The sequence below is a fragment of the Strix aluco genome, chromosome 5 (assembly GCF_031877795.1).
Source record: "Strix aluco isolate bStrAlu1 chromosome 5, bStrAlu1.hap1, whole genome shotgun sequence".
In the NCBI taxonomy this organism is placed as follows: domain Eukaryota; kingdom Metazoa; phylum Chordata; class Aves; order Strigiformes; family Strigidae; genus Strix; species Strix aluco.
The window spans coordinates 32,697,403-32,908,444 of NC_133935.1; the positions used below are offsets into that span (position 1 = coordinate 32,697,403).

The window sequence follows — 211,042 nt, forward strand, 5'->3', positions numbered from 1 at the left end:
TCTCCTCCTCCCCACACTCTCCTTTTCTGTCTCCCTGCTCCTCTCTCCCTGCAGTTGCTGGCCTCTGAATGTGGAACTTCTCTCAAACTCAAAGCCCCTCCTCTGCTCAGCTCAGCCTTGGGGGAGTGGTGATAAGGGTCATCCCTCCTCCTCCAAAGCCGGAGCTCAGAGGCCTTTGTCCCTGCCTGCCGGTGGCAGCTGCTGCAGTGGTGCCCTCCGTGGGGCAGGGCTGGGTGAGGTCCGGGTGTTTGGGTGCCCTCTCCCACAGCTAAGGTGGGATTGCAGTTCACTACAAGCAACAAAGCCTCGCTGCATTCTCGTGGGGAGATTTTGAGTTTGTTTAAATCTGTGTTGCCTTCTTGTTTGTACAGATAAGTCAAGAGAGAAGCAGCTCCTAAACACAGATCATCCAGGTTTCTGTTTGCAGTGCTGACGATTTGTTCCATTGGCCCTTGAGAAAGCTCAGGTTAGGTGAAACTCTCCCTTACAGAAAGCACTTGTCACAGAAATTAGCCTAAAATGGTGACCTGAGACTTTAAAAATCATTCTGGGAATAACAATCTTATCCAACTCCAAATGTCAGTCAGCATGCTGACCTTGACTTTTGTAGCATACAGCTCAGCTACAAGTGAGAAAGCACACGTATTGCAAGGAGCCTCGAATTTCCAGCTTTTGGGCAGCAGTAATGCAAACACAATTATGGAGACAGTTGAAGTATTTCCTAAAGCAGCACAGCTATGTGTTCCTGGCATCTCTGCCATCGGAGATCAATAAAGCTTGCTCTTACGACAGTTAGTTCTAGCTAAAAAGAAGCAGTAAACCCATCACAGTTTGATCTGTGATCTCAGCGTGATCAGAGAAAAGCTCCTAATGGAGCAATTGCTGCAACAGTGGTGGAGAGCTCAGACTGCAAAGTGATGCACCTACAAAGACTGTGCAGTCAGCTCTGGTATGCAGCCAGGGCCTCAGGATGCCCCTTGCCCAAGAAGCCACCTAAACACTCGTTATCTGGTGCAGAGGTCCCCTCACTGGAGTCTCTACAAGCATGATCCTTCACGTCACTTGTGAAAGCATCATGACTCAGGGTTCATCTCAGGTATCTGCAAACAAACATACGCAGCATGGGAAACAACTGGGGGGATTATCAGCTCCCACACAACTGCAGAATTATGATTTGGTTTGGATTACAGAGACACTGGAGAGCTGCCACAGATAGACATAGGGTCTTCAGGAAAGACAGGCTGGAAGGGGTGAGGAGTGGTTGTGCTTTATGCAGAGCAGTGCCCAGAGCTTAGCCACGGGACAGGTGATGAACCAGTCAAGTGCTTGTGGGCAAAGACAAGGCGACAAAGCAACACGGGCAATGTTGTTTAAGGCTCTCACTACAGACTAGCTGATCAAGGAGAGCAAGTCAATAGAGCCATCTCACATGATCGCAGGCCTTAGGATTCATGGGTGTACTTTAACCAGAAGGGCTGTATGATTTGGCATAATCCAGGTGGTTTCTGGAGTGTGCTGAAGACAATTTCTTGACACAGGTGATTGATGAGACAACTAGGGGAGATGCTCTGCTGAGTTTGCTATTCACAAAAAGGAAGAATTGGTTCAGGACATAATGGTCAAGGGTAAGTTTGCCTGCAGCAACCATGACACTGTGAAATATTAAATCCTGCAAGAAGTCAGCAGGCTATTGGACTCCCATGACTCACCTCCGGGCTGTAAGAAGGATAGTTGATTGGAATTTGGGAAGTGGTTTTACTTTTAATGAACATCACCCTGGAAGACCATCAGAAAAGTAACTCTCCAGCTGCTCTTCTTCCTGTGGCTTGACCTTGACATAAGGCAACAAAGCTGCAATCTGAAAAATGCACCAGCTTAAAAAAGAAGTACTACACCCGCCCCAGTTTACACCTTTCCAAAAGGTCTCTGGGTAAATGATCTTTTCTTTTACCCCTTTCAGGCTGCAGACTGGACAGCTCCTCCACTTTTGGCTAGTAGCATGGACTGCCATTCCTTCAAAGGACTCAAGCAAGTGTTATAGTTTAGGTAATTTCAAAAGAACAGATTTCAAAGCAAGCAAAGAAACAATAGACAACAAATTTCTTTCTGAGAGAGAGAAAGAGAAAAGGGTAATTATCCTTCTGAAGAATGAAAGACATTCATTTCTTTTCAATAAAGTAATATTTTGAGTGATTTTCAAGTCAGGGAAAAAAACTCCAAATCCATACATATTAATTTTAGCTAGCTGCAGCCCTGCTGTGCTGAGTGCATGTCTTTGTGCACAATCAATTAAGAGACAAGCTAAGTGAAGTTACAGAAGTTGCATGCAGACATCACCGCTCTTTCACTGGACAACCTGCAATGCAAACAGAAAGGCAGCTTTAAGAAAAAGCTTATTAATATTGCAAACCGAAGTATCCAGAAGTAAGGTAATGCAAGAGTTGCCTGCACAATTTTAATTGAGCCTTTTTGTCCATATATTCCATAAGATCATCTTTAATTACATCCATAATTACAATCTCATGCTATTTTTCCTTTCTGAAGGACCCCCCCTTTATTCAGTGCACAGAAGAGATGATGATCATTTACTAATCCTGTTTTAATTATAGTATTTGGCTTCAAAGCCTGTTTTTCCACCTCCTGTTTGCACCCTGCCCATAAGGGTGTTTTGGTTGATTTTTTCTACAGTGGTCATCAGTGACTGCATGGGTTCGGACCAGGCAGTCTTTTGTACTCACATCATCCCTCTGAGGACCCACCAATGGAGAAAATGGAGACATAAGTCCAAATAACCTTCTAAGTGTTGGTGCCTAATAGGAAAAGCCTGGAAGCTGCCACACACAGCTGTCCAGGACCCATGCCCAGTTCCCAGCTGGGGTTGCAAGCAGCTTCTGCAGATCTTCCTGCAGGATCACAAGTTTGGCTCCCCAGACGTGAAGGTCACAGATTAGCACCTGTTCATGAAAACTGCTGTTTCAGTAATTACCCAGCATCACATACTCATTCCTTCACAGAGGTATGGTGAAAATCTTTCAATGGCCAAAGAAACACTCTTCCTTCTCTTCCTCTTCGCTTCAGTATTGGTGCCAGCCAGGATGCACTGATCACATAACATGAATACTTCCTTGAGCTTTCAGAAATTTTTCCTCCTAATTCCAGCAGGCTGACTGCTTTCCCCCTAACACCATTAGATGGATCCAAACCTCAGCAGTGTTTCATTCTGGAGGAGCAAAACCTCTCGGAACAGCACAAAAGGTCACTGTGAAGCCTGCTGCTCTCATTCCCTGGCTGACCATCCCCCAAGCTACAGCAGAGATGGGGTTGGTGAAGACCCCAGAAACCTTTCCTCTTCAGTGGCCTCTTCTGAGCCCAGAAATGGTCTCCTACCCAGTCCCAGACTTTTTTGGTCCTTCCTCCACCTCCTTTTTTCAGCCCACCATCTATCTTTTGCCTGTTTTGCCTTCACTCGGACGGCCTCTTGTCCCAACTGCTTCAATGCTGGAAGTGGGCAAGGGGAGCGCGGAGGAGACCAACTTCACACTTGTCATTCACCCTTGCCAGCCTCCGGCAGCCGGCAATAACCACCACCTGCTCCTTTCAGACGTCTCTGGGGAATTTTAACTGAAAAACTGAGAACTCTATCAAGCACACGCAAACTGGGTTTTCAAGTGCTTGTAACATGGCCAAGTTTGAGCACAGTTTTAGAGAGCTGGTGCAATGTGTCTTCCTAACAGAAAGCTGCCTCCTGCCAAATTTTGCGTGTAATGCTTCAAAGCATTAAACTGAGAAAGGAAAATACCGCCAGAAATTTTTCTAACGGGTTAGGAGAAGGTCAGATAAACAATAGATTTCTAAGAACAATGTCAGCCATTAGAAAGGGATTAAAAAATTTTTGGCTGAATATTCCCAAACAAATTTAGCCTGAGGCACAACCCCAACTTGGGAAATTTTAGTCTCAGCTGGTTTATTGTGACTTTCTTGGCCTTCAGATGGGGTTTTATACATTGGAAGTACTTCTACAGCCTTAAGATGGACTGTGCTAACAGCTTGTTCATAATAAAGCAGTCAGCAGAACTGAAATAGCCAAGTCTTTCATAGTTACTGTTACTATGACTTACTGCCAGCCTTCCCACATTGCAAAGAAATCTGTTCTTCAGGCTTTTCTTCTTTAAATTCCCTGTGGCTTCCTACCCTTTTTCCTATATCAATCACAGCAGCTCACCTATCACCAAAGTGAGGATTAGTCTGACTTTGCTTCTTGCACCCATTCCACCCCATCCCACCCCATCCCATCCCATCCCATCCCATCCCATCCCATCCCATCCCATCCCATCCCCATACACATCCCTTGCTCTTAAAGAGCAACGACTCTGAACTTGATACCTAAAACGAAGCGGGTCTTGGGCCACATCTTTCACCCCAGAGAGACAACTTTGTGCTGGTGCCGTCAGATGCCGAGGAGCCAGGCTCTAGTGACTGCTGTGAACTGCTGGGCAGTGTGAGCTGTGTAGGCATCAACATCCAGATGAATAAAGCAGCCACTGAGATAAAGTTACCCCCAGACAAACCTCGGATACTAAAGGCAAACTGAAAAACTGAAATGATAAGAGCAGAATGGTTTTATCTCGAGTTGATACTTCACAGAGCTTGAGATGATACTGCACTGAGCTCGCACACGTATGTAACACTGCCCAGTAAGGGTTTTGCCAGTTCAGCAGGTGACTAGACCATGGTAGTTGTGGGCCATAACCCTGGTATGCTCATCCTGTTAACTGGGGTTAAAGCAGATATCAGAACAAGCTGCCTTGGTTTTAGTCACTGGATTCAAGTTCATATTCTCCTACAGGCCTTAATTCCTCAGGCTAAAATGTTGCCACCGTTACTTTAACTTGAGTTAGCCAAACGGAGCTCAGCACGTGCAATTTCTAATCCCAGCATGGAGAGGTAATGAATCAAAGTGCCGTTTCACACTGGTCGTGGTACCAGCACTGGTCTAAAATGCCTCCTGAAGATACTGTTAAAGCTCAGTGGTGTGGCCAAGCTCTGGGAAGACGCCTGCTCGTTCAGAAAATGACTGGCAGCATTTGCCTTGACTCACACTCTCCTGTGAAACTGTCAGAAAAATATGGCTTACGCCCCCGATACCATAGGCTGTTGATTTGTCTCAGCTGCTGGTTTTGGTTTCTTGTTCTTTAAGCTTCTCGAGAGCTGTGAATATATTGCTTTCCTTTTCATTTTTGGTTTAGTACTGATACCATGGGGTTTTTCTTTGCTGTAACAAGAGCATCCAGGGGAATTTTGGACAGAGGTACTGGCTAAAATCCTGTTATTATTTTTTTTCCATAAGAGATGCATTTAAATCCATAGGGGAAACTCACCCTGCTTTCCTGAAGTGTGAGATCAGTGGGACACCTTTGAAAATAATGAGGTGATTAAACCTGGGGTTTGGAAACCAAACAGACAAAAGCTTCTTGGTTTAGTTTCTGCCATTGATTTGCCCTGTGAGTTAGAGGCAAGCACTCAGCTAGCTGCTAGCTCAGTTTCTTGCTTGTAAAATGTGTTTAATGGGGCTGTTTACCCAGTTGTGATAAAGTATCTACAAATCTAGGTGCAAAGTACATTAATGAGGACTGATACCATAATTATTACAAAACAAAGAGGTAGGTTGCCAAAGATCTCAGAATAGAGGTTAAAAAAGATAGAAAGTTAATTTGAAGACTCGTCCCTGTTCCAGCAAACTTCTAATGATGACCTTTTTCTTCTGGCAGAGGGAGTATTTCACAGGGAGCATTTTGCTGCTGTTTCCATGTGTTGGAAGAATAGTTGGGAATGCTGTTTTTTCATAGTCAGGTCCTCAATTCAGTTATTTATGAATCAAAATAAAAAGGGAAGCTAATCTGGCTAAAAAGAGAATTGCATTTTTCTCCTGTGCTTATGGCACTCAGGAGCAGAAAGAATAACCTTGGGTGATGCTGTCTCCTAGTAGGTAAATCAGATTTCAGGTTTCAGTGATAATTCTCTCCCTTTTCGCTCCAAGCTCATTAGCCTGTTTCTGATGGCTCCTGAATGTCTCTGGCTTCCCAGAAAAGCATTCAGAGCTGTGTGTGCTCGGCACATCTCAGGAAGAAGAGAGGCATTACTTCTGAAATGGACTTGCTGTTACAATTTCCTTAGAGTCAATAAAGGTAGAAGTGACTATCTCTGTTCACATCACCTTCCTCCTGGCTTGGTGGCTGTGATTGCTCCAATGGTGATAGTAAAAATATTCTTGTTCTGGTAAAGTGGCGCATTATCTACTTTGTCCGGTTAAGCGTGTGCTCAGAGTGATGCCACAGCGGTTATTTTGGTACATGCTGTTAGCTTCTGCCCGATTTAAGTTACGCAGCCATCTTCAGCATTGTGAGCACATGCTGTTGCCCAGCTCAAGATGCCTTTTCTCCCCTTGTGCCTCCCTCCACATTTGCACAGCTATTTTGTCTAGAGAAGCTTGTGTTAGCTGACCTGTTACTGTATGATAAGGTGTGCAGACATTAGCCTCTCAAACACAGTCTTTTTGTGTGTTTGCTTTAGGCTAGATCTGGTAAATACAGTAGAGCCATACCTAGTTTGAGGCCCTGCTGTGCTGGTCTCTACAGAGGGACCATAGCAGGTATCTGCTCCCCAGGACTTAAACTAAGCCTAAACTGCAGGGGAACTAAAATGCAGGATATCAAACACAAGTAAACGCCTGAGCAAACTGAGCCCAGTCACTTTTGCCAGTCTGGACTCAGACTGCCAACATGAGGGGTGCCAACCACCCTCCATGGCACCAGCAAAAAAGTTGCAGGCAGAAGCGACACTGTAATTTTTCCCAGGATAAAGGACAGCAAACACAGGCTCAGTGCATTTGCATGAACTTGAATGTTTGCTACAGCTATTTATTACCCTTACATAGCACCAAGGAACAGGCGTTTGCTGTTCTGTGGCTTGCAGGCAGAGGGAAGTACCTGCAGGTTGGGCATACCATGGGCACACGAGTCGCACGGCTCCCACTGCCTCAGTAAAAGTGACATGAGCCCAGCTGTCACCCCACGGCGGGTCTGAACTGGAGAGGTTTCCATCCCTGCAACGGGCTGACAGCAGGCTGCCGACGGATCCTCCTCCAACCACTAAAAACCATGTGGCTTCTCCTGGCAATCTGCAAAAACCAAAAGACACCTCTGGCTTTTCTCACTAGCAAACTGGCACAAATCCCAACAATTTCAACACTCCTTAGCCTGAGGAGCTTCAAAGGGCAGGAATTAATGATAAGATAGAGGAAAAATAGCGACTGATAGAGAAATCCAAGGAGAGAAGGGAAGCAATAGAAAAGACAGCACGGTCTGGAGAGCAGGCTGTCGCTGGCAAAGGCACGTGTACTGGCAGGCCAGGCTTAACTGCTCACTGGGTACAAATTGATGACTGTTCTGTAAAGCAATTCATGATCTCATGAATTCTGCCCTTTGTTCAGCAGTCCATTAAGGAAGAAGAAGATGATGAGCTGAAGAACTTACAGTGATTCTATTAGGAAACTATAAATAACTTTAACAGCAAACAAAAAAATGTGAATTTGTCCCAGCACATTTTGCCCAAATGATTATTAAGCCACCTAAAATGAAAACACTCAAACATACAATTTTGATGATCTAAAACCTCTGTTAATCATTTCCGAGAGCATAGCATGCTGCTTGTTACAGTACAGAGTTTATTATTTTGCTATTTTCATGAATAACACAGTGTCAAGCTCTCATTAGCAATTTTTCATGGTTTTATCTGCACTTTTTCTGTCAGTATAAACAATGGCTTGAATACAAGTTTAGAAGTTTTTATCAGTGTGTTGGAAACAGAAGATTGTTGTGTGTTACTAGGACAGTGAAACAGGTTGTTTATGTTTGATTTCTGTGTGATGCTCCTAATGATAGTTTGTGCTTCACAAATCTGAATGTGCATTGGAAATCAGAATGTATATTTTATTTTGTTATGAATAGGAAACCACAAATAGCTGTTTAGGTTTGAAACATTGGCTCAGTCATGCTCACAGTTTGATTAATAACAGTGGGAGCATATGCAGTGAAATAGAAATTAGAAATTATGAAAATGCAGGGAAGATCTTACTATGGAGTGTTTACCTAGTCAGTTACCTTTGGTACTCCATCCCAGATGACCTGTAGGTTACTTTTGCCAATAGTAGTTGCTGCATTCTCATAGCAGTTGTACATAAGAAGCTTATTTCCCTGTGTTCATTTTGATATTTTCTACAGCTACGTAATTGTGGTTTTGTGTTAACAAAAATTGCATTGAAAAAAATACCTGCACTCTTTTACCCAGGAGGTATCCATAAGCAGTGATCTTTCCACGGGAAGGAGGAAGGACCAGAGGTGGTGGCTGCAGGGAAAACTGAAAAGGAAAGTATTTTATCTGTGTTTTTTAAGCTGGCCAAAAGACTGAATGGATGCCTAAAGACATGACAATGCCATGCTGTGAGTCATGAGTCGGAGAGAAACAACATGGGAGGAGTCAGGGCCTCCAGTGGACTGACACTGCTTTCCTCCTCCTGACAGCAAAACACTGAGCATCTCAACATAAATGACCTCCCTACCTGCAGAAAAAGAGCACGTTCCTAAACCTGCTGACTTCCAGGTCCACCAGGGACGGCTGCGTGGCCTCCACTTGCTGCTCAGAGTGAGACGTTGCTGAGCTAGCCAGAAAAAAATCAAGGTTTTTGTGGTAATAACACTTTAAAAAATGTTGGGTTGCTTAAAAAACTGAAAACTTGAAAATTCTGAAAGCAATACCACATATGGAGATGACAAACCTTAGTCCTCCAATGTACTGAATACAGGCAGCAAGTATGTGAGTTAACGCCCTTCTGCAGCTGCCATCTGATTTGCATTACTCCAGCATAAAGCATATGGGTTTATATCCAGAAAGAGTGAAAGGCCTAAGACAAATCCTTAATTACTTTATACTCTTTATTGACTATTCCAAAGTCCAAAGCTTTTTGTCTTCATTGTGTTTTGAATTAAGGCCTAATATCTGGGATAGCCTTTGTACTCAGGATTAAAAATTCAACAATTGCTACCGGCTTTCCTGTGCAAGTCTTACAAATTTGATGGTGAAGGGCACCTCCTGTGATGACAGCTTAGTGGCAGATGGATCCCACCACACGAACGCACCTGTAGAAACAGAGTCCACGTGGGTCCGTACAAGCACACTGTGCTGCTCATGGTGCCCAGAGGAAACAGTGGTAAGAAAAAAAGCTGCCAACTCCAGCCAAACTGTCTTCTGTGGTCTCTGGCGTGAGGGTGAGAGCCACCGCTGACCCCGCTGTCTTCTCCTGGCTGGTTGCTCTGGGGAAGTAGCTTCAGACCTTCAGGCCAGCAGTGCCACCCTCAGGGTCACACAGTGCAGGAACATAATGGGGATGGAAAGGCTGCAGATCACAGGAGAGGTCAATGAATAACAAAATTTGCCACCGAAAAGCATTCAGAGTGCAAATGCAATGTGCAAATTCATTCGCACCACTTATTTGTTGCTGAGAGCTGATGAAAACAAGTGCGAAGCCCTGTGGGCAGCTGCCACCCGCCTCTGCGCCCACTCCTGCCAGAAATGGGTGCTGTAAAAATCTTCACTGAGAGAGAAACTTTAATATTCGGCCTCATCTGCTCAGACTCTGGCCTGCAGATTACAAAGGGTGGTTTCTCATCAGCCTGAAAAATCAAGAGATACACGCAAAGACCTTGGCTGAAACCCCTCTATATTTTTGCATGAGAGCCAGCGGAGGAGCTGCAGGGCTCAGTGCGAGCAGGGTAACTGCTTCATGCCATCCTCAAACTGCTACATATGGCCTTTGGTTGGTTGACAGCTCCTCACCCTCTGTCCCCCAGCTTAATTTGTGCGTGGGTTTGGTTGGAATATGAATTCCAAAAGCCTTAAGGTGGCAGCACCCGCCAGCCCTCCCAGCTGGCGCCCTGCAGCGCTGCCCTGGGCTGGGCCGGGTGGGTGCAGGGACGGAAGGACCAAGGGCTGGGAGGCAGCAGCGATTCGGGAGTCGGCGGGTGAACAGGCAGGCAGAGGGGGTGTGGAGAGAGGTCGGGGCTCTAAGAAGGAAAGGTAAACTCCTTCGCACCCAGTAGGACAGGATGAATTTTGCACCACGTAGGATTAGGTGAGGTTTCTACACAAGGCTGAGATGGTTCAGCAGCCCGAGGAGTGCCTGTGCTAGCAGTGGTGGGAAGCCGCTGCTGCCTGACACGCTCTGTGGTGTGCATGGCCTGGGGTTTCTGTCCTGCTTCCCTCAAGCAGGCTAGGCTTGACTGAAGCCAGGCTGAAGACCTCTGGTCTCCAAAGTATCAACCCGAACGTCAGGTTTGCTAGAAAGCAGGAAAAAAGCAAGCGAGGAACAAGCAGGGAGTTTCAACTAGAAAGAAGTTTCAATTAGAAGTAAGGCTTTGAAGGTGAAGGCTCTGATGACTTTCCCAAAGGCTTCACGCAGGCAGTGATCTGTGCTCTTTCCTCCTGGCTGCAGAGGGAGGGATTACAGCACAGTTCCCTGCAGGAACAGGGTCCAGAATAACCACCCACTGCTCCCATAACTCCCTGAGCGGCTCTGGACAGCCACACAAAAGCCCTGCAGCTATTCTGTATTTCGGGATTAAAACTGCTAAATATTTTCAGGGATCCATGCAGCCTGACTTCTCTAACTTGCCATACCACCGTGACCTGCTGCATTTATAAGCAGGATGGAGCCAGATTCCTCTCTGAAGTGCATGGCGACAGGGCAAGAGGCAAGTCACAAGTGGAAGCAACAGGAATTGTGACTGCTGCTCCAGGAGAACGGCTCAGCACAGGAATGGGAGCACAGAGAGGGTGTGGAGTCTCCACCCTAAAGGTTTTCAAGACTTGACTGTCCGAAGCCTTGAGCAACCTGGTATAGTTCTGAGGCTGGCCTTCACTGAGCCTCGAGGGTGGACCAGAGACCTTGAGAGGTCCCTTCCAGTCTGTTCTATAACAGGATTTCCAGATAGCTTTAAAAAGTGAAGGTGGATGACAGGTAAGAAGTTCATGTGTCCTTTTTGTAATAGTCCCAGTTGCTGGACCGGGATTCCTGATCATAGACACAACTTGAATTCTTATTTAACTCTTGATCTAGAGCAGGTATACCTTTGCGAACAATGGAGATTTCCTCAGTTTTGGAAAAGAAAAAAGCAAAGCTGAAGAAATCTGGAATAGATTTACTGATTCTATTAAAAAAAAAAAATATAAAAAAGGCGGAATTTCAGGACTTCTGACCTGCCTGGATGATGAGGACATGTGAGAGGCCAAAAACCCAACTGGAGAGGTTGCTGAAGTGTAACAGCACTGAAATAGCCACCAGATACCAGGGGAGTAACCTCTGGGTGAGCCTGGAAGTGCTGGGGCTTTCTATGCTGTCTGAGGAACAGAGACCAGCTACAGATGCCCTTGGTTGCACCTCAGGGTGAGAGGAAGGGCTGGGAAATGTGAGTTCCTGCATCCCAAATCCTTTGGGCTGCAACTCCAAAACACAACCCTTGAGTGACTCCAAGATGAATAATGGAAAACAGGATGAATTACCTGAAAGCAACACAGGCATGCAATACACAAATTACCTGAAAGTAATGTAAAAGATGAAGAAATTCAACGATAGTCTTACAAAGGCTTCCGTAATCAATGGAAATGAGGATGAAAATGTCTCAGCCTGTTTACATCTGTTATGATCTCTCAGGTGCTTTTTGAATCGTTGTGCCACAAGGCTTTTCAGAACTACTAGGGATACTTGTCTGCTCTGGCAATTACAACAGCCCGAGCTGCACAGGCTGTAGTAGAAATCAAGCTCAAACACTCACTGTCAGTTAAGACAGAAGTGAAAACAAAGAGGAAATACAGGAGTTTGCATTTTCTCTGTCCTTTGACATGAGTTGCCATGTTGTGTGACTGTTAGAAGCTTATTTCAAGGATGTGCACTTAGGAAGTTGTGGGCTGAAGGTACAAAACCTGCTTACTGCAAGGAAGGATTTTCTTTCATGAACACTGCCTATTTGCTTGTGCAGAGGCACAGTGCCTTGTGGGAGACTTTGAATCATGACATTTAAGCTGCCGAAGTGCCCCCTGAACTCATGACAACATTAACTGTGTTTTTTACCACTCCCACCCAATGTCATGCATGCAAGCTGGTCAACGAAGATAAACATTTTTTCTCAGCTACTGAACCCTTGTACTCATGTATTTCCAGACATATATATATGCTTACAAATCAAAGAGATGTATTCTTAAAAAACACAGATCGGTTTAGCCTTAATGCACCTAGTGAAGAAAAAATACATCAGAGGGCTGTTGCGAATGGCCAGATAAAAAAGCTGTTCAGACAAGGCCCAGAGTAGTCCTCTCTCCTGCATTGTAAAGGGCAAGAAAGGAAAGTTCCACCAGGCCCTTCACAGAACACTTGACTGCAGACTGGGAAGGGTTGTTTAGGTTTTTTGGTCAGCTACTCTCAAAGTTCAAGTAACTCCAATAAATGATAAAAGTAAGGGTTGACTCTCTCTCTCTGCAGAAATGGTAAATACTTCTGTGCAACCTGTCACAAGCAGCTCTTTTAATTAGCTTAAATGAAACCCTAGAAAATTAACATCAGCCTTCGTGTTCCACAGTTTCTGTGGGTTGCTATTGTCTGGAGGTAGAAAACCAAGATGAAGTATGTGTGCTTTGAAGAGGGACCAACCAACTCACGTGACCTGGCCAACATTCCCTTCTTAAGCACAACAGAGACTATCCTCTCTTTGGAACAACCATTTGGACGCAAAAAAGTTCTTCTACGTTAGAGTTGATTTCAGGGCCTGTCGGTGCATAATCTAATAAATGGCGCAGAATGAGTTTGGTATGGTACCTACCTAGAGTGTTCTTCCAAAACTCACACACATGCAACTTCACACAGAAAAGGTCAGCAGGAACAGCCACCTCCATCACTGAGGACTCCAGGCCTTCAAGTGGCTTTCCAGTGGTATTGGGTCTTCTCCTCTCATGTCTTAGCATTCCCTAAAAGGAGTCCCAAGAACAAACCTTCCATGACTTCTACTGGCCTGTTATCTCTCCATGACTCTTTCACACAATTAGGCCACGTGTAAGATTTTCTCACTTCTCCTTACTTTCGAGACCAACTTTGGACCATAAAACTGAAGTGCTGACTCTCAGCTCGGGTGAATCCATCAAATGTGGGTGATAGGCAGTTATTTGAGGCCAATGGACCATACTCCAAAGCAGAATTCATCCCAGTTACTGGCAGTCTACAGTCACTATTGCTGATTATCAGAGATTGGGATTAGTTTCAGCGATTTCCGCTTCTAATTTGTTCATTTTCTTGCACTGCACAAATTGTTGCAGTTTAAAGATGCACCTTTCTTCCATCCTCTTCTGAAGCAAACCACAAACTTGATGTTTGCTAAGTCTTCCACATTTGTCATAACGAGTGCTTACATTTCTGCTGTAACAGCATCTTTTCCAAGTCTTTTGTATTCCTGTGACAACACGCTGCTGTTGTTTTTAATAAAAATTACTGGTGCGGCTAAAGTAAGCCATGATGACTGCAGCCATCATTCCCCTCTTTAAGGCTGCAAATGCCCACTTCCATCTCACGCTCTGGAAGCTATTTCTTCTCCCGGCACATTTTCCTGTCCTGCAAAGCCAAGAACGTTTCATACTTGGAGCAGAACTGAACACAACCCTGGAAATCTGCTCAGAGTCTGCAAAATTGGTCCATCCTGTATGACCTCTGCTTTTGGTTGCTGGAAATATCTTCCTAAGCGGTGTTTCACAAGCTTTGCTTATTTTCTTACAGAGTGCAGCTCTTTGGTTTTATTTCACTTATAGTCACTTACAGTTTCACCACGCATCACCTGTACAGGTAGCAATTCCTCCTCAGAAGTTTTCGCCACAGCAGGACATCAGCTGAACAGACTGCAACATCCATTTTATACAGTAACCTCCTCATCTTGGTTTCCAAAGCAGCAAAGATATTAAAAAAAACCAGAAGTGTTACATTAAATCACAGTCTTTGTTCTGCTTATACACACAGTCCTTTCTTGCCTTCTTGAGATCCATTTCCACCTGCCAATTCCTAATTTCATCATACAACACTGAACAGTAATTTGTCTGCTGTTCTGTATTTCTTCCAACTACAAATGGGAACTGTGAGATTTGTCTTAAAGTACTTTCACACCAGCTGATTAAAAAGTCCACAGGAAGTAGATACTGTTACGCCCCATAATCCAGGTGGAGTATCTATTCATGGTAATTCCAACAGTCCCCAAAATATTGTCCTCAAAATAACCTACAACTTTTAAGAATCTAATGACTTCACCTCTCTTCTGAGAGGGAAACACAGCTCAGGTGCAGGAACTCAGGTGGAAGTCCAATTAAGTTTTCCTAATACAAATCTATAAAAAGTATGGACTTTTCCCTTTTTAATAAAACCATTAGATGTGCTGGTTTCGTTGATAAATTGGCTTCAGCTCATGGGACTCTCGCTATACAATGCAGACTTACAACACTACACTTGTCTTTAGTGTAAATGCAGAGCTCCTTCCCTGAAAATTTCTCTGCCACTTTTTGCTGCTCTCCACTACAAGATGTGGCACTGATAATTTCAATAAAACTCAGAAAAAACGTTGTTACAATATACCTCAAGGCCAGCACTGGCCTCCAAACCCACTGCGACCTCCAAGTTTGGTTGTTAGCAGTCTAACTACAACCCAAAAGCCACTGATGTAATGCAGGTAGTATTTGCAGGTGACCTGGATATGTTCACGTTCAGCAGTATGTGCATGCAACGCAGGTTTTATCATGCAGAAGAGTACACAGTCAGTCTGAAACCTGATCCCCAGCTAGAGTGGAAGATTTTCTTCTCAGCAGGTTTGCTATGAGCTAAAAGAGTATTTTAATTTTTCAAATTATTTGGATGGGAGATAACTCTCTAGGCTGCTAAGAAATACCAGCATTTCTAAAGCTATCCAGGCAAGGTCAAAAACCTGAAACCACAGCATTAAAACTGAGTTAAGCAATAAATTACAAGAAACCTCTACAGGACAAGGAGGAAAGGGAAACAATCTTGACTCTCAATATAGCCCCATGAAAGAAGCCAGCAAACAAGCAATGCTTTCGTTCTAATTCAGGCTCCCTTCTGTAGAGGTACTAACTAGAATATGGGTCCTGCTTAAGAAATCAAATCCTACAAAAGGACTCTGTAAGCAGCACTCCGTTCACGGTTCAGCTGGACGACAGAGCGAACCTTTTGGATCTGACCAAAAGTACAGGCAGAGCAAAACATGAAACACTCATGTATAATGACAGCAACAATTTCACTGACCTTTACACTGTAAGGAAAACCTCATTCTGTCCTTCACAGCTTTACATAATAATTTCTAGCTGAATAGCACAGGTCAGTTTGGGAGCTGATAGTGCAGGGTATCTGTATGGAGGTGATTTTTCAGTGATGTGCATTAGCCAAACTCTCTTTGGCATGCACCAATGCCATAGGGAAAGTACCAGAGAGTTACTGGTCTCCCACAATTTTCTAATAAATTACTTTAGCCCTCTACCTTTATTGACTAAATTTTCTGGCTCACAATATACTGCAGTAGCTTTATCTTAAAAAAAACCACCACAAAACCAAACCAAAAAACCAACCAAACCAACCATGTTTGTTAAGAAACAGTCCACAGCCAAACAAGAATCTCCTTTTTCACAACAGATTTCTAACTCAAAACTAAGATTGTAACTACACTTCCAACTTCTCATAGGAAAGTCAGTAGAGCCACGAAGTATTTGCCATGTTTCTGTCTTCTAGATCTGTAACTGAACCTGGATTACCTGTATTCTTTTTGTTCTTTTCCACAGAACTAATCAATCTCTAAAAAAAAATCCAGACCAGTGATGATTTATTCATCCTCAAACACCCAGCTGTACTGTTCCATTTCCAAAGGTCTGATATTTAAACTCAATTTTCTAGATTTTTAGATAGAAGATTGCTTCTTTCAGTCATTCTGATAAGCCAGGAACTAGGTCAGACAAACCGATTCTGTGTCCCTCTACCAAGTATTTCTACCATGTCCAGGACAACCACTGCACTCAAGAGGGCACAGGTATTCCTGATGTAATAACACTGTTATTAGGCACGATAATTTAGAAAAATTATATCCAACTCAGCCCAAAATATTCTCCCTGTAACTGTACCAGTTCAATTAAAGGTATTATCTTTGCTCACATACGTTATGTACGTTACAGTACATACTGCACATTAAAGTCAAAATACCAGATCTGTCATTTAATTGCCCATATCTTGGTAAACTATGTTTTAAAATGCATGTCCAACCAAAACTGGTTTTCTTTAGTTTGGCATTAGCTGGACTCCATGAACTAAATGTACAGCATTCTTTGGCAGATGCTCTACCCTGAACCCCTTAACGTTTTTTTATTTCAATACCATTACACATCATCCGTTTGTCTTGTTCTAAGACTGATTCAAAAGGTTCAAGAACATCACAACCCCAGGTAAAATCCCCGCTCATACCCATGTGATACACAATTAGTGAGGATGGCCAACACTTTCAGCAGTGGCAGCCGAGACTGCTTTCTCCTGCGCTGCGCAATCTCACTATAAACTCCACAGTAGTCTATGCCTTGGATTTCCAAGTGTGGATTTCGCATGCAATAAAAAACCATGATGAATATATCAATCAGCAGTTCCTGGTATTGAGATATGTTTGCTGTATGTATCCCAGGGCCTTCATCAATTCCTGTGGGAAGAGTTCCTTTATCCTTGCCTCCAGCTGAACACTGAGCAGCTTGTATCGATAGACATCCTTTGCATATTGAATCCATGGCATATCCTCTACGGAAAAAGTCATCTTTGACCTTGTTCAGCAGTGTTGACTCACTCATCAGGTTAGTTGTTGAAGCTTCCTTTTTAAATGGCAACCACACACTTTGGAAACTGTTAAAACCATCATGTACATCTCCCAGCAATCTGGTGTAAGTCTCTTTACTTTCAGGGATCCCAATGGGAGTCAAGACAGAGTGGAGAAACACTTTGAAAATAAGGTGCTTTATTCAAACTCTCAATTCATTCCTCATCCAAACAGGTAATTTCCAAGTGTCTGGCAGGCCACTCATTTTCTTCTCTATACAATCTCCATGTTTTAATGTTTTGCTGCAGTTCATTTCTGTTCCACAAATTCTAAATTAGCCAACATTTCCAAATCTTTTCCTTCTTTCAAGTTTGGGGTATCCATGATATCAAGCTGTTAATTGCTTTTGCAGGATGGAGCTGGTAAATGCTTTGTACAATGGCTTTCAGAATCCACTCAGGCACTTTGTATCTTCTGAGTCAAAACAAATTTTATTTCCAACTGGATTTTATGCCTGCTCTGGATCTTTTCCAGGTTCTCCCAAGAAGCCATTATACATTGTTTTAGATTCCTCCTGAATCGTGGTAGCTCTGGTTTCTGTGAGGACTGGACCAACAAAGATGACAACCAACTTAGGAGATCTCTCTCTAGGAGAGCACACCCCTTACACCTCTGACAACAGCATGATGAGGGACTAAGTGGCAGCTGATTTGAAGGGTTTTATGCACTCTCCACCGAGAAATATTTCTTGTGGAGTCAAGTGAGATACCATTTCTTTATTTGCTCTAAATGACTCCCACTACTTTCCAACCACTGTGCATGAGGTCCTATTGAATCACCTCTGAACAACTGCCATAAGCACCCACGAGGAAAACCTCCAGGACTCCCTCCCAGCTACCCAAAAACCTTCTCCCTCTGCTGTGGGACACCACCCTGAAGAGCCAAACATATCAAATTCAGCAGTTTCACCATGTGGTCCTCTGATGTTGTAGTACTACAAAGTTGATTCTTCACCAACATAAATCAATGCAAGAACAGTTAATTACTTTTTTTTTTTTTTCCAGAACAGGTAGAATAGAACAGACACTAGGAAAAAAAAAACCAATTTTTATTCAGTTGAAAAGAAGTCATTTACTCAATCACATTAACTATGCTAAAAATGATTTTTTTCTGACTACACCAGCAGTTAAATATTTTCAGCACCAATTCAGGACACATTAGTGACATTTATCACAACAGGTCTATTTCTTAATGTAGAAGGACATACTAACTTCAGTAGCTGCTACTGGGAAAGGAGTAAGCAGAAGACTGCCCTTTCTTTCCAAATACTTATCAGTGAGAGTAGCAACTTCCGGAAATAAATAACTGCCAAATTATTTCCCAAATCTTTAAATTGATCTTTTAAAAATAGAGTTAAAATAGATATCTTAATATGAGCTATCATAGATTTTATTTTTTATGTGCTGAATACTCCAAAATGCGAGTAGTTGAGCAAGCATCCAGTACATAACTTTTTAAAATAATTCTTCCCTCCCCACAATATCAACCCCATTTTTTTTATCCAAGTCATGCTGGTTAGATCCCTATCTCTAGTGACTTCCCAGTAAACACCACGCTGTTTGATATCACTAGGATATGCTACCATCCTATGAGTGAAAGAAGTCAGTGACCTGGTGAAATACCACCAACTCACATGAACAGAAAATTCATCCAGTCATTGGCTTGTTATCTCTGAACATCAAACAAATCCTAAACTTTAATTTTTAAAAGCTTTTGTGGTCTTCCTCTTGCTGGGCCAGTTCAGAAGGTCATCACTGAAGGCAGAACTGATGAAGGCAAAGAAACCAAAAAGCAGCAGATAGTACTGTCTCTCTGTCCTTTTAAACAAATCAAGTTCGCACAAAACAAAAGGAGACAAGGTTAAAATGAAGTTTATTAGTTTTTTTGGTTTTTTTAAGCTTTTTTTATATAAAACTGTTTGTGAAACAGCTATTTTATTCCCATGGCAGAGTGACCCCTGAAAGATGCACTAACCCCTTTCTTAAGGCCTTAACAAGAAAAAATTATTTTTTTTGTTGTTGTTTTTCCTTAAACCCAAATGTTTTAAAATTACATAATTTACAAAAAAAAAACCAACCCAAAACCACCCCAAATAACCATATAGTGTAGGCTGTTACACTGACATTTCCTCTTCCTTCCTTAGGAAAAGCAAAACATAAAAAAGGGCTAACTGGATTTTCCTCATCAGTTTGAAGATACATTGATTCCACCAACATTCAGACTTCCTTTCCAGCTCCCCAATCTGGCAGGTAAACCATCATCTTCCTCTCACCTGCCTTCAAAACTGAAGGCAGCTTCTTGGAATGATTTGGGGGTGCATGTTTTGCCACAAAGGGCAGATACTCCTTTCCCTGGCGTGGTACAGACATTCCCACACAAACAAGGTGTATGGGATCTAGCAAGCAGCAGCTACCTCTTACTTCATGAGTTTCATGACCTAAGAGTCTTCAGATGTTTCTCAAGCTTCCACTATTAATATACACTTTCTCAAAAATGATAACCTCCCTACCCCCCATACACAAGTACTGACACCCCATCACCTGCAACCATCCAAGCCTTCCTCCCACACGCTACAAACAATTTATCATTATTTTATTTGCCTTTTAAAACTGAACTTCCTTGGATGTTGTGAGAAAGAAAGCAAGAAGGGAGTCCTGTTTGGAGTACTCCCAGTTCTGCTCTTTCCCACAAAATATTAGGCTCCATGAGCCCTGCTTTGAATGTGGATTTAATATTCACTTTAGCTACAATTTTCTTTTTTAATTTATATGGGTTTTTGTTAATTTTAATCAAAAGCATCAAAAGGGATATAGCGCACCTTTCATTTAAAACAAAGTCTTTCAAGACTAAAAAATAGATCTTTATATATATATATATTTATCCCTCCCTCTTTAATTCCCCCCACCTGTTTCCTTTTTCCCCCTCCCCTTCCCTCTGTCACTATGGAGATTGTGTCCATGGAAACAGCTGGTTCAGACTCCTTGGTCAGATTCTGTGATGTCATCAGTCTTGAGTGTGATGTAAGAATTTATGAAGGAAGTGCTGGCATTGGCAGGCACGTCGAGAGGGGGCATGGCTGCACAGTGGGAGAGATTCCATTCAGTCACGAATGTCCACCGCTTTTTATCTCAACAGCCTAACCTGAAAAACAAAGTGAAACAGTAATATTGGAATGGTTAGTTCCCTCCATCTGCCAACACACCCCCCAGGCTTCAGAAAAACTACTCAGCAGGCCTACCACAGCAGTTAACACCAAGAGCTCTTTAGTTTTGTGGACTAAAAACACATGGAAGCACAACGGTGAGTAGGTCATAAAAGCAAAACCATGTGATAAAAAGTATTAGTTTAACAACCAGCAGAAAATTAAATAAGCTCAGTTGCGTAAGAGGTCCAGGATGACAGGACGATCTCTGCCTCAACAGCAGCATGGCACTCTTACAGAACAGCTAGCTACCTCTGGCAGCCAGAAAGGAGCTCGTTCACCTCATGTTTGCTCCTCATCTTGACTATGAAAACTGGAAACAGAAGGTCCAAGCACGTTCAAATGTGATGACAGCTTCTGGGATGCCACACTGCCCCTCAGGGACTGGACCCAAGTATTTTCATACAGGTTCACCAAGCTACCACCCGACAGTAGTTTTCAGTGAATATGTAGCAGATAGTGAAACCAGTATCAAAATTACAGGAGTCCAGCCACAGGAACCAAATTTGGGAAATGGCTAGATTTCACAAGCTAAAGGTAAAGCTGCAGTTAAACTAATTGGAGGGTGGGTAATATTTATTTCTGTTGCTTTTTTGTTCTAATTGCCAGATTATGGTGGTAGTGACAGTTTATGAAAGGACTAAGCTTGTGATGTCTTTCAAGACAAATGTGGAAACATCCAAGTGCTTGGCACGCTCGTCCTCCCTGTCCAGAAATTCTCTGAGGAGAGAAAATGAACTTCAGGAGTTTGCTAAGTTGGTGGAGGCTTAGTTCAAAAGAGAAACTGCAGACAAAGTTAAATTTTAATTTCTCCAAGCTACGGTTCTCATTCTTAACCTGCACAACCGAGAAAGCAAAGCTTGAATTAATATATTTCTTTCTTCCCTTCTCCCACAACACAAGTGAGCCCAGTAGCAATTTGTTTATTTAGTAAGGTTACTTACTTTGATATGACTTAGATATATCCCTCCCCATCAGCTAGGGAGCTTGGGAAAAGGAAAAAAGCTCACAACATAAGCGACGCATATGGAAAGCGGTTAACGGCATTAGAGGTGTGCCTGGGAATGAAGTTAACACCCATGTTCATTCACAGCTGGCAATTAAACTCCAGGAACCCTAACTAAGTGTGATACAGAAGTCAGTATTGTTCTGATTATCACCACACCAATTAGATTACATCCCAGCAAGCTTACCTCTTGGCTGCAAATATCCCCTCATACAGGGGTGCCAGGCTAAGAGTGAAGAAAGAGCCAGGCGAGTATGTATGAAAAACAGACGGGTAAGCCATGGAGCTACAGCTAAGGAGGAAAGGAGGGAGGTTCCTAGAGAGTTCAGGCAGCTGACCTTTGTGGTATTCATCACTGTGCAACTGTGAACCGTTGCTGAAGGAGTGTCAGGGCCGTGTTGCTGTCTCTGGCTCCTGTACAACTGTAGCTTGCCCATGCCTGGAATCGGTCCAGAGCATTAGGCACTGGCTCAGGGAGGAAACAGGCTCAATGCACAGAGAGAGTCCTTCCCCGTTCCTGGACAAGATCCAGAGCACCAGACTCATTCTCATAGTCACTCTCCAGATCTGGATTTGATTCAAATGTTCTAGAGGCAACTGGCTCAGGGAGAGAGAAGCAACAGAGACAGCATACACTAACTTGCCTGGATGTTATGCAACATGCAGGATTTTTCTTAACTTGCTGGGCCTAGGAGTGAACCAGGACTAATACAGCCCGATAATCTAACAGCTGAGTGCCCGTTCTATCCTACAGTAAGGCCAGCAGAAGGGCAGCTCCTGTACTACCAGGACTGCTGCAGAATTCCTCTAAACTTCTTTAATTACCACAATAACGCAGCATTTTTTTAAAGTAATTGGATCTTTTAGATTTGCATGGTTTTTATTTTGGGATGCAAGGTCAGGTTGGAGAACTTCATTTTTATATATTCTCAGCATCAAAAGGGGGAGGCTAAATAGGACCTTCAGATAAGAACTACTTGAGGGAAAAGTGGATTTGGAAAGAAATGATGCCTTAGAGTGATGTCTAGAGCACACAGTGAACATGGTGCAGGGATTCCACAGCCTGCAAAGTCTTAAGACAGTACATCCCTATGATATATAAAAAAAGAGTTGGCACTGGAAAATAATGCAGGTAACAAAGTTGTGTAAAGGTATCTGGGACATAGTAATGTTCACCAGCGCCTTAAAGAAATGGCCCAAAAAATCATCACTGGGAAGACTTCTCTAGTGTTAAACAGTTGTAACAGATGCCTTGTCTGCGAGACTGTCATCCTGTTTTAACATTATGAATTATATTGCTTTTTACATTTTAAGGAAAAGAGAAAAGCTAAAAAGAAATCCAATGACCTTTATCATGAAAGGAAAAAGTTACTCAAATAATGAACTTTAAATAGTGTTTGCATGGGAACTGTTTTAACAACACTCCAAAGCCAAGAAAGAATGCTGTTAAAAATGAGAAATAACAGAACAGAGCCGAGCTAAACCAAGTCAGCAGTCATTCTACAAAGTGTTTATATGACTAGAAGACTACCTGTCTTCTGCTACTGCACTAAAAACCATAATTCTCTGATTAATCTCTCATCCTTCACAGAAAACACCATTAGAAGTACTTCAAAATTACTTAACTTGAGAAACAGGTAAGATTTTAAGGTAAGGGAGGTGCTTGGGAAGCAAAGGAATAGCAGTGAGGGAAGGGGATTGTTATAATCAGCTCAGAGAACAGACATGAAAGCAACTTTACCTGCATGATTGCAAGAAAAAGAGATGCAACTAGCTTGAGTAAGAAATCTAACTGAGCAGTGAAATGAAGGCAAGAGACCTTCTTGGGCTGCAGTTTATGGGGAAGGGTGCCAACAAGTAATAATTTGAAACCAAACACATTTAGACCATTAGACCATTTAGATCTTCCTGCTGCCACTGAATGGCAATGCCCTTGGTGGAAATGAAATAAGAAATCCCAACCTCATCCCATTCCCTGGGTGCCAACTCTCACCTCTGTGCTACTCCCTCCTTGTGCCAGGATATTTGCCCAGCCACACAGTGAACTAGATTAGGAAAATGACCCAGCTCAGATGCTAACATGACAAAATGTAGCTTCAGACAAATTGAATTCCCCACCAGTTCACACATGGCTGTATGAACGCTGGGACTAGGCAACAGAGGAGGCAGGAAGGAAGAGCAGCAGGGGAGCTGGGGTGTGTGAGCACAACTGCCGCTTTCCACAGCACTGCTGACTTATGCCAACTACAACCCACCCTGGATCCAGAGTGAGGGGAGGTGAGGGACCAGAGTGAACATTACAAACTTATGAAATTGTGGCCACTTGTGGATACAGTTCCACCTTCTATCACCCATGTCTGTTTGCAAAATAGAGGAAAATGCTGGTCTGAAAGCAACGTAATGGGCTCTTGATAAGATTAATTTACTTATCCTTGTATGTACATTGCCAGAAAATGGGAATCAAGATTACAATAATCTTGAACTCATCAGTATTAATTTCTCCTTACATACAAAATTTAAGATACTCTGATGAATGTATTTGTTTATTTATATGGAAGCTTACTATTAACTACTCTGAGACTTACAGAAAAACCTTTCAGATCCTTATGGACATAACCATGGCAATATGAAAGGAGACGTCTGCCACTGGTTTAGCTGAGTAATCAGGCAGCTGTAACAGCTAATAAGCTTTGCCTTTCACTGCTAAACAGAAGGAACTGCTGCAGAAATACAAAAAAGTGAAGTCACTAGCCTGAAAAGAATGGTAGCAGGGGAAAAAAAAGAAAGTTATTACAAATTTTCTGAAGGTACACAAGAGCACTTTGATTTCTCATTGAAATGGGGAAGGCACTGGAGGTAAGGAGCCACAGAAGGCTGCAGGTGGAAACTGGAAACTCTCCCCAACTCACCTGTGCTTGCTTTTATTTCCATTCCCAGGAGTACACTTCCCCCCTCACCCCCGCTCCGACTGCTCTGTGCTGAGGCTGCCTTTCACCATCTTGTTCTGCAAGGAGGGAAGAGAGCAAGGAAGGAGGGGCTGACGAACCAGCAAGCCAAAAGGAAGAGGAAAAAGAAAATGAGGGAGAAAAGGAAGACAGGGGTAGGGAAAGCGAACATACAGAAAGTGAGAGAGAGAAAAAGAAGTCAGTATTGGAACCAGACATAGCTTTTCAGACAGAGTTTTCCTGGTGACAAAAGCAGGCAATTCTGCAAAAGTAAAGAGTTTGGGATATGAAAGCCTGGTTAATTTTAAGAAACACAGAATTTAACACAAAAAGGTAGAACAAGCTGAGAAGTATCACTTAAAACTGCCCCACAGACGGCTTAAAACAATCTAAAGTGCCATCAAAAGGTGAGGTATCCCATTCCCTTCATATCCTCAGTGCCTTGGTATCCTCATCTGTTCTGTTGCAACAGCACTCGCTGAGATGCAGACACACAGCTAGTTGGATTTGTGAGAGCAAGCTAACCCTTCAAAAGATGATTAGTTTTCAGACAGCGTTTTCCCTGTGATAAAAGCTGCTATTTTGCAAAAGTAGCACATTCAGGACATGGATGGTTGAAGCATCAATGCTGACAGAAGGAAATGGGAGAGCTCACTGGGGAGCACAGGGAAAGGCAGGACCAGTCCCTCTGGGCTTAGCTTGCTTATGCCAGAAGTGTCAAGCGCAGTTAACGATGCAAGAAGCACCTCTGCTCTCCAGGAGCCACTTATTATGATGAGGTGTATTTACTGATGTGAGGCATGGACTGAAGAAAGGATAAGAGGCACTATCCTGGGGGACTTACTCAGGGTTAGCAGATTTATAAAGTTAGTTCTTTCACCCATTAACTACAGAAGAATGGGGGATTAGACAGCTACTAATTAGCTACTAATGTTAAACTGGTCTTACCTAAAAGCACAGTTTTAAATGCTCTAATCTAAAGTCTTTCTTCCTTTCAATTGCTCATGTTCATATCATGCAAAAAAAAAAAAAAAAAAAAAAAGATGCCATTTGTTTTCCAGTCATTCTAGAGCAATGGTTTTCAGCCTTCCTGTTCCTGCCTTGCAACTGGCTGGAACTCCCCTTTCCAGCCACTACAACGGAAGGAGAAGGGTAATCCTATATTCTGCCCTGCAGAAGGATTTGGAACAAACCAGTAATGATCAGTGAACCACAGGGCAAGGGCAGTGTAATAGCCAAGCAAAAGAAAACTCTGCTTGACTTCAAACAAATGATTCATGTGTTTACTAAGCAAAAGCCAACAAACTTCAGTGTCAAAGAAAGGTTGATGGTGTTGAATTTCCATTTTCGACGCAACACAGAAAATGATCTGCAGTGGGATATTTTGAATAAAATTTCAATTTTATTGCCTGATGAAGTACCTTTATCAACTTAATTGGCAGTTCCCCCCCCCACCCGATTACTTTAGAAATCAATGTCCCTGCTCAGTTATCTTCTCCAGGAGGCTGGATTCTGTAACATGGTTGTTTCAGGGTTTGAGCGCCATCACTGCAAGTACTCATATAGAGCAGCCATGACCCAAGCCAGTTATGAAAAGCTTTAACACTATGTTTCCCTGTAATACTTCAGGCAATGGGCAGCAAAAATAACACAGCCTTCAAAGATGTAACCTTCCTATTCTCTTTAGTCAAATATCCAAAGTTGGGCAGAGGGTGGCACTTTAGGTAGTTGCATCCCACAGTAAGGGGAGCTCATCCTTCCCATTTTTGTTCGGTAAGATCTGTGGGTTTGTGTAGCATTAATGCATCAATTTAAGCTTGTTCTACATTTTCAACATTATTCCACAATTGGGCAGAATAATTTATTTTCTTTTATATGATGGAAGTAGGCCAGTTCTGGATAACGGCCTGAATGCCCCAGAATCTTCCAGTGCATTTTAAACAGTGTGCATAAATACATCATATTGTGGTAGAACATCCAGAAAGGAACGTGAGACTAATTCTTGTATGTTTACAAAAGACAGATTAAAGATAATCTGTGAAGACAAAAGACCACCAGATGTCAGTCTAATTCTAGGCAGAGAAGAGATCTGCAGACAAGGACTAAATGGAGACTAATCCCTGCTAGAAAGCAACACAATTCTTCCCTATTACCATTTACTTTCCAGCATAAGCCATCCGCACTCTTGCATAATTCTTGTTATATCCAACCAGCCACAAGAATGGCCATTTCTCTGGATACTTCTGAGCATTTAAAACTGGTGGACTGGTAATCTACAGCCTCCCAGAGATTTATCCTCCCTTATGGGCTGGGAGGGGTATTCCCAGCACTGTATCACATTGCTTATATGTACAGGAGTAGGTACTGTTTGCCTTGTCTCCTCTTTCCATACGGATAGAGCAACAGCAGTCCAGCTCTTAGCACCACTGTGTTTGCAGGCTCCAGGGACATTCAGTTAAGGATGCCTAAAGCCTAAGCAGAAGCAGCATGCTGAATCCATCGCCAAAAACTGGAAACAATGATGGGTCTCCTGAAGAGTCAAAGACCTACAGAACAACTAAACAGATATATTGAAGGCTCAGTAGTAGGAATCAGTTTAGTTAGTACCACTAAGTTCACGATGTAATCTAAATGTTTCCAAAAACTGGTTCAAACTTTTTCATGAGTCATTTTTCTTCCTCCTTGCATCCTCCATAAATCCAAGGAGAAAAACCAATGCCAGTTTCAGTGTAGCACTCAAAGAGAAAGAGTGAGCGATGTACTGATTCTATCACAGAAGACAGGAAATGAAGCTGGGCTTTCTAAAGAGTCATCAAGGACATAAAGAACAACTAAACAGATACGGCAAAAACTTAGTTTATCTTCTTAAACTCTCTGTATTATTCTCAAGTTGATGTCTGTTCCCAGAATATACCACAAGCACACATCACAGAAGAATTCATCTAAAAGCATCTCTGACTACAGATGTTATCCAGGTATAAAATTACTAATCCAAATTTAGGCACCAGAAGAGGGCAGCAAAAAACAGGTCTAATCCAGGAGAGGATTCTTACCTTGTGCTTGGGGCACCTCACTGAGAAATTCTCTTCGTTTAGTAAACAATCTAGAGAAGAAGAAGACAGCAATTTATTACTTTTTTAATAAAAAACAACTTGAATAATACACCACGTGTTAATCTTGCCTCACAGGTACATATTTTTCATTCAAAGATCTCTTAGAGGAATACTATCTTATTAGCAGGTTCATCCCTTCCACCCCCAAGGTTTTAGCAAGTAAAATTACTAAATACCCCAAGTGACAATGTTGCCTGGATTACTAAGCCAAGTCCAAGCATCCCTGGTCTCCCCGATCCTCTGTACAGAGTAAGAATCACAACATCAAGTCTACAAATCCTGTATCCCAACTCCCTTCAGCCATTCCAGCCTTCCTCACTACAGCACAAGGAAGGTAGGTGGATGCATTCATCCAATTTGAACAGATGATCCCTGCTTTATACTTCATAGGAAAGTTGCCTTTCATCCTTACCCCAAGGCCTTGCCAACATCAGGGGGAGAAGGGGTGTGTCTCTCTAGGTATGGGTGTATATGACAGTTTATTTGCAATCCCAAAACGTGGTGATCAGTTTAACTTTGACACTATGTGTCAGGTTATGTGTCACTATGGTGGTCAGGTCACTCATGCTGCTCTTGGATCTGCTTCCACAATTTGTATAGATGAAGCTCCTATGATCTAAGAATTAGTTTAATTAATGATTTAAACCTATTATGGAAAGTGGGGCACCTACATAGAATTGCTTATTTAGGAACAAATTAAGCAATACTGTCATTTGAAGAGCATTTCTTTAGTGGCACTGCCAGTGTAAGTGTTGCTTCTCTTCTCACCCTCCCTCCCAGACTATGCCTCTAAGGGATGCCGAGTCAGCAGCTCCCACAACTTCAGTGCTATGCCCACACCAGGAGCACCACCGGCTGGCTCTCTGCCTTCCATTTGTGCCTTTCGGATACACCATATTTCACCTTCAAAGCCAAGTGAAAAAGCAGCACTCTTCCGAGAGAATCCAGCTGCCTCCCCTGGACACCCTGAACTGTAGGGCCTCCCCTCAACCTGCACAAACTTCTGACTGTTCTTTCCAGTTGCCTCATGCACCGAAGGCGGGCTGACCAAACACAATCACCGTATCAGTAGGACCAAGCACCATCACCACCTCAGTGTGACTGAAACCATGAGAATTCAGCAAGGTGCTTAAGACCTTCCATCTGCTCCAACCTACCCAAATAGCTAGCAAGTAAAGAAGCACAATGGTAAATAAAATGTGCTAATTTAAAACACTCTTAAGTATGTAGCATAACCAGTGCTACCTGCTGTTTCAATCTGCTGGAAGAGTTTAGCAGCCAGCAGGAGACTGCAACTAAAGCTTGAGGGAAAAGCTTTCTAGACACCCAAGCTTTGGCAGAGCACCACTCTGCTATGAAACACTTATGTTTCAACATGAATGCCTCTGGCCTGAATCAAAGGGAAACAGCATGCAATAGGCTAAGTTACTTGGGAGACTTCAGCAAAGGGGAGTAAAACCCTTAATCCTGCCATAGACAACAATTTCAAATGCAGTATTAGCAAATAACAGGAAATAAATAAAATGTCTCATTATAAGGGCAGGAATTGTACATTTAGACTACAGCATGAATTATCACTGCATAATAGAGCGATCATCAAAAATATACAGAGCAATCATCAAAAACACACACAGTATGTTAGAACAGGATGGAGTTTTCTTCTTTCTTGGAAACCCAACATCGGTAATGAATGCACTTCTCTAGCTCGTACATCAGAAAGGGAAGATCTTACAAGGATCAGGAAGAACTGCCAGAAACCTCGTACCTCATGCCTGATCTGCATATGGAGCTCACTTTCTTACTTAGGTTGGCATTTTTGTTGCAAATACTAATAGCAGATCAAATTAATAGCATTTTTTTTGTTTCTATTAAGGGACAACTATGAAAAATTTCATCAGCTCACTGTAGAAAACCAGCTGAATACCAATAAGGCAAAAATTGTTCATCATTACAAAGCTGGCCTGGATTTCTGTTAGTAGTTCCAAGTATTTTATATCACAGATTCCAATTCATCATGAAGTCACCAGACACATAGCTATGATCAGCTCATTGTGGCAGAAAGGGAAAAAGAACCGAGACTTGTCCTTGTTTGTACAGATTTTTCTCCATAAAGTAGTCAAAGAAAACCTAAAACATTTTTAATAGAAGCAATTATTCTTCCGTAAGCTTCACACTTTGTCTCACCCTCTGTGTTCTGCCTGTTACTCAGCTTTAATGATACTTGTGAAGACACACGATTTCTGTTCTCTGAAAATTTGTTTTATTTTGCTGCTAGTCTTTTCCTAATTTACAGTCAAAAATCTTTTGTATGTGAAACTGCCTACGATACATGTTGTGGGGACAAGTGTGCTGCAACAATCAGGATCTGACTCCAGGTGGGGAGGAACAAGCAGAGGGAGATGATACAAAATTTCAGAAAACAAAGATCCTGTTTCCATGGAGACGTCCCTAGGACTAAGTTATCTTGAGACATCAGAGGCTCTTCATAAATTTGGACAGACAAAAGCCAAACACAGACAACGTTAACCACAGTAATTTCCATATAAAAATTACTTGAGTGGCACTACTGATCTTGATTTTTATGCAAATGGTTAAGAGGAGTTCAGCTCTCTTGCACCCTGTATTGCCAAAGATTACTTTCTATGAAAGGAGATTAAGAGGAAGGCTGAATTAGGCTATATAAAAGCATCCATATGTACGAACTGGCAGCTTATGAAGCCACGTGCCTTGCATAGCAGCCAATTAGCAACAGCAGTGCAAAACCTGGCTCCTCACCAGGGTGGGATTGGAAACCAACCATCGGTGCAGACGCCAGAGCCCAGGTCGCACTGCAGGGCCCGTCTTCAGTGCGGCAAGTAACAGGTTTTGAGATATTCCACCCTCCAGACCTTATCCAAAAACATACTGCCTTTCAAATGAGGCACAGTAACTGACAGGTTATTAACTTCTAACCCACACCAATGCAAAGGTAAAAACATGCTTCAGCTCGCAGTGTAACTGCCTAGGAGTATGACATGCAGCATACTTCATCTCAACTTAATGCATGGTCTCTTCCAGGGATGCTACAGTAACTCAGTCAAACACCAAGTGTTTGTGACTCGACATACCCAAAAAAACCACTCCAGCAAGTGTTTTCTATTTTTCAAAGATACAAAACCAGTCATACATATTCCAAAAGCCTGAGAACCCTTGTAAATGTCAACACAAACTTCTGAGAATGCAGAACAGATCTGCCCCAGATCCTCAAAGCAAGGTGGCACCATCCTTCAAAGCAGGATGGTTGACTTCAAATGAAACTACCACAGAGCTCAAGGAACTTGAGAAATATCTGTATCTGATTCACTACAGGAAAGACAGCAGTACTGTATAAACAATAAAAAGGGTTTATAGGCAGGCAGCAGGCTGAGGAAAGAGAAAAGAATTTTGATTTGCTTCTCAAGGAAGCCTACATTTTCTGCCTGGGCATAAATGAAAATCAGGTCCTATTCCATATAGCTTGCTTATTTCTTTTACACAGATTTATTGGAAGAGCAGCTATAGATTAAGACAGCTTGATTACACCCACAGATAAAACCAACTGCAAACAAGGTCTTTTACTGTCATACCATCAGGCTGAAATTTTGAATGCTGAGAATGTACTTCAAGCTGGGCTCTTTTATTTGTTTTGGTTGAAAACTTCAGCTAAAGCAGCCTAACAATTTCCTTAAAACTCTTTTCTTGGAAAAAAGTTATTCTGCCCATGTTAAACGTGCCAGCAAATTTTCTCTGAAAAGCTCTAACACACCCTGATTTTCAGTAGGACCTGAATTTTAGCTAAGGCATGCCTTTGCCAGCTTACCGCAAAATCAGCACATACAACTCTTTCAAAGAAGAATGGGGATTTTAGTCTGCACATCCTCAGGAGACGCTTCTTAGATTTTAGTAGCTAGGTCCTTCGAAAATTCCACCAAATACACTTTTGTTTGGCAGTGAGCAGATGTTTCCTGTAAATGAACCTCTGGCCTCAGATTTAGGTACCAGACGCAAAAAGCGCTGAAGCTGTCAGGGGACATTTCTAAGGCTTGGGCAGCCTGAAGGAAGAAGATGACCACTTCAAAACTGAAAAATGGGAAGCACTAGTCCAGAAGGCAGCAGAAGTGAAAATGTTACTGAGAAAGACAATCTGGAACTGGAGAGAGAGTGGAGGCTAGCAGGATGAGGAGACCTGTGCTAGCAGAAGTTATGAGCGGGAATTAAGGATAAGTGCCAGCAGGAAGCTAAGAATGAAGCAGGACTGATTAAGCCAGGAGACTGGAGACTAAGAACTAGTGGGATAAGGCACAGAAAGGTGAAACAGAGAAGGGCAATATACAAGAACAAATGGGGACCAGCAGGGTTAAGTGTGACAAGGAGCTAAGTTAGGAGAACCAGAGGGGAGTAAGAAGCCTAGAGAGGAAAAACAGAGACAGAAGCAAGAAAGGAGAGGAGGAGGTGATGTAAGAGCAGAAAGGAGGAAGCCAGAATGACAGCTAGAAAACTGGACATATGAAAAGTTAGAAAGGAGTAGGGAAAATTGGGTTTCTCCCTACTGGGATAAGAAATGGAATAAGAAATTTGAGAAAAGGAACCTGAGGCCAACTTGATAAAGAGCCTGTGGCTTGTATGAAGAGCCAGAGTGGAGAACATACCAGACACATGCAGACTGAAGAGAAACAGAAGAAAATGTATAGAGAAACAGAAGGAAACAGAAACATAAAGGAAAATGTATAAAGAAACAAAGAGAAGTCTTTGTTCTCACTAGATCACACTCTTCCTGAAGTGAAACTAGAGATTCACCAGTTTTACCAGTTTGTGAAAACTCAGTCCAGGTATCCCATCTCCATGCAGCTCTTGCAATTTATTTCTGCTATATTACTCAAAGGAGGGAAATTAGCTTGGAATGGTGCACTCTGACAGATGGCCACATGACAACGTGATGTCTCATAACAAAATTAAAAGAAAATGAAGTAAGCATAGCCTTGGAACTTGAACACAAAAAGCTACTCTAAAAAAGCCTCAAAGGTTGCAAAGTCAAGACAGATTTAATGTAGCCCACTTCTACATATGATATTGTAGACATATTATATTACATTTACTATGGACTAAATAGTATGATTATATACTGGTTTTTGGACAGGATGCTGCCTCTTCCGTACATGACAGAACTGCTCTTGGGAATCAGTCATGATTGTTCACTATATTTGTCATCTGGAGGATCCTACCACGTTTGCTGAAGTAGAGTAGAGTTAATGAGAAAGATATATCTGAAGAAAAAGGACAGTATCTTAATTTTGATACCTGTATTTAGAACATGAAAAATGCCACATACTGTATCTAGTAACACGAGAATTCAAATTAATTACCCCAAACTATCTGGAACATTCACTATAATTTATTTTGGTTTTTTATGGTATTGAAAAGGGCAGGTCACAAACCAGAAACAAATTACTAAACACAATATGAATGCAAATCTGAAAATTCTGTCTCTCAATGTACTGTAAAAAAAAAAGTTTGTTAATGTTGATAAAACTCAGGCATGACAGAGATGAATATCACAGATAATTTCATAGTTCTACTTTCAGAACTGAGATGGAATCATATGCAGTAAGTAAAATACAGAATCAGTGAGGACAATGTATGTTCATGAATTCATGTTTCATGTTTCATCCTACAGGCTGAGGTAGGGCTTTATGGAAAAAGATGTCAGTCTTTAATTAGGCCATTACTATCTTACAAGATACATTCCTAAGAGACCAAAATTAGACTTTACAGAATCATCTAGATTGGAAGGGACCTTGAAGATCATCTAGTCCAACCATTAACCGAACACTGACAGACCCCAACTACACCATATCCCTCAGTGCTATGTCAGCCTGACTCTTAAACACCTCCAGGGATGGGGACTCCACCACCTCCCTGGGCAGCCCATTCCAACACCTAACAACCCGTTCTGTAAAGAAATGCTTCCTAATAGCCAGTCTAAACCTTCCCTGGCACAACTTGAGGCCATTACCTCTTGTCCTATTGCTTGTTACTTGGTTAAAGAGGCTCATCCCCAGCTCTCTGCAACCTCCTTTCAGGTAGCTGTAGAGGGCGATGAGGTCTCCCCTCAGCCTCCTCTTCTCCAGACTAAACAACCCCAGTTCCCTCAGCCGCTCCTTGTATGACATGTGCTCCAGACCCTGCACCAGCTTCGTTGCCCTTCTCTGGACACGCTCGAGTCATTCAATGTCCTTTTTGTAGTGAGGGGCCCAAAACTGAACACAGTAATCGAGGTGCGGCCTCACCAGTGCCGAGTACAGGGGTAAGATCACTTCCCTGTCCCTGCTGGCCACGCTATTTCTGATACAAGCCAGGATACCATTGGCCTTCTTGGCCACCTGGGCACACTGCTGGCTCATGTTCAGCCGGCTGTCAATCAACACCCCCAGGTCCCTCTCTGACTGGCAGCTCTCCAGCCACTCCTCCCCAAGCCTGTAGCGCTGCTGAGGACTTACATGGACACCCTCATTTCTGGCATTTTTTGAGTGATTTTTGCAGCCTGAATAATATTTCTTTAACATCTTATTTCATGTAAAATCAAGGATTCTCCATCTATACTGTGGCACTAGTAGTATTCCACTGCAATATTAATTTAACTAAAAACATTTCTATTGGAATAAAATGCAGTGCTCCAATAGGGTGGGATTTCACAGTGAGAGGTGCAATGCAGTCATTCAGAAATGAGCATACCTACTTCAAATACTGTAACATTTGAAAACCAGCATAAATTAGGTAGTGAAACAAGTGGGCTGCTGTGGAAGTGGGATAACAAACAGGAAGTTTGCAATTATTTGCCAGTCAAGAGTTGTAATCTTGAATCCTTACCTGCTTGTTATCAGACTAAGTTTTGTATGACAGGAGAAATGAGTTACAGAGGATTGGAATAGTGGGACAATATTAATTCTGAGGTCATATTTTTTTACCCAAGAATGAAGTTTATCTCCGTGAAAAACTTTCACTATCGTACACAAAATGCTAACTCAGAACCCCAGGCTCATAGCTGGAGATAATACCATGCAATGTCCAATGATGAAAACTGGACCTACTCAAGTGACTGACTGAAATGCTTCTAAGGAGGGAGAAGGAAGGTTATGCTCCAAGTGGTACTGAGGATTCTACAAACACTTTGCACTTGAAATCATTACTATGACTACCCACAGGAATGTAACCCTGAAAGAGGAAACACCTTTCTGGTTACTTGCATCCTTTTAACAAAGGGTTTCTATTTTTTGCAAGAAAAGAGTGGTCAGTTCTCATACTGCAGCCAGATTTCAGTCACTGTATCTGCCTTCCCCAAAACCAGGCTTTTTCTGCACTTTCAGTAGATTCTTTTTCATTAGAAGTTCCATCTATACACTATCTAATGCTATTTCTCACCATTTGTATTACTGTATCTTCACAGTAGGTGAAAAATGGAGAGGGAATAATTTTGCAAAGTACCTTGGAATTATTTAGTGTCATATGTTTTGAATAAACATGAAATATAGTTAGCATGTTATTTGTTCTTACCTGCATCGATGGCACATGGGTAATGGTATCGGAAGGAGCAGCCTTTGTTGTAGCAGCCTAAGGTGGCTCCTGGTTCCTGGCAATGGGAACATTTCTGAAACGGAAACCAAGAAATGGCAATGAAGACTGCAACCATCCTTCCAAATATCTGTATTTTCCTGGGAATTTTATCACCCATATAGCAGCACAAAATTCTCGAGTATCACAATGTTAATCTTTCCACACCATACAAATAAAGGTCTTTTGAATAGGCAACAACATAAGCTCCTTCAAACAAACTTCTCAGCTGTGCTAACCAGGCAAGAGATATGAAATGTTCTAACCAACCATTCAGAAAGAACTTGAAATATTTCTTAAATCCATTTCAGTGGCCCATGTTTCAGTACCTGACAATGACATCAGCGTTAAAATTGGAGGAAAAGAGCTTTTTTGAATCTACTGCAGTTTCAAAATGAGAGTTAGCATGACAAAGAATGATTTAGAAGACACCATTAGTGTAAAAAGTATTTGCTTACATCATTTTCATTATCACTAGCAGTCCAAGAAGATCAGGGCCAAGTTGAACATTTTTTCACAGGTGATCAAAAAGGTTGATCTGGAGCAGGAGAAGACGCCATCAAGGGAAAATACTTCACCATCACAGAAATGGCACATCTCCAAGAGATGCTTGCAGTGCTACAAGGATGCTTATACATTTATTTTCAAAGTAGTTAAGACTCATCTGACGACCACGTTCAATTTTCACTACTTAAATCCTATTATCTCAAACGGTCAATGATGTATTTAACCATATTATCAGACAGATGTGAATGCGGCAGAATGAAAGCCACTCACACATTTACTTCATCCTGAATGACTTAAGGAATGACCTAAGGAAGTAGGCCTACAGGGCATCTCATTCAGACACCAATTTTATTTCTTGAATGTATACAGTAAGTGACTTTCATTAACTAATCTAAGATTCTGATGAAAGCCCATTTCTGACAGCTTGACATTTTCCCCTTCTAAAAAGAAAATAAGCCACATCTGGTAGAATCCACTGATGGCTAAGAGACTGCTACTATTTAAAACTTAAAATGCAAATAGACTACTGGCAGAAACAGAAAAGATGACCTGCAATAACTTTTGAGTCATACTTAAGCACAGGAATTTTGGTTTTGGTGACAAACACAACCACCACCACATTAAGGCCTCATATAACTGGTACAATTCACCTTGAATTCAGGCCATGAGAGTTGCCTTTGGTCATTGACTGTACACAGAGAGATGATGACATGATCTAAAAACCTCTTTTCCTATTGGAAAAGCTAGTGTCAAACTACATGCGCCCTATTAACACTACCAGCAAGCTACACCTGTACAGCACACAGAAGAGATGTGTGCAAACCAGCAGCGCACCTGGCACTAGACAAAAGCATGGGTTTTACCATACAGGGAGGCTCATATGCCAAGATGGCCACATCAGCTAGACCACACTTCTTCACATCCCTGATTAACATACGTGTTGCAGTGGAGGTCTGCAGAATAGATGTGGCCGAAGATAACAGCCACAGCAAAGTTCCTCACTCTGCATCGTAAACAGGGTTTTGATTACAATATTTCAAAAACCACTGAGAATATCTGACAGTTATTGCTCTTCCTACTATTCTGTGCTATGCAGAGATGACTACAGTTTGTATTTAAATGATTGAATTAGGATGAAAGGAAAACTAGCTCCAGCCATAAACCAGGTGGCCCCCTTCAAATCAAAGCAGATGCAACGAACAGAAAAGCTTGTGAGACGTCAATTCTCATGACATCTACAACTGCAGTCTTGAATACTGCCTTCTCTTTTCAGTTATGCCAAAACATCCTGAGCCTGATCTTCAGCGCTCCCTATTAAATCATGTCTACCTTCTAAGCAGTGAATGTGTATCATGACAAACTATTGCAGTATTTGTGATGTAAGGGAAGTGTCCCCAAGGCCTAGAAAGAGACACTCAAGCGGCTTATTTTTGCCTGTCAGAACACAATGCCAGTTTCCATAAGATTAAAAAAAAAATCTAAACCAATATTTAAAGGCATACCAAAACATATGGACCTCTAGCCAAACTGCAATGTAATTCACTCTCTCATGGGACTAAAACCAAGTTTCATGTACAGAAAATGCCTTTTCCTGGCTATGAAGTCAACCCTAGAAGAGTATTATGTACTGGTAATACTTCCAGATTCACCTATGTCAAGTATTCACAAAGTGCAGCTTGAGGAGTTCTGAACCACAGTTCTTTACCTGTATGCTTTATTCTTGCTTTTAGATGTGGCTGACTGAGATTAATTATTCTAACAGGACAGAACCCAAATTGACTATTCTTTTTGAACACAGATAGGAATTTCTAGTTTTGTTCCTCAGAGGCATTCTGTCCTCCCTATCTCGTCTTTGAAGTACCATCACACTGTAGCAACAGAAGAGGTCATTCTTCCCTGGAACATTGTGTCCTGTACACAGCAGTCAGTAAGAGCATAAGAACTACAGCAGCAGAGATTAAACTGTAGCTGTGTAAAATATTTTTTAACACTAAAAGAGTGTGCTGTGCAATACAACTGAAAACAAGACAACCCCTAGCAAAATTTTTAAAACTTTTCCAAATGTTAGTTTAGTCTTTGAACTTATTCTTTACTGCATCTAGCATGGTTCATCTTGCTATTCTGAAACTTGCAGCAGAAACATGACAGGCATTTTGACGAATTTTAAGTGTGCCTGTAGCACTCAGCTGAGAATGGGTATGGAATATTTCAAATCGGTTGTAGTTAGGAATGATTAGACAGGAAAAGTGGGTATAAGATGCCAAAGCATGAGCATCAAGCCTTCATTTCCCACTTTTTTAGTCTGCCAGACCAACTAGATTATTACCAGGGTTACCTGCAGCTATGCCCACAACAGCAATTCCCCAGTGGACTACTATACCATTGACTGCTCAAGGCAGAGATCATCTGCTGCTGCTGGCTCCCCTGCTGCTGAACAAGTCTCCATTCTGGCAGATGCTCCTGCTTTTCACAAGCCACTGACAGTCTAATGGCCCCATTTCTTCTACCTCCTGGGACCCCCGACCATCTGCTTCTTTCAGGGGAAGCTGGGGGAACCACATACACAATAACTACTCCTTTCTTTCGAGTTCTTGACACACCACAGAGTGACTGAACAAAGCTGCCACCCTACAAAGCTGTATGGTTCTAAAGCAACTTACGAGACTATCAATCTTTGAAAAAGACTATCATAATGTAATGCCACGTGGTTTCCAAATATACCCAGGTGTTTCCAGAAAGACAGAACGAAGTGATTAAAAAATTTCTGGATGGTGTCAGTCTTCTTTTGCAAGACATCGCTGCTGTGCCTTAAAAGATAAAAAGATGTATCGTTTCTGCTGGTATTTTTCCTGGCTTTGGTTAGAACCCTCATCTTATGTATTTGTTTCAAAACAAAAAGAAAATAAAAGATGTACACTACAACTAGAAAACATTCCAAAACCAAAATAAAATCACGAAGCTTCATACAGGAAATGTGGGAATTGGGCTTAATGATCACTAATCGTTCTCTGTGGTCCATGAGCAAATTTTCACCCAAACTCCACCATCCTGCAGCCATTCACCAGCAGATGGTAGCAGCCTGCTTGTCACTTGTAAAGGAATTATAGCATTCTTAGCCAGGGAAACAGCACTCAAGCTCTCATGGGAAGAGAAATTCCTTTTGCTCAGTAAGCAGCCTGCTTAACCTCCCCTGCTTGAAAGAGCTGAAGGCTGGTACTTGGACTGTGCTCCCAATGGGAGGTGCCAATGGATAGTAATCATTGCCAGGCATCTAATCAACTCCTGGCTTAAATTAAAAAAGAAAAAAAAGAAAAAAAAAAAGGAAAAAAAACCTCAAGGTAAAAAAAAAGAAAAAGAACACACAGTGAAGATTGATTCAGAGGTCCTATCTCCACAATTCATCTCTAGCCACAAGGCACATATATCTCACTTAGAATAGGCTGGAGAGACTGAAAAGTGCCATTTAGAAGAGACACTCCATCCCTTGAACTAAATTATCAATAGCATTAAAGCCAGATACATTGTCTCTACCTCTCCATGCTATTAGCAGCCCATTTCTTCCTGGCTACAGCTCATCATTCTCTGTCTACCAAAATGAAGTAACACCCAACCTGGAAGTGTGAACAGTTGGGGGACAGCTACCACAGCAGCAGCAGAACTGGTCTGATTTATTCAAAATACTAAACCATCCACTAGCTAGATTTCTTTTATTTAAGGTTTCCCCCCCCCCCCCGCAATTTGTATTCCTTCACTACTACAAGAGTAAACTCTTTTGACAGCACACTGCTTTAAATGTAATAAATAGGGGTGAGGGTTCTGGGTACCTTTTTTTGTCTCCCTCAGATTTGTACCCAACTCCACGTAGTTACATAAACATGTCCTGAACTACCTATCTTTCTCCCAACCAAGCACAAGCTCTTCGGCTTGTGAAAAGAAGTGACCCATGCTGCTCAATTAAAACACACACCTTAAGTTTTCTCTTTAGCTCTGCACTGACAGAGATAATATCTTTGACTAAGAGTACTGGAATCCCACAGTGGACAGGGTTTTGCTGGTGGGAGGACGGGAGCTGCCAGACCAGCCTTTCCAATATATAGAATATATGTAGAATATATATGGGCAGCAGCAGGAACAGCTGCTTAGAAGCAGAAATTAATTGCTTCTGCCTAACACTACTGTAAAGTGTTTTCAGATGATTCCTCCACTATCTTTCTTGTGGAACAATTACCAAAGCAGTTTAAGCAAGGGCATTCACAACAGATGCAACTGTATCATATTTTCTACTGTCTATAATCTAAAGAGTCTTTTCTTGCTGATCAGTTGCTTCTTTCAGTTTGCTCACCTGCACCCCACACTCAGGTCTCATTCTAACTTCCTCTCTTCCAAGCACCAGTTTTTCCCTTGCTCTGTTTTCTTCATATTTCCCTTTGCTTTGCTTTCTAGGTATCTCCTTGTTTTTCCCCTTCTTGCATACCAGTGTCAAGAATGCATAAACAGAATAAAATGGAAAGCAACAACTGAAGGTTACTAAAAAAGAAAAGCAAGAAAAGAATGAAATATATGTGGCATTAATTATACAGGTACAAGTCTTCACTTTACATGTTATATGCATTTTTCATATTCTCTCCTTCATCTGTTTAAATTATAAGCTTTTAGGAAAATAATTGCTTCTGTATAATTGCACTGCACAAATGCAGATGTAAGATAATGAGGATTTCAGAGTCAGCTGCAATATTAGGAAGGAGGGCCTTCTGACTATTTCTGATTAAACAGTTGGCAGGCTAGGCAGAGGGTCAGATTTAATATCCAGGCGAAAGGGCAACAGAAGCAGCAGGCAGCCGCATTCTCTTTCCTGGAAAGCAGAATGCAGAGAGACAACTTACTCCAATAAGCTATGAGGAAAACTAAGAAAAAAAAAATTAAAAAAAAATTGTACTGTTTGGTATAGGAGAAAGGAATAAGTGATTTTCGGAGACGGCTGCAAAAAGGGATTGAGATGAAAAAAGAGCAGGGTAGGCAGACATTTTTAGGAAACAGGAGAGGAAAACAGCACTTTCACTCCGATGTGCAGATACTGGTTAATGAAAAAATCTGCTTATGTGACTGGGGCTAGATATAACAACCGGTATTGAAGGACACAGAATTACTAGTTTCCATTTCTTGTCAAACAATTTAAGTTCTCCAAAAACCAGGCACAGAATATCAGAAAAATGAACCCCGGAACTGAAAAGATAAAACCCCTTTAAATGTTCATTATTAAAAGGTATCTCTTGTCAGTGATGATATGCTCCTGTAGCAAGCAAATCATGTAATAATAAAGGAAAAATAGTCACTGAAGTAAAACTCGGCAGCTATCTTCAAGTCAAGAAACTAAGGACAAATTTAGATTCCAAGATTTCAGCAGACAAATCAGTGATCTGGAAGATGCTATACTAATAAAGCTGCATTAGGAAACACAGTAAAAAGTCAGAACTGCAGTGCTGCACGGGCTGCTGAAGCACAAAGGGAAGCTGCAGCTCAAAATGGATGGCATAAAAAAAAACCACCAGAAGAAATACAAGAACTGAAAAATGTCTTAAAAAAGGGAAATCCTACTCTACATACAAAACTGATTAAAGCACAAGAGAAGCACTTGAAAGAAGAACAGAGCATTCTATTTCTCTCAACTTGAAGGAAAAAGAGAAAGTAAGAAGAACAGAAGTAAATGGTTAGTTTTGACAAGGAATGATTTGCCAGCAAAATTTTCTAAGGTCCTATGCAGACACTTTGGTTATACAACTGTATTTATACTCTCAAAATGGGGGGGGAACAATAAGGTGTGAAAACTTGTGAAGTTTGTAAAACCACCCAAGGTAGTCAGATCTCAAACGGATGGTAAAGAGCCGGATAACTATATAATAAAATGGAGATGAAAATTAATGTTAAGTGCAAAGTGATACACATGGGGAAAATATTTTCACCTATACATATACATGATGACAGACTAAATTAGCTTTTACTACTCATGGGAAATGTGTTAGTAGACATCCTGGACAGAAACATCATGCAGTCCCTGCAACCACAAAAAAAGAGACAGCTAGAACGTAAAAAGTTATCAGGAAAAGAAATCAATAATGAAACCCAAATTTTCATTACATCTATCTGTTACGCTTGTAGTATCCTGACATCTCAATATTGTGGTGGTTCTGGTCACCCTATTAATAAAGGAATACAACAGCTAATTTAAAAAGTAGACATATCACAGCGATAATTAGAAATGTAAAGAGCTTCCATATGAGAAAAGCCTAAGTATTTTGCAAAGAAGGTAACTGAAGTGGGATTCAGATCTACAGAATCAAATACGGTGTGCGTAAGGGAATGACTCTTAGCCATCTGGAAGAAGGAAGAACAAATAACAGGTTTAAATTTAAAAGAAATCCACTTTTTTCCACACAACAAGTAATTATTAAACTCTAAATGTCATTGCCAAAGAATGCTGCACTGGCCAAAAGATAAGAGTTCAAAAACAGATTAGACAAATTCATCCAGGATAGGTATGCCACTGCCTGTTAAACACAGCGATGTGAAAGAGACTACTCTAAAGCTGTGATTGCTGAAAGGAGGGAGAAAAATATGCAAGCAGCACCCTGTAGATGCCTGGTTTACTACACGTCTGAAGATAACTGCTCCTGGATACTGTTGGAGACAGGACACCACAGCAAAACATACTTTTGCACCCGCCTGGAATGGCAGTTCTTTTGTAGACCAAAAGATTTGATTGTGAAATTCCACAATGAACAACAAAAAAACCCCCATGATTATTAAAAAGAATGTAGGCACCCAGAAACTGTACTGTTAGGTTACAAGTTTAAGACTTTTCAGTCTTACCTCCCTAACAGGAAGGCTGAGCTAAATTGTAACACCATATAAAAGGGTTGAAATTTGATCTAAGAGATAAATTCATGTTCACTACTCCATACTAGCCTGTTTCATTCACTTAATGGAGTGATCAAAGGCTTAAATGTGCATGCACATACTCTAGGAGATGAGACTGGTGAAAAGCTGAGAAAAAGTCATGGAGGAGGATGAACCCTCCACAGGTCTTAAACAACGGAAGGAGAAAAAAAACGCAAATGAAATAAGGACCAGGCATAACTGAACCAGAATAGAGGTTAGATACTTTAAGAGTAAACTGATGGTTAACTAAAACAGATCTAGCAAAATTAACAAAAAATAGTAACTTTTAAGTGGCAATGAAAGAGCATGTTTAATTTCAAATTTAACAGGCTAAGTACACACCTTTGTAGCCATTTCATATTTTAAAGGAAGTATTAAAATAATACATAGACTACCAAGTCCAAGAACACAAGAAATGCATAAATCTTGTTTCCCTTGATGACAACGAGCCACCCTGAATGAGAGAAACATTTCAGACAACCACTTATAAGTATAGGGATTTGAATTTGCTAAAGTATGCAAGTCTAGCAGAAAAAATTATACAGTTTATGTTATCTTGACTATTCATTTGGGGAATTAAATGTGCAACAATAAGTGCAATTTAGTTACGAAAAGGTCTGAAAGATAGAAGAGCAAACTTAAAAGAGGATAAAGAAATTCAAATTTTCAAGCAGTGATTATGTGATAAGGACATAGAGTTGTGGGAACAGCATAGTCAGCAAGACAGAGCATTTACTCCAGTTAGATTTTCTGCCCGTGCTAGATTTCTTTCCCAACCATTTTGGGATTACAGGAAAAATCCAAATATATGGTGAATTTCTATTTAGCACAAGGTCTACCGAGTGCAGTATAAAACAACAGTAAAGCAACATAACCACCATAAAAGAAGAGGTTTTGGATAAATTAAATAAATTACCAAAAGCTCTCCCCTATAAAGCAATACTTTTGAATATCAGTGACTGAAGTGACATAAAAAAAGGAAAAAACTGATGTAAATAAGAAAATGCAATAAACTCAAGGAATTTGTTTTCAAGAGGCAAACTGCATGATGGAACCAGTTTTTCTCTAGGGGAAAGAAAAAAAGAGATGATGCTTGGAATTTACTAAAAGGCTCAAAGAAAAAAGGTCTAGTTCATTAAGGACACAATCACTGTTATTAGTGGCAGTGCATTCAACAGAAACAAAACCTTTGTAAAGGCTTAAAAATACAGAAGTGCTTTTGAGCAAGGCAAACTGTAAACGGAAAAGATTTTGACAAGGTATTAAATACCTATGCAACCTGGCAGGAAAAAGGGTGCAGCACAAATCCAACCCTGCCAACAACTCAAAGGCTTGTAACACTGGACAGAAATAAACCATTTGTCATTATTTGTAATAATATGTGCAAGCCCTTGTCATAAACAGAGCCCCACTGTGCAAGACACTTCAGTAATACAGAACAAAGCGTTGGTGGATGCAAAGGGATGAAATAGGAATGGTGTGACTGAGCCAGCATCGTTGGGCAGAGTCCATCGCAGCAGCAGGCTAAGCATATCCAATTGTTCATCAGAAATCCCAGACAAGAGGGGCTTTGAAGAAATCCATGAAGGAAAACAAAGGTAAATGTGCAGGGTTTTGAAAGTGAGGCGCTTTATTCAGGAAATTATAAAATTAGCCAGGATGCACTGATTGGAAGGAGATCATAAGTTCTTGGAACTAAAAGAAAAAGCAGCAGGATGAAAGCAGGTAAAATAATGATGAGTAACTTATGTTTGAGGCATAGGAAAAGAGGAAACTGGCAGATGAATATGAAAGAAATAGGTATGCAAAAATGACAGTTTAGAAAAAATGTTTGTAACGTATTCCAAATGGACACTTACTCATTAGTAACAATACCAATTCTTAAATTAAGGTCTAAAGAGACACTCCTATTGCACAGTCAAAATATATTCCACTGCAAGCAAGGATAGGTGAAAAAGATACAGTGCGCATCTTACTGGAAAATGAACAACTTGTCTCTCTAGAAGAAGGGTAGCAAATAAAAATACTACTCAGTATGGTTAAAGAGAGAACGATGAGAAGACGACAAGTCTTCCAGAAGGCTACTGAAGCAGTAGCTGGTGGCAGAGCCATAAAGTGCACACAAGTGTTCCTGAGGTCACTAGTGGCTGTTGCTACCACCCAGGAAAAGCAGCCAAAGATGAGCAACAGCAGCAGGTGAAATTAATCCAAGAGAAGAGGTAAAGGTGCAATGCTTGGGGAAGGAGAAGTGCCTGCGAGTCAGTACATCTCTCTTTAGTGATAAGCTGTCAAGTAGCACATCAGTGTTAAAAAAAAAAAATTGAAAGGAAGATACAAGCTCATGAACTACAGCAATAAATAGTCAATCAGAGCTGAGGAAAACTAAACAAATTAGTAACACACATTGATGAAATTACTTCAGATACAGAGACGGTGCTCTATGTAAAATAACGCTGGCTGGCCAAAAATCTGAATGGGTTTAAAGAGGAATATGTTATTTCACTATTCAATAATCATCAGGAAAAAACCTACAAACCATAATGATATATGTGCTGCTTAAACTGCCCATTACAATAATAGCTACTTTTCATGAATTCTAAACTGCATTTATTCAAAAATATCTAGGGTCAGTAGCCTTGCCAGAGACACACAACACAGAAAAATTTCATATGAGCTAGCAGCAGTTTAGAAGCGGCAGCAAATATAAATAGCAGCAGAAGTCCAAGGCCGGATGGCATTCCAGCTGGATATTACAAAGCAGCTGAGGCAGTGTCAGTAGTTTCCTTAAAGGACAGGCTTAATGTTGTTCTAGGGGAAGAGCTTCCTCCATCTAAGGATTAAAGAGCTGTGTGGTTCTCCCCAGATCTGAAGGGAAAAAAACCTAATCAAGATCTTTCAAGCTCAGAACACTGCTGAATCACGGTAAAGGCAATAGTACTATGAATCTATTTGCAAACCACAGCTTCACTTTTTATAAATCTAGATTTATCTATAGTAAGATAAGAAGGACTGGTATGAACCATAGACTATTAGAAATAAGTCAGTGTGCAAGATCAAAGAGAAGTTTCAAACTTTTTTCACCTGAGGCAGAAATTGAAGGATACAGGCATTTTTGTTTGGTTTTTAATTTATTTTAGACAGGCACACCCTCTTCTCACTTCTTATTCCTCCATCTTCTGAAGGCTCTAGCCCAAAAGCAGAAGAGTAAGTCAGCAGTAAAGTCATCTTTGTTAGACAGCTTGAGACTCAGAATGGAAAATTCTGCTTTTGGCATTACCCTTGAAGCTATTTGTCCAGAAAACTGAATTTATTGGTAACTATTCAAAACTCCTGTTCCCCAGGAACTGCCTCTGCAGATTTCTGTCTGCTCAGAGGAATAGTACCATGTGGCATCACTAAAGAACCTTATTCTCTCCAATGATAATGTGTGACACTTCAAAGGAGGAATAATTAAATTTAAGTGTAGAAGTTAAGACTGCATTAAAACCTCATAAAACAGTTTTATGTACCTATAATGTGGGCACTGGATTTTTTTCTAATCTAACCTAAACAATTTCCTAAAATTAACATCTAAAAACATTTGTTGGTTTTCTGGAAAGCATTGGTTATGCATTGTGTCAACCTTGAAATTTTAGTGATTGAACTTAACTTGAAGAGTTATTCCCCCATAAAACACTTAACAATTAAATATAATAATTAATTTACATATGGTATCAGTAGATTCACATTAGGATCTTCAGCATTTTAACCTTCTACAAGAAAAGAGAAAGCTAACACCAGATGAACACATGACAAAATATTTTTATTATCTTCTGTGGACCTGACTAAACAATAGATGAACAAACTTACCTTCCTCCCATTACATCTATGCAACTAAAACATGCAACCTTGTATCAGCTCCCTAATCTTCCCATTTAATTAAGAACATCTGACAATTTAAACACATACTGTACTTTCAATTTTCAAAGCACCCTACAAATTTGTCTTAATGGTCACAAAATAAGTGGTTTTAAAGCCTACTTTACAGAATAATTAAATGACTTGTCAAAAGCCATGTAGAGAATTTTTGACAGCACAGGCACAAAGTCTGAAAAGTTCACAACTCTTAAACCTGAAGTACATGAAGTTGCCTTTCCTTCTCATCCCCACTGCCCCTTCTTTTTTCTTCCTTTAAGTTTCACATTGAGCAGCAGTGTCCTTTAGAGAAAGTCCCCATTTCAGAGATTCATGCCAGGACACCCTCCTCCTTTTTCCCCTCCCTTACTAGCAAGTCTTTTATGAAGCTGGACATCAATAACTTTCTGAAACTTAGCAAGTGAGAGTTCTCACTAAGAATAAAGGATTCAGAGGTGCAAGAAAAGCTGCAATTAACAGCAGTATAGTGCAAAGCACCACCGACACGACATTTTATGAAATGATAAGCCATGACAAAAAGACAAACATACAGCTGAGTTAGAACTAAGGGACCTAAGCATAAATCAAAAGAAAACATGCAAGGAGAAATAGAAAAAAAAAAAATCACTGTAAAGACCGCACAACCAGTTTTTAACATCAAGATTTAGTGTTTTCTCAAACAGAAGGAAAGCTTAGGACAGACAACAATTAGCTGATTGAGATAAGAGGTAAGCATGTTTATGCTACAATCGGTTGTGCAACCAGACCTCGAAGACAAATGCAATCTATTTTTACCACTGGTAGCTCAGGTACTGACAAACAGTGCAGCTGCAGCATGCAGAGCCCTGGACTTTGCCACTCACCACAGTCTTTGTGTCTTGAGTAGGGTTGGTATTTTTACACCAAAGTCCTATTGCTGTTATGTCTACTCTTAGCAACAGTTCAGCAAGTTTGAAGACAATTTAAGTAGATCTACATGATTGAAGTCACACCCTGAGCACGGCTAGAATTTCTCAAAAGAAACTGCAGCTATTTTAGTCCTTTTAATTGAAGAGAAATGCCTGCTTTAGGTTACTCCAGGTGGCAAATTAGGCCAGAGGAGGGGAGGAAGCATCCAGTCCCTACTGCTTCTAGATCATAGAAATAATAACAGTAATGAAACCCTCCTACATTTTCATATGTCTAGACAACTAGATGGTTGCACTTGACATCAGTAATAAATGCTGCAAAGCTATATACATTTGAAAACCACCTTAGACAAATATTAAAATGTACCTTTTACTGAATTTACTAGTTTGTGTAATTAGTAATATCATTCTGGAAAAACCTATCTGAAGGCATGGTCTTGACCAGTCCACTCACTTCCAGACCATTTTAAGACATCAGTTTGTACTTGTACAACCTGCTGCCCCCTCCTATCCCTACCTGGGCATTTCCCTGTATCAGTATGGACACTAAGAGTCAAGAAAGCTGGTTCAGCCAAAAAATTAGCTTCACAAAAATGAGGGGGACAGGAAGAGGGTGGGCAGAATTTGCTGGCCAGATCAGCTACCTGACCTGGTTCAGTCACAAAGCAGTAGTGCTGGCAGAAGGGGAGGTGGGGGGGAGAAGAATGGCTTCTAAAAGCCCTAACTTAGCGTAGATGAAATTACCACCATATTTCATCTTCACAACAGACTCCTCAGTAGAGCAGAAGGGGTTTAAAAGGGACACTCTTCACTCTTTTGCACCTTTAACAGCAAAGGAGCCTTCACCTTTTGCTGTATTCCTACCTCTCCCTACCTTCATCTTATTCCACTTACTAACTCATCTATTTCACTTCCCCCAGCCCTTGCCCTGCACTCATCTTTCCTCTAATTTACCCCACCATGGCACAAAGAAATCAAGGATACTCTCATAGTAAAAATGGGAATTTCATCAAGTTCAGGGGGGGATTCTGAAAAAAAGTTTTTATTGTGGCAAGGAAGGGGATAAGACTATCAAAACCAGCATTACAGTGAGAGCAACTTGGAATTTCAAAGGGCCCTTTTGAGGAAGACGATTATTTTTGAAAACTCCCTACATGAGGACTAATCCACAGGCATGTCCATGTCCAGGCTGTGCTGTTTTGGCCATTTGCTGCATTTCCTGCTTCTATCTCCCCTCCTGGCTCAACGCTGCAGTAGGAATGAGCTGTTGAGGTCAACTAACACCAAAATTCCCATCCCCATATTCCCCAAACAACTTTGCAGCCACATCTCCAGCTACATACCTTCTCAACATGGCTCAAGCCACTTATGCTCACCCATAGCTTTAGCAATCCAAGACTGCTGTTAAATGCTAATTGCTTCCTAATGAAAACTAATCATCATGCAATTAAACTTTAATCACTAAGCAGCTGGCTGAGATCCAGTCTGTAACAATGAAGGTTCATTAATAACTTTGGAAAAAAGTGGTCTATCCATGAAGACTATCCTCTACTTCACACAGTCGAGCTAAGTGCATGAAACTGTTTGAAAAATATTTCCTCTGTCAAGAAAGAAACACTAGCCAGAGCATAAGAGTGTAAGAGTAGCATAGCCTAGATTATGTGAAAAGGATGGTTTTTAAGATTCAGGGAACCCAAACTCTGTTCCTAGCTTCTTCCATAACCTCAGGCAAAGCACGCAGCACAGACAGAACCACTTTTCTCCAATTCTTGTCTCTACAGAGTAACAAGGCAAAAAACTGAGTTTTAATTTTGCTGTAGTTTCTAAAATTATTACATGAATACTCATCATACTTCAGTTTTATTTTTACTCATCTTTCTAAATCTAGGGAAATTAATCTAACCTCTTTCAGAACATATTTCTCTAATTAAAAAGATATCGGGGTTATATAACTAGGTTTATAATGGGCAGATAGATGAAAATTTACTTTTGAAAAGAAAAAAGCTTCAAAACTGCTTTCTGTATTGTATTTTTAAAAAATCTCACACCACCATCAGTAAGTGCCTCAGTTTTGCATGCACCATTCCTACCCCAGCGTGGCTACTGCACAAAGCACTACGCTTATATAGCTTTTTATGAACTTGGTTTGCATGGCAGTGTTTGAAGAGCTTTTTTTTATTGTGAATGGTAAAACATTAGTATAGCTGAAGCATTATTTTTGCTTATTTGGTGATCAGAGGATTCAGGGTAATATTTATTTTAAAAATAAAACAGAGAAACTGTATTTTTTATTTAAAAGGTCTTACAAAAGACAGAATATAATTCTAATAATCCATACAGTATTATATAACAGAAAGACATGAATTCTTACCTCCAAAAATTAACCTCTTATCAAACTGAACAAGCAAAGAAAGATTAATAAGAAACAATTTTTTCAAAATCAGGGAAAGCATTTTTTTTAAGGTTTGCATTGTCTCCTCATTGTAATCAAATATAGGCCATTTTAAACAGGAGTGGAGCAGAATAAAATTCTGAACTTCAGTTCTTGAATATCCTTCAACACTTATTAGTAGCATTCTTCTAATGAAGTTAAGGGGATACAATTCAACTGACTACCATCTGGAATTAGTCTTAGTTAAAAAAAAGTTAGTTCAGTTTAAATTAACAAAACAAAACACAGCCCAGTCCCCCTCCCCAATTTTGGGGAATCTTAACAACCTTTTTGCCAGCACAGCTTAAAAGACCCAAGCTAAAATGACACATAAATAGATTGTATTCACTCACTATTGAGAATTTAGCAACAGTTTGGCATCTCTACAGTAACCGGCAACTTAAATCTTACAAAAGACTGTGTGAGCTTGTGGATAGCCAGACAAAAAGCTCTCAAGCTTTGTTTAGAAATCTCCTGCACAGAGAAGGCCCCATTCACATTTGAAAGAGCTTCTTCAAAATTAAAGTTACTTAAATGTATTTTTAAACAAAAATTCTACATAGATTTCAAGGATCCCTGATGCTTTATAGAAAGGCTGCAACTGTGGAATGAGCAAGCTCCTTTTTACATACAAGTTTCCAGTGCTCCTGGCTACAGCTAATGTAAGTGATTAAACATCCTATTCTTTCCCAATGCTCCATTGTCAGTAAATCTATTTTCCGCTTTCCTCACTCCACATGCTAGACAAACAGTAAAATGTAAAACCACATGCAAGCACAGACATAATGCCCATACTTTGGGATAAACTAATGGCAAAGGAGTCTGCTAGTGAAGATGCACAGAAATTACTTCCCTGCCTACCATTAATGCTCTCTCCGCCCCCATACAAAAGGTCAAAATTGGAGAAGTCTTTCCTCTTTTCCCAATCTTGTTATGTTTGAGACCTTAACTAAACTGTACTTCCTGCCATATACAAATCCATGATCATTGCACCAGCTTTACCTGATTTCTACTCACAATAAAAGCCAAGGATAGGCAGCTTCATTTCACAAATGTAACTAATGGCTTCCAATGACTCAAGATATTGAAATACATGCATCGGAAATGTAGATGTAGATTCTGTCTACTCACCTCTTCAGCATTTGAGGCTTGTGATACCAATACACAGAGCTGCTGTAAGCTATGAAGTGCTGTAGCACCCGTCATTCACACTTCTAGGTCCCTACCAGAGGAAGGCAATGAACTGAGATACAACAGGGGCTCCTACCAGGTTCTCATCTCTGTGGCAGCACACTCTTACAGACCAGGAGTCATGACAGCACAGAGAGTTTCAGTAGCACAGCAGATGGCAATGCCTTTCTGAGAACACTGAATCTGAAGTTCATTATTCAGCCTGTCTTTCAGAATTCTCCACCCAAAATTTCATGCTTCCTTATTTTTGTAACACTGCGGAAGAATATTAAAGATGCTGCCATTTCCCGAGGAATGTAAACGAATGTTAAACTAACTGTACTAAGGACTGTCTTCAAGAAAGCGAGTACATTTCCAGCTCAGGCAACCAGGTGTTTGGACACAGTCCGTCAATGAAAACCAAGAACTCAATCACTTTAACTGAAATTGTAGAAGATGCCTCAAGATTCTATAGCGCTCCTCACTTGAAGGGTTAAAGCATACTAAAAGCTGTTGCCAGAGATAAAAATAAGCACATAATGTTCTCAATATACCTGCTAACAGGCAGGTTTTGAGTTCATTACTGGTTTCCCTTTCCCCACAGTGAAAAATTAACAAGCTCCGATATCACTTCTTCCTACTCTGGAAATTTCTCCCTACTATTACAGACCTGGGTGTAAGAAACACAGGTTTTCCTTCCTGTGTTTGTCAGGCATGTGGTCTTTGAAGCAGCAGATTATTATTTCAGCTGAACCTTGACCTGATGCAGAACTTGAGGGGCTTTTTCAAGAGGAAAAAAAAAAAAGAAAAAAGAAAAAAAAATATGTCAGGTTCTGCACTTTTTTCTTCTCTAAAAAGAAGGATAATGAATAAAAGGTCAGCATTCATCTCCCAATACTTAGAAGCAGTAGCACTGTGGGCCTAAAACACTTTCAAGTGGTGGTGTCACCCAGGCACAATTTTGTGTTACGGCTAACTTGATCTAATTGTTATAATTATCAGTGGAAAGGGCTCTCCCTGTCAGATGCAGCAAACATGGTTCAGAAAGTAAACGGATTCAGATGGCTGACCTGGCACAAAGATCCCCCACTCCAAGGTAGTTTTCTGAGGGATTAGCTAGGTAAAAATCAACCCACTGTGCAAACGCACAGTTGGTAGATCTAGCACAAGGGAAACAGAGGGAGCAAGCAGCTTGCAAAGAGGATAAAGTAGGATCACCCCTCTTGACAGCAACTCACTCCCAGCCTGGCTTAGGGATAAAGCACACCTGTGCCAGATGAGACATTCAGAATAAACTGGCATCTTTAGACTCATGGTAATATACTACTCAGGTTTCTGCAGCTAGAAACAGTTTTGCTTTGTTTTCCCAGAAGTAGCTAACCTTCCACAATTTTCTCAGTTCATACTGATTCCCTAGCTTAGGCATTTGATTAGTCAGTTAGGAACCTTTTAAAAGCAATTACTTACAGAGTGTGGGAGCATTTTTGTTAGGCTTTGATTTCCCAAATCTGAGAATATAAATAGCTTAATTCCTAGTGATCCCTCTAGGCACTTTTCTTTACCCAATTCACAGCTAGGGTCCAGAATGGTAAACAAAAGAAAATGGTTCTGTGAAAGCAGAGTAAACAAAATATTATAGGTAGGCAATCCTTATTTCCTCTATGATACAGATTTCCATAGATAAGATACTGTGGGAGATCAACTATCAGGAGTCTTAAGTGGTCAAGAACAACTTTTCTGTGTGAAACCAGTTCTCTCTGAAATCTGGACAGCATATGTAAACCTACCACCAGCCCTACAAACTAACAAAGGCACACTCAACATGAGCCAGAAAGTTGCCACTGCCCAACAGTAATGAAAAATTCAAGTATCCAAGTATCAGTTTGCAAAGAACGAGACATGCATTTAGGTTCTGAACTTCTGTGAGCCCGTATGTGGTTTTTAAGAACCTTCTCCAAAGTCCGTCTGACTTTCTGAACAGCTTTGTTAACAGTCCTAAAGCAGGTAGATTTCTCCTCTTTAGGTAAACAACAGGCTTTGAAAGATAATCCATGGAGAGTTGGACAGACAAAATTCCAGATTGGTGAAAGAAAGCCCAGAATCTCCTTCCATTATACCGTAGATCAACGGACAGATTTTACTCTTCATTGCTTGTTACTCTGAAGTTCTTCTGACTGAAGCCCAAGATGATTCTTTCAACAAGCAGCAGCATAGGAAACAGGTTCGAAGGACTTCTTTCCATGTGTAAGGATTAAAAGATTACTCAAGCTGGGAATGAAGCAGTTTGATGAGAAAAGCATTAAATTCTTTAGACCTTTTAAAAGAGATCTTTGGATAAACAAGTTTTCCTTTCACAGAGCACCCTCAGCAGAACCAAAAGCTACATTTACCTTCAGCAAGGTTGATTCTGACTGTGGGGGTAGGGGGAGGTGCAACAGACAACTGACACCAAACCAAAAAAACCCCAGAAAGAAGTAACACATGTGCTAGGCCCGAACCTGTGTCTTGGAAAAAAGGTGTTTTATAAAAAAGTTTCCACAAAACAGCATATCACCTCCTAGTGAACAGCTTTTTAGAAAACAATGGTGGAACTATCTTCTTGGATTCTGCAACTCAACACAAAGACTGTTCTCTGCATTGTTCTTCTCTTCACTTAGAGCTTCTTAAATTTAATACTGAGAATAAAGACTATCAATTGTTTTGAACATTAAATCTGCTGACAACTACCAAAATGACTCCATAATTTTGCCAGTTTCAAAGGTAACCAAGATTTCAGCTTGCATGAAAATGAGTTTCTCATGAACAGGAAAACAATGAGAAGATAAACAAGACAGGAAACCATTTCCTTAAAGGTATTTATAGCAAACTGCATGCAGCTGTTAGTTTTCCAAATCTATAAATGCAAAGAAATGGTTGACATGCCTAAGAAGAGACACCAAAAAATTTCCAGAGGAAGAATATGGATATATTTTCAAAGCTGCTGCAGGAATACCTGCTGTAAGATTCTTAGTATCATAAGGCAAAGATCTTATCCCAAATCACTTATAATCTACTTTACCTAAACCTGGTGTCTGGCCACCTTCAATATTCGAAAGAAAGCATTTTATAGGCAACAGGATCATCCAGCACTAGAGAGACAGCATTTTTCCAGTACAAGATTTCATTAGCCTTGGAACCACAAATCTCTAACTGCAAGAAGGCCAGTTAACACCCCTTACTATGGTTTAACAAGCAGTTTAAGAGAGAAAGACAAAGTTCTTGGCAGGTGGGTCCATCCACTGGGGTATCTAATTTGAACCTCAAAATAAGGAGAAGGATTAAGCCATTCTGCATCTGAAGTAGCCCAATTAATCCAATCAGGTATTCACCCTCTCAGAACCAAGCAGAATTCTAGAGCAGCCAGAGTAAGAGGAACATCTTTTTGCCTTCGAGAAAGGCAGATTACACCACTTTGGAAACCAGCTGGATTGCCGCTTAGAAGATAATACATTCACACCATTTTTGGTCTAGGGCGAAATCAGACTTTAAGGAAAGCTCAAAGCTCAGGAAAGTCACATCACAGTTTGATAAACCTTTTTATGAGAATACCTTCTCATCTCAAATTCTTCTAGAGCATCTGGTACAAGCTGATCTTTGAGCAACCCCACGTACATTCTAAACCTTCCTTGAGATTGACTATGGGGTTGTTCTCAAAAAACTCCAGTAATACACAGATGTTTATTCATGTAAGAAAACAGAAAACTTAACATAGCAAGAAAAATGCTTCAAATTCCTTTCCGATTCTAGAAGGAAAATGAGAAACAGAGGTGTTTAGGGGAAAAAAAAAAACTGTAATAAGCTTCCACATGAGATAAAACAGGTGAGTTTGTGTGAGAAGAAGAAATGCAGGATGGGTTACTTATGCCACTACCTCTACATGACAGTTCGATGGTTTATGGCCTTTGACCAGAAGTTTAAGTTTCTTAGTTCTATACTAGGATGCTGCATAAGCAACAACAATGGAGTCAGATCTCTAAAGAAAGCATTTCAACTCAATGGTATGGATTCAGTTTAAATTTGGTGCACATTTGCCCTTTGTGGGTATTATAAACAGTTTACATAGATTTTTAATCTGGCAGTATTTCATTTGCACAGAATGCGTTACATACATGAATTATTTACTTCCAGGCTCATGACCCTTCATATACCATAAACTAATGCCTTTCCTTACCCTAGACCAAATCTAAGACCTAGACTCCTGCATGCTTGTGCGCACGTCTGTCTACTCTCTCCTGTTAGCAAGCAGCGACATGTTTTGCACATCTGCTTTTCCAGGGCACTAACACTGATGAACTGCATGTCAGAGGGAACAAAAAGAAAATGCACTTGCAAAGCAAGGAAGAGGTAAAGAAAAAGCATATGCAACAAGCATAAGAAATCAGCTGTCTGAGCCAGAAGGCTATCCTCAGGCAGCAGGGCAAAAAAGTCTAGTTCATACGGAGCCTTTCCACTGCCTGGGGATGGCTTCTGGCAGGTACACCTCTGAATACCCTGACTACCATCTTTGTGTTGCATGTAACCCTCTCTTAACTGAAGGGGGAAGGATATACTGCTTCCAGAGAAAAATACAGCATTACAGTTTGCTATAATAGGATAAAAAGGTTAAGGAAAAGGATAATGCTAGGAGAAAACCTATTCCATTATTTGTGACAAGAGGTGAAAGAGAAGGATGGATTACTCTTATGGATGTAACACAGAAGAGCTCAGCATTCAGCTAGGACACCTGTTACTGTGTTTGAATAAGGTGTAACAAAACAAAGCACACACAAGAAAATGGTCCCTGCCTCTGAAAGTTCAGAGTCTTATAACTAGATTAAAACTGGACCCAGACAGAACAGTGGAGAGCACTGAAAGGCTACATATTACTTCGCAGACGCAGAAAGTAAGCAGTATTTCTTACAGCCTTAAAGAGGAAGGATTAGGTAGAAATAACTTTAAAATCAAATGAGATTGCAAATCTAAGTGACAGGAAAATCAGGACAAGATGGCAGACAATGGATTAAGGATTAAGCAAAAGGCACATTTTAAAGTGAGAATCTGAGAACTCACAATGAGTTCAAGAACAATTTTTAGTTCGTGGCAGAAGAACATGAATCTGGAGCAAAAAGGAAGCTCTACAAGACTGGAAAAAAGTGACTGGATTACCAAAAACTACCCCCAAAGGCATGGTATTCCATGATAAAGGGAAGGAAAGCACAAACAGAACTTCAGCAAACCCCAAACAGAAATCTGGGAGTAATGAACAACAGCCTCTGCAAAGAACAGTAGAAAGAAAGGAGGTAATCAAAAGAGGACACAGATGGGAAACAAAGGTGGAACAACACTCCAAGAGCAGCACAGCTGATAGTGACAAATGTAGCTGACAGGGAAAGGAAAATCAAGTACTGGATCTGAAGCTTAGCTGGGAAGAGATCACTGTAAACACTGATTGCAATTGTAGTAGAGCACAATCGAAGCTGCTGTGGAGGACAAGAGCCTCAAACAATGCATTCAAAGAATTTTGAGATGAAAAAGGGGAAAGGAAATTAAGAGGTAGTTGAAAAGGCAAGAGAGACCACAGGCATTTTGTACACTTAAAAAAAAAAAAAAAAAAAAAAAACCCCCAAAAAACAGGAAACACTCATGTCTACAGGTACTATGAGGGAAAAGAAAAGCTAGGAGTTGAACAAGTGATTAAAGGAAAGAGGTAGAGAGAAAGGACACAAGGTTCAAGGGAGATAAGGAGATGTTCTTATATGGTGCCAATAAGGGCAGATGAAAGGGTTAAGAAGAGGAGGAAAAAAAAATTCTATTTGTGACAAGGAGATGATCATAATAGTTGGAAGAAAGTGATAAAGGGTAGTCCCAAGTGTATTCAGTCAGAAAGTCATAAAGATCCCATGCAGAGAAAGAACTAGATGTCAAACAACATGCAAAACCCATATAAAAATGTTGTGGATAACAGGCTACTATTTATCAAGTTTGATTAGAGCCTATCAGCATAGCACATTTCTGCTGGGCATACCCCCTTTGCAGGTACATGAACACAAAAAAGGATTGCTGGAGCACAACTCAAATGGTTTAAGAACTTGCAGAGACGGCATTTACTACTGGGAGAACAAGGATCATAAATGAAAGACACACCCTAAAAACAGGAAAAAGGGAAAATCAGGCTGGAGCGATCCAAATTCAAAATACTGGTGAACTACAAGACATATGAAAGCACAGCCACATTGCAAGCAGAATCCAAACAGTGGTGATCCTGAAAGAAACCTTGCAATTATCAGAGATAAGAAATTCAGCAGTTGCATCAGAACAAGCATGCAGGCACGGCTAGATGAAAACCAAATGAAATTAACTGACTTTGTTTAATGAGAGGCTAGAAACAAGAATGCAGGCCAAATCAAGTTAGGGCAAAGAAGCATGTAATTACTGTCAAAGAACAGTGAGTGAAAATGCAGAACGAGCCAGGAATCAAACCTGAAGAAAAAAGCTCACGGGGAGGAAACGAGCACACTGTATGTAACAATACAGAGTGAAGATAAGATGAAAACTGGATCTGAACAGTGTTTAGAAAAGGAAGAATCTGAAGGCAACAGGAAAAAGTGGTCTAGTGCCTCTTCCATGGTATGGCCTAGGACAGAAAGCATAATGCAAAAGGTAACCATAAATAAAGGGATGCAGCATACCAACAACAGCAAAGACACACACATAACTGTGACTTTAAAGTGTCAGCTTCTGTTTCAAAATCAAGAATAGCGAGTGTCTCCATCTACAACCAGGTGGCTGTGAACAAAGTTCTCCCTTTATCCCTCCTTTAATTTTACGTGTTTCTTCTCATTCATTGTATACTCGCATTTTGGAGAAAGTCAATTATCTGTATGATTTGTGGTATAGTTCGTATTGAATTCATCAATACTAAACCCATCCATGTTTCACTTGAAGCTTACAGACCTCTATGCGATTTTTCCTCTATCCACCTTATTTTGTAAGTGTGTTGAGTTTGTGTGAGTGGTAGGGGTTTTGGTAGCGGGGGAGGGGGCCACAACAGTGGCTCCTGTAAGAAGCTTCTTGAAGCTTCCCCGGCTCTGAGCAGGACCTCCCTCTGGCCGAGGCCGAGGCAATCAGCAACGGTGGCTACACCTCTGCGATAACATATTTAAGAAGGGGAACCTGGGAAGAGGAGTTGTGAGGGAAATACCTGTGCAAAACACTGAGTTAAGTTGAGGAAACCAGGAGGGGGGAAAATGTGCCAGAGCAGAGACTCACCATGGGCTGCAGGGGGGAGGGCAGGCTGTGCCCCTGCAGCCCATGGAGGTCACCAGTGGAGCAGATGCCCACCTGCAGCCCATGGAGGACCCCATGCCAGAGCAGGTGGCTGAGCCTAAGGAAGGCCAGGACTCTCCGGGAACCACACACTGGAGCAGTCTGTTGCTAGGAGGATTGCACCCAAGACAGGGACCTACACCGGAGCAGTTTATGAAAAGCTGTAATCCATGAGAAGGACTCGTGTCAGAGAAAGTTCATAGAGCACCATCTCCTGTGAGAGGGACCCCATGCTGGAGCAGGGGAGGAGTGTGAGGAGTCCTCCCCCTGAGGAGGAAGGAGCAGCAAAGACAACAGGTGATGAACTGCCCACAACCCCATCCCCTGCCCCTCTGCACCACTGTGGGGGAGGAAGTAGAGAAACCAGGAGCAAAGCTGAGAGGGGGAGGTGTTCCTACTCTGTTTGATTGGTATATTAGCGGTCACAGTGGTCAAATTAAATTGATGTTCTTTTTCTTTCCCAATGGAGTCTGCCTTTTGCCCATGACCGTAATTGGTGAGTTATCCCTCCTTGTCCTTATCTCCATCCCAAGCCTTTTGTTTTATTTTCTCTTCCCCATCCCTGAGGGGGAAAGAGTAAGCAAACAGCTTCCTGGTGCTCAGTTGCCCTCTGGGCTTAAACTATGACAGTAAGGACTGCAAATTCTCCTACAGTTGTATAATATGCAGTTCAGTCATGTAACATCTTCGGTTGGAAGAGACCCCTGCTGAAAGCAGAGCCAACTCTGAAGGTAACTTCAGAGGTAAAGTGGGTTGCTTAGGGCCTTTCCCAGTTACATTTGTGCATCTCCAAGAACATACATTCCACAGCTTCTCCATTGTTGCCCCTCAATCCAATGTTTGACCACCCTCACTGTGAAATTTTTTGCCTAATACTGAATTGGAATTTTCTTTGGTGCAATTTGTGTCTGCTGCCACTTGTCCTTTCAATGTATGACTCTAAGAAGAGCCCTAGAATATATTAAGTATCTAATAGGATAGAATGAAGAGAAAAAAAGATCACTGTAGTCATGATGCCTTTGGACATCCAAAACTTTTAGTAGGTAATGAGCATCCAGCTTTTTGATGCCTGAAAAATCTGTCTGATGAGGTACGGCAGAGATCTAAACAAGGCCATGAAAAGGACATCGCTAGAGATTTATTTACGATGAAAGATGATTGCTTAAGACATGAGAGAAGAGCAAGGAAAAATGGTATTCCAAATGGTATACATATTGCAAATGAAAACAAATCATTTTGTATAGTAAGGTTAGGTACTCACCATCTCTCTTGCAATCTCCACAGCTTCCTGCAGCCCATAGAGCCTGCCACAGACCAGGTAGATCCCATTGGCCCAGAGAATACAACCCTCGTGGACCCAAAATTCATTGCTGTCAAGAGGTAGTTCAGGAATTTGTAACTCCAGCTCAGTGCCACCTTCTGAAGTGGGCATAGAGGGTTTTGAGTCCAAAGGAGTCTTTTCACCACCACTGCCACCATCAGTGGTTGCTTTTTTACAAGAAGCTCCCCTTGAAAGTGACCGAGAGGCTCCACTACAGTCCTCAGAGCGGTGCCGCCTCTTAAAGCGGGGATGAGCAGCTAGGCTTCTTTGTTCCTTCTGTTGTTGCTGTTCCTCCTCCTCTTCTGTATCTGTCTTGGAACCATTAGAAGCACTTTTGTGCCGTACCTTGACCTTGCTCTGCATTTCTGTGGCCCTCTTTGGAGGCGGGTTCTTGGGCAAGGTGGCTGCGTAATCCTGGGGGTAGAAAGGACCAAAGAGGTCACCCATGTTACGATAGCTGGCCCATTTGCCACACAGGCAGCAAACCAGATGCCCTAAGACAGAAGACTCTGTTACTACAGGGCCCTGCAGCATGAAAGTTGAGGTGGGCAGCACTTTGCTCTCCGCATTGCTAGGAGGGGGTGTTGAAGACCTCTGTCCTTTACGACCCCTCACCAATTTGTTCTGCTCCTCTTCCTCTGCATTAATGATTGTGCACACAGCGCCTAATTCACACTTGTTTACCACATGAATATAAGGGAAAAAGGACTTATTCTTGGAGTCAGTTTTATCTACAGACTGGGTAGCATATTTAAGCTTGATCTCTGGTTCTTGAGGCTCCACAATGGGAGCAGCCCGTCTAGGCTTCCGCTTCCGTGGCTGTGTTGCAGGCTTTCGCCTCTCCCTCCTTTGCCTCTTCGGCTTTGGCTCACCACCACCTACCCCTTCTGAAGACTGTGAAGGTACCGGTGGGGGTGGTGGGGGTGGTGGCAGTTGCTGCTGCTGCTGTTGCTGCTTCTTCTGCTTGTTCACACTCCCAATTGGCCTCCCCTTTTTCTTTCCAGAGGGAAAATACCCCTTTGGAGGGAAACCATCTGGCTTGGGTGAAATGTTTGTCACATCTCCATCTTTTTCCTCAGACTTTGGATTTGGTTCAGAAGTAAACATACTGGAAGGGGAAATTGTTTTTGAGTCAGAAAAGGTCAGAGTTCCAGCTCCGCTTACAGATCCATCAGACCTTCCCTGACCACTTGACTTCTGAGAAGGTGGTGGTGCTGTACTGGATCCTGCTCCTTCTTTACCAACGCTGGCAGTTTCAGGGACCTCTTTCTTGGTTTTATCATCCTCACTGCTTTGCCACTCTTCTGAAGATCTTGGAAGAGTTATTTCACCAGTTGTATCCTGGCTTACTGGCCCCACTTGATCTGACATCTCTCCTTTTCTCTTCTCAGCCTCTGGTCCATGTCCAGACACACTTCCTCCTTCAGGTCCACTCTTAAGGGACAGGATGTCATCAAGAGTGACAGTATCTGCACCAGTTTCAGCACTGTTGGTAGAAACACTTCTCCTAATATTGGGAGATGTAATTTTTTGAACAATAGCTTCCAGTTTTAATCCTCGCCCCTTTCTTGGGGGCAGTATTTTGGTCTTAGCCGGGCTTGTGAGGGAAACAGCAGGGCAATTCCTATTATCAGGACTTGGCAGGTCCTTGAAGGAATCTCCCTTTGCAACTGATTTGCCAACATCTTGGCTTTGAGATGAATGGGCATAGGAGTTGTATGTTTTATCAGCTCCTTCTTTTGCTGAAGTCATCAATCGCCCTTTATCTTCACTGCCACTGTTCTTCATATCCTGTGGCTGTCTTTTGGTAGGGATAGGCGAGATGAAAGAACGGACTCGCCTCCTCATAATTAATGGATTTTGAGGAGACTGGTCTTCCTGGCCAGGGAGCCTGAGCATAGCATTACTAGGCTTAGGCAAATCTGCAGATTCCTCTCGTCGATGCCCATCGCTTTCTTGAGGGCAAAATCTTTTTTGGTTGGCTGCTCCGAGAGGGCCACTGCTTTTGGCAGGAGAAGTTTGCCGAGAGAGGTCCCAACCAGAATCGTGATGCTGCAACTTCTGGTTGCCATGTTTCAGCTCGGTGCATTTGCTCTGAGTACTGTCACTCCCCATAACACAGCGCCCAGCTTCCTGGCTTCCAGTATCATGGTAAGAGCTACCCTGAAGGTACATCATTCCATCCTTGTCATTTTTTAAGGGACTCCTTACTCTTTCCAGAAACTGCTGTTGTCTTGGGCTCTTCCTTGCTCCTTCCTGCCTGTGCTGAGCTGCAGCAATCACACCCTGAGCAGTGCTGCTTGCCCAATCTTTGTATTCTTCTTGCTGTTGCTGGTATATCTGTCTCTTGTAATGATACTGGGAATTTAAACTCTGGTTAGGGTCACCAAAAGCATGAGGCCTAGCATTTGTGTGATATGCTGAAGCCAAAGACGGGCCTTCTGAATTCTGAGGGTAAGCAGAATGCAACGAACCCCTGTTAACTCTTTCAGAGAGTGTCATGTGTGGGTTCATGTGATGCAGATCTGTCCCTGGGCCTCTGCTTCTGCCTGGTGACATTTTCAGCTTATCAGCAAGATCCTGAAATTGAGAAGGTGATTTACCCCTGCTGCTTCCAGTTCTGCCAGGTGCTCGTCTCATCTGCGTTGATCTGCTGTCCTGCTGGGGAATGTAGTCTGGAGCAGCATCAGAGACTGCAGCTCCAGGGCTAGCATTGCCTCGGAAAGATTCATGCTTGATGCCAGCAGGATGACAATGGTCTCCTGTTTTTTTATTATTGAGACTAGCTGAGCTCTTTGACTGTTCAAAATCTTCTTCTTTTATTTGCCCACTGTGAGCTTTCATCTTTGTTTCCATGGATACTAAACCACCAGGGAGTATTACTGACTGGCTCAAGCCAGGGGCAAGACGTTCACTCCTTCCACTTCTGGCCTCAGGACCCATGTGCCCCATTGGGTGAGGGCCAGGATCTCTGACAAGTTGCCTTAATGGAGATATGTCACAGATCACTGATCTCCTCTCTGAGAGTGCTCCCCCTTCATGGGCAGAAGACTGAGACTCCACATCAAACTTTCTAGCAATAGGGTAATCAGCTAGATTTATCTGCTTCATGTCAGGAGCTGCACTGCTAGATTTCCTATCCCAGGGACCCCAGTGAGGGCCTTCCAGGAGAGACCCCATGCTTTTATTTAAGAGTCCTCTATTGGTCAATTCATTGGTTTGACTAATTAAGATATTGGGCCTCATGGCTCCCTCCAAACTCCCAGCCATCCCAGAATGCTCTTGTGCGTTCCTAGAATACCTTCTGTCTGGATGATGGTGGTACCCCTGTAAGACCTCCTGTAGGAGGCTAGGAAACTTCTCATTCCGGCCTTTGCGCTCACTGTGCCCTGGAAAATCGCCCTTTTCTTGACCAGAAGGATACTGTGGAAAGCTACCAATATTTCTCTGTATACCAGCTGCTATATTATCCTTGTAACTGTATCTTAAACTGCCAGGAGATTTGGACGGTTCTGTTCTTGCAGGAAAATTTGGCCCAACAACTGCATGACCAGGCTGGCTGTTCCCCTCTCCATTATGGTTAGTGTTATCGCCACTTTTGCTCCCTTTACTTCCTCCTTGAGTTTCTGGCTGTGTCCCTGCATGCCCAGCTTCTTTTGCTCCACTAGCACTAGCTGGTGCCTGAGTAGCTGCGGAAGCATCATCCTGTGCAGGTTTATCTTGTCCACCTGACTTTTCTACTCTTCCTGCCATGGCTTCCCGGGAGACAATCACCCCAACTGCCTTTTCATTCACTTTTGGGGCATTTTCCACAGCCACCACCGCTTCCTTCCCATCAGGGGAGGCCACATCCTCCCTAGCTGCAGGGCTGCTACTGAGTTTTGATGGGTCATTCTGAGAGCCTTGTGCTGGTGAGGAGTTGGATCTCTCTAAGTTACCCCCTTTGTAAGTGGTGTCTGAGCTGGTGCTCTGGCCACTCAGCTGTCTCACCCTTTCCCCATGATCCTCTGAACTACTGGAACAGCCACCATCAAGGGACTCGGCCAGGGGAGACTTAAGTTGCTCCTCTGCCTGGGAGGAGCCTTCCGAGTTGGTGCAGCTGTCAGCCTTCTTTGAAGAGGAGGACCTTTTGGAACTTTTTTTCTGAGGTGCCAAGGCATCGGAGAGCAACATGTGCTGCACTGTGTTGGGCAGATTGGCCACTTGAGAACTCAGAGCACTCAAGCTGCTCAGCCCTGGATCTGTGAGCCTTTTTTCCTGCAGTCCTTCCAGCCCAAACCCCTTGAATCCCCCTGCATGAGCATTAGGGCTTGGCATCATAGATGGTGTAGGACTAAGCTGAGGCATCATCTGCAGGATTCGGTTTCTAGAACCCATGGACATGTTGCCTTGCCCACACTGGAGATTTTCTCCACCTGGCATGAGTGGAGAAGGGGTAGAGCTGCAGCTTGGAGACTGAACCACAGATGCAGCAGGAGATGGATTAGAGATTGGACTGAAGTTTTGGTGGAACTGCATCGGGGACCTTACAGGAACTTCAGTCTGGCTGTACTGTCCCACTTGACTTTGAAGAGAGAGCTTGGTGGCAGCATTTGAATACTGCATTACGTGCTGAGGTGGGTGCTGTTGCTGCTGCCCCTGCTGCCCGCTTTGGGGCAGCTTAGACTGCTCAAAGCTTTTCATCGGTTGAGTCTGAAAGCTGTAGTTTGACTGGGTCCCATACGCCTGTGCATTGGAACCCACAGCATGGCCTTCATACTGCGACCCAGAATTCACGCTGTAGCTTCCATCATAATTCTGTCCTGACTGGCCAAAACGCTGCGGGGAAGGGAAAGAGGAGGAGGATGACGACGAAGGTGGCTGGTAGTGTTGGCTGAACTGACCCACTCGTAACTGGTACCCAGAAGCAGAGGAAGGCAGGGTGGATGGACGCTGCATTGGCTGCAAGTGTGAGGTGCTAGAAGCAGACTGGCTGGAAGCCTGGGGTAAAGGCTGATGAGACTGATAGATCTGCTGTCTCAGCTGCTGCACCTGCTGCTGCTGGCTAGAAGCCTGCTGCTGATACTGGGCACTCCCTGGAGAAAAAGGACCAGGATAATCCTGTTGATAGTGGGATACACCCCCAAGGGCCGAGTGCTGTGTTTGAAACTGGCCCACATGTCCCTCACTCCCATACTGACTCCCAAAGCTACTCCCTTGAGGGGGCCCATAGCTCTGTACCGGTCCAGAAGGCCTGCGCTGAGGTGGCTGCTGGCCTCCTGACGCCACTGGATCTTTGTTGGCAGCCATATAGTAAAACTCTCCTGCTTCTTTTCTGAAACCTTGGTAGCTCTGATGGCCAGAGCTCTCACCAGGCATTGCTGTAGAGGCTCCTGTTGCTCCACGACGTCCACCACCAGCACCTCCTCCAAAGCTCTGGAACATCTGGGCCTGCTGGCGGGGGCTGAACTCTTCCAGTCGGGATGAACCGTGCACTTCCTGCGGGTAGCTCTGCTGGTTTCCGTGGTAACTACTTTGCTCCCGAAAGGACTGCATGCTGTTCAGCAGCAGAGCGGCAGCTCAAAAGCCCTCCTAAAAGGGGAGAAAAAGAGGAAAAAAAAGGTATAGCATCCACATCTCCCAGTCACACCAATACCACTGCTCAATTTCATTGTTTCAATAGCAATTAAAATTTAGTATTTGTCTCCTACTTTCTGATACATCAATGTGTATCTCTCCTTGCAACCTTCCAACCTTCTAGGTAGTGGAAGTAAGAGGAATCACTCACTTCCAAGAAAATACAAGTCAGTAGCCTACTACCAGTTGGACTGCATTTTCAGCATCAGTATTTCCCCACAGTCATTTACTAACTGGGCCTGTTTATGCGCCCCTGAAGAAACAAATTTCCAACAATGTTTTGCAAAGCAAAGGAGAACAATCCTCACCCTCCAGCTATTCTCTATGGCTAATACTGGGAGCAATCAAGTATTCTGCTACCATGTTTAAAGAGGCAACAAGAACCCTGCACCACTCTCAAGCCACACTTGGATCCACTGTAGGAATGATATCCAAGGCCTGCATTTCACTCTGGGAAATATCTCTATTAGAAAACATCCAAGATACAACTGACCAAAGCTGAAACCAAGATACTTCAATGAAAAGGATCTATGGAACCCATGAAAGAACTGGCACCAGCATGCTCAAAGACATCTGCTTGAGGCTTTGTTCCTGACTGCTCCAGTGACTGTTAGGTAGAAACCAACACAGCAAGACAACACGTGGTATTTTCCCCACCCTATCTGCTTCATTTTAAAAGATAGAAAGCCAGAACAAGTCCACACTATTTGAGGAAAAGGGTCTAGAACTTCATCCCGTAGGACTTTTACTTTACCTTGAATGAAACTTAACTGAAAACATCTGTCAGCCAGAATATGTATTTTGGAATACCACGTATGATCATCTACATTTACATCATCAACTCCTAAGTAAATGCACTTCAGGAAGGCTCTCCTATGTACTTCAATCTATTATTCAGTGTGTGGAATCATGACTCATCCTCAAGGACTGGACTGCAGCTGCAAAATTATTTGGGGACGCTGGCTAGTTCCTGTGTAAAAGCCTGACATCACTCAACGCATTAAGAAAAGTATGGTAATGAACTACTATATGTATATACACTGTCTTTTTAAAAATTTAAATAAATAAAATCAATAAATAGATGATAAAAGCACTTCATTTGTGAAACACCTTGTGCTTTTCTCTTCCTGAAAACAAACTGGATAAAGCCACCTGGAGAGACTCCTTCCTTTAAGTAAATGTTAAGACAATGCTCACACTTTTCCAGGAAACAGAAGCCTGACTCCTCAGATTGGAGACTTCCTGGAAGACTTGCCTGCATTAGGTTTTCTCATTTAGCCATGTTTTGTGCTTGCCACATTCAACTGAACCCACTCAGAATTAAAGTTTAGTTTTGTACTCCAAAGCTTTGTTCAAGTAGAAGATCACCGGAGAGTCCCAAGAAAACAGGCATACAAATGAGGAGATGCAGGCGATGTCTGGCATCACGCTCTTTACCCATCTGCCTCTCAAGATTTTTTTTTTAATTAATATGTACGTTATATACAGCAGGCTCTAACTCCACCACATTAGGGTCTTTCAGAAAAGCACCCTGGTTATATCTGGGTTTCTACTGTTTGTGCATGCAGGCTACAGAACACACACAAAAACACCCTACCGAAATACATGTCTCCACAATCCCTCTCTGCTAACTCAAAGGCATCTTTTTGTTGCAGCTGGTTCATGCAGCTTGATATCCACAAGAGTATTACCAAAACATTTACTAGAATCAGAAAAGAACCTTCAAATTGTTAATACTTCCAATTCTGTCTCTCCCCTTCTAGAAAGTCAACTTTACTGCTGTTTTAATCTTATACTCTAGTATTTTAAGTGTCATACTGTAAGAGAGGCCTGCTGTTCTCATAAACTTCCACTTTTTTAGAATTTTAGAGACTACATATATCACATGAATAACACTTCTATGAATGTCACACCACACCAATCTGTCCAGTTCGGGCTTCTTATGGATAAAACTGTCCTTTCTCTGAATTATCCCCTTTGATGTTATCAGTTTGAAGCTCATGCCCTCAAAATTGGGATACCTAATACAAGCTTCTTTCTCCCTTTTTGTATGTCTTGCAGTTAAGGTGAAAAATGGGACAAACTAATTAAAAGCAGGAACGAAAACATACATAGAAATAGAAGGAAGCCATCAAACTAAAGGTAAGAGAACATCTACTGTAACCGGCAGATGTTAGAAAACAGCTTCTCTAGATAAGCAGTTTGGGGCTCTGCAATCAGCAACATTCATGTGCTATGGAGACTGTGTGCACACCCTGACAGTCACATGCTTTGCCTCCTCTTCTCATGAAAGCAACATTTCCATCCTCATCACAGGCTCAGTCTCTCACAGAATCTCAGACTAATTTTTAAATATGAGTTTAATAAAGCTTACTTTGCATAGTCTGAACAAGGTCTCAGGAAGCCTCTTTTGCATTACATCATACAAAAACTTGCATCACTGATGATATTCATTCTTCTATAATACTACTAACAAAGGCTTGAAAACTGCTAATATACATTAACAATGCTAGGCAACATTCTTAAGACTTCCTCACTATTAAAAAACAATCATTTTAATTACATAATGGAACAGAAACAGCTCAAGATTCTATAAAATACCTTTAGGAACAGCGATACAGTAAAGGTCAACCTGAGGCACAAATTCCTGTCCTCTATAACATCACGCAATCATGTAATATTTATTTAGTCCAGAAGATATATATACTAACTCAGAACAGGAAGAACATGTTTTTCTCCTTCAATTTATTTTTTTTTTTTTTAATCTTAGATTTTACCCTGACAAATAAATAAGAAGTTTTCATCAGGAGGACTTAAATTACTGGTGTTCTAAGCAAATGCCTTCTGTTTTCACATCTCTTACAGAACAACACTTGCTTTGAATATCTCACGAGCAGCCTGAGTAACACAACCGGTAGAATAGCAGACAAAAAAAAGAAAAAAGGTATTTCATTAATAACAGCAGTAAGAAAAGATAGGAGGTGCTTCAATCCATTACATCATTGATAACTTAAGACATATACCACATTTCCTGTCATTAATGCACTATAAATACAGGACTATTACTATTGTAATAATCTTTCTTAATAATAACAGCGCTGTAAAGTGCTTAGATCTAAGTGCTATATTCTCAGCAAAACCACCGAGAATAATTCCACAGGCAAGCCTTGTTAATAAAATACATTCAGACAGATGAGGTCTTCAAATTCTACTTAGATCCACAGGAAAAAAATAAATATATTTGATTAAATTTTTACTGGAAGCCTTTAAAGAAAACATTTTCAGCTGGTACATACTCCTCCACATGCAGGAACTCAAGAGAACGATACGCCAGCTGCCAACTAGAGACTACAACACAATCATATAAAACTCCACAATGGTGGTACACATCCATAATCCCGCCCCCAGTAGGAGGGGCAAAGTCCCACTTCCAAAACAGCGCTCCGTTAAAAGTCACAAATTACACGTTTAGAGTATTTTCCAACATACACAACAAAAACATCCAAAGCCTTCCCCATTTATTCAAAGAGAAGGTAAGATTCTGGCACAGCTTTCACTACTCCAGTGTCACACCTACACTCTCACTACACGTGCATCCAGCTCTCTCAATGAAGCTTCATGATTCTGCTCAAGTATTTATAGTCTGTAGCTGTAGAGCCATCTAAGCATATCCATCTAGAGACTACATTCACTAGCCTAAGCAGTTTCACTCTGCTCCAAAACATTTGTTTCTTCCCCAATAGCCCAGTAATCAAAATCTGTCTTCAACCTGGTAGGAACAAAGGAAGCATATTACAAGCTTGTGTGGCTGATAAACAAACAGCCTCACTTATGAAATCACTGCATGTAAGTCATGACTAGAGAGAAGCAGTAGGTCCTCTTATCCATATCTCAGACTTGTGAAACACCTGAAATTATTTCAGTCTTTCAACCTACCTCCTTCATGTAAACGTGTTTTTAAGCACATCAACAATGCAGATTTTGTTTCTTGTTTAATCGTCCCAAACAGCCTTGTAGAACTTTGTTAACATAGTTCCTCAAAATATGGAGCTACTGCATTGTGATCGTACTGTGAGCAAGATTACCAAATGGTAGTCAACAGCATGTAAGCATCTTTCACCAACAGTTCCTGCATGGATATGAGACTGCCCCCAACCACTGCTGATTAACAAGGTTCATCAGTACTCCCACACCAAGATTACTGTGTGAAATGTTCTTCTGCAACATACTGTGCTAGGTTTTTTAAAGCCATATAAGTCTTTAAAACTTTTTTGTCCCAATTATCAAAGATTGGACAAACACAGGACAGCTGCCCAGATCTTCCCACATAATGCTGATGCCAGCATAGTAGTGCATCACTACAGACAGAACAAAACATGTGAGCTAAAAACCAAAACACTGTTGGGATATGCTTCATTCTTAATGATAAGCCCATAAAGAACCAGCATCACTTAATTCTGTAGGATGTAAGTGAGGTCTTTCTGCTTCGTTAAATTTTCTTTAGATTTGGGTTGACTACTGTGACCCATCTGTGCAGAGAAGTCTCAGGCAGCAGTCAAATGCAATATATTTTCGGTGATCTGTCAAAGACCTCTCATTTCCTAGCGTGCTTATCAGGAAAGAAAATGTAGTTACAGGCAGGTGACAAACAGTAAGATAGCATTTTCCATAGTCAAAAAATATAGTGTCCAGGCTTCTGATTAAAATAGACTTATTTGCTAAATGCTCTGCAAGTAACAGATACACATACATCTCCATAGCCATTTCTAGTCACAACCCATACAAAATTCAAAAATTACTCTTTTTATCCTTACTCACTGTATCTTTAAGTAGCAGAGCACACCCACAACCAAAAAAAACCCCACCAAGCCAGAACTTGAGTATGAGCAACTCTGTGACATAATTTGTAAGTAAACAATCCCCAGGGTCTGAATTAAGCCTTAAGTACAGGAAAAATTATTTCTATGTATTTCGTATCCTTTCCATTGTCAAGGCCAAGTTGCTAACCCTCATTTCTTGCAGGTACACAGTTATTACTTGAACACCTGAGCACTGGCTGGGAATAGACTGATTTTGGTTTAGGTTTGGAGAAACATCACCTGCTTTTAAGAGAAGGCAAATCAGCTATGCCACAAGTACATGAACTTAAGGATCAAACCTAAGGCTGCATTTAACAAAGTAACAGATCTAACTTATTTCTTCTACATTTGATGCTTTTCTAAAAGAAAAGGAAAACCAGTTTTATTTTTCAACCTTAGGTGTGATATGGAAGTAAACCACAGCCAGCACTTCAAAAGCTCACCAGTTTGTCCAAGCAGTAATATTCACTGCTCACTTCTTTCAAAAAGTTGTAGTTACTCTGAACTGCAAAGAGATTTTCTTCATACCTGTCTATAAAGCCATTTCAGATCCTGCTCTACTAAACATTACTTTTGCATGCTACAAATTAACAGAATGATCTAAGACATGGGAAACTGATATTGTCTTATTCACCACTGTGCTTCTAGAGAAAACTGCAGTCAAATCTGGCTCTCACCAAGCTGTAATAATTTATTCTATCAAAGAAGCCTTACTACAGCACCCAAAGTTTCAACAGTACACATTTTTCACTGAGAGTCCCACAACCTGAAGTAGATAAACTGAGGTAGATAAAGTATTTTGAAAAGTATATAAAATTTGAAGTTAAAACCAGAATATTGTGTTACTGAAAACTGAATTTTACATTCTAAAAAAATCACATCTTAAAAACACCCACATGTAGTTGTCACGCACACTTAAGTGCCTAATAATAATAATACGTATTAGCAACATGTCTTGCAAATCAGTGCTAACGCTGGTCTTGACAAAAATTAGTTTTGTCCTGCCCAATGAAAAACTTCATCAAAAGATTCCTCAGATGAGTTAAAGCTTGGCCAAGTGGATTGTAATTAGTTTCCATCATCTCACAGAGACACTATGCCTTCTTTACCAAAATCTAAAAACAGCTTTTTAGAAAGTCAGTATGTATGAGCTTAAATCCAAACAATTAAGGAAATGGTTCTCACAGAATGGGTGAAGAACAGATGAGCCTGGCAGAAGGAACACAGTGAGCTTTGTCAGTCGAGGGGAATGCTCGGGGGATTATTGTGCTAGATAAAATCTACACTCCTTATTTCAAGTATTTCCCTAAGTGACCACAGAAAATTTTACTAAGCCTGAGTCATTATGTATTCTTATCTCACAGGGGAGACATGAACAGATATATTCGGAGTATTCAACTGCTATAATAAAAGGCATCATATAAACAAACAACAAAAAATAATCAGAATTTTGCATGTGGCTATTATTTGACTGCTGATTTCTTCCCCCACTCCCAAAATATTCTTTCTGAAATTGTTTTCAAAAAACATTTGGATAACACCAAAGTAAAAATACCCAACCAGATTTTTTGTGTCTTCAAGGCTTCTGCGTGAACAGAACTAAAATACCATCTTCAGTTTAGCTCTGCAGTTTGAGTGTACTGTTAAATTCGTATTCTTAAACATGAGGAAAGAACAAAATTTTGTTGTAAGCTGGCATTAAAGTTGTGGTGCTATGAAAACATGTATTTCTAGAAATACAATGATCAAAGTTCAGCAGAATTTTATCTGATTTTATATATCTGATCATATTATTATATCATTGGGTCTCAATCGACAGCACAGATGTACTTAAATAGCTTTTAAAAATCCACCAACCCATTTCATCAAAATTTTTAACAGATATTTTAGTAAAAACTTATGCAAATCGGTCAGATTCTATTGTATGTCAAAGATTCAAACAAGAACTTTGGTTTCACATATAGGGTCAGTCCCCTATGCGCTAGTTTAAGAGGTCCAGCCTCCTCCACAGTGCTAACACAGCCATTCACGCAGCAAGCCAGATCAGGGAACGGATATGGTTGAGAAACAATTCTGTGAGGGAGAAAAGCCATTTCTGAACTGACAGATCCATTCACTGTATCGTTACACAAACATCTGTACCAGCAAAACGGACACAGCAGGAACTGCTTAAGTGGCATGGCTACTGAAGTGCACTTGAAATCAGAAGTTCATATTTAAAAGGCTCTTCATCTTTACACAACAGTGAAACAACTCTTCCAACCATCAAAATGAAAATAATACTGAACCCTCAGCAACTCGTTTCTTTTCTTCAAGCTGTGTATCAGCTGACTGCACATCCTAACCCAGTTCACCAGTACTCTGAAAAGTCTGGCAACTCATTACATGCCTCGTATTGTAAATTCACCTGTGTCCGTATCTCCGATGTCTCCAAACAGTCAAACATCGTGTCTGCTTTGGCAATGCAGCAAAATCTGAGCAACCATTTCAAGGACAGCTCCTGATCACCTCCTCAGACATGCGAGACAGGAGGTTCAGCAAATGCATCACAACTCTCACCAAACCTTCACCTTCCAGTTACAAAATTGAAGACAGTGAAAAGGAGAAGTCAATTATTAATTGCAAGAGAAAAGCAGAAAAGTGTGACCAGGGTTGCCAGGTTCTATCTGTCCAAGCTCCCACTTTCATTGCAGAAATTAATCCACTAACAAAAATACTCAGAACTATACAGCAGTAAAAAAAAAAGTATTTCTAACAAATTGTTTTTAATTAACTTTTGTAATTTGTTCACCCTACATAGTAGCCCCTGCCTTTAAAGTCTTAAAGGCATTATCTCTTCAAATTATGACAAGCTGTTAAGATAAATACTTAGGTCATATTTAATATTACCTGTAATACATGTCTGTCTTTTCTGTTCAATGTAGTCCACACAATTAAGTATTTTTATTCCATTTTACAATGCCTGGTGCAATGAGCCTGTAACTAAGACTCCTGGGAACTCCTCAAGGCAAATGAAGTAAATTACCACAAAATCTCTATCAGTTATGTGCAAGTATTATTACAATACAGGTTATGCACTGTATACAACAATTAAATCCATTGATTAGGATAAAACCGTTGTAGAGTATAATACCACCTAGTTACACTATATGCAATAATATTAAAATCAGGTAGAAATATAACCTCAATCTACTTAAATCAACAAATTAAAGAATTGCCGTCCAATTGCAGAAAAGCTGTACTCAAATTTATGTCCTCCAAACCTCTTAACAGATAATTTTTGTTCCTTTAAGATAACACAAGAAATTTAGATATGCACTATACCACTTCCGAGTTTCACTAACAAAGGTTATCATTCTTCCTATCAATTTAGCACTTCATCCCCCTAAAGTGACACAGATTTAAGAGCAATTTGGGTGTGGAAGGTCTGCAAATACTCCTGCCATGGAAGACTTGAGAAAAAAAGTGTGTCAAGCCCATATGATGTTTACTGATAAAATGTTAGGTTTTTCTCTAACATAAAAAAGAAGTGGTTGAATTTCCCTCCAAAAAAACCCAAAATCCAAGCATTTTTAAGATTTTCACACTAAAAAAACAGTAACTTTTCTTTCCCTGACATCTCGCCTTGTCTCCTACAACCTATATCCTCTAAACATCACTCTGCTCATTCCTCTGCCCTCTGGATTCCACAGCATCTGCCTCATGTTGAAGCCAAAAGTTAAAGCAGACCCATTCCTACAATTTAAGTGTTGTCTCCTAAGAGACACTAACAGGGAGAGACTAAAACTACAGCCACAGTTACAGGGAGACAGAAGAAACAGTTCAGATTAATACAAAATAGCTTCATATATTTAAGTGATTCAACAAAATGATTACTTCAGTGGCAGCAGTTTAAGGAGTTTCTCACCCTTCCTACCCTCCCATCCTCAAGATTCTCAATCTCACACCAGCATTGCAGGTTTTCTTTGGATTTTTCAGATTGGACCAGTTTTTTGAACCATCTCATTATGCATCTCCACTGTAGTTACACTGGCATAACCAGCAGACAGATGACAGAGAGGAGGCAGCATACTGCAGTGTTGGAGCAAACAGTTAAGAACTCCTGAAGTTCATATTTTTTTAAATTCTTGTATCACTAAGCCTTGGCCTATAGCACTTAAACTGGTTGACTCTCACCAGCTCCGCCATGAAGTCAATAAAAGCCTTCCAGAAGGTCTCTTTCCATGTCAACTTTACATGCATAAGGTGATTAAACTTCTAATACACCTCAGTTAAACGTCTGAAATTATATGGTATAAACTCAGGCCACCGTAACCAACAAACAAGATACTGTACCCTGTCACTTTAAATTGCAGACACTCAACTCCATGCTTCTGAGTTCTGCTGCCCCAGACAAAGGCACAGTAGTCAGGCTACACCACAGCCACAAAATTCACTCCAATGAGCATAAGCAGTTCCCAGAAATGAACAAGCTGCCACTGCAGATCTTCTCACAACTCACAAAGCTTTCTCCTTCCCCAAGAGATTTCAGTATCGCCACAGTGACAGTGTCAGGCAGTGTTTGAGGCTGTTGATGGGACACACTTGGAAAGTTGACGGACAAAGCTTCCACTGCATGTATTCCATCTCGTATTCTAGAGCATATATCCTGAAGAAAGTCAGCAGTTGAAAGCAAAGAGGAGGGAATTCAGCACTGGAGAAGAAAGAACACCTCTATAAACAGAGATTAGTGGAGGATAACAAAGATGCTGCACTCTGAGCATGATTTTTGGAAATGCTAGAGTTAAGATTTCAAAGTAAGACAGAGGGAGCTTTAGATGGTCTACTACTCTGAGAATCAGCCCCATCATTCTGTTAAACTTGAGCTCCTGCAGTCATTCATCCTGTACACCAGGGAGAAAACACAAAACCAGAAGACTCCAGTTTCTTTCTCCATCCTGCCTCCCCTCAACAGAAAGCCAAATAAAAAGGGACAATTAACATAAACTGTACAGAGTGGATTACATATAATCATGCCATAATGCTAATGTATTCCTAGAGTTCTATTACAAGAATATAAAGATGAGATGCCCTTTCTTCCCTTGCTCTAAAACATCCAAACATTCAATGAAAAACTCAAAGTTTGCTACCTTGTTTCAGCTAGGAAGATGACAACAAAGACAAGTCATTGACTTTTACCTTGAGAATTGCTCCTGATTTAATTCTTTATGACTTGTTAACCAAGTGGGCAAATGGATCTTACTCATTGGCTTATTTCAGAAGGGCAATGTACACATGGAGCTAATCAGGACAGATTTCATGAGTAAACACAGCCTAACAAAGTCTTTATAAACATTACAGTTCTGTGGATAAGCAAGGAAGTTTATTTCCTAATTCCTCCTCCTGTCCACATTTAGGAGCTTCCTGACCCTGTTTCTCATTGAGCTAATAAATGTGCTTTTTTCCCCAGTGAGCTTGATCCAGATTCAATCAAGTAATCTTTCTCCACCACCTTCAACATGCTTTTGATTTGGCTGTAGAGTATACATATAGTTAACCTCTTCTTTCCACAACTCTTTTATATATACACACCCCTTTGGTTTTCCATAAATTCCATCTTTCAAACATACAGCAAACTACATTTCTGCAAGGCAATAAGACAAGGAAACAAAACAAGCACGTGACAAGTCAAATTTCTATATCCTAATCGCAGGACACTACCATCATTCAAAAAACCCATGTACTCAACTGAGCAATTCTCAAGAAAGAAAACAGTTTTGTCTCTGATAACTGGAATATGAGAAGATGCCAAATGTGGAAAAGTACCCCAGTGCAAAAGGGAAAAAGACCAGAAGGCAAGAATCACCACCCCGCTTCCCAAACTGCCGTAAACAGGATGCTGACTGAAGTCAGAAGTGCAGAGATGCAGACTATCACACTGCAGTGGACCTCCCTGGGTCATCACCAAAGCCAATCCTTGACCACAGCTGGCAACCAAACAATTCTGCATCAGTAAAGTTCTCTTTATGTGCTCTCACAGTAAATGGGAGACTAAGAAAGGCAAAGGAAGGATGTTTCTTCATTACAGTGCAATGATTTGGAGGGAAGGGGGATAAGGATAGCACAGTTGGATTTTTTTCATGCAAAATAAATAGTGTCACTTTGGAGCAATTCTCAATTATGCTCCTACTTCCGCTCTCCAGCAGTACAGAAGAGAATCTGCCACTCACTCAGCGATGCCCTGCAATACAAAGACAATCTGCTACCACCTTCTGTAACAATTTTGCCCAACTCATTTAATTCACTGCCTGCTAAGTGTCTATCATACTTTTCAAGACCTATCTAAAAGACCATTTTTATGTAGCACAAGGTATGGTCAGGATCAAGAACATCAGAAAATCTGATGAGCTCAACTTTTCATGCAAATATGTTGGAAAGAGGGGAGAAGTGAAACCTCCCCACTTCCACATGCATGATGAGAGATAAGGAAAACTTACAGTGGCAAACCAAAATGTACACCATATGACAGAACACTGTTGACTTCACTCTTTTTTTTCCCCTTGAATGCAAGATGAGAAACAAAAGGAAGAAATTATAACATAGAATCATTTAGATTGGAAAGGATCTTTAAGATCATCGAGTCCAACTGCTAACCTAACACTGCCAAGTCCACCACTAAAACATGTCCCTAAGCGCCACATCTTCTAAAATACTTCCAGGGATGGTGACTCAACAGCTTCCCTGGGCAGCCTGTTCCAATGCTTGACAACCCTTCTGGTGAAGAAATTTTTCCTAATATCTCAACTAAATCTCCCCTGGTGCAACTTGAGGCCATTTCATCCTATCACTTGTTACTTGGGAGAAGAAACTGACACCCACCTCACTACAACCTCCTTTCAGGTAGTTGTAGAGAGCGATAAGGTCTCCCCTGAGCCTCCTTTTCTCCCCCCAGTTCCCTCAGCCGCTCCTCATAAGACACGTGCTCTGGACCCTTCACCAGCTTCGTTGCCCTCCTCTGGACACGCTCGAGTAATTTAATGTCCTTTTTGTAGTGAGGGGCCCAAAACTGAACACAGTAGTTGAGGTGTGGCCTCACCAGTGCCGAGTACAGGGGGACAATCACCTCCCTAGTCCTGCTGGCCACACTATTTCTGATACAAGCCAGGATGCTATTGGCCATCCTGGCCATCTGGGCACACTGCTGGCTCATGTTCAGCCGGCTGCCGACCAACACCCCCAGGTCCCTCTCTGACTGGCAGCTCTCCAGCCACTCCTCCCCAAGCCTGTAGCGCTGCTGGGGGTTGTTGTGACCCAAGTGCAGGACCTGGCACTCAGCCTTGTTGAACCTCATGCAGCTGGCCTCAGCACATCGATCCAGCTGGTCCAGACCCCTCTGTAGAGCCTTCCTACCCTCAAGCAGATCAACACTCCTGCCTTAGTGTCACCTGTAAACTTACTGAGGGTGCGCTCGATCCCCTTGTCCAGATCACTGATAAAGGTATTAAACAGAACTGGCCCCAGTACTGAGCCCTGGGACTCTGTCAACCAGTCTCCTGAACAGGCCACAGTCTACTGTGCAGAAGTCCAAGGTGGCAGTTCTGCTGATCCACCTCCTTACTTCTCCAAGAATCAAAACCTCTATCATTTCACGATCGCTCTGCCCAAGAGGGCCTCCAACCATCACATCACTCACAAGTCCCTCTCTGTTCGCGAACAACAGGCCCAGCAGGGCGCCTTCCCTAGTTGGCTCACTCACCAGCTGTGTCAGGAAGTTATCTTCCACACACTCCAGGAACCTCCTGGACTGCTTCCTCTCTGCTGTATTGTCTTTCCAGCAGACAATATAATGCTGATCATGCAGCACTCACTACTTTTATAAGATAACCATTTATGTTAATTTAGAAAAAAAGAAAATATCACATACAGTGTTCCTACTATTCCAGAACTACTACTCATAGGAAAGACTGTTGGACAAATCAAATCTCATGGAAAGTCAAGTGCATCCAGGCATCTGACCAAAGGTAACAGCAAATTGCAGATACTGAATTGGAAGCTGATTATCAACATTTCATCATGGTGTACAATGGTTTATTCCTTTAAGTTCTGGCAGGTGTGAAAGTATGTATTTTTCTTTCAGCTAATAAGTTTTAGGTATGTTTTTCATAGTTATTAGCAATGTTGTAGATGGACACAAGCCATCTATAGTCAGCTCTGCTAATACCAAGTCTCCAGTTAAAAGCTATTACCAAGACAGAGTTTGCAGCACATATTTTTTACAGGAAAAGTGATATGAACAATACTTCCAATAAACTGTGTTAAAGCTTCTAGCATAGTAGCTCCCCATACAATTTCTAGCTAAGTACTGAGCTCTTATCAGAACTCATCGGAGGGTTCTGTTTATGACTTGCAATTTACTAGCAATTAGATGACTTGAGTTCATACTAGTAAAATACTTCAAAATAAATCATCATATTCCAGCACAGAATACACAATGATTCCATATGCAGTTATTGGTATGAACACAGACATGCTGCATGCTTACAACAAAGAGAGGGGGGGAAAAAAAGTAATTTTCCTAGCTTTTTTGTATTTGTTGCACCACAACACAGGCAAGAAATAATGGGCTTCTCAAATGGAGAACAGATCAAATCTCAAAGGGACTCAAGCCAGGGCTCGCTTTCAGACAAAGAACCTGGTAATGCTTTTTCCATTCCTCCACTATTATCACCAGTTACAAACACGATGGTAAAAAGAAACACAAAGAGCACTGGGAAGAGTATGTGCATATTCACTGTCACCAGGTCAAGCCAACAAGAGGATGCTTGTGCTTTCTTCTACCACTTCTTAACTCTGTTCTTGAGGAACCACTAGACAAGAGGCGGGAAAGCCCAGGAGTTTTACTGCAATGTGAATGCTTTGTTGTGTCCAGGTCAAAACTGGAAGTTTGACTGTTTGTGCTGTTGTTCACAAATGCAGCACAAACAAGTTCAAGAGTTGATAACATTTAATTTTCACATTTTTTTGTCTTCAAAGGCAAATAGGCAGCATATCACAGACTCTAGAACATCCTGAACTGATCTTATCCTCCAACAGGGCTAAACAGAATCCGCTTTTGATTACACATCAGCCTCAACTTTTGAGTCTTTGGGTCTGGCTTCCGCCCCCCACCCAATGAAACGTGCATAGCACTCCCTTAAAATGAAACGTGCATAGCGAAGAAAACCGTATGCTTTTCCAAGTGTCCCAAAACAAGCCAATACATAACTTAGTGGCAAGCAGCAGTGGAAAGGCTTACTGAAGAGATCAAGGAGTGGTATAGCTAGACACTAGTGTGACACAGATTGCATACAGCAATGCTGTACATGGCTTTAAGACAGAATCTTCCACTTTTCCAGTCAGTCAAGACTGAAGTCCAGTCAAGAACTGTAAGGGAGGGGACCCAGGTCAGTGGAATAACAGTACCAACTTTTTTTTTTTTAAATAAGAAAAGTTTGATAGAAACAGAATCGCACATGAGGATCCCACTACTGGAATACAACAGCCTCTCCTGCGTGATTTTAGAGAAATACAAACCTCTGCTTACATTGTGTGTGTGTGTCCTCTATCAGTAGTACTAAACAGTCTTCTACAAAAAAAAATTCAACATATCATATCAACACTATTAGAAGTTGTTAAAAATACTTAAGACTACCTTTATTTTCTATTTTAGAAGTCCAAAAACTAAACCAGAAATTTAAAAAATTTTGAGAGATCTCTCATCAAAAAGTCAAGAAAAAACACCTTTTGCTCTCGGACCAAAGTTTAATTACTTGAATGGGAAGAGTTGGTTGGTCTCAGTCCAGTCTCTACCATCAAATCAGCACGTTAGTTGGCTCTTCAGAAACTGTTGTACATAATCTTTCCTGTCTCGGAGGCCAATCGCAGGATTAAGCAACACAAATTCTCACACAGTCAGTTAAGGTACACATTGAAGCCTGAGAAGCTAGCACTGCCAAAACTGTTTCTAAATCTTTGAAAGGTGTCAGAACTCAGGTTCCAAAAACATTAGTCTAATACCCTTTATAAGTATAAAATATAATTGAACAGGGTATGAAAAAATAAATATATGCTTTAATTAAAAAGCTACACCACCCAAATGGAGATCTGGCATACCCTGTATCAAAATGCAAGATATGCATAAGCCAGCTATAAACTCTTAAATATACTCTTATCTCAAATTATAGGGAAGCCAAGCAAGCAGCATGAAATTATTCAAGTTTATTACATATTATGCCCTTATTCCAGATAGCAACCTGCCAAGTTGGTAGAATAGCAACAGGAATTGTGCCATACAATTCCTATGAAGGGACCCTTCTAAGAGCGGCACTATTGCCATTTTGCTGTGCTTCATGGGTGGTTTAGTTAAACATGACCTAAAAAGGAAGGCAGAAAGGGGGTATGCAATTATTTTCTTTTTAACATTGCACCAAGAGCCCAAAAGGACTTTTTTACACACATTTCCACAACAGGAAGAGGGATGGGGAGAAAAAAACCCAAGACCTACACATTTCTTACTTTTTCCTACAGACTATATAGACACATATCAATCATTGACAGAACCACATTAAGAACATTTTTACTTATACTACTTTAAGTCTTTAAATTTAATCCCAGTATCCTTCAAAATGTAGTAAAGAGCTTAATATTTCCCCAGTTCTTCAGCTGAAGGTTAAGGAAACAACTTCTGGCAATAAAAAGAGGTCTCCTTTACAACTAATAGACAAACAAGTTTTCTGTTTCATGTGAATAACCTTCAGATCTTATTTATGCATTATAGGAATAAATTCAGTCCTTTAATAAAAATTCACCTCAAGCCTTCTTTATGAAGCATTAGTAACTAAGAAAAAAAGGACCAAAAAAAAAATTCCTGACCTCCTGTTAAAGACACAACACCAAGCTGCTCCCAGCACTTTCATATAGGGAACTACACTTAACCTGCCCCAGGCTGTAAAGATATGTTAAAGTATGTATTTCAGCAAAAATGCAGGTGCCATCAATCCCAAAGCCTCTGAAATCTGATTTAGAGATCAAAGCCCAAATTGTGTCAAAACATATACTATGCCACTAGAAAAGATGCTAACAAATTTAAAGCTAAGTAGTCTGAAGAACACCAAACTTGCAAGAAGGTCCAAAAACCTCTCCTAGACAGTAAGTCTGTTAATACAAAGCCCAAGAGCTATCAGCTTGTCTGAGGTCATTCCCCAAACCATAAGAAATAAAAATGTACAGTAGCAAGTCATATTTTTGATATAGAAGGTGTCGTCATACTCCCACTCAGAAGGCACTCATTAGGCTTGCTAATTCAACACAAAAACACAAAAATATGCATTTTACGTACCAGCAATTTGGAGAAATGAGGAAATATTATTCGCCTCTCCTCATAACATTAACAAAGTTTACGGCATAGATGACTAAACTAATAAATACATCTCTCCTTTTTTTAAATAGTAATTCTTTCTGCAGTACGCTAATGCAGCTGCCTTTTTATACATCAACTGAACCTAATGCAGAGACAACAGATGAAAAAATACAGCTTCAAACAAACAAGTCAAGTTAAAGTGAACTAATATAGAGCCCTATTTAAAGATGTAGATTTAAGGAAAAAAACCCAAAACTTTTCAACCAAATGAAAACTGAGAATAATACTAAGTAGTATTTACCACAAACATTTAACCAAATGGACTTAGTTACACTATGCAATACTCATCTATAAACCTCAGAAACCGAAGTTATCTAACAAAAAAGTAGTCTAGAAAATAGGTGAAAAAACATCTCTTCTTGATTTGAGTTCAGCCAATATGCTATAAACCTAACCTAGACATTGCTGCATCTCCATCATCCAGTCATTTCATTGCTCTACAAAGACTGGGTAAAGGTGAGCCAACTGCTACACGCACACCTATTGATCAGGAGGCATGCTAAAAACCAAACACTCCAAAGAATTACCCACGGATGAATGGACAGATGGCAACAAGTGACACAGACATGAATAGCTTTTGAAATGCTAACCTAAACACAGGAAGCTCTGCAAACGATCCTCAATCCCCCTCATAGGTATCTCTATTATTTTTTCTCGTGTTTTCAAAGGAGGATTAAAAAAAAAAAACCTGGAATGGTACAGGAAACAATGCTGCGATTTAATCAAACTCCCTGCTCTTTTATTGAGGTGGGGAATGTTATGGAAAAGACAGTATACAGAAGAAATAAAGGATTCTGATGGTGCCAAATCTACCCAGAGAGACAATCACTTGTTGATTCACATACAAATGTGCTCCTATTTTTCACCTTAGTAACAGAGACCCAGTATCATTAGACAGTTCTGATACACAGGTTAAAACGCTTAGGTTACATAACTTTCTCTTATTCCTTCCTTGAAGGTAAGGAAAAATAACTTCCAACTGCAGTCCTAAACACAACTTCCAGCAAAGCAAGCAGCATTAACAAAAGACAACCTTATCCTCACAGCAGCCCAAACACACTATTTTCTGATTATCTCTGCAAATGAACGCTAGATTAACTCTCCAGAAAGTAAAAAGCACTACGAACCGCAAGCATTTAGAACACAGCCTGTCCATCTACTGCAATTTGTGCACGGGGTACACCCATCTTCTCCGACATTTTCAATCATTTACCCCTTCAACAGAAGCACCGGAACCCCCACATCTCCATAAAAACTTCACAATTCTTGCAAAAGACCATTCTTTCACGACAGGAAAACAGGTGGGCGCCTCACTACGGAGCACGAGGGCCTCCTTAAACACACATAAACATTTTTTCTTTAAAGAAAAAGACGTGGGGGGGGAGAGTTAAACATACTGAGAACTTCCCAAGAGCCCTTTCACAAGTCCTCCTCGTACCCAACACTCGCCCTCCATCCTGCTCACGGATGAGACCCCCACATCGCCTTCCATGCAACCTCCCGCACTGCCGAGGGGGCCTCGGCCTCCCCAGTGCCGGGAGCCCTCCCTCTCCCCAGGCCTCCCCCACACCCCGACACCCCCCGGCCCGAGCGCGGGTGCCCCTTACCTGCGACCCTCCCTCCCCACCCTCCCCCCCGCCGCCTTCCCCGGCGCCCCCCGCCGCCGCGGGAGGTGCGGGCGGGGCGGGGGCGGCTCAGCAGCGCGGGCGGCGGGGCGCCGCTGCAGGCCGGGGCCCGGGCCGGGGGGACCGCGGGGGCCCGGGGGCGTCTCGCTCCATTCTCCCCTCACACACACACAGCGCCACACGCACGCACACACACACACAGGAAATAACACGGGGTCAGCTGACCCCCGGCAGCCAATGGCGGCGGGCGCTGGGGAGCAGCGCGCGCCAGCGGGAACGGCGCGAGGCGGCGGGTCCCGGCCGGGCGGAGGGAGCGGAGAAGGGAGGGGGAGCGGCGCGTGCGCGCGCCTGTGTACATCTCTGTGTCTGAGTGAGCGCGGCAGCGCGCGGGGCGGGGGGAGCGGCGGAGCCACCTCCCCTCCCACCACGCGCCCGCTTAAAGGGGCCGCGCGCCGCCACCCCGGGGAGGGGGCGGTGGGTGCCGCCTCCCCGCCGCGCGGCCGGGGGAGGACGGCGGGTCGTCCCGTCCCGTGGGCTGGGAGCGGGCGCCGCCGCCGCCGCACGTGGGCGAGGCACGACCGGCGCGCGTGTCACCCGCCCGCCCGCCCGCCCCTTCCCCGCGGCGGGCACCGAGACCCCCGCCCGGCGGCCCCTCACGGCGAAGGCGGCGCGGCCGCCACCGGGTGAGGGAGGCGGCGGATCCCGCCGGCGGCCCGGGGCCGGGCGGCGCGGAGGCAGAGCAGAGTGGAGCGCTGGGCCCCCTCCCAAGGAGGGACCGTGGCAGTTTCCATTTCAATCTTCTCATAAATCAATACCCCCACCCCCCCCACCCCAAGTTATTTTAAGAACCGGATTTATGCCGTTTGGCCGCTTCTCGCCGCCCGGCCTCCTCCCGGGTAGGAGGCAGGCGGCGGCGGCCGGGCCGGGCAGCCCCTTCACCAGCCCAGAGCCCTGGAAGCACCTTCCGAGCCGGCGGTCAGGCCGCACGCCGGGACTGCTGGGCGGGCCCCGAACCGGAGGTGCCTTATCGGAGCGGCGGGGAGCTCGGGAAACAACATGGAGGCTGTGGGCGGCCCGGTGCGCGGGGCACCGGCGGTGCGGGGGCTCTGCTCCCCGCCGCAGCGCCCCTTGGGCTACTCGAAACGGTACTCCCAACCCTCCCGAGTCCCCTGTCAGCCTTAAATTTGGGAGCTACGTCTGTCTAATCGTACTCCTGCACTGGCGAAACGATGAAGCTTTTTAAAGAATATTCACTCGGTTTTGGTTTCCATTTCTGAGAGTGAGGGGGCAAGGAGACTGGTGGAGGGGGCAGCTTGAGAGCAAGGATGCAGCGCCTGTCAAATCATCATCTCCTTCATTTAAGCCTACATGCCAGCAAAGGAAGCTCTATATGACACTACAGTTTCCTCCATCTGCCACTCAGAACGTTTCACGTGAAAACGCAGGAGGCTGGCAGCCTGAGAAGCTCTAAGTGCTGGGCAGAGAAAGCTCGAGCATCATTTAAAATTTGCTTTGCCAGGAACTTTACTGAGCAGATATGACAGTTTCAATAACTGCCCTGTTTCCCAAGCTTTGTTCCCCAGATCCTCAGCAAGTCTTATTCTGAGAGAAGGCCCCTGCATATAGCTCATCCCAAAAAGCAACAAACTGCTTAGGACTGTGTTGTAAACACAGCCAGCTGACAACTTCTCTGATGGCTCCCCCACAGGTGACTTGCTCTTTATGAAAAATAAATACAAACCACCACATCTTGTACCATGCATTATCTGTCAAAAATAATTTGGAGACTGGATGAAATTCCATCTAGATAAGACTGCAACGATAGCAATAGTCTGGGGAAAACAACCGGAACAGACAACAATTAACATGTGCTCCTACTATTTGTCTCTCAAGTTAACAAATTGTGGGTGCTGGGGGCTCCCCAGCTGCTGTCCAGGCAACCGTGCAGCAGGAGAGCCCTGGAAGGTCTCACCTGCTCGTCTGCTCCTCTCCGGACTCAACAGGCGACAGCTCCTTTTGGAGGCAAGCCTTCTGCTGTGATCTATGCTTTATCTCCTTCACATGAGATTACTGTGATGTGCTCCACATCAGCTACCTGGGAATTGCTGCTGGAGCACACAGGCACTGCCTTATTGCATGCTCTCGCAGTACAGTATGCCCCTGCTCTCCTCAGCACTTGTTGCCCATTTGCGTGTAGTGTTTAAGGCACGGTGCTTCGCTTATGGGAGGCAGAGGTCATTGCTTCCTTCGCCTGCACAAGAGGCTCCGGCAGCACATTCACCGTGACAAACCGTGAGGTTGCTCTAGTCACAAACAACCTTAATCTTGTTGACTGCCATGGCATGCTAAGAGCTTTGTTAGAGCAGCATTCCCTCTGGGGATCCAGGACTGTGATAAAAGCTGTAATGGGGTGGGGGAACTCGATAAGGTTTTTATAATTTGATTTTCCATTATCTGTTTTCTGATTTTGAAGTGGAACGTCAATTGAGGTCAATCCTTTATGTAGATTTTTAAGGTAGGAGTGCTTAGAGCTCTCTACCTTAAGTTAAACTTACCTTAAGGTAAAACCCTTTCGTGTATACAAATATGGGAGAACACAGCTTATCTATATAAGCTTGGTACATTGAGGTATTTTTTACGTCATGTCCAAAATGAAGTTGCAGCAGAAATAGAAAAAGTTTTGTAAAATGCTCAGAAAGGCACTATAAAACTACAAGGACAGCTAACATTCACAAGTCAAACATTTCTCAAAGGACCAAAAATAAGTGAATTTGCATACTTAAATACCTAGATCTCTACTCTGCTGCACAGCAGCATTTCCCATCTCTGCTAATGACTTATAGGTGTTACAAGGGAAGTACAAGAGGAGTTGCTTTTTAAAATATTTAACAGCTCAAAACTACATGGCTGATTTTAAAGGTTGAAACGAAGTTTTAAAAAAAATCGTGCTATAAATACAGACAAATGCCACACTATCGTCAGCTGTTGCACTACAGTAGGCATCACTGGTAATATACATGGTCATTAAAAGCACAGAATGAAAACAAAGTTACCAAAACTGTATTAGTTAAATATCACATGAGCAGAGATGCCGTATCATTTGCAGCTTTTGAAGTGATGTATCAGGCTTTAACGTACAACCCCACTGAGCTTAATGGAGAATTTAATTCTCTCAGAAACTAATTTTTGGCTGTCTGCAGACTCCAGATGAAAACCCACTATCATTAGTACACCTTGTTCACATCACCGAGTTTTTCTTTGACACTGAGCATTTCACTTTCTTTCCAGAAGAAAGAAATTCAACCTTCTGACTTGGCCATTCAGTGACAACTACTTAACCACCATCACCTACACAAAAAAATTTGTTATCAATAAAGCATTGTTAGGACTAATGAAGAAACTAACCCCATCATGCTACTAGGGCTCTGATCCTGCAAACACACAATCAGGGCGGGAATCTAACATCCATGCAAGCAGTTCTAGTTCAGGGGAAAGTCATCAGTAGTATCTATATGCTCTTAAAGCAACTTATAAGCAAATCACCTTTCGATTTGGAAAATAATAAAAAACCCCAGGGATTTAAGGCCAAAAATGGTTACTTACCAAAATAAACCCTTAAAGGATCAATTTTAAAATCAATGCAACAAACTAACCAGGTTTGCATGTAAATTTCCAGCAAATACATTCCATCATCAAAGAGTAAGTGCTATAAATTGAGCAGATGTGCTACACCACAGTCATAAGATAGATTGAAGTCTCTGCTTTTAGCGCAAGAAAATCAGCTCAGCTGTAACTGTACAGAGCCACTACAGTACTACCACAACAGAAACTTTCCAAATCCTACCTGTTTCCTCCCAGACACCCTCCCTCCACCTCCTAATCAAAGTGCTTCCAAGGATAGAGGCACAATAAAGCAGAAACAGGCAGGAAAATGGTCTCAAGACCTGGCACCCTCCTCTACGATGGATGGGAGGTTCTGGGCAACATAAAGCCCCCTGAGTAGCCCTCAGGGTTAGTGCCATTGCTCCCACCAGTGCTGCTGCCACAGCACACATGCAAGCAATGCTGAGTCTTTTACTGCACGTCAACTCTGCAATGGCAAAAGCAAATGTTTTTTCCCATTATGTCTTAAATGTAAGGCTTACCTTGCACATCCCTTTCCCCTCTCCCACAGATCCTGGAGAAAAAAGGTCCTTCTGACCCCGAGAGGGCTGACAAATGGAGATGGAGAGTCTCCTTCTGTCTTTGAGGTCACCACTTCTGATCTAGCCGTAATTCAGTAATTACTCAGTTTGTGTGGCTCTCTACAAAGCATACATTAGCAGCTGGGAGGGGGGGGAAACGGAAGGATGACACCATTCCTGACCTCAACCACCTCTCATCTCCAGACACCCTCTGAGCTCCCTCTGCCTGGAAGGGGGGAGGACAAGCAAGGGGTGCAGCCTGGGGGATAGAGAACAAATTTGCAGGTAATACGCTGGAAAGACTCCAAGAGCCCCAGTGTTTGTTAGAGGAAAGATGATTTCTGAATGCAGCTGGTGGGGTCCTCTGAGAGATTTCTTCTTCTTTACAAAAGGTTTCATTGCTGATGAGAAGCACTGAACTAGCAGCACCAGGAGGCTGAAGTCTCCACAGAGTCAGGCACGCAGTTTTCTCACAGGCACGGTACCTGTCCCCTCAAAGTATTACCCTTATCCTAATCCTTTCCCCCGTTACACAATTTCATGTCATGCACAGGCTCACCACTGCACTTTTACAGCTTTCATCTAGAGGCACTTAGATGCTATGGGAATGGGCATTAGAGACTAGCTTGAAGATAGGTAATACAAAAGATGACAGCCAGATTGGGCACCTACAGGTCATGCAACTGGGGACTGAAACTTATATTCACGGTGGGACAGCTACATCTTTAAGCAAGTGTAAAGCAAGGGCAGCTAGCTTGTTTCTCTTTCTCCAAGAAAGACATCAGCATGGCTGCATTCATTAACATTTCCTACCTCTCTTCCTATCTAGCCCCAGGATTTCCCATACCTTCCTCCTGTTTCTTTTACGCTTACTTCAGATAAAATGTGCTACATCTGACCCTACACAAGGGAGAAGCAGTATCAGATGTCTCCCAAGGAACTGCAGCAAAGACAGTGAGGGCTCTCCTCTCATTAATTCACCGATATTGAACTTTTCCCCTTACAACAGCCAAAGGATCCGTGTGCTTGCTGGAAAGTATTTTGGACGAATCATGTCTTGGGTGCGTCGCTTGGAAGTGGCTCTCCTCCAGACACAAGAAGTGTCTCCTTAAGCCTAAGTGTTAAGTCCTACAGCCCAATTCCTGCAACAGAGCAACAACTGGATTGAGAGTCTGGAGCATCTCAAAGGAAGGAAAATGATAAAGCAGCTGAAGGTAGTAGCATGAATCATAGCAAGAGAAAAATTAAATCACCTATATGGGAGACAATTCTGCTCCATCTTTTAATACTGCAACACTTCTGTCCTCTCATCTTCCCGTTACAAGGAGCTGATTCATGAAAATAAGATCTTTGTACCTTAAGACCTGCTCAGCTGCTTCTGCTTACTCCTTTTACCTCCTGCCAAAAAGCTGCTTCTGGCAGAATCAGAATTAGTTGCTGTGAAAGTGATTGTGATGCTGCAGACAAAAGAATCTGAGTCCAGTAAAAAAAGCAAGAAACAACAGAAGCTGGACTTTTGAGGAAGAGTGGATTGCATTTCCATGCATATGTCCAAAGTAATAAAGGTGGAAATTAAATTAGAAAGCCACACAAACACGATTCTCTAGCAAGACTGTCTCCAAGAAGGCAGGAAAGGCCATCAATAGATCTTCATTATCTGAATTGCTAAACACATCTAAATAAAAGGAGAAATTCAAATATTAGAAGAACTCATCTTTTTAAATGGCCTTACATAAAACCAACTCTGCCTTGCCTGAACATGTTTTACAGAAAGGAATTTTTTTTTTCTTTTACTTCTGCTGGCCTTTTACAGAGGTTTCATTTGCTGGGTTTTTTTTTTCTGCCTGCAGGGAACTGGGAATTTCCAGGCTTAACAAGCTTAAATCCCCATGACATACAGTCCCAAATTTTAGAGGCAACTAAGATTTTGATTCTTATTTCGCTCCCTGTTGGTTTCCTCCCTGATGCATGCAATAGCTGTTCTGAATCTCAGCTGTTCCAACAGAAGGAAAAAAAAAAAAGGTCCCTGAAGGAACAGCATTAGTTCTTCCAGTCACCTTGCTGCTACCACACTCCAAAATTCAGGCACATGAAACAGCACATGAGAAGGGCTTGCAGCAGCAGGAAGCAAAAGCAGAGGGCATCAGGCTGGACCAAACCAAGAGGTCTTCTGTGTTCATCTGGTAAGAACACTGTATTTATATTGAGTAGTAGTAATCTAAGGGTCCACTGAAGATATACCTTGCATGAAATCTCATTAACTTCTTGTCACAGAAACTGACTTCTGCTTTTTCTGTCATGTATAGTGATGGTCTCTGGTCCTGATTCATCAGAAAGATTGGTTTATTAGAAAAATTTGTAAAGTTCCACCACAGTTTATTTATGTATCACCTATTGCTAACAAAACATGAGGAAAAAAATCTCCTTCAAACACAACCACTTTAATTACTTTATATCGAGTCTCATTCAGTGCTCAAACCCTCTAATTCTGCATTTCAAAAGACACTAGTGTCTCATTTTAGTGCCCTGCATTACTTTAAAGTCACACTCAAATCCAAGTCCAGATAAGGCACACGAGAACACACAGAACTTGACTTTAAACACAACATATTCAACTATTTATGAACACTACCAACACATTTGGAGGTGGGGGAAAGAAGGATATTTTCATTCACGTCACCTAACCCAAATGATGACAATGCCTTAAAAGCTATCAGGTAATAGATATAACCATCCTGGGTTAAGAAAATCAGCATTTAACTTTGTAAAGACTAGACAGACCTATCTTCAGAGAGCCCAAGGCACGCAGTAAAACCCTAAGTAACTTGTTTCTATTTCAGGATTCAAGGGACTCTTCAGTTGCCTACTGAAGTTCAGGTTCAAACTAACCAAACCTCTGCTTATATATTGGGGCTTTCATCATCCCTATTGAAGAGATTATCTTCTGCAGCTGGGAATCCTGCTGGCACTCACATTTGTCCTGAGAGGTGATTAGGAGTGAAGGCCTCCCATTTAACTTTTCTGTAAACATGTTCAGAGTAATTAAACCTAAACAAAATACTGTCCTTCCATCAGGGTTCTGAAAATAAGGGAACATTACCAGTGAGCACAGAAGCAAGAACAGAAGCCTCAGAAAGCACAATTCATGTCAACCTACCAACATAATGAGTCTCCACTGGTTTTAGCAAGTTTTAAAAATAGCCCAAACTCACAAATAAGAAAACAAGCTATCCCAACACAAACACTTTCACGAGGAGAAGCAGCATTCAGGGGGGCTGCAGTCCTCAAGGTGGTCCCCTAATAACCCTGGCTGAACCCAGGTCTAATGAAGAAATGCTGCTTATGTTGGTGGAGAGAAAGCATTTCACCAGGGTGAAATTTCACATTCCCTGGGGTACCTGCCCACAGCTCAGGGATCCCCCCCATTGGGGCCAAGCCCTTCCACAGCAGGGAGTGTGGGGTCAGAGAAGGGATGACATCTCTTCTCTAAAACCAGCAATGCTTCAAACTCTTACAGTGTGATTCATTCCACTGGCTGAAGATGGTGTCAGCTTACTCCTAATATTGATGAAAAAGGGTAGTCACCCTATTTATAATCAGCTAGCATTATCTCATCCTGAGAAACAGTAAGTCAGCAGCTAGCCCTATGTAATAAGTAGGGGGTTTCCCTTAACAGTCCTCTTATTTAGGTTGAAGAAAAGTTGGGGTTTTTTTTAAAAAAAAAAGCAAAAAAAAGCAGTGATGGTTACAAGAAAGGGAATATCGTAACAGAAAGGGGGAGAAAACCAATTAACGCTTTCAGCTCATTCCCCTTCACCACTGCCTGGAAATTCTCCTCTGATATAAGCATTGCCTGCCTAGGGCTTTTTGAGAGACCCTTGCACATCCTCACTGATTACTTCCCCTACTCAGGGAGACAGACTGTCCTTTACCCTAAATGCTTTTATCCTCTTGATGAGGTCTCTTACCCAGCTGGATCCTGCCTCCTTCTCCCACTGCAATCTCTGAGCCTGAGAGAAGACACCTGGGGACCTTCTACTTTGCTTAGGCAAGAGATTTAATCCTTTCATATCCTAGCATGAGGCTGAAGTGATGCATGCCTCCCCCCTCTCCGAACACCTATGGTTACAGTCCTGGGCAATGGATGTCCCCAGCTGAAGAGAAATCAAAGAAAAGGGGTTTCTCCACTGTTTTCTGCTCTTTCAGGAGTCATTTAAAAGCAGGTGTAGATAAAGAACTGAGTAAAACCCCATAGGGGACAATCCTGCCGTACCCAGACAAGATGATGAGGCTTAAAATCTGTTCCGTATCTAATCTTAGCTAAATCACATCCCCAGTGTCCTCTGCCCTGTTTCACAGGGTGCCTTTTGCTCATCATCACCCACCTCCCAGGCTCACACGCAGTGTCCAGTCCCACCTGGTCACCCCCACTTCTTCCTTTCCTGGGGCCAGAGGTCCACAGGAGGACCCCTCAATGGGTCTTTGACTTAATCCTTCAAGAAGGCTGTGAGGCGATTCCAGGCTTCACTTCCCAGCCAAGCCCAGGTCCTGACTCAGACAAGCCAACAGACAGCACTCAGCACAATCAATGATTTTTATCTTTAAAGTGCTTTACAAACTAACAAATCCTTACTTCCCCTCTGAGAGAAGAAAGAAGGGGAAAAAAAATCCCCAAACATCACCACTGTGATGGAGCAGAGATGCAAATAACTCTGAAAGTCCTTTGATGTTGGAGCAGGGGCAGAGGAGAGGACTCCTGCTGAGAGCAGTGCTTTGGGTTTGGGCTTTTTTGTGGTGTTTTTGGCTTTTACACTGAAGACCTGGATTTGAATCCTGTTTCAGATCACTACAGACAGTACAGTAGGACAGAGTCTCTCAAGCCGTGGCCAGCAGGTCCTTTCCCTGAGGGCCGTGGAGCTGGGGGTCTGTGAAGCAGGCGGTGGCAGTATATGGGTGTCATCCAAGAATTCACTTGCCTGTTCAGACTGCAAAAGTGCTGCACAATTAATTATACATCTGTGCTACAAAAGATCAGCTCTATAACTGCAGGGGGTGCTATTCATCAGCCTTGAAATGCATTGGCAGAGGACAGCCAGGGTCCAGTAGTTGAAATAAAGAAATAAATAACTACAAAAGCAGGATGCGCTCTGGGTCGTTAAGAGTGAAGTGCAGTGGCGGGACCCAAGTGACCCTGGAAAGGAGAGGAGCCTGGCACTGCAGCCGGTCGGGATGTGGTGCTTTGCCCAGGAGCTTCGCCAACCGGAGCAGCAGAGAAGCTGCCGGTCATCAGGGTGAGGTGCGTAGGCAGAGCGGTGGCAGCAAGGAGCCTGCCTGACACCTGCATGCCCTTTTCCTTCCTGAGACCTCCCCTTTCGAGGAGGCACAAAAACATCACGTTCCCAGCAGCGAGAGCCCAGTCTGAAGTGGCTTCACCATAGGGGCAAATTCAGAAGGAGCCCCTTACCCTCATCCCTTCCTTTTGAAGTCCCCCTTTCCTGGAGCAGGCGTTTAGCAAGTACAAATACACCACAACGTTAGGCATCCTTCCACTGTCACTCTCCACTATCCTTCCTCCTCCAGACACACACACTAACACAAAATGACGGCTTCCTCAACAGACTGAATGAGCAAAGCCCTCGCGCTGATCCTTAATTGTCTGTGCTTTACTCTCTCGCTTCAGTCATATTATATCACAAAACTCAAAGCAGCCCACCCACTGCCCCTGTCTTTGTCCAAAATCTCAAGTGAACGGCAAATTGGACACAGGAAAAAAAAAATGCTGAAGAAGAAGGGAGGGGCAAGCTAACCCCCCCTTTTCCTCCTCCCCCTTTTTTTTTTCTTCTTCCCTTTTTTTTTTTTTGAGGTTGCTCTTTGCTGGTGCACCCACATTGCTATTGTGCGGTTGTCAGTTAAAAAAAAAAAACAACAACAACCAAAACCCAAAAAAGATGGAGATATTAAAGAAATCATATCTCACAGCCCTTGAGAATATGACCCTGAGGCCCTGCCCTTCTCCCTCCTGATGTACCCACGCATCACGGTGAAATGGCAGGCCCCCACCCCATCCACCCCCATGCTACTCTGAACCTGCAGAGCGATAAAAAAAATAGAAAACACATCCAAAACCAAAACAAAATAAAAAAACAAGACCAATGTCAACGAGAGATATAGGGGGAGGAAGGGGGGGAAAAATCCCCCCTCTCCCTTCACGCACATGCATAAACCCCATAACCCATTTATGTCGGTCTCGGAGCAGGAGCCAGACTGCAGCGAGCAGCCAACAGCTGGGGCCTTTGAAAAGGGACAAGGCGAGCGGCTCCCCGTGTCCGGCCACACCGGGCTCCGGCTGCCCCCGTCACCACGCCATCCAGACACCCCCCTCCGGCTCTCGCCACCCACCCACCCACCCGCCTCCCCACGCGCCCCCACCCGCGGGCACCCCGCGCGGGCACGGCGGCGTCACTTGGGCGGGTGACACGCACAGGGCGCCGCAGACACACGGCCGCCACCGCCACCGCGCGCGTGGTCGGCGAGAGCTGGCCTCTGCAGGGCAATTTTCCACTCTCAACTTTCAGGGAGAGGAAGAGAGAGATAAAGCCCATTTACTGTACCTTTCTGGCATCTTTCTCAGCTTTCCCTGCTGCTTCTCCCCACCCCCTTCCGATTTATCTCAGCTACTGGTTTTATAAACCGAGAGGGTGGGGGGGGGGGGGGGGGGGGGGAAGGGAAGAGGAGGGGGTTTTTTTCTCTTCTCTCAGCCCCGTCTGCACCTTCTGCCTGAGCCCGCCGGTGAAGTCACAAGGCTGAGTCTCTGACATCACACAGAGCCCACAAACGCTGGATTGTGACTTCACTGCAGGGTAGAACAGGGAGGAATAGGAGAGGGGAGGGGAAAAGGCTCTTATTCAAACACATATCTGCAGTAGTAACAAAGGGAACTCAGGAAATGGCTGGCCAAGAAAAATGGCTTTTTTTTTTTTTTTGTATAAAACATACTCTCTTTTCTTGTTTTTTTGTGTTTTTTTTTTTTCTCAAATAAAGTTTGTGACCACGATGGAAATACCTTTTAAAAGCGGTCTGGGCAGGACAGCCAGCCAGCACCAGCCCAGGCGCCATCCTCCAGTGCAGCACAGGCTCCCACAGCCCTTTTGGGACACAGCTGCTTGCCGTGGCCGCGCTGGACCCACCAGGGCTGGAGCAGGACAAGGTGCTGGGGTGAAAATCGAGGGGCGCCAGCAGCCACGGGAGAAGCTCTTTGGGGGTTGGTGGAGGGGGACTGAGGGGAAAGGACGGAAAGGACCAAAACAGGTGGATGCTGCAGGTCACGCCTGGGGTGCGCTGTGAAGGCAGGCGCCGAGAGCCACTGGGCGAGCAGGGCCGTGCAGTGCGACCGAAGCTCCGCAGCAGAGGGCTGGGAGCTGAGGTAATGCTAATCAGTGTGCACACTTGGGGTTTTTTTCCTCACTTGAGGATCTGAAACCACTTTTAAACTATAGTTGGAGTAAAAGAGGTATTAAAGGTCAGGGAGGCCTAAGCAAGGCCACAGGGTTAAAGATTGAGGTTTTCAGTTTTCTAGTTTTAGGTTTTAGGTGCCCTGGAGAGGGGCTGGGAGGTTGGGGTAGGTGAAGGAAAGGCCAGGAGGCTTTGATGTACTCCCAGTACAAGGCAATGCTTGGATGTTGCTCTGGGAGCAAAAGCTGATGATACAGACTTCTGTGGTCATTTCTGAAATAAACCCTAAAAGAAAAAGAAGGGTTATTAAGTAGCTATTGGCTTAATGTGACCTGCAAAGTTGTAAGGTTTGGGGTTTTTTTGTTTATTCAGCTGGAAGATTTTTTTTAACATCAATTTCTCAAAATTTAATGCAACCTCAAATATGTTGGTAAATAAGCCCCCCTCCCCCCACCCCAAATTCGTTATTTGTGTTTAAAATGGAATATTTTTTTTCTCCTTTTGAAGCAAGGCTGCTCAAACACTTGCACCATGCTAATTGTGCCTGAAGGCCAGGAATTCAGAGGGATAAGCCAAGGGCACAGCCACAGCCAAGTGAAATTTAAAAAAAAAAAAAAATTAAACAGTGCTAATTGCAGACAACATTATATTTATGAAGTTATTTGAACTGCAGAGCCAAAGGGGAGACAGCTTGTGCTCCTCAACAGTGTGTCCATTCCTCTCTGAAGCCTCTATCCCTGCCCTCGCTGAGACCTGCAAAGCATTCCCCATCGCTGCACCGACCTGGAAGGGAGGAGAAAACAGCACTGCCATCGCAGCCTGCCCTTCCCACAGCCTGCCAGTGCAGCAGGAGGGAAATCTGTACGTGGAGCGAGCGAGAAGCAAGGAGGAGACGATCCAGATCCCTGCCATGAACCGGCTGGCAAGTACATTCCCGGCTTGCCACTGCCGGCCAGCGGAAGCACCCCGGGAGTGCCTGAGGTGCCCTGCAGGGCTAGCGGCACGAGCGGCAGCACTGGAAGACCAGCAGTGGGCAGGGGCGAGAGGTGCTTGTCAGAAACTTTTGTACCCCAGTGACTATACATGCTTCCAGCATAAAACCCAGGCAGCCAGAAGATGCTTTTCCAGGTGGGAGCTCCTCCACAGCTGAAGGCTCCGTTCTCACACGACTCTGAATCCCAGTGCCTTGGGACATTGCCCCAGCCCTGGGCACAGCCACAGCCCCTGTCGTTTTACGGCTTCTCTGTGCCAGTACAGCAATAAACCAGGCTGCAATGGAAGGAATAAACTCTCCTGCCTCCGTTTGTGAGAGGGAGGTATGAACTGCATGCAGGGAGGTCCCCATTTAAGCTCATATCCTTCAGCAAGTCTTGCTCCTTGTTTGGCTACAACTTTGCTACCATTTTTATACTGACTGAATCTCCTTTCATCTTTTGTATTATTTTTTTTTTCCACCCTGCTGACTGTATGAGAGAAACCTCCATGTTTATCCCACTCCTCCTCTCTTGGGGAATCTCTCTCAACCTGCCCGTGGCAGGGAAGCAACATGGCTGCCAGCGCACCAGGATGCCAACAAGGCGAGGAGGTGAAGGCGGGAGAGAGGGAGGCACGGGAGTTTTTTGGGAAGCGGAATAAAGAAGTGGGGAAGAGGAAGGAATCTAACACACGCACACCGACTAGCACGGGCTTGCTCCAACTTGGCCCACAACACAATTACCTGACTTGGAGGCTGTCCAAGGCTCCCAGGCTAAGTCCCTCTGCACTTGTGCAAAGTGCTGTCAGAGCTGCTGGGACCAACAGTCAGGGCTTTGGTAGTGCGTCTCATCCAAAAAGGAGAAAGAAAAAAAAAAAAGAGGGCAGGGACTGAATGGGCTTATTTTCACACAACTGCGATTGTTTTGTTGATGCGGAAAGGTAATTAAAAAAAGTTCTGATTTCAAACGTGCCACAGAATTCCCAGAGCCCGGAGGCTGCTGCTTAGAGGCAGATTAATCACACTGAATTCTCCATCTAGATATTGCATGCACTCCAAACTCCCACCGCTAATAGCTCTAATATTCTCCTCAGCGTGTGCATGCTGCTGGTGTTATGTTCCAGGAATATTAATTCCCCAACTCAAGCTCCTTTCGCTTGCGCATGTACCCTAAAGGCTTGCTGCCGGGCACTGGGAGATTATGGAAAAGAGAAAACAGGGCTAGAGGAGAACTGGGGTGCAAAGGTACTGGCTGGAACTCCTCAAGGAAAGTCATTAATGTTCTTTGGATAAGCAAGCCGTCCAAATAAAATCTACCTGAAGGCCAAGTTCTTTAAACAAAGACAGCCAACCACACATGCACAAGATGGTTGAAATTAAAATGAGCTCCCAATGCTGTCTTTGTGTTACCCGCTTCTACTACCCTGAGACTTGCCCAAAATTTCAGTCCTATTAATTGTGAGCTCTGAACTTGGGGTTTCGCTTGTATTTTCTGCTGGTGTCTTCTCTCAGTTCCCTTTACCCTCAAGCAAGGCTGTACACATCTGAACTCTTGCTGCCACACGCTAGTAGCAGTGAAAATATAGCAGCCTGTAGTGCAAGCATCCAAAGAGCAGGTAGCACTTTACATGGCAAGCCCCTTCTACCCCTAGCAAAACTGACAGGCCAAGTAGGTTCACAGTCCAGCTCAAGGTCTCACTGCATGTTGGGGACCAGAAGGTGCATCCCTGGGATCCTCGTTCCACACAGAAAACAGAAAAGGGGAAGATGAAGGCAGGAGAGAAACGTGTAATTTTTCTTTGAATTCAAATAACTGCCATTCCTAGTAAGCAGTTCAGTGTGTGTGTGATCTATATATATGGCCAAAAGGCTGGCTGCTAAGCTTTAAAACCAATGCACACTTGAAAAATACCATTTAAGATGCCTATGATGTAATTTTCAAAGCTGCTAAATGCCCAAAGCTCCTAGTGCTGTTCTGCGAAGACTGCAGGCAGTCACCAGGTTAAAACACAGTTCCTTGAAACGGGCCACACCAGGACTCTGGAAACCACCACACAGAAAACACCTCAAAACGGATGGCACTGGTCATGCTTCCATTTACTAGGATTACTTGCATGACAAGAATCTGTCATGGGCATGATTTTCTTTGTCAACCAGTCAAAATATGTATTTCTGTGTAATACAAATCAGCATGTCTATGTCAGTGCTGGAAAATAAAAAGCAGTTTGCCCCTTTTGTTGCAGGTGTTTCTGATAAGCGCACCAGTACAGTACCTGAGCCATAGGTTAATTTGGATGTATAGACTAGCCCATCAGCTGTTTTCACAGCTCAGAACACCTTACCTAGTCTGAATGAAAACCTGTAACACCACAGGTGCACGGGTGTAGGTGGTGGCCCTCTCCACAATCACAGCAGGTCAAAGAGAAAAGGCAATATTTTTATGGCTAAATACTTCACAGGGGGCTGTTGGTGGTGGGAGCGAGACACGTTAGAACAGAGACATTTTTGAAGCTTCCTCTCTTTGCTATATATCATGTGGGTCTACAATCACACATGTGCCTTGAACTCTCAGATGATTCCTTAAACTTGGCTCCTGCTGCAGGGAGGGGGAGGACAGCACTCCAACCCAGGCACTGCCTGCGTAAGGCCCTTGGGGCTTAACTCTGCTGTAGTGAAGGGGAGAGGCATGGGCTTCCTTCGCTGTGATAAACAGAGGCATCGCTCTGTGTAGCTTAGGTGCAAATCTGTGATCCTCTTTCTCTCTTTGTACACAAAGAATGAAGCTGATAGCGAAGCTGACATCTAAATCCTCACTATTGCACATCTGAGATAACCCCAGTTGTTTTTGTTTTTCAAACTCAAACATATGAGAAGGGAGAAAGAAGGATTTCAACCCTTGCCAAACCCTGTCGCCAGCCCCATGAGTTACAGATCTGTGAACTCTTACATGGGATGAGGGCTCTTTGCTTTTATCTCCCTGTGCAGCGCATGTCCCCAGCCCTTTGCAAACAGATGTTTTGCCCTGCAAAAGGGAAAAAGAGGGAAAAAAAGAGAGAGCGCAAGCAGGGGGGAGAGAGAGAGCATGAGCAAGAATGCTGTCTGCAGATGTCAATCAGGACTTCAGTCTAGGTCTAACCTGCCAGTCCTGCAAAAAGAGGATACATGAATTTTCTAGTTGGATAGTCAGTATCATCAAACAAGAAAATTGTGAGGTTTAGATTCCAATGCAGTCTCACGTTCAGTAAAAAGGCCTTGCTACATGGAGATGATGTGGGACTGAGGAGCCTATTCCTAGCACCTTAAAAATTAAAATTTCACTACAGATATCCTAAAGAAATGGTCAAAAATAGTACAGCATTTCAAACCGTTTTTGTAGAGCATGGTAATATTGGCAAGGGGGAAGTGATTGTAGGTAGAATACTGTCAGGTTCAGGGAAAGCTTTCTCTGCATTTTAAAAAAAATATATGAAGGAAAATATTCTTGGGAATGAAAAGTCTAATGATTACATGTATATAGAGTGTCATCTCTATCTTGGCGTTTAGCAGAAATCAACTCCCCCACGCCAACACCCTCCCCTCCAGCCACCCACCCTGATATTCTTCTTCACCACTTCCCACCCATTAACCCAGTACCTGCAGTGCAGTGTTCAAGTGGGACTGGCGGAGCTGCTGCCGCTGTCATCTCCTCGGAGCTGGCAGTCACCTGCCAATCTCGCCCCCACTTCCTCCTCCCTCCTGCTCCCCCCCACCCCTCGTCAGTGCAGCTTTCCCTGGGGATAGATCACTCTCCCCCCCCTCCAGCAGCCTGACAAATAACTACTGTTAACTCAATAATATCCCCCTCCAAGGTTTTTTAATTACCAGCCGTCCTCAGGGCGTGAGACTCACACGTACAGAGAGAAACGGACCAGAGAGGGAGGCTAGCAACAGGGGGTCGGAGAGTTTGGGCTGATGCGGGCTCCTTGTCCTCCATCCACATGGCAGGGCTGGCACAGGCAACCTGCAAACCCCCACGGGATGCTGCCGCCTCGGCAGAGGGCACAGGCACACCAGCAGGTGCAGGGTGGGTAAAGTGCCGTTGTATTTGGGGAGGGGGGAATTTGGTCCTGCAAGGGCTGATGCGGAAAGCTGCTCCTGCAGGACAAGGGGAGGCTCTGCTACACCAGCCGAGGAACCACCATACAGGACAGCGTTTGTTTATACGGCATTTTAAATGGGAACCAGAAAAAAGTGGGGGAGGGGAGAGGGAAAAAAATCAGGTGCATTTCTGTTTATACATCTTTACCAAATACATCTTTTCACATATGCAAAGGCCTTTTTTTTTTTTTTTTTTTACTTTGCAAGACAATAGTCATATTTTGCCCTTTTTTCCCTGAAAATTCATGGGTCTGTGGCCTGAGAGGCTTTTTCTTAGCCTTGTATTAAATGGACACGGCTTACTGAACTTTCAAACAAGCTCTCCACCTAGTATTTGTTTGTTCACACCCATTTACACTCCCTTGATTTTCAGCAGGTTTGAATAAGGCTTATTTTTTTAAATAATCAGTTAATGAAGTTTTATCTGAATAGTCATAAGCCTATTAGTGCTCAAGTTGTCCATTGAATCCCCCCTCCCCCCCAGAGGTTAAACAAGACCAGAAATCCTTTTGTACTCAAAATAACACACTGGGAAGAAAAGAAGCAAGGAAGGATAAAAAAGCCCAAGCCCCACATTTGGTCCTTTTTAAATCATAAAGAAACACTGGAAAAGGGGCATAAATGCAAGGCTTTTTTTTTTTTTTTCCCCCTCTTCTCCTCCTCTCCCGCCTTTGTAGGTCACCTTTACTATGAAGACATTGATGCTTTAAGTCTTCATTTGCTTAAATCATGAGTGTAAGTTCAACACCCCAATCAGACAACTGACGCACCCCAGGTGGGTAATGAAGGGGAAGGGGCATCCATCCCAGCATCCCAGCACAGGGGATGGAGGCACCCTGCACAGGGCGAGGACTAGGTCCTCTGATGCAGGAGTGGGCAGGGGGGGCTTTCACTGGGAAGGGGCAGGCGCTTTCGGAGGAGGACAAGTTTGAGAGCATGGCGCCAAACACACTGGGCTTGGGTAGAAGGGTGGCAGGCAGACATGTTGTGCTGAGGGATGGCCTGACCCTGGCCTCCACACCCCGGGAAGGGCTGAGGGCAGCAGTTGAGGGGGAGAGTGTGGCGGCGGGGGCCTAGGAGCCCTTTGGCAGACACCTCTCCACCCCGGGGGAGCATCCTGGCAGGAGAGAGAGCCCCCGCTCCCCTGAAATAAACAGCAGCCTTCCCAATGCTTCATTAAACTAACACAGCTTCCCGCCATTGCCCCGGCAACCGACACAGGCCTCCTGTTTGCCAGCTGGGGGAATTAAAGACAGCCTGGCAGCCAGCCCCCGGCTCCTCCGAAAGCTCCCCTTACACTGTCAGAAAGCATCCCCAGGCAGGGGATGGGGCCAGGCGATCCCCAGGGTGACACCTGAGGCGGAAGGGGGTGTGTGTGTGTGTGTGTCGGGTCCTGCCCACCCCCACTCTGGCAAGCTGCGGTCCCCAGGAAGCCAGGGACCCCACCACTGCCACCATTGTTGGTGCTGGAGTGCAACACAAAGCTGGAAGGCTTGCCAAAATGATCTCTGGACTGGAAAATGGCTAAATAACCCTCTGGATCATCCAATAGCACAAAGGTGGACGCTACTCCCCATCACAGCATCACCTCTGTCCAAACGTGATCAATAGTTCACATTAATTAGCAACATACTCCTCTCTGCCAATGAGCAATGAGCAAATTACGTCCTCTTGTCCCTGGTTTTCTTCCTTTCTCTTAAATCATGTACGCCGCAAGGTAAGCCTTATAGCGAGCCCCCACTCCCATTCACCCCCTTGGTGGACGTGGGAGAGGCAACAGAGGACCTTTGCTGCTCACCCTTAGAGGAAGAGCTCCAAATTAAAACATCGATGCTGTGTGAGCCTCGAGCACACGGATGCCCTCCTGCCCCTCCAGCTGCTCTTGGCCCCTCCATTCAAAATGGGTAGACCGTCCCCTCAGGCAAGGCACAGACGTCCCTCCACATGGCCTCAGTGGAGGAGCTCATCATGCTGCCCAAATCCCAAAATTAGATCCTCTGGGCTGATGCGAGTGCCCTGTGCCAGCTGCTTCCAGCACCTTCCTCCCGCCACCACCACGACAAAGAAGGCTCGCCAAATTGGTGAGGAGAGGAAAACACCTCACTTCACAACAGCGACGAATAAAGGAACACTATTCACTCGCTCGGGCATCCACATCTGTTTTGTCCTGTTTTCCATGACTACTGGCTGTGAGCAGAGGTCTCACAGGGAGGAGCATTAAGTATTTATTCCAGCTCTTGGTTTTGTCAGCTTCAGATGCCACCAACATGTTTCGATTCTGCTTGGAAAACTACATTGCTTTTTTTTTAATTCAGGGATCCCAAAACAACCCTGCAGAGGTACCTCTAACCTCATCAGCAGTACGCTAGCCTTCCATAGCTCTGCAGCACAGATTTCACAACAAACTTAACTCTGTCCGGAGAGACTCACTCCAGTCCTGCCTCTAAACAATCTGTATGCCCTACTCCTCTCTTATTTTGTGATAATATTTAGTTTTGTGAAATACTAATTAGCTACAGTTATCAGAATTAAGGAAAAAAAAAAAAAAGAAATTAGTACATTCCAGATTCTGGCCACTACTCTGCATTGCACAAGGAAGTGGCACATAGAAAATGTGGAGCTGTTTATAAGCATTAAATAACTCTCTAGCTATTTTGCAGGGACAAATGCAGCACATCCAAGCAACCCTACAAAAATTAGCCCAGAGATCCCACCTCAGTGACACAAGACAGCACTGTAGTTAAGGATGTCTGAGCAGGTCTTGAGCAGAGAGAAATAAGGGGCAGGAAAATATAGTCGAACACCTTCCTTCAGTTCAAAGATCCCAAAAAGAACTGTTACAGACCGTGAAAGAGGAGTCTTTGAGGTTAAGGGGAATAAGTATGACCACTTTGACATCATCCACGGTAAATTACGCTGACAGTGGGAAGAATATTGCCTTAGCTTTGATGGGGGATGCAGAGAAAAGGGGATGCTTTCAGCTACTTGCAGGAGAAACTGCAAGGGGAAATTGCAAGGGGAAGATGTGCATGCAGACCACTGCAGGTAATGGCCATTAGACTGGGAAGCCTGGTTAAAAGTTGCAGGCCTGCCAGCGGTCCTGGTTTAACCACGTGTCTCCTACTTTGGAAGTTTCTGATATTCTCATCTTCTGGTTCTCTCCCTGTGCAGGACTCTGACCACTCAAAAAAATCGCACATAAAAAAAAAAAAAAAGCAGATTTCTAGTTCTTAAGCTTTTCTTCAAAGCAGTAAGAAGTCGAATCCTGAAGACTTAAAACCAAACTCCTTCCCCCAAACAGAAACCTATTCATGTTTAAATCTCTTTTTTTTCAGGTAGTGCCAGGGTGTGGAGGGAGAGGAGCCTGACAAGTCCTGAGGCAAAGGGACACCTGCACCAGTCTGGACTGCTCTGTGCCCTGTCCCCACCTCTCCAACTGGGAAGCATTTGCAGCCTGCTGTTGCCAAACCCACTTTTATTTTTTCCATGCTCCTTGCTAATTAAACCTTCAATCAGGTCTGCCTCTCCTCCCACCTGGACTAGCGCAACTCCCTGCTTTCACGTTTTTTTCATTCTTCCCCAGACCCAGGAGATTTAAGTTTCTTGAGTTACAAATCCCAGAGGATGAGGTGGGTACAGAGCTGTCTCAGCTCAGGCGAAACACGGTCCCCCTCTGCCTGCCCTCCTCCAGGGCTGGATTTCAGAGCAGAAGAGATTGCTGTCAGCAAGCCAAAGGCGCACAAGGGTAGGCGAGGTGCTGGTCTCTGTGTGCGCACCTCATCCTCCTTCCTCGCTACTGCCATACATGATTAATCATCCCTGAGACACGCCTGCTGCTTCCCTCTGGCTCTCCAACAACCACAACAGTGGCGGCAGCAGCAGTTGAGAGCAGAGAGACCTCCTCAGGTTCCCGGCCCCGGCCCAGCGAGCATCTCCCAGCGGGGACCTCTGATCCTCACACACATCTCTCTCTTGCACGCGCCCGTCTGCCTCCCGGCCTCCAATTAACTGCTCCCCTCCCCCCATTTTCAAATTCGGCTCGTCTCCCACCCCTCCCCCACCCCCCGTCCATCTGTGTCTAATTGCATTTCATCTGTAGTCATTCTCTGGAAAACTCACCGGGAAGGTGTCCAGGAGACTAGCACAAGCTTAAACACGCGCTTGACACGGGGAGCCAGGGGGAGGCCGGCTGCTCTGCGGGGCGGATCGGGGGCCTGAGGACGCTGGTCCTCTCCACAGCCCACCTCTCACCTCCCTGCTGCCAGCCCGGGCAGTGGATGGGGTGCCTGCCGGCGGGCAGGGGGCTGGCAGCTGGGGAGAGGCGGCAGGCAGCCAGGAAGGGCCATCGAGAGCCATTGGGGCAGAGGTGAGACTGCTCAGATGCCAGCTCGTGCTCCACCGCGGGAAGCATTTGCTCCCCTCCTTCCTCTGCTGAGCACCAGCAGCCTGCCAGCAGGCTCTGCCAAGGCCAGTGAGGGGCAAAGGCAGGGGAGAGGCAGGGTCCCACCGGCATGACCTGCAGCCAGCGGGATCCGGGGGCTCCCCTTGCTTCCGCTCTCTGGAACGCTGCCCCCTTTCCCATAGCGGCACTTTCCAGTTGCATTACCGATGTTCCTGCCTTGTCCACAGCCACGTCCCAGCTGTGTCTGGTGTGGCACGCACAGCCCTGATGGCCACGCAGCTCCTCGGAACCACCCCATCACCTTGCCACTGCTCTGATCCCACACGGCCTGCTGTAAAATCAGAATGTTATCCAAGGGCTTGTTTACCCTGGGAAGGGAGCAACAAGCTGGGCTCCGAGCAGACAGCACGCCAGGCACTGCACACCAGCTCACGCTGTAGCCACTCTTACTTGACACCACTAGAGCTAGCAGCTCAGCTCTTAATTGCGTATGAAAAATGCCCACACAAAATAGTCCAGAAGAGCTAGGGAACTCACACCCCAGCTTACTGCACGCCAACTTCCCTGCATAAACAAGCCTAAGTGCACAATGGTTTTACACTGCAAGAAAGGTTTTCCCCTGGAGAGGCAGGCCCCAAATGTGGGCTATTTAGTTTTACACCCTGGACAGAAGTTCTGCAGCCCAGGGGTTGGGCACAGACTACAAGTTCACGTTGCACAGGCTGGAGCCACCTGACTTCACATATCACTGCTGGATAACATGGAGGTATGGGCTAATGTGTGACTGTCTGAAAGGCCAGCTTGTCTCTCAGCAAGGGAAAGGTTCTCCACCTTTTCTGCAAAGAGTCAATCTTCCACCTGGGGGAGGGCAGGCTAGGCACTGAACTACTAACCCATATAACACCACCTTAAGTCTCGTCTATTTGCTGACAAAACTTTAAATATAAGAATTCACAGCTCTGATAAGGGTGACAAATTTACTTCAGTAGGTCAGCAACTTCGACCCAGACAAAACTTATTCCATTTTTTTCCTCCAACCAGCCAGCAGCTCCACACAGGCAGCTTTGCTTCTATCCAGGCTGGGAGTGATGAGAGTGATTACAAGCAGGTAGCTCCCAGGCTTTTCCTTTCACTTGCCTTCTATTGACAATGGCTACCCACCAAAATCAGTCCAAGAGATGCAAACGCAGAAGTAAGCAACTGAGTTATCATGACTAACAACTTACCATTTGCCAGCTGAGTCACAGTAACACTGAACCAACCAACCTCCTGATGGATTAAGCAAACATTTTACTACCTATTGCAACGAAGAAGGATCACAGAATCAAACTACTATAGCCCAGATGACAATTTATAATCTCATCGTGGTAAATCAACTTGCTGGCAATTGTCTGTTCATACATTTTGCTCTGCCAATATCAGATTGAGTCAAACCTTTCGGTTCCCCCAAATGCCACAAGCCAAATGCATTTCTGCAATACAATTGCAATGATGTTTGTGGTGAAGATGCAAAAAAACTACTACATTTTTATCCTTTTAAGCTCCTTATTGAGACAATTATTCTAACAAAAAGTGCCCCATTGAAGCTGTTCATCTCCAGAAGCAGATTCAACAAAAACATATGTAAATGTATCTTTAAATAAGCACAAAAATCATCCTGCCTTCTCCCCCATTCTTCCTTGGTATTGGACACTGAACCAAGAATCCCAAAAGTCTGGGTTCAGTTCCCAATTTTGATGCAGACCTTCTGCACCATCTCAAACCACACAACACAGTTCTTTATGAGGCTATAAAATGGGGACGGCTACTAGTTTTGACATAGAGCAAGGTAGAATACACATGTATCAATGCTTGTAAAAAGCTCTGTACAAAAGACAAGGGTTGTATAAATAACTAAATATAAATATACACAACAGATTTACCACTGCCCCAGAACTCTGACTTCGTAAGGTAGCATATAAAGAAGGGTATTTTCCTGATGCTTACCCATTTCATGCAAACAAGTACCTGCAAGAGAACAGACAGCACTCCATCTGCAGATGCATTTTATCTGCTTTCAGTGCTAGTTCAGAGCCAGCACATGCTGGGAGTAAACAAAATCCATTACAAGACAACAATTTGTGACAAATGAGAGCAACACATGGACTGAGGACCATTGAACAGGTCCCCCATACACATCAACATCACAGAAACTACCATCATCTTCCGAACTCTTGCAGAGGTCAGGAATTGGGCAAGACACAGAAATTTACCTTCCACTGCTAGCGACACTCTGCTCCGTGTCAACACACGTCCTCCACACTGGCAGAGGAAGTTTTTACTGGCATTGTCTAAACTGTATCATTACAGTGCAAGGACTGTCAACCCTGTCTCTTTCATCAGCACAGAGTCCTCCTTATCAGAGAAGAGAAGCACAAAAGGGAGAGAGAATTACGTACACACGAGCAGTGTTTCTCTGATGCTCAGCATAAAAATCTAATCAAAATTGTACCAGAATGGTGATGTGAAAAGCACCCTGCCAAGTCAGTAATAAATATAAAATTCATATCTTGCATTTCCACAATATATCACCTCTCATCCCGCAGTACTTTACGCATTGTTGGGACTCAGATGAATCCCCAAATCAGAACAGATTTGTACTGGAATCTAACATTTTTGTTGGCTTCACATTCATTCAAATTACACCCTTAAGCGAGAGTAGGATAACAGGCACTTAAAATGGCCCCTTGAATGCGGCAGCAGCCATTTTAAACGGGGCCCAACTCCTTCCAGCCACCGGAAGTTTGTCCCCCACGCACCCTCTGTCCCTCTCATTCCCTGAGCCCCACACTCAGTCCTGTTCCCCTTCCCGTCCACCCTGCACCAGAGGGAAGACAAAGTGGTATTTTTAGGGCGCATAAACAGCCGGTTCATCTCAGTAGGCCCCACTGATGATATCCTAACTTCAAACACAAACCATCTAATTCTGGAGATTGCAGCCACTGAGACCTGAGCAAGCCTCACTGCAAAAGACCCCTATCTTCTCACCTTTCACCCTTCCCCCGCAATACCACTGCACAGATATAATACACAGCATCTGCAGAGACCAAGAACTACCCGTTGTAAACCTCCTGAATTGGGAGAAAAGTAGAGGTGACAAGGAGTGAAAAGTCATAGTCCACCTCCCTGTGGCTCATTATCCTAATACCCATCACTGAATTCTTCCTGACAGATGCATTTGCCAACAACTCGGATGGGAACATTCAGCAGTGACATTCTTTCTCATCCTATTAATATGCCTATATCACAAAACTGTGTCCATTTTTGGCCCAAAGATTTCACCTTCTGAAAGACAAATGCATAAAAGATAGGTGTTAGAAAACCCTGAGGAATGCTGCAAGTGTTAATGGCAGTAGGTACCTTAAGACAGAAGTGCTTATTGTAGTCCTTCACGCATCATACCCTACCTGATCGCTACAGGTCTAAATAAGGAAAGCATCTTCTAAAAGCTCAGCTAACGCTAAGGCGTCTAAACAAAGACCTGGTTTTCAGGACTGCTCAGGAGCCATAAGCAGTAGGTGTTCAGTTCTTCTCAATTCTGATGTTGCCTCTAATGAGCCACAGAAGAGCTCAAACTCCTCTGCCTTGTCACTAGTGGTAGCACAGCTAACTAGGAATGGCAGCAGTGAAATGCATTGCAAGGTTTCCCTTTTGTCAGTAAGGTTTTGGAGATCTTCATATTTTTCATATTTGCATCTATTCACTTCTTGGTGGTGCTGCTTACAAACCAAGTATCTGGGAAAGAAAAAATCCTGGAAGCCACACCAATATGAATGATTTAAAGTAGTCCATCCAAAGAAGGAAAAAGGAGCTACTAATACTTGGAGATGCTTCCAGAAGGAGGTACATGATAAAGATAGGAGTCTTCTGTAGTTCCAAGTACATTTATTTGCATCTACACTAATGAAATCAGGACACTTATTTCACCTCTGGCAGCAGAAACACAGCTGCAGCACACCCAAGAATCAACTCCTGGTATGAAAAAAAAAAAAAAACAAACAAACCACCCCACAATGTCATTTAGCTTTACAATGAGACGATAAACTATGCATCATTTGTCTTCCTTTTCCTAGTATAGATAAGGCCCTAGAACAGCATCACCCAAACTGTGGTCCACAGGTCACTGCTGGCCTGTGAAGCATAATAGGTGGTCCGTGCAGCACGCTATCTGCAAACAACACTCAGCAAGCCACAGCACCCAATGAAACTCCCCATCCATTGCCCTGTGTCATTTTTCCCATTATAAACACTGAATGTTTTTATGCCTATATGACAGATAAGCATTTACATCTAAATGTAAAACATCATCCAGAGTGCATCTATTTTGACCAAAGGGAAGAGACAGCATGAGACCCTTCCCGAGAGAGCCAGCCATCGCATCTGAAACATCAGCATTTTTTACTCACAGTCGTTGCAATGATGCAGCCGTAGGAGATGCAGGATGCATCGGTGGGCAGCCTCCTGGAGAGGACTGTTGTAACAGAGCTACTTCTACGTATAGGTGGGCACTGCTGCAAGCAAATAGGTGTGCTTGCACTATTATCAGCAGCCTCTAGAGCTGACAAACCTCAAATTGTTTTGGTTGCAACCATATCCAAAAGCCGGTATTTAGTTCTGGGCTAAACCTACTCAAAAAACTCATGACAAAATAGAAGGTTGCAGAAGAGTAACAAGCACATTACCAAAATCCAGAAATCAATTTATAAACACAAGGACTAAATATGAGAGCTTGCTAAGCAATGGCCAACGAGCTGGGAATTGAACTGCCTACAAACCTCTGACAGGTACAAATAAAAAAGGGGATTGTTCAACACTACCTGGACTATGTTCAGGTCCAGCGGAAACCAAGAAAGGAAAAACATAGGCCTGTTGCTGCGTGGAGAAAAGAGGACAAATCACCCTAACAGGGAGGCATATGGTCTCATCTTCTCAGGAAAACACTGGAAATGCAATCACTCGGAACAGCTAAAACTAAATTGAACGCAAACACCAGAAAACGCGCAGAAGGAAGTATCACATCTACTGTGTTTTGATCATGTGTAGAGCTAGGTAATCAGATCAGTGGAGTGGGATTTTTTGTCGTTGCTGGCTAAAGGATATTCAATTCCACAGCTGAACAGCAACTTACTCTCCATTTCCACCTTGCCAATGTCTACCCAGGCTCCAGTGTGGGATGGTCCCTGTCACACAGGAGTGTGACACACCTGTACCTACAGTACAGTACAGTGCAAGAGGCTTTAGGCAGAACCTCCACTCTTGACTCTATGAGGATAATCAAATAACCGTGCTGAATCAGGCTGGTTGTTTGTTTTGCTTAAAATGTATTTACTTCAACAAGTAATTAATATTTTGAGTAGAGAAGGCCTTTGTTAAAGATTCACCATGTTCACCCCTTCAATTAAGGTTTTAAATATTCACATAGATTCATTTACACCTCCCACTTGTCCTTCAGCAATGCCAGAAAAGACCAGAGTTTACATTCCTGGCATCTCAAAGATAAAAGAGAAAGGGAAAATAAAACCAAATCCTCCAGAAAACAACAAAACGAAACAAAAAAAATACACCAACCAAATTTAAAAAAAAAAAAAAAAAAAGGACCAAAACCAAACCTACCAGGTCTTCTCCATCTCCAGAAAGAAGAAAAGGTATCCGAGCCAAGCTGTTTAGAAACCCCTCCCCTCTCATGTGCAATGCTGCAGCTGTAAGATGAATTTGAGGAGCAACTCGGGCAACTGGGGCATCACCAGGCACCAGAGCAGAAGACCTGAGCCCCCCAACCCGGACATGGGGCTGAAAGGCCTTACCCCGCGGCTCCACACCCCAACGTGGGCAACATGGAGAAGGCAGGGTGGGGGGATCCAGCCTCCCTCAGTACCTGCAAGAGGGCCCAGACATTTCTGCTGCGTGCTTGGTGAACTCAGTGTACCCTGGTATTGGACAGGTACCCCAGCGTGGCTGGGATATTTGCATATGTTAATTGCAACGTCAAGGTGTTTGCACCCACCACGCTCACTTCTTCAGGGGGGAAACGGTGGCGGGATGCAACTCTACCTGTGCCGTGCTGGTGACGTCACAGGCAGCTATTTCCAGCCCAGTTGCCATGGAAACCACCAGGCCTCAGCACCAGTTAGCGGTTCAATATATAATTTACTTATTCTTTTTCACCTAAGTGATTAGGACTCAAAATACAGAAGCATCTCACAGACCCTGAAATCCTCTGATCGTTTCACAGGAATTTCTTGAAGGCAAAAGCCAGCCTGAAATACTAAGGTGTGCGCTCTCCAGGGGAAAAAAACCCGAGCAAACAAAAGCCTAAAACAAGAAAAAAAACCCACCAATCCTCTCCCCTGCTGTCCTCTGCCCTCCCAAGTTTCAAGGGAGACAAACACTGCAGCTCCTGGAAGATTTCACAGGGCTGTCACCGTCTGAAGGAGACGCGCTGACGGCAAAGGAGGAGATAAAAGCCCAACACAGCAGCTGCTGCGTCCGTCGGTGCCTTTCGTCCATCCTGCCTAGGATGTCGCATCCCACTGTGTCCTGCAGGCAGACGCTGCCCAACGCTGCTGGCAGCACAAGGCACCTGCCTTGTTCTGTGCCACTGGTGATGGGCGGCAGCAGCACCCCCAGAAAGTCTCTTCTGGCTCCTACAGACAACCAGGATTAAGGAACAAGCCTCTCCTCCTTATTAATTTTAGCAGAAGCAGTTATGAGTGCTGCTAGTCAATGCAACACCAACCAGAGCCCTGGGGAAGACAGCTGCTCTATCTCCACCCCCTCTCACAACCCAGGATTGCAGTGGTTGCCTATATTTTCCACAACTTTCTTAACTAGTGCTGCGGTCAGAGGTGAGGTGATTTCTCTGCTTTTCCACTGCCTAATTAGTCACTGCAGAAGCTGTGTGAGACCCAAAGGTTACACACTTCAACATACTGATCCAGGGAGAGAAAATACAAATATTTTTGCCAGGAGAATTTCCAAGTGATTCACCCATCTTCAGGTAGTTTTAAAGTACAGGTCTTAACATTTTTTATTGTGCTTCATTATGTTTTAAACTGGTATCTTTCAAAATGGGAAGTCTTAAACATTAATTTTGAAAACCAGTTGCTTTGTGGCTGAACGGTCTGGCAGAACAATAGGAACAGGAGCACTCCCAGCCCCCCTGTTTCAACCCAGCATGGGCCACCCCCCTCTTATTTCCCAAAACAAGTCATTGCAAACCACCCTCACTGCACCCTGTCTCCTTGCCTCTCCTTCCTCACATGCAGAACTGGCAGTAGGGAAAAGAGGACAACCACCACTGAGACCCAAACAAACAAAGCCAGAGGCATTATCAGACACAGATTTAAATCAGGCACATTATTCCCTGAAGAGTAAAAGAAGAAAAAAAACCCACAGACAATAATCCTTCTGTAGCTACTTTTAGTTGGTGTTCTTAAATGCTTTACATGTTAGGAAGTTCTCATCCACAACACAGGACAACAATCTGAAAGCCACCAGGACAAATTGGCAGGGGACCATGCCAAGCCGTTAACACTTTCAAGAGTTCGAGGGGCTATTTTCTAGGGATCAGACACCAGTATGACCTCAAGAGGAAATTTTAGAGGTCTTCCTATTCCAAATTATTTAACATAATTCAGAGTGGTCAGGTGCTTAAAAAAAAAAGTAAGCATCATTTTGCCCCAAGTTTAGAAACAGGGTAATGCCTCAAAAGTAAAAATCAAACAAATGTAATCTATAAAGCTAATTGACCTGAACAAACCTTTTACCTTATTCCCTCCCTTTTCTTTCTTCCAACTCCTTGACTCAACCCACCTTTCTCCAAACCATTGTTTTCATTTGTGCTCCACTTCTTTGCTTCTTTGATCTGCAGCATCTCCTTTCATGTCACTCTTTGCATAACCCTTTACATTCCCCGCAGCTTCCCTCCCATACCCCTTGGTCAGAACTTCCTCTTCCTTTTTTTCTGCCACTGTCACTGGTCCCTTTCTGTACCTTCATGCTCTCACCCTAATTCTAATGGGTCACAGGGTGCTTCCCTCCTTCTCTAATATTAGGATTTGGTGCACACTCTACTAATATCAAATATATTAAACTGCCACAAAACCTGTGAGAGTTTACCAAAAGCTACCCTGATTTCAAAACTAACAGAAATAAAAGATAAATTTATAAGTGACTAAGCAAAGACCACATGGGAAGTCAGTAGTATCGGCCAGAATAAAATGCAGAATCAGATCTGTACTTGGTCACTTCATCGTCAGAACCGGATTGCACCACTGAAAAATCGAAACAGATTTATGCCAAGTCTAAACCAGAAACAGGCACTGAAAAAAATACTGTCATTTGGCTGTACATTGAGAAGTATGATTTAAAAGATGATTAAATGTTTCTATTTTAGAAAAAAAAAAAAAAACAACAAAAAACAAACAACAAAGAGTGTCTTTAAAACCCCTTTGCTACAGCAGCTCGTTTCACACAGGGATAGAGGCAAGAAAAACATGTTACAGTAACTCTAGCTATGGGAAAATGACTGATACTTTGGATCCAGCTGACAGCTGACTTCGAGTCATCACTAGGGCTAACATCTTCCTTCTCCATGCAGCCTACGGTGGTCTGGCATGTCTCAAAGCTTAAAAGAAAAAAAAAAAAAAAAAGCTGCTGATTTCATAGGGAAGTAGCCTAAGAGGCTGTTTGGAGGATGAAGTCAACTACATATGGTTCTATTTATTTGTTTGTTTTGGGGTGGGGAGAGGGAGTCAGTGGCAAATTCTCAGCCCTAACAACCAGCTCACAAGAAAAGCTTATGAAGTCAAGAGTTCCTCAAGGAAAAGAAACACTCTTAAAGTTTGTATTTATTACATAAATGCCAACATATTTGCAAGATTCCAAACTCAGGCAGCATTCAGCTTGAATGATTAAAGACCGTTCCTCCTTGAGGCCACCATTTGAATCCAGCCCAGATAAATTGTAATCCAAAACTGTTTTTGCATAGCAGGTCAATATAGTTTACACACACACACACACACACACACCCCCCGCTCTGTGTATGGAGGTGATACAAAACAGGTACACTAGGCAGGTCATGTCCTAATGCACACTTAGACCTCTACACCACAAACCAAACACAGCTGCATTTGAATGCATGACCAAAGTTTTCTGCATTTTCTTTTAGCAAGGGAAAAAAAAAAAATCCCCCTAGGAAACACTGTACAAAAATATCCCTTCTCTGTGCTTTATGAATGAGAATTCACATAGAAAAAGGCAGGAAATGAGGTAAGGTTGCTTTTCCCCTCATTCTCTATATTGTGACCGCAACGCACACATACATTTCTAAGTTTAAGAATATAACCGCATACTCATATATAGCTGCATCTCATCCAAGCACTGGCCACTTGGGAAAACTTTGAAATTCAAGAATTCTGCTACTCTGATCCTACAACCATTACCAGTTGGGAGCTAACATACATTTCTTTTTTTGTTCATCCTGACGCTTTGAATTATAATTTGCTCATTAGCCTAATAAATACCTCATCGTTGTGTGGCCCATAACAGCAGAAACAGCAGTTATTATAACAGTTCCCCACTGCAGCAGAGGAAGCTTGTCTGACCTCAGCATCCCTCAGCACCTTAAGCAAACACAGATTCAGTATAGCCATGATCCTTGTGGAGCTTTCCTGCTAACCCAGACATAGTAAAGCAAGAGGTGTGACTCTCCTCCCTCTGGAGTGCACGCAGGCTCTTCTCCAGTCAAAGGAGAAATATCCCACCCCCAGAGGTTTTCTCCATCTGCTCCCAGTAAAAAAAAAAAAAAAAAAAAAAAAAAATCTATGGCACAGGGGCAACACGTACTGTAAAAAAGGTTCACTAGCTCAAGTGCTTTGGTTGTGCTGAGCATTTCAGTTGTGACCAACATAATTTCCTGTCATTCCACTTTTCCCAGGTTGCTTCTACATCTGTCCTCAATCTATGTGAAACTCCTGTTTATACTTGATCCAGAGCCTGGCAAAAATTCCCTCTTAGAATGGAAGGGTAAGAAAACCAAGAGGTATTAACAGTTAACAGATTTTTATTTTTTTAAAAAAAGCTTCTCAATGCATATAAAAATGACCCCAAAATAATGAGTCTGGTTTTGTTTGGGTTTTTTTTTTTTTTTTAAACTGAGATTGTGATTCTGATTCTGTTGAAACCTCCCCTGGCCCATGCCCAAAACATATGCGTGATGAGAAGAGCGATGACTCTCCCAAATGTACTGAACAGGGCAATTTTGGGACCTCCTCCAAGATCTCTCTCCATCTGTCCATCTCCTGCCCAGCAATTCATCGTGTCCCCCGAATCTCTAACTCCACTGCGTTCTCCAGCCCCGGCAACAGTTCCTATCTCTGTCCCATGTTAATCTGGTCACATCCCACACCAGAGCAACACCTTCGCTCCTCCTGGAGCTGTCTTCTTTCACAGATTGACACCAGTGAAATTCTATGGTCTTCCATTCCTAAAACCAGGTGGTCACCAGGGCACAAAGGGGCAGAACCCACTGCTTGCAAAAGGAAGAGGGGAAATTCTATGGCACAGATATTTGTCTTCTGCTGCAAAAACACGCATCAATCCCAAAAGCAGAGGCATCAAGTTATGCCTCCTTCCTACACTGGCTCACACTAGCTCCAGCAGCTGATGTGTCCCATTTCTCTTTGGGATTACTTTTCAAGCAAGGCTGAACAGTCTAGCATCATTATCAGACCTCATGCAGCCCTGCTGAAGCCCCATCATTTGCCTGCACAAATTATGGAAAGAATTAGCACTGATCTTAGACCCTGGACTACCAATTGTCCCTGCACACAAAAGGTTTAAGTACTGATGTTGCGCGTGCCCAGAGGAGATGGCAGAAAGACCCTTCTGCCTGCAGCAGGTGAGAGACGGACCTGCAATTTTCCTGGGAATTGGGCTTTTTCCCTTAGCCTTCTGATTTACAGCACAATCAATAGGTTTCTGCCCACTGCTGCCACCCCCTTTAGTTTCAGAATTGATGGGCGGCAGCGCTCCGGCGCTATTGTGTTACAGACAAACTGTGAAATGCCACCAAGGCGAGTGCTCGCCTGAGTCACGCATGGTCAGCACAACACACCCGGGCCAGGCAGCATGCTGGAAAGCTTTGCACAGGCCTGGCTGTGCCAAGGCAGCCCGCTCCATCCCTTCAGCAGCCCTTGCCAGTGCCATTTCTTGCCCCACAGAGGTTCTGCCAGCAGAAATTATTATTATAGGTCTCTCTCCTTCTTGCACATGTGTATACACACACACGTTGCAGCTGATCACTTCTCAGCCTGCGATACCCTCATCACACCCTCATGAAGCTGGGAAATACCATTAAATGGGGATAACAGAAGAGGGCAAAGGGTAGAGGCAGACGAGTTAGCTAAATAAGCTGAAAACAAGTTGTTGGATAACATCAAGACAATCCAAGTCCTTACTTCTGCTCAGAGGGGCAAACAAGTCCGTCCTGCCTCTTCCCTCCCTCCCTCAGCACATTTCCCCAACTAGATCTGGCTAAAAACGTGTATTTTTACTAGGTTAGTTTACCACAGCACACCTGCAGCAGTAACAAGGAACATGGGAGGCAACTGCGTCCATTCCATTTGGCAATCGTGCTGATCTGTATCTACTTCAACCCACCACAAAGCCATGCCCTTATAAACAACCTGAAACTCACAACCAAAACCCCCATACTGCCTTATCTCTAAGCCATAGATTTCAACGCCAAATCATGAACAGTACAGATTAAGTGTAAGCCTGCTTCCGTTCAGGTTCTTCCATCTGCTCCCCTTCTCCCAGCTCAATTGGAAGGGGTTCAAGCCTAATTCCTGCCTTCTTCATCAGACACCCGCTGACAGAGCTTACAAAGGGAAGCCCTCCGGTGCATCCTCTTCTGGAGATGCAGAGAAGTTAAACAACGTCAGCAGAGGCAGACTTGGGGCTGAAGCACGGTGTGTTGAGTCCTCATCCAGCACCTTCCCTCCAGTGTTATGGCATACCTTCTTTCCCTAAGCTGCAGGTGGTGTAAATGTTACTGCATCTATGGCATTGCTAGTACCACTTAATACAAACCTGCAGCTTGACAAACTATTTCTTAGTGCATCACATCAACAAGTACCTGGATCGTAACTTGACACCCAGTCCTGACCTTTCACCCTCCGACAGGCAGGCATTTTCCAGGAAAAACTTATCGCACATCAGATAAATCAAACAGATTTAAGAATACCTTAATTACACTGCAGTAGATCACACGTCTTTTCAAAGCTTTAAGAAAACAAAACACAAAACAAAACAAGACTCTCCGCCTCCTCACGGAAGGGCCTGAAGGCACAGCTGGATCCTGGCTGCTGGTGACAAAGCTGGTTTCCAAAGCCACTGGTGCTCACTCCTTTCCCTCTTGCTGTCTCCCCCTGCATGACTGGGAAGCAGGATCTGCTTCGGTAAGGACAACCTTCAACAAGACGCTCTGCCCACCACCTCGGATGCAAATCCTTGCTCTAGCTCTGAGGAGGGCCTTTAAGCTGGCAGGCTAGGGGATATTCTGGGCAGCCGGACAACACCGCATTCCTTTCCCTGTGAAACTTGTATGAAATGCTGTGTCTTAGACAGACACTTATTACTGTATAAACTAACGCTTTCCAAAAGGGAAAAAAAACATTTAATCAATATTCCCAACTGACTCAATTGCTCATATCTACAACGGAAGGAGAAGAGAAACGCTAAGAGGGACAAGAGAGGGAAAAGAGAGTGTTTTCAGATGAAATGAGATGTGAGAGAGAACCAACAAAACAGAGATAATCAGCAAGTCTCTTCCAGAGTCACACAGCTGTACAGGAGCTTTTTGTACCCGAGGACAGATTTTATAGCAAGACAGACAAGAAGCTGCTTTCTCTCTAAAGGAGTGCAAGGTAGGGGGTGAAGAGAAGGGAAAGTAAAGCAAAAGGGAAGCTCAAGCTGCTGAGGCAGCTGTAATGGTGTGACGGGGACCAGTGGACGATAAGCTATGAAATGTTGGCTGGATGTATGGATAAGCATGAACAGAGAGAGGGGTCCCTCATTTTGATCTCCAATGCCTGCAGTTCTGGCAGGAGGCTTCCTGGATATTTAGATATGGAGGACAAGTGAAGTTTCTTCTATGCAGGCACCACCCAAGGGGAGGCCTTGCCAAATCACAGCCTCTGCAGCCACAGGACAGAAGCACATAGAGTCGCTTTGACAGTCCAGAAAAAAACTGGCCAGTATCTTAATTCAATTAGACTTTTCTAAGGATAATGAAAGCATCCACAGTGGTATGAGATAGGAAATCAGTTATAAACTAGTACAGACCCTCACATTTCAAAGTATATGAAAGCCATCTGACAGAGACATAACGAAGCAGCTTCTCTCTCAGTTGTTGCTCCAACTTCACCTTCCAATCAACACTTGGTCTCAGCTCCAGCATCACAGCCAGTGTCCAAGACAGTGTATCAGACCAAATGGGTCAGCAGTCCAAGCAGCGTGGCAGTGTGCCTCTGGCAACTGACACTACCAAGGGCTTGAAGCAAAGACCATGCTTCTTCAGTTGCACTGAGATACCCAAGGACCCACCCCATCAGAGGTGAGTTCTAGGTGATGAACTACCTGGTTAAAACAGGTACTTTTGCCACTGGCAAGAACCCCAAGTAGTTCCTCTGAACAAGAGACTTCATCACTAATCTGCCATTTTTACTCTTGCCATAAAGGAGAGGTTTGGATTAGGCCTGGAGGCAGAAGAGGTAAGTGACTCTGCTAACTGCTCATCTCTTTTTGACAGCTAATGAAAATCATGCATCTCTGTCAGCTCTTTTGTATTGGTTCTCTGCCTGCAATTAGTCAACATCAGTGGACCACAGAAGCAAAAGAGACTGCTCTTGAAGGGGACTGTGCTAGGTTTGTGTGGCAGGTTTTTGTTAGCAGGGGAGGGGGCTACAGCAGTGGCCCCCTGTGAGAAGCTTCTTGAAGGTTCCCTGGCTCCAAGTCAGACCTGCCTCTGGCCAGGGCCAAGCCAATTAGCAATGGTGGCTGTGCCTCTGTGATAACGTATTTAAGAAGGGAAACCTGGGAGGGGGAGGGGGGACTTGTGAGGAGGAGTTGCAAGAAGGACACCTGTGTAAACACCAAGGTCAGTGGAAGAAGGAGGCGGGAGGGGGGTGGGTGCGTGTGTGCCAGTGCACCCCCCCTGTATCCCATGCTGAGATGGCAGGGCCACCCCCCCTGCCACCCATGGAGGGTCACCAGAAGAGCAGAGATTCGCCTGTGGAGGACCCCACAGCAGAGCAGGCAGCTGCACCCAAAGGAGGCCGAGACTCTGTGGGAAGAAGCAGCCCCACCGTTGTAGTTCGGCGCTGGGAGGGCTGCAACATGCAGGGGTGACCCATACCAGAGCATCTTGGGAAGAGCTGCATCCTGTGGGAAGGACTCACACCAAGAAAGTTTGTGGAGGACTGTCTCCCATGAGAGGCACACCATGCCGGAGCAGGGGAAGAATGTACAGAGTTCCCCACTCTCCCCATCCCAAGAAGGAAGAAGCAGCAGAATGACAATAACCCCCATTCCCTGTCCCCTGTGCAGCAGGGGGGGAGGAGCCACAGAAATCAGAAACAAAACTGAGCCGGGGAAGGAGGAGGGGTGGGGGGAGGTGTTTTTAAGATGTGGTAATGCTTCTCACTGTCCCACTCTGTCTGTTAAGTGTTGTCCTTGTCAGTGTTTGAATTCAAGTGATGGGTTTTTTTTCTTCCCCTAACAACTCTGTCTTTTGCCCTTAACCATAATGGGTGAGTCATCCCTCACTGTCCTTATCTCAACTCCCCTGCACATTTGCTTTATTTTCTCCTTCCCATTCTTGAGGGGGAAGGGGTGAGTGAACAGCATCCTGGTGCTCAGTTGCCCTCTGGGCTCAAACCATGACAGAGACCAAGTCACTGTCATCAGGCACAGAATCCTAGACAGCAAAGGCATAGCTTGTATTACAGGTTTTGATAAGCTGTTCAATGCCTGTCTTCAGACCCCAGGCAGGCTGGAGAAGAGCTATGGGGTACAGTATGTTCTGGCATCCTGGTTTGGAATTCCACCTCAAAGCAACTCATTTATTCTCCTTCTCAGGCCAGGTCAGAAAGGAGAACTAGCAGCACCTCACCATGGATAGAGCAGCAACACGCAAACCATGATACCCCAGTCCTCCCAGCAAGATGCCAGTATAAGAGGCTTGGAAGAACCATTGACAGTAGACATGATTCATACAGCAAGTATCTCACTAAATTTCATCCATCATTCATGTTTATCTTACGTAACCAAAATAATAACAAAAAATCCAGTTCTGTGGGATATGACATGGAAGTTTGGGCTACCCCATTGCATCAACCTGCAACCTAGGTCTCAGATGCAGAAGAGTCCTATGAGAAACAGGAATAACCTGCAAATACCAAGAGAGTAGATGCCCCTTCCCAACAAAGCTTACAAATCAGTCCCTTCGAGCAGAAACATGGCTTTACAACAAAAACTCAGGGAAGGGGACTAAAAAGGAAGATTGAAATGCAAGGCTACATACAAGATAAAGCTCTTCTAGGGAAACAAAGCAAACAGCAAAAAGACATTTCTTCTGTGCAAAACCCAGCATGGCCCATCTTCACCTGAACTGCCCACCCACGGGGTCTAATCAACAAAAGCACACGTTCCACTGGCAAGGGACAGGCCAGACGGGTAAAAGGCAGACAAAACAGAGGGCCTCTGCGAGGTCTCTGTGACCTCCACTCTCCCAAGGCACAAGCTGAAAGTCATCACACCAAAAAGCTAATGGAAAAAAGGGAGAAGGTTAGGGTGGGGGAAGAGATCAGACTCTGTATTTGAGATTCTGAGAGCTGAAAGAGAATAAAAAGCTAGTTGAAGCCTAGCAAACCACTCTGCTAAAAACCCTATGTGCAGACACAGAACAATGCTGATTTTACACTAGAAACCAGAAAATGAGGTGGAGAGAAAATGCAGGACAGCGCTGTGTTTCTACATTAGGATTTTTAAGTACACTGCAGGATTTCTGTCTCAGAGTACTCATTGAGTTACATCAGACTGTAATGGCCTGTTGATTTTGAGAGATTATGGCAGTGCTGCTGATGCAGGGGGAGAGGAGATGGAGGGAAAGAGAATACATGATGTATCAGCCAGCATGCACACACATTTCATATGATTACCTACACTCTTGTGTGAGAGAGACACAGCAGATTCACAGTGGGACCAGGACCAGGAGGGGACTCTGCACAGGACCCTGTTAGTAATCTCGGCTGGCACTGCAGGCAGTTTTGGTCCATCCCTGATCCCCATTTCATTCCCCCGGGGCAGCAGATGCCAAAAGCAACATTTCTGCAGGGGACTCCCATCCAGGGCTAACAGGACCAGAGCCACATGGCATGGCACGGCAAGTGTAATGGAGGAGGTGAATCCCGTGTGTTCAAGGCGCATGGCGTGTTCCTGAGATGGATTCTGTCTCACTCTGCCAAGCTGACAACTTTGCCTGCCTGCCTTTCTCTCTCTCTCTCTCCTATATTTCACAGAGAGATGGTATCCTTTCCTTTTCCTTTCTTTGCTCCCGGGCACAAGCAATCAAGAACAAAGGATGAAAGAAAAATGCAGTGGGGGGAGTGAGGCGGGGGAGGGACATTTGAGAGTTAGGGAGCAATCTTTAGCAGAGAGAAGAGAATTAAAAAAAAAAAAAAAAAAAGGGAAGAAAGGAGATGCAGAGGCTTGGAAAAAAACACAATATGCAAATGAGGCAGAACAAAAATCAGAGCTGGAAAAAAATAAAATAAAATCACACCAAACAAACCCACCTCTCCATAAGCTCTGTGTCTCTCAGACGGGGGGATGCCATCAGGGTGAGAGGTTCCCAAAGCCTTCTACCACCCTCCATCTCCAGCAGACACCCATTGCTCACTGCAGGCAGGCTATCTGCCCTCTGGGGCATAGCGAGGGAAGGGAAGAGGGAAGAGTAAAGCGATTCTGGAGCAGTGAAAATCCTTGTTTTCTCTCTGAGGTTAGGAGCTGTGGGGCAAACAGAACCAGCCAGGTGCTTCTAACATGATGTTTGTCAAACAATCTGATTTCAAGCTTCACTGGAGTAGTCCCTCAGCAGCTGCTTTAATCTACCGCAGCACTTCTCCCCCACAGCAGGCTTCATTCCCTGTGTCCCTCCTCCACTCTTCCACCAGGACAGAGGTCCCCCAGGAGCAGAGACCTCCACCCTGGCTGGCAGTGGGTTGCCTCGTAGACTGAATCACCTCAGGCCACACCACAAGCTAAGCAGGATCAGGCTTGAACTGGAGGTTTCCAAAGGGCATCCAGCTGCACAAGGAAAAGGAGGATTTTGCTGCTGCAGTTGACATACTGCTCTCAGGGCAAAGCCCTCACACTGCTCAGAGGTAGGTGTCAGCAAAGGTGGACTCTTCCCTCCAGGCTGTGGAGTAAATATCTCATCCATCAGCTTCTTCATTAGTGACACCATAGCTGGTGGTGCATTATGACACACTGTAGTGCAGTCACCCTTCTACTCAACATTTATTTCTTCTCCTTCCAAGGTGCGAAAAACATCACTGTATGCTCCTCATCTGGGAACAGTGAGAGGTGTAGAAATGAACTAGGAAGCTGCAGGATTCCCAACTTTTAGACCAACTCTGGGGCTGACTCACCTGAAATGCCACTTTTTAGCACCAGTAGTGCTCTCCTTTCATGTAAACAGTAGCTCCTTCGCCCCAGCTTCCTGTTCTTCCTGCCCATATTTCTACTCCAAACTTTATTAGTTGTTTGTTCAGTTTTGCCTGCAGTCATCTGAAGCCAGGGACTATAAGCTATGGGTTGGTCTTTACAAAACAAAACATTTTTTAAAAAGTTTATTCATATCAGGGAAATGGATTATTACTTTTACTTACTACGAAGGAGCATCACTTAACGTCGTAAATACTAACTTCCTAAAAGCACAAGTCACAACTGTGTTGCAAGGTCTAGTTAAAGAACAATTTCAAGAAGCTGACAAATTCCACAGCAGAGGCATCTACGTACTGGTGGGGCGCGTAAAAGCAAAAGCAAAGCCTTGTACTGCATTTCACAAAGGACTGCGGATACCAAGGTAAAGCAGACACGGGAAGCTGTGCACGTATTGAGGGCAGTAAGTTGTCTAAGGGAAAAAGAGCAAGAGAACAAAAACGCAGTGGTGAGGAGGGGAGGGAGAAGAGGACAAGTTTTAGCAGAGGTCTGTGCCAGGCAGATTGGTAACTGCAACCACAGCCTGCAAAGGTCTCTCGCACCTCCAGCAACCAGAGAGGCTGCAGGCACCAGCTGTATTTTCCAGGAGCTCCCTTGCTCCCAGGCGCGACTCCCCACCCCAGAGACCCGCCAGGAGGCAGAGCAAGAAGATGTATGATGTCTCAGTTCACATCTTAGCCAGGTCTGTGTCCCCATCAGTAAGAACCGCCACCACAACTGACACTAATTGGTTCTCTTGTTGTCATGCTGCAGAGGTGACAAGGACCACATGGGCACAGACAAGAAGCCTCCCTCTCCCTGGTCCCCTCAGGTCACGGCTAGGTGCCCTGGTAGAAATGGTGTGCGTACAGAGCTGGTATCACCACAATGTGTGTGATGCTTGCTCCGTGAATAAAGAGCATCACTATCTGGAGCTGTCGAGCCTGCGTCACTCACTGCAAGAAGCAGGGGGGGGGGGGGGTGGAAGACAACTACCAGCTTAAACCAGATTTTACTGGTAGGAGCACCACCACAATCCAGGCTCTCGGGGACTTTACAAGGGAACCTGAAACATTACCAGCTGCAGTTGCAGCCTCCATACCCTCCTTCTGCCTGGAAAAACAACAATTAGCACATGTGTGCATTAGTGCATGCATGTGTTTGCATGAGCCTGCAGTGCAAACATATACAATAAACAGAGCAAGGAAGAAAGAGATTGCTGTTTGAAGCTCAAAGAAGCTATTTGTAAAAATCAGTGTGCAAGTGAGAAGGAAACATAGGCAAGAATTACTTTCATCTTTCTGGGAGGGAGAGGGGGCAGGGAATTAAGCACACACACACTCCCAGTAATGCCCAGGAAAAATTATGCCGCTCATGATAAATGCACTTTTCTGGATCTGTGAAAAATCTGACATAATGAAAGTACCTTGAACGCAATTACCGGCACTTGTTTAGCATGGCAGGGCATTGCACTGCCACTGGGCTCGCTCCTCTCTGCTCCCAATTAGCATGCCAAGTACTCCAGCCACACACATGGGCTCACGGGTCAGGGATTGGCGCAGAGGAGCAGCAACCAGCTACCTGCCCTCCAATGAGGGAACGAGCGATGTGCTGGAAAGCTCCGGCTTCCTTCATTTTACATCCTCCCATCCCTATCACACTCTTTTCCTCCACTCCTCCAGGGTCTCTGGAGGCAGTGATAAAAACCGCAAACTCTCCCCCCTCCTCTCTCAGCTGGTCTCATTCACGGCTCATGGCAGACCCAGTTTCCTCTGGGGACTCACTAATGAAGACGGCCAACGTTAATCTCTTTCCCCCTCCCTGACGGGTCGATTTATAGTTCCACGGAGAGTCCTGGATTGCAGCCAGAGGGCTTGACACATTCTTCTTGTTCCAAGAGGGAAGGGGGGGAAGAGAGAGGCTTGCGCGCACACACACACACACACACTGAAGACACATACGCACATTTATGATTTGGATTTAGCTGGAAGATGCAGCTGGAAAACCTGTTTACCTGTTCCAAACAGCAGCTGAAGGGAGCAGTAACCAACAGCGCTTTTGTATATATGTGTGTACTCCAAACATCTTTGTGTTTCCATAGCACCTTTCAGCCCAAAGACCCCAAATCACAGGGATCAATCCCTCATCACCAGGATGAAATAAAGCATCAGTTGTGTGCCAGCAGCACTACCTGTGAGTCATTAGGAGAGGAAGCGAATGATAACTTCTCCAGGATAAACGGCAGGGGGAGGGGAAGGGGGAATTTTAGACAGGCAGAAAGTAAAGAACTGGAATCTGGCCAGGACACTGAGGTTATTGTCCCCTCATCTCGTGAGAAGTGCAGTGGGATCTTTAACAATCAATTGATCGAGGCCTCAGCCTTACCTCTCATCCATAAGAGGTTTCAGCGGTAGCGGCAGTTTCTCCAAGAGCAATGCTGGTGCACAGGCTCAGGAGTGGCTCAGAGAGAAATGCACCCCTCTCGTACCCCCCCACCTGCCTTTCTATGGCACTGCGTGGCATTGCCCACACTGGAACTGCTCAGACCTGTCATTTCCATGGCTGCATCTTCAACGGAAACTGGAGAGAAGGAAAGACTCGGGTATCATTTCACCACTGAGCTATAAGGGAGTATCCCTTCCTCCCCACCAGCATTTAATTTTTTTCCCCATCTGACAGTCGCTGCCATAGCCTCACCGCATCCCCTAACTTCACGCTATTTGTTTAGTTCAGTTCCCTGTCCACACACTGGACTCGCCCGCGATGACAGCACGGCTCTGCTAATAGGGTCAGTCAGTGAGCTACTGCTGCAGAGCCGCAGGGGAGCACAAAACACTGGCTTTATTCCTGTAAGACCTATACATTACCTCCTCGCCCCCGCCCCCTCAGGAACCAAGTGGTGGATTTAAAAGGAGCACTGTCAAGTCATTTAGGCCCATTATTTTGCACTAGAAGAAATGGCCTTTACAAAGCTCAATGGAAGCACACTCTCATTCCATCTTTAAGTAATCTTGAAGGTTTCAATTGCAGGGCTGTAAACCACAATGCAAAAAAGCACAGACAAATAGATCGGATCAGATATGAGACTGCCCAGACACAGAGTTCCACTTGCCAAGCTGACTGCAGGGCAAAAATAGAAATGAACACTGCACATAATTATAGTATTTTACATTTCCACTGCACTTTCCATCCTGAAAGATCCCCAAGTGCACACACATGTGCATGCATGTGCATACAGAGAGGCAGGATGTTGGGAAAATTCACTTGCTTGTGAAAGAGACCAAGAAATAGTGGTCCAGTAATAACAGCTTGTACTGAACCAAAGCCTTCATTAACACACACACACAAGCTCATAGAAAATCATTATAATGTGAAACAAGTATAAGCCAAGCCACAGAAATCCGTAGATCAGCAGCTCCAGCACTTCTGCTGCTGCTCAGCGTTTCCCCCAAAACAGAAGATTAGAAACTGATCTTTTATTAGCTCTCGCCCTGTTTCTCAGTGAAGCCCAAGGTGCCAATTCCACTTTGCTACTGCAGGGCAGGGGCAACTCTGCAGCTGTAGATCCCCAGCCTTCCTCTCTCCCACTGTCGAGCGCTTCGCAGCCTGTAAGCACACACATCCTCCAGCCCTGTGGGCTGCAACGGCCCCATTTTGCAGATAGCAGAGCATCTGAACAGGGGAACCAAAGCCAGGACAGTGCCCTAACCACGGTGCTCCTCTTTCCCTCCTGACAAAAGAGCTGGTGTCAGGTACAAAGGCCCGTTCTCTACTTGCGTGCCACCCAAGATGCTCTGAGCAAGGATGAAAAGGGCCAGGAAAAAAGAGCACTGGAAGATAAGCTGGAGCAGAGACGTGACACTGGCAGAAAACTCAGGACGTGACACTCCAGAAACCTCAGGAGGCCGGGAGGCAGGAGAGAAAAGAGCAGGCGCTAGCTCCAGCCTTAGCCTAGGATGCTGGGTCACTCCCTTCTTTCCGACATGTCTGTGGCAAGTCAGTTTTGTCTTCCACATATTAAAATCTCATAGCAGTTTTAAACTCCCATCTGAGCACACAGGCATTTCGATGCTGACTTGTGGCCAAGCATATGAAGAATGGGGGTAGGAAGTTCAAGAGGAGACAGAGAAGGCGGTGGCTCTGAGGGCACTACAAAAACAAACTGGTATGTCAGGAGGAGGGAAGGAAACAGTCTGAGGTTATGAAATGATACAACAGCTGGCTAGATAGAGCTGGGATTTTTTTTTTAATTTTTCAAAATGAAAAACAGGAATCTCACCAACAATACAATGTAATCAAGCGTAGTACGCAACTACCTGTTCAGGGGAGAGCTTCCCTGCTAGTAGCCTTAGCCCTTACACTAGCTTGAGGCTGATACCTGCTTTTGATGCCCCTCACGGAAGAATATGTCCACTCAGCAACACACTGCAGTCATGTTTGAGGCTCAGTAAATGACTGGCACATGCCCCTCTCAGCAGAGATTTTGGGGAAAGAAGATATTTTGTCAAGGACACTGCAGCAACACCCTCCCCTATACTTAGGGAAACAGCCATGGGATTGCTAATGTCCAGAGAGGACTCCAGGTTTTAATAAGGTCACATCTGAAAGAGCCCCAACATAATAAGCTGCATGGAAGTCAATTTATCGACCTCAGCACACAGGGCTAAGTCAGGCCTGCTGGGATTCAAAGTTGTGGTTGCAGGGCGTGTAGGTAATTCATACCTGATGCTTGAGGCCATCCCCTCTGGCTATAAATGGGAGACCAATGAGATTTCTTAAATTTCATTTAGTTTAATAGTCCAGTGCATTATTCAGGAATGCAAGGAAGAGCCTGCTTAAAATAGGATTTTTATTTTGACAATGTCACTTTAACAACAAATAGCTGCTCCGTTCCCTTAGCAGGGAGACAGCAGGTGCTCAGCTGGCTGATTTAGCAGCAGCCACAACCACCACCATGAGCTGCTGGGTGCAGTTCAGAGGCTGCACTACTTCCCCCAGCAGGACTGCAGATTCCCAAGGAGGGGGAAGGGCTAGTGGGAGTGAGGGAAGAGGCGCAGGAGCAAGCTTGGAGTGAAGGATTATTAAATTAACCAACAAACCTCACTGCCACTTCATAGGGACACCCTCATTGGACTCCGATGGGCATCCATGTCAGCTGCCTTCCCCCAGCCTTGTGTGCTCCCCTTCCTGCACTCAGGAATTAAACACCGCTGTCAGGAGACTTCTTTACCCTCCCAGAAATAACATGCCCACTTTTTACCTTCATGAACATCAGCAAGGTACTCGATGATCTTCTGATACCCTCCCCAACGGCTTCCTTTTATGAAATCAAATCAGTGTCTTCAGCTCTGCCTTAGTAAGCAACTAGAAAGCAAGAAAACCATGTTGCACAGCCTTGTGCCTACAGAAAAGCAAGGCTATGGCAATACATCTTAGCAGAGGGGATGGTACAGCAAGTGGCTTGTGGCATGAGACTGCTAGAGATGACCTTAATCTTTAAAATTAAAAACAGATGGGTGCATGTGACTTTGTGGTTTGTTTTTTGTTTGAGTTTGGGGATTTTATTTCAAAAACACACTACATAAAGAACATCAAGACAAAAATTCTGGTCATTTCCCCATCTAGCAATGCAAGTTTTTTCTAGGCTGAACGGCTGATAATTAGCAGACCAAGAAAATGATGTCCTCCTAAACAGTGAGAAACTGAAAGCTGTGATGTTAAAAGGGAACGGGATTTTACTCAGCCCACATCAAATTCCGGCTGGTCTTCACTTGCTCTTGATACTGTCTATAACAAGACTTGCATTTATTCAGTTGTTTTAAGCTGAAGACAGCCAGTAGACTCAAAACTCTCTTACCTACAATTAAAGTATTAAAGCTTACAGAAACATCCATTATACCTCAGCAGCAGTTCTCTAAGCCCCCCAAAAAATTAAAACACAGAGCACACATTACTCTTTCTTGTAGCCTTAGATATATCAGGCTTGAGGATAGTACCATTTTTAAAACCCATCATGGTGGGTGGAGGGGGGGGCGATAAATTGGTACAAGTCCAGTGTAAAACAAACATTCCCTTTGGGTCATCTTTAAAACTAATCTGGACACGACACTAGAAAGCACGCTTAAGGAGACAAACAAAAACCTTCCAATTGTTTTATAAGCATACTATCAGTGGAAGAGGCCCAAGTAAAAATAATACTATATAACTGTATTAGCTGACTGTTATTGTTGGCTACTCAAGCAAAGTAGGGCTTCAACAACCCAGAATTTACAGGACTGGGAGCCTGGTGGGTCTCTGGTTTTGATTTTGTGCCAATTCACATTCACTCATGCTCTTGGATAAGTCATGATGCCGTCAGCAGCTTCAGCCCAGCTGGAAAACTGGGTTAAGAAAGCAGTGGACGCTCACTGAAAACTAGGGCTTGCCTGCACAGGGACACACAGGAGAGGCAAGCTGAAGCACTTTAAGCAGATGGGTAAAATGGCATTAAACCCCTGTGTGGACAGATTTATACAGAGCACAAATGTGTCCCTGATTTGCCTGCTTCACTACTAAACTGATTTTTACTAAATCAGCTGAAAGTTAATTTAAATCTAAATACGGGTATGGTCAGATCAGCCAAGCAATCCAGTCAGTGCGGGCTAACAAGTTGCCGTCCTTTCAGTTAGATATTGCTAACTCACCATATGTGCTTCCAGTCTTCTGTAACGCAAAGAAACTTACAGTATCCTCAGAGAAATCTCCCACAAACTGTTTTTGTGCTACTTAAAAATCAGAGGGGACAATTTGGCTGGGAGTTAGCAATCTGGTACATTGGCAGGGGCAGGCTACAAAGGATGTCCCTAGAGTTGCCAGTCTAGCACTGTTCCTCGGCTCCAAAATTAAATAGATAGTCAAACTTTTAATTTAAAAAAAAAAAAAAAGACGACAGAAATACAGCTTTGACCCTGCTGGGATGCTGCCTCAGGAAAACCCAGAGATGTTGCCGCCGGGAAGGGGCATCCATCTGCAGCAGGCCATTTTCCAGCACCACAGTCACTTGACAGAAACAAGAAGCCAGGCAAGGACTGCTGGCAACTCTCACAAACACTACTCCAGGACTGGGCAGGGACTCAAGAAAACAACTGCCCAACCTCTTCCCAATAGTGACCCCAGCCGTGTACCTGCCTCAAGAGATGCTGGCATGCCTTTATGGCCTGGACAAGAAGATGCCTCTCATATACCAGCTTCCTCACTTGGAGGAGGCCCCCCCAAACCACACAGGCTCAACACTGGGCAGACAGACCTCCTGTGAGTGGACACAGAGAGCTGAGCTTGTTGCTGAACACAGGGAAAATACAGAGCTGGCACAGTAGCTGTTTCCTGAGGAACAACAGGTTGCTGGCACCAGGGAAAAGGTCATTTTAGCATCTACCTGATTTTCTGTCCTTCCCGCCCCAGGGTTACATCACCCTCGATTGATATTTTGTAAGAATGATAGTGCAAAGATGGAAGAGAGATGCCACTGTGCCCCCAACCCTCCTGCATCAGGAGCTGTCTGAGGGTGGGCTCAGTCCGTCGTACCCATCCATACCATAATGCCAACCCATCAACATGTCACCGGGCCATCCTGTCATGGATGTCCTATCTAATCGGCACACACCAGCACCAGGGCTCCTTGCTGCTTGCTCTCTACCCCTCTCACCCGGGCTATGCAGCATTAATTCTTCAGCGGCAGCTCTCACTCTCCTCGTGCGTGTTCCTCCTCACAGCTCCATCAAGCACACCTCTGCTCTGACCCGCTGCCCTGCACTGCTGCCCTGGCCACCGGGCTCCTGACCCCCAGCTGCCCCAGCTCAGCTGCCCCCCAGCCTCGGCAGTGCTCTGCATGCATTTGGAACAGGAAAGCAGCAAAAACCCCCATCACCCCAGGGAGCCAGCTCAGACCACCAGCCTCATCCTGCCTGCAGCTTAACTAACACCTTAAGGCTGGAAGGGGAAAATGCCCAGCACCCCCCTCTCCCCCGCTCCCTACACCTCCCCCTGTAACCCCATCAGCTCCCTCCCCTCTCCAGCTCACCACCATAACTGTAAACCCTTTTGTTTCTCATCAGAAATACAGCAATTATTTCAGAAAAATCTCTCCCCTCAGCACTGGTAGAAATACCACAGTCTGAGACAGTAGCTCTCCTGATGATCGCAGACGGTGGAATATTCCAGAAAAAGAGGAAGATTTGGGGAGGGGGAGGAGGTATCTGGAATCCAATCTTCTTCCTCTCCCTGCCAACCCCCCTCCATCTCTAGCAGATTTCATTTGTATCATCAGGATTTCTGTGAAATTTTCACCCAACCCTCCCTCTCTCCCATTTCAACTCCTGGCTAAGCTCAGTCAAAGGTGCACAGGAATAACACACTGCTCCACTTTTCTCCCAGGCTGGACAAATAAGTCTTCAGCTAGCCACATGCAAGCCATTAAAAATATATTAACATACTCAGCAGGGTCTGTCACTTTTTCTTTTCTTCCCCCCTCCCCTTTTCTTAAACACAGAGAAGGAAGAAATCTTGCCACAGTAACAAGAGGTTTTCATCAAGTCTCATTACTTCAAGCACAGCCGCACACCACAGCCCCCACAGAGAACAGCCTTCGGTTCCCGCTGTCATTAAAGGAACGAAGATCTTAAACAAAAATTAAACCCAGGACAGCATGAAGTTGGGAGCACACAAATGGATAAGGCAGGGAAGGGTGCATGAAAGCCAAGTGGAAGAGCAGGAGCGGAGCCATCAGACAGGGCCCCGCTCAAGTGGCTTGGGAGGGATGGGGCAGGTGAAATGTGTCCTGCAGGGCAGGGGCAGGCATTTTCAGTTTCAAGCCAGCATCCAGAGGTATGTCATATTTCCCAGAAACTTAGTGACACAGCAACGTCCTGGAACATTAATAAGGCTCAGGGTAAAATCAGACCAGCAATTATGATAAGCAAGAAGCTTTTTCTAAGCCTGAGATGTTGCACAACAATGATAGTTTTGCACACTCTTTGACCCACATCCATTTTTACTCCAGGGAGTCCTCAACCCTTCTGAATGGCACCATGGCCCACGCTGGCCGGAGTGGCCACACATTGCATCTTAACCTGCAGCAGCTGCTCTAAGCCTAAAGCAGGTGGCTACTGGTGTTACTAATTTGGGATGAGGGTTTTAAGGGTGGGAGGCAGCAACTCTACATTTAAACAAGGGATTTCTATACCAGGGGGTTGTTAGTCAAAGGGCTATCAAGTCAAAGTGCCCTTAAACTGTAGTTTCTCAAGTATTTCTTTGGGCAAATCTCTGGGTTAAGCAGCTTTCCTCTCCACCCTGGCTACTTTAATCCAGATCAATTCCCTGATCCAGTACAGCGTACAGCAGCACATTCAGCTGCACTGGCACAGCTGAACAAGCAGCTCAGGAGCAGCAGCAGGGGCTGCTGAAAACAACACTTGTAAAACTACACCCTCGGATTCAACAGGCATGGCACTTAGCCCCAGGAGAGCAAGATGCTGCATGCAAACCCCATGAAAACAAAGATGAGGGTAGAGCAGTACTTCATGCATGGCTAACTGGAAAGAGTCAACCTGAGCCAAACAGGACATAAAAAAACAAAAATCTGGTGACAGCGTGGCCATGTTTTATGCACCTCTAGATGAGACATAAGCTTTATTTCTCCCATGGGAATGGGGGGAAACAAAAAGCTCTCCCTTGTGAAGCAGGCAGTACAGTCAGGAAAGGCAGAGCTATGCAGAACAGCCAATGACGGTAAAGCACTGATGAAAGGACCTCTGAGGAGAAAGGAGGAGGATAAGAACCCCACGGCAGGTGAGGAGCAGGAACTGTCGGGGGACACCACAGAAATTCCCTGGCAGAGCAGTGAGAAGCAGAAGGGAGCCAGGACATGACCTGGATGACACATAGGCAGGATGGGGATGTAGAAGGGTCCACCCTGGGCACAGAGAAGAGGAACAGAAGAAACAGTAGGGAAGCTACTTCAGATCTCTGGTGTCACAACCATTCCAGTTGTGAACAGTTTAATGGGTCATTTGAACAATGAACAGTTCATACACCTTCTGGTTCTGGAGTAATTACATCCATTCTTTAAAAAGACATCACATAATGAGGTCTACCAATATCACAGAAGCAGATAGAGTAAGCAAAATGTCTGACTGTACTAGGAACAGACCAGAAAATAGCACTGATTTCATAATAATATGATACAAGTCAAAGATATATTCACCTCTGCAGCACTGAAACCTGCTCTATTCATCCTGCCTTGGAAAGGGAATACAAGGAACTGACGAGGTTCAGCAAGTGGCAACAAAGAGAAGAGACTTGTAAGACAGCAAATGCTTACATGAAGTCCACACATGCAAAACAACAGCTATGTGCTAGTGCAACCAGACTCTAGTGCATACCAAGGCTGTGACACAGTAGCTGCACGCTCTTCTCCCCAGAAAACTCATCCATCCTCTCACAGCCAGCCACCGCGACCTGGCAGTAACTGCCATGGGACAGAGCCATCCTTTGAAGAGATAGCAAGGCAGAGTCATTCCCCACACCTGCCAAACTGGATACACTGCGTGCAGAGTCTTCATTGCGGAGCCTCATGGTTGGTATTTCCACAGTCTTGCAGACAGTTTGGCTGGGTTGCTCTTCCTAGCCGCTTCAACTTAGATGGCACAAACTCTGTCATCTAAAAGAAATTGAGCGCACTGTCTTAAACTGGTTGCAGGAATATACTGGAGTCTTACCCACACTCCCAAGTTTGACAGCAATGTAATTAGGTCAGGGGATAGCTGCGCTGTAACAGATTCCTTGGACTTGGCTCTATCCAAGGTAGAGATGTACACGAATGCTGCTTCAGCTTGTATCTCCTCACTTGCCAGCAGCCTGGATTCTTGAAAACCTACTCCAAGTGACAAGCCTGTCTCAGATCACAACTCAGGCCCTTGATGTTGGCTCCCAGCTCTATACTTCTGCAACGGCCTCCAACAGCAGTGCTAAGGACAGTGGCATTTAAGTCAAGGTACAGCTGCCTGCAGCTGAAACAGGCCCGCAATAAATGCCAGAGGAGTGGGGGGAGGCAGGCTCTAGGCAGCACATGCAAGACAGACACTTGTATTGATGCAGGCTGAGGTCATCCCAGGGACCAGGAGTCTGACACCCACAATTAAAGCATAATCAAGAAATGTTTCCTGACAGTGAAGTCTATTAGGCTGTGGAACAGCCTCCCAAGGGAAGTGGGGAAGCCTCATCCCGCTGTCTCTATAAGGAGTGATGGAGCAGGCAGTAGAGAATCGAGCCCCAGGACTGGTGAGATGACCTGATGGAGCCAGTCCCACAAGACACATTTTTCAGGAGTAACACTGCCTTAAGAAATTCCCTCCACCACTCCTGCGACATCCCCTCCCCAGTTCTGCTAACACTGCTGTTTGGACTAGATCATTGTAGCCTGTGCTGTTTCATATATTTGGAGGGATGGGGCTTTTGACCCACATCAGGTCACTAATGTATTTTACACCATGGTCCTACCAATGGTTCACATAGCCAGTGGGATGACAGTGGTGGTACAGTACAGAATATGAGGTGGGAGGTGAGGAAATAGAATTTCTTAAGCCATGCTATAGGTATCTTTATACTAACTCCATGTGTATGAATTCATGAAAAGAAAGGCAGTAGAGGATGCAACTAGGGTGGACAGCATTAAATAGACCATGATTTAGCATGGTCAGACTTGTGTAATTAGACATGACCTAACACATATTGAAATTATCTTAATTTACAGTAGAGAATCTCACCCTTAGTTCCATATCTGGTATCAAATAAGTTTCTGACATGCTGGGCCAGTACTAACTTAAAGTTTTAGATCTGAAGGACTGTCTCTGTTTTGACTTTATTTAATGTTTAGTTGCCTCCCTTAGACATTTCCTTTTTATATTTTTTGAATGGGGAAAAGATCAGCTTGGTTCTGAACTATGCAGATTGACAGGAATGCATAGTTTTGCCCATTTAAAGCTAGCAGACACTTATCTCCCTTTCGGGGCTTTTTTGTTTGTGTATTTGGGGATGGAGGGAGGGGGGAAGGAGCTGTTAAGAACATCACAAAGTTCAAAATTAATGTCTCAACTTGTAACACACTTCCCCCTCTCCCACAACACTGGTTGCAGAAGCTACCCACGGCTGACACTACTCATGAAGCTCCATATGGTTCTGCTTCCCTTCATTTTCCCTCAGCCTGACAAACTTTGGCACTGCTCAGGTTTTCCTGGTCCTTCGGAAACAGGAGAGATTCCAACAATTCCAGCTTCTCCTTTCTTTGCTTCTACAAAGCTCCCACGATGCCATCTATGAAAAACCTATTGCAATGGCAAAGCATAAAGGCAAATGTGTCTGAACATCACTGGTGCTGTAGAATTTTTCACATTGAGCTTAGTATCGTTAACAATTACTTACACTGCATTAGAGTTGAAGGACCTCAGTAACATCAGGGTCCCTCATGCTCAGCACAACGTACACATACAGCAACAAATGTCTGTGCCCAACAGGCTAGTAAATTTATTTACTAGGTAGAAAGGCTTCAAAATGGAGTGTCATTTTAAAGCACCCATGAGTTGACAACAGTTCGTACAATTATCACAAACCACTCAAAGAAAGCTTCCAGTACACCCAGGAAGTAACCATATATACAGCAAGTACCCTGTTCGCATCATAACTCAGCAAGTGCTTTTTGCAGCTCCCTTCTACACTCAGTCATGAAGGATATAGATCATTACAGCCTCCAGCTATAGAGCTTTAGCTCACAGAGTAGCAGCTCACACTTTTAGCTCTGGAGATCCCCAGTTCAATCTGCTGCATGTCAGCCAAGAGGGCAGCTGTCATATAATTACAGCCACAACTTTGCATGTGAAAAAGTAGGGAGAGTGAACAGAGATCTTATTATAGAATTCTGTTTGCAACCTGCTGAACAGCTCCCTATTTAAAGTAACTTCTTGTAAGGGGGGGGAGGGGGGGGGGGGAAGTCTTCCAACTCAGCTTCCCAATTCTCTCTATTTTGCAGAAGAAATCAGTGCTGCTTTGCAAAAAGTCTTTTATTACAAATGCATGTGTATAGTAGACAAAGCACTCAAGTGCAGAGCCAGGAGTAAGGCTCTAGCCACTTATCAGTCAAAAAAAAAATTTTAAAAATTCTCATTGCTGCAACCAAGACATCTGAAGTCCAACAAGGCATCTTAGTTTCTTTCTGAAGTATAACCATTCACCAGCAGCCAAATCATTTGGCTATGCAATTTAAGTATTAAAATTTAAGGTCAAGAAATCTTAAACTCAGTTACATCTTGTTTTTTCAAACTGTACATACAAGCTCTCAGGGAGACTTAACAAAACAGAGAATCCAGGAGAGTATGTTTGAACTACAAAGGTACAAACCATGGCAAAAAAATCAGTCTCAAATGAAAAGATCTTTTAATAAGTGCAACACAAAACAATTAGACCAAGTTTCTTCTTACCCGCTCATCTTCCTGCAGATCCTTCTGCACACACACATCAATTTCTGAGCCATTTTTTTTTCCAAGGCAAAACATTCAAAAACAGAATTTGAAACAATGTAGTCCAGTTTTAAAGAAACATCAGTTTTCCCCCAATAATTATTCTAGAAATCTGTCTTTCCTCAGTAAAGCTATTTCAGGCTGAAGATACACATTAAATTCTTTGCAGAACGTTCTCCTCTCTGAGACAGTCCCATCCATTCATCCATCCATCCGCACAGAACTCCTGGGTCCCCCTCTGCCTGGGGTGAATCAACCACTTTGGACAACGAGCAACAGATGGGAGCAAACTCTCCAACTTCCTGCAAACTACTTGCCCGCTTGCTAAATACCACTCAAAGCAGACTAATCTGACTCAAACTGTTCAGTACCTGTCCACAAGAACACAGACTCACTGAAACACGTCAACTAGTTCACGCATGCTACGCCAATGGCCCTTCAAACTCCCCAAAATGTAGTGTCGTGCTTCCAACAGGATTTGAAGAAGTACCTAGTAGACAGCCAGGCTGGAAGGTGTTCAGATGATTGCTAAACACCATGTGCAAGCCTGCAAGTTAACTCCAGAATTCACTAATACTTTGTATTTAAACCAGCTGAATTCTCTGATGACATCCTCTCATCAGTCTTGTTTCTAAAGACCCCTTTTTATTTAGCTCAGAGAGTCTTCTGCTCCTCTCCTCAAGCAAGGGTCTACTCAGGAAACACAAACTACCTGACCATCTCGCTCCCTTTAGAAGAGGGTGAGGGAGAGAACCGAGAACATGATGCCCAGTTTTGAAGAAAGCTATGTGCAGTTGCAGCAGCACAGAAACATTTGGGGCTGATTATACACACGCAGCAAAGCCCTGGCTGGGCTCATCCCACAGAAGGGACCCATAAAAGGTTCACCTCTCCCTCACCTACTGCAACCAGGCAAAGCTCACAAACATCTGAACCACACTTGTTGCAGACGTCCAATGAAAGCAGTACAACCCTATGCAGAGATGACTGAAATGAGACACCATTATGCTATTTTCTGGTATTATGTCTGTAAATTTAGCACTGCTAAAAGGTTCCAGATAGACATTCTCTGGAGACAAAAATCCTTTGCCTACCCTGAGAAGATATGCAGAGAGAACAGCAGCAAAACTTATACGTGCTTTTCTCATCTCTCCCAGCCTGCCGAGGCTGAAATGACTGACAAAGGTCCAAAATGAGGGACACACATAAATTATTAATATTGCACTTAGTAGTCTCACTGTTGCTGTGACAGTCTAAAGACTTAACAGAGGCAGGCTCTGCAGGGAAATATTACTTTACTTCAAAATCATTCATTCAGGAAACTTACACAATGAGGAGAAAAGAATCATTCTGCAGCATGCTCTGTCAAACCCCTCAGCTTTAAGACCCTTCATTTCTAAAGCAAAAGCAATTTTAACAAGAACAGGAAATCAACGTGAAGCATAAGGAGCTTCGAATTTCAAGTGAGCAACGCTGGAACAGCATTACTTCCGGACACAAACCCTAACACACATCTTCTCATGCCTGACCTGGAAGGTCCATCCCACTTCTGAGTGCCAGATAAGTGTTTTGTCTCTGCAGCCTCTCTGCTGAAACAGGCAAGTGGCATACCAGCGAGAGGATAATGGGTAGCCATGCACTAGCAAGTGGAAGGGAGCCAAAAAGCCACTTCAGTTTGCCGCTGTGGCTGCAACCTGTGCTTTAAGCCCATGCTAGGCTCTGGATTCACATTCTTCCCGACCTTTTATTTCATTCCAGGTCTCATGCTATACCTGCTGCCACAGTAGCCACATATCCATAAGCAGCAGACAAAGAGATGCAGCTTCCTACTGACCTATTCGCTTCCTCTTCCCTGCTGCAAGGGGAATAGTTTATGCAGGGATATTAAAGTTTTACATTAATTTCTAGAACTGGGACAAGCAACCCAAACCTCGACATTTCTGTAAAAAGTTAAATTATTTTCATCTTTCTTAGTAATCAGAATAGATTTACTTTTCATTTAAAACACAAAATTTCCCTCCCAAAATATCTGAAGTAGTTACTGAAATGTTCTCTTTACCAAAGTCCTGAAAAGCCTCAAGATTATTAATAACATTTTGAATATAAAGAGGCACAACATTGTTCCATACAGTAAAAAAAAAAAAAAAGCAGTCAATTTTTCACACAATAAAGTAATTCATTTTGAAAATTATTACTTTCTACCAAAATGTCTTGCATTTAGAAACCAAAAAAGGTTTCCAATAACTCTAAACACTGATGGGGGCAAAGAAAAAACAGACCCTACCCCCAGCTGGATGGCATTCCTCTCTTTGGGTGCAATGTGGTAACATTTGATTGATGCATCTGATCCATTCCAAAACTCCAGGCGATGTTTTAATCATCAATGGGCAGAATCCTATTAATGTTCAGGAAAAAGAAAAAAAATAGAAAAACAGAGTAGAATATGGACACAGGACACAGAGCACCTGGCATTTGTCTAGAAGATCCAGCTGATTTAGTAAGTCCATAATAATCAACAGATTAAAGACCGAGTTGATGGTAGAAACTCACATCTACCAGTATAAGCCCCTTCCTCCCCTCCACCCTCTTTCTGCCAAGTCAGCTCAACCCAGACTCCCAAACACAACCTGAAACATTAGTCCCATACCAAAGGAAATTAAATAGGAATAGGGAAACAAGTGGGAAGAGATAAGCCAGGGTAAATAGGGATAGCATGAAGAGCCCATTGGCATGCAACCAAGAGCCTGCACAGGCCCTGGCCACGGCAGAAAACAGGAGATCAGGCACGTATGAGGAGATGGCAGGAGAGCAGATGCAAGAAGGTGAAGGTTCAAGTGGTCCCTGAGCTCAGGGGGTAAGAAATGGCAGCAGGCAGAGTACAGAAGTGAGCCCCAGCATGCAGAACAAGCTCAGCCTTCAGAAGCAGCAACACACCAGACAACCCGCTAGCTTAGTGTCTGCTGTGATAGGCATTTTCATTATTGACGGGCATGGTACAAGAAATATAGTGTGAACCTTCCACATTAAACAAGGCTTCCCAGTCCACCCATAAATTTATTTTGCTATCAGCCAAACCCAGATCCACCAATATCAACCACTTTTTCTCTGAAAAAAGCCTCCACTTACAGTCTTGCACTGTACAGTTACCACTGTCTCATTTCAGTGCTGATGAGTACCACAAGCAATCAGGACCCACCAATGTAAGAGGCGGCACAATCCCAAGAGGAATTCACCCGTTCCAGCAGCAGCCAGAAGGCAAGGTTTGTCAGTGTGACCCTTCCAGCTGGCCAGCCGATGCATCAAACCAGCCCACATCCCAGTCAGCCAACCTGGAGCCGGGCACTTTCCCACTAGAAGTGGAAACCTGACTGAATGGTCAGCAGAAGAGCAGGGAAATACTCCTGGTCTAGCTGGCTGGCCACCTGCTTAGGAACGTGAGCCTCACAAAGGTCTCCAGGCACATCAGTCAGTTGCCTGGTTGTTTCTTACATCTGCTCTGTATTCTCAAATCTTGGGAGGATTAACAGCAGAGAAAAGCTGGATGGGGAAAAGTAGGGAAGGCAAGAACAAGCTGACATACTGCAAAGGGAAGGGAGCAGCAGGCTGAAGATGGGATCTTACAGTAGTAAAAGTGGTTGCTACAGTGCAGAGCTGGAGCTGGGGGAAACGGGAGGGGGCTGTTAGCAGAAAGAAGGCAGGCAAAGGTATGCCACCACAGGGAACAGGAACGGCCTGTAGCCCTGGGCTGATAAATCAGATATTGCTGCCAGAGTCTCTACCACTGACTGGGGAGCTCAGCAATAAGCAGTACCTGCCACAAGCATGCCCACCCAGCAGCTTCAGGTAGTTATTTAAGGTATCCAAGGTCTGGACATTAAGTACCCTGAAGATAAGGACACAGACCTTGAATTCAACATGACACGGTCACGTGGAACTCACACAATGAGAGAAGGATACACTCCCAGCCCTGACAAGGACTGCACAGCTGCAGCTCACATCTCCCTTAGGATCCTCAGAGCAAGCAGTTGCATACCCAGCCAGACTGCCTCTGTAACCAACCCCCCCGGCCCATCAGGAGGGCCTGAACCCTCAGCAGTGAAAGCACCAACCTCCACCTCACGCTCTAAATAATTAAACTCTGTGGGAGCAGCAGCAGACTCATAAAACTCTTACACAGACCAAGCCAGTCATTAATGGGGGTCAAAGATGAACGCTCTATTTTTTTTAAGTGTGCTTTGATGCGTGGGGAGAGTGGTGAGAGGAGATCTTCATTACCCTCTGATGAATTTTTCCTTTCCTGGCTATCAACACCTCTTACTTCCACCCAAACCCCATACTGCTGGCAATCATCTAGACAGCCAGAGACAATCAGAAGGTGTGTTTGGATGACATCTGTGCTAGCCGGTCACCTGCAGGTAGGGAAGCAAAAGGCCTCACTGAGCAATGCCAGGCTCTACCAGAGGCTCAGCCAGTGCTTATTACAAGGTTTGGGTTTCACACAGATGCTGCCGGGTGGAATCCCAGGGCCAGTGTGATGCTGAAAGTCATGCAAACCACAACTTCACACACCGTCTCCCCTACAGCGAGGCACAGAGTAGAGCACAAGCCAGTAAAATCTGTCAGGATTATTAGCTTGGGCTCAGAGCCAGAGCTGGAAGCTGCCACAAGGGCAGGGAGGCTGCCTGCAGCCCTGCAGGTCAGCGGGAAGGAAGTGGAAGTCCCTTGACAGGCAAGGAAAGGCAGCAGGCAGGAAAGGCAAGACACAGTTGAGAAAGGTCACAGAAACACTAGCCTGACCCGCCCCTTCTGGCCTTAAAATATACATATACACACGTGTGTGAGCTTCTTCCTACTATGCTTTGTTCAGACATTTTAAGGAGAGCTCTGCTCTTCCCACTCTCTCTGCATTCCCCCAATCCACACCAGTTTTGGAAATGGTTCTTTAGGCTTTCCATCAATGAAAGCCTTGGGTGGATAGAAGGGAAAGCAGGTTGCTCTGGGGAAGGGGTCACCGCATCAACAAAGAAAACTCCCCCAGCAGCATGAAGGGATGCTGGATGCTCTATCGGCAGTGCCAATTCCAGCCTGCACTGGCCAAGCCTCTGCCAGTCTGTTTTCTCTGCTGCGTTTGCTCCGTGTGGAGGAGAGGCCACAGACTGGAATTGGCTCCAGGATCTCTCCTACTGTGCTGAGAAAGTGGCTGGTGTAGCAAAGCCAGCTTTTATTTATTATTTATAAGTAGTACGGTTAGATGCCCCTTTTTTCACATCACTAGGAAACTTCTCCCAACAAACCCCAATACTTGTACTTTCAGAGGGAAGTTAAGAGCTTTACACACAACACCAGCAGTCATCTTTCCCAGCATGGCAAAAGCAGCAGCTGTTACTTCCAATATTCTTGGAAATAAGGGGGAAAATAGCTAGGACTCTCGAGCCTTGGCACCTCTTCCCTCACGCCGTTTGGCTACCAGAGCTATGGTTACTATTCAGGGCAGAAGTGTTCAACAGGGTACACATTCCAGGGGGCTGAGCCATCCTGCGTGGCCAGGCTCAAAATGGCAGACAGCGATGAATAGGATAATTAGAAAGTACAACAGAAACCGCAACATAAAAACAAGCAGCTTCTATTACAAGAAACGGTTCTATGGCATGGTTAGATCCATCACCCCATATGCTGGGTTGTGGTGGTGCCTCAGGAGCCTGCTGCTATTATCTGTTTGCAATCACATTTCAGCCCGTCTTTCTGCTTAATGCATGAAAAGCAGAGCTAATCAGATTCACTCTTTCTGCTTAATGTCTCCAGTTCCCAAGCATGCTCTGTACTGCTTCAACTGATGTTCAACTAACACTAGCCAGGAGCACACAGTGAAAAAAAAAAAAAAAAAAGGAACTACCTATTAATTTTAGTCCTTCTTTCCACCTATTATGTCTAAAATTCCTTCTACACTTGAGCTTTGCAAACAAAACTCAGGAAATTCCCATTTCCCTCTCTACACCACACCCAACTCACACATGAGTTCCCTTCTCCAAACTGCTCCTCCAGTGGTATCTGGGGCAATTAATTATAGCACAGACCTATCAGGCTTGCCTCTCACTCTCTGGGATGGCTTTTTAAAATATTTCCTGGCTAGGAACCTCCACAGAAGGATGTCTTCTGCTGGCACAGTAATAGCCCCTCTTTGTTAATCTATCTGAAGTGACCATCACATGGTCTCCTCCCCCCCAGCACTATTTAATTATTGCAGTCCTACACAGGAACTCTAACGTGCCCTCGGCATCTCCAGTCTGAGGAGAAACAGGCCCTGGAACGGCTGCTTCTGTCACTGCATTCCTTTGCACTCCACAGGGCAACTGGAGCATTGCTAGAGTCAGCTACGATACCTGGATCTTCACTAGAGTGACCAACACAACAGCAGAGAAGGCCCCAGACTGGGCAGATAGCATGAAAATTCAGCAAAGAGATCCAGGAAAAGACTGGCTTACAGGAACACCCATCATCATGAGCCAGGTTAAGCAGCGCAGGAGGATAGTCACCCATTACAAGCACAACTGAAGCCTTGCCAGAAGAACAACAACAAAAAAAAAAATCACCAAGTATTTACAAGAGATGAGAAAGAGATGTAGGTGGAAGACAAAAGTGCCAGGATACATATTTCTATCCAGGAGGAGTGAAAAAAAGGGAGACTGCAGAGATGAAACCCCAGACAGCCCCTGCATCTGTACACATCCCCCAGCTAATACCCACTACATCAATCAGAACAATGGCAGCTCCAGAGAAGACCCCAATTATCCAGCTCCTTCACTAACATCTTCCCCAGAGGCTGCACGCATGTGCAAAGGAATGGAAGAAAAACATACTTCTCAGTGAGATTACTTACAGCATTTTCTATATTGCCCCCTCTCTTACAAATGTGTCTTTTTAAAAAAAATATTGCAGCTGGCTTATAAGTGTGTGAGATTTTTAAAAAAACATATCCTTGAAAACAAAGACACTTTGTGCTCAGCATATCCAGTGGCACCATTATTTAATATCAATACACTGGTTCTTTCCTTTATTCACTCCATCCTTGGAACACAAATCCCCTGTAACAGCCACCCAGTGTATAATCTTACCATGCAAAGCAACACAACCCTACAATAATCTTTCTCTTGCCATAATGTCTTCACGTACCGACAAGAAGAATTTAGGCTTAAATGCTTTAAAAAAACCCAAAACAACCAACTGCAGTACAGCATGAAACAAATCTCTAACAATTCTCAGGTTGGAGCAAATTCCCTCATCTCTCCCTACTACTTTCCTCATTTGAAAATGGCTGCACAAACACTTCTAATTTGTGCACCACACCAACTGCAGCCTGCCCCTCCCGCCAGGTACAGCCGCTCGGTCGGTCCACACATGCATAGGTTCACTACATCCTGCTGCCTCTGGCACGCTACTCTTCACTGACATCATCTTCACCTTCATGCTGTATAAAATTCACCAGACAGACACAGTATCAGCTCCTTTAGCCATAAAGCAATCACCATAGGCCAACAGACGCCTCCATCTAGTCTCCCAAATGCACACTCTGACCTGCACTGTGCCCCTGCTAAGCAGATGCTTGGGCATGCATCTCGTTAGGTGACACATCCCCCCTTCCCCAGAGTCAGCAAGGGCTAATGCAGATACACCCATCCATCAACAGCAAAGCCAAGGCAGAAACACTGTTCACGCTGGTTAGCAGAAGCAAAGTTCACCTTGGCCCATTCCCATGGAGTCTGAACTTCAGCACATCCCTGGCTTCATCACATCCCCAGAGCAAGACAGCACCATTCTGCAATACCACAGCAGCATCCTGCAAGACCTTCCCAATTTCTGCTGGTGCCTGAAAATTAGTTAGGCAGTAACACCTGGAGCAACTCCAAGTCACAGATGAAGAAACTTCCTCCTGGTGCCGTGGTACTCAACTTCAGGCCTGGCTCACCACAGGCATGCAGAAAATTGTCTGGATGTTTCCCTGCTCTTGCCATTTATCCCAGACCTCAGCACCTGGTCCCACCAACACCAAGGCCTCAGTCCAAATGGCCGCCATCACCACGTTTGGGGAAGATCTTTCACAAACTCAGCCCACAGCTATCTCCTCAGGCAGTCTCCTTTTGCCCTCTCATAGGGGAGGGTTACAGTTACTATTTTTTGAGCCCTTTAATAATAATATATGAGCCTAATAATAATAATAGTACTTAGGCTCATAGCAATGGGCTGTTAGCAATGGGCTCTCGGGAACTACGGTATGTCTCTTACTGCAGAGGCAATGAAACTCAACCTTTTCCCTTTTTTTCCCCTTTTGAAAATACTGCTTGGGAATGGAGTCAGCATCTGGAGGCACACAAGTATATCCCGGGGAAAGAATGAGAGAAGAGGAGGGGAAGGGAGGGACCTGAAAATGAATGCTGAGGGTGAGGTTTCACATTACAGCTGAACCAGGCTAATAGTTCACTGCTGCCAAAAAAGGGGGGCCCCATTTCCACCTTTCTTTCATTCCCTACCTTTCACTGCTGGCAAAACAAATCTCACCCCTCCTGCGCCGCAGCTCTGATACGAGCCTCAACATAGTGAGCAGGTTCAGCAGTCTGTTGCAGGGGAAAGCTATTCGCTTTTTTATATTTTGGGGCAAGTCAGCTTTCCAAAAGCTGAACAAACTGGATCCATTTAGCACCAGAGTGGGCACAAGGCAAGGAATACAGCCACAGAGCCACCAGCAAGGCATGACCACCCTTCTTAGAAGCAGCAAGTGGTTAGATTGGTTCAGCCACAGCAAGAAAATGCATCCTTACCCATGTGAAACTGATTTCACCCAACAAGCATACCAGTCAGCACAAAACAAGGGGCCTAGCTGAAAAGCCTGCAATAGAGGTGTTTGCTAATAATCTTAAAACAGGGAGTTTTACCTATTATTAGGCTCTACTACCTACAAATAGCATTTCTGAACTGGATGATGAAGGCAGCCATGAGATAAAGAACAACACTAAAAGTGAGCAGACTCAAACCAGAGAGAAATATGAGAGGTACTGCAGGATTTCCAATAATAATTGTGCCTATTTCTAAATTGGACCCTGTTATTATCAAACAAGATGGCTGCCTTCATCACTATGCTCAGAAATGTCTGTTTTCATTACAAACTTAACAATTAGTTTCAGGGTGCTCTTGATAAAGCATTTTTCTTTCCCCATCAGCTTCTACATCATCAGATGAACAAAAATAATGCAGTTCTTTTTGATTAAAAAAAAAAAAAGCCCATATTACTCCACTGTCTTTATTCCTCTCCACCTCCTCTGCTCAATTACTAAAAGCAATTTACAGACAATAAATGTAACTTCACAGCTGCCTGTATGAAGTATTCCCTTCATTTTATAGATGAGGTTACAGGCTATACAGAAATTAATATCAGCGAGGTCTACTTCAAAGCTGGATAAGCAAGAGGAACAGATGAACTCTTAAAGAATACAGATCATGTCTGTACTCTAGTAAAACCAGTAATAAAGAATTAAGGATGTTACCAGTTGGATATAAATTCCTTGAATGTATCTGCTTAAATACAGTAACAAACAAAAGCTTGCTTTCAGGTTTTGCTTGGTTTTATTCTGTTTTTTTGGGTTTTTTTTTGTTTTGGTTTTTTTTTTAGGAACATCATCATGAGATTTCAGATTCACCACTCAGCATCCCATAGACCAAACAAGCTCACTTTACTAGTAAACACATGCTTAACTCCTAACCTCACGGACTCCAAGAGGGTCCTCCCAGTTGGTGCACGATCACCAGGAATCTGCAGCTAGAAACTTGTTACACAGTTTTAACTGATGAAGATAAGCAAGCCAGGAGAGAGTCCAACATTTTCTGCCATAGCCTTGTGGGCTTTGGCAGGGCTAGGAGAAACAAGAACCTACATCTGTTGTTAAAATCACCAGCAGTGACTTTGAAAAAGCACCAGGAGTAGCAACACTGGAAAAAAGAAAAAAAAAAAAAAGGTGCAGTTTTGTGCAGGCACTCTTCTGATGATAACTGCTCCTTAAGGCTTAATAAAAATGCATGGCCAACTTTTCTTCTTCCACACATTAGCAGAGCTCAGAAGCAGCACCTGAATCTAGTTATACAACTCAGCAGGCCCAGCTTCTCCTGGGAAGAAAACACCACTGGCACACAGGTACTCCAAAGGCTGAGTCATCTGAACAGTCCCTTCAAGGGAAAATAATTCTATTAAGAATTGGGGTGTTGGTATTGAAGACAAAAAGGAGTGTTAATTTTGGCACTCCTTAATTACACTGGTTCTACTCTGTCCATTTATTACCAAACCTAATACCTGTAGGTTAGTAAATTCACCAGCTTCTTCATCCACCCCAAGGTCCTTTCCTGACACCATCCCCTCCTCAGCCAACAACTGCCTGTCATTGCCTATTTCCTTATCCCTGACTAACACAAACTAGTATTTGTACAACCACAGTGCTTGGAAAACTAATTTAGGATTAAGGCCTTCATTTCTAGCCTGCATACAAATACCAGGCATGCTTAAACCAACAGGGCATTGTGGGCTTCTGTGCTGTGACTAGCTTAAAACCAAAAGCCGTTATCATCCATGCATCAAAAAACAGATAGGCTTCAAGATGGACCAAAACAACAAACACAGCACAAAGGATCTGGACCTGTAAAATCTCTCACATGGGGAGAGCTGATAAACACAGTAACATTTCCAGCAGAACTGCCATGTTCTGCATTTTCACTGCAGCAAGTACAGATGTTTGTGCCCACTGATACTTGTGCCCTTTTCACCCAAGCCTGCAACAGCATCACAGCCTCACACTAGCCCCAAAAATGGCTCAGCAGATGTAGCTGCTGCAGAAATAGCCTGCCCCAGCAAGCGGGAGCCCATGCACACAGCACGCAACCCACGTTCCCCTTCCCAAGCAAGGTCTGCAGTGTCCATGCCAACCCAGAAAGCCCCAAAACCTCCCAACAGCTGGACAAAAACAGCAGGAGGAGAGAAGCGACCTAATGGGCTTGAACAGGTAGTCCCGTGGCTTAAACTGGCACCCCAATGTTATCAGCAATGCTATGGGAGTCCAGAACTCGACTCCTACCATGACCCCCGCCCAGGGGTCCCCATCCACTCCACCTGAGGACAGGCCACGGCACTCCCCCTCTCCTAAACTCTTCCAAAGGGGATGGACTGGGAAAGAAACCAGTGACTCAGGCTGAGAATTTTATTTTTGAGCTTGGCAGATCTGTTGTGGAGACTGATCCACTGATATTTTTCTAATATAAGGAACATATAAGATGCCTAGAATTTGATAGCTGCTTTTTAATTAAATTGAAATAAGTAAATCACAGCCTGTTGCCATGGAGAATGAACAGACACAGCCTCTTGACTCCAGGGCAGGATCAAGCAGGAGAGGCAGACAAGGCTGTGAAATTAAAAACACCTATTTTAAAGCAAATGGTCTTGATAATTAGCAAAAAACGTGGCATAGGGAAATAATACAACCATATGGCAGGAAGTGGTTTTCAAGGTGAACTACAAAGCTGTTTTAAATAAATGAATAAACTGCTGGAGATGCTGGGTCACTCGCAGAATCATATATGCAGGATTAAACATGATTTTAAAAATACAGCAAAAAAACAGCAATTAGCTCTTCTTCCACTTTCTCGCCTATAGCCTGCATCTCTATCTGTTCTTATTTTTAAGGATGTTTCAAGTGATTAACGTTTGCACCTATTTGCAGTTACCAGAGAGCCGTCAAACTCACAGGTTTTCAAAAGCCTTGCAGTTCACCCTGAAGCGAGGACCAACTTTATGGGATATAAAACCTTTTATCTCTTACTCAGTGTCATTACACAATCCATTCCTGAATCTGTGCATCCCTGTTACGACTTCCATGACAAAGTGACTTTGGAGGGAATTCACCCTCCGCACACCACGTATCTGATCCTGTGCTACATCTCTCAAGAAGCACAGCTCAAAGAGTCAAAAGGTAACACTGGGCTGTGAGGGGGATGCAGCACAGCTTTCGGCACAAGCTTGGCTGATGCACAAGAGCCTGGCACGCTCCCTTCCCAGTCTGTCCAGAGCACAGGGCATCAAAATATTCCACCCCTTCCTGCTTCCAACCTGCTGCCAGTCCACCCGTCAGCAAAGGCTGCCCAGAAAGATGGGGCTGGATAGTTTACGTTGCTCCTATACCACCTCTGCAGAGAGGGTATTGTACAGAGGTTGTCATAATCTTAAGGCACTTCTGCTCTGCTTGGATCTAAGAGGGCTGCAGCAAGGAAAGTCCCTCACCACCTTTCTGAGCCCAGCCAGGGCAAATCTGAGCAAGACTGTCTTACAATTTCCAGTGAGCATGTAGCCAAAGTGCACCAAATTCATAATAGCTTAAAAATACTTGAAATAAATTGTACCTAATGACTCAGTTTCAAAAATGTGCTGTACATTTTTTTGAAGGGAAGGGACAGATGAACTAACTTGCGCTTCAAACCTCCCAATTCACTCTAGGGGAAAAGGCAACCTCTTCTCCTATTTTGTGAAGACACAAGTTGTCAGCCACAGTCATTAGTCTTCCATGCTAATGACCCACATGAAACAAACTGTCAGGGTCCCAGTCCAGGCCCTCATGACACAGCTGGTTACATTAAAAACCAGTCACATTTTCAGCCCTAATCAGCAGAAGTTGAGCTGGCTATTGACGAGTTCCCTTCTGTTCCCCACCACAACCAAGAAACACCCACAAAGGGAAGGGAGTAGGGACAGGAATCTTGGGAAAAGAAGGGGTTGGGGAAAAATGAGCAATTAAAATTAGTATTGCCTGCTTTCACAGTTTTGCCCGGTTCTGGAGCATTTGCTGCTTCAGCTGAAGTCACACTAAATAAGATTCATGGCTTTCATTAAAAATAAACTCCAGGTCCAAGTCTACATGAAGATACACATAAACTTGCAAATCTGGTTCACCCTGAAGGATGCCAGCAAAGACCCCAACGCCACTCCTTAAAAACACTGGGGTGGGGGCGGCACAAACGGGCTAACTCAGTCTTTGAACAGTTGCGGCTGACAGCAGTATCTGCCCAACCTCCTCACTCACCCACCCGCTTTCTTTCCTGCAGGGAGAAGAGCTGTGAAACATCCTGGGACACATTAGCTGCACTGGAAGGTGCTACACACCCTTGGCTTCACGTCTCCCCACTGCCTTCCCTGGCGTGCAGTCAGTTTCCTACTGCTTGAACCAGTATTGCCCCACCACCTGAACACAAATGGCTTCGCCGGGGCTGCTTCTGGCCTCACAGGCACCAGGCACCCGGAGGGCATCAGGTGGCTCGTTCCTCCTCACCTCACAGCTTTACTTATGTTTAATTTTGACTTAAATAGAAGAGATTTAACACCATTATCAAGGCTGGCTTAGCACCTCTTTCTGAAAGGGAACTGTGTTTTTTTCTCCATCCCCACAAGCCAAGGTAACCACACAGGGGGGAGACTCCTTCTCAGGGACACTCCCAGTTGAACAGAGCCAGGGTTAACGGGCACCTGTGTTAAGACTCGAGCCAGGTGGCCGCTTGACATACAAAGGAAGATGCTAGCCATGCCCAGGAGCAGATTATTTTCATATCACAGCAGAGGATTGTGAGCCAAAAATAAAATTAAAAAAAACGAAAGTTAAAAAAAGCCCTACCCACACACATGAAACTGTTCCCTTCAGCATCGCACCATGCTGTACACAAAAAGAGGGGAGAGCGCTCGGGGGGCTGAGCCCCCTGCCCGGACTGTCCACAGCCCCCCATTCCCATCACTCGTGCTGTCCCCTTGCCTGCTCCCGTGCCACCCCAGCTCCCTGCATCTTCTGCACCCCTAGCCCCCCTCCCCAGGACCCCCTTCTCCTACCCACAAACTTCACCTGACCCTCCGCACCCCCAACACCCATACCAGCACACACTCTCAGCACCCACACGCAGCAAAAACCGGGGGAGAACGCTTCCCAGACAAGAAGAGGCTTTCAGACGCCAGCCTCGCCGGGGTATTTTTCACCCGGCAGTGGGTCTCGCCGTGCCGCTGCCTGGGCTCCCACCGGGAGTTTCCAGCCTTAAACCTCGGTTGCTGCGAGGCCGCTGGCTGGAGGAGCGTGTGGCACATGTGTGCGCCCCCGCCGCTGTCAACAACTTCCAGGGACGGTCCCGGTGGGCAAGTCCCGGGTGGGCGAGGGGCTGCCTACCACCGCCTGCAGTAATCTGGCTTGGGAAGAGGAGCTCGTGAGCAGGATGGCGCTTTAACAACAATAAAGATCACCTTAATATTCTTCTTAACAGCCAGAAAGGTCAACGTGTTAGTTCATAAGTGGGGGGAGGCAACACACAAAACCGCACGGCGTTAACTGTCTGTTCGCCGTGAAAAGAAAAATAGCACGAAGGAATGGGAGATTAACGGCGGCGGCACACAGACGGCCGGACAGAAACCCAGGCGAGGGGACGAGCGAGCGCCGGCCTGCGGGAAGCATCGGCGCTTCCCTCCGCCCTCCGCAGCCCGGAGAGGCCGCCCCGCCGCCGGCAGGCCCGGCTGCCCGACCCCCCGCGCCCCGCCGTGGGGGCGCCTGTCCTTGACACGTGGGGAAGGCGGCGGGTCCCCGTCCCCGGGGGGAGCTCGGGTTACGGCCCGCTTAAAAACAAATAAAACCCTCAGTAAACGCCGCACACGCCGGGGGGGAGATAAAACCCCAGAGATGAAAGTCACCTCAGAGCAGACGAGGGGAGGGGGAGAGGAGAAGGGGGGTGCCAGCCCCCCCACCACGCCGCCGCGCACCACCCACCCCCTCCGCCTGGGTGAGACCCCCGCCCGCGAGGTGGGGGGGCGCCCTCGCGCGCTAGGTGAGGCGGGCGGGCAACCGCCGTCACGGCCGCCGCTTACCTGTGGGGGCCGGCCCTCAGAGTCCCATGGCAGCCCCGTCCCGTCCCGCGGCGGGCAGAGGGGCTCCCGGTTCTTTGTTGCGCGGAGGGGAGCGGGTACGGATCCTGTCAGCTCATGTGACGCGGCGCGGGTCGGTCTCCGGGGCTTTTTCTTCCTGTTTCTTCCTCCCCTCTCCCACCTCTCCCCTGCCCGCCCTCCGCCGGCGCTCAGGGCAGGCCCCGCAGCCGGGCGCGGGTCTCAGGCCCGACTGGCTGCTGGCAGAGCGGCGGCGGCGGGGGAGGAGGAGGAGCCGCCGCCGGCGGGGCGGGCTCCCTCGGCAGGGCCGGGCGCGGAGGAGGGCTCTGGCATCTCACAGCGCTGCCTGGAGGGGGAGGCGGCGGGGGAGGGCGCTGCCCCGGGCCCCCGCGCCCCGTCGAGTGTTGTGTCCCCCCCGGCGCCCGCTCTCGCCCCCGCTTCCTGATAGGAGGCGGCGGCGGCGCCGCGGACCCGCCCTCCCCCGAGGCCTCGGTGGGATCGGCCTCTGCCCCGGCCCGGCAGGCCCCGCTCCGGGGCTGGAAGGCCCCGCTGCGGCGGGGGAAGGGGAGCGCGGCGGGCCTCGGGGCGGGCGCCGGCTGCGCTACAGGAGCGGACGCCCGCCGCCTCACGCTGGGGGGGTGCTGCCGGGCCGCAGGGGGGCTCAGGGAGGCGGGGGCTTCCGCGGCCTCCTTGAGCGTGGGGTAGGAGGGGGTAAAACGGATCCCTGAACCCCCTGATCAGAGGGCTTGTTCCCTTCCTGAGGCTGCTGTTCCTGCACTTCGGGCTCGGATGCATAGGCCTGGGCCTGCCGCAGCAGTCTGGAAAGTAAATAAATAATTAGGTGCGTTCTAGTTGGGGCTCGCCATAAAAGAGAGGAAAACCCCTCATTTTCTCTAGAAGAGATCAGAGAAACAGCAGTACTGAGTCAGATCAGCATCCTGCCTCCGAGAGTGCTGAGCAGACAAACCCTAAGACAGGTTGTGGGCTCCAACAAGCGGACCGTGACACTGCCCCAGAAGACCCCCCATGACCTAGTGACTCTGTGGTCAGGCACTCCCCGACCCACAGCTGGGGTCTTCAACGCTTTCCAAAGGATTTTTATTAATGCATTCAGAAGTATTTTGGGGTTTTTTTTTAACCATGTGAAATTTTCCCATCTGCTACATCATGCAGCAAGCATCCAGCTCTCTTCTTCAGACAGCATTTAGTCATCTCCTTTTGTTTGCCAAGCTCTAAGTGGGGGGCAGAGAGAGATCACCTTTCTGCAGCTCTTTAATGCCCCAATATGCCATTTTTCTTCACATGCCAAGTCTGAAAAACATTACACAACCAAGCCAGGCCGTATATAGGAAACATAGATGACATTTCTATCAGAAATGCGGACAGCTCAGGAAACCTCGGACTCCTTCATCAAATTCAACCGCAAATGCAATGAGCAGCTTCCCTGCTGCTCTAGTCAGTCCCAAGATTGCTCCTACACTGGCATCAGCTTTCTAGACACCAAAATTGACATTAAAAAATGGCACCCTGCAAGCTAGCACATACACAAGAACCTACAGACCATAAAACTTCCTCTATAAAGCGGATGCAATAAGGCCAGCAGCCATCCAAAACACACCAAGAAGCTGTGAGATTCAGCCAGCCCTGCAGATATTGTTGCACCTGCTCTAAGGGGAACACTGGTGATCTGCTTCATCCAGCAAGGTCACTCTTCCAGTGAAATAGATACGAATTTACTGTAATAAAGATAAAACAGCAACAACAGCAATTTTAGAAAATCACTTTTCAAGGGATCAAGGTTTATTTGGTGTTTGTCTAGCGTAAGCAAAATTAACAAGGACTGGCAAAGTCTCTGACCACATTAGCTTTCTGCAAATTTGGTTTTCTGCTTTTTATTTTAGTGTCTCGACTGTAGCATTCCCTTCCACAACCACGTGCCCCTGATAGCAATAATATTCCATGCTAAAATCCACACATAAAATAATCTTTTAAATTACTGTCTCTGAAAGATTTTTTTCGCTGTGTCTCTTCTCCTAACCTTCAGGCTCTCCCTTTCCCAGCTCATTACAGGAAGCAAATCCACAGATGAAAACACATGAAATAGAACGAGATACTGCCAGAGCATCAAACATGAAATATGCCAGTACTGCTCTACAGACAGCATAATCAATGCCCTTCCTCCCATAGCAAAACCACCGAAATTCTTTGTTCCTGCATGTACTTGTCCCAAATCTCTACAGTTCATCACTTCATCCAGCACACGAGATACCCCACAGAAACCATGTGAATGAAACTAATTGCTATCTTAGAACGAGCACGTATAGCCAGCCAATAAAGGACAGAAACACGTACTCATCATTAGGAGAGTATTTGTCAGACAGCAACAACTCGAACCCCTCAGTCCTTATCCCAAAGGAGTTCTACAAAACGTTCCCAAAAGATAAAGCTCAGAATTAAAATTTTTAATGCCTAGATACTAAAGCTTGTGGATTTAATGTTGCCTTCCTCGCCTGTTACAGCCTCCCTGCTGACCTCTCCCTTTGTCACCAGCGCAAACAACCCTTTTTCTCTAGTGGTCCGGCAAAGAACCAGCAGCCTGTCAGTCATTTCTGCTCACACCCCTTTCGGCTCCATAGGTGATCCTTTTTTTTTCCTCAAGTGGTCAAATTGATTAATATAATTAAACTAAGAGCAATTGCATCTAACCTGTAGTTAGTTTGAATATTGCTGCTCTCTGTCAGATCTGATAAAGAGACCCTGAGCCCAAAAGCTTGTTTGCTTTTTCCAGCTCTATCAGTTGATCTAATAAAAGATATTACCTTTCACCACAAACCTTGCTTCCCTAGGATCTTTAGACCATCACGGCTACAATACCACTTTTACTTTTAATGCCTTGCCTGCTTTAACCGATTCTCCCAGATTCTCTTATACGTGAAACAGAATATGACAAAACAGCATACATTCAAAATGTATCAATTCTTATGCTGTTTTCATAAACGTAATATCCAAGGACCTTCTAGGACTGTGTTAGCTGATCTGATGAACATCTGTCACATGGAGGGTCTTGTTTTCCTTTTTCTTGTTCTCTCCCCAGGAAGAAAATTAAGCGTGGAGCAAAGTGTTTTGGTTTTGTGAGGGGTTTTTTTTTTCCTTCCCTCTATTCACGTTGTTCTGCATTTATACCAGAGAAAATGAGGACGATGGCAATTTCTGTAATAGACCTTATTTCCCAGGAAAGTTAATTTCAGAGTGTTGAGCCACCAACAGAAAGATGTCTCCTGCACAAAGCAACATTTTAATATGTCATTCCCTACCAAAGAAAAGATAATCCATATTCTTGACATTTGGGACAGAAACTTCCCAAGGAAAGAACAGCGTTTCCCTTTCTCCAGAAAAAGAGTTTCAACCCATGATCCTCGGTATTTGACGTTCAAACAGATTGTTGCAGATTATTAACATACAGGCCAGCACTCTATACAGTTATAAATAGGAAAATCTGGAAACCAAAAAGAGTAACATGCCTTAATTGCACTGAGGCAGATTATCATAGGACAGCTTGGAGGGGAAATGGTGGAGACAGACTATTTCATGCTAAAAAAAAAAAAAGAGAGAGAATTTACTTATGTGTAAGGAATCACACTGCTGTTCTTCAAAGAGGAACCCTGAACAATCCCACGTGTCTGAAAAGGCAGTAGGTACAACATACGAGCTACTGAAAGATAGAAACTGAGGTGAAGAGAGGAATCATCTGTGCTCAAGCACTGAAAGCAGAAATACCAGAAGACCTCAGGGAGACAGTAGACAGCAGATTTAATATGTTTTTGCAATGTGATATGGCAGCAAAAATCATGCACTTAATTTAATTTGGGGTTGTAAAGGCAGAGACCTCTTCTCAGACATATAGGCAATAGTCCCATTTTTTAATATAGTGGTGAGACCGCAGTTTGAAGACATGTTTAGTTCTGGACAACTCAGTGCTAGCTAGATGTCAACAACTTGGAGGGAAATAAAAAAAAGAGGAACATAAAATGATAAAAAAGCTGGAAGGGATTACAGCGTGTGTAGGTTGGCCAAATAACAACTGTGAAGAGCATCACGGGAATTGTGTATGAGAACTTCAGGGGTGCAGAAGCACCAGGGAGTGAGAATGACTGTTTAGGGTTGTCTGAGAGAGTATAAATGGTATAAATGTAAATTAAATTAAGCAAAGGAAACATTAATCTACAAGACTGCAAGACGGCATCCCAGAGGAGCTCCCATCACCTGATTCACACAAGACTGGATGGAGCAAAGCATGCAAGAAACCACTTAAGAAACCCTGACTGCAGGAAGGGATTAGATGAGGACAATATGTCTTTGGGACCATTTAACTTCCCACACACTGGGACATCTGCAGAGCAATAGGTCTCAGCCCCGTACATGGTGGAAACTTTCCCTTCTCTACACCCTTGCTGGAGACACTTGTAGACCAAAATAACCATGCTTAGTTCCAGCAGGTAACCATGGAGGGAGTGCTGTATTCAGAGGGGTTGGGGGTGTGGGAGGTGTGTATTGTCAGAATTTTTCCCTTTTACCACTGGGATTTTCCTGAGAGGTCACTGGCTCATCATCTGGTAAGAACAGCAGTAATGGCACTCCTCTGTTTTAATAGTGTCACTGTAATGTTCCCATGGATTATACAGACCTTTGAGTAAGTGTCATGGACAGCACTTAGCTCTCCCAAGAAGTCTGTGGCATCCAAATACAACAGTTAATTGGAATGAAAAAAACCCAGAGGCTTTATTATTCCTTAGTTAGAAGGATGAGATCAAGATAAGTACTTTTTCTAACACAGGAAAGCCAACTTGAACTTGTACCCATAACACCTTTACGTCACACTGTGCCATCATATATTCTGGCCTGCCTGTCATACAGAAGAGGAGACTTGGCAGTATAACATGTTCTTTCCCAAGCAAGGGCTGATATACCATCCCTGTTGCTGACACACACACACATTGCTGGGGCCCGGGGGGGGGGGGGCGGGGGGAGGGGAGGAGAAAGCCCAGACAATTTTATAAATGTTCTATAAGGGGCTTGAATGTCTTTTCTTATTTGGTCAATATTTTTTTATCGACATCCCTTAGGGAGGCACGTGCAGTGCTAATGATCAGTCCAGCCATACACAAAGCACACGAAGGTATAGTCCCCCATAACCGTTGGCCTTAAATGGCTTTTCTCTACATAGAAATGTCACGATCTTCATAAAGAAAACCTTTCTGCTTATTTATTTACATTAAAAACATGGCCTAAGACACATGAGCATACAGCAAACGTAAGTGTACTAACATTTGAGTTTGAGATAGTCTTGTAACAAATTGCTGAAGAAAATGCTAAAATTTATTCATCACACCCCCCTAGTTTATCATGAACCTCTGTTACACTCAGCCTAATGGCCCATGTTTCTCAGGACAACATATGTTACAAACCTCTCTGTAATTTCATGCTCTTAGCTTGCAGGCTACATTTTTAAAAAAAAGGAAATGTTTTCTCCTTTCTTTTAAGTGTAGCTCTTGTCTAAGTGCTAGGACAGGCACTGTCAGCTCTGAAAATTCAAGATTAATCAAGCAATTAAGAATTGATATCTAGTGACTTATCATGACTGGAAATGAGAGATGCTGCATTCATTTTAGCAGTGCAAGAACCCAAAATAGCTAACCTGATTTTTATGGACAGCAAGATTATTTTAAATCTTTTGGGGAGGAGAAGAAGAGTTACAGCTCCTTCTATTAAACTGGTTTCTTCAAAATTCCCATCTGTGTGTTGCATGTTCCTTAGCAAAGGGCCGGTCTGTACAGAGGGCCAAGCTGGAAGAGCTGCTGTACTTCAGATTCACACCCTGCCTTGACCTGAACGAGTCTGAAAGCATACAGAAATCCCAAGAGAGCAAAAGCTGATCTGAAGTTTTACTTGTTTTACTTTCTCTTCCCCATGTGGTAGCACATGGCTGCACTGCTTGAGTAAACAACCCAACTGAGCAGGAATTACATCACCTCAAAACTGTGGTTTCCTTTAAACATTAAAAAGAATTGCAAGCATTTCCATTCATGTAATTATCAGCATTATCACCTCTTGTCACACCTCCTTCTTCTCCAGCATCTAACAGTTGGGATGGCAGGGACTTTCCTGCCTGCCTTCCTTCCTGAGACCACCTTTGCCACTCAGCTGCAGCCATTTGCTCTTCCTTGTCTAAACCCTCTTGACAAGCTCAGGAACTTCTTCGGCAGTCAGGAAGACTTTATGGGGTGGATGAGCAGCAGCCCAGCACATTCTCTCCATCAACATTTATTTGGGGAATTACAGCATACATATTTGGGCTTTCCATGGTAATTTGGCTCTGACAAGCTTTTCTTATTGCCAAAATGGTGGATACCTCTGTAAAAGAGAACAGTAACTTCTCCTGAAGCTCTGCTACCTCAGCAAACAGGCTTCAGCCAGGCAGACATGAGCCTGATCGGTACCTGCATGAGAAATCAAAAATGAAAAGCAAAGTGCTGCAGAAACCAGTGCTGGTGACTCAGAAAGAAACTTTTTTTTTTCCTAAACCATAAGGAGCTCAGCAGCTCCTACTTACCCAGCTACTGGCTCCTACCTGGACAACCTGATATAAATAAGAACATAGGAAACTGAATTCTGTTCCTGACTTCACCTCTGACCCTCTGCAAATTTGAAAAAGTTATTTAACCTCCTGAGTCTTCATTAACCTCCTGAGTCTCCATTTTTGCCACGTATGAAGCTGAAACGTCATACTGAGCCTCGCAGGGACTTCTGAAATCTTTGATTTTAATGGCACGTGTCAGTGCCAAAAGCACTGTTAGCGGCATTACAGGGCTAATTCCCTCACAGGGGAGGGAAGCTCACTGTGGTACAGGTATTTTGGGTACAATTATTACCCCTGGAAGTGCTCGGATATCATTGCATAAAATTGTAGGCAGACAAATCTTTCAGATGGGATAGAAACCAGAGGCCCTGACTGGTTATTAAAAGACATAACATTTTGAAGAAGCCCATATGTTAGCTTTTCCATGTTCACCCTGTTCCAATTTGGATAATTACATTCTGACTCCTTAAAGCAGGGTGGCTGACCTGCCTGGCCCTACCAGCTGTATATCCAAATCTTCATGTGGCCCAGAGTGATACAACACAACCCACATATTTCAAAGAGCTGAAGGAAAAGAGAAGCTCCAGGAGAGGTTCATCAGCTGGTGAGGAGAAAGACTCCCTCCTGGAATGGGAGCCCTTCCCTCCTGCCTAAACAGTCCTTGCCTCAGGAGCTGACAACTTGCCCTCCTGTGTCACTTCTCATGGGAACCTGCCTGGCATTGTCAAAGCACCATCACTCTTTGTCCCCAGGTGGCTGTGTCGTTGCAGCACTGGTGCTGTGAACCTTGCAGGTCCACAGCTCGTAACACAATTTGGCAGCTTAAAGGCCTGGTTATTAATAGTGAAGTACCTAGTAACATACTAGTTACTAATAGTAACATGCATTTCTATTGTATCATTAACAAAGAAAAATATTTTATCCCTGACAGTAAGTGGAGACTGGCTTGCCCCAGATATAAGCATGAGAAGACACTGAAGGTTCACATTCTCCTCTTATCTTGGAGCTCAGGTAGTCACTGGTGCTCTCTGACCTTCTTTTTTATTTATAAAGTCTTAATGATACTTCACTGTGCATGGGAAATCTTGACCACTGCAGAATCCCAAAACACAGAAAGAGCTGTATCTGAGCCTTCATCAGCTTCCTGACACAGCAAAGAGGAGCAGCATATGCTGCAGAGGAGTTTTTCACCATGGACAGACAGTAAATTTTCCCAAACCCAAGATAAGATGCTGTTTCCAAACGGTGAAAGAAAGTGGCGGCAGCTCCAAGCAGCCCCCAACATCTGACCAATTTTGCATTTCAGGTGCCAGTCTGACCCAATGAAGGTGTCAGCAGTCGCCTTCCTGTCCCTCACCTGGGCAGCTCTGTGCCAAGACGCTGGTATCCGATGAAGCTATTTCTCCAGACTTCACGGATGCAAAGAAGGGAATCCTGCCCTGTCCCCATCTCTTCACAGGTGTTGGTGGCACCTGGGCCGTGACTCAGAGCTGTGAGGGGTGCCAGAGGCACCAACCCCAGGGGGAGAAGACAGTCATAGCTGGGGATGTTCTGCATGGCTGAAGGTGCTCGGTCCCTGCGGTCTGTGGTTTGGGGGCTACCAGGGGAGCTGGCAGGGGGACGTGGGCAGCCGGGGGACAGGGAAAGGGAGCAGAGAGGACCTAGGGCACCATCTGGTGGCTTCACTCACTGCCTTCCCTAAATCCCCGTCTCACAGGGTCACAGTGTTGCATGGCCAAGGGCTGAAAAAAACACCAGGTCTTTCCAAGAGACAGCCCAGCAGGAGGAAGAGACCCCTGCCCTTGGCCCAGACTCGCACACCCTTAGGGCACTGCTGGGTGGGACTGCGGTGCAAACCAGAGCAGTAATAACCATTTCACTTGGGTGCTGTTCAGTCAAGCACCTCCCTTGATAAAGAACCAACCCTAGCTGGATATTTAGAGACGATTTACAGTAGTAACACCCCTGAGAAGGAAAAAAGAAGAGGAGTAAAAGACAGAAGTGATGAAGGAGAGCACCTTGGACTACACTTTGGACGTATATTTCATTGTCATTATCCACCACAGCAAGGCCTTTCTTATGTACAGATAAAGGCAAAATATAGTTGGTGTGTTTCATGCAATAGAACAGTACCCATGCAAGAGCTTGTCCTCTGCAGAAAAGGATGAAACCAACAGACCAACGAACCACGGAGGTGCACCCTGGTTTTTGCCTTCTCAAATTAGGATTTGCTGTGAAGCATTGTGAAGGAGTTGTTTTAAAAGGACTAGATGACTTCAGTGTCATCAACAGCCTTTGTAACAATGCTAGCTAAGACAACACACCGAGTATGATCACAGTGAGAGACTTCATGTCTCAGGACCAAAGGCTCACACCTGGTGGAGAGGGCAAAGGATCCTAGTGCTAACACGACAACTACTTTAGAAGAAGGCAGGCAGCACATTTCCACCTCGCACCACTGCTTACTTTGATAATGGGTCTCCACTTCCCTGAAATCCTGTCAATACAAAAGGATAATTCAACACGTGGGAATCAAAGAGTATACCACCATAACTTAAGAGCATGCTCTGTGCATAACAGCACCGTGCTGGGGGAAGCAAGTGGACCTGAGGCCCTTAGGGATACACTTTTTAAGAGGAATCCATTCTCAACATTCATTTTAAAGCAAAATGTGTAGAGTGAACACAACAAGCCAGTCATCACCTCTCACCTTAGTGGAGCTGGGGGAGCTGATCCATAATTTCCATTTTTTTTTTTTCAGTGGCTCAACACTTAAAAATTAACTCCTTTCCTTGCATCTATTCTCATGGGCCACAGAGCCAGGTAAGACAAAAAGACCAAATGACTGCCTTTTTCCTGGACAAATATCTGCTACAAAGTAGCTATACCAATATTATATAAATTACATTTCCTAGTCTCTCCTACTGGTGCCTGAAGGTATTTCCTCATACCTCATTGGAAAACTCTGTACCATTTAAAAACATCCCTATTCTCACAATCTTCTGCTTTATACCTTCCTCTCTCACACAGTGATGCTACTGTGGCAGCCCACAGTGCATGATGCTAATGAAATTATATTAGCTTCTGTCTACGTAGCTTCAAAACTTCCTTTTTCTTGTGCAGCAGCCTTTTACCCTTGCAGGGCCAATCCAAAACCCACTGAAATCGACACAGCCGCTCCCCCTGACTTTGGCAAGCTTTGGCACACAGCCCAAATCCCCAGACTTGCCAGCATTTCTTGGAAATTTTTACTTTTTCACTTAACTGATCAGAACCTGGTGTGATTCTTCCAGTAATTTAGCACTGATTGTTCTAGAAGAGCCTTTTCTATTCCAAATACCATTCTTCCTCTCATGTTTCATTTTAAACAGCTTCAGTTACTTAATACATAGAATTGTTCAAGCACTATTTAAATAGGTAACAGAAAGACAAGACAAATAAATTCACTGCAAAGTGAGATCCTTGCCAGGAAATTTCCAGTAGCTCCCAGTATTTTTAGCATTTATAAAATTTAAAAAGCAAACCACAAAAACTAAGCAGCATTATTTTGAAAGTTTTCACTTTTCATCTAATCCACCAGCTTCTGCTGAATATTTTATTGCCTTACTGCAACATGTTTATAATTCATCTCATCGTTTCTTCAAATTTGTTAAGGAAAGGAATTGTTATACCTATACAATCCTCTACAAATTCCTCTGTGAACACAAATGTTTTCTGGTCATATTAGTAAACACTAAAATTGTAGACTTCAAAAATATTTATTTATAATTGTCACAATCACTTAACAAATGGAAAATGGGTCTAATAAGCCATGCTGTCTGTTCATTGCTCTTTCTGAAATGAATTCCTCAACACTGGGAAGAGAAAAAGCATTTTCCTGTGGTTAAAGAAAGTCCAAATTGCATGTTTGAAATCTCTTCTAATAAAAAGAGCAAAGCAATAAGCGGATTATCTCTTTAAACATAGTATAGGAAGGCTGGAGGCCCCGGAGACATTTTCCATAGCCTCTATCTCTGATGCATAGCAACATTATCTTCAACTAGAGAGGGTCCTATGACCCTGGAGCTCAATTTTAATTTGATCTTCTTCTTTAAAGAGGTTTCTATGATTCCTCTCAAGTTATGCTGCATATTCTTATTTTGGGTTGGTTTTGTCTGGTTGTTATTTTGTTGTTGTTTTTTAATCTGAGATAAAACAGCCTCAGCTTTTTGATCCACTGGTTTGATCGTGTTATATGGATATTTAATGTAACCTCTTCCCTATCAGAACTAGAATATGCATCAGCACAAATGGTAGGCAAGTTCCAGCTGACAGGAGAGAGAAGAGCTTGGATAGAAAATTCACCTCTAGGGCCTCCCTCCTCCCTCCAGTCGTTCTAAGTTTCAGAACTGGTTTACCTGGCCAAATAATGTATGGAGGTGGGGGTAAGGGAGCCTTATACCCTTGTTGGGAAATACTGGCTGGCTGAAACAAAGGCAAACCTATTGGTTTTGGTGTGGCAGAGGTACCATGCCTGCCCCCACAGAGGCTCCAAATCCCAAGCAGTAACAATGCTCATTGTCAAGAAGAGCAGGAAATCAGGGAGCTCGGCTTGAAATTCTCTGGGCTGGAACCTGGCCCTGGACCTGCTTGGTTTACGCAGCCCCAGCAAGGGAGTTTCCTCGGGTTCCCACCTCCTTGTTCCTCTTCCTTGTTCTGGAAAGGGCACTGCCACTGAGACATGTTGCCAGGCAGGGATATTTTCTGTTTTCCTTTTCTCCATCTTTATCTCTGTCTGTGCATCCAGTCCTCACCATATACTGCTGATATTGCTGAAAGGAAAGCATTTACTCGGAGGCACTGATTTGAGTCGACTGAGTATGGTCACAGCAGGCATCTGTGACTACTTGATGGGATTAGCAGATTATGAGAAAGCATGTTTCACTGTGGGGTTCCTGAGAAACGAAAAATGGGCAGGTGGATGCCTGGATCTCAGTTAAACTATGCATGAAGGCCTGATGGCCATGTCAGGAAAGCCGTAGGCACAGGATCAGATGGACTGCTGCAGGTCAGGATTGGAAAATCAAACCAGGAAGCAGGGAGGTCTCTGGATTGTCCTATCATTTACAGAGGATCGAGATTTACGTATTTCAGCCAGGCCAGGTGAGAGAAACCTACACAGATCCCATCTGCACCATTGCTAAGATATGTGTGAGTGCTTGACAAAAGCAGCTTTTCTTTCACATCAAACAGCTTTGCAGCAAAATAGCTTTGCTGCATCAATGCAGACTGAGCCACGGTGGGATTTGAACAGATGCATTCTGTTGTTAATGAAGGGCAGTTTAGAAGGAGCCAGGCGTTCACATGTCCCTCACGGTTGTGCCCTGAAGTCTCTGTGGATCTCTGCAGAGAACTGGGGATATAAGAGAGTAGTTCTGCTGTACAGAAAGATGTCTGGTCCACATAGGGTCATATTTTCCCTGTTAGATATTCTCATACAATGTATCGGAGGACTCTTCTAGAGTTGCTTGCTTCTTAGGTGTCTGCAGAATGATGAAAAGGAGAAAAAAGAAATGGAGAAAAATTATTCAAAATATGATGAATTAATTCTTAATAAGCAGCCACTGACGTTTGTTCTGTTAGAAATGGCTATAAGTGATCCGCTGAAATGGAAGCCACTCGGTGAGAAATGTTACTCTGCCAGAGACGAACGTGACTAATCCAGCCCAAGGGATAAAGATGCCTCCTTTACTTGTCACTCTTCCCCCAAAAAGCTGTCAGACAGGGAGGGGAGGGAAAATTGGACTTGGTAAAAAAATAAATCACTTTGGATTCTGTGAAGGAGGAATTCCCTGACCTCCTCAATCCTGTTTCTTCAACAGTTGAGTCTATTCCACACGACCGTTCCTTGTGTAGACAAGGCGCTGACAGACTGATATTTTAAGTGCTGTGTGGCACAGGCCTGCTGTAAGCAAGGTTACACAGCAAGTAGCTGAAATGCCACCGGGTGAATGAAGCCCTACCTACACTAGCATTTTCTCTGTTGCCACCACCAAAGGCAAACATTTTACAAAAGTGCTGAGTGCAGGCACCTCCAAAGCATGCAGGATTAACCCCTTGCTACCCATGCTGGCTGACAGTCCTGTGCGACAGCATGCAAAAGCTCTTGTTTCAGGGGCTCTCTGCCCTGCTTCCCATCCCCCCTCTATGCACAGCATCCCGCAGCAAGGGCTGGCCTGGACTCTCCACAGCAGAGTCAGTCATCGTTCAGCGATCTGAGCTCCCGCTCACAGGCCAAACCCACTGGCCCACAAGTCTCGATCTTAGGGAAAACACCCTGTTACATTCTGGCACAACCAGCTGGAGGAAGAGTGTCCCAGGCAGACACAGCCCAGCACGACTGAGAGGAAAGCTGATCAAGGTGCTTGCAACAGCAGTGGAAAGCACAGTCAAATTCTCCTGTGCAGAGATCATGGGGCGCTGCCACTCACACCTCCCTTCTGACAAGAACTATCTGCTTGGTGTGAGAGCTCATCCCATTCCCTCCCTTTACTTTTTTCTCCTTTGTTTCTCCCATGTCTGCTTCATCCTTTACCCACCCTGTCCAAGACTACCAGTGCCAGACCCACTCACACAGAGATGCTCCTTTGCTCTTGCTTTGTTGCTTTGCTCCTGCTCTGTTTTACAGACCCGCTGTCCCCCAAAGCAGCAGTTGAGTGGTGTGGGCCACACACAAGCGATTCAGCACAGCCCAGACAGCTCCATGGTAGGAAAAAAACCCACACATACTGCATCTCATCATCCAGACTGAATCATTTCAAAGGGGACAACTGATAAAGGTATATACAGAAGAATAAATAGGACAGGGAAGAGGGATCAGGACCTACTGCCCTCACTATCCAACTAATTCAAAATGCAGCAAGAACAGAAAACCAGGGATGCTGTCTTTTCCAGTGCATACGATGCACTGAGGTATAAGACAGCCTATATAAACCAACCCATCCTTCCCCTCAATAATCAGATACCTGCCACTGCCTTTTCTACCACCAACTACTGTGGTGCCACAGAAGTAGCTGCAGGAGGCCAGCAGCCTTGGGACCAGACCACATGGCAAGTAGCTCTGACACAGAGGAGGCTATCTGATTTTAGACCACCTTTTCCTAAAAGGTGTGAGTTGTGAAAATGCCTCAGACACTGGAAAATACTGTCCTTCATGAAACAGAGGGATGGTGCCAACTGAAGCTGGTGCCATGCTCCACACTGCATAGACAACCTGGGGAACTCTCCCCAACAGATCAGTGGGAGGAAGCAGGAGACATTTTTCAGGAACATTTTCCAGTTTAGAAGAGTGGATATATTTTTTAAGCAGATAAGAGGTCTGGAGGGGAAAAGAACAACAAAGTTCTGAGGACAGGAAGGAAGTGTTCCCTGGGGTGCCTGATGCAAGTTATGTCCCTATGAAACAGCTGGTGCCTGCCAAAAGCAGGACAGAGGGCTGTGTGGGCCTCTGGTCTGCTTCATGTGACCCCCACAACTGATCTGCACCTGCATATTCTGAGTTCCAGCTACTTTCACTATGAGTGGATTTAATTCCTTGTCTCTAACTCGTAACTCCCAGCCCAGCAAGATATGAGCCCAAAATGTACCCACACTGCCTTTTCCTGAGCCCCAGAGCTGACAGAGACTGTATCAGCCCAGGGTTTGTTCAGACCATCTTAGCTTCTGCTACCATGAAATGGCTCTCAGGTGCATAATGCTGGTGAGAGCAAAGCTGCGTCCAGGGTCTGCCCCCAGCGCACAGATTCCTCTACCCCAGAGGATTTCCCAGCTGCCTAAATAATCTGGAAAGGGCAATGGTGGGGACCAGCATCTGGCCAACTCTCCATGAACATCCGTCCCGTTCAGAGGGAGCAGCGGCGCCAAACCCCTCAATGCCTTTCAGCGTGTGTCATACAGCAAAGCATCTGTATGAAACTGGGACTGTCAGAACTGGCAGAGCTGCAGGAGAAAGGGTTCTGCCGGAAGAGGGAAGATAGGCTACATGTGCAGCCCAGCTGGCGAGTGGATGCCACGTCCTGTTTTTCCCTTTCTGTGGGACCGAAGACACACTTACTGCCTGCTAGGGCCATGGCGACTCTGTGGGTTTTCTTTCCCCATGTGCCCAGTGCATAAGGGAACCCTCCAAGAACAGGGCCCCAGCCCTTACCTTCCCTGGAGAACTCTTTCTGCATGACGGGTTGTTTGTGTTGTTCTCCAAGATAGAATAGACTTCAACTTGCTGCAAATCCAGGCACTGGACAGGGAAGAAAGAGAGAGCAGGGGTCAAATAAATTACTTAGGCTTAAGACAACTAATTGCCAACTGACATTTTTTAGGAACCCCTGCCATCTTCAAAACTTTGAAGATCCTGACCTAAACTTGGGCAAAAAGAAAATCCTTTTCCCCTGAAATCTTTACAGTGCAGCTGCATCATCTTCCTTTTTCAGGCTCACAGAGACAGGCTTTGATGTTACTTACCCTGTGTAAGGCAGTGGAGGACAATGCCAATACCCCTGTCTTCTTCCACTCCAAATTGTCCCAGAATGCAGAATAAAGACCCCCTCTGCCACATGAAAGGATATTGTGCACCGTGGGGACCACAGGTAACTAGCAGTGCTCTGCATTGCCCAAGACTGTTCAGGTGCCTGACACCCACAAGCTCTCGCTCATGGTTATTCTGGGTACACAAGGGTGAGAAGAGAGGTGAGACTGAGGTCCTGAAGCATAGGGGGTGTTAAAAATGGGAAACCCTACATCGGGCATGATTTCTATTTATTTTCTGGGATTTTTTCCAAGCCAGAACTCTCCTTTCTTCTTAGAGTGAGCAAAGAATAATATAAAAAATCAATACACTCCCAGGCCCTCAAATATTTCTGTGGTTCTACACAGCTACGCAGAAAAACACACACATGCCCTACATGTGTATGCACCCACTGGTCCCCCAGGTAACTGTGTCACAGGAGATGCATGTCATTTTGAGTGATGTTCCAGATCTGCCTGAAGGATCAAACATAACAATCAGGAGGACTTTTCCATGTGTGTTTCAAGGATGACAGCAGGTTGCCAAGGTGGCTGTTTCTCTGGCAACAGGAAGATGGGAGGAGCTCCGGCCGCAAGAGGGGCAGATGGTATTAGTGGAAAGACTGCAAAGGGAGTGAGGCGCCCCGCAACACAGCGAGTAGGACGAGCAAAACATGGAGGCTTGATTCTGGGGCTGCCAATCACCTGAACCCTCACCATTTCATCAGAGTTGCAAATGCTCAGCATCTTTCGGAATCATGGCCAGCAGGATGGTGGTTTGAAGGACCAGATGATAGAGGAGTAGCATTTGGGAGCAGGGCTTGGAACAAGCAGGCACTCAGACAGGAGGGGGCCGCAGTGAACGGAGCACCACACGGCTCTCCCATTCCCACTCCTCCTCCGGGAACAGTCAAATTATTTCACCTGTCTGCTTCCCACTTCCAACAACCCGCTTGCCTACACAGACATTCCCAACTATTTGCATGTGCACATGCGCACACAGAAAATCCCATTTCCCCATGCTCATTTTCAATTCTCTTTGTGATGCTGGCAGTGAGGACTTTGTCCCACATGCTGTGCTCCCAGCAGCCTGGCTCCATGTCCTCTTGGGCAGGACAGGCAGCCTCTTTCACTGCTCTAGTCTGGAGCCACTCGCAAGCAAGAAATGTTTAACCTCCAAAAAAGATACCCTCCCTCCATAAGCCCTCTTCCCATGGAGGCTGTTGACAATGCTGGTCCTTTGCTGGCGAGTTGGAAAGCTGGTGTCTCCAACTGCCATTTGCAAATTAATTACTTTTACTTGGTCACTGACCACCTGCTACTGTCACAGTAGAGGCACACAGGCCTCTCTCCTTCCCGCTGGCAGACGCCTTCCTGTCCCTGAGCAGCCTCCTTCTCTCCCTCACACTGGGAAAAGCTCCTGTGCTCTGGAACCTGCCTGCGCCACAGGAGTTCTCTTTGCCACTCAAAAAAGCTTTTTTGAAGTGTAAAGTGAATGAAGCAAGTCCCTCAGATTGTTATTTCCAAGCTGCTCGTTAACCAGGCAGCTAAGCTGGAAAGCAGAGGAAAATACAGGTGTGGGTCTGGGCAGTGCAGTGAGGTAGAGCTGCTCTGGGGCTGCAGGAGGATAAAGAGGTCAAGGAACACCTGGCAGTGTAGTGGGAACAAAGTGGGTGCCCAGCTGCCCGCTTATTACCAGGGCTTTTTGATAGCTGCTGTTTTTCACACCATACCTGCTGTATGCAACACCCACCCTCACGAGGTAAACAGTTGCCCCTGGAAGAGCCAGTGGGAAAGGCATTTGCTCCTAGGAAAGTTCCACAGGATGGCTTTGCAGAAGATGTGCTAGGACCCTTCCCACGCCAGGGATGAGCCTTGCTGCAGTGTAGAGTAACACAGAGCATTTAATGAGCTGCACCAGCCAGTTCCAAGCTCTTACTTTGATGTCCAGTGCTGCCTCCTGTTGCTTCTGCTCCCAGCTCCAGGCCTGTAAGGACACTGCGGTTCCCTGATCTGATGTTCTTCCTGACTCTGACCTCTTGCTTTCCCCAACAGATAGCACATCTGGCACATGCTGGTCTCCTGTCCTGTCCCCTAATCTCTGACCTCCTTCTTTATCTCATCACTAGGAGTTACTTCTCACTTGTTCTTCCCTTAGCTTATCCCAATGCTGACCACGGATTTCTGCCCTCCCCATGAATTAAGCACTGTGTTCAACACCCGATTTAACACCAACGGGTTTTCACAACACACCTAATTTCAAACACAGTTTGCAGAGGCATGCAGAGTCCCAACAAAATTTAGCAGCAGGGCACCAGAGTCATCTTTCAAAGGAAATAAAGTTTGTTGACTTTCCACTCCCCTCACCTGTCCTGAGGGCCCATCCAAAACAGGGTCTCCATCCCAGGGCTCTTGCCCTCTCTCCCCCATTACACCTTGCAGGCCTGCTCTCGCCATGTGCCATGTCTGTGGCGGGAGTTGCTGCTTCATGCCTGAACGATGTCACCCCACAGCAGCTGCTCCACGATAAAGCAAGCTCCAGTAGGCGGGCTCATCCCCCCCAGCACACTGGAGATGGTCAGAGGCTGCTTGCAGCTCTGCCAAAGAGGGCTGAGCCACCTGCCCTGCACACCGGGCTGGCTAAGAGCCCCACACAGCTGGTATGTGGTTAACGGGCTTCAGGGGAAGGCCAGCTGGGCCAGGTCCATAGGGCTCCTGAAAGCACAGGGGCCCAGCCAGCTCCCGGGACTGCCTGTGCCTAAGGCTGGCTCTGCTGGCTTGCTACATTAGCCTTAGTGGGGCCTCCTGAACAGAACAACATGATGAAACATGTAATTAAGATGGAGCTAAGGATGCATGACGAGGCCGACTGAGCAAGAAATGGATTTGATTTTTTTTTTGTCTCCTTGCAGAAATCATCCACTTCAGCAGGAAACTACCCATTCGGATTTTTATAAGCCCGAATTAAAAAGAAATTACTTGATACAAATGAAAAGGTTTATAACCTGCAGCCTCCTCTACTCAAAGCATTGCTTTTTGCCCAGAATAAACATATCACATACAATACATAGTGCTTTATTTTAAACCTCTACTCCAAAAATTAAAGGACCACAAAATGGTGTCCCCCTACCTGCAAAATGAGAATGAGAAGGGGCAGGCCCATTCTGTTGCTCATATCTGCCCCTATCAGGTCTCCTGCCTCCTTGGCAGAGCTTTGCTCCTCTCTGTAGTACATTCTCCAGAGCTTCATTTTGTTTAGTTTAAATGATTGATGCAGCGGAGTTTACAGGTTTTCCTTAGAGAGATTTTTCCAGCCCTGACAGACCTCGCAGTCAGAAAGGTTTCCTAATAATCAGGCAACATCCTTCTCTACCAACTCTCATTTTATTCCTCCTTGTTTGTCCCACAGATCACGGGGAAAAAAAACCTGCCTTCTCTTCTTAGTGGAGCAGCCCTCCCATGGGAGTAAAAGGAGCAAAAGGAATCCATTTTAAATGGAGCTGGATGGGTTGTAAATGGGATTAGGGGTCATGGTTACTTGAGGTAGCTGAGGTCTGGGCCTGACATTTCAGGAGAGCCACTCCAATCCTATTACCTACAACGCTGCAGCTACTGGGCTCAAGGAGTGGAAGCAGTCAGCATTCCCCAGTTTGGTGAATGGAAAAGGAGACCCTATGCAATGAAAAGGGAAATGCTCAAAAAAACCAGACTCCCTTCACTTTCTTCCTGCCCTTTTCCCCTTGAGAGCTAGTGAGCCTGCTCAGGACTGCAGTGGTCTGTGACACTGACACTGGTGAAGGTGTCACAGCAGGAGCTCTAAACAGCTGGGGTTGTTGGGGGGAGCACTTTCTCTGCCCCTTTTCTGAGCCATCATTCTCCATCTGGGAAGGGCATGTTCTTGAGACACTACTGTACAAACTGGGGCTGTGATGCCCTCTTCCTTCCTGAATTCTGGAGACCCTTCTACCTCTACCACCACGAACCCTCTTTGGCCCCACACTTGCTGCTCTGTGCTGCCACACTGCTGGCAGAGGAAAGGGTGCTGCCCAGCAGGGCATGGTGCAAGGCTTTGGCACTGGGGAGGCCACAAGTGGGACCGGGATGGAAACACACAACATGCACAGTCCTGAGAGGAGCTAAGCAGGGCAGAGCATAGGAGCAAGATCACCAGCACCAGGCTGGTATGCAGGTATTGCTTATGTTTCACATCATGATACTGGCATTGTCTCTACCATGGCAGGGCAGGGAAAAGCAGAGTTGTACCATGATGCAGACAGAAGGGATGGAGGGCAATTCTAGTACTCACGTCATAGACAGGAGGTGGTGGTGGGGGTGGTGGGCTGGCTGAAGGGGGCTGCGTTTCCACCTTCTGTCTCAGGATATTTACCTGGTTCCTTCCAGGACACAACACCTGCTCAGGACAAGACACCAAATGACACATTTGGAGAAAACACCAAAGATGAAGTGAACACCAATGTCATGTGAAAGCCAGCTGCTTGCACACCCCCCAAGTGCTTCCACATCAAAGAGTGCTGTCACTATTCGCACAACGTGGGCTGGTCCCTTTCCTCACTGCAGGGTAAAATGGGGGAGTCTGATGACTTACACTAGAGCAGTGGAAAGGAGAACTGGGCTCTGTGCATACATAGAAATCACTTCCACAACTGAAACTTAGCTGGATGGAGGGTGTAAGTATTTAACAGCACACAACAATGCTGTAGGACAGGGAATAAAGCAGGGCCCTGTTCAAAGTGTGCAGGGGAATTTCAGAGAGGCAAAATGTAGTGACTTTTGTCAGGATTTGGCCGGGAAGTTTTTGCTAATATGTAGAGTCTAGAGAAGAGCACCAGACAACCATTAATGATGACATATAGTCAGTGATACACTGACATGCAAGTCCAGCATGAAGGAAGAAGGTCTCTTCCTCAGAAATGTTTCTTGCATCAGATGAGTTCTCCTTGAACACATTCCATTCATGCACAGATAAGGGTTAGTCCTGCTCAGCAAGCAAGAGAGGAGGCAGAAAAGGCAGAAGGCTTTGCTAAGTATCTCTTCTAATTCGGAAAGAAGTGGGATGATTATATTCACATCACATGAAAACGATGAACTGCTTTCCAGTCCATTAGTAACTAAGGAGGATGCTAAATAGCTTCTCTTAAAGATAAACATTTTTAAACCAGCAGGTCTGAGCAAGCTGTGGTGAGAAATATGGGCTGTGTTCTGCAGGAGGGCAAATGTAATGATTGCACAATCTCTTTGGGCCCCAAGGAGAGCCCATAGGTCTGAGACTTGCTGGCCCACCTCAAAACCTCAGGATGCCAATCGGCAAGTCCTGACAGTGCCTCTCTCTTCATCCCCATGGAGACGCTGTCTAGGCAAGCAGAGATGGGGGCCTGTCTCCAGCCTAGTCACACTGCCACTTACACTCCCTTCTCCATCAGACTGCCTGCAAGGTAAATCTCACGAGATTAGCAGGTCTGCCAACTGCTGCCATTCTGTTTTCAACCTCATGATCTCCGACTGTGTGTGCTGAAGCCTGATGCTCCTTGGAGTCATAGGACTGTACCAGCAGCACAGCCTCCACATAAAAATGCACACAGAGAGTCTGCTGTCGTGGTGGCAAAAAGCAGCTTGAAAGAGTAAATATGGGGCATGCTCTACCTAGAAAACAACAATCCCCAAATTCCATTCTAAAAGACATCAGATTTTTTTAAGCCAGCCTTGAGATCTCTGGAAGAATGCAGAGGATACTGTTTGAATGCTTGAGGGTAGCAGTAGTAGGAGCAGCAGATTTTCCCCAAACAACAGGGATTCCAGTATCACGACTCCAGAGTTTTTTTCCACGGGGCCCCTGTCTCATCCAGATCTTTCAGCCCTACTTTTGGCTCATCTTCTCCTGCCCTCTACATACTTTCTTTCCTACTCCTGGTTTCCCCCTTGCCCTCAGGTACTCATCCCAGCTTCCAATTCCTCACCCACCTGGTCCCAACCTGTGCCACTAGTCTGCTTACCCAAGGGGCCCTGTCAGACCAGTCTTAATGCCCTCCTCCAAGCCCCAGTGCTTCCTTGCTCTGTATTCCAGTTCCAGTTTCCATCTCGAGGCTCCTTCTTCCAGCCTTACAGAATCACTGCTGTTGGAAGACGCCTCTGGAGATTGTCTAGTCCAATCCCCCTCTGCTCAAAGCAGAGTCAGCTAAAGTAGGTTGCTCCTCAGATCCTTGTCTCTCTCTTTTTTCCCAGTTAGTTGGGACTTCCACACAGGCTTCCTTAGGATCCTTGTCCTGACCTTCCCCTCTCACTTTGTCTCTTAACGTTTTCTCTGCCAAACACATGCCCAAGGTTCTGGTCCCCATCCCCTCCAAACTGCAGATTGTTTTCTTCTATGGTTCCTGAGTCATGGCTCAGGAATACAGTTGCACAGCCTCATTGCAATCGGGTTGTGCCCTTGAATCGGAGTAACCCCCATCTTGAAAGAGGATTAGAAACAAGGAAAGCCCTGCCCTCCTCCTGCCACCGGGGCCGCAACAGATTTGCTTGGGTGCACAGCACATTACCCATCTGACTGGCATTGTGTGGAAAGGAAGCCTCACGGGGGCTCCTTTAGGCAACTGATCTGCTAAATTGACAAGAGCCACAACTGAGCATGCACAAACTGCAGTTTTCCAAAAACCCATCACAAGGTTACATCTCCTTGACTATTCTCAGGGCCAGCACACTGCTAGTGTGACATCTTGCCCTGTGTCAGATCCTTGCTCTAAAGCAGAGCATGCCGGAGTCAAAATGATTACCAGAATTTCTTTAACGGACAAATCAATGACTTGTTTTGTCTTTCTTGTAATCTTTTTTTCTCAGAAAGACTGAACTTAAAAAAAGAAAATAAACCTGAGGCAGACAACCAGCATGGAAAATTTCAGCATGGGGACTTCCAATCCAGCCAAGTTAGAAGCAAATGAAATAAATTCCTAGAATAGGTCATGTCAGGTATTGCTTTTTATTTGGTTTTAACTTGCCTTTCTTTTCCACAGAAGCAGAGCTGTTGCAGTGATGCTCAATGCAGCAAGAAGAGTGGTAAGGGTAATAAGGATTTCCCACCCATAAGAGGTCTCCATGTACCCTGTACCTGTAAGAAAGAAAATTCACAGTGTGAACGGAAGTTACAATCCTGCTGCATTTTTAACCCTGGAAAGAGCCTTGAGAGAATGAAATACAGAAGCTGTGCAGAATACAGTGGCACAAAGGCACACCCCCTTCAAAACTTAGTCTGACTGAATAGAGAGCAGGGTGCAGCTGAAGAATCATGCAAAAGAGACATGATATAAGCAGCTACACTTCATGTAGGTTAGAGAGAGGTGACATAACTATGAGAGCCAAGAAAAGTGGTAGGTAGAGGCTGGCAAAGGTCTTTAGTGGTAGGGGCAGAAAGATCTGCTCGAGGGTAGGGAGGCTCTGCAGAGAGACCTGGACAGGCTGGAGCAATGGGCTAAGGCCAACTGGAGGAGTTTCAATAAGGCCAAATGCCGGGTGCTGCACTTGGGCCACAACAACCCCCAGCAGCGCTACAGGCTTGGGGAGGAGTGGCTGGAGAGCTGCCAGTCAGAGAGGGACGTGGGGGTGTTGATTGACAGCCGGCTGAACATGAGCCAGCAGTGTGCCCAGGTGGCCAAGAAGGCCAATGGCATCCTGGCTTGTATCAGAAATAGCATGGCCAGCAGGGACAGGGAAGTGATCTTACCCCTGTACTCGGCACTGGTGAGGCCGCACCTCGATTACTGTGTTCAGTTTTGGGCCCCTCACTACAAAAAGGACATTGAATGACTCGAGCGTGTCCAGAGAAGGGCAACGAAGCTGGTGAAGGGTCTGGAGCACATGTCGTACGAGGAGCGGCTGAGGGAACTGGGGTTGTTTAGTCTGGAGAAGAGGAGGCTGAGGGGAGACCTCATCGCCCTCTACAGCTACCTGAAAGGAGGTTGCAGAGAGCTGGGGATGAGTCTCTTTAACCAAGTAACAAGTGATAGAACAAGAGGGAATGGCCTCAAGTTGCACCAGGGAAGGTTTGGACTGGATATTAGAAAGCCTTTCTTTACAGAACGGGTTGTTAGGCATTGGAATGGGCTGCCCAGGGAGGTGGTGGAGTCCCCATCCCTGGAGGTGTTCAAGAGGTGGGTTGACATAGCGCTGAGGGATATGGTGTAGATGGGAACTGTCAGTGCTAGGTTAACGGTTGGACTAGATGATCTTCAAGGTCCTTTCCAACCTAGATGATTCTGTGATTCTGTGAAAGTACACAGGCCACACAAACTAGCAAGGTGGGTACTGTAGGCATCCTCTGACCAGTGTAGCAAAGCTACTTCATCACAGCTCTTTGCATTTACACTTTCTAAGAAGTTTTTCATATCCAGTATTCAGTAATGCAAATCCAGCCAGTCAGCTGCATGCAAGTCCTTATCACTTTTCTATAACATTCCTCTTATCTTGGCATGAAGCTCTCCCTTGCTTTCCAGTCTGCACATTAATGGAACAGCAGAGCCCTTGTACCACATGGAAAAGGGGGAGGGATTACCGTGAGCCCTAACCTGTTCATGAGCCCCTAATGGTGAGTGCCTAACCTCTATGTCTGATTACAACAAGCACCCTAACCAATGACCTTGTGTTCATCAGTCTCTGTCACACTGCTAATGGCCAAATGGCACTGTCTCCCGAACACTGACACCTAAAAGCACCCTCTGACGCAGTGCCCAGGCTCCCAGGTTACACCCTGACTTTAAGCCTGTTGTTCCCAGGAGGCTGCAGCAGGACAGATAAAAATTACTGCATCTTCATGTCCCCATCTGTGCATTGGGAACAGTAGCACAGGTCAGCTGTGTAAAGTGCATTCAACTCTGATGGCATTAAGTATTAGGCATAAAGTATTATTCCCACCTGACTCCATGGTGTGTTTGGGTAGAGGAAAAGAAGAGCAAAGATCATCCTTTCATAGCCAGATCCAGCAGATTTTTAGCCACCTGCCCAGCCTTTCTGGTTGTTCACTTACCTCTAGCAAGGACAAACACTCCCTTTCCCATTTTCTGGATGTCATTCCATTTGACCTCGCAGTAGTATGTGCCAGTATAAGAGGTGTTTTCAAGTGGTATGATACTGTGGTCGTAAGATACGGTAGCAGTCTTATTCTCACTTCCAGAAGGGATGTCTACGTTTTCTGACCTACTGTAGATGGGTGTTCTCTGGCCCAGTGAATTAATCCAGTAATAGAAGATTGAAAATTTAGTGTATTTCGGCATGTAAGGGAAGATGACTTTACAGGGGATGGATACTCCTTCCTTGAGCAGCGCAACCTGGATTGGAGGTTTCTGCTGTACATCAACATTTCCCCCTGTAAGGGTAATAATTGTTAGCAGTCACCTAATAGCGCTTTAAGTCAGGAGAGGACTGCTGCCCCAAAGACAGAATGACACAGTGAAAATAACCATATGTCAGTAAGCACACCCGTAGCACACACTGTTGGCCCTTGTCAGAAACTGAGTGATTCAGAGCATGTGCCCTGTGTGATCTGCCACATCTCTTAGGTAATTGCTGTGTGATTTGCGCTAGCCTGTTGCATTCACAGGCTTCCCCTTTTCCCTTGTGAGCCCTCTGTACAACGCCAGCACGCAGAAAGACAGGAAATGAAGCAGGAAGTGAACTGATTTTGCAGTGGTGTGAGACTCTATTTACAGTGGATGAATAGAAAGCAAGTTTCCAAGACAAACACTAGCTGGACATCTCCTGAAACTCCCGAGTTGCAAACCTCTGCTTGGGCATCTATGTGTGACCGTGTGATGAATCTGTGCCTGTGAAGGTGCTGTAAGCAAGCAGGTGTTATCAGCGGGACTGTGTATTTCTGAAGCATGAGTGAGGAAGGAAATTGCATATTCTGTACAGGGGCCAGCACCATGGCCATGAACAATAAGACACAGCTTAATCACTCCAAACTTTTGCTGCTGTAAATGGGCAGCAAAGTACAGGACTTGATGCTAGATATGGGAACTATCTGCAGAAGCTGTGGATCTTAAGTATCTATATGTGACAGTATCTTAGGCAGAAAGATGGGAGATCATGCCCTTCATGTGCTTCCTCCTTACACAGACGGGGCTGTTGAAAGTGATCTATCACTGCAATTCAGTAGACAATGATGTCGGGAGTTACAAGAGACGATGAATAAGCACAGATGGGGAACACACCATAGTTCGCTCCCTGTTTTGTTCAGTAAAAAATAAAAACTGCTAAGAGTGAGCTAGTAAGGAGCCTGCGGTACAGGACCTCTTTGGCTTTTCAGCCAAATCTGGATATAATATCAGGCACTCTCTGAATCTATTTGTTTGGCAGCTGACATAACACCACATATAAAGCAACTTGAGAGGAGGCCTGTGCGAACCATTGTTGTCTTTAAAAAAGGGAACTGGAAACTTACACACAAGTCTTACAAAATGAAGGATTCTTTCAGAGACATGAAAATAGAAGGGGGGGAAAAAAAACGTAGAGAGCAAAAGTAGGGGATGGGCAGGCTTTTCCATTCATGCTTTTGATGGGAATCCCTGGGGTTCTGCATCTATGAACAGGCTCATAACAAGGCATTAAAGCTGTCCCAGAGCACAGCCAGGCTTGCTTTCCTGTCATCGTGCACTAACGCTGCATCACAACAGCAGCATCACCTCTGCACAGCAGGACTCGGCATCAGAAAAGGCAACTCAGACTTAGCGCTGCTGAATGCTGAGCACTGAGGAAGTGTTGTGGGGGGCAATAATGAAGGGCGGGCACAGCCACTGTCCAGAAAGGACTGTTGGGAAGTAACTTCTGTTAAGTAAAATCCTCTACAGATGACATAGCTAGGGACAATAGCCTGAGCTTAGTAAGGAAAGGCTTAGGTAATGTCACTGGAAAAAGGTTCTTAGCTGTAAAAGCAACCAAGATACAGTAGAGTCCTAAGGGACATGCTCATTTGTTGTGAGCGCACAGCCCTGTGTACACTAGATACAACATTGTGGAAAGATGGTAACAGAAAATCCTACAGACACTGTGGGAGTGATAACCCCAGCGGTCTCTTCAGGGCCTTATTTTCTAAAATCATTCATCATTCATCATCCTTCTCCTCATCTCTAACCAGCAGAACACACATGAATATAGTTTCTATACAAGACATGGCTAAGCACTGCTGTAACAAACCAGAGGAGAGATCCATCTTCTTACAGTATCCCAGGAGCCATTAGCTTGAGAAGAACATGCCAGGGAAAAAGCCAAACCATTTTATTTAGGTTATCTAACCCTTCTCCCATGTTCCTCCTTTCTTGAGGATTCTCTCTCTCATCTTTGAAATGTTTAAAAGACAGAAATAGCAGCAGCATGCAAATTCCTAGAGGGGATCTCTGGAAATTAGCAAAAGATAGCAGCTGGAAATGCTCTAATACGAACAAACGTGAGAGTAAACAAAAGGAATTAAAAAACATTTTTTTACCTTCACACTGAAGCAACCAAAGAAACAGGAAGATGATTTTTAGATTAAAGGCCATGATGGGGGTCAAAGGCTTTAAGAAAGCAACCAGGCATGAAGATCCAAAAGGCAAAAGAGATGGAGGTTTGTCAGGTATTTCCACCCTCTGGGCAGCTGGTTGATCCCCTCCCGTTTGCAAAGGGACGGGTGGGATGGACGCACACTGCTTTTGGCAGTGTTCCTGGCTGATGCAGGCTCTTCTGCTTTTTGGTCAGACTCCTCCCCACACTGGGGTTCATTTCTCTGCACTGTTACAATGGTGTTACACCTACCAGAGGATGCCCGAAGATTAGACCATAAGCTCTTTAACACATAGAACTTTGTCTCCTGATGACTGTAAAATATCACATGCATTTAAAGCAAACTTTGTCACCTTCCACAGTGACCGAAGCCCCATGTTGGAATATGGGAAAAAATGTGCTTTGACTGATGCCGATGGAGGCCATTTGAGGTGAATGTGGTCAAATTCAGGGAAGGATTCAACTGACTCTGAAGAGATGGACAAGCTTAAAAGTGGCACAGTGGGATTTTTACCAAGGATTTGTTTACACAGTTGTTTTGGAACAGCTATTCCTGATTATCTCACTGTGTGGACCATCCAGGTTTTGGACTAAGGGCACCTGACTTCAAATTATCTTAATCAGGTCCTTTGTTCACATGGGGAGGCTAATGAGCCGTGCCACAGGGTGTGGGTTCAGGGCAGAGTAGCACCATCAAATTCCTTCTGTATGTGAACACTCAAGTGTGGGATCACCTGTTTTGCCTTCAACACAGAAAACAAGTACCCACATCAGCAGTCAGTACAGCAGAAGGGCTCCACTGTACTCCTGACTGAACAAAACTTCCCTCCACAGCCAGCTCCTCCACTAGGTCACTTCGGAGGAAGCCACTTGTACTCCAGAAGTGAGAACAACCAGACAGTGAACTCATCCCTAACAGTTGGGATGTTTCAGATCCACACGATGCTGGCTCTGAATCAGCTTTGCAGTGCAGGCAAGCCTTAAGAAATCTATTGTAGGGAAGTCTAAGGAGAGTCCTTTTGAAGAAGAAAGCCCTCTTAATGTGGGAGGTTCTTGCCGCCTATACTCATAAAGAGTCTTTGATTTTGACGAAAGCTTGTTTTTAGCTAAGACATCTGCAATGCAACAGCTGAGCAGCGTCTGACTCAAAAAAACCCTGATGTCTGAGAGATCTTCACTTCTCTCTGGGCAGCTTCCTCCTTTTGCACTTTTTGTGAGACATTTGCACTGTCCACAAGAAAGCACTTGGCTGCAATTTCAAGGGTGCCTGTTCACACAGGGTGCTGTACTGTGGGGGATGGCCGTGATGGGAAAGACCTAAGAAGGTAGCTGAGCCTGTGAACTGCGCACCGTCAAAATCACTTTCTATCGGTTGGTTTATCCCTCCAGAGTTTGTAGGAGCGAGGTTTGCTCCAAAGCAACCTTTGGTTTATAGCATTTTTCCTCCTGTTCAGCCTGGGACAGGTCCTCAGGAGGAAGGGGTCTTGACACAGGGGGTGGCATGCAGCTGCGGCCCCCTGAGCCCAGGGATGGCTCTGGTACCTTGCTGAGATCCCTGACAGATGGAGAGAGGAGCAAGTGGCTTTGTGTGGCTCTGCAAGGCTGGTGCAGCAGCTGCACTCCTCCAGGGAAGGTTTAGCTCAGATTAGCCAAAACCAACTCCTCTCCCCAAGACATGCTGATGTGAACTGCACAGGGCTGGTCTCAGCTGGAAATCGCTCCTCGCAGGTCTTAACACTGAGCAGCAAGGACAATCAAGAGCGGTAACAAGACACTTGGGGCCCACTTGCTATTTCAGATATGTAGGCACAGATCAGGCAGCTGTGGCTCTGGGGAGCTGTGGGGTCACAACAGTGCTCGGCAGCATTTCTCAGGCCTGAATGGGCATCTCAAGGTAGCTGGGGCAGGGAGGGAGAAGGGGGCAGAGGCTTACTACCCTCCTGTGGAAGAACTCTGCTGAACTGCGAGGGCTTCCTCAGCTCTTATATCATGCTCATCCCCATGGTAGCACACAGCTTTGCAATTTCCAGCATTGATGTATTTCTAGAGGACAGAACATGCTGCTCCTGTCAGTGATGTGTTTTAACTGTTATCAGCATTTATCTGCTTCAGGAATTCAGAGTGATAAGTGGATTAAGTGCGGTAGGTTTGTAGGGCTGCTAGGTCAACATCGTCCTTCCGTCCTCTCCCTTCTCTTCCTATAAACAACCCTGTTGCCACTCTAAATGCCAAGTCCTAGAAATATCGCTGTCTGGAATTTAAAAAAAAAATATATAGATCTAGCATTTCAAAAGAGATCACACATAAGACTCAGCTGTGGGATTAGAGGCACGGCCAGGCCAGAAATACATTCACTGCTGGGATTTGCTATGGTGGAGCTCACTGAAAAGAAATGGCTTTGAAACGACTACCCAGCAGCTATTAACTGCGAGACAGGATGACATTCTGTTCTTTAGAGCCTAAAGGGAGCCTGAATCTTTGAATGTTAAATTCTAATTCAATTTGGTCTGGGGATTCTGGACTGGGTTTTAACCCTGGAGACATAAATGGGAGGAAGATGAGGAAAAGCTGGGGAGTTGTGTGTTTCTATTACCAGCCTGTAGCAGAGCTGAACTGATCCCCCCGAAACTTAGGTAGAACTAACTAGGATACCTGTGCCAATGGAAATAAATTACAAAGCTCCAAATGAATAGGTCATTGTATGACCTTCACTCATGTATTATACAGTACACTGCTGTGTGTGAGCTGGTCCCTGCAGCATGACGAGGGGGGAACTGTCTTGTCCAGCTGTAGCCTTGCCACAGCACAGACTGGCCAGGATCCATATGGCTTAGTCCTTCCTTTGATGCAGCGAATGCTGATCGCTTCCTGAGACTAAATACAGGATTGGGCTAGGTGCTAGCAACAGTTTCTGCTTGTAGCTGGAAAGTGGCCATTAATTTCACTCAAGCACTGTTAAAAGCCCACGATAGTGGCCAGTATTCCCAACTGTGAGGGAAAGCACATTGTTCTCAGGCACATGAACAACAAGTTTGGGCAAGTGCTGAACCTACCAGAATTGCCTGTTCACAGCTGTGTCCAATGTACACCCCCCCACACACACTTGCCCACACATGCCCCCGCAGCCAACTCCAGGGAAAGCATTTATTCAAACAAAAAGGCTGCTGCTAGCCAAGGCAAAGGCAATGCTGCAGAGACCACAACAAAGCCTCTTTATTGCTGAAGCGTTTAACACCACAACCGTCCAAAAGAGAAACACCACTTGGCGCAGAGAAGAGCTGCAGCAACTCAACGAGCCTGATTGCAGAGAGCGCTTCAGAGCGTTCCCCAGCACAGCAGCTCTGGATTTGCTGCCTTGTCAGAGACCAGCTCAATCCCCCATGGCTGGAAAGCCAGCCAGCGGCAACACACGCACCTCTGAGGATTCACAATCTCTTTGACTCCTCTAACCCCAGACTCTGAGGCATACAGTTTCCCTCTGTCTGGCAGCAGGAGCGATAGGAGAGCCAGCACGAGCAGGGCCGTACCTCTGCCAGCATTTTTACCACTGTTGTGTGTCGAGTGCCTCTCAGCAGGGCTGGATGATGCCGAGGTAAAAGCTGCCAATGCCCTCGCTATGTTTCTACCCGTTCAACCGCTCTAGGGAAGAGAACAATCAGCAACTTGAGGGGAAACCAGAAAAAGAAAGGTGTTGACACTACCGTGGGGAAGGGAGGGGACACTTCTATAATCCCCTTTCACCAGCAAAATGAGTCTGCCTTAGAAATCACCCAGCTTCTGCTCTTTTTCTGTTCATCTACTGGAAAGATTCCCAGGGACTAAATTATCATCACATGCCTGACACACTCTCGGGGGCTGACGCTGCGTGGCTGCGGCTCAACCTCGTCGTGTTCCCTTCACAGGCTCTCACAGCCAGGGCGAGCGGGATTTCGCCTGGAGGAACTTCTTTCCCTTCTCAGGCTGACACCTTCCAGGAGAAGGCCCACCTGGCCAGTCCTGGGGCTGAAGCTGGGCCAGTGGAGTGGGCCACATTCCGTCCACTCGTGCAAGGCGGGGGTAAAGCTTCCCCCAGGCAGCTCATCAGCACCGGGAGGGGCAGCGGGGCCGCCTCAGAGCCCCGGCCTGGCCCGGTCGCGGGGCTGGCGCTGAGGGGCGGCGGCCGTTGCCCGCCAACACGCGCCCTCGCCCACAAGATGGCGCCGTCGCCCCGGCCGCGCGCCGCCGCTGGCCCCGGCCCCGGCCCCGGCCCCGGCCCCGCGGCGGGGCGGCTGCGGCTGCGGCGTGGCCTCGGCCCCGGGGCCACCGATGCGATAAGCAGCGGTGACTGTATGGTTTTTCCTTTCGGGGCGGGTGAATACTCGTCGTCCGGTGTGGCGCAGCAGCAGGGTGCTGTGCCAGGGCAGCGGAGGGTTGTGCCACCTGCGTTTCAGCCCACGCGAAATGGCAGATGCGGAGCCGGGCTTGGACAGGTCGCTCAGAAAAATGGAAGCGTGTGAAAAGCCCGTGTTGTGCTGGGCCCGGCCTCCCCCTCCCTCCCGCACCCACCCACCCACCACCACCACCATCCCATGTCACCCAGAGCTTCTCAGCAACACCACGGCCATAACCCTGGAGAAAATGAGCACAACTAGGATCCATTTAAGGCAAAATTAATGCTAATTAACCATAATCAACAACTCGAAGAACAACATTTACTCGGCAAGCTGCAGATAGTGCAGTAGCAGTTCGCCTCTTAGGCGGGAGCAAGCAGCAAATGGGGTGACAGAAAAGGAAGATAAACCTTACTGCAGGCTCTGTCGGACACACAGCCCCGCTGCAATGGGTTTAATCCATACCCGCTCCCAGCTGCCTGCCCGCTTCCTTCCCCTGCCTGCCTGCTGCCCCCTCACCCGCCTCTGCTGCCAGAGGTCACTGTCCCCGCAGCAGCCCGGACCTGTCACCCTACACACACCTCTTGCCCGTGGCTCCCCTCACAGCCCCAGCTTTCAGCCCCCTCTGGCAATGGCAGTGGCTGAGTCACTTCTGCTGAGCCCTTTCGGGGGCAGCGGCCCCCCCAGCCAAGTGGGCGAAACACGGGGAGCCACAGGCAGCGTTGCCTCCAGCGCCTGGCACCCTCTGCCCCAGCCACTTGCAAGCCGTCCCTCCTACGCTGAGGGTGCTCTGGAAACTCCTGCCAGTGCTGGTGAGGAGTGCAGTTTTATTATGAATGATACTTCTCGGCTTGCAGAGTGGGTGCTTTCCATGACCAGCAAAGCCCAGGCACCTATCTCATGCCACTAACCAGTGATGCTGCACTAGTCGAGGCTCCGGCGAGGGTGTTTAGCTTGCTGTGGTTGCCTCAGCAGGGGCAGGGCCAAATCAGTGCCTCCACAAACAGCAGCAGACTCGCTGCTGCACCCCAAGGACATGTGGCTGTGTGAACGGCCCTGAGAGCAGGCCTCACCAGCCCCCGTGGGCGTATGAGAGCAGGAGTCACAGGCGCACAGCCCTCCCACGGCCACAGGATGTTTCGCCAGCCCTGAGGTGTCATGGCGGGCCAGCCCAAACTTTCTCACATTAGCAGCAAAAATGCTGGGGGCAGGATGCTGGGCAGGAGCAGGGCATGCTGCCGACAGCTCCCAGCTGTGCTCTCTTAAAACAGGAGTCCCCAACCCCTCTCCTTGCCAGCTGCATGCCCTGAGGTGTGTATATCATGCCCTGAAATCCTCCTGAGTGAAGGGATGTGCATCCTCTCTGTAAGGGGCAAAGGGTGGGAAGCAGGCAGGTTTGGCAGAGGCTGGGTCCTGTGCAGGGCAGACACAGGGAGGGTCATGTCAGACAAGGTGGCAGCGGTTGCAAGGATGCTGCAGGAGTTGTCCCTGCCAACAGTGGCCTCGCCAGATGGCCCTTCTGGCCTTGTCTGCACAGGAAAGCTGCGCCGGCCTCAGCAAGTCCTGCTTTAAGCCAGCTGGCTGTGCCAGCCCCGGCTCCCCACATCCTGGCAAGAGCAGCTTCTGACTGCCTCCGGGTACCCAGGCCTGCCCCATGGCTGCCTCCAAATCCAAGCTCCTTCCCCCTGAGGTCATTCAAGAAGACCCTGCGCTACCCTGAGCCCAGACCACTTCATTCCCTCCCCCGTTCCTCCCCTCACTTTTTTCTGTGGGTTTTTTTTCCCCCTTTCCTTTTAATGTCTTCCCCACTTTTTCTTTAGCTGTGACTCTTTCTTTGGCCTGCAGCAGCTTTCCAGCTCACGGTGTTGGGAGGCACAACCTGCAGCACAGTGACAGCAACCTCAGGAACCAGCATGGACCCCTGCAGTGGACACATGAGTGCAATCACGCCCTGCTTTAGATCGGCATGGCTTTTCTCATGCACAGCAGACCTCTGCCAGCTCCTGGGAGGAAGGCTGGGAAGGGATTAAGTAGCTAAGTATCTCGCTGGCAAATGAATATGGCTTTTTTTTTTTTTCTATTAATTCCTCAACTTTGCTTTTATTGTGAACTGTGGAGAATACGCAGGCTGATACAGCTGTTATAGCACACTCTCCTAGGGTGGAAAAACAACTTTTCTCCACCAGGCCCTATTCTGGCTATGCAAACTAAATAAAGCATCCTGGAAAAAGCATTTGCTGGAAGAGCCACCTCTCTTCTAGGATTTTTGCCAATATAGAAATGTATTTCATTCTGTCTTCCCTTCCCCATCCCCCAGTTTCCCACCTGCCATCTACATCCCTAGCTGACAGGACTACAGGACAAGCATCTGTAGTTTTGGCCTAATGTAAGAGGATCATCATCGGGTTTTGTTTTTCAAACCCTTGCAGAGCACTGCTGAGTGCAGCAGGAGCAGCCAAGGCTGCCGTGGGGTAGGGGGAGACATGGTAGGGGTTTTCTGAACGTCTCTGTGGGCCTGGAGGTTGGGAATTGAGCCTGAATTCACTCCAACCCCTCCAGTGAAGGGGTCTCTCCTGCCTGGAAAACCATGTGATGGTAATGTGGGTCCAACAGGGATAGGAAATGGGAAACACAAAAAACTCTGGAGTGCAAGAGGAAGTGTCCTGTCTGCACGGAGCTGTAAGCTCAGTGAGAACAAGTGCATGGAGGTAGGACTAGATGGATACCATAGCAGGGTTCAGACCCCTTTGCCTGTGGCTAAATATATGTCCACTTGCTCTTTATATATATATATATGTATATATACACATGTATATACATGTACATACACACACATTTTATATCTAGCTAGTAATGCTTACTGAGGTTTCCCTCAGGCAGCCCCCCTGTGTCCCCTCACAGTCCAAGTAGCCACGCGGAGACCCTCTACCACAGCCAGGCCCATGGCTTCTCCCGCAGACCCCCCTCTTCCTGCTCTGCACACGCTGGGGAGATCCTTCCCCACCTCAGTACTGCTTCCTTTATTATCTCTGCCCAGCTGTGGTTTATAAGTTGTTTAAATCTTTTCTAGGAACTGATAGAGATCGCAGTTACCCAGAATCCAAAAACGCAGACAGCTTGAAATGTGGTTAGACTCTGCCCTACTTTCATTGAGCTGAGAGCAAGGCTCTGCCAAGGTGCTCAGGGGAGAGGAGGAGAGAAGGAGAAAAGAGAAAGACCCATCTCAGCAAACCACCCCTTCCTCCCACCCCAAGAAACAAACCTAACTCATCCCCCTCAAGCCTACTGCACCTATTCAAACTGTATCACCTGTCCTCCTGGTTTGCCCAGGACCTGCAGGTGAGCAGGGCACGGAGACATGAAGACTGGGAGAGATGCTCTCCTGCACCACACTTGTCAGAGGTGCGGGCATCTCCCCAAGCTGAAAGAGGCGTGAGGGTTTCGCTGAATCAGGGCCACGAGGACTGCAACACAGGGAGTGCTGCAGATTAAGAATGAGATGTGTCGGTAGAGTTTTTACTGTCCACACGCTCACCGACAGCTTTTCCCCATACTAAGTTGCTCCGAGGCAGAGGGAGACACAGAAGTGGAAGAGCTGCCTGGGACTTCCCTCTTGTGAGAAATCCCCTCCCTGGGAAGTCCTCGCTGGGTTGTAAAGCTGCTGCGGGGCTGTGCCTCCACGGCGAGCACAGCTCCCTTGCACCGTCAGGCTCCTCCAACAGCAACACTTCCAGGAATCTGCAGTGACCCGGAAAAAGGATACTGCTGAAAAAATGCCAGGAGGCCTTTTTCCTTCTCTCAGTGGTGTCAGCCCACAAGACCGACCTGCAGACAAGGATGTGTGTATCCCACACACATTTTGCCCAGGGTCTGATTCTGATAACTCTGGGCTTTTCTCACAAACACTGTTGGTGTTCAGAGGAGACAGGACTCAGGTGGGGGAGAATAGCTTGCAGATACATACCTCTGGGTCTATGACTTTCTCCAAAGTAGAGAATAATTGCTAAGTGATTCCACCTATACTCCTCCAGCTTTGGAGCAGTACATAGACAGACAAGACCTGCAGCCACTAATATTTTAAGGGCGTTGCTTAACCGTGCTTGGAAGTGGATGCAAGGATCAGAGTAGCAGTGGGGTGTTTTTGCTGGTGCTCTCACTAGTGGTAGCAACACTGAGGCATTTCAGGTGAAGGGTTTGCTGTAGTCAAGGCCATAGAGAGATGCTAAAGAAGGTATCATCTGAAAGATAATATAGTCCAAGATCATTATGGTATTTATTAACACCATTTACAGGGACTGACTTGAACAGCCTTGGAAGGAAGAATGAAAAAATGCCAGCAAACACATTACGTTCTCCTGCAAGAAGTTTTTTCATCCTATTGAAAAGCTTTGTTAGAAAGAATGATGAGAATGGTAATAATAAGGCACTATAATTATACCTGATCCTTCTATAATCTCTCTCTCTGCAGAGTTTGGGAGCACTTTACTGCTATTATTGGATTTGAACAGTCCCATCTGGATAACATACAACTGATTTGTTTGCATGGCTTATTTTAGGTATTTCAGCACGTACATTAGAGCTGCCTTTGTATCTGGCCGATTCCCTAAACAGTCTGTAAGAGCAGAAAAATATCTCCAGCTCCTGTTCTCCACCACCACGTTCTCCCATCCCAATTCCTCGGAGAGCTCTTCACATAAGTTCAAGGATAAAAGGAGCCATCAGTCCTTCCCCACCCAGCCCAGTACTGCAGAACAAGGGTTACAACCTAGAGGATGGATACTGCCTAGAACATCTGGAGTTGCACCTGTATTATTTTAGGCTTGAGATTCAATGGATCTCAAAACAACCCTAGATGCATCTAAAAGTCAAGCAGCAAGGACCTGGCACATACCTTGTCCTAATGTAGATGCTGTGTGGTCAGAATAGCTGCTACCTTTTAGGCTGAAGCTTTTAAACGAAGGGGTCTGCTACGTGCATGTGGTGCCGGCATGCACAGAACCAGGGAAGGCGTGACAGATGCTGGTCTCTTTCCGGACTCAGGTGTGCTGGAGTCACTTGCAATGCCATCTCAGTTACAGCGATGCTGGCAAGCTCCCACCATAGCTCCCTTTCACTGTGGCGTCTCAGTGAGCAAGCAGCTTCATCAGCGTCAAGAACTTTGCTGGCCCCTTGCAGGAGCTCTTGGGTGCAAAGCTGGGCACTTGCTACTTCACACTGCCAGGGCCAAGAAAAAACTGACACGATTAAAAATAATTCATCCCACACTTAAAAATGGTATTATAAAAAAAAAAAAGGAGTAAAAACATGATACAAAAACTATGATTTACATGAACTGAACTGTTTTCAGTCTGAAATTCACAGCAATTTGTCACTAACCTACAGTACAGGTAACGTCCCTCTTAGACTGCATTCCCATAAAATTCATAAAACACAAGCTGCCTAATTCTTTTGTTGCTCTCACTGCTTTTTAAGGGATTTTTTTTTTCTCCTGTGAATTGAGCAGGGTCTTCTCCTGCATCCCTTCCAGCTCCCACTAGGCCTCATCAGCACAAACAGGTGAGGCTTCCGGTGCCTGCCCATTCCCCAAGGCTGTGGACACATTTTCTTGAGGCGTTTAAAAGGACCCGTTAGTCCTGCTTTAAGTTTCCCCCCAACATCATTCTTCCACTGGAGTATTACATCCAGTAATTCATTCTCTTAGATTCTTTAGAGCCGTCTTTGTCAATTTGTTTACTTCTGGTTTATTTTAAAAAGACAAACCCCCAATGGACATAAGCTCTCAAGTCCCTTTTGAAAATGCTGTCTTGTCTGTAAGTGCTTTGTTTGTGATCCTCTCCAATCCTTTAGGCTATTGTTTGCGAGCTGGAAGGCATCTGTGCTTGGGCTAATCATGCCGAATGCCAGCAATTCCCCCAGCATGATTTGTTGCACAAGCCAGTGGGAGCAGAGTTTGTTTTGATTACGTTTAGAGCAGAAAACCCACATTTGCTCACATCAGCCTGACAAAGCAGGGGGGGCCTAATCCAAAACCTTCTGAGGGGCACAACAATCTGGTCATTGATTTCAATGGCATCTGGAACCAGCTCGAAGGTTGAGAGCTCTGACGGCAAGGCTGGTGTCTTGGGAAAGCAGGTAGCCCAGGAACCAAAATATCTTCCTTTAAAAGCGTATGCACAGTCTGCTCTGGGTTGGATGCATCAAATGCAGATCTAGGGGGCTTATGGCGTTTTGCACATCTATTTCAAAGCTGTGCAGCTCCTTTCTGACATTAAGGTAGTCAGGCTGGGACCCCCTAGCCCTGCCCTGACCAGCAGAGCTGGGCAGAGCCATCCCAGATATTACCTCAGGCTGATGCTGGCCTACCCTGATGCCTTCAGCTGACAAGTCAGACTCTTCCACTCATTCTGGATGATGGAGACATTTTTCTCCCCAGCCTGTGCTGGTGCTTGCCTCCAGGTATCAGAGGGGTGTCCCAATTTTTCTGCTAATGAAAACTGGGGCTGCCATCAAACCGCTCCTAGGGCATGCAACTGCACGCTGTGCAGGTGGGTGTACGGGTCTGCCATGTGCAGACACCTCCTGTGCCTCGAGAGGCCCTGGCGCAGGTACCAGGAGCTCCATGCACACCTGGAGCTCAGCACAGTAGCTCCACGCACACCTGGAGCTCAGCACAGTAGCTCCATGCACACCTGGAGCTCAGCACAGCTATCCCTTGCTGAGCTGTTGGCTCAGCTGTTGGCCCTGCTGAGCTGCTGAGCTGTTGGCTCAGCTGGCCTGGGCTGCACCCTGTGCTGTAGAGCCTAAGACTGGGCTTAGGCTGGCTTGTTCCCACACTCCTGCCATAGCAGAGGTGAGCCCAAAGAGGTACAGAGCTCAAAGCTGCACCTGCACCCACCTCTCCCCTCTTTCCCATCTCAGCATTTTCTCCTCCAGAGGTGCTCCATTAATCACCATTAATCCCTTTTTGTACCCACAAAGAGTAAGCCTCGCTGGTGGCCTGTGGCCAGGACTTCCACAGCTTAAGGTATACAACATATGAAGAAATGTCTCTTTTTGTTTCTTTTGAGTCTTGCACTTGAGTCTTTCATCAGATGCCTCCTTGGTTTTTTAAGAAAACACACTTACTTTGTCACCTACTCCGTGGCATTTAGGCTTCACAGATCTCTGCTGCAGACCTCAGCCATCTCTTTTCTGGCTGAAGAGTCCTACTCTATCAAGCCAGCCCTTACACTGGAAGCGTTTGGAAACTCTCTGCCTTGCCTGAATCAAAACCCCAGCTCCGCCAGCCCCAGCTGAGATCACAAGGCAGCAGGAGCACGCAGAGACCTGGGCAGCTCTGCAGGGAGGCACTGGGAGTCGCAGAGCAGCTCTGCCACATGTCCCTCTCCCTGTGACACCCCCTCTCTCTTTGAACGCTGCCCTCAGTAGCCCTGCCTTTGCACCAGGCAACGGCACAGGGCAGGCAAAAAGCTCCAGTGCATGCAGTTATTTTAACTTTACAGATGTCAAATATCTAAGGAACTGGTGCAAAAAGAACTCAATTGGACAAAATCATCGTATTCCCCTAACCAAGGTATTCTTGTAAATAAAGGTTTTTAGCATGTTTGAAGACTAATGATGCAAATACACATTTTGGGAGGGACATCAGGTTAGGCATCCAAAACCGAGACCCAGCTGTGTGTACACAGAAGGTTTTATTTTGAAGCTTGCCTACCTAGGAGGAACTAATTTCCAAACTCTGAGGATGCCCAAACGTTAATAAATTTTCTGAAATGTGTTTGTACAAAGTTGTGGTTTTCAGTGAATCCTGATCCATCAAGGCAGATCCCTAATGGCATACAGACCCTTATGTCAGAGGTAATCAAGTATTATTGCAAGAGCTGCTGGCTGTGGGGCCCCTCCTGTGCACGCACACGGGTACATATGGAAGTTATTAACAAGTTTCAGCGAAGAATTTTGGGAAATTAACCCCTGGGGCCCCAGAGCACTGCTAACAGACAGCTAGTTGGGAGTAGATGAAGAGCAGTTTCCTGCTGGATGCCTGTGGCATGTTGGGACCGAAATCCAGGCCCTTCACAGCCTAGTAGAGGAAGCTCCTCTCACAAGGAGTAAACTTTTCAACTTCTGCTGTTAGGAAGAACAGTTGAAAAAAAACATCTGTGAGGCTGTTTAAGTTTCCTCGACAAACTGAAATGAGTCAGCTGCAGAAATGTGTAACACAACATATAAAAATGCAAACAATTTTCTTATATTTCCCAAATGGCGCTCAAGAGGTTGTGAGGAAATTTGTAATTTCTTTATAAGTCCCTTTAGGAGCCACCAAAAGAAACATTTGGATATGGGCCACCAGGAGCTGCTCCTACACGGCAGAGGGACCAGTTCAGAGGCAGGGTGATTAAAGTGAACATCTCCCACTCATTAATGAAAGCAGCAGGATGTCATTTCCAGTCACCCTGTGGAAGTAAACTCTTAGGGTTTTGCTTTGTACATCTTTTTCTCAAGAACTGAAAAAGGTTTCTCTTCCAACACTGAAACAGAAAATGAGCAAGGACTCTGTAACGCCTGCCGCAGCTGATGTGCATTTCACATTCCTGTTCTTCCCAAATTGGTTTCCTTTCTTGCACTAATCCTGATCTGCAAAGTGACCTCTCCTTGGGAATAATGAGGATATTCACCCATCATGTTGCTTTAAACTTCCATAATATAACGATGCTTGGCAGTCATTCACTGCTTTTCATCCACAGATCTCAAATCAATTTGATACAGCCCTGCATGGAATTGACTTACTTGTGAGATGGAGATGAGCACTTGCTGTGCAATTAAAAAAAAAAAAAAAAAAGAACATAAAGTAGACTTTATTAAGATCCAAACTATTTCCTCTTCCCTTGGTGTGATTTTCCTAAAGCACAATCTTGGCCTCAAAGAGGGCTCTTCTGCAGTCCCCAGCCATACAACCCAAGATGCTCATTTTCGGCCAAATGAGAACAGTTCACAGCCAGGTCAGAGCAATCCAGTTAGAAAGCTCTTCCCTCTGTGAGCTATAACCATGGCCATAAACCAGAAGCATTCCTGTGCTCAGTTATAAACGTGGAAGAAATTAGCCCGCTCCTTCCCCCCTCCCCAGTTTCTGAAGGGAAGGCAGGCAGGCAGTCAAGGCGCCTCGGCGGCAACACCCCCAAGGAAGAAAAGGATCGAGGAGATGGGCAGGGTGCCTGGAGTGGCAGACCTGGTCCCACTCCTCCAGTGGCAGGCAGAGAGGGAGGGCAGCTGTGTGGCTGACCCCACTGAGGCAGGGGCTTCACCCAAAAGCCAGGGAATGGTCTTGAAACACAGGTGCCCGCAGGGCATGCATAGGAGCTACAGGAGACTTGTGCTCTGCTGGAGCTCTGCGTGTAAGCAATGGGATGGTGCCCAAGACCGGGCCAAATCCGTGGCAGGCAGCAACATCCAGAGCACGTGTGTGGCCTGGGAATGCTCTACGCAGCATGGGAGGTTTTCCCTCCACCAGCACAGCATGCCACCATCCTGCTCTGGCGCCCTGGCAGCACACTCCCGGTGCAGCATCCACCCTTCCCTCCGCAGCAGATTTTGCAGCCACAGCACCTGCAGCGAAGCACCACCACCCCTCTGCCCCACCACCTCCTTCATGGCCAGTTCCACCTCCCTGCCCTACAGAAACGCAGGACTGCAGAGCTGTTCAGGGGAAGGGACCCCAGAAGGTCCCCTCTAGTCCAGCCTGGGGCTCACACCAGGGCCAGCTCTGGGGCCATACCAGGATGCACCAGGCTTGACCCAGTTGGGTCCTGAAAACTTCCAAGTGTGGAGACCACACAGCATCTCCAGGCAACCTATCTCCCATCCAGACTACCCTCACAGGAAAAGCGTCTCCTCATAGCCAGCCTGGACATTTTCCCTATGTCTGCTGTGGCTTGTTCTCCCACTGGGCACCACTGTGGTGAGCCTGGCTGCTTGCTGATCTCCTCGTGGGTACAGGCAGTCTGCTGTTAGGTCCCTCTGAGGCCATCTCCTCTCCAGGCTGAACAAGCCCAGCTCCCTCACCATCTCCTCACAGGGCAAGTGCTCCAGCCTCCTGAGTTTCTAAAGTCACTCCCCCTCTCAAAGTCACTCTGATTTACTACATTTTTGTTGCACCAGGGAGCCTAAAACTGGATGCAATATTCTAACTGGGGTCCAATGGTGAGTACAGGGACATAATCACTCCCCTCTGCTGCTGCTGGTGCTCCTGTTAATGCATTCCAAGATGCTGCTGGCGTTTGCTGCCAGGCAGCCTGCAGAAGGATTCAGCTTTGCTGTCTGCCAAAACACTCAGTCCTTGCATGCGTTACAGTACCTAGACAGGGCTGCTTCAGGAGCTGGAGATACCAATAACCCTGAGCTACAGGGTATGTGTTTGAGCAGGGGATGCACAGGACTATTCTCTCGGGGTGGGTTGAACCTCAGCCCCCTCATGACGCTGCCTGGGGTAACACAGAGCACCCCATCCCTCACCCAGGGCATCACAGCCTGACTCAGGCATCTGAGGGCTCCAATTCACCACCCCTAATGGACCCAGCGATGATGACAGATGCAATTAGCTGCTTAACTTTTTGCCCTGGCCCTGCATGAGATGACAGCTCTAGCGGCAAGCAACACCATAGCCACATGTCAGCTGCCACGGTGCACGTGAACCCTGTGATAGTGAATGATCCCAGCTCATGCTTTTGCACTGGGCCAAGAGCCGCAGCAGCTGTAGGGCCACCAAGCTGCCCCTAGCCTCCCTGAGGCCGAGAGGAGCAGGAGGCAAGGAGAAGATGGCTGCTTCTTTGGCACTTATTTAACTACCGTGGTTCATAAGCCAATTCCCCGAGATAGGAGGCCAGGCACCTTGCTGTCAGCAGAGCGACAGTCCTCCAGAGAATAATTCAGAGTGTCTAAGTTTGGCTCCTGTGATGAATCACACCCTGTATCTCTCTCTCTCTGCTGACTACATGCTTTAGTTCCTCAGATAAGATACCTGAAGCCAAAAGAGCAAGTTCAGAGTAATCTCTCTCCATGTTCAGCTTTTCTCCCCTGTACAGGTCTGAAGGGGAAAGTCAGCGTGAGCTCAGCAGGCTGCCTGCCTGGCAACGGATGCTTGGCAGCGTGCAAATTGGTTTGGCTCAAATTTTACAATATGTGAATTTCTCCTTTCACATAGCTGTTTTCAGTCACTTATTTTGAAGACATCGTACCTGTCTGCATCCCTGAAATGAATCATAACCCTATTTAAGTCGACTCTGTTCCTCTCATTTGTACTCATCCTCATCAGTTTGAGTTCACTGATGCTATGCCCTGTTCTAGGATCCTGAATTACTCGTTTCTTTCAAACATACAGTACAAATTTTAAGGTACTAAAAATACTGAAAATCTCACCCCTACATTTTTAGGAAGTATCTTCTGTTAAAAAATTCTTTACTTGATTACACTATAAGATGAATTAAGTTTATTGTTCCCAGCTAGGACCATTCATTTATGTTCTGATTTTGGTCTTTCTAAGAAATTCACTTGTTCCATTTCAGTTTAACTGCCATGTCTTGGCACTAAACTAACCAAGCAAGAGAATGAAAATACCGCAGTGTATTCATTGACTTTTAAAAATAAGTATAAAAACATGTTTATTAACATTTTTAAGTCTTATATAAAAAATTCTTTGCCTTTTTGAAGGCAAAACCAAAAAATCTTTTTGTACTCTCTAGGTGGCAGCAGCATACTATCAGATGAGCATAAGAAAGGGCACTGGATCCCATCTCTTCACACCCTCCCAGGGCAGACTGGACTCTCCAGGCAAGGGTTACCTCCCGGGAACACCATGCCCTTAGTATAAAGTAACTCATCTGCACTCCCAAAAATCTGTTCATATAAAGCAACGCAAAAGCCAGTGAAGCTGCACGTATTGTACATGGCTGCAACAGTTTCCCTCCAGTGCAAACGTTGGCCTCTGAAGTGACAGGCATCCCATTCGTGCTGCAAGGAGTGAAACGTGCTCTTGCTCCACCGCAGCTCCATGGTTATCTGGTCAGCACATAGGTCATGCCCACCAATGCCCGAGCTGCACTACTGTGGGACTGGACTCAGCCACACCACTTCACAAGGGCAGATTTGCAGCAGAAATGAGCTTAGGCACTTTGGGGTAGAGGAAAACACAGGGCTGACCTGGGAGGACAGGCAACTCACCTTCTCAAGCTTATAAGTTATAAATGGAGCAAAGAGCAGGACTTGGCGGAGGGGAAAAATCTCTGCTCTTCAGGTTTGGTTTTACCCCAGGCATCTCTGGGGAAGGCCACACACACTGTGCATGTACAAGGACACAGCTGTCACAGCCAGTGGGTTCAAGCCCTGCTCCCCTTGCCCTCTCCTTCCTCTCCCAGCAGCAGTCCAGCCCCACCGGCACGGCGTGCATCTCACCTGCTACAGCCACGTAGCAGGCACCTTTCTTCATCTCCCACGCACACAGCATCATCTCCCAGCCCAGGACAGAGAGGGGCTAGGGACAACACTCCCCTCTGACCCTCCCCTTCCGCCTGGGGGTGAGATCACCTCCTCTCTCGGGCGCATCCCCCAGGAGCCCCCCAGCTCTGCTCCATCCCCTGTTGTGGCACCAGTGGGTAGGCTCCGGCAGCACAGTTCTCGCAGCGTAGGCACTGCCCGGCGGCTCCGGCACAGGGGCTCAGAGAAGACCAGGGGAGTTCCCCCCATCTCGTCAAAGTGCAAGGGGTTGTTCCGGGTCCCCGCCACTACCAGCTCCAGCAGCCGGACCACGCAGTCTGAAAACCAGTTCTTCAGGCGGAAATAGCCCTCCTGGAAAGAGATCCGAAGGCTGACGGGCCCCGTCGGCATCCGCACGCTCAGGCTGAACAAGCAGTTCCCCTGCGAGCTGTCCCGCACCAAGTAGGTGCCAACGGGTTCCCGCTGGAGCTTGGCGTGAGCCTCCCCCACGGACAAGGGGCCCCAGTAGAAGTCGCTGGCCTGGAGGATATTAAGGGATCTTTCCAGGACCTCCCACTCGCAGCTGCGAAACATCCGGAAACGATCGGGCACACCGTGGGGCGCGGGGCTGGGGAGAACGCTCCGATGCTGCCTTTGCAGAGAAGAAACAGTGGCGTGCGTGTTGTGCAGATCATCTGGCCTCCCTCTGATCATCTCTCAAAGAGCCCATGGATCCTGGAAAGATGCTGCCTTTACCATGCTTCCTCCTTCGCATCCAGCCTGTGGGACAGAGGAGAGTGAGACAAACCCAATACCTTCTTCTAACTGCGCAAGTGAAGACACTTCACAAGAGAGACCAGCAAGGGTACCAAAGAGGATACCAAGGAGCTGCTGTATGTCACCAACACCCAGCTGTAGGGACAACCAAGGGTATATGTCCTGGAAGGGCTCCAGCTGGGTCCCCACCAGCACAAGGTAGCACCTTACAGAGCTCTGCATCCACTGGGTTTCTGTGATTCACAGCTAGGGGCTCCCCAGCACACCCTTCAGCAGGCTGATTTGAACCTAGCAGATCTCAGTATTTCAAGGTTTCCCTCTGTTGGATGCGTAGGGGCTTTTCAGAGAGGCCTTGAAACTGGCAAGGGGAAATGACACCCCAAATCAGAAGGGAAAAATTTTCCAAAGCAGGAAAGTATTGTTTACTTTGTCATTCAGTGAAAGGTGGAAAGGTTTCCTCACACCTCTTCAACCCTTTCTCTGACAAAAGGACAAACAACAGGACTTAGAAGAAGCAGAAGATGGGAATGAGCCTCTCCCACCAAACCCCATGAACCACCCCCTTATCCCAGGACATGCCTGTTTCACTGTGTCAGGAGAAAGCAAAGGTCTCTGATCAAGACCCCTTCAAGAAATGTTACACCATCAACTTCAGGGCTGGGACTGCCATGAATGAAACCACTTAATGCTGGTACCAGGCACTGCTGATGTCCAAGGAACAGTTCTGCTCAGGCACTTCCAGCCCCTTAACTTCTGTTTCTGCTGGAAGGACATCTCCCCCCACCAGCAGACAACGCTGCCCTCTCCCAGTCACTGTCCTCTGCTCATGTGCTGCATTCAAAGTGCCCTCCCTTACTGTCACAACCCTGCTCATCTCCTACACCTCGTGTTATCACCAGGTTGTCTGTTTTCTGAAATGCAAATTCCTGAATCCAGTATTGCCATCAGCCATCCAAGTCATTTCAATTATATATTAAAAAATACATATTCTGCATGTGTGCGTGTATATATATATATGCATAAACATAAAAACCACAGCCCCAAGCCAGAGGCTCATTCTGTGTGAGAAGCTGAGCTGTTACATACCACTTCCCCAGGCCTGACAAGTCAGTAGCTCACCGCCAAACCCTGCCCTCGGTCCCTTGACATACTCCATTAACCCAGTCACACTCGCTGACAGCACAGCAGTGCTCAGAGCAGAACAGACTGCTGACACACAGCCTGCAGCAGAGGAAGAGACACACTTCTCCGTCTCTGGCAGTCCCCCCTACCGCAGACTCGCAGGAGCATCGGGGCTCATAGTGGCAGACAGCCCCCAGGGAATGTGCAGGGACTTATGGAGGGCTTGCTCTGGAGGGAGAGCTTTAGGTTAAGCTTAGCTCCTTGCAAGGTTCCCCTTATCTCGCACCCTTTGCTGGCTATTCAATAGCCTTGCGCTCCTTTTGGTGGTCATGCCAGCTGGATGGCTGTGTGGAGCCCATTCTGCCCCCTGCGGAGAGGGCATGGAGCAGCAAGGCCAAACATCTTTCCCTCGCATGGGTACAGTAGTCTACAGTCTTGTCTAAAGTCATCTTTTCTCTCCTAACATCTCCCTCAATACTTAACAGTAATACCAATAATGTAGCTGTCAGGCACATCTCCATACAGGGAGCCATAAACACCCTTTCCAAGAACAGCCTGGGAAGCTTCTCCAGTTTCTAGCCTTTCAATTTGCAGTCCAGAAGCCGCTATCATCCCTGGTACAGCTCTGAATGCTGCTGATCCTGCCCTTTAGCTATGTGTCACTGCGGGAGGGAAATTCCACACTTAGAGAAAGGTGGGAGGGGTGGGAAGGATTTAATCAAGTTGGGTTTTTTCTTTTCCATCTAAAAAAAAAAAAAAGGCAGCAGTTGAAAGCTACTCGGATGGTTCAGCAAGTCAGAATAAATCTTAGGGGAAGCTGATTTAGTGAGCAGAATGCAAGTAAACACAATCACCATGTGCAGTGACTAGGGCCATCTATCACCACCAAAAACTCTGCACTATAGGCATCAAAAGAAGTTGCAGCATCTCTGTCCCTTTCTTTCTCCTCTCTGCTGGGCAAGGAAGCTATGGATAGAGGCCTCTGACATTAGCTCCTACAGAAAAAGAAGGTCATACTCCTGCCAGATGCCTCCAGGGCTGCAGCTACAGCCTCGAGGGAAGCAATAAGGAGCCTTGCTCCCACCAGCAGCCACTCTTCCCAAACAGCAACTTCTCTTGGGTCCAAATGGAAATTCTGTCAATCTCATGGGTCTAGGTTGGAAAATGAATTCAAGCAGGAAAACAGAAGCAGGCAGCTGTCTTTTATTTCCAGGCTAGTTTTAAAAATAACAAACACACAGATAATTTGTTTAAGGCCGCAGATGCTATTTGACAGAAAAAAAAATAAACTTGTTTGTCCCAGTTTTTAACCTTGAGTCATTCTCCCAAGTCCTTTAAGAAAAATCCACTGCTACTAGAAGTCTGAGTGACTAAGAACTGAGACTGTGTCATCGTTTCGAATTCGAAGTAAATGCAAAAATAGCACCCTCATAATTTGTTCACTCGGTTTGAAATCTACATATGGGTCAGAGCCTCAGACGGTGTGAATTTGTTTAGCTTCAGTGACCCATTTCCAACAGATGACTGCCTGGCCTGCAGTGCAGTATTAGCTATATTAATATTAGCTCTAGACGTGCTTCCCGGTATTACCTTTAAGGTTCACTTTTAATGGGTCAACAGGTCCTATGTGCACATGGCCTCCCACGTCAAGGAGGATGAGCAGACTCTCAGGATTAGGAATAAGCCAGCCCAAGGCTGTAATGAAATACACATGAATAATTAGTTCTGCTTCTGATTTGCCACACCAAGATTTTCTTCCCCCCTCCCCTGCCCAAAAAAGCCCAAAAAACCCCAACGCCCAAACATGTTACTACCTCCCTACTGCAAGACAGTCAGAACAGTGCTTGCAGCCAAAGCAACATACCCTAGCAAGCTGGTGTCCCACTAATTAAAAGGCTGGATAAGTTTCCCCAGACCTTCTGATTTACTGCAAGCTTAAGAGCTTTTCAAAATAAGTGCTCTTGACACAGGGCATTCTGCTTTCCTCCTCGCTTGCTACCCAGGCAAAGCAGTGTATTTCATATAAGGAGACAATTCTAGTAAACTAAGGGACTGTACACAGACTCTGGTGCCAGCCAAGCCAGCCCTGCACCCCGGGGCTTGACAAATCCGGCATGCTCAACAGCAGCTTCAAGTACTCAGCTATGATTCGTTCTTGCACTCTTCCTCCAGGACACCTGAAAGAGCTTACCTCTTTATATTTACCACCCATAGGGATGAGTTTCTGGATGTCAGGCCTGGAAGCGGTCCACATTCAAGAGCTCCGATGTGTCACTTCTCAGTTTTTGCAAAGCTTTACTTAAGAGCAGATCCATCCTTTGAAAAGAAAGAGATGTCCATCAAACAGGTGACTAAGCCCATTAGTTCACCATAATGTGGACCTAAAATACAACAAATCTGGGGGCAGCTTGTCTGTCTCGACCTCCTTGACCTGTATTATTGTAGAAGCATGTATACAGCACTTCAGATAGCAACAGAGACAACAGATTATTGTTATTATTATTATTATTGCTAATTCCATAGCCATGAGCTGATTAGGTCCAGACAACTCACTGATGGCCTAAGAACAAATGCAAAGTTGCCATCATCTTCTGGAAGCAGGAACCATAAAACCCAAACGTTAAGAGATGATAGCAACATGAATAAGCTTAAGGAATCAAAACAGCAAACTCAAACTTCTGCTCAATGCAACACACAACATTTAGTATCTTATCTGAAAGTGCGTAGGTAGCCATTCACTGTTGAGTTATCTGAATAGCGACCCAGTCCATTCTGGCCTGCGCTCTTCTGCCCCGCTTCCCTGGCTCCCAGGCTTTTCTTTCTCACCTCGTGGATGGAAAACTAAACCCACTGACCTGGAGGAGCAGCAGACCACCGTGTGCAATTGCACGGCTGTCAGTGGATCCATCAGCAAGCTGAAAAAACAAATCCAGCCTCCTGCATGCCTTTCAGAGGCAGTCCCTGTAAGGCTTCACTTATACCTATACTCCAATACTTAACATCACTTCTCTGCATCCCCCCCAGCAGAGCCCAGACCGGGCACACACCTCACAAGTCACGTTGACTTGCAGCTAGCAGAACTGCGGGCCCATCCCATCACTATGCTACACACTCTATTTGGCTTCAACATCTCCGTTATCAGTCCCGTAGTTCCTAGAGCAGTTCAATGGAGGCTGGGGTAATCTGGAAGTGCTCTTCCTGAGGTACCCTGCAAGCCCTTGCAGCAGCGTTCCCATTCCAGGCAGCAGAGCCTGAGCAGACATCTCTTGCTTGCATGTCTGCATCCCACAGAAATGCGCTGCCTACTGATTTGTGGCTGGAGAGGATGTTTCAAAGGAAAGCTTGAGCAAATGGCTGGAAGAAACCTCCCTGGTAAGAGCCAAGCACACAGTGCTGTGTTTTAATGGTGGGACAGACTGGTTCCCACAACCGCCACTGTCTGCCACACACTGGCACCGTTTTAAACCACGCTGTCACCACCACAGTGCATGACCACACCAATGCCCCTTGTTGCAAGCACCCTACCCTGGTCAAGGTGACCAGGGCTGATCCAGAAAGGGCTGGCAGAGGGGGAAGGGAAAGGCAGGAGACACACAGGCATACGTGCGCCAAAGAGCACAGAGGGAGCTGTGGTTAGGCAAGGAATGTGGCACAGCTCAGCTAAGAGGACCAATGTTAATCACAGCCAATTTCTCCAGCGCAAAGCAGGCCTAGGAGACGTTGCAGTTCCCTCTATCTCTTATGCCATGGCTATAAATAGAGTTTGATGCGAGGCTGCCATTATGTCTGACACGTGAGGGAATATGTGGAAAAAAGAAAAAACATCCACACCACACATGCATACCCCAAACCACACATGCATTTTCCTATACAACCAGAATTCAAGGATGCAATATTTAATAAAATAAAGTAAGCAGCACACACACTGTGACAGCTCCTGCTTCCATGCAGTAGAGATGCTGAGCAGGGGGATCCTGCACACAAGCTCTGGGAACTAGCTGCTGGATGCCCTGCAAGAGCTTGACTGGTCTTATCAAACCCTTCCCAACATTTTCAGGTTAGAGAACATACTTCAAAACCCACAAATAACTTCCCATGGATCTGGTATTTAGGTTTTGTACTTCTTATCATATTTTTCTATGATGTGTTTTCTGCATTAAAGTAACACTGTGCTGATATAGGCTAAAAGGTTTTTGCCCCAATAAAACCCACAAAACAGTGCGATGTGCGCTGAGTATTCTTCAAGGCAGGGAAGTCTGCAAACATGTTTGGTTTCTCCATAATGTGCTGCAAAGAAAAAGGAAGGTGGCAGCTTACAGGGAAAGCTAATTGCTTTTGCTGGACTAACTCAAAGAGATGGAAGAAACACCCCATTTTCAGGGTCCCTTCCTCACACCTTGGAAATAATATGCACATTCAGAACAACTACTTCCAAATGAAACAGCCTGTTCCTCATAGAAATAGCCCAGTGTGAAACTGTAATCCTGCCATTTCAGAATAACAGAGAAGCCACATTGCTTCCCTGAATTTGAGGGCTGCTGTGCAGTAGCCTCAAGCAACTACAGCTTGTTCCCACAGCAAGTAAAACTACCAAAACTACCAACTGACTTCTGGCAAAGACAGCTTCTATTGGAGACTGAATTATTTTTTTCCCCCTGTAACTGGAGAAAAGGGAATTTAAAATAAAAAGTTAGAAAAGGGAAATCAGTAGGGGTTACTGTTAAGTTTCAAAGCTGCAGCTGAGCCTATCCTGCCATGGCTTAAGCAAAGAGTTGTTGTTGCTTACCTCTGGCCAACACAACATTTTTGGTAAGCGAGGCAAGCCCAGTCGTGTGGCTCCTGACCTTTGCAGTTTCATAGCGAGCAGCCATCCCTGCGAATGTCAGCGTAGCAGAGCTACACGAAGCCTCAGCCCTGGGCTCAGCCAGGGAACACAGCCTCCACACAGCTGCCTTGCCTTCCCTCCCTCCCCACCACCCACTAGCTGGGGAAGCAGCCCTCTGGGAAGGTGGCCAGCCCTCTCCCCAGTTTGGGTGCAGAAATGAGGAGATGGGGAGAGGGCACGATGAGAAGGAAGAAAGAGGCCAAGACAACACCAGTCCCTATGGCTCCCTATTGGAAACGCTCTGTTCTGTCTCCCCGCCAAGAAAGGGATCAGTGGGAAGGGGGTAGTGATGCCCAGGGCTGCATCCTCACCCTCTGCTGAAGCAAAGCTCTGCATCGACTGGTCATGGCAACTCAGCCTCACCATCTCCCCCATCCCCAGACCAGCAGCACAGGTACATTTCCTCCGTTCCAGCTTCTCTCAGCTAAATTGACTTTTTTCGGTTGTTCCAGCTACCCTGTTTGAGGAAACGAGTAAATCCTGAGAATCGACGGCCATTAGCTACCCCCGAAACAGCCATGGTCTCTTATCAAAGCCATCGCATTTAGCAGGAAAGGAATTCAAAGAAGTAGCTAACTCTTAAGAAATGAGCAGTGTCTGCAGCTAAAACTGGTTCAGTATCATGATCAGAACTAGGATTTTAGAAAAGAGTCCCAGGTGCTTTACCAACGCAACCCAGAGCACAGAGGCACAGGGGACAGATCCTCCCTTGGCTCTTCAGAAGGACCACCTTCAGAAGATGTGAGAGGCCATTAAGCAGTACAAGTTACCGTGCCTTCAGAGGAAGGGGTGAGGGTCAGAAAGCACAAATGCATCACAACACTAAGTTTTATAACGGGGGATTTCCAACACACAAAATAAAGAAACTAGTCCTGAGAGTCAAAAGTGAAAAGAAAAAAAATTAAGTCATGAGAGGTTATTTAGGAAATCTTAAAGTGACAGAGCATGCAGACCTCCCACAAATGATGGAGCAGAAACATTGCCTGGCTAAGAGGACAGGCTCAGGGGACAACATAGGTCATACTGCAGGTATTAGTTGTAGGTGTGACAGCTTGGAAGGGCCTCTGGCACGGACCAGAGGCACCAAACACACATACTACAAAACCACAGTCCCTAACCAAATCTCTCTATAACCTCAACAATCCTTCGGAACATGAAAAGCTAACCCTGGTGGAGCTGATATAAAGGACTATAAATTACTGACAGTAGGTAACAAATTTACATGAGGATGGTTGTCACAAAACTGGGACAGCAGGTAGCCAAGATAAACAAAACAAAAAACAGAAAACAAATGGCATTTTTAGTTTATCAAAAACAGAAAGCCTCTGGGGGGGAATCATTTTAGTTGACTGGGATACCAGCAAGTGGGAACAAGGACACTGCAGAAAAGCTATATAACCAAGCAGATATTCTTTTTTTTTCTTGCACAGGATGCTAAGGAGATTCCCCAGTATTTAATGGTATTTAACCTGAAGGGGGCAAAGGGGGGGGCTCTATCAGAAGAGATGGGGAAAAGTGACATTAAAGAGCAGAAAGTCAGCCAGACACAGTGGACTGTACTCAGAGATTTTGAAGGAATTTGGAAATGGCTGGTTAAGATGCAAAGAGAGGTGCTTTCTCAGTCAATTAGCTGCCACTAGCAATTGCCAGAGGGCTGCAAGAGTTGTAAGGAACAGTGGCTACCTGACTGTGGGGGAGAGGCAATCCCCAGCCAGAGCTCTCCATCAGGAAAATGGTATTTGAAGAAGCCACAGCAGCCAGGACATGCCTTGCACTTCCCCAAAGCCTCCATGCCAGCAGCCAGTCAAAAAGTGAGACACGGTGCACAAGGTAAAAAGCCAGCAGCACCCCAGGACCTGTAAAGCAGATGGACAGAAGGAGCAGTCGTGCCTAGGGGTGATGAGAGGTGGAAAAGGGGTGTCCTAAGGAAACCAAGGCACTTCAGCCCCTGCACATCTGATCACCTCTCTGCCACCCTCCCAGTTGCTGCATCTTCCCCCTGGATCAACTCAGCCGACTTTGCACAGCTGCTCGACAGGTCGGTGGGTACAGGTAGCCCAAAGCTTCCCCCAGCTCAGGTGCGAGCGGCTCCCTTGCCTCGGCTCATGCAAACACATACATTGACCCAGGTCCCTTTCTAGAAATCTTCTCCTGTGGTCTGCAAGCTGCCATTGCCCACACCACCTCAGACATTAGAGGTTTAACCCTGCCCTCCCAGCAGGCAGATTCAAGACTCAAGGTACTTAACTAGGCTGCCAGCTGGAAAAGCAGCGAGTCCCCTCCATCGCCTCCCGGCGGTGACCGGTGACAAAATCACTCTCTGCAGGCCACAGATGTCAGAGGTCACTCAAAATTCAGCAATCTGGCAAGCATCAGGAGGTCAGGTGAGACTCTGTCCTGACAAATGCAAGTGGATGCAGACTTGTAGGAAAACAAACTGGGACTGTATTTCGAAGAGCGATAAATTAAGCGGTGCAGCTGACAAAAGAACCGAGTAACTGTGCTGAGAGTTCATTAAGCTCTAGCTCAGAATGCAAAAGCAGTCATTAAAAACCAAGAAGCAAACACCAGCATGAGGTTGCAAAATGGATCAGTGGGAACATAACAGTAATGTCACCACCTGAGATAATATGTTCAGTTCCAGTCACCTTAAATAAAACAAGACAGAGCTGAAACAAAGGGGATGGGCCTAAAGATGGGTGATAAGAAGTCACATGTAAGTGTTCAGACAGAGGGAGACTGGAGAAACTTCATGATCAGTTTAGAGAGCCGATATACACAAGGGGATGCAAGAGAAAGATACAGCACAATCGGGCTGCTCTTTTTATGCTCTTTCATAAAACTAGAAGAGAGGAAGTTCAAAGGTGACCGAGATTGAAAAGTAACTAATTTTAAAACTCATAAAAGGAAAAACTCCAATCACACAGACATTAAAACGCTGCTGCTGGGGAAAGTGAGAGAGTTGATCTGAGGAGTCTCATTTCTCTTCTTTCTCAAATATCTTGGCTTTGTCTCTGTGGTACTCACCATCCTATGCTTTAGTAGATCTTAGGCAGAGGGATCCAGCAGCAAAGGGCTGGGTTTTTAAAGCATCACCTTTTAAGCCACCTCTTAATCATTTAAACTTTACATAACACTAAGGGGATCCCAGCACAAGTCATGAACGTCCTTTAGTCATGCAAAAACTGAAGAAGTAAACAAGGATTATGAAGTCACTACAAGGAATCAACTACGGATCTGCTGCAGAATAGTTAGATCAGCTCAGCCTGGTTTTCCCTCATTTTTTAAATGACTACAAAGAACGGCACCTCTTGCATTTATGGGCTGACTTGAATATTGGTGTGCATCCTACACAAATGGGCTATTTCAGTGATTACTGCTAAAGCAGCTCTGAATCAGAAATGGCTGTGGCAATGAGATTAGAAAGAAACACTCCCTCTGTCTCAGCATCACCCTGAGTGGGGCTCTTGGTCCACTGTGTCACTTAGCCGGGCCTTGGAGGACGAACATAACTTCTAGTAGGAAGGATTGGAGAATGTTTCTCCAGCTCCGGCCTCCCTCCCTCCACATCCCCAAATCTCTCAAGGAAGAACTCAAATATGCATGAAGAACAACATTGATTAAGAATAACATTGCCAGTCTGTCAAAAAGCATAGTTAAATCATTCCTGTGGACATTTGTGCACATCACCATGAGCGTGCCAGCCAAGGCGAACCTATGCCGAACCCCCCTCAGCTTTAGCAAGGCACCTTCAGCAAGCTGCGCAAAGCCCAGCTATGCAGTTCAGATTGCAGGCACAGAGATTGCTGACATTTTCCAACAGCTAACAGTCACACTTATTTTCTTCCCTGACAGCCTTAGCGTTAAGTTTCCAAATAAACTTTGCTACTGAGGAAGTATGAAAGTAGATCCAAACTGTTTCTGAACTGCAGAATCACACACACACAGAAAAAACCCCCGTTGCACAAGTCACAATCTGAAGTCAAAAGTTTTCTTCAGTATTTGCAGGGGATGAGTGGGAGGACAAAAACTCTCTGCTTAGACAAGGGCAACTGAATGCTGACAGCTTAACCCGATTTTGCCAGCCACAGCTCCCAGAGAGCCGATGTAAAGCTAAAGCAGCCTATTTGCAAACTTAATACTGGCACCGTTCAGTTCTTTCCCTCATCCTTCGCATGTGTTTGCGAACAAGCAGAGGCACAGAAAGCGCAGGGGAGCAGGAAGGGAGAAGGCAGAGAGAATGTGCATTATCAAAATACCTTGAGAGCAGTTCTTGGAAATGTGCAGTCTGCAAGGCTGTATCAGACACTCATTTCCTGTGAAGTGCACACAGGCCTTTTCATTTCTCCACTGAAGAGGACGAAAATAAGGGGGCAGCTCTAAAGTCTCCAAAGACAACACAAACCCAGCATTTAGCGATTTTACTAAAACTGAATTAACATTTTTATACTATTAAAGTTTAAGTTTAAAAAGTAGGACTTTCTTCACCTCTCACTTCTAAATCTTAACTTGAAATCTTGCATTTGGTTGGTTGGGGGTGGGGGGAGATGAGTTTTACTCAAGTCATTTTGACCGCTCACTAACACAAAGCCACCAAATCCTGCTACATCAAACAGTGTTGCCCTTTTTTTATTTAAGGGTCTGAGATGGATTTCAGCAATATGGTGAGTTAATAAATACCTTACTGAGGCAGAAGGCTGCAGGATATGCACAAATGTAAACCAGAAGAGCAGACAGTAATGAAGCAGACTGACAGGATAGAAGGGGATAAGTTGCTATCATGCCTGCCTTCTGCCTCTACTTACATGTAATCAAGGATCTAATTAATGGAGCATTTAGTTGCATTATTTAAAATAAATATACAATGCCTCCTAATGAAACATGCACTTAATACCTTTACTCTGTAAAAAGCTGCCATCCCTGGCATACCCAGCTCTTGTACCATCCACATTTTCATTTACAGAAAGAGATGCAGGTGCCCACCTCTCCTGGCTTGTGAGCTTTCGGCAAGCACCACCAGCGAAGGTCTACAGCAGCCTGGAATAACAGCTCGGGAACACACCACCTCCCCACAGCTTTTATTAATCTAACCACAGCGTCAACTTGACCCAAATGATGCAATATTTAAGTATTGGCACTATCTGTTTATTGTTGACCAAACTAAGGTAGGAGAAACCAGGAGAGAGAAGCCTGTGAGTGGTAGGGGGAGATGGGAGTGGCGAGGAGCTTCAGGGAAAGACTCGGAGGAAAGAGTGAAACCCCAGTGGGGACGGAAAGAAAGAGGAGCAAGGAAAGAAACAGAGCTCCGAAAGCACATTTTCTCCTTTGTTTCTCAGCAACGCAACCACAGTATTAGTGACAGCAACTAAGGATTTACACCACCCAACTCCAGCTCTATCCTTGCGCAAACCGACCACCAACTTCACAGAAATCCCAGTTGGATTGAGGGTGAGAGGCACTGGCTCCAAGTTTGAAGCTGTCATCGGGAAATGGAATTTGTCCCTCTCCGAGCAGGCACAGCAGGGGCATGGACACACACCTGGGAAGATTTGCAGAAGCTCAGCCTTTCCCTAGTGCTCCTCTATGCCTGCTTTTCGGGACCCCGGCACAGTTTTCCTGTACCTTCCGATGCAATCTTAAACAAAAGCCCTGTGATGCCTCTCAACCTCACTACATTTAAGTGAGTGATAAACAAGCCAGGTTTTGAAGGACACACAACATAAGCGAAAAGGAGCACAGAAATAACAAAGGCCCAGATCCCAGTCTAGCTCAGGAAAAGATGAGACTGTGTGGGAGGCTGGCATCCCAGTAATCCCACGGGTTTGTGCCCAAGAGCCTTCCACTCTGGAGGGGACAAGAATCTGTATTTCAACAACTATGTTTTAAATCACATACCCAGCAGAATCGCTCACGAACACAGAAACAAAGCTTGGCTTCATCTGCAGCGACTGGCCACATGTCGTTGTAACTTGATTCAACCAAGACCAACATTATGTGATAATAGAGCCTCAGTCCCACAAACTTCTGTGCATGTGCATAATTTTTAAGCACATGACCATAGCCCTGCTGTTACTGAATGGGCTATTTGACGTTCACACAGCCTCTGAACTGCAGTCACAATTGTTTGAAGAAGATATGCCTGCATACCCTCTTAAGGCCACAGTCAATAGAGAATGAAACATCAGGAAACTGTAGTTATTTCTGATCCCACCCCATTTTACAGAGTTGAGCATGGTCAACATGTGACTGGGTTTTTCATTTAAGTTCTCTGAGAGCTGCAAGGACTACAACTAGCAAACAGCACTGTCTGGACCACATAGTCCTAAATAGTAGCTTGCCAACAATACTCTTTACCCGCAACTTTCCAGAACAATGGTCAAGCCACATCCCCTCCTTCACCCATGCAGGGGAAAAAAGAAGCCAGGGATATTAATTTAACATTCTTGAGCTCCTCTCAGTTACCTCTGGGGTTCATCCAGATCCTGTTTCCAAGCTTCTATTGAGCAGGAAGGAAGACACTCTTAAACTAAATTTAAAAAAAAAAAAGAAAACGAGATCCTAAGAGTAGCACAAGCTGAGGTTTTTGGTGGTAACTATTCCAAAATTCTCAGTAAGAGCGTGTGTGTTTGTGGGAAAAAGTGAGTAGCAGATCCTACATGGCTGCGAGCACCATGACTCAGATTGCATAAAGGAGGTTTTAGTGATAACCTTTGCCGACGAGGCTTTTCATGGGCACGCAGCACTGATCTTCTGAGAAAAGGCAGGTGTGAGGCTGCATGCTGACTGTGCCGGGTCTGGAGGATGGCGAGTTCCTCTGCCTTTCCAGGACAACCTCAACGGGCACGTACACTCCTGGTTCACGGTTACCCCGTTTCCCTGTAACACCTTCGATTCTGGCAGGCAGCTCGCTTTTCCAGCTAAGGCTGAGTGTAACACCCTGCACGCCGCTTCTCCAGTGCTTTATGTGAAGAACGAAGTGGCGTGAAGACCGAGTTACTCGCTCCCTGGACCCGTGCGGCTGCGTCCCTACAGACCCATCTGAGACATTGCATAATTCGCAGGTTTCACTTTAAAACAAGCATCTCCCTGCCCCGATGCTGTGGAGAACACCTTGACTGCAGGACAAGCCCCACCGAGCCTCCCCAGGCTGCTCCCAGCACCCCACCGCCACCCCAGCTCGGCACGTGGCTCCCTCCAGGGCCGGCAGTGAGTTGCCAGCACCCTCAATCCTGCCCTGACCCCGGCGGGGAAGGCACCCAAAGCTCCAGCACGCTCCCTCTTCCCCAGCCAGCAACAGCCCCAACCCCGCCTCGGAGCCAAACCAGCGGGGAGCTGCACTCCCCAGCTCCCGCCCTCGTAAGAAGCCAAGGGGGGGACCGGAGGAGACAGACAACACCCACCGCACCCCCCCAAAAAAGCCCCGCCGTTTCCAGCTAACGCCGCACAACTTACTCTCGGCACGGCCGGGGCGGCGGGCGGGCAGCGCTGCCGCCGGTGCGAGCGAGCGCTCCGTGCCGGGGCGACAGCCGCGCTGCCCGGCCCTGCCCCCGCCGCCGCTGCTCTCCCGCCCCGAAGCGAAACCGAGGCGGCCCCGCTCCCCGCCGCCGCCGCGCTCCGCATCCCCCCCCGGCCCCTCAACTCACAAAGGGGCCGGTGCGCGGCTTACCGGAGGCGGCGCGGCTGCCCACCGGGCCCTCCTCGGCCGCGGGGCGGGCGGGCGCCGCGGCGGCGGCGGCTTCGGCCCCGGGGAGCGGAGCGGCGCGGAGGGGAGGGAAGAGGAGAGGAGGGGAGAGGAGAGGAGAGAGGAGAGAGGAGGGGAGAAGAGGGGAGGGGAGGAAACCCCCCAAGTGTTTCTTTTCCGAGGAAGGAGCCACGGGGGAGGGGAAGGGGAGGGGTTTCTCCCTCCTCCACCACCCCGTCTTTCCACGGCGTGGCTCTTGCGGGGGGGGGGGGGGGGGGGGAAGTAAAGAAGAAAAAAGTTTTTTTTTAAAAAAAGTTGGACGGATTGTGGGGGGAGAAAGAAAAATTAAAAAAAAAAAAAAAGAGGCTGTGAAAGCCCTTCCACTGCAGACTGTCGGAGGAAGCCCACCGGGACGGCACCGCAGCAGCCACCGCCCCCCGGGACCCGCCGGAGCCACGCGTCGCCCCGGGAGGTGGCGGCGGGCCCCGACGGCGGCAGCGGGGGCCCGGGGCTCTGCCCCTCCTCCCGGTTACCGTCTGCTGCCCTCCGACACGGGGCTGGGGCATCGGAGCTCGCGAGCACCGGGGAGGGGGTGCTGTGCCCAGGGCTGGGGTAGCAGAGCTGTGCAACGGCGCGGGGGCGGGTGTTACGGCCAGGGCCGAGGGGCTACGCACAGGCCCGGGGCAGCGGGGACAGCAAAGGGGGCCCTTTGCACCAGTGGAAAACGGAGAGGCTGTCCCCCCCGGCCTTCACCTCCACTGCCGGTGTTCTCCCAGCTCCTCTCGGGCACTGCAGGAGCCCCCCGAAGGGCACGAGGCACCCCGGCAGCACAGCGTGTGCGGCAGCGTAAGGCGCGCTTGAGGAGCGTGCCAAAAGACGCCCGCTGTCGCCTCGGTAGGTCCAGAAAATACTGGAAATCACGGGAGAAAGTGGGAAAACGTGCAAAAATTTTATGATGCGAAATATAAATAGCGCACCACATGGTGCATACCGTAAGCATATTACTGCTCAAAGAGAATAGATGTAATAGGAGAAAAGATAAACTTTGGAATTCAGGACAAACCCCACAGTTGTTAAAGGCCTAGCCTGCAATTAGACTATGACTTGATTGCACCATCAGAGCTCTCATTCACCTAAATCCTTTCTCCAGATCCTGAGACTGCTGCATGCATTCCTTTATGTGTGCATGCCAGGTGAATTGCCCTGTATGCAAACACCGAACGCAGACACGCTCTGGCTGCTCTGTACCAGCCCAGTGATGCAAAGCAGCTGTAACTCCGGGTTAAGCTGACCAAAAGAGCTTTACAGCTGCTTTGCCTTGCTAGGAAGCATGAAGCAGTCGGAAACACACCACTGAATCTGATCTGCAACCTTGCCAGAAGTTCCACTGAGTATTGAGACATCAGTCCTTGTTTCTTCTTTCAACCAAGCATGAAGATGCTGCTGACCACAGAAGAAATTCTGAACTTCCATAAGAGCCTGGGCAAAGTGCTTCATTCTTTTTCAGGGAGGCTTCAGTGGGAGGACCTGCCACTGGAGCCCTAAATCACAGCAGAGACAAAGTGCTCATCTGTTCCATTTTTGTTTTTTAAGTAGGCTTGTCACACTTCTCTTCATATTTTTGGATGGCAGCTTCAAAAATATCCTGTGGTTTGCTTTACAGTTGCCTAGCAGGGAGTCCGTTTCCCTCTGTGGATATTTACAGCATTTATTGGGTGACTTCATAGACTCTACCAGCCACCCTGTCTTAACATTAAATTGACTAGTCTAATTCTGCCTTATATCCTTCCTCTTTGTCTTTGCCTGCAAAAAGTAACAACCAGCCTCACTGCTCAGAGATTTGTTTGTGGGTCTCCCTCTTCTCTCTCATCCACCTGAAACCCTGGCCTCGCAGCAGTTACAGCTGAAGCGTATTGCAGCAGTCCTCTTTGGCAGTAAAAGCTGGTGAGACATATCACGATGGTACCATTGACCACAACTTTCCAAAGCTCAGACTTGACTCATAGGGCCCAAAATGCATTCAGGATTGAGGTATCTCTGAGGTGGCTTCATCACAGGTGGAAAACACAAGGATGCTGAAGTAGCTTTGTGTCCTGTGACACAAAAGAGGAGACAGCAACCAAACCATGCTCAAGCACTGGCTTCACTAGTGTTACATTTCTTCCCTGCTAGCCTGAAACCAAGCCTGGATGTGTTTAAGATAAAAAACAAACCCTTCCCTTAAGTGAGATTTCTTAAGAAAAAACCAATACAAGTAAATTCCCTAGAACCAAGAGTCTCCCAATGCTCTCACCACTGGATTGAGGCTTTTTTTCCCCAACTGCATTCAGTGCATGGATACCTGCCTGAAAAGCTCTGTGTAATGACAGCGAGGATGCAGGCAGACTAATGGTCTTGCCATGAGCAACTCGCTTTGAACACTCTCCACTGGGGGTATCTCTGGAAAAAGCTGGATCCATCCTAAAGACAGGGTTTCTGAGATGCCCAGGATGCTGATGACAGCGTGGAGAAGAATAGCTCCTGAGCAGAGGCCAGGATTTTTTCTTATGATTTACAAGTTTTATTCTACCCCTCATTTTTTCCTCTGCCTAAGGAAAAAATATACCTTCACTATCCCTGATACTAAAACTTTAAAAAACATTAAACATGAAAGC

General features: G+C 45.4%; 3 protein-coding genes across 14 annotated transcripts; all 3 read right to left on the bottom strand.

Moving 5' to 3' along the window:
• Positions 1-18,029: 18,029 nt before the first annotated feature.
• TCF20 (transcription factor 20) lies at positions 18,030-150,605 on the bottom strand. 8 transcript variants are annotated; one of them, XM_074826818.1, is made up of 8 exons: positions 150,355-150,604; positions 137,722-137,832; positions 64,752-64,971; positions 59,341-64,475; positions 34,833-34,926; positions 27,204-27,253; positions 24,115-24,242; positions 18,030-20,138 (listed from the first exon to the last, which is right to left on the bottom strand). In XM_074826818.1, the coding sequence occupies exons 3-7, from the start codon at positions 64,933-64,935 to the stop codon at positions 24,159-24,161; spliced, it is 5,547 nt and encodes a 1,848-aa protein (XP_074682919.1). In that variant the 5' UTR covers positions 64,936-64,971; positions 137,722-137,832; positions 150,355-150,604; the 3' UTR covers positions 18,030-20,138; positions 24,115-24,158. The 8 variants fall into 8 exon arrangements, with proteins under 8 accessions (XP_074682919.1, XP_074682917.1, XP_074682912.1 ...); XM_074826816.1 differs by having other exon boundaries at positions 24,115-24,209; positions 59,341-64,971; positions 150,355-150,605; XM_074826811.1 differs by having other exon boundaries at positions 59,341-64,971.
• Positions 150,606-160,745: 10,140 nt separating this feature from the next.
• On the bottom strand, positions 160,746-177,193 carry NFAM1 (NFAT activating protein with ITAM motif 1). Its single transcript, XM_074825385.1, has 6 exons — positions 177,033-177,193; positions 174,576-174,914; positions 172,555-172,664; positions 169,851-169,955; positions 165,192-165,278; positions 160,746-162,528 (listed from the first exon to the last, which is right to left on the bottom strand). Exons 1-6 carry the CDS (start codon positions 177,085-177,087, stop codon positions 162,469-162,471), a joined length of 756 nt encoding a protein of 251 aa, XP_074681486.1. The 5' UTR covers positions 177,088-177,193; the 3' UTR covers positions 160,746-162,468.
• A 15,902-nt stretch (positions 177,194-193,095) lies between these two features.
• LOC141923760 (suppressor of cytokine signaling 1-like) lies at positions 193,096-208,513 on the bottom strand. 5 transcript variants are annotated; one of them, XM_074825386.1, is made up of 6 exons: positions 205,602-205,696; positions 204,967-205,093; positions 202,391-203,104; positions 198,014-198,138; positions 197,413-197,517; positions 193,096-194,703 (listed from the first exon to the last, which is right to left on the bottom strand). In XM_074825386.1, exon 6 carries the CDS (start codon positions 194,635-194,637, stop codon positions 193,954-193,956), a length of 684 nt encoding a protein of 227 aa, XP_074681487.1. In that variant the 5' UTR covers positions 194,638-194,703; positions 197,413-197,517; positions 198,014-198,138; positions 202,391-203,104; positions 204,967-205,093; positions 205,602-205,696; the 3' UTR covers positions 193,096-193,953. The 5 variants fall into 5 exon arrangements, with proteins under 5 accessions (XP_074681487.1, XP_074681489.1, XP_074681491.1 ...); XM_074825388.1 differs by lacking the exon at positions 202,391-203,104; XM_074825390.1 differs by lacking the exons at positions 202,391-203,104; positions 204,967-205,093; positions 205,602-205,696 and adding an exon at positions 208,374-208,513.
• Between the last annotated feature and the right edge of the window lie 2,529 nt (positions 208,514-211,042).

Excerpts from the sequence above, each read along its gene's own strand:
- TCF20 (XM_074826813.1), bottom strand. The coding sequence starts at position 64,935 with ATGCAGTCCTTTCGGGAGCAAAGTAGTTACCACGGAAACCAGCAGAGC. Across the intron at positions 34,927-59,340 it reads TGGAGATTGCAAGAGAGATG|AAATGTTCCCATTGCCAGGA; the intron begins GTGAGTACCTAA and ends TTTCCGTTTCAG. Across the intron at positions 24,243-27,203 it reads TGAGGTGCCCCAAGCACAAG|CCCCTCCTTCCTTGCTCTCT; the intron begins GTAAGAATCCTC and ends CTGGTTCGTCAG.
- NFAM1 (XM_074825385.1), bottom strand. The coding sequence starts at position 177,087 with ATGGCCTTTAATCTAAAAATCATCTTCCTGTTTCTTTGGTTGCTTCAG. Across the intron at positions 172,665-174,575 it reads AGTGTTTGTCCTTGCTAGAG|GTACAGGGTACATGGAGACC; the intron begins GTAAGTGAACAA and ends TCTTTCTTACAG. Across the intron at positions 169,956-172,554 it reads TGCTTCTGTGGAAAAGAAAG|GTGTTGTGTCCTGGAAGGAA; the intron begins GCAAGTTAAAAC and ends TGTCCTGAGCAG.
- LOC141923760 (XM_074825390.1), bottom strand. The coding sequence starts at position 194,637 with ATGATCAGAGGGAGGCCAGATGATCTGCACAACACGCACGCCACTGTT.